We start from the raw sequence: 288,358 nt of genomic DNA, 5'->3' as shown, positions 1-288,358 counted from the left end.
GCAGTGCCCTAACGAATTTTCATGACTGTTTGATATTTGACTGTTACGAATAATTTAATTAAATCTTCTATATTGGCTCTTTGTGTTGCATTAAAAGAACTCATACCTTTGGTTTTTTGGTTTGGTTTTTTTGTTTGTTTGTTTCTCAAATTGAAATAAAAACTATACAGACACATGACACTCCAACATTTTAGCAAGGTACGTCCTGTGATATATAGAAGTTGTGGAATAAACAATTCTTAGCAAAAAGTTCTACAGCATTACAATTGAGTAAGGTAGATACAGAAAATTTAGAAATGTAGAAATACAGATTTGCTAATGTAGGAAACCCTCCAATTGATATTTCTAGCAGCTTCTCTGGAAATGAGATCTAGCTTTATTTATGTTTTCAGAGGGACTTCTGTCAAAATTTCAATTTTATGTAGAAAATTTGTGCTTTTTTCTGTTGTTTTTCTGGGGAAAAATTCTTACTACATAAGCTTCATTTATTTAAAAATATTTATCATCAAAGTCTTTTTTTGCTGGATACTAAAATGTAGCATGGAAAGCACACGTGCATTTTTAAGGGAGTAATTAATCATGCAGATGATGTCAAGACCTGTCTCACCTTTTTTCTCTTCCTCTCTCCCTTCAAATAGCTGTCTGCTCCCTAACCTTCATCTCGGCTGACTAAAAATCTGCCCTGTTCAACACTGTCATCAATGAGCTCTGTCTCACTAGACATTATCCACCTTCCTTCCTTCCTTCCTTCCTTCCTTCCTTCCTTCCTTCCTTCCTTCCTTCCTTCCTTCCTTCCTTCCTTCCTTCCTTCCTTCCTTCCTTCCTTCCTTCCTTCCTTCCTTCCTTCCTTCCTTCCTTCCTTCCTCTCCTTCCTTCCTTCCTTCCTTCCTTCCTTCCTTCCTTCCTTCCTTCCTCTCCTTCCTCTCCTTCCTCTCCTTCCTTCCTCTCCTTCCTTTCTCTCCTTCCTTCCTTTCTCTCCTTCCTTTCTCTCCTTCCTTCCTTTCTCTCCTTCCTTCCTTTCTCTCCTTCCTTTCTCTCCTTCCTTCCTTTCTCTCCTTCCTTCCTTTCTCTCCTTCCTTCCTTTCTTCCTTTCTCTCCTTCTTTCCTTCTCTCTTTCTCTCTTTTTCTTCTGTGTTTCTTCTTGTCTTTTCCTTGGTGATTGCTTTTATGAATAAGTGACTTTACTTTTTTACATTTCTTCTTGGTGACTGTTAGAAATTGTTGTCTGTCATCAGACAACCTCAGACTTTAAATATTTAAAAAACACAAAATGCTTTTGGTGTAATTATTGTGAAATATTAATTAAAAGTAAATCTCTAGGTTGCCCATATTACCATTCATTCTGTAATGAATTAAAAAGTTGTTCGTTCCTTATGTGAGGAACAGCCAGACAAACTCAGTATATTACCCTCTTCAATGATAGAAAATAATAATTATTCAGCTCTGCTAAAATATACCAAAACATTTTGGGAAGCTGTGTACCAGGTTCATCTGTGTCAAGGGATGACAACTGAAAGACATCGTCTTACAGGAGGTCTTGCACATCCTCTGTTTGAAATTTATAGATTCTATGGAGGTATTTTGGAGGTTGGAATGAGGGAAGAAACAGGCATGAAAATAAAATATTTTTAGCAGTTCCTAGTATATTGCTCTAGTCACTATTTGCTTTATTTATGAGCCTATCAGACCCAAATGCGTACTCACTCTTACCTGTGACAAACTGGCAAGTGGGATATAAAAATGAAAGATTTTTTCCCTTAGCTGGTGGCTAAGGAGTCATTGATCTTCCTTAAACTAACATTAATCTTAGAAAGGCAGCAAGAGGCTTGTAGGTCTTTCATGGAGGTTGAAGGCGGTAAATTGAAAAACAAAAAAAATCCTTTTGTCCATACTCCATCTTGTTGGGAATTTTTTATAACACTGTGGTTGCCAGTTGATTATAACTTTTATTTCATTAAAGTTTCATGCTTGGAGCATAACTATGCAGTCTTTAAAATAATTAGCTTAGGCATTAGTCTACAACATAATTGATTAGAAAACTAGACTTCTTTTGCTGCCTGTATCATTAACAGAAACACTTGTGATGAACTTTTAGAAAATCCTCTGAAATATTCAATACAACAATCTCTAGTGAGAAATTCCAAAGTAGTGACAGACAGTATCTTATTTTCTTAGCAGATCAGGTAATTTAAAAGAGCACAAAAGTGCATGGAGGCAATTATCTTTTAGCTTTCAGAAATCAAAGTAGCAGGGCTTGGGAGCATGATATGCAGATATTTTGGGGAGTAGGTTAGATGTTTTGATTTCCACGTCATCTAAATTCCTCCTCCTGCATTTCCCAATTCTTAGTTCTGCATGAAAATTTTATATAACCTGTGATGGCTGCTTTGTTGTTGTGAAGAAGGACCTGCATTTGTAAAACTGGATTTAGATTCCAGTTAGGACACAGTCTTTGTATCTGGGCCCTTTGTCTAAAAGAGATATTCAGAAGATGTTAATGTTTTAAAATTTATAAAATGAGTTTGTACATGGTTGATAATTCATATAACACAGCAAATGCACAGACCTTGCTTTTAGCACAAAAAAGTAGAACTTGGCAGCAGCAAATGCAATGATTTTGTATGCTCTTGCCTCAACAATAAAAACAAGCTCCCCTTTTCCAGCCCCTCAGATCTGTCACATGGACATAAACACACCCGTCAGTGTTGCTGCTTACTGTCTCTCTGATTATTAAAATGTGTAGGGAGAAACCTCTTGTTCTTGTGTAACTTGAGAACAATCTCTAAACTCTCACGTTTTTCTCTGGTGTAGACCAATGTAATGTCTTATTGCTATTTATCTGTTCTCTCTCCTCTAATACTCAGGGTAGCTCATGCCAGTGCATGTAAAAGTGGTTATATACCATATAGCCATACTCGTTCATAATTCTGGAAGCATTCATCAGCCATCTCACTGGCTATCATCATTGTTACAAAAGGTAAAGTGCTCCTGAGTAAACTCTGGACATGCTAGCTGGGAGTCAAAAAGATTGGAAAATGGCTAAGAGTGAATAAAATGCCTTTCACTGCTGATCTTTGGCCTTGCTTTTTGGCAATATGTCCATTTGATTGTAGATTTACCTACATTACTAAAGTCTTGCTGATCTTTTATAAATGTGTACTTTTAGTTTTTGAAGTGTTTGAAGATGTCGTTCTTGTGAAATTAAAACTGTCACCAGTTGTGAAGACTTTGCTATCTTTGTATTTTTGAGCATCGCTTAAGAATGGAATTTGGTTTCCTTTGTATGGTAGGTTCTGAATCGGAGGGAGAGGGTGTCTCAACATGAAGCTGAACTACTTCGAGGTGCTATGATGGCTGATTGAAGGGAGCCAAAACCTGAACTGTTCCCGAGTTCAGTTTTGCAAATGGAATCAAGTAGTTTTCAGAAAAGTTAAAGTTCACCAATTTACTCTGTTTTAGGGAGAGAAAACAGACATAGAACCCCACCTTTGAGTGACAGATAAAATTTAACTCCAGGGTTGGCAAATGTTGAATATTACTGTTTTTTTGGCTGAATCCAGTACCTCAGGAAGAATATCTATGAACTAATATCTTTGAATTTTTTTTTCACATTTGAATTTTCCATTTTCCTCATGTCTCAGACTATTCTAGTGATTAAATTGTACAGTACAATGAATTTAAATTATAAGTTTATATTAAAATAACTCACTGTTTGCATGATTATACAGTAAATTATTTCTGAAACAATGTCTATGATGTATGTTGTAAGGTATCAAGTCATGTAATCCTAATTATGGATGTAATATATCTAGCCATATAGTAATGACATGACTAGATAAAGAAAGGTTTATAATTATAGCACGCTTATTCAATGACGTACAGAGGCTCCAGTAACTCTGGAAATGTACATATTACAAGTTTCCACTGTTCATACATGAACTAAATATTTTGATGCCAGAGGAATTAAATTCTTTTGACTTACTAAGTTGGGGGCAATTTTTGATAGTCGATAGTATTTTCTTTCAAGTATTAGGCATATATAATGTTCCAAATTTGAACTCTGACTTCTGTAGAGAAAGGCAGATGTGGAGATCAGTCCTGTATGGCTGAAAATATACTTGGTACTAAAACTTAATGGATTAACACATTTATAACAGTGTGTTTTCACATCTTTTATTCATATACAGTTTACCTAATTATTCCCATCAGCCCGCTATTTTCATTTCCCATATTTTTACATATACCCTTTCTCAAATAATGTAAAACTGTGGAGAAAAATTGCTAAGTTATTTTTGAGAGAGAGAAACTGAAAGAGAAAGAAAAGGGTGATAGAAGTTATGTTCCTGTCTTAAGTATCAAATTACAAACAAAGAAATTAAAAGGTTGTGCTTAGTGTTCCCCTTGGACGGATTTTGTAGCTTACACAGTTGCGTGGTTCAAGACTATATCAATGGAAAGCCACAGTGGGTCTCCATAGAGAAGGAGATGCCTAGGTGAGATGCTAACTTGCTGCTTATTCCTATTAAAAATATCCATGCAGCTTACAGACCAAACATCTATCTTTTCCATAAACATCAGAGAAGCCTCCATCCTGATATTGTTCAGCAATCTTTCAGTTTTGATTGGAAACATCTTGTCAACTCACTTTCATTTCTGTCCTGTAGTCTGAGAATGACTCTGTGGTCTCTGTGCTCTCTGTGCATCCTCCCAGTGAAACCAAGAGCCTGACAGAGTAAACTCGGTGACTGGTATTTTGTCTTCCTTGGTATTACTGTAAACTGTATTTTTTTTTTTCTTCACTTGGCTATTCACTTAGACATCACCAGGAGCCCTCTGTTTTAGTCATTTTCCTTCCACTGACTTTATTTTAGGTGATGGAGATTATAAACAGTTCCTAGTAACACATTTCCAATTGCAAGTGTGTATCTTTTATCTTTATCATAGTTGTTTTGATGACAGTTCATCTTTCTGCCACAACTTAGTATATTGCCTTCATGAAAAACCCGTATTAGCTTTTTCTACAGTGCATGAGCTATAGCAGTGTTGGAATCTGTGAAAGTGTTTCTGTTTGTTATTCCTTTCTTCAATATGGAGCAGTGTCCTGACTTGGACTGGTTGTTCTAATGAGTGCCGTTCTGGGCGGTTTTTTGCTAGACTTTGGCTCCAAATTCTCTGCATCTTTTTATTTCAGGTCATTTTTCTTATAGCATCTTTGATTCTCAGTTGCATTAAAAACGGAACCTCACTCCACGTACCTCAGTTGGACACATAGATCCCTATTTCTCCTACATATCTGAATATTTTGCACTCCTAGCACTATTTGTTAATTAATAGGCTGGACAACAAGAGCAAAACAGCACCTCATGGAAATATAGCAGTCAAAGAAAAATAATCAATTACATATTCTGTGTTGTGAAAGGCCGTTCATGGCATTCTTTTGAAAAGGAAGAGAGGCAAAGTTAATTTCCTGAATAATGTGTTGCAAGTATGAGAGAACAGAACCAATCATTAAAATGAATTGCATCCATATAGTAATTTTAAGTGTCTGAGATACAGTGGTAGGCAAAGCTTTACAAACAGTTATTTGTCATTGTGCAGAAACACAATCATACATGACAAAGAGCAAGCAATAACAGTGAGTGATTTTTGCCTTGAGGCAAAGAAGAGCACCTGCATGTCCATCAGCTGTTGACTTCTGGTGTGGTAATACAACGCCAGGTGCTCAGAACGAGCCCTCGGAATGGGTTTCTTCTCAGAAATAAGATGCTGCTTTGAATTCTCTAGCCTGCAGTGAACATCCTAGAAGTACTGCCTGAAGAAGAGGGAGGTGTGCAATTCTGAGATGCTAATTAAGTGTTGGGCCAGGGTTAGTTTGAGGTATATAAATAACTGGTGAAAGAATTAATACATAGGTGTTGGAGAGGAAGTTTAGCATATTAAATGATAATATTATATTGCAGTTTAGCAAATTTCTGTATTCAGAAATTTATGTGTTCTGTGGGAGAGGGTTTTTTAACCTCTATTTTTATACCCTGGAGGAAGGGGTGGAGATGGGGGGAAATAGATGCCTATATTAAAATAGATCTACAATCCCCTAATAAAATCATGGTCCATTTGGGCCAGATATTCTCTGCACGTACTTGGCAGCATTTTAATGTCTAAACAGACAGAAAGAGTCTGGAGAAAAGGGGGAAACAGCACAGTATGCATCTATCAAACAAACCTGTGTCAGAGGTACTTTCCAATGACAATCAGGAATTGAACAGGTACAATATGATGATCCTTCCTTAATGTTAGCTTTTGGGTTGAGTACTTCCTGTGCACCACCTTCTACTTTTTGAGGAGTAAAAAAAAGTCTGATTATTAATGGGTAGAAAATATTATACTAGAATTAGAGAATACTTAGTGTTTGGCAGTGTAAACACTCTGAAATTGTTCTGTTAGATATGTCATTGTGTGAACCACATAACATAATTAGAGTGAATTTGCATGCCACATATCAATTTAATTCTCTCTTCCTGGATTGTAGCTGGGATTCTAGATAGATATAACTGGTTATTTTGAAGCAATAATTACTTTGTCTATTTTGGAATACTGTAAATCAAGATTTTCAAGGGGAAAAAAAAGAGCTTTTTAATTGATGAGTGCAAAACTTTTCCAGATCCACTGGTGTGTCTTGGATGTTTCTGAAACAAATTTATAATAATGAGAGGAATATTTGAGATAGCATATGTTGGAATTTACTAGTTGTATAGCAATGAGATCCAGAGAAGACAGAGCAGACCCCTAAGGTGACTTAGCGTGAGTCTGGAAGACAAAACCCTTGCTGTGATAGCTCTGTTCTCGTCATAGACGAGTTGCTAAAGCAACCTTGAGCTTATTGATGATCTTTAAATGGTCCAGGTCATTAGAGCTCAGCCGGTAGTCCCATTGTTTTTTGTGTCAAGTGCGTTTTGTTGCTTTTTTAAATAGAAAGTGTCTTTAAGGTAGATTTTAAGGTATTTATTGGTGGCACTTTTTTTTAACATGGTAATTTTCCAGGCATGTTACTCACAAATTCTTGCAAAGATAGATCAGGTTTCAGCCTCAACAAAACACGACAGGTTCTTTTACCAAGACTTTAAAAAGAACAAAGTCTTTAAAAATCACAGAAAGACATTCCTTTATACAATGTAGTCATTTAAAAGAAAATGAGAGGTTGTTATTAATTATTTGTTTGTAGCATTCTATGGGACTTCTAATTGCAACAGCTTATGCTAAACATTTCCAAGAAATTCACGTAACAAACTACTCTAGTTTCTCTTGGCTTTCTGTAATATTTTTGTAGGAGATCTAGACAGTAATCAAATCCAGCTCTTTTCTGTTTCAGAGAAAATAAAGATTTATCTTCTAAACAAAGCTAATAGTTTTGAGATATTATTTTCATAGCTGTAATGACATCTAGTCATGGGCCAGGCATTGTGTTATGCGCTGTACGGACAGAACAGTCTTTATTCCTAAAGACAGAGAAACAGAGAGCGAGTGGAAGAGAAATCCATATAAGTAGAACTAATATCACTGGGCAAGTGGAAGGATTAGAGAAGGAGAAAGGATGAGAAATCTCTCTCTGTGTTACACGGTAGAAGAAAAAATGTGGGAGAAGAAAGGGGACAGAAGCTGAGTGGAAGTGAAGGAAACAGTCAGTACATTTAATCAATTCATGTCTGGAAGAAACATGCAAAATCCTTTGCAGGGTGATAAGTAGAGAGTTCATTTGAAGAGGCAGTTTTGGAAGAGAGCTCATGGCTGTGGGAGTCAGTTTAAATTGGGAGAAGTATAGCTGCTCAGTCAGAAATACAACAGAAACAAAGAGAGCAAACGTCTAAAGGGTGAAGCCGGCTGGACAGCAGGAATTGGGACAAAGATGCTTTGCAGCGTTAACAGCAGATATTGTGGGGAAGAGAGATTTGGTGGTTGATAGATAAGATACTGGGGGCAAAAGAGTGAAAAAAAAAAAAGAAGGAGCACATGAAATATGGAATGACACATAAACTCACCAGGGGAGTGCAGGCGAAAGGTGACTGAAAGATAGAGTGAACCACCTCTGATGAGCAAAAGTCATGGAAAGTGACTTTGAGAGGTGTGACAGTGAGAGAGAAGGAGCAAACAGGTCACATTGAAATAGCTTAGGAGCCAGTCAAAGTAGAAACAAGTCATTCAAAGTGAATTCAGAAGAGCGGTACAGTAAGCATAAAGCAAGCCTGATGCTCTGGTGGGATGACCACATGGTTAACGTTTGGCAGAGGCGGAGATGCCAAATGTCGATGAGTACAGGGTATGACAACGTGGGCTCAGAACTGCTCTGTCCAGGCTCTTCTGGCTTCCTGCTAGCTTGAAGTATGAGTTTTATGAACCACTACAGTCTTCCCACCCCATGGAAACTCTCCCATAGGGAGTAAGGATGATGGAGATAGCTGAGTATGTAGTAGCTGACAGCAATATATAGGAAAAAGAAAGAATGAGAGCTACAGAACTTCAAAAAACATAAAAAGGAAAAAAGGAAGAGGAAGAAAGAACTGAAAATGACACCAGATTGTATGGAGAACTACAGTCTGACCTCCAGGCATCCAGCAAGAGAAAATGACAATAAATGATGAATTAAATGAGATAATAATGCATATCAATTAATAAACCTCATAATAGGGGCTGAAGTTATTTTAGAAATTGTTTTTAAAGTAGGTGATCTGATCTGACATGTACAGCTTTGTTTATTCAGTTATTTTGAACAGCTATCATCTAGGAAGCACAGGTGTGAATTCCTTTTCTAGCTCTTTTTTTTTTCTTTTTAGTTACAAAGCTGATTGCAAAGGCTTTTGAAAACTTGGCTTCCTCAACAAAGTATTTCAAGTTCTCTGTAATCATTTTGAAACAAGATTAAGTATTTTCCTGCAGTAAGACATTATATTGAATATAATTTAATTCTGATAGCTTACTGCATGGCTTGCTTGTGAATGTTTACAGGTAAGCAATTTCTCCTTCTAAAAGTTCATACATAATGAAGTAGTTCTGATGACTTTGGGCTTCTAAAGGTGGAAGTCAGCCTGACTGCAGGAATTGGGACAAAGATGCTTTGCAGCCTAACAGCAAAAGCAGCAGATATTGTGGGGAAAAGACATTCAGTGGTCGAATGATCGATTCAGTTGCGCAAAAGAGCATGTATTGCATGGGGTATGAAGCAGAATCTTTTAAGAGTATTAACTTCTATCTTGCCATATGCCAGCTTCCTAATTCTATTTGCATATCACATGAGCTATGCTGTTAGTAATCCATTCAGTAGGAAAATCAAGCTACTCTTGTAAAGTCTGAGAAATCTGATAGTTTTCACCATCAGAAGGATTTTTTAGAAGTACGCCTGAGTGCTTCCAAATGTTGAAACAAATTCCAAACAAGAAAATCAAATCCAAGTGCTTTTATGCTTTTAATTCATTCTCCTAAAGCATTTAAGGCCATATAATGTATGCACATGTATAAGTAGAGATTTTAGTTTCAATTTGGAATGATTAAAAAATCTCAAAGAGAAGACTAGTGCATAAATTAGTATGTCACTGAAACATATGCTTAACATAAGCATGCGTATTGTTCTTAAGGAGGTGGCATTTGGGGATGTAACTACATGTTAAAGCCTACTCCTGTATCTTTCTCCTTATTTTTTTCTCTCTTTTTTTTAATCTGAATCTGACACTGAGTTAATAATTGGTTCTTATCACCCCAGCCAAGGTTAGGACTCCACTATACATAATTATATCGCTATTTCTCAGATGAGGAGGTGAATGAAAGGGAAATAAAACTACTTTCCCATGTTACCACAGGATGCATATGGACTGCAGTGTGAACTGAACACAAGCTGGATGAAAGCATCTCTCCAGGAAGACGGCAGTGAAAATAACCACCAAGTTCTATCTTTTTTGTTTTGGTTTTTTCCTTCAGTTGTATGTAAATAAAATGGGGTAGAGTCTTGGGGTAGTCCACAGAACTGTAACAAAAAGTCATTCAAGTCCCAAATATCCCAGATGGTTACATTTACTGTTCTAAATAGAAATTAAAACAGTTGTTAGCCCAGAATTTTCAACTTAGAAAGTTCACCTAAAAAGGAAAGTGAGAAGTGAAAAGATGGGAACTCAAGTTCAGTTTCTTTGTAGATTTAGCCCAGAAAGATTCATTCAGTTTAAGAATAGCTTAGTGACAGCTCCAAATTTATGTCTTAATAGAATACATGCAGATATGAAAAGGATAAAGGGATTCTTTTTCCTACTGAAATGTTATTTTTATTTTCTAGTGGGAATAGGAATAAAGATATATGTGTTCTATCTCCAGAAAATTATGCTTGCACTTATTAGATGCAAATAATGATACTGTAAGAGCTAAATCTGTTTCTAAAATGATCGTAGAACCTGTCATATTTAAACAGGATTCTTTTGATTAGCAGTCTAGTTCTGGAATAAATACCGTTTAGATTTTTTTTTTTTAGGAGGGTGGGTTGTTTTTATTTTGTTTGAGATGTTTGCCAGGATTGTTTGGAGTATGTCTAAATCATGGTACCTGCTTTCAGTTTAACGTTGAAAGATACTTTAAGCACAAACTGATTTGAAAGATATTTATTATTGCTGAATATGTTTTTTAGTATTAGAATGTTGTAGCCATGGTTGTTTAAGGATATCAGGTAAGGTCTGGTGCACAGAGGCAACATCTTTTGTTAGACCTCTGTTGGAAGAAGTGAAAAAACTTTTCCCCCTACCCAACAACATGAACCGGCTTCTTCAGCCTGTGTTCTGACTTCCTACAGACTCGGTTTATGAAAATATCAACCTGATATTTCCTAGAGGAATTATCTAGATATAGGTGGTTCTTTTAACGGTACAAGATCAGAATCTTCATCTTTACTCCCCTTTGGTCTTGCTTCATCACAGACCTGAGTACTCTGGTGGCATTCTGTGAGTTTCAGAATTACACTAGCAGTGGTGTGCCATGGGGCAGCTCTGGATCAGGAATGTGCAAAAGCATGGGAAGAGGGAGGCTGAGGCTAGCTTCGTGCTTTTTGTGTTGTGTTGCACTGTCTGCCAAAGATATGTGTAATTTACTGTCTCCTTCTCTGGCTTGTGTTGAATGAAGTATTGGGGATTCTTTGCTTCTGAAATTTCATCAGAGATTTAGGTCTTGTTATTTCCATGACCATGATATGGCCTGTGTGTGTAAAGCATATACTGAATTTGACTTGCGTTCACAATTAATTCAAAATGAATGGCTGACATACCTTTTCCTGAAGCATAATGAGGAATTTTTTCAGAATAGATTTTAGATTTCATTGTATTTTGTGTAAAGTGCTAAATACTTGATTGCAAGTTGTGTTCAAATGTCTGGAATGGAAATTTTTTCTTTCAGAAGGTTTTGCTTTGTAGAATAAAACTATGTAATGAATTCTGCTCATTTAGGAATCATTATTCACATCAAAGAAAGTAAACTTTAAACCTGCACTCGATGCCATAGGTTCTAGAGGGGTGATGAACTGTGACATGAGGCTCTGAATAACTTTAACAGCTGTGAAATTGCATGAAAACACATTTATTTGCATATAAAAAAATAGAAGTCTTTGGATACGAATGAGATACTTCTGCTACCAAAAGAAATGTCTACAAAAAGCATTAAAAAAAAAAAAAGAAGGTACTCTCCAGAGACATTTACGAAGACATTGGAAGTGTTATCATATTCATTGGGCTGGATTGTCTCACTTACTGGTTACTTGATTTACCTGGTAAGGATAATTGCCGGATTTTATGTAGGAAAACCATTGAGGTTCAATAACAGAGTGTCATTTCACTGGCTTTCAAAACAACATTATGTAAATACACAGTAATGAGTTCACACCAGGAGAGGGAATTCAATGAGGTTTTTTTCCTTGATCATATGCATTGTCTAAATTTGAACTCCAGATTTGTCGTTGGCTTGACATGTTTTTGATAAACAAGTATTGGGACTTAATGAGCAAGTATGAAGGGTGTAATATCATAGGAGAAACAATGTAAGAATATCAAAATGATTCTAATGGACAGTGAAGTCTTTGCAGCATGAATTTAATGTCTTACACAAAGAGTCTCTGTAGGTAAAATGATAATGCTCTTTGATGGTCTAACAGTTTCTCCTCCTCAGGGATACCTAGTAAAGGAATCTTTGAAATGTTTTGTATCAACCTTTTTTCATATCCCTTGTCAGTTTTAGATGGTTCTCTTCTGTTTAGTTAAATGAGTTTCACTTTTGACATATACTCTAAAGTGTAGTTCTACTCCATAAAAATGACACTATTGGGTCCTATATTTACTTTACTTCAGCAACTGAATGTCAAGTATATTTACTGTTGAAAGCGTTACTTGATAAATCCCATATCTGAAAACTCAGGCTAGATTGTAAAAGCTATATGGTTTTTGTTCTATTTTGTCCATTTTCACTGATGCAGGAAAAGTTCTGCAAGAGAAATTATGATGCTGGGCTTGTAGAAGTATAGCTGACCAGAACTCATTGGACAGCTGTTTTGGTGATGCCCAAGAAGGAAAATAAATCAATTTTCTTCTCCTTATCTGGGACAAGTATATATGTATATATTTGTCATTTAAGCTGAGATATGGCTGACTGTCCACAAGGATCAAATCTGTTCTGTATTTTGTCATAGTCTGTGTTAGAAACCTCGTGGACATGTATTCCTTCAGCTGCAGAGCTCTGTCCAGCCTTTGGATGTTACTTACTACTAGGCTAATTTGCTCTAGACTGAAATCAACTATTTCTCAAACCATGTTCTCTGAGGTATAATGCTAGGGTGTATGTCTTCTAACTAGTCTTCCTGAAAGAAGATCTGGACCCTCTAGATCATCACTATATTGCAGACCCTGAAATTCAGGGCACACAGACTTTCTAAAACATTTTATAAAGCAGTCACATTTTAATTGTTGTCAAAGCATAAAAGATCCACAGAAAAGAAAGTGAAGAACAATCGACACGTACATAAAACCGTCCCTTTACTATGATGTTATTCGGAGAAGCCTTTGGGTTTCGGCCATTCCATTTGTGGGACTATTCCCTTCTCTCCTTCTTTACCTCCCCAGTCTTGCCTTCAGGTTCTCATCTCTTCTTAAAACGCCAGCCTCTCAAAAAAGGGAAGGCCCAGCTATACATGTTAGGTGGCCTTCTTGTTTGGCTTCAGATCCACTGTGTATGATTTGCTGCTTGTATCGCCAGCCCGCAGTCCAAATAAGGAACATTTGTTCCCGATGGTCCTGGACTGAAACAAACACACTGTCTCTGTGGTGATTCCATTTGGATAGATGGCTGCTGGGATTAGTGATTCTGGATCATTGCCATTCCTTTATCAGCCCAGAATATCCCAGTCTAATAGGGAGATCAAAAGGCAGATGTTAAGTGACAGTAAAAACTAAAGCATGTTCAGAAAGAAAATGTGGATGTATTTTCAGTCCGCTTTAAAGGAAGCTTTTAAAGGAAGTTAAAGCAGCTCAGATTTCTGTTCAGGCTGAATTCTGTGAATTTTGCATGTGGTTGTACAATATATGCTGAAGCTATGTGGCCACAAATTTGCTACTATTGGTGCTTGTGCTGCCTTGGTTAAAGAATGAGACTAGTCACAAAAATTAATTAGTCACCTTTGCAGAAATTATATGTTCGAAGAAATATTTCTAAGCATGCTACATCTGCTAATAATTAAAAAATATATAGAATATTTTCCTTAACAGTTATTATAATGTGTTATAGTAAGAACAGATGTTTGTTAATGAACATATTGTGTTTTAATGTGTTTGAAAAACAAAGCCATGCAACATCCATTTGTACTTGAATGTTTTTTAAAAAGGATTCATTGGGATTTTATAGCATACTTCCTACTAACATGTGTAAGTTTTGTTGAGGTGAGATGTACGCTTTGGTGTTTCCCAAATTTTACTTCATTTGTCAGTAACAAAGCTTGATTTTTTTAAGATCTGCAATCAAAGCATTCTTGATCTTTTCCTATGTTATAAAAATGTGTGTCGATATACAGCAACTGCTGCTATGCCAAAATCACTCTGAATAGTACCAAATTGCAAATAAAACTAAAGGCAACAGGTCATAAAAAATTAATTTTAGATTGTAACCCTTTCTAAAAGGTGTGACATTTTAATGCCCTGATCTTCATCAGACAGATTCATTTGGTGATTTATAAGACTAAATATTCCTTTAAATTCATTCACTTTGTTAGAGACAATCTATCTGTAAAAGGATTGGATAAAAAAATGGTTCTGACCTAAATTTCAGATTAAAAAAATCAGGTTGCCAGAGGAAAAGGTCACTGTTTTGAGTAAGCATTAAAAAAAAAAAAAAAAAAAAAGCCAAACTCAAGTGTTCTAGCATATCTGAAACCTGGAAAAGTTTATCTGAAAGTATATCTGAAAGCAGGAAAACAAAGCTGCATGATGAAGTTTTAAATTAGCATCTTAATCTAAGACAATTTATGTTACTTCTCTGACAAAAACTGTGTCCTGAGGCCACTGACTGACCCCTGTGACCCCTCCTGAGGGCCTGACTGGCCCTGGGCTCTGCTCTCCCCTTGCTGTGTCCCTCCCGGGGATCATTAGGTGCAGCTGGGAGCCTTCTCATCCAGCCTATCCAGCCTCTGGGGGCTCTTCAGGGGGGCCTGAACATCCCCTGTCCTCCCCAGGGCCCTCAGGGGCAGCCTGAACCCCCCACCCACCCCAAAGCTTCCCATGCCGTGTCCCATTTCCAGCTTGGTGCCTCTATATCTGCTGGAATATTCCCTGCAACACCTCTTCCTGAGCAAGCCCAGGATTGTGAAACATGGGAGGACACACCTGGCTGGGAGGGGAGGCCAGGTGGCACTAATAAGCCTTAACGGCCCTGATCAGCCTCACTGGGTCCTCCCCACCCCCATGGACCCAGGGGGCCATTTCAGCTCAGCTGTGAGGGGGCCCATAGCCATTGCTACAGTGAGCTGAGCTGGCCCTCGCTGCTCCCTGAGAAAAGGGGTTTTAGTGCATGGCTGATAAGCACACAGAAGTGGTAAGTGCGGGGATTTATTCTCTCCGATAAACTTCCCAATTTCAGTGCTCCTCAAGTTAGGCTGACTGTAGTGGAACTGGTCCTGGTGTCTTCAAAGTCCAGAAGCTGATGAATGTTTTTCTATAGACTCCTGGAAGGTATGCTGAAAGACAGGTTAAGCTTATCAGAAGCTGAACATTAAAGAGCAAAATCAGGCTGCTTAGGTGAAAATCTATTTTGACCAAATATCCAGAGCTATGGGAATGTATCTCTGTTTTTTTAATTTATGTTGGTTATTCAAGTAAAAAATGATAAATATGCACTGCTCTCTGTGAGATCTCTTGTATAATTGGTTATTTGATATCTTTTATATTTATCCTTGCTTGGAGTAGAGGGAAGGGGTGGAAAGCTTGTTCAGCAATTTAGGAAGCTCAATGTATTTTCTGATCCCATATCTCCTTACCAAGTATCCTGTGAGAACAATTTGTTGTCTGGCCAGGTAATATAACAAGCTATTGAAACAGATCATTAGCTAGAGAATAGTTACAGATTGGTAACATTGCCGGGGTATATGGCATTTATATTTTCATGTTCAGAAAGGCAACAAAATTAATGTTTTATAGTAAAGAATTTCACTTACATCCACCAAAAAACTAGCAAGGAATTCTCTCCTAGTAGCTATGCAGTTCTTCTCTTCCTCCTTCTTTGCTTAGATTTTTTTAGTCCTCTCTTTTCAATATGAAATCCTTTGCATACTTTCCAAAATTGTATTAAAAATGTTGTATGCTAAATTTGATAGCAAATATACTTCAGAGAATAATCGCCAGCTTTGCTGGTGAGTAATAAAGATTCTTGTGACCTTACTGCGTTGTGAAAAAGGCTGTTTCACCTGGCCTAAAAATTGGTAGTATTGTCAGTGGATAAAGTGACTGTTAAATGCTTACAGGTGAGACCTGTGGAATTAGCCAGAGGTCTTAGATTATTTCGCCCAAACACTTATGCCTGTCAGAGGGTAGCAACTCCGATTATGATCGTCTTTGGGTAGATTTTACCTTCTCAGTAAAAAGTTCACATATAAATGGCTCTGGATCATTGTGTATATCTCTTTAAGAATATCCAGAGTGATGTAGCACTAGATGCTGTAAAGGAAGACACCTACAGTATTTGGCAGTATATTCTCTAATTTCTGGCTCCGTGCTCATTGAAAGGAATCCAAATATCAGTAGGCTTTTTTTTGTGCAGTATGTGGAAAGTGATAGGGGGCCTCAAAGGGAAGAAGGGGGAGAAAAATGTTGCTCAATAACAGAGGAAATACCTAGAGATAGCCAGAGAGACACTAAATACTTTATTTCTGTCTTCAAAATGATTTAATTGCTACATAAGATTTATGCAAGCTACATAAAATTAAGCTTTTTTGCATCAGAAATGGATAGTTTGCCACAGAACTGGAGGGATCACCAAGATTATCGAACAGATGGGACAGGGCTTTTCAGAACAGACCATTCACTTCAAGAGTGAAAGTTCAGCCACTTGTCTTCAGCACAACTGCTACCCTATTTTTTTTTTTTTTTTTTTTTTCACCATTCGGTCTTGACTGATTGATGTCAGTTGAACTGAGGAAGATGCTGCTGATAACATTCAGAAAGAGGCAGCAAAAGATTTATGCTGGACATTGAATCTCGTACATGAAGATGCTGAGCTTTTCCAGCACGGGGATCTGTTCTGAAAAGCTAACACCTCCCATAGTTTATGATCCTGGTCTTGACTTTTCTAGGTTCCCATTTCTCTTCTCATTTCTGTTGTTAGTTATGATTTAGGAATGATTATACTGCTAAAGACATATAATAAAATATACAAGAAATGCTCTGCAATGTGTCCAGTCAATGTTTTTGCAGAATCTTGAGCCTTTGAGATCTTGCAGCTTTGCATCTCAGTCTTCATTAATGTTTCTTCACTTAATTAAAGCAAGAAGGGGTGTGAAAATGGAAATGTAGAGCAGGCTGTGGATTACTGTGATTGTTTTTTTTCCCCCGCTTGTCTGTGGATTTCATTCTCCCAGATTCAGTGTTCCTCACAGTAAAAGAGTAAAGTGATTTCTCTCCTATATGAGCTGTAAATTTCCTTCTGAATAAAAATCTTCTATCCTATGTGAATAGCATCTCTTCCTGTAACACTTTAGCATCACTAACTGCTTCTTTATTTGCAATGTTTTGACTACATTTTGGGTTTGAACTTGACTCTAATGTTCAACTCTTCTGGTGTATATGGAGACTTTCCACAACAGTAAAGTTTTCCCTGCATTTAGTATTTGGAAATCTTAGATATTTTTCCTTTAAAACTGAGCTTCCCGCACAGACTGTGAATACAGGAAACTATTCTCCAGTTGCTCTATAGTTGTTGCTAACATATCTTGTTGGATGAAGCCCTTGATAAAGCAGATTCTACACAAGCATCTTAAATGTTAAATAGCCTCTACGTGCATAGTAAGCATTTGAGTTTTGGATTCTGTGGTTCCTTTTGGATGATCCATCCACACAAAGCCTTTTCTCAACCTGCTGTATGTTTTCTCTCTGAATTATTTGAAATACTTTAAAGTATCCCCTGGAAAGCCTGTTTCCTCTCATAGTCAATACATACAAATGTGAAGGCTTTCTCTATGATTTCTGACTGAGGGGATACATGGGCAGATGGCTTTGTTCCAAAATGAATGTATGTTTGTTTAGATCTAAACAGGATCAGATTTAGAAGCAAGAGACTGGAAGAATGAGGTTGCCCTATAATTGAAGGAAGTCAAAGTAATAAAATTTTCATTTTTTTTTTTTTTTCCTTTCATGGCATTCTCTATACTTAATTTACTGTCAAGGTTGCTGAAATACAGAAATTAAACTATATATCCCATGTGATGGACCATCTGGCTTTTATAAAGTTTTCCAGAAATACTTTTAGCTGGATATTGGTGTAATCGTTATGTGAAAGTTCCTCTGAAAATGGGAAGTGGCAACAAACCTGTTTCTAACTCTTGTTCTTAAAACTAAATCAGCTCTAAGCAGAGACATAACTTTTTTTTTCAAGTCAGTTAACTGTGATTTATAGCTAAGGTGTAGCTTTTCTAAAGCAACAGTATTTATTCGTCACTTGGATTGTAGAAAGGCAAAATTTTTGCCGATCAAGGCAATCTCCTCTGAGTGCTTATTTCCAGGCATGCTTCTGGAGAGGCAAGGCAGGCAAGACAGCTTTCTTCCCTTCCCTTCCCTATGCTTCTTAGAAGTAGTTTTCTTTGTGATTCATTATTTCTTTTCTGAAAGTAATAGGAGTTGTTAAATTTTAACCTTGGTCACTCAGATGTCCAGTGCTGTCTTCTGAATGTACTTCAATTACATGGAATTGTGCTGTTCAGTCTTGGTAGTTTGTTCACCCTCAGGTGGCACAAGGAAGTGCAAATGCTTCATGTTTCTTTGTTTGTCATCTATTAAGAATAATAGCATCTGACTCCTTACAGGAAACAGAGAAACATGGGACACATGTAGTAGTCATAAACACGTTACAAGATATTTCCACATTGAACATAGAAAGACTGTGCCTCTAGTTAAAATGTTGCTTTTTGTACTCTTAGAGCATTGCTTATTCAGTGTTAAGAAGGCAAATCTTGCTGTAATTGTGTAGGTTGTCATGCGAAAATAATTACCATCAGTGTAAAACTTCAATTCCTTCATATTGCAGCTCCTTACCAGGAAAATTTACTATATGTGAATTTTGTTATAGTATTACGTTAAGCTACAGTTTACACTCAGTAAAATGATGCAGAGAACAGGCATTATACCACCCACAGTTTCAATGCCACATAATGAATGACATATTTGTCATGGGGGTGAGGACGGGAGAGGCCAGTTGTTTTAAAGCACCAAATCCGGATCCTATTAAAACCACTGGGAGTATTGCCATTGACTTTGTTCATTCCAAGATCTGGATTGTGAAGATTGGTAACTATAGAACAATAGCAAAATCATTTGCAAAATTAAAATTAAAAAAAAAAAACAACTCCAAAAAACCCCAGCAAACCAACAAAAAACTCCACAACAAACAGAAAAATCACTCAAAAAACCCTTCAGTAGTATCCTCCCATATTTATTCTGTTTCTAAACAGAATATAAACATTTATCACTTCCCAACCCAGAGTCAGAGCTGAAAATATATGTATTCAAAGGCTATCTTAAAAGATCAATGATCTTGTAATTAAAATGGGCAGAAAACAGAACTACCAATCTCATTCTGCAAGCAAGGTGTAGATATCTTTATTTACATAGGCAAAATACTGGCTCATCTCCTAAGTTAAGGAAAAGGTGGTATAAAGATTCTCTGTGGCCTGTACAGATGAAGATCAAAGACCCTCCCTAACAAAAGGACTTGAGCTTTAAAAAAAACATGAATTTAAACAAATGAGCAGTTCCATAGGCAAAAAATAAGACCAAATATGTTGTTGTAGTGAATTACTGCTCCTAATGCAAATGTCTTACAAAAAACACTTAATATCTCATTTCCCCCTCTGATTTTATGCCTTTGTTATTATTTTTCTCTTACCAATTTGCAGTAGACCCAGCTGAGCTCTGTTACTTTGGAAGCAGAGGTAGATTGGTATCAGTTGAAAGAGATTCAAAAGCAAATACTGCATTAATCAGATTCTGTATGCCCCCTATATGCTTTGGAAAAACAATTATATTAAAGGTTGTAAGAAAGAAAAGAAAAAAAAAATCAAGACAGATTTGAAGGTTACTAGAATGTTTCTGTTCCTCACTATGATGAAAAACTTAGGAGTTTTTTCAATACAGAAATTCCCTGATAGTGACTATAAAATTTTCTTCTAATTCAAGATTAGTCTATGGGATGCAGCATCAACTCTGTGGTATGAATTTACCAATCACAAAATGTTTTATGTGAGTCAAAATGTTTCAAGAAACTTTGTTTTTCCTATTGTACAGCTGTTAGGCTGGGAGACCTCTTTTGAACATTTCTATGGTTCCCAAGGTTTCTAAGACTCCTCTAGTTTCCTACGAAATTTAAGTCTTGGAAACTTGAGCTTCCAGATTTTTTGGTCTTTTGAATTTTTCTAAATAATGTGGTTGGTTATTTCAACATAAGCTTTCCCTCTTCCTGACTTTTTTTTTCTCTGTAACTTTCTGCTTTTTTATAAATTTTTTTCCTCCAGAATGTTAATCTTCTGGAGAACATAAATGATGGCTTTCCAGGCAGCATGGATACAGTGCCTCTGGTGTAATGTTATGTATTCCCTAATAATTATAGGCAATTGTAAAAAGTTTTGGATTTGTTGTTTTGTTGGGGGTTTCTTGATTTATGGTTTGTTTTTAATTTTTGCAAAGCTTATCGTACTTACTACTTGGAGTTACAATATTCTGTGTAGTGTTGTGAGGTGAAGAATATAGTGATGGTTATTGCTATATTATTGCAAAGGCTTTCTCTGTTAAAAAATGAAGATTTCATAAACAGACATACTGGTTTGTGTGTAGTAAAAACTAGATGGAATATTTCAATGAAAAGTAAACTCCAGCCCATTAAAAGAATGAGAATCTGTTTTATGCCGTTCACAGAGCTTGATGATGAAATTGTTAGGGAGGGGAAAAACCATTAATGTTGAAGTCTGTATTAATTCTTTTGGAATAATTCAGCATAATAAAAGGTATATTTGCTGTAGAATACGTGTAGATGGAAGTTTGCTGTACAATACATAGAAAAATATGACTTGATTGTAGAGAATTTGATTTTCAGAAAGTTTGGTAAAGATTCTTTTCTAGTATCAAATAATCTTTGCAGTTGGCAGGATGAAAACTGTTTATAGCTTTGTTTACAGGCACAAGTATGCTGTTGTTCCACATATATGTGGATTACATATGTGGAAATGTGATATTATCCCTTTTAAACAACATAGTGGTTTTGTTTTATGATAAAATTCAGAAATGGTAATGAGTACTAACATAACTACTTATGTCTTATTTGTGGTAGCATTTAATTTAGGGGTGTGTTCTTTATCATTCTGTTGTTGTTTTGTTGCTGTTGGTTTTTTTATCTCTGATTATTCTTTTTCTAGAAACATTAGCTAAATTGGAGTTTCCAATTTAAAAGAAATACAAGAATTAGGGGCATTATATGCTTACTGGTTATAAAAATTATTCTAGAGAACTAAGGCGAGATGAGGAAAATATGCCTGCTTTATCTGAAATCTCATGGCAGGTTAGTCAACAGATCAGTTTTAACATAAAATTACAGTGACCTTGTGAGTTGAATAATTCAGAAAGAGCTCTGGAAGGTTCTAGTATTGGCTGAAAAAGTGTGTTGACTCTCAGTTAAGTTTTAAAACCTTTTCTATTTAAATGAGTAAAAAGAGCAAAACGGGGAAAAAAGTGGGGGTTTTTAGTTATTAAATTATTGTGGCTAATATAATTTTTGCTTCGTATGAATAATTGAATAACTGGGTTGTTTGAGCTCAAATGCTTGAGAAAATTAATGTAAAAGGTAATTGTGATCTCAGAAAAATGAGAGTTGTTTCGAATGTGTGTTTTGTGCATATTGGTTCATGTTTTCATTCTGGGACAGTCTATCAGTGCATGTCGTTCATCTATACATCCCTCCTGTGACACGATTAAATAACATTTCTATTTAGCTATGTGTTCCTCACTTTGACTTTTTTGCTTTATTGTTTAACTGCCTTAACTTTCTGATGGTCAACTTGCTTTGTGCAGATTTTCAATTTTCTAAATATGATTCAGGGGCTAACTTTGTACTTGTTTTTGGACTATTTTTCCTTCCTGTTCTAGGTTTTATGCATGAATTTCAGCAAACTGTTCTTTCATAATTTTGTCTTTCCTACAACTTCTTTTCATACTGTTAAGAGGTTTTTGTGTGTTCTCTTGCGTACGTTACAATCAGTTATTCTGTGGTTGGTTCTGTGGCTCTTGTTACAGCTCCTTCATTTAACCAGTTCTTCTGTAACATTCAAGAACATGTCAGAAGAGCCTTTCCTTCTGTGTACGTTTAACCTAGTTGAGCATCACTTACATCACTTAAAATGCAAAGAAATTATTTTTAGACATAATGCCTGGATACTGCATGTTTCTGGTTTATATCATCGCAGTAAGCACCGCTATCTTGAAATAGCCAGCCTTCCTTCACTAGACAATACGCAACAGCTTTCTCCTGGTCAGGTGGTCAGTAATACCCTGACTTCTACATTTTCATTCTCATAGCTTTGGGACTTGTAGTTTATGATCTAGAATAGCTTTCTTCCTATTAGTGAGCCATAAGATATATATTTAAGAACTGCAATTGTTTTGGTTTTTTTCTCAGACTTTTAATTGTTTGCATTGTTGAACTACATAATGAAAATAAGAACATTAATGTATTTTCTGTATGTGAACACTACTTTTCTTTAAGCTTTATGGAAATTTAATGCAACTTATGGACTTCCACATCCAAATTTTAATGTTGACATTTTTCACTTTCATTTTGCATGCTGTACTTCAAGTACCCAGAAAGCAGAAAAGGCTAGAGATGGATTTCAAAAGGAAACAGAAAAGGCTGGTGGAGCTATAAATGTTCATGCGCCACCAGGAATTCCTTTACAGTCAGCAGTATTTATTCCCATTTAGAATGATGATGACATTAACTTAGTTGCAGACAGTTTTTGACAATGAGAAAACCAAGCTGTTTAGAAATGCAACAGAATAATCATTTGAAGAGATAGAAAATACCTACATCTGCATCTCTTGTCAATAGTGAATTTTTTTCTACTACAGTGTTGTAGCAATATTATACAACATACTTTCACAACTTTTGTAAAGCCGTCTGAAATCTACAATTGCAAGTAGTGTGTTTCCAAGACACTATTATTTCATCATTATTACCTGTTATTTTCTCTATTTAATGTGTAGAACTCTGCAGGACGTTCAGAACATTCTTTAGCAAAAGCCTAATACAATTTAGTAAACTGTGGAAGTTTGTTTTACGGACTGTGGTGGCTGCTAAATTTTACAGGAGTTCAAGATGTGACTGGGCAAATCGATATGAGGAAAAACAGAAAAAAATCTGAGCTGGAATTTGTTTGGAGAATGTAATGCTGGAGCAGTACCAGCATATCCGTTCCTTCTTGCTCTGCTCTTTCTGAGGTACCCAGTGTTAAATACTGGGATAGGTGGGTCTCTGGCCTCACCCAGTATGGCTTTCCTATGTTATATTATTGATTCATCCTACAGCCTTTTCATGTCCATACATCTAGAGAGGTACTGGTGGACCTGCAGCACTGCATTGCTGCTCCCACTGACTTGTTCTCTGCATACATATATGTTTTAATCACCTTCTCAAATAGCAGTTATAGAATCATAGAATGGTTTGGGTTAGAAGGGACCTTCAAAGATCATCTAGTCCAAGCTCCCTGCCATGGGCAGATGCATCTTTCACTAGATCAGGTTGCTCAAAGCCCCTTCCTTCAGTTCTGTTAATTATTTTAGGCTTCACTCTCTGTTGCAATTTTTTTTGTCTCATTGAGAAGATACTAGATAAAAATTCAAAAGGAAAGAAAAGAATGGTATTCTTCTTGCTCTGTAATATTCTTCTGCATCATCTTATTTACTGCTCACAACAACCTCTCCAAAAAGGTAAATGAGGCTCCCTTGAGGGGAGGTTGATTAGTCATAAGGAAATGTCAGCAGATCTTATGAACTTTATTAGTTGATTCAACTTCTGAACTATTTCCCAACTGTTTGAGGCTTTTATTAAGCCACTGTCATGTACGGCTGAAAATTAGGAAAAATAGAATTTTAAAAGATGCAGGGCTGAAAAGAAGAAAAGATTCAAGATTGATGTAATCTCACTGAGCACCATGCAGTTAAAACCGAATTCATGGTGTACCTTTGGATGTTAGTATATCAATTCCTGAAAAGAGATTCATAACATAGTTCTCTGTTAGGATATCTTATTGTTTGCTGTATTATTTGGGAGCAACGCAGGATGTGCCCTTTGAACACACCTGCAGCATGAACAGGCAGGTAAATAAAGTGACATGGGACACAGAAGAAGTAATTAAAATCTTTAAACTCAAATTAGTAAGCATAACTTCAGGGTTTTTTTAGCTGGTGTGGGAAGAAGATGTAGAATCTGAGGGTTTATAGACTGTGTGCCTGCAGGTGGTTTTGATTTTTTTTGTTTTTTCTTATGAGTATTTAGACTTTGTCACTTCTGATGCTTCCTATAGATCTATACCAATATTTGAAGAGAGTAATGAACTACTAGTAGAGCTGGTGCATAGATAGTGATGAAAGGTAGGGGACTGATCACACATTCCTACAGCAGTAAAGCAATCACGTTGAGAACTGTGCTGTCCTGCTGGAGTATTATGGTAACAAGGATGTATATGAGCATTTGCATTTGTAGAACAGCCTCAGATAGAAACTTTAAAGGAAAGAGCATTGAAATGCTAGCAAAACTGGACAATTACCTTTTACAAGCATTATCTTTTTCAATTCTTAACCACTGGAAGAGAATGGTTATAACCAGAGGCTTCCCCCCAGTTCAACAGGTGCTTGCTTTTATGCAACATACATTTCTCTGTCCTTTTTTAAAAGAGCTTATTTCTGCATCTTCCACAGAAGCAAATACTGGAAAATGCATTTTTTCCCCAGAAGACCACCTTTCAAATGGCTCAATATCTTTATTGGGGAAATGCTAACGCTTACGGTCCAGTTTTCATGGGATATTTTTCTTCTAGGCACAGACATTACTTTGTGAAGAGTATACTTTGAAATCCTAATTTTTTTTGTTGTTTTATTTTGTTTTTCAGAAAGGAAAACTGTGTTTTTACACTTATGCTGGTTGATAGGGTGCTCTTAGAATAAAATTCTACAATCTTTCTTTTGCAACTTCCTTTTCTAGGCTGCATAACTTTTTGACCCTTTGTTTTTAAACACCAGACTACTATGCAGAAACTTTCATAAGAGTTGTTTAACATATTATCTAGAATTAATGCTTCCTTCTTATGGAATATGTGAAATAAAAGAAATGAGGGGAACTAGCATGACTTGTATGATTACGTTTTAGTGCGAGCTGAAGCTATAAGATATACTGGTCAACTGCAATTTTTTTTTATGACCAAGTGACTATAATTGGGGTTGTTTTTTATTATCATCATTAACACAATAAGACTGTGTGAGTAAAGCTTTACTCCTTTAAAGCTGACTTAAAAAAAAAAATCTCTGCTGTGTTACAGAAAACATGTATTGCTCAGAGTAAATTATCTGGATGAACACACATGGACAAAATGAGAATGAAATCACTCGTTTTCTAAGCATCTATTGGGAATAAACTACTTTTAGAGCTTCTAGACCATTTAGAATTTTTTTCATTGCTTTTTATTTTTCCGTACACTTCTGCTTTTGGGTTTCAGTTATAACTGCCAGGATGAAAACAAAGCAAGAGGCTTATCTTTAAGAATTTTTTCCTCTTTCAATCAGAAAGACCAAGAAATCTGTTAGGTCTTATTCTTGTCAAGATCCAAGGCCTTTTGTATCGCAAATTTGAAGTAATGATCTGAAGTGTTCTATGCTGTTTATATGACTAGAACATCCAGACTAAATTCACCAGTGAATCAAAAAGTCATAAGGAACATGAAACTGTCTGGTATATGTTGTATTTCTTCCTGTGTGGCTTGAGACCAGCAGACCAGTCCTAACATTTAATGGTAAAACTTGCAAGATTTTTCGCACCAGATCATTCTTGTGATCTGTTATGTCTGCAGATCAGGAATGTAGTAATGTATCAAAAGAAATAAGAGTATGCCAAGATTTTTCAAGGTAATTCATACTTTTTCTTCAGCAATGAAAATCTTCTGGCAACAGTCAAGCAAAGCAAGTAGCATGGACTTGGATAGTACACACGGATATACTCAGATTTGATAAAATTCATCAAATTGTATAAACGGACTAGTAATTGACTGCTACTGCATTCCAATATGGGTTTAATTGTGGTACATCCTTATGCACACATTTATATACTTGAATGTTTTTGTTAATCTTGCTTACGCTACCTAAAATTCTCTCTGAAGTCTAAGTGTTTTTTTTGAGGTGAAAACCAGGAATTTCTTAGGAACATAGAGCAACAGAAGTAGTGTTGAGGGTAGAAAATGAAAGGCTGTATTTGAAAGTGGGGTGGAATAGGAGTAGGAAGGAAGCTGCTGACCTGCATTGGACTGGGCCAGTGTTAGCAGCAGCTTAGGGCTTCTGGTTTTACCAGTTATGCAAAAGATAGCACCTTCAGCATGTTTTTACCCACTGATGATGCAGTGACATACTGATTTGTTTCAGGGTGAAGGTAATTTTCTGCAGCATTTTCTTGTTCATCTCTACCCGAATGATAAATTGATGAAATCCAAGGACTAGTGGTAGGAGATTTTGAGGGCTGCAAACCACACATGTAAATGGAGGAGTAACTCTTCTGTCTTTGCAATTCGTGAATTAGTTTTTTCTAAATGCAAAGTTGCTTGGGGATAGGAAACAACATAGCATCCATTAGGTATTTAAAACTTATGTTTCCAGAGGCAGAAAATCAGAGTCTGAGTGTCTCTCCCCCACTCTCTCTTTTATTCCCTAATATATAGGCTTTAAAACCAGGTTTATATTAGCTGTGTTGATATCGAAAGGCAGCTTGTCTTTTTGTTGCTTATTTGGCCGAGTAGGAAGACACAAGTAATAGAGACACTGTCTTTCCCCAAATGTAGGAAAATGTAAGACTGCGTCCCTAATCCTATACGTCTATATTGATGCAGAGGGCTAGAAAGAAGCAGCACCATCTACTGACTAAAACATATCATTACCAATCCAAATTAGACGTAGAAACTGCGACGTAATCTGTGTGTTCTAACCGTGTGAATGTAATTACTAGACTTCCCTGATTTATTAGCTAACTAAATAACAATAATAGCAGCTTTGGTTATGGGTTCTTATTATTTAATATATTTTCCTTTTTCTTTTTTTTCCCCAGTTACCCTCTTTTGATTTGATACAGATTTAAAAGCTGATCTTTTCAGCTCCCTGCTAATTCAGTTGGTGGTGAGGACTTTTAAATAGCTACTTATTAATGTTATGTGTAGCTTCTGGGTTAGTGACATTGCTTATGGGATAGGAAGCTGCTGTAGTATTTTACGTAAATAGGTAAGTTATTAGGTAGGGAGACAGGTAGAAACCTGAAGTTTCAGATCCTCAAAGGTATTTATGCACCAATGAATATATTAGAAATAGGAGTTAGATACCTTTGGGGAATTGGCCTTGCATAGGGGAAGTTCTCTTTGGCTTTAACGGAGGGCTTCAGCAATAGAGAGAACAGATTTGGCTAAGCGATATCCATTCCAAGCCTGTTGTGATTAGTCAATAAAGCTGAATTGTGTCATCTGTGAGAACAGGTTGTTTCCTTTGGAAAGCTTTATTCTTTTGTGTGTGTACAAACGAGAAGTTGACTCTTGTTGAAAATTTTTTTTAAGGATGTTTCTCTTTAAAGCGTTTTACAGTTGTAAAATTTGGTTCTATAGCCCATTGCTACAAGATGTTTACCACAGGACAAAGTCCTGTTGTGATAATTTGGGATTTTCCATTAATACTGGTAAAATTTTCTGGATCTAGGAAGGTAATAAGGATAAGATTTATTTTTTTCAGAGTAAGACTGGTAAGCATCTCATCTAGAATACAAGCATAAAATGCTTTAATCCAACAGGTGACTGAAAAAAATTTTAGCAAAAATACTTTTAGGTCTTGCTTACAAATTACTTGAACTTTTATCATCTATTATAGGCCTTCTGACCTTCTTTTTGAAGGTCTTGTGTAGGAGACACAAAACACTTCTGCTTGATGCTCAATTTATATCCTTTAGAAAGATAAAGGAATTAATTATTTATGTTATTTTATGACGTGGACCAGGAAATTTTTGTAAATCTCCCAAATTAATTATCTTTAGCCATAAATTGTCATTCTGGAAATTTTAATCCATATTTTTATCTGCCCCTTAGAAATGTGTCATAACTGTTAATTGATATTTTAAAAAGAGCTGAAAATGGTAGTCAAACTGTTTGAAAGAAAGATAAGTTTTATAAATGGGAATTTGAAATCATGAGAATATCAGTTTTTTTCTTGAATGTTAGCATAATTGACTTTTTAAAATATTCTATTTCCAAACATAGTACCTGAATTGTAATTTGGCTTTCAATATTTTATGGGCAGATTTGTTGAAATGGTTCCCATTGAGTTGCTGAATTAGCTGATTTTATGGGTACAATGTGTTAAGATGTCAAAGTGGGAAAAATTCCAAATGCAAGTAACTGATTTCTGGTTGTTACATCACTAAAATATTTTTATGTACAGTGGATTCCTTTCCCTTTTGTGTAATAGATAACTGTTTATCTCTGTTAAACAGAAAGTTTGAGCCTCTGGAGGCTGTCAGGTTCTGCACACAATTCGCTAGCCTGAAAAAAAGACTTGCTTTGGAAGCATTGAATTCCTCAAGCCATAGCATTAGTGGGCTTCATCTCTTTCAACAGACTTGAGGCTGGTAGAAGTATCCCCACTTTACAGTACAGTTAACGTCTTAAAATTTGAGAATCCTTTTTGTATTCTGTCAGGTCCTAGGTGATTAACTTGGTGAGTCTCCAGAGAGGTAGTATTTCTATTTTTTTGGCCCATTCTAAATTTGAAAAAATAAAAAATATTAAAAATTAATTCTGAAATCAGATTAAATGAAGTCAGGTCAACTAATGGTAGATATGGCTATGAGGCCAAGGAAAAAAGTGGTAACAGGCTGATACCTGTGATATGCCTAAATATCTTTGTGCTGTGACTGAAATAGGAATATGCAAATATCCTGTCAGAAGTGTGTGTGTGCATGACTTGCTGCTACTTGCTTAAATGTTGTTGTTTTCATACTTCAATAATATTTTTCTATCCCAGTTCCTCAATTCACAATCGCAATTCTTCTAAGTCAGTCTTAAGGAAGTATTACATTTATTCCTGTCCTGAATGTCTGCATCAGAATTTATGGCTTTTTCAGTACTCTTTGGAGAAGCTTTAATTATCCCTGAAGAAAGTTTAACGATGAAGATCAAATCCCCACCCTGTGGCAGGGGGAAAGAACTGTTTTGGTGCTTGTTAAACCTCTTAGAAACTCCAGGCACTAGCACTAATTGTTCATAAAATACCTTCTGTAACACTTGCCTAAAAATGCAGATGAAGACTACCTGCTACATCCCACTCCGTAGATCATTGCTAAGATTACATTGCATTAGGCCTCCATATTTATTGAGGTCTAGTTGCTGAAACTTTCATTCAGTCTAAGTAATTTTTTCATTAAAATTTGTTTTGGGGGGGTTTGTGGGGTCATTTTTGTTGTTTGTTTTTTAAATGCAATTAGAATCAGCATATGTCTCTAAAGCTGTAAAATCCTCAGGGAATTAAATTTTCAAGCAATTAGAAATTCTTTGCTTGTGTTCAATTTTTTGCAAGTTTAAATTTGACCTGGGCTTTTAATTCTAAACAAAATCTAGCATTTGAATAGTTTAGGAACATTTGTGATCTAGAACTGTACTTTGTCTCTAGAACAAATTATTTGCAAACCCAAATACTGGAAGTTGAAATCCAAACATTTTCCTTGGTTTCTCTGCTCCTTATGCTTTCCTGTTAAAGTGCTAAATAGATTCAGACGTTTCTCAAGCAGCAGCCTAGGCTTTGCTGAAAGCATTGGGAGATTTAACACACTTTTTAACAGACCAGCCTCCAGCTTTTAGTATGCAAATAAGCTGCTGCCTAGTTCTTGTGTTTTACTGTTTTGGTATAACAATTAAGGAAAAAGTACTTAATCGCCTCCTGAATAAATGCCCTTCCTAGGAATTGGGAAAGTCAGAAGTTACGTCCTAAACCAGTAGGCAATTTATGCTAAACACTGAATCCTAATATCACTGTAGGAGTTTAGGTTCTTCCTTGTTCACTAATCAAAAGAAGAATAGTTGGAAGTTAAATGTAAGTAAAGTAGTATTTGTCCCTTGTTATTTCATACATACTTTGACATCAAAGATATAGTTCCTCATATTAAAGTGAAATGTGCCATGTTGTTGAAAACATATATTTTAAAATGCCCCTATGTTTACACTGTTATTCCTTTCCTGACAAGTTCTATGGTTCAGTCTGGCAAAAGATTTATCTGAACAAAACTTACAGAATTTAGTATTTTCCCAGTACCAGTGCAGGATCTCATTTCTCCAGCTTAAGCTATGTGGTGTGTGGCTCTGTGAGCTGAGTTCTACTTTCCTTAGGATCAAAGAATCCTGTTCCACTATGTCAAAAATTGTGGACAAAAACAACTCTTGGAATGGAGTCAGACTGTACTTATATCTAAGTATTTCAGACAAATGCATGACAAGAAAAAAAGAATTAAAGGTGATGAATGGTGTTTTGAGAGAATATAACTTAGTGAGACAAATCTGATAAATGCTGTTTTAGTGTATTTTATGGATGAAATGACACAATTGATCTTTACATAGGTGAATATATACAACATTGTTATAGTAAAGTTAAAGCAAAGGTTTGCTTTTTCCTGATTATTTCTACATTGCCTACCTGTGACTGAAAGTACAAATGCTAAAATGCTGTGCTGTGAAAGTAGTTAATCTTGTAGGTATTAGGATCCTGAACAAAAACTAGGGTTATTTAAAAGCATATTCACACAAATGGTAGTTAATTTTACAGACTGCAGGGTCAAATGAGCTAGAGAACTGTTCTTTATTGCATCTCTCTTTCTCTCTCATGGCGTCCTTCCATAATGTTATCTATCCATTTAATACATTTTTATATTCATAACCTGAATGAGCCAAGTAATGTTCTTCACCATCTAAATCTGAGCACAGACATCCTTAAACACCATGCTGCTACTACCGTTTCATTGAATGGATTTCTTTGCTGGATGAATCAATGCAAAGGGATTCCTAGTTCTTCCTTGCATGATAAACAGAATCAGACCAAAGTAAAAATACTATGGCGATAATCTGGCAATTGAGTACTTTTGCCTTTGATTTAAATGTTCATGCATAGAGTTAATACTTGTTGTTGAAGTGGGTTATGATTGCCAAAGTATATTTGATGATCAGGGAAAAATAAATGATGTTGTTCTCATAACATCATAAAACTACAAATTCTGACATTGAAAATAAATGCAATTAAAAGTAACAATAAAAGTGCAAAAAAAGAATTATTACCATTATAACACCTCATTTATTTAAAATTATGCCCACAATCTTTTGTGGAAATACTTTCTTCTGAGACAAATATATAATAAATTTGTTATAAAGTATTTCTCAACTACTGTGCGTAAACCAGCTACTTAAGATTATCACATCCTACTGTTGAAAGAACTGGAACACAAAGAAATCTAAGTGACTTGTCCGTGCTTAAACTGATATCTTGGAAAAGACTAATATTGGGTTCTGGGTAGGGACTTAAAATACCTTTATATAGCCTAAGTAAATATACAGGCAGTATGGGCAGACACTTGGCAAAATTAATAATTTATGTAATATTGAATACCTTCATTTGGTCAGATTGAAAATTAGATCAAAAGTTAATTCTGATGCCTTGAAATTAAAGTACTGCCTCAAACAAATATTTTGTTTCTCACACTAAGCATGAGCTTGAACAGAGTGAGAGAAAATCCCCTGAAGATAGCTGAAAACCTGACTTATCCGAGTATTCCTTTGAGTTGCAGAACTAAAATTTGATTCTCTGCCCAAAAAGAGATCATGGACTTCAGCCTGTTGTATCTTAATAGGAGAGTCTCTGAAATGAGGTGAATTCTGGAGCTGAAACACAATTTCTAAATGATGTTTTATGAAACCTTTTTTTTTTTTTTTTTTTTTTTTTTTTTTTCTTGGGGGGGTGGGAAATTAAATTGATGGTTACTTTTTCTAAAGTGACTAATTGACTGAGGCACTTGGGGGTTCAAAACTCAATGAAGGCCAGGGGAGTTAGCATCAAGATTTCATTACTGCTTTAAACAGTGTTACTTTCAGGATCTTCCAACTTTGCCTGGAAATACAATGTTGTAAATGCAGATTTTGCATAAGTGTTTTTATATGGAGCAAATCCTTATCATCACTATACAAGTATGAATACTTTCTTCAGTTTTAAAACCAATTTGCATTACTGGCAAAACAACTTGGTGGAGACAATTTTTAGCCACATTCCTGCTCTTTTGTAAAACGGATGTGTAATAAAGTTTCATAGGAGTACAAAAATAACATATTGTGCTGTATTAGTCAGCTGATGATGCCTGTAATCCCCTCCCCCCAGACTGGACTGCTTTAACTATGGTAAGTTCCTATATATGCACCATCCAGTTAGGAGGCTGTTGCCATATGCACTTAACAATGTGTTTATTTCTAAACAATTTCTGTTTAGAAATATATTTTGATGAAACAGAGATATTCCTAGTATCTAATAATTGTGCAAAGTTTGGGGCATACATGTTGTGTGTTGCTTGAAAGGGAGACAAGTGCTAGCCTTTTTGATTAGGAGCTTTCCTGCATTAATTCCTTCTGGAATTGTACTGCTTTAAGAATCTGTTGTGATATTAAAGTTGTTTATTATTCTGTGGTTTTTCTCACAACTAGACATCTTTAATAATAGAAACTTAAGCATCTGATGGGTGGGTGGCTTTGACTGAGGATTTTAAGATTCTGTGTATTTCTGGCACTGAAGTTACCTTGTGGATTTAGCACTGGTTTTATATAGGAGCCTAAAGTGACAGTGCCCATAAATAAGGTACAAAGCTATGTATTACAACAGAAGGATAAAAAGTTATGTCCCCAGTTAGTATGCATCATTCTTTTGTTTATCAAATGAAACAATGAGCCATCTAAAAATGTGCAATCATGAAATTAGAGATTGTCTCACAAATGCATATGCATTACTTCTACTTAGCTATCACCTAACGCACACCTTCCAAAGGATATTTTAGATTTTTTTTTAAAGTCTGATGATAGAGGGTAGACTTTTTTGAATTAATAGATAAGACTCCTCTTAATCTAATGGCAGTTAATATTTCTTCTTGGACTAGAGACGTTTGAGTCTAGTTCAGCTTTCTCTGGTTAGTCAGGCACTGCTGACTGCTGAAGAACTTCTCAGACCATTTAAGAGGATTCAACCTGATGCTTTGATAACTCTCTCTTCCAGGTGCTATGATCATCATAACTGTCCAAGCTTTGACTAATGCCTCATAATGCTTTTTATATTCTTTAACCATGTCTTACAAGAGTAACTACGCTTGAACAGACCAGTCACTGCTCTCCCTTTAGGTGACAGATCTGGAAACTCCTGCATTCAGCTAACTGTGCGATGGGACAGTTAACCTGCTGTTTTGGTTTTGGGTGTCTATCTGAATATTTAGTTGTGTTCAGTCTGTCACAGAAACACCTATTATTTTTGCAAACCAGAAAGGAGATGCCTTTGAAGCGATGGACAGCTCTGAGCCCACGTGTTATTTTTCCCGATTACCTCAGCTAGGCACAAAGGAGACTTAAAATGCTGAGGAAATCCCTTCTTAGCCTAGCTATGTACAATACTTTTAGTCCGTAGTTTAGTAAAATAATTTTATTAGTGTCTCTTGCACATACCTTTTGGAATAAAAACGTCTCATCTTTTCCAAAATTCTGTTGATTTACTGTTCCTACAACATTCAATGTGTTTTTCACATTTGGTATACATTAAACATTCAGTGTGCACTTCAAGTTCTCTTTGCAATAAGACTAATCATTTTAAGAACTAATTTGTGTAGTGTAGCATTTGCCTAGCATTGCAATCCAAAATAAACCTTCATCCACATTTGGCAGAACATGTGTTTTGTGGGAGGGACAATGGTGAAGACCTGAAGAAATATAAACACCTAAACAAGAAGTAAAACAAAGAAACACAATTCATTAATTAAAAAACACTTGGGGCACCAGTTAATCTAATTCCCTTCTGCTTTAGACAATTGTAATCTCAGAGGAAGCTTTCCCTAGCAGCATTTCAGGGGAAGGCTCATATTTTCATTATGAGGAAGGTCTCTTGAAAAATATCCTTATTAGCTCAGGACTAACTGAGGTTTCTTTAACACAGACTACCAATGTCTTTTTACATTTTTATTATTGTCAATCTGTTTATTGCAATAATCAATTACATAAAAATTACAAGAATGCTGATAATATACAAGGAGTGATGATTCGGAGACTGATCTCTTACTCCACCAGCTCTACTGAGTCATAGTGTTTTCTGCCCTTTAGCTTTCATCTTTTCAGAAAGAAATTATTTTCCTTAGCTTTGGGAGCAGGCAGCAGCATAAGATATCTTTTGTAGCTCAAAAATCTGCAATTCTGCAACGGTTGAAACATCAAGAATCTTTTTAAAAGTGAAAACGTAATTTCTACTGGGCTTATTTTTATTCCCAAAACCTATGTATGCAGACCACTTACATAAATTCAAGTATAATTCTGTGTTTGCAAATATAGATGCTTATCACTTTGCAAGTGAAATGTTTTAAGTCTTCTTCCAGAAAGTAAGGAGTAACCAACAGCCAGGAAACTTTAGCCAGAGCAACAGGATGTCCCCCCTTTAAAGCGGGAGTGGTGTTGTCTTATATCTGCTGTGTAAATGCTTTTGCAGATCATTCCTTAGCTTCCATGTCTCCACAAACCCAAGCTCCTAAATGCAGTTCATTAAAATGTCCCCAAGCACATTTTGCTTTATACAAATGCACTGCCTTTGTGGAGGTGACTTAAACTGACAATAGCGGTGTTTTACCTTGCTTCCATTGCCAGACAAGCTTCATGGTCAAACAAATGAAAAACTTACGAAAAAGCCTTAAAATCAGTCTTCAAATTACAAGGATAGAATGAGATACCCTATATTCATGTGAAGACAGTTTGGCCATAATCTTAGGAATCCTCTCTGGTTGTTCCACTTCCCACCCCTGGGACATATCCCAGCCAGACGTATGGCGCTCCTAAAGGTGCTCTTTCTCCATACTTTACAGATTAATTAATGTTTTTAATCTATTCTTTCTCTGAGGGGTGCAGCAGCTTTGAGACAATGACCTAAAAATTATCACAAAGTAACTCTAACACAAGGGCTCGCTCTTTCTGAGAGACTTTTATGTCCATGCCTCTAATCTCTGGAGCTGGATCTTGTATTCCTTTTGACTCTTTCTGGAGCAAGCTGGGTTTTGGTTACAACAGTGCCTTCCTTTATTTTGTATCTAGCTGACCGAAAGGACTATCAGAAACGCACAGATACTGCAAATGAGTCCTGGAACTAAATGTTCAGGACTATTATATTTTTTTGTTTTAATTGCCTTGTCATTTGTTCCTCCTCTGTTCAATCTACGCTTTGCTTTATTTGGCTTTGACAAAGACTTCATAGATAAGTTATAAATATGTTCCATCAAGCTCTTGACCTCTGTGTTACCAGCTTTCTTCAGAAATCACATGAGACTTTAACAGAGAATCACAAGTTACTGCTTAGGGAACATATTTGCCCAACTCCTAAGGGTTTCTAGTGTTTTCTAGGGTATATTCTGGTGTTTTTGAATTTTTATATGTTTATATTTATTTGCAACTGCAGTAGTACCACCCTTTGTTAATTAGAATGTTCTGTGTTGGTAAAATCATACAGCATGTGACATTTATTTCTGTCTTTAGGGGAAAAAATTGAAATGACAAAACAAAAACATTCAAACTATTCCTAAATGCTAAATTTACTGATTTGTTGGTAATTAAATGAACACTTAGACATTAGTGACCAGCTACTCTGATGTCCTGCACTTGCTGTAGTAATTGCTGATGTCTTTACAAAGGGAACGTAAAGTTCTGTTGCATGTTTTCACAAAAGCGTTAAGACTTTGCGGATGTAAAAGTGCATAATTTAGAATCTGTGTCAGATTACACAAAGAAAACACTGAAAAGTGAGATTACAAAAAAAAAAAAAAAAACAAAACCAAAAAACAACCCACAGCTAGGTTCTTAATTCTTTCAGGAGATCCTGCTGATGTATTTGCAGCTTTAGGCACTCAAGTCTTATCCTGTCACTTTTCACAACCGTGATACAGTCCATATAAGAATTTGCTTTCCTGGTTTTGATTTTTTTTTTTTTTTTTTTTTAGGTTGTACCTCCTTAAGTATCATCTGTAATTGAGCTTTGAAAAGCTGTAACTCTTTTTAAATGGAATTTTAAAGGTATTTTTGAACCTCAGTTCACTTATGGCCACAAACTCCAGGTATACAGGTGTGAGTTAGTTTTATTTTACAGTTACTTATTTTTGATCGGCTATTCCTCTAGAAATTGTGAAGTTCTGATTTTCTCGGAGTCTGGAAAAACTACTTGTATTTGTCTTTTCCTCAGTACATTTTAATAGTTGTAATTCAGCAGCCTATTTTCTAAGTGTTTCCTATGTGCCCTCATACATAGCATAAATTAACTAAATTGCAAGGACTTGTATGTGATCATAAATTCTTGCAATCAGTACAGCAAAGGAATATTTTAAGAAATTTCCACCCCAGGCTGTAATTTTGTCTAATTTTCTTACAGAAAAGCATTTCTAACTGACCCATTTTGTCTCCAGCTGTCCCCCATGATACAAGATACCTAGCTTTACAAAATGCCTCATGAATGACATCTTTGAAAGAAGATTTTTCTAACTGATCCACAATCATTTTTCAAAAATGTAATCCCTCATCAAATATTATTCAAATTTTCCCAGTGCACAATATATTTCTGCTTCAATAATATGTAATCTTTTTAAAGACAGCTTTCCTGTTACAGTGGGAGAATACGTAAGATGCAGGAGTGTCGTTGTACTTTCAATTAGGGTAGAACAGTCCCAATCAAACAAATCACAGGGTCCTTTTATCAATCCTTTAACTTCCTAGTATGTATGAAGAAACTCAGACGAAGGTATTTTATTTGTACAGTAGACATGGCTCTCGCCTTTCATCTGAAATTTGAGGAAAGTAGAACTGAGTGGAAAGCTAAGTTAGAAAGCATTTTGACTCCTAAAAGGCTCTCCCATAGGAGAGCCTTTTGCAGGATGTACGTTGGCTTTTGCTTCAGAGGATTTTCCAACTCTGTATCTTTGTACCTTACTGGGGATGGGTTATGGATAGACTCCATATATAGTGATGCTTATCCTTTCATGAAATGTCCGGGTACTAAAAAAAAAAAAAAATAGTCTTCAAGTAAGACAATAGCTTATTTCATTGGAGGACTTTCTCTTGATTTCAGTGACATCAGGTTATGGCCTTGTTAAAAATGTGCTGTTTCCATAGTTGCAAGTTTAAACCACATTGGATGTCATTACCTTTGTGTACACATCTACAAAAGTATCTTGCTATTTTATTAGACAGTTTCAAATTTCAAATGATTTCTGAGGACAAGCTAAAAAAATATTTTCTTTTCCAAATGCTGTATAGTTTTCAAAAGCTCTTGCCTGTCTCTCTAGAACTTATATTCTTAAACCAGACTGTACATATTTTTTCCTTATCAAGACAGTAGAAGGCAATAATATTGCACTAAGCTGGTTGGGATTTAGTTAGTGACAAACCAGCAGAGGTACTTCTGTCCATGTCATTACGTTCCTTAACACTTTTTTAAAAATCTGTTGAAAGTTTTATGGCCTATGCAGTGCATTCTTTGCTATAAAGTTTCATAGGATTGTTCCAGTGATTAAATCACAGTCCTAAAGAACACGTTTGTTAGTAGTTTTATTGTGGCTAATTTTCCATAAATGGGGTCCACTGTGGAACTGAGTGAGAAGTAACATGCTATATTTCACTAAGTGAAAGAACATAAAGACTTCCTTATTAAAAAATACTAAAACTTCACTTTACAGCTTCTAGATTAAAGTCTCAAGTCATTAATAGTGTACGTAAGAAGCACAGGATAATCATGAGATCTTAATAATGGATCTAACAAATTTAAGTGGACATGAAAACAGGAATAGAGACGCGTTTATGTATGTCTATATACTGTTAAAAGATAACAAATTAAACTCTGCAGTGTGAAAATTACTTTTTTCACACATTTTACTAATAAAATGGTTTAACGATAGATGTACTTACTCCCTATACTAATATCATAGTTTGTTGAACCTTTAAGGTAAAAAAGTCAGTTCAGGATTGTCGTGGTTTAACCCCAGCCAGCAACTAAGCACCACCCAGCCGCTCGCTCACTCCCCCCCCGGTGGGATGGGGGAGAGAATCGGAAGAGTAAAAGTGAGAAAACTCATGGGTTGAGATAAAGACAGTTTAATAGGTAAAGCAAAAGCTGCGTGCACAAGCAAAGCAAAACAAGGAATTCATTCACTACTTCCCAGCGGCAGGCAGGTGTTCAGCCATCCCCAGGAAAGCAGGGCTCCATCACGCGTAATGGTTACTTGGGAAGACAAACGCCATCACTCCAAACGTCCCCCCCCTTCCTCCTTCTTCCCCCAGCTTTATATACTGAGCATGATGCCATACGGTATGGCATAGCCCTTTGGCCAGTCTGGGTCAGCTGTCCTGGCTGTGCTCCCTCCCAGCTTCTTATGCACCTGGCAGAGCACAAGAAGCTGAAAAGTCCTTGACTAGTGTAAACTCTGCTCAGCAAGAACCAAAATATCATCAACATTATTCTCATCCTAAATCCAAAACACAGCACTCTACCAGCTGCCAAGAAGAAAACTAACTCTATCCCAGCTGAAACCAGGACAAGGGTCTTCAAGGCCTTCATTCAAATAATTTGGGTATGTGTTATTTTATTAAGTTTACTTTAGTACAAATTTACTTGACCTGTAATTTTGGATTAGATTTCTAACAATTGTAAAGATTTTGAAGTGCGGTCTCTACAGTGACTGCTTTAGCCCCACTTCCATTAAGTTTGTTCTGACTAAAATTCTAAAATGAGTAAATTGATCAGAACCTCTGTTATTTCTAGTCTTACTGCAGTCATGCTGGAAGCATTCAGGTGGATCTGTTCCTTGCGGGGGTTGGAGGGAGTCTGTTCTATACTGAAGTTTCTAAAAATATTGCAATGCACTAATAATGTCATACCATTTTTTAATGAAAAAAAAAAATCTGTTGTTCTGCAGGTCTCTATTAAAGTGAATGAGGTATAAATTAATAATTAGTGTTTTCCACTGTCAGTGCTTTTCAAAAGTTACTCCACAGTACTTTTACATAGAATGCTTTCCTCATAATTACCAAGTAAGTTTTCCAAGAAATAGTATTGTTCTGGTTTTGATCAATAGTGATCCAAGAGTAATTTATTCTATTAAAATGCATCTGACCTATTCAAATTGCTTTGAGAGTGAAAGTGATAACATTGAATGAAAGATATGTTGTAGGTGAGGCTGGATTTAAAACTGAATAGCATTTCTGAGACTCAGGTAGAGGAAAACACTGTGGTGTTTTTTTTTTTTTTTTTTCCAGTCTGATATGAATTTATATGGAGGCATGTATGTCTGTGTGCATATATGCCCACCTATGTTCATATTTTTTTCTGTGACTTATAAATAAAGTATATAGAATGCAATTACAAGACACCGTGTTTATGTAAATAGTATGTACTCTATCAGAATGCTAAGACACAATCAATGTTTGGATATTCTTTTATTTTCACATGTAATACAATTTCTGTACAGTACAAGTTTTTCATGACTGAAATTGGATATTTGTCCATTTTTTAAAGAATTTGTGTTGGATCAATGGAAATAAAAATATTTTTGACTGCTGAGCTTGTTCTGATAAGCTCAGTTCCACAATTTAATTACCTCATATCCTTACATGTGAGAGTAATGAACTACTTATTTCTCAGAATCCATTCATCATAATCTTATTTTGGAGTTGTTTTACTGTAAGAAACTCTTGACTTAAAGTTAAAAAAAAAAAGGTATTTTCATTTGTTCATAAGGGAGAATACAATGCTCATAAGGTGTATCCATTGACATTATATAAAAGAGATTAGAAGTAAATTGAAAGAGAATATTTTGAAAAATAAGCAGTAAATGAAGGAAAATATTGGACTGTACCTAGATTAGAATTTTCTGTGAATTAGTGTCTGCCCACTTCCAAATTTAGATCCTAGCTGGGACAATTAGTTAGACTATAAAGCAGGTTTCTGCAAGATGGAAGCTGGTTTTCAACTAGCTTGGCTAAGTGGCCTATCTGACAGCATCATGTGCCTATTTTTTCACAGAACAGCAAAAGGAAAAGCACTAGGGGAATTGCATTATTTTGAAATACTTTATATTCAGGGTGGGAATATTCCCCTTGGACAAAGAGAAGGTGATTCCTGATGTATCAGTCTTAATTACCTCATTTGAGCATATTTAGTTGCAAATGTTTATTGGTCATAGTTTTATGAGTGTTCTTTAGGAAAGCTGTGTTAATGTGCAATAGAGCCAATATAGGGTAGAAACTGAGCCTCATGTTAAACTTCCAGGCTTGGTATAGGAATATAGTATACCAGTAGAGTTAAATGCCTCAAAATAAATTTTGAAATAAGATGACAGGAAGCCCTGTCAAATAAATATCCTTTAATAAAATGTGAAAATAATTATAGGAGTGGAGAAAAGAATCCAGGCTTCCCTTCTCTCAGCTAGGCTTATTGACCCCAGGATTTAGAGTTACTTCCTTTCTCACTCATTGAACGTTATTTCCTACACCACAGGACAACGAGCAGGGTGGTAAGGGAAAGCGTGTAGAAGTTGCCATCTGTGAGGGCTAGATACAAGGGGGCAGTAATTTTGCTAGCCATCCCAGTCTAAATTGGTCCACTGTTCAGGTCTAAATTCCTTCTCTCTCAGCCAATGTCTATTCTGTTGCAATTTGGGTTATTCAGCTATTTAATGATGTTCTTCCACAGTGGTTCAAGCAAGCTGATTCATCTCCACGTGCTTCTTACATGCCCAGCTTTCACAAAAATATGCAGTACTCTGGAAATTTAAATTTTTGGACTCGGAGGTCTTTGGAAGATGTAAATGAAATTTTTGTAAGAAATTCCCTTTTAGTGTATTTTATCTACTTGCTGAATATATTAAACTCTTTAACACAAATCTACTAATTTTGGCCACTGATGTTTAGATATAGGCAATTTTGGGTTTTGACTGCGGGTTTTTTCTTTCTTTCTGGTCATCATAGTTCCACAGTTCTTGAAGACTTTGTTGAAGGGACTGAACATGTTTTAAGTGCCTAGCTGCAGCTATTACAATGAGGTCATATGCTTATTTTTATGTTACTGGAAAGTCTGTTACCTCACAAATTCTGTGTATGATCTGTGCTTTCTTTTCTTGTCTTATGGAGACCTAAGATAACCTTGACACAAACCTTTCTCAATTTTACAGCCCTTTGCTGCGTTGTGGTTTGTGTATACCATTGCTTTCTGTCCCAGTACAAGATTTTATCAACTGGAGGTCTTGTGAGTCAACGCTACATTCTTCGAGAACAATTATTAATTACTTTTACAATAACATCTAAAATGACAAACTTACACTTTTTAGAGATAAGCATAGGAGGGTTTGCAAGCACAGAAGTAGTGAAAAGTAAAACTTGTGTCAATATATTTACATTATCCAAATAAATTGGAGAAATGATATGAAGTAAGTAGAATGTAAATGTATAAGGATGAATGGAGCATGCGACAGGCGGGAAGAATCAACTGTACAAGTAAAAGATGGGGAACGACTAGCAAGGCTGCAGTACTGTTGAAGGAGGATAAGATGGGTGCAACGAACATCAAAATGAACACAAGACAAAAAGTTAACTATTTCCAAAGTAGCAGATGCGTTCCTGCATATAAGGGTATGGATTGGTCAGGAATAGTTTTGAAAGTTATGATCCTGCTTTGGTATATTTCAAAGACCCTTTCAGGCCTGTTCTCTATGCGTTCCAATGTTTTATTTCAAAAACGTCACAAAGTGATATAAACTCTTCTATGTACTACAAATGCACTTTCATAAAGTACCAGTTGCATGACTGCAACAGGTCAGTAAACGAAACTGACTTCTGTTCCTCCTTACCCCATATGCCTTGCCTGTTGTGCTACAATGATTTCAAATGGCATGTTCATCTTAAACTAAAGCTTCTCAAATTTATTATGTTTGTCTCTGTGCTATGAATTAAATAGATGAAAAAATTTTCATCAGGAAGGAATGTGCTCCAGGTCAGATCGATGGGAACTGCAGGGTACTCCAGTTTTCAAGTTTCTCTCAAAATACTGGAGAATGTTTTTGGCTTCTGATGTTTGACTAAGTGATGTAATAGAAGTCTTTGAGCTGTTTGGGACTAAAATCATCTATTGCCTTTTTCCCTAAAATTAGAGAGGACTGAACTTAATGATCAAGTAATTCCCTCTAGTTATATGTCCTTCTCCTGGCACAGCTCATCAAGTTTATGGCTTTGCATTATTCACAGTCTGTGGCATTAATTATTTTTTGTCAGAGAAATGAAGACTGATTTCCTCAAGTATTCCTGAAGTTCTTGAGTGCATAGCCAATTTAAGAGCTTAATCAGTCATGTTTTGAGTTTTCTTGTGGGGACTGGAACTTTTCCAAGGGTACGCTATTGTCTCCAAATACCTTTGTGTTCCCGTGCTTTTTCCAGCTTACGCATTGCAGTCATCAAGTCTTCATTTCATGTGCTTTTTCTATTTTGGATTTATGAAAATCATCACAAAACTCCTTCCTATACTATTAGTCTTTTGAGATCACTATGGCCTATATAGCACATGCTGCCCTTCTTACTTGCAGCACCTGGAGCTATCCTCTCTGGAGTTCTTTCTCCAAGTGTGATGTCTTTCTCTGTTTAATCTCATAGTCATATTCTTTATAACATGCATCTTCATTATAGCCATTTTTTGGTTCCTTTCTTATGTTTTTGGTTTTTATTTATACAATTTTCAACTCTTCTAGTGCTCTAAAAATATCTTAAAAGACAATAATGATCCCAATTGCATTTGGGACTATAGAGAACACAACAGGTGTGAATACCTGCTAGCTCAAATCCCAAAGGCAGCTGGGGTGAAGAAATATCTCATTTCCAAACTCTAGCTGTGCTCAGGTCTAGGTGAGGAGTCCATGATTGTTGTGAGGGTCTGTTTAGCCTTGACAAGACTCATGCAATATCTGGGCCTGTAATGGGACTCAATTAAAGCGCCTATATGGGAGCCTTTAAAAAGCCCTGCCAAGCAAGGGTATCTAGGAAGGCAATTGTGACTGTGGAAATCTAAGCTTCCCAGAAGTCCTATTTTGGACAAGCAAGATTTTCACTGAATCTAGACTGTTAAAACATGCCCATATTATTGATTTCATTATGATCACAAGAAATTCCCAGTCTGTTAGAGTCACGTTTAGGAATCAAAGAAAAAATTAAAAAGTATAATTTAGCTTAAATTTTATAGTGATATTTTATAGTGCCACAATAGTATTTCTATAAAAGCTATTCCTAAGACTGTGTTAATAAAAAAAAAAAATCTGGTTTTGAACATAGTTTCTACAGTAGCTAAAGTAGCATAGCAGGGTCAATTAGCTCTGTGTGCGTGTATATATATTTATTTGTTTGCTTTAGGAAAAGAGGAAGCTTTAGAGTCATGGACAGGTTAATATTTGCATTTCTACTACGTAATAAGTAGCAGTACCTCTAACTGATAGTTGTGGTATTACATGACAGCCCCATTAAAAACAAATAAACAAACAAAACCCAACACAAAACCAAACAAAAAACCCCCAAACCAACCCTGTACAGTATTGTCTTCCTGCCACACTAAAATATTGGGGTACATATCTTTCATGGATTCTTACAAATGCTCTAACCATTATATACAGTTATTCTGGGCTGAAAGAAATATATTCATGTTAGGAGAGTGAAAGACACTTTAGCTCTGTGTTATGGGGATACAAGCAATATAAGTTGAAAAAATAATGAATTTCTCAATGTTTGTCATGTCGTCTCGTTCCCCCCCCACCCCCCCCCCCAAACAAATCGAAAAGCATGAATGCTACCTACAGTGTCAGGTTTTGTATTATGATTGATATATATGTATCTATGTATATAATCAAATTTATTTTTTTACATTGTTGTGTAAGCACAAGAGTGACCAATATGGTACTTCATCAGTTGTCTAAGAATTAATGGATGTAAATAATCACCATAGTTATCTAAACTCCAGTAACTATTTATTCACTTTCTCTGTTCCTTGATACAGCTTGGAACGTGAAATATATCAGAAAAGATTTAGTCAGCTAAAAAACACTAGTACTGCCTGTCTTTTGTTTTAGTTGTCTCAAGAATTTTGGTGCTTTTTCCTGTGTGACTTTGGGAATGCTACACATAAACTAAAGGCCTTTGTTAACTTGCAGTCAATGTTGCAAGTAATTTTTAACAACACTGAATAATGTAGGTTTAAAAAAGAAGTATATTTTACTAACAGCAGAAACTTTTTGTTGTGGACATAGAAAAAAGGTATTGGTATAAAATCAATATTTTTGGACACTTGTGATCTACACTTGATTTTTGTATGTGGCAGTGCAAAGTAATTATGAAAAATCATAAGGACTTAAGGGGATGGTTAAATATGGTATTACATGATATTTTGCTTTGGACAGGAGACGGTAGGACACTTGGTGGTTCAAGAAATCCATTCCACTTCATTGCTCCTGTGATTTAATTTAAATGTAAAAAAAAAAAAAAGACACACACACATTTCATAAATGTACTGGATTCTAGGCTTTTCAAGGGTGGGGTTAGAGTATTGTACATATTTCACTGTCCAGAACTTCTCTTCATAATTTTTCTGATTCATTCGAAATGAATCTTTGTCATTTTACAGAACTGAAGTCTGGAGGCTGTCAGACTTCATTGTCTGCTCAGGCAAAAGAAGTGACCTGTGAAACTGATACTTAAACAAAACCAAAACCAAAAAACCACAAAACCCAAAAAAACCCTAATTTGTTGGCAAATTGCCAGCCATCATTGTGCTTGTAGTTACTAATGGATTGTGGCTCAATGAAAGTAACATTCTCTCCCAGTACACCAGGTGAACCTCTTTGGCGATATCTATAAAGGACAAGACACCCAGCTGCTATTTCCAAACATGTCCCAGAAAACAGTCCCTCTGGCTTTAACATTTCTATTCTTATCCTCAAGGTAAACTTGCAAAATACTTTCCAAAGTTGAGCCTGCAAACTCAGTGTAGCACAATATGGGACACCAAAACACTGGAGCTCAGTAGAGGCATTGGTTTATGGCACACTCTGGCACTCATCTTCCACACTACTGTTTATTCTGTAGGCTATAAAATAACTCTTTTTCATCTACTTATCACCCTCCTCCTCTCTTTCTGACACCTTCCTCCTTCCCTCCCTTTAACATTCTCTTTACTTCATAGGTACCAGTTACCTTTCTTCACAGCGATAGTCTAATGAATGTGTAGCTACCTAAACTCTGAGAAATTGTTGTGAACATGCATTTAGCTTTGTAAAATAGCTCTCTCTCAGACCTGCAGAAGGGCTGGTGTCTTTGCAAGCAAGTCCATTTTTTTCAGCTATACCAGCTGGTCTGGGAAAAGATATTTCCTCCTCCCACAAACCCTGTTTTGCTTTACCAGCTTGCAATTTTAGCCTCATATGCTGATGACAATGAAAATAAAATGATGTGTCCATGGAACTTGCAATGAAGTACCTCGTTAGTATATACCTTTGCCTAGTTGATCTTCCATCTGTTTACCAAGCAAGAAATATTAACTTTTAACATGTAATTTTTTTCCATTTGTATGAATATACATATTTGAAAGTTTTTCATATATTTATTTTTTACTCATTTGCTGTCAGATAGTTTAGATTCCTTTCTAAATTGCAGCCACAAAACTTCCTTTCATATGAAAAAGAAATGGGTCTGTAAATCTCTGAAATATTTCCCAAAGCTCCTTTACTATTTGAACTGGAAATGTGAGATTTAAGAAACTTTGTTGGAGAACTATTGGGTTGTTTTTTTCTGATATCCTCAACTGCATAATCTCTGTGCAGAGATTCTCTGGATAGTGACTACCTGTTCTTCATCTGCGTTCCTAGTGACTCACATGAATATCTAGCAATACTTGACATAATTGTGAATTGCACAAATACACTGAAAGAAAACTTTCTAAAAGTCTTTCAGTGCCCAGAAACTGCTTTGAAGCCATGTTCTAATACTTGTGGAGCTTTAACCATTGCATGGAGTAATAATACATAGGTATTAGCTGTACTTATGGTTTTTTTTATCTATAAATCTTAAGTGCTTTACAAAGATATTCTGCTATCCTATCTGATAAGGAACTAAGCTACAGAGAGACATGGTGAGCTCAGATTCAGCCCAGCTGTTCAGTGACAGAATGATTTCTCAAATGCAAGTCTCTCCTTAGTCCTGCACTCGCAACCTGTCCCTGCTCTCTCCTCAGTAGTTATGTTCCTGATGTCAGATGAATGCACCCCCATCCCCACCACTGCACACCCCCCCTTAGAATTCATTGTACTTCCAAATACTTAATTTGCATTGGGTTGAAGATTTCAGTAGCTGATTTAGATTCGCAGGGACAATGGGTCTTGTAATGGAAGTGTCAACAGTCTGTAAACTACAGAAGTGCGGCAGTTGACAGTCTGAGGTTCAAATAAACCTGCCATCTAATGATATACGAAAAAAGATGCATCAGTCCAGCATGTTACAGTAAATTTTTTTTAAAAGGAAGAAGGGCTACTGAACTCAACAGGAGATCATGGGCAAAATAAATTCATAATATGTAGCAGAAGGTTGTTGTAAAAAGCTTGCTTTGGGAGATGATTCTATTTTGCAAACATCAACGTGCTTGAATTACAGCCCCAGTTTGCAAATGTGTCGGTGAGTTCACTGATGGTATTACCTTATATTTATGTTTTCTTCTGTCTTGATTTCATGATCAGTGCCAGAAATCCCAAAGAATTTTTCATCCTCCCCCTATTTGTTTGGTTGGGGTTTGTTGTTGGGTTTGGGTTTTTTGTTTGTTGGTTTTTTTTGTTTGTTTGTTTTCTTCCTGGAAGCTGATGTAATTCTTGGGTTTGGGTCTTTTGTGTTGATGGGATGCGTTACTTCACAAGGAGCGTTTTCTTTCCGCATTTAAGATTTAATTACTACTGTAATCTGGGCAAGTATTTATGTAATTAAGTCCTATTCTTACTGGAGTTGATTGAAGCTTTACTTACTTACTATATTGGTATAAAAATGCTTTTTAAAAAAAGAGGATGGATTGATTAAATAAATATTAGGTGTATAAAGAGCTTGCTGAATGTTTTTATAAATTATTTGTCCAGGTATAAACCAATTATTTTCTTTGACTGCGTAAGTTGTCTTTTATGGTCTTCCTGAAAAAACGTCCAGCCTAGGAACCCGTTAAAAAAGTTCTTCTGCATGCAAAATTGAATTTATATTAATGTTTGCCCTGAACTTTTATCTTAGCCATTCTTGAAAGCTCCTTACAACTTTCAGAGTTTAGCCACTGAAAAAACAGGAGCTTTGTCACATATCACATGTCTTAGAGGAATAAAAATGCAGGGTGAGCAAGTTAAAGCAATAGCCAATATACAGGTGTTGAGCAATTCAGGAATGAAGATATGGTGATAAGAAAATGTTGAATAGCTAACTCTAAATAGCAAAGATGCTGAAAAGCTGAATTCAGTTTGATTATCGTTCATTAGTATTTTAGCCAGATTTAGTCAAGTTAGAGGCACTGAGGCAAGAGAACTACCAAACATGTAAAATCAGTGAGAGGTGACTGAATAAATTACCAAGATGCTGAATTTTGGGTTGGGATTAAGATTTTAAATTAACACAAACCCTTGCAGGCTTATTGTTGTGTGGTTTAGTTTGGAAGGAGTGTAGATGAACATACTTAGTGGTGGTTTGGGTTTTTGTGTTTTTTTTTTTTTGTTGTTTTGGTTTTTTTTTTTTTTGTTTTGGTTTTTTTTTTTTTGTGGGGTTGTTTTTGTTTGTTTGTGTTTTTTTAGAGCTGAACTTTTACTCTGTGGTAAAATGTCCCAGCCAAGGTGACCATGGACACAGTGGTGGGTGGGACCATGGCAAGGCAGCAGTGGTGGGCACCTGTGTGAGGTACAGCATGGGGGGGGGCTGGCACAAGCACTAGAGGGGAGCACCAGGGAACACATCCCCTCCTCCCCCGCCATGGAAATTGGGAAGTTCCTAACGGCAGGGTCTGGTGAGGGAGACAGGTGTAGTTGGAGGAGATGTGACCCAGAAGTTGCTGGTGCTCCAGGTTTGCAGCAATGAATTTCCTTAGGGGTAAATGAAGCCTCATGCTGGGCTTGGAGGAACCGGTTCTGTTTAATCTGCTCTTGGGAGTTTTCAGGGATTCCCAAGATAGCTCTTGAATTGTTGTGTGGGATAAAGGGAGAGATTTTTTTAAGAACATATTTACTCTCTGGTATTGGAAGGAATCCTGAGTTTAAATATTCCAAGAAATCTAGGTCTTTCCTTAGCAAACCTCCTCCCCAAAATAGATTGAGTGTGGAAGATGAGTTTCTGTCAACATTTGATCTTGGAAGATCCATTCAAGAGCAACCTTAGTTTAAATCCTATTCTGCCTGTGTTACCCAGGGAGCTGGCAAGACTTCTCTAGATCTTTTGCAGCTTCTGTGCCGTTTCAAATACATGTCTTGTCCCATGGATTTCCAGCTGCTTTCAGTTTTTTGCCCCAGTTAAGCACAAATGGAACCTTAACAGAGCTGCTCTCTTCTTCTGTTTCAGCATTGCAGTGTTTCTCTAATAATATGTATGATGCTATTCTCATCATGTCAGGAACCAAGTATTTCTATAAAATGTATTTGAAATGAAAACTCCCTGTATTGTCAGTGTAAAAATATGCTGAAGACACACATGACTAAACAGGCAAATGTAATTGAGCTGGGAAGTTTAATATTGGAGATGCATTGTATTGACTGGCAGTAGTATAAATGGTGAACAGACCTCTGCAAACATTTACTGTCATTACTCTTCACTTCTTGGACTCCTAAGTGAAAGAAAGTTGAGAACAGTGCTACAGAGCCATAAGAAATCATCTTAAGTGTCTCCCAAGCCCTTTCCTTCGTGTAATAGGACAACAGATATCTCTAGATCTCTTTCTAAAAAGGCTTCAAAGACAGCATGGACCAGCCAGTATTAGAAAAGCCCTATTGTTACTGAAGATAGAGGGGAATTTTAGTAGCAATGGAGTTGTAATACCACCTAAATCAACAGAAGAAGTTTCTATCTTAAGAAAAACTGACTGATGGCTGAGGGGAGGGGTGGGAAAGGAGACAGAGATGCAAATTAGACTAATAGCTAGATCTATAGTAAGATATAAAGGTCTAAAAATGGGATAGGCATATTTGAAAATGCAGTCCTCAAATTCCCTGATTACCTTCCCAGTCACCAAAGGTTTTATTGCGGATTGTTTTGCAGTGTTATTTGCCAGTCATCCGATGCACTCTTTCTGTGCCCAAACAGCAGTATCCTCTGTCTTGGCAGTGATGAGCAACTGAACGTCTAGCTCATGAGAAAAAGATCTTTTGGGGAATTTCCTCAACTGATGTCTCTTAACTTGGTAGTGTTATTCAGAATGCACTTACTGAAAACTTCCAGTGTTAGGTGATCACCTGAAGAGCTATTGATCCCAATACAATTACTGTCTTGTCAGGAAGAAAAGGCACCCTAGATCTCAGTCTCCAGAAAATCCATCCTAACTGATAGAGCACCCTCACTTTCCTTTCTCTCTGGCTATTCGTTTGAGCTTCAGCTCCACTTTAGAAGTCTAACATTTCCATGAGGGACTGAGGGTGCTTCTAGAAGCCTCAGAGCTTCATGGCTAGAAGCTTCCTGAGAAGTGAGATGAAGATTTGAACACCTGCAAACCAAGCAAGGAATTGAAACCCATGTCTCTCTGACATCCTAAATTAATACTTTAATCACCAGCTATTGTCTAAAAGAGTAGGCATCATTCTTGTCAGTCATCCTTTGAGAGAGGTGTATTCCCCTGTTATTATTACTGCATTTATTTATACAATATATTAAAGCTGGGCTTAAGCATCCAGCTCCTGGGTTTGGGAAGGCGAGTCCTACAGCCCAGTAAAGTTATCACGCACCTGATGGCCATGAGATTTAGGACACCTCTTGCCTGATGTTTTTTACTGGCTAGTTTTGTTGGCCTCTACTCTGTGAACTGACTCTTCTAAGGGGTCTAATAATCTTATAATCAGTTTAGACATTTACCTGAGGCACTGGTTTACTTTGAGGGCTAGGGGCCTTAAAATCAGGTGTTGCATAGCCAAGTGTTGCATTGCACATGTCGCCTTGTAGATAATTCCCAAGACTTCAAATAGCTATTTGAAATCATAGAAGCAGAAGGAAAGAAAAATATTAAAACGTCACCTACAATACCTTCCGATCAACACAGGGATATTCTGCAGTGGTTAGTGCAGTCTTCTAAAATGCCATTTGAAAATGAGCTCCTTATGAGAAAAGCAAAAAGTAAGAAAGACTGCAGATCTTGTGAGATGCTTTTGTTTCTTAGGAAAACCCACTTTGTGGGGGCAAGGGGGAGGGTAGAGAGTTTCCTCCAACCATTACAGCTCCATCAAATGCAATATTACCCCAGTAATGATTGTTATGCCTAATAGTCATGGACAGCAACTTTATTCATCCCAGCAAGTACACAAAGAAAAACAGCACTGCACTCTCTAAGATACGAAGCTTTCTCTGTTAAATTTGTCATGGATGGTTGGATTCATCAGTTTGTGTGCGTCTTTGACTGATATGTCATGCTGGATGCTTTAGGCAAACACACACTAATTAGTAGAACAAATAGAAAACCCTGTGGATGCCCATGCTTAATGACGTTGCCCATATTCTAAACCATTTCTACAACAAATTACTCATTTCATGGCTGTAGGCAGTGCAAGTTAATTTATCTGTATCAGTGGCTAAGTTGAGCATTCACTTTTAACAAGACACACTGTATTATACCTTTCCAGGAAACTTTCCAACACTTTAGCTTTTAAACAAAAAAGAAACTAGAAGTAACAGGCCAGGACAATTCAGGGCTAAAAAAGTAAGAGATATAGGATCTATTGTAAGTTTAAAGAGTCAATACATGCTGATGAATTAGTTAACTTTTAATTGGTTTGGTATCATATAAAAAACAAAAAACTGTGAAGAGGATTTGAAATGAAGTCGTCGGAGGAGCATTGAGTTAGAACCCAGAACTCTGGCTCAGAACAAAGGCGGATTGTGCAGAAGCGTGTGTGGTTCCCGCCGTGAATGCTTCAGTCAGGTAATTGCTTTTCAATCAATCTCAGCAAATGAAATGAGAAGTCAAGTATGGAGAATGAAGCAAATTCACAGGCATCTTATGTCAGCATGGTTATAGTTGTCTTGTCATTTTCAGTTGTGTATTGGTTTGCTTTTCTTCACTGATACATTTGACTGAAGAACCTGGATAAAGTGAACCTTGTTCTCATAAAATGAATGAGCTGAACATAGTGGTCAGATGATACCCGAGAGTCTATGACATTGCTGAAATGTAGTCACTTAATTACAGAAATGAACATGGGTCTTCGGAAGCATGCAGCTAAATATCCTGCATAACCAAGCCAACTCAAAGGTTCAGTAGCAAAAGCAGACTGAATATTGTTGTCCTAAAGGTGATGGGTCAAGTTGCCCTTGTACTGGCAGGTTGGATGGGAGGGGAACAGTGAAGGGAGAGGATTGAGTGGCGGCAGATGACCTGGGAGATTACACTTGGAAAGTCAGGATTGCTCTTTCTGCTTCATTCAGCAGGATGAGAGGAACAGAAAAAGCAACTTGTGCTTTTATCCTCTTATAGTTGAACCACTCTCTCAGCTGTGGAAGTCTCTATAGTCAGCCTGGCTCTCCAAGTAGTCTGGAAGAAGCAATGTAGATGGTACTGTGGCCACTTTTGCAGGTGCCTAAGGAGGCATGTACCTAAGACTTCCATGCTACCGTTCAGTGCAGTTACAAAAGCTTTGACTGCCACCTCTTCAGAAGCACGTGGATGAATGTTGTCAATAACTCTGTATTTGCAATAAAAGCTAAAATCTCATCCAACTGTTAATATTAACTATCTTTACTGAACATATATTTTGAGGCTGTGCTGGTTTACATTCTTTATAAACATATAACATAAAAACTAAAATATAGACAAACTTAGAGTAGCAAAGCTCTTGGCAAGTAACCTTCCAGAAAGTAAAATGTTCAGCATCCTCACAGACAGCTTGATGAATAAAGACCTTTATTTAGCCCACAACATTAGGTTGTTGCTAAACAACTTCCAAAGGTCAGTCTGGAACCTAAAAATTTACAGATCTGATACTAGCAAATGCCTTAGTAGGTACCAGGAGGGTTTGAAGCTTTTTGCTATTTCCTGTTCTTCCTTGGAAGTTGTGCTTAAATGCACTTGTATTCATCAATCTGCTACAGTCTTCTTGCAGAGAAACTGGTTAGAAAGCATTTTGTGCCCTCTTGTACATCTAGCATCCTGAAAGTATTCAGGTCCTGATTAAGGACATCCCTTTCCGACTTTCCCCTCCGCTTACAAAGCAGTGGAGGGAGGGAGGGAGAGAAGAGCAGCATTTGGGGATCAGAAGACTGGAGTTAGGAACCCCAGGGGTCTAGGTTCACTTTTTTCCACTGCTGTAAACTTCTTTTGTGGATTTAGAGAAGTCATTCAGTGTCATTGTGCCTCAGTGTGCCTTGTATAAAGGCAAAATAATGAGACCTGCTCTCTCCTTGCTTTCTCCTTTTTTCATCTGTTTGGATTTTTCCAAGTGTGGGAGCAGACCTCCCATGTTCACTTAGGTAGACTGTGTTCACAGCTGGTGTGTGTGCATGTACACTTGTATAGCCTGCAACTCTGATATGCAGGGTTGCAGGTTGATGTAGAAATGAATCTTGTGTTTCTGGCACATCCATGTCTCCGTATCTCTCCTCTGTGGTATGAGATGCTTACACCCGAGAAGCTGCAGCCGATGCTCCTTGCTTGTCAAGTGTGCAGAGAGCAAGCGCCTGTCTTGGTCCCTCTGCGCTGATTTAGTTGATAATATTTACCCTGTCTGTTGGTTTGGAGAAAGATGAGGGGTGGTGGGGTGTCGGGAAATTCTTTGAGCCTTGTTATCCCTGCGGTAACTATAGACTTTGGCAGGAATGCGGGTGATTAATTTCAGGTCTGAGGGCTCAGCCCAAGCGGCAGCAGCTCTCCCCGCCGCCGCGCTGGATGTCTAGGAGACAGCAGCGTCCCCCGTGCTCCGCTCTTTCACCGAACCCTGTGAATTCAGCTCGGCTAAATAAACACCACCGAGCTGCTAATCACACGCTCTGAAACAAAACAGCACTTCACTTCGGGATCTGGGCAAGATCAGACTTCCCTCCCTCCCTCCCTCTCTCCCCTCCCCTCCCCTCCCTTCCCCTCCCTCTCTGCCCCCTCCCTGCTTTTCCCCTCCCTCTCCCCGGCAGCCGCTCAGCCGGTCCCTCCGACCCGGCAGCCTCATGCTGGGGGCCGCTGCCGGCCGGGGCTGACCGAGGCCGCCCTGCCCGCGCTGCCCTGCCCGCCCCCGGCCCGCCACCCCTCGCCGCTGGGCTCCCGGCCACCGCCGCCGCCCCGACGATAAAAAGTTGTGCGGAGCGCCGAGGATGGGAGCGCATCTGCAGCCTCTAGCCCTGCGGCTTCTGGCGTTGACTTTCCCCTTGGTGGCGAAGGGTTTTTCTGACGAAACCTTGGAGAAAGCCGCGAAATCCGAGGGATATTGCAGTCGGATCCTGCGAGCCCAAGGCACCCGGAGGGAAGGGTATAATGAATTTAGCCTCAGGGTAGAGGGCGATCCAGAATTTTACAAGCCTGGAAACAGCTACCGGGGTAAGTTGGCCATCCTCTACTTCCCATACTAACGATAACGGTCAGGACAAGTGTCTCTGAAACTATAACGTGTCTCTGCCTGTCATCTCGGTCTCCCTTTTGGGGTGTGTGTGTGTGACTGTGTGGGTGAAGACGGGGTAATACACTCCCACGCATTACTTTATTGGGCACGCTTTCATGACATATGAGAGGGAGTTGGATTTCACAGTATCGCTTTACTCCCAAACATTAACTCAGTATTAAGAGGAATTTCCTTTCTTTTATGAATCCTCTCTACCGGCTCAGCCCTAGCACAAGATCGCAAGTTGATGTGATACAAAACACACTCTCTTCCCCCGTTTACCTACTTTCTATCCCTTGAAATGTAACACAGTGAATAGGAGAAGCTTTAACATTCAGCAGGAAGGAGGGGAAACTCGGAGGTAATTGTTCTTGCCCTGAAATATGAATGTTAATATAATGAGTTAGCATATGGGCAAACAGTGATGCAGCACACTGCCAACTTCCCACATTTTCCGCTTATGTTTATCCCACCCCCCTTTTTTTCTGGGGAAATGAACAGATGGTTCAAACAGGAAAGAGGCAGAGACAGTGCTAATGACCACTGTAAATAAGAGATGGAGGCTATTCGTTCTCCGCTGAGCATTTCACATACAATCCTTGAAATGAACTTCCAAAGCACATTTCAGCATATTTTTCTAATTAATAGGCAAAAGCCGTTTTTGGTCACTTTTCCTGCCTCACCATATAATGCCTTTGGAAACAAACCTTCTTGGAGTATACTGTTAACTTTGTATTTTAAAAGCACTTTGAAAAGAATTTGGGCATTTTTAGGTACTAATGTACTCTATAGGCATCACTTTGGAAAACAAATTTTGAGAGTTTCTTTGAAGTGTTTCTCCTGACTTACCTTCCTTAGATTCAGTGTAGAGAGCAATGCTTTCCCATTGCAGGAACATGGGAATCTTGGTATAGGTAGGGAGAAAAGTGTGCACATAGCATAATCATTGTGTTCTCTTAAAGGTTGAAAAATATACCTGCAGGGGTGATTAACCTGTTTTGAGCATCAGCCTGTAACTTTACATGATTTTTGATCCATTTTTTTCTCAAGAATTGATTTATTTTAATGTGGTGTGAGGAAATGCACATTTCCCACAAATTGGTTAACTGTTCCAGACATTAGGATTAGTGCCTTGAGTCTGAAAGATTTCATGTTGCATGTCAGTTTGATACATCTACTAAGCAGGATAAAGATATGCATCAAGTTCTTTGACAGTGACAAATGCGAATGTTCTTAAAAAGTTTTGGAATTCACTTCTGTAAAAGCATTATTGGATATTTTCAGTCATCTACCAAAGAAGTTTCTGTTGCGTGGAAATGTAGGGGGAAGGAAACTCCCAGATGAATTAGCAGAACTAATTTTCTGGAGATATTAGGTCTTGGCATTAGGAACTCAATTAATAAAATCACATTAGTATATTGTAGCTTCTTGGAAGTGAGAAAATTACAGCTACCAGTAAAAAGTTAAAATGTAGACCAAAATATGTGCCCAAGTTTTTTATATTTAAGATTGAAGTATTCAGGTGGCACATAAATTAACTTAGATAGTCCTTTAAGGACACTTTCTGAATGGTTGGAAGAACATAACGTATACGTTACCGTAACATTTACTTATCTATGGCGATAGTTAAAACTAACAGCATTACGGAAAGTTTCAAGAGCTCGTTTTCAAAGGAAATTCTGCAGTACAACTGGAACTTTATTACTGTCTCATACAAAGGGTAGAAAATCCAACTAATGGTAAAAAATGCGGGATTATGGCAGGTCTGTGGGGTTTTTTAATCTGTAAATTACTAGATGTGCAACACTGCAGGAGACTTGCACAACCTCCGTTGCGATGGAGCCAAATGTGCCTGTTTCCATGGCCCCTGTTTGATTTAATGCAGTCTGGATCCTTGGCACATTCCCTAGCAGGCTCCTGGAATAAACTAGTATTTGTGAAAGGTGGATAACACAGGAATTAACTGTACATACAAATGCTGTACTCTGCCAAATTGACAACGTAGAGACATCCATTTACATTCATGACTCTCTCAGTCGTTGGTTGATGTGACACCCACGTAAGACCCTCAAGCTGCAACGACTGGAGAAAACACTGCAGCACTCTTGCAGCGTGGGAATCTGAAGACCACAATTCACAGCTGCCATTTGTCTTTGGGAAAATTTTTATGGCTTTCCTACAGTTACTCACCTTTAAATAAACTAGGATCTATTTGCCTTAAGGGGAAATCCTGGGTGGATCTCTGTATGGAAGCCATGGGTTTCCACCTCTCTGGAGCTGTGATAGAGGAAGATGCCCCTGAGCACTGAATAACCTCTTTGAAAGGGTATGCACCTCTTCTGGTCTGCAAACACTGGCAGCAGTAAATACGGACACTTTCTCCTGTTTCAGACAATTAAAAATGAGGTAGCAGCAGGGCTGAGGAGCCATCCTCCTCTCCTCCCTAATGTCTAACAAAGCAACAATGGCTATGGTCTCCTTGGTGTCCCACAGGGGAGGTGACATGACTGATTTCTAACATCTTATTTGGGACTCTTGATGCTGTAGCCTGCAAGTAGCCTTCTTCTGCCTGGTCTTTCGGGCTGTGATATTGTTGCTTATCCCCTCGTGGAGCAGGCAGCCAAATGCATGTGGTGGGCAGGTCTTCCTGTAGTACTAGGTTTGTGGGCACACCATCCTGGGGTTGAGGTCCTCTCCTGCCTGCTAGTTAACTTAGACCTTGATGTAGCTGCTCTTGCTTCCACTGAAGGTCAAAGTTCCCATTACATTCAAAGGGCACAAATGAGCCTTAAGTTTAGATGGTGTTACAGGGTAATGATCCTTGAAAGTACTCGGTCCTACCTTTATTGATCTCTAGACTTAAATTAATGATTGCATGAGATTTCCATGAAAAATTGTGTGTTTCATCCTATTAAAAATATAAATGAAATTGCTTCTAAAAAAAGGCAGTAGTATCTCCATTTCACATGCTAACATGCAATGTACATAGTTTCCTCCATAATTTTCTGAAATTGTTATTCGGATGAAGAAAATGAGGATTTGACTATTAAAGTCCTTAGATATAGTTTCTATGTAGATTCTATTTCTGTTTTTGACAGAATTTCCACTTGCAGGTCTGTTCACCTTCTCAGTTTTCAAGGACAAGCTCAGTTAATGTTACACACTGTTGCATTAGTTTGAGGACTTCTAGGGAATGTTGAATCTTTTTCTTTCTATTTTTTTCTTCCCTCCAACATGCAAACACTCTATACTTTACAAATAAACCCTCATTCTGTAAATATTTTAGCGATTCTCATGTTTCACAAGTTATGGATAAAATAGTGTATTTGTTGGTACTTGTACAATGTGTACAACACAGGATGTCCTTTAGCGTAGGATGTGGAAAGTCAGATTTCCTGCCTGAAACCAAAGGAGCAATTGCTTTGATCACCCCACCTTTAGCTGGGGACATTGGGAAAAGAGGAGTGTGCTGAAGGTGTGTGCCAAAGTGCAACTTGTAAGGTATTTAGAGATTTGCCAGAGGGGATGGAAACAGACAAAAGTAACTGTTGATATGTAATCTTCCTTTTAAAGTAAAATCCTTAGCTTTGAGACTTGCACTGAGATTTAACTGATCTTTACAGGAAGTTTATATTGTTCAGTGAACATTTAATTAATGTGAACACAGTGCGAGCAACACTCAGCTGTTCTTTAAAATGGCAGAGTTTAGCCCAAGCAGAACTCTCAACTCTGATGCAACGAGGAGCCGCTCTCTCTTGTGAAAACCAGATGTAGTCTGACACCTTAATATCTTTATCGATGATCTGGATGAGGGGATTGAGTGCACCCTTAGTAAGTTTGTAGATGACAACGAGTTGGGCGGGAGTGTTGATCTGCTGGAGCGTAGGAGGGGTCTATGGAGGGATCTGGACAGGCTGGATCGTTGGGCCAAGGCCAACCGTGTGAGTTTCAACAGGGCTCAGTGCCGGGTCCTGCACTTGGGTCACAACAACCCCATGCAATGTTACTGGCCTGGGGAAGAATGGCTGGAGAGCTGCCTGGTGAAAAAGGACCTGGGGGTGTTGGTCAACAGCCAGCTGACTATGAGCCGGCAGTGTGCCCAGGTGGCCAAGAAGGTCAATGGCATCCTGGCTTGCATCAGAAACTGTGGCCAGCAGGACCAGGGAAGCGATCGTCCCCCTGTGCTCGGCACTGGTGAGGCCGCACCTCGAATATTGTGTTCAGTTTTGGGCCCCTCACTACAAGAAGGATGTTGTGGTGCTGGAGCGTGCCCAAAGAAGGGCAACAAAGCTGGTGAAGGGTCTAGAGCACAAGTCTGGTGAGGAGCGGCTGAGGGAGCTGGGGTTGTTTAGCCTGGAGAAAAAAGAGGCTGAGGGGAGACCTTATCGCTCTCTACAACTACCTGAAAGGAGGCTGTAGCGAGGCAGAGGTTGGTCTCTTCTCCCAAGTAGCAAGTGATAGGATGAGAGGAAATGGCCTCAAGTTGCCCCAGGGGAGGTTTAGATTGGATATTAGGAAAAATTTTTTCACCGAAAGGGTTGTCAAGCATTGGACCAGGCTGCCCAGGAAGGTGGTTGAGTCCCCATCCCTGGAGGTATTTAAAAGACAGGTAGATGTGGTGCTTAGGGACGTGGTTTGGTGGTGGACTTGGCAGTGATAGGTTAATGGTTGGGATTGATGATCTTAAGGGTCTTTTCCAACCTAAATGATTCTATTATTCCCACTGCTGCCTGTGCAATGCAAGCCTCGTTCTTCTGTGCTGAAACAATCACTCCAGAGCCAGTGACTACAGAACCATCACCCTAACAAGGCTCTGTATTTAGGAGTGCCTCAAATAAAGCCTTGCACTGCCACCTGATCTTAGCACACGGGATAGTTCAGAGAACTGACAGAAATCTTTTCAGCTCAGATGTTAGCGTTTGTTCTGGCCTAGCTCAGGGGTGACCAAAGCACACATTCATCTTGGTATCCTTAAACTGAGGTTGCATGTACACTTAAATCCCATGAGTCCACTCTGCTTCTGTGGGTCATCACCCTCCCAGCCCCTCACTTGTATCTGGGTGTCCCCACCACCGACAGAAGTGCTCCTGGGGCTGCACTGTGCAGCCACTCGGGGACTGGACCCAGCTGAACTCTCCGGTTGGCTGTTTTTGTTTGGTTTTACTTTTCAGCTGGATGTGTTCCCTAGTTCAGCTGACAGCACAGCTGCCTGGATGCGGCTGCTGTACGAGCAGGGTGGGGTGGGGGAGGGCAGGATCACTCATGTTGGAGGAAGCATGGATTTATTCTGGGTTAAAATGACTATGCAACCACAGCATGAGTATTGCTAACCCCAGGCATTCAAAAACTATGAGTCAGGCTTTGGAATTATCTTCCTTCCCCCCCCCCCCCCCCCCCCCCCCGCCCCGCTGATGGCTTTTGTAGCATTTCAGATGTCCTCTGTTTTATAGGTAGGTGTTTTCTTTGGAATTTTGAAAACTGTTTGGTTTGATCTGTAAATTTGTGAGAAAAATGATGAGAACTGTTGAGTCAATTCACAGCTGGATTCTGTGTTTGCTTGCCAAAGTATTTAAGTATTTCTGGTGTAACCTTTTTACTAACAGTGATTCAGACTTTTGAATTACATATAATATATGGAAAAAATTGTCACATGTAAAAGACCTTTATGGCAATTAGTTTCTAAGAATCAGTATTCAAGCAAGTGTAATGTATTCACCCTTGTTGAGTTCAGCAGTGTGCTGTTCTCAATTACTGCAACTGAGAGGCTGGCTGTGGATTTTCATAGAGCTGCAAAACTTTGCAAAATTGGGCTAATAATACTAATTATTGAGCAGATAATGATTTAATGAATTGGAACAATACTTAGAAACGTAATCAGAAATTTTAATGCCATTATGCTACTACTCAGTTCCTGTATAAAAAATGTGAAAGTTTCTTTCTCCTCAAAAATGATGAGGTTTAACCTCATAATAAGGTTCCATGGGATGAAAAGTGTGCGGAAAATCTTGAGAGTTGCAGGGCTTGCTATTATGCCCATCACTAATCTAGATTTTTACAGGTGTTTGCAGGTGTACAGGTCTAAACATGGCACCTTCATTTCAATTTTTAACCTTTTGTGTATCTCTCCGATCCTCCGTTTTTCACATAGAGTCAGAAAAGTTATGTATTGGTACAAACGCCATTGTTTTTTAGACCCAAATACAGCTGCATAATACTGTAAATCTTCAAATATCCTATTTCATATTTTTCCACTATTGAATTTCTAGATCAAATTGCTCTCTCTCTGTTTCAAATGAACTCTGGGCATATTCTGAAATCCCTATCTTTTAAGGGCAAGCTGTCATTTTTAGCAATGTGTTTCAACCCCTCATGGACTATTTGTGTGAGAGGGAGTCTCTTGTGAATACTCTTCTATGAAACAGCATTGGTAGCTGCAGTTTGCTCATGAAAACTCTGGGTGGTCTTCAGTTTTTATTGTGCCAGTCAGGGTTTGAGAGTGTGACAATGGTGTGCTACAAGCAACGCTGTCTGCATTATGCTTAAAGTAAAAGCTACTTAAAAGTATTAGTAGTCCCGTTTTCTGTCTCTTTTCCTTTAATTCAAAAAGAATTTTTCCTTAACATTTACCTCTGTTTCAGAAGTTCCTATAAGGCGTTGAAAAGGGTTCAGTTTACTCCCCCAAAAGTCCTGCCTCAAAGCTCTGCCTCATTCCATCTTTCTGATAGTGTTCAGAAGAGCCACAGCTGATGTAACTCAAGTGTTGCTGGGCGGTGCTTAGCTGCTGATGGTGGCAAACACAAAAACCATAAAAAGGTATCTTGCACTAGTAGAAAATGAGGAATGTAATCCTGATGCTGAGCATGGTGAAGTCAGATTAGTCAGCATTACGTTAGTTGATCTCTGCTGGTGGATCCAATGACGCCTTCCTGGTCAGGACTGGTGTGTGAAGAAGGGTGTTTTGCTGATGTGTAGGATGCTTTGGCAATTGGAGCTGGCAGCACAATCTTTAGAGGTCAGCTTTAGCCAGGAGTTTAACTTCGTGTCCTGTTCTGCCCTGAGGTTAAGGGAGAGGAAGGATAGTTCTAGAGCAACCATCTCCATCAGCTGGGGTACTGTGTTGGGTGTAGCTGAGCTGGAACAGGCAACACGGTCCTTTGCTGTACAGTTAAAGGAACTTTTTGTGTACTAAAATGCCTAGATCCGTGTCTATGGTCAGAGCAGGATAAGTTGAAGCCAAATATTCAGGTGATGTTCCCTCACGTTTAGAAAAAAAACAAAAACCAAACAAACAGAAACCAACCAAAAAACCCAAACCACTCCCCAAAAAACCCTGAAAAAACAAACAAACAAAAACCAAACAAAAAAACCCAAACATGTGCCCCTGCCCCCAAACCACCACCATCAAAATAACCCTCCTGTAGATCTGAGCAAATCATTGCTTTTAAAAGCAATCTGCTTTAAAAAAAAAAAAAAAAAAAAGGGGCTGTGTGTGGAAAAAAATAGCTGAGGTATTTCACATCATGCCAGTGTTTTTCAGTTTATGTGGAAACTTGGACTGAACATTTTTGTATTCTAGCTGGCTCTGCTCCACATTGTTAGTGCTCTAGCTTTTGTTAATACCAACTTAAAATGCACACCTTTCAAGTTGAACTGTGAAATGATTTGCATGTGGCTGATCTCACAATTAATAATATGTTTTCATTATTTCTCTGTTTATTATATCTCAGTGACACTTTCTGCTGCCACTCCTGCCTACTTTCGAGGATTCACATTGATTGCTCTCAAGGAAGGAAAAGAAGGTGACAAAGAAGATGACCACGCGGGAACTTTTCAGGTGAGAGAACTTTCCCTGATCTGTACCTCTAGGAGTCTTCCTTACTGTATGCTTGGCTCAAAGGGAGATGTTATTTGCACAGCAGAATGCAGACTATGCTTAAGTAAGCATAAATATTTGTGGGTGTTGACATGAGAACAACATAGCATATTCTATATTCCATGCAACCTCTTCAAGAGGTCCAGGCTTTTGTACCTTCACTTCAGCTCGCCTTCCCACATTCTTACAGTTAAACATGAGCATCCATTATTTGAACTACAGCCTAGGACACCTGAATTTGTTATCCAAAGTGAATATGAAGATGGTTTTATTCACATTTTGCTTTTTGTATTTCTTTGCCTAGATATTTTTGTCCATTCAGATGTAGATTGTGCATCTGAGAAGTGTTTGCCACAGCTGTAATGAGTGTTTTATCAGTCATAAATTAGATTCCGCTGTTTTATTGATGCTCAGTAGTACTTTACTTAACGAACACATTCAGTGGGATGAAATGTTGTTTATCATTATTAAAAGGATCAGAATCCAGAGTGATGATTCACAAAATAGTATTTCCAGCTATTTCAAGATCACATTGAATGAAAGGAATTCTGGAAATTGAGAATACACATAATATTTATGAAAGTAGGTAGAAGTTACGTAGGTTTGTTGTTTGTTGATTCTCAGATGAGGTATTTTTTGCTAATTAACTTTCCAAACTTAGAAATATTGTTGAATGATATTGGTTATATGGGTAATAATATTGATACTAATTTTAATAATGATTTATAGATAGAAGATTTCACTTGCCTCAAAGTGGTGATCTACAAGGAGACAGAAATCAACTTAATCCTAGCATCTCTTCCTGAAGCATCTTCTGTTTTTTGTATATAGCAAATATGATGTGAAAACTCGATACGTATTTGCCCTGTTTTCCTGTTGAGTTTGCCTAGAGGCCTCTTTCTGGTTTTCACACATTTCGTAAGCAAATCTAGAATAAGTGAGAATTTATTTGACATATTGGAATAACTCCATCTTCCTTAAAATTAAACAAATTCCTCATATTATTTGGGAGAAATCTGTTTAATATGGGCAGGGTTGTTTTTTTTTTTTTTTAAATAACATTAAAGCGTCAGCTAACGTTAAGAAGTAGAAATGGTGGTGCTTCATCTATTTCAGAAGAAACTTGTCACCATTCATTTCTCTATTTCAGTTGTTAATGTCTCTCTACCTGTGGCTAATGGGAAAGACTTGGCCTGAGTTTTGCCTTTATGGCCAGGCGTATGTCTACCTCATAGTGTAGTGAGAAACTCACTAAGCTTTGCTTACGTACAGAGGAATTTTGAAGTCAGGAGAGTGGGATGCAAATGGAAATTCTATATAGATCCAAAAAAAGCCCAGTGGATCTCAGCGGAGGGAAGACTGTTTAATTAGCTTTATTGTATGCATTGCAATCTGAAATCAGTATTCTAATTGGCAGATGGGAGTTACAAACTTAGTTATGCATAAAATTTGAATTTCTGTGGCACAAACAGTATTCATTGTGCTCATCCTGCATTAGCACAAATAACTGAAGTTCATTCAGATAGTGCCTGCCAGTTCTGCCTCTGTTGATACAGATTTAAGATTCTTATTTAAGTATCCAGTGGATGCTTACAGTGATAAATACTGATGTCTCTTGTATCATGGCTAGATGCTAGTAACTAGAGAAGAAAAAAAGTTTAGCTCAAAGGTTTGCACTGTGTTTTTATTATAATGTGAAGATCCTAATGGTGTCTAAACAGCTGTGCAGACTAAGAAAAAACTGTGTGTACAATAACTTGCGTGCCACTCGCAGTTATGTATTTCCTGTGCTCAGATGTAGAATATGTTATTCAATGAATTACCTAGTGGAACAGGATTCAGTGAAAATTCCTTGATAGTGGCAAGAGACTAAATGCTACTTCTGGACTAGTGGCATAAGCCTCTGCCTCCATGAGGAGACATATTTCCTGATCAAATAATAGTCAAAACAAAGCACATGAATGCACTGCATGAAACGAAGTGCTTCATTTGTATTAGCACGACTTCACAGTATAACCGGGATAGAAAGAAATGGAGGTTGACCAAATAAGACACGTGCTTTCCCCCCATGCCTCAGAGACTGTAAAACACCATGCTTTCAAGCCTGTGAGCGCCATTTTCAAATCATGAAGTATGCGTTGCAATGTCTTTCATGGGGGAAAAACTGAATCCACGCTCTGTACTCAGGTCAAGATCCCATTGGGGCTGTGGCTTCTGTTATGCGTGGGGCTTGAGTGTTAAAATGATCAAGAGGTGCAATGCCTCAAAGTGCTGTAGAGGGGCATGTGCTAGAGTAGCAAGGTGTTAAATAAGGACTCAGTGACTGACACAGACATGGTACACTCAGGCTGGAAAAACATTATTTTTGGTGGTCACAGTTGTGTTGCAGCAGGTTGAGTTCTGCAGCCCATTGCAAAGGATGAATGTTCAGTAAGCAGCTGCCATCAGTTCGTCCTGCAGGGCCTTTGCTCTGCCTTTTACAACCTCCTCATGGCTCATTTACTCTTGTCTGACTCTGCAAGTCAGCAGGTATGGTCAATCTTCATTAATCATTAAGCTGCAGGGTCTTGATCCTATAAATAGCACAGCTGTTAACATTCTTGGTTGGACAGTTTTTTTTTTTCTGTACTTTTTTTGGTTACTTTTATACTTGCCATGGAGTAGAGACCTTTAGAGAAGTGTAGTTTAGACTCCACCATTCTAAATCTGTTTTCCTTTGAGAAAATTGAGACTTTTAAATCTGATTTTACTGTTGTTTGTTTGTTTAATGCAGCCAAACTTCATTTTCTTTGTCCTTGTAGCACACCCAGGGTACAATTTGGCTTTAAAATAAACAAATCACATTGTCTCCCACAAACATGCAAACATATGTTAAATAGCTAAATTAAATATGGCTGGGAACTAGAGACGCCAAATTCAGTCATAGTATTATATCCCCAAACTTCTATGGTTCTTACGCCAGTGGTAATTGTACAGCTTGGGGGTGCAGTGCAGCACTCTGAAAGCTTTGGATATCATGTCCCATTGGCCTCTTTATGCAAGCCGTTCCCAATTGTCGTCATGCAGACTGCTGATCTTTCTCTTTTGTAATGTTTAGCAACAGTCTGCAAATTGTTTGAAGGCAAATTATACTCGAGGGCAACAATCAAGCACTGATTGACTATAGAACAGTATCTATACAGGCCATTTTAATCAACATATGTATGCAATGTAATAGATTTACTCTGGTAAATAATGTAGAATAATGGAAATTTAGTGCTGAGCCTCATCTCATCTATCTTCCTCATTCTCAGAGAAAGAATAAGTATTCTAAGAAAATTCTTGGTTCATGTTTTCTGAATCTATTCTGAAGAAGTGTTCAACAACAACAAATTCATCTCTTCAAGTGGTCTGTTCAAACACTTCAATATATTATATTTTCTAGAAAATTTAAGGAAAACTTTATGGAGCTTTTACTAATGTCTAAACTGAGTCTTCACTAATAGTGGTTTAATTGCTCTCTTGTCATTATCTTCCTAAATTAAGAATTTTCTTGGTATCTTATGAGACAGTTATTCTGAAGTTTCCCTTATTCTCTCTCCAATTCCACACACTCTCTACCTGTTTCTTATTAAAATTTTCATATTATCATTGTAGGGCATCTTTTTTCAATTTTGCCATTTCTGCAGTAGAGTTGACAGTTCAGTCTTATTTATATTCCCCAGAATTGTACACATAGTCCATCTGGACCCTCAGCATAAAATCATATAGAATTTACATACAATAATCCTTCGGAGTATCATAATTGCTTCCCTTGTCTTCATGCAGAATCTTCTAAGTGTATGCAGCTTGCCTTTATTGTAGGAGCATCTCAGTATTGTACAGGAGGTCCATGATAAAGTCCTAAATCCTTTCCTGCACGTATTGCTGCCTACCTTGTGATTCCTCATTTTCTGTCTGTGCATTTTATTCCTTCTAAGTATAGAGCTTTGTTCAATTTATCAAGAAAGTTCTGAACTACAATCCTGTCCTTCAAAGTGCTCACCATTCCTCCAAAAATTGGTGCTATTTGTGGACTTTATCAATGCATACTTGACAATTAAACAGTCAATATAAAATATTGTGTGTGATCTGCTTTTCTCATGTACAGTAATAAGCTGAGTCATAAACACTCAAAATTAGACACTTCTCTGTATTGTTTTGGCATAATCAGTTGTTAGATTCTTATGTCCACTATTTTTGTGATAGTCTAGTGTTAAATGCATTCATCATAGTAGTGTTCCTGGCGGTGGCCTTTTGACTTTCTTTGCTCTAGAGTGAATCAAGAAATTCTTAGTTTAGGTCACTGAATTTAATGACCCACCAGTGCAAAACCAATGTAAGAACATAAGCAGGCACAGCAGTAGCAAGAGTGAAGGTTTCATTAAAAGTATGGCATTTATAGAAGCTAGGGACATGTGCTGAAGAAGAAAACATTTAAGGAAAATTGGAGTAGTAGTGAGATAAGTAAGGTATGTTGTCCTTTATTCTAAGGCCTCCTTCTCTAGGTTTACCCTGAAACAATAGCTCCAAACATTGCCTTTGTTTTTGAAGACATGCTGACTGGTGACCATTTCTTTTGATGCTGTTTAGCTGACTGATGTGCTTACCAAAGCTTTTAGATTAAAAGGTATTTTTACAAGCTCTTAGAAAAGCAGTTCCTCAGTTGCTGTGTTCCAGCATTTTACAGGAATCTTGCATCTTTTTAAGCAGTTGATATACTGCATTTTGAAAGAAGCAGCCTTAAAAGGCTTTTAGCCATGTCTCATGATTTATTAGTTCTTGTATTTATAAGCAAAGTTTGTTTGTATTTAAAAAAAAAGACTGCAATTATTTAAGCTTTTTATATTAAAAATTAAGCTATGCTTCTGTAATCTTGATGTTGCACTCAACTTTTTTTTTAACCTTGTGTCCCAATCTAAGCATATCATCCTACTCAGTAAATAGCTTATTCTAAGACGTATGAAATGATGTAGTTTTGATTAACAAGTATTCAGAACTTCCAAGTGTTTTGCTCATGTTTGCATTCTCTGCATTCCCTTTCCCAGCATCTTATCACTGAAACTGAGTCTGTCATCTCACTGCTTATAAGCATACGGAAGTAATGCATTTTTACTCTGATTTGATGTGAAATGTTCAATCGCCAACGGTTCGCAAATCTGAGGGGATGAATTTCCAGTTCATAATGAAACCACATAGTTTAGCTTTCTTTGCTTCCTTTTTAAAGCTTCCTCACACTAGCAAATGAAAACAATGTTCCTACATAATTAAAATTTCAAATTTAAAAAATTCTTCAGGGTTTTCATGAAGGAGGGCTGAGACATTACAAGTAGGAAGCATAATCCTCAAGTGACATGATGTGAGGAGGGGGGAAAAAAAAAAGAATGGACACTGTTTACTTGTGGCTTTAAACCTAGTGATTATTTGGCCCTGACATTTATATACCTACTTTACATTTATTAAACAGAAAAGAATACAGAGCTGTCTATGTTGGTTTCAAAGAGAGACAGATGCTGTATCCCCAAAAAGGGGATCCAGTTGCATCCAAACCCCTAAATGAAAATTCTCTTTCCAAAGTATTGATCAGCAGTTCTACTATCAGCAGGAGATAAATCAATGCAAAATAGCTGTACACAGTCATTAAATTCATGATCCAAAGCTATAATTACAGGGCTATGTTAAATATGAAAGAATCAGAGTATGCCAGGTATATGATTTCGAGACTGAGAAGGTAGAGTTGAATTCTGAGTCTGTAAAATTTAAGTCTCCTGGTCTTCTGCATTTGCAAAATCATTGCATATAATATTCTAGACAGAAAAAAGAAATAATTTTATAACGCTAAAACAAGCTCTAGTTCATCTTTCCTCTAGGGTGGAATTGATTGTCCTTGAAGAAAACTTTCACACATTTTTCTAGAACTCTCTGACTTCCATATTGTGATACTCGGGGATTAAATATGAGCTTAAAAAAAAAAAAAAAAAAAAAAAAAAAGAAAAGGAAAAAAAGGTACGTGCCACAGCCAGTTCTAGCATTGACTGGAAAATGTGAACACTTTGAAAGAGATTAAATAAAAAAATCTCTGGTACATTGGAGAAACCTTAACCTGAACCACTTATTGGCAAGGTTTTGGTTAAAAATTGTCTGAGGAGAATAGTTATGTCTTGCTTCAGACAGTAAAAGATAATAATTTAAAGTAAGAGTGATGAGCACCAGGAACTTGTAGAAGAGAAGCAGCTCTGTGGTACTGATTATTTACTACTGATGAGGCTGTAGAAAAAGCAAACTAGATTCCAACCATGCAGGGGTTTTTGCACCCTTTCTTTACATGTATTTTGTTTGTTCTGGTTTAGGCTTGTGTTATGAATGAGGCAAAAATTTTTATGTTGGAACATTTCCCACTTTTTACATATACTAAGTGTTGACTTGTTATACCTTGGGATCTCCCTCAACTCATTGTATATGTAGTTGCCATCTCTTTTAGAATTAATTGTTGAAACCATAAAATTGCACAGCCACAATCAGAAAATATAAAGAATTTCTGAATACTGCTTTGTTATGTATTGTATTATAGTGGATCTTTGAAGTACTAGCTAACACACATTTGCAGAGAGGAAATAAATATTAAATTGTATTTGCTTGCAATGTAACTTAGTTCACTACTGAACGAAAATGGGTTTCAGTTTCTTAGCCTAGGCTCTTACTTCTCTTGACAACTTCCTTATCTCAACTCTGAATTTTCATGTAGCTTCCTGGTTCATCATGTAATAGGGAGAGAGCTAAGATGCTTTCTGTGAAAGCCCTCTGGGATTTATGCGGCCCAGACTCTTCCACCATGGATGTTGGGAGGATGAGAGTCTTTGAGGTTTTGAAAACTTGCCTGGCTACAAGTATTTGTATTTCCAGTAATGTATTTTGATAATTGGAGTTATGAACAGATGCCAATACATACAGTACTCTAGTACATACACGGGCCAGTCCAGTTACACTCAGTCTGTAGTGTGACACGTGTACAAACTTTCTTTTACATGGGCATTTGAGTCAATCTAAGCAAGTTCATAACCATTGATTTCGTATCAGAAAACTTGCCTTATACGTACCTTTGTGCTAAATATTCATACCCTGAGCGCTCAAACCAGTGACCTCTTCCCCCAGCCCCCCTTTGATAGGGCATACTCACGCTGATGGGAGATTGATTGTCTAACCCTGACTTCCTCTCAGCCAGCTTAATTTTAAATATGCTGGAGTGCCTTTTGTAAGGGTTTTCTTGCTGTATCACTACCATCACTTTTAAAACTTTAAATTCTTTTTTATTTTATTTGTTTGGCTTTAGTTTCTTTTTCTGCCCCCCCCCCCCCCCCCCCTTTTTTTTTTTAATTTATTTGCCCTTTTCCCATCTCTCTGCTTGGCTATGGAAAAAGATGATCGAGCTTCTGGCCCTGTAGTTTCTAGTCCTCTTTCTTTGTTTAATCTAATCTGGTTTATTCTCTTTTCTTTATCTCTAATCCCCGCCCCCCCAATCTGCTGGGGAAATGTTCGTTCTTGAGAATGACAACTGTGTCACAGTAACAGCTTACGTTTTTTGGAAAGAGTTATGCCTAAACAAATATTTATAATATATTTTATGAAATACATATAATAATATATTATATATTAGTATATAATATATATGAAAAGATATTTTATATAATATTTTACCAAAACCAGGAAGCATGCCTCTTGAGATATGTTAGCTAAAACTCCAGATTCCTTTTCAGATCTAAGACTTATCAGAGTCAGGTTATCTCAAGTCTAACTTCTGCCCTGCCTTGCAGTCTGGCAATGCATGCAGCCTACCTGTGCAGTGCCAGACTACGTCATGGTAAAATATAAGAATTGCCTAACTAAATCTGTTAAAAAAGAATATCTATTAGTTTATTCTGTTCCTTGGATTAGCACTAAACTGCAAGACTTTCTGGTTCTAAGAGGCTCCCAAAGAGGCTCACTAGAGAATTGTTTCCTAGAATTTGGCACTGACACTTAACAAATCGGCTCCAGTCTGTGGGGAGAAGAGAGGAAATGACACTGGAAGCACTATCCCTTTCTGCCTTGGAGACTCCAGTCTGCTCTTCAGGCACGTCAGCATTGGGAGTCCCCTTCTGTGCATTTTGGGACTTGGGACCATTTTACGCCTCACAAGGTTTCTCTGTTCAGGTCTTGCTTCCAGACTTGAGGCCAGTTTTGCATTTGCAATTATTTCATTCAGAGCCAAAGTCTGGTTCTGGGAGTGCAGATCCTACTAACTCTCTTTTGTCAATCAGTAGAAGCTGTATGTTCCTCCCCTAGGCAGTGTTTAAGAGGACATATCCACCTCAGTGATACTAAAGGAATGTATTTCAAATATCCCTTTTCTCCAGCCCAGGTAATCTACCTAACTCATTGTTATTCCAGTGTTAGATAGTCTTTCTCCAGATGGCGACTCACCTGGGCCAGAAATTTTAGGAAAGACATTTAACCCTCTGGCAACAGCCAGATGCTTTACAGTTACCATAGGGTAACTGTCACGGGTTATAACTCTAGATGTATGTAGGCTCCGGGTTCATTGAAACGTCTATTCAACATCTCTTTCTTCATTCATAATGTTGCCATCAGGCTTTCTTTCCTAGATTTCCCTTTGGGGCTCCTCATTATTTACCAGCTTCGTCTAAGGCATTCAGCAATTACTCTAGGTTCTGTGTGTGTTTGCTGAGAAAGATCAGCACTCTTGTCTCGTTAGCTCCTATTACCCTTCTTTAATGCTCCAAGAATTACCTCTGATGTAGTTATTTGCTATTCTGCAGCATCAGAAAACCTTCAGCGTGTCAATTCTAATCAACGGGACCTTAGAGCAAGTGTCTGTTCTTTGCACTTCCCCTTTACATCAGGTTACAAAGCTTCTATCAGGTATTGCCTACTGATCTGGACTTCTGTAGCTATCGCTACCTGTAAACCTAACTATGATAGCTATGGATCTGAACAATGATCAGATCTACCCCCATAATGACACAGAGCTTTTAAAAGGAAGGGTTATTCTGGGGAAACGTGTTTATTCTGACACTTCTCTCCAAATGAGCACTGCCAGCTACCAGACTACAATGACTAGACTATAGAAGTACAGAATTATGTCTGTACTTGAAAGTCTTTTCTCATAATGTGCTTTCTTTTACCTTCAAGTGATTTGGGATGGGGGAGGGAGGGGGAAGGTGTGGGTGAAAGTGGTGATAAAGGCTGAGGCTCAACTTGACAGTTTCTCCAGGCTATATGGACTTTTCTACTACTTTAAGAAAATCCTGCTGTCAGTCCTCTGGACTTTTGAGGAAGGTACACGGTGCCAGTAGAAAGTCTCCCAATTAAATTTAAATGGTCTTCTTTCTTTCGTTCTTTTTTTTCCCCTCCGGTGTCTTCAGAGAAGTTCTGGTGACTTAGAAACAGAAGGGCTCTTTTAAATTCAGGAATGTACCTACCTGACTCATTCATGAATGGCTGTTGTAGGGAAAATCCTTCCTCCAGGCTTCATAGTCAAGTGAGGCAAGTCAGTTCTCATCACAACTCATTGCTGAATTAATTGCTACCAGACTAAATGTACTGCTTGCTATGCCAGTTGTCTTGAGAACTACTTTCTGAATTCAGAAGGCAATTTTGCATTACCAAAGTGACTATATTTAGCTTTTGTTGTTCTAGACTGCATGTGTACCCTTCTCAGACCTAGATGCAGTCCACCCTGACAGTCCTCCTCCTTTACGACTGTTCCCTTTCTAATGATGGTAGGGACCTCTCAGTGTTTACAAAGGGATGCTCTTTCAACTTCCATTGCTGTCCTGACCGGTTGTAATTGATTATTCTCTTTGCTGTGATAGCTCTTTCTCATGACCTAACAACCCAGGATCATTAGTTGTCTGATCACATCAGAATGATGCAAGATCTGTTCAGGGAAGTGACCGTATCTGTTGATTCTGGTGCATTCAACATGTTTGCTTTTTGGTGCTTTATCCTAAGATAACTTTGTAGATGTTTTTAGTCATTTCACTTCATGCAGCCACGAGTGGAAATCCATAGTGATGTCCTCTGAATGATAGGCAAGGACTCATGCAACTGAAAAATATACCTTCTCATCCTAAACACATCAGATGTTTTGCTTCAGTGCTAGTCTTTACTCAGGAGACTTTGCAGACATGTTTCTGATTAGGATGCTTGATTTTCTTTGGTTTATTTTCTCTGAAAACTCTATGGTAAGGCCAGGATGTAGCTTTAAGGAATCTTCTGTCCCTGACCTAGTTGAGACTATTTGGAGTCCTAGACCAAAAAGCCATATAGCATTGCTTTTCCTCGCGCACCTACCCTTGCAGAACTCCAGGAACTTATCTCATACAGCATGATGCTGGATCTCCTCAATGTAAAGTGACTTTGTTCATCCCTGGTTTGTGAAGTCTGGAATTATAAGGATGTCACTAACTGAAAGTACTTATACAGAAGGATCTCTTCAGACTTATGGACCAAGTTCAGTCATCAGAATTTCTCCTGGTCTGTCACCCCACATCCCAATTCTCTTCAATTGCTTGCTATCTACCTCCGTCTCTGCTTAATGATCATCTGAATATTATCTTCGTCCATTAATGTAAAGCCCTGCCAGAGAGGTTCTCAGTTCTCATCTGCTACATAACTATAATTTTTCAAAGGCCTCCTGAGGCACTGCCCCAGTGAGCAGTGCCACCAGTGAGACTTGTATTCAGTCCTGTCTCTTCTCCTGCAACCTTTCTGTTACTCAGCATGCCCCCTGCATCTCAGTCTGCTTGGATTTCCTGACTGTAGTCATCACTGCTGTAAGAGTGATGCTTTTATGGATGATTTTTCCTGTGCTCAATTGTTCTCTGACAGAGTTGCCCTGGTACCTGTGCAAGACTGTCATCTTAATCAGTAGACAAAGCCAGGAGATCTGGCTTTTACTTTAAGCAGCAGATAAGGTTATCTCTGTTTCCTCCCCTTCCCTGACTTGCTCCTTTAGTTCTGAGACCTTCCATAACATAAGGAGAGCTCTTGCCTTCTACATTAGTCCTCTCATTTTTTGGTATCTCTAGCAGGGAGACACCAGCAAACAGTAGATATGGTCTCACCACTGAGATCACTTCTGAGTCAAGTTATTTCTCAAGCCGTGGTATGGATGTTTCCATCCTAGATAGCATTAGGGCAGCTACTTACTTACAGGACTGACTTACGGGAGCTTGACTTACTAATCAAACACTACAAAATCAAGGATATATCTAGAAATAATGCACCACTTGCCTGTATAGTTATGCAGTTTTGTTTTCTGAAATGATTCTTGACTCCTATTCCAAGTAATTGTGCTTGTGGAAGGACGTGTTACTGGGAATCATCCATGGTGGAAATCTACATATCAACAATCATTGAAAGGGGACAGAAAAGTTACTTGTGAGTAGTTATGTTCCTCAAAGGTGAGTTGTGTTTCTTTTTTTTACTACTTTTTTTTTTTTTTTACTACCATCCTCCATTCCGCCCTGTTTTGTCTCCCTTTTCAGTTGCTGTGAGAGAAACTGAAAATTGTGTGTTCCACTTTGCTTTTCTCATGGCTGTATAAGGCGCAGGATATGGATGTACCCTACATGTACTGTGAAAGCAGAATTTTCTGGCTTAGGTACTTTTGATTTCAATTGATGTAGGCAAGCGAGTATATAATAAATACCTATATAGGCAAGATGTTTCAAGAAGCCATTATTACTGGTAACCCATTGAACTTTCTATTAAAAAAAAAATTATTTTACCAAATAAATTCCCAAGCAATATTTGCTGGACAATAGTTTGTATTTTTTATGCGTAGTTACTTTTGATTATTAAACCAGCAGTGTATTAAAATGAATTTTCATATGAAAATGAATCAAGAAGAGCAAAGAAATTCCTGATCCAGTTGCACAAAAGCTAACGTTTGGCTCTTGAGAATGCTTTTCATAGTACTTGGTAATTAGAAAGGGAAATTCCCTGCTGGTATAGAGCTACCATTTTGTTCCCCATTCCTTGCATTGTCACTGTGGGTAGGGTTATTATGCAATCTCTGGCAAGCTCATCCTACCAGACTGCTTACTAATTTGTAGGCTGTAGGTGTAAATTGAAAAGCCTTCATCCTGCTTCTGTTTACTTCACAGATTGAACTGGGCTCCAATTATTCTCATCTGTGTGAATTGAGGCACTGTTGTTGCTCTTGCCTCTTTTTTTTTTTTCCTTGTGGGTGGGCATAGCTCATTTGGACCTGCATTTCTCTTCGAAAGAAACATTTAAAAGAATATGTTTGTAAGAAGTAGTTTTAGTACTTACTGTTCTACAACTTTAATGATTATATATCTTGATACAGTCAGTAGAGCAGCAGAGGTTCCTCAGGGCATTGCCAGTGTTTATTCATGATTTGTCAGGCCCACATCAGGGTTTTGTTCTCTTGAAACTAATTTTTTTTTTTTTTTTTTTTTTTTAAATTCCAATTGTATGAGTAAAGCTGACCCTGCTTGTATGGGAGGCTTAATTATACCTGATGTTGCTCGGTTTAGCCTGTTTGTCACCAACTTATTTTAACTAACCTACTGCTTTTTAAAGAGGAGGAAAACAGAGAAGGGGAGAGAAGGGGACATGAAGTAGCAAACAAATGCTGAAAATAGAGAAATACTTTATACTGCAACCTCTCTTGAGCAATATGTCACTTTCATAGGAAAATTAGCTGCCTGTTTTATACAATTAATAGAAGAATCCTTTCTGGGAGCTTCAGGAGGTGTTTTAAATGGTTGTTAAGGCAGCAGTTTGCCTCTTATTGGTGGTCCTTTTGCTCTGGCCTCTCTGTACGTGATGGTGTGGGAATCCCAGATACAGGAATGAAGCAAGAATCTGCAGTTAGTAAATCACCCCCCACACTGATCCTACCTGTTAAGAAAATCTGCCCACGCATTGTGATAAATCTCAGTATTATTAAGACAATCATAAATGTTTTCTGTATTTGCTGCATGCATAGGATCAGTGTATTTTTTCGGCTATGCAAAGTTTCTTGGCTTCCTTTGAGATTCTTTCAGTAACCTAGTTTTATTATCCATAAAGGCTATACAAAGTACTTATATGAATTGGAATTGGGTTATGATATATTTAGACAGTGGGATTATATAATAGCCTTAGCTTCAAATACAGTGTGTTCCAAACAATAATTTGGAACTTTTTCTTAAAGGTTGTGTAAGATTTCTATAGAGGATGAAAAAGGCTTGTATGCTACCTACTCAAAACTCTCTGTATATTAATCTAATTTTTTCTTTTAGTTCATCTGATGCTTACCAGCTCATCTGATTACATTAGTTTAAAAATGTATTAAGCTCACATAAACAACCAGCTTTGTATGTGTTGCAGCTGTTACGCAACTGCCAGCTTCCACAGGAAGAACATAGCGTACATCACTATACGTTCTTAAGTTTTTAAACCCATTTGCCTCTAACTGCTGACTATGAAAGAGATTTGGCATTTCTTTTTGGGAATGACAAACCTGATACAACATATGTAAAAGCTGGTCTTGGAGTATGACCATTTCTGTTTGTATTTTTACATCCATACCCATCATGTACAAAAATAAGTTAATTTATGCCTGAGCCAAATAAGCCAGAATGACATAAATATGGGAGGGAACACTGCAAGATTAAAAATATGGTAAACATATAAAGGCAGGATAAAATGTTGAACTCGCTGCTGTTAAGATATGTGGCTCTTGATACATACCTCTTGTATGAATTTGGAGAAATCATGACAATTTTTTTCCAATTAAATTTACTGAATCTTGTCCTGATGATTTTCTGTTGTCAGTGCTACCAGATTTGTGTTTACATTTATAGGTATAATACAGCTTTCAAATGTGTTTTTATATTGCCTTTCTGCTGAAGATTTCAAAGTTTTGCATAAATTAAATTCCATAAACATTTTTGTAGAATGTGGATTTAGTATATCCACTTTACAGAAGAGTAAATGTTGAAGCAACGTACTCAAGATCATATATCACACTTTAGCCACAATTAAACTTCAGGAGTTCTGTTCTTCACATACAATGTTTGCCTCCCAAGTCAGGAATGTTTAAATAGTCATCTTTCTTCTTGCATGTAAATACTGTGCATGCATAAAATAACAAATGTTTGTAAAATGTATACTATTCCAACCGTGAGTGTAAAATATAACATTGGGATTTTAAAATATTGGGAACACAGTATAATTCTGTCTATATGGTGGGGTCCCTAAAAACAATTCCAGTAGTGGTAGCTGTTATGCTGGTATGCATCAGAAAGATAAGCAAGTCCTTCCCACTACAAGATTAACATGACAAAGCCCCTCCAAATACTGTCTTACTTAACACTCTAGGCTTAGTCATTTAAACCAATAAATGGGTTTGGATCCATACTATGTTTTAGTTCTTCCTGTTGCTGGCACAGAATTGTAAACAGCAGCAATAACATGTATTTTGGATTAGTAAACTGGATGGTGCAATGCCTACGAAGCTCTGTATAATATGGAAGTATTGTGTATTTAAAAAAAAAAAAAAGTTAAAATACTCCCAGAAGTAAAAAGCATCTCATCTATTAAATATGATTCCTGGCCTTTAATTTTAATACTACTTTAATTACACGGTTCATATTCTGCAGATAAGCTGTCATTTATCAAGTGTTGGTATCTCCTGCAAATTAATTTTTCCTTTATATGTGGTTGAATTTCTGACCATCAGAAGTTGTTTCTCACTTTTTGAGTCAGTTTTTTTCCCATACTTCTCTATTAAAGTTGTTTTACAGTCGCATACCTCACAGGATTGTTTTCTCAAGTACCTGTGCAAAATTTGTAAGGTTAGTCTGCAAAAGATGTAAAAGCACAGAAAAATAACTGATCCAGAGTTCTGACTTTGAGCTTTATACAGTTTTTAATTGAAATTTATTGAGAATAATTCAAAATAATGTTGGAACTACCAGATGTAAGTCTCTGAATAAACACTGGTGTGACTGGTCGTCCATAACCACTGAAGTAGATTTCCTGTATCACCAAAATTCCGCTTTAGAAGTGAAAGATGACATGAGACTTCTCAGGAGCTAGAGATGACCTGCTGGACCATACTTTGTTTCTGCAGTGAAAATCTGTGTTATTTTTAGTGCTTCCGTGCGCACGTTCTGCAAATGTTTACATAGACAGGTTAGACTATTTGTGTCACTTACGTTGAAATTACAGGATTTTGGGTACGTTCTGTTCTCAGATAAAAGCTTTCATAGTTATATGCTTCAGATACTCACATGGGAATCTAGAAGAAAGGGACAACTGTTTATATTCCTACACACCAACACTTCATCAGTTTAAGAGAAGATGGTATTGTCTGGACCTATTTGGTGCTGCACTTAATTTTTTCATTATACTTATTTCTTACAGGACCCCCTCCCAAATACATATAAAGTCATGTGACTGAGAGAAGCTTTGTTCAAGACTGGAAAAAGTTCCTGTAGCAGATTAAGTGTAGTTAACAAACACAAGGAAGGGAAAGAAACATTTTGTAATACATATCAAAAAATCATAAACAGAAATTAATTGTCTGTGTACTTCATAAAATTGTAGAACAGCTGAGGTTGGAAGGGACCTCAAAAGATCATCTGGTCCAACCCTTCGTGGGAAAGGGAGCCTGGATGAGATTATCTAGCACCTTGTCCAACATCATCTTGAAAACCTCCAGCGATGGGGGCTCTACCACACCCCTGGGGAGGTTGTGATTTATTGTTCTCACTGGAAAAAATGTTTTTTCTTATATCAAGATGAAACCTGTCCTGGTGCACCTTGTACCCATTGCCCCTTATCTTCTCTATGTGGCTCCTTGTAAAGAGAGAGCCTCTGTCCTATTTGTAGCTGCTCTTTAAGTACTGGAGTATTGTGATGAGGTCCTCCCTGAGCCTTCACTTCTTCAGGAGGAGAAGTGGGAGGAGACCTAACTCCTTCAGCCTTTCCTCATAAGGCAGGTTTTCCAACCCTTTGATCTTCTTTGTGGCCGTCCTTTGGACCCTCTCTCATCTGTCTGCTTCTTTCTTGAACTGTGGGGACCAGAACTGGACTCGTTATTCCAGGTGTGGCCTGACAAGTGCAGAGTGGAGTGATGCGATCATGTCTCTTTCTTTGCTAGCAATGTCCTTGCAGATGCAGCCCAGGATCCAATTTGCCTCTGCTGCTGCAGCGGTGCACTGCTGACTCACGTTCAGCTTGTTGTCCACCAGGACCCCCAGGTCCCTTTCAGCAAGCCTGCTCCCCAGCCACACAGATTCTAGCCTGTATTGGACTCTTCGGTTATGTCATCGCAGGTGCCGGACACACTTGTCTTTGTTAAATTTCATACGGTTCTTGCTTGCCCACTCTTCTAGCCTCTTTTGCCCACTCTTCCAGCCTGTCAAGGTCTCTCTTTAAGACGGCTCTCCCTTCTGTCATGTCCATCTCGCCACCCAGTTTAGCGTCATCAGCAAACTTGGTGAGGGTGCTTTCAATCCCGTCATCCAGGTAAATTATGAAGATAGTGAGCAGTATGGGGTTCAGTATTGATACTTGTCACTGTGTATATTCCATATGATGAGACTCATGGAATTCTGTCTGCCACTAAGAAAAAGTTAATATATATTAAAAAACCCCAAAACTTGTTTGACTGTTATTTTGCAATTTTAGAACTTTTAATCCAAAAACCTGTAGAAGTTGCTTGTGTTTGTTTTCTTAATCTCTTAATTGTTTGTCTTCATTTTCCTGTTAAAAGTCTCCGGGGAAGCATGGAGGGACCTGAGCCTGATGTCTCCCCTTTGCTAGAAGCTCTCATCATTGACATCTATTAAAATATAGTAGCTAGTTGTAAAGTAAATACAGCAATTGTAAGCCCACGTGCTACTTTGCAACTTCACTTACGGCTAGAATCGCCAGCGTGAATTAAGCTCTTCAGTGTGCTCATAAATAGTGTACGTCGTGCTGAAGGGCACAAGATGAGCACAAAAGGGCTGCGGTTCTCATGTGTCTGTGCCTATGCATTTCCAGTTCCTGTATGCTGCCATTTCAACTCTCTGTAGTTACTGTTCTTCTGTGTCCATTTCCATGGAAGTATCTGAATCTTTGTCTCTTTGAAAAGCATGAATGAGAACACATAGAGGTGAAGCTTAGCTGCTTGGGACCTCAGTTTTGTCAATCTTTTCAGATGGCTCTTAGAAGTGCAGTAGAAGGGCGTCATCTCTTTTATTCCATGGAAAACTGATTGTTTGCCAAAAAGAAAGTGAACGCTTTGTGCTTTGTGCATAACACCTTTGCAGCTGCCTTTGGCCTCATAACTATTGCTGTCTCTTCATATTTGAGTGACCAGAATAATGTGGGAGCTGAATGCAAAGAATAAGGTTTCAAGATTTCTTACAATCACGTGTAATATCAATCTACAGCTAAATAGAAGGTGTCTACCTTGTGACTGACTATCAGTAGCACATGAACAATAGTACTGTGAGTGTATTGAAGATAGTTTTGATCAGCAGCAGACAGTATAGGCAATTTTGCCTGCTTTGTAATTAATGTTACAGTTTTCTTCTGTTGCTACTGTATGAAAGGCACACCCAAACAATACAGGGCTATTTATTTTCCCCAATTAGGGCTAGTAGTAAAAAGGGCTACACAGAGGGGTCTTTGAACAACATAAAAAAGGGAATCTGGTTGAAATGAGAAATTTTCCCTGTCAAAATATGCTACAGTGCTAAGTAGTTAAACAATAAAATCACTTGGAAATTTCCAATAGAAAGGTCATCAGCACTTTATATACAGATAAAACTGAAATATACTATTCTTTCTATTGCATTATTTATAGTAGATAAATATTAAAAATAAAATATTGAAGCAACAGTACTTGAGATGATGAAAAATCAAAACATTTAATTTCAGAATGGATTGTTTTGAATGCATTTGATTTTTTCCAGCTGCTTTAAAATGATATTTCACTAAAATGACATCTTTCCAGAAGAAAAATTCATTTTGACAAAATTATATTTTGAAAGTGGACATTGTGTTTGTAGTGGTAGGAGTTCTAAAGCCTAAATTTCAGTGTAGCAAGAAATACTACCAAGTCAATTAGAAACTTAGTTTATTTTAAAATGTACCTTTGAAATAATGGAATGTCTGGGGTTGGTTTTTTGTTGGGTTTTTTTTGTTTGTTTGGTTTTTAATCTATTATCTTTGAAGTGGGTTTGCTAAGAGCATAAAGGAAAGCCTTGGAAATAGAGTCAGCGTAAATGCAGTTTTTTCTTGTTTAATTCACATTGTAATTTATTTCATTCTTCACGTTCTTGGTTCCATACACATTTGCCTGTTTTGCAGTGATGGAATATTACTAAAAAGGTTGTTGATGCTAGAGATCTGCAATTTTAAATTTTCCTTGCTTATGTGTCAAATTGACTTGGAAATGAATTTTCTGGTTTCTTAATGAATATCACAAAAAGCTGGGTTTCTTCCCCCAAAGATAATGTACTTACCCTCCTCCTGGTCTATGACTGCATATATTGAGTTTCTACTCACCCTAATGAAATTTTAAATGAAACAGCTTTATAGTCTTGAAATACATATTCATCGGAATTAAATCCCTTTGAGATTGAGATAAATTTCTGTTTTTTCTAAAGGTACTGTGCTGTCATCTGCACGTATGGTAAGATGTGAGTACAAATTTTTAATTGGAAAATCTATTTACAGCCATAAAGTTGACACACATAAAGAGAGCTTATATTTCAAAACAAAACATGCCAAACCATCAGGAGATGAAAACTGAGTCTAATGTATCTATATAGGGTTGCTCTTCAATCTGCTTGCAGCTTTAACTCTTCTGTGACAGTGCGGTAAACCTTAGATTTTTATTTTGCGTGCAGCTTGGCAGTGTGAAGGCACGAGATGTAGGCAGGTCATGTCCCATCTTCTTCTTCAGACTTCTATTGCTCCTCCTGTTCCTTCTGCATTGGACTGGAGCAGAGCTGCCAGCCTTGGGAAGCGGCAAGGGCAGCAGCTGCAGTGGCTGCGGCACAGCATGCAAGTGTCCGGGCTCCTGTCTGGCTCCCTCTTGGCAGGGTCTGGTTTCACGCATGCCCTCCTCACCTCAGTCTTACTGTGTTTCTGTCCTTCAGAAATTTGCTGTCTGCTGTGCAATTTTTCTTGGAAATGCACTTAGAACGTACAAATAATGTCAGAAGCAGATTTATCAAAATCACTGCCTTTTTAATAATCTGGTTTTAAAAAAAATGTTGTGTGCCAAGTACTTGACCAAATTTATGGTCCTTGTGTTAATACGGAAGTACAACTAAGTGAACATTTTAGTCAATATATCACTTGAAGCAAAATGGAATCGGTGTATCCAGTGAGGATTATGAAGAGCTACTGTACTAATGTGAGGGGGGAGTACTGTTTTAGGCCCTAATACAACAGCAGAGTTGGAGCTCTTTATGTTTTAGAAATGTTTTGTAGCTTTTTAAAATTAAATAGATAGTGATGTCTGCATGAAAAGATGCTATTTATTTTGTTAGCTTTATTTCTCTCATCATAATAGTGTAAAACTTCTTCAGCCTCCCGCGTAGGAGGAAGCCTCTTCATTGAGGCATGCTTCTGACTGTCGTGCCAGGTTTAGTGAGTGAGAGTTCCATTGAACAAACCACATCTTTATCACTGTACCCTGCTTGGAATTGATATGAAAGTAAAATACCACTATATTTATTTATTTATTTATTTATTTATTTAAACCTGGCAAAGGTTGTTAGTCCTTATAGTGTTAATCTATGTACAAGTACAGGTTCATACAGCTCCATTTCAGTTTACAGCTCATTTTTTAGAGTGCTTCGATTTAGAGAGCTGTGAGGTTTTTTTATTATAAGCTGTCCTGGTTTCAGCTGGGATAGCGTTGATTTTTCTTCCTAGTAGCTGGTAGCTTTACCAAAAGTCTTTTATTCTATTTTTTCAGAATCCCTTTCTGCATGTTTATTTCCGTTAAGAAGATTGTACAACTCTCCAGCAGATATCTCATACCATGATGAAATATTCAAGAGAATATAGAACTTTTTTGATAAACAACACACAACCCTTGCAGCTTTAAATTACTCTTCTTTCCTGATACTCGTGTCATTCTTTTGTTTCCGTAATGAACATTTTGTGCAAGACAGTGTTAAGAAAGTGTCCAAACCATGTTTTAATGCAGATGCAGTTTTAATATTTGGCGTTGTGAGGTTTTTGTTTAGTCACAGCACTTAACCCACTTGGACTTCAGTCAGCATTTGAAGAGAGCCTAACAAACTCTTGAAAAGAAATCTGAAGCCTGCCCTCAAGACTCTCCTTTTTGCCAAGCTATGGCTTCACTGTTGACTGACTGCAGTGTGTCTTTCTGAAGCAGAATCCTCTCATACTGGAAGGGAGAAAGCATAACTTTTTGATTTCTTTGAAACTCTCAGCAAGCAGGTTTAATTTACCAGAAGGGTACTCTAGGTAATGTGAAATTAGGCTTTATAGAAAACCTTGGACACAGAGGCAGGCAGGGGAATTGTTCATGAATAGACTGTATAATCTGTGATACCCTCTAAGTAAGGAAAGAATTTGAAAATCTGTGTGTTAGTACTTCATCAGCATATCAAAAGTAAAGGGAGCTATAGCCTGGATTATTCTCTCTTGACTCTGCCTAATGTGCAGGCACACACTCATACACACACAAAGAACGTGGTGACTTTTGCTGCCACAAACCCTTCCTGACTTTCTGCAGCTCTTCTCTATGAACAGTATTCCTGATCCAATAGTTCATGCAAGTTGCTAAGCAAAAGATTTGAGAGCTCTTTTAAGGGAGTAAATGACTTCTTAAATTTATCTGCATAAAGCCTGTAGTTCCAGATCACCACTATTTTCGCTCTAAATGTGGTTTTAGCAATGGATTAAGTCTCTCTGAAACAGATTATGTTCTGTACACAGTCATCTGAAGGCTAAGGGAATTTGTGTGGAATCTGCTTGAACTAGGTTGGGATGTATATTTTGGCATCGAGACATTCATGAGGAACGTGAATAGCACATGTGCCAGAGCTGCTGATGCTTCAAAGCTCCAACACCAAGCAGGACAATAATGCTATTAAAAATATGTATTTTCTGTAATCCTTAAATCCCTTCTTAACTTAAATGAGGAGCTCCAAGTGAGGTAGCTATTCTTGGTGGTATATTCATAATGCTGAGTAGTGTGATATTTTCTAAAATGAAGGATAGATGAAAAGCCTGAACAAACTAAGTAACTGAGAAATGCTGATCCAGTAAAATGTGCAGACTCACATTTTACTATGTATTTCAAATGACTTTCATCAATTCTGGTGTACCTAATAGCAGAAGAGGCATTTCCTTTGTACTTTACTATCAAATGTTGTGTTGTATTGTATTGTAGAAAAGTGTAATCTCTGTAATAATATTATTATTGATTATATTAGTAAGGAAGCGCCATCTATGTTTAAGCCCATGTTGCACTTTGTACTCTGCAAAGTTGTAGTTAGAAAAGGTTCCTTTGGCTGACAACGCTCTGACAAATGCAGGAGAGAGAGGTTGAGGAGGAAGGCAGGCTGTTATCATCGCTCTGCAGGGAGAACCTGAGACATAGAAAGGTGGCTTCAGTAGAAGAGCTACATATGTCGTTTGACCAGCCACTATAAAATTTCTTCTTTATCTGATGTTTTATGGGTCTCCTCAAATTTAACATTCCTTTTCTTTTGATTGACTGGTCTTGCAACTGGGTTCTTATCTGGGATGTTGTTCCTGAAATAAAAATGGCAGTTCCCGAGTTTTAAATTGAATTGACAACGAACCTGGAGTTCCTTGCCACAGAAATGTAAATGAGAAGTGCCTGTGTGAGCAGAAGATAAGGTCTGTGTATTCTGTGTGAGTCCACAGCAAATGTTTCTCTGGCACTCACATTACTTGTACGTTGCTCATTACAGTGCTAAAGGTATTGGTAATATACAATTGTGGCAACAGTACATGAAAAATTATAATCTTATCAAAAGATAGTAATGTAATTAATTTCAAAGGGAAGAGCTATGCCAAAGCAGTATCATTTAACACCAACTTTACCAAACTACTGAAATGCAGTAATAAGTAGGTAACAACTCTCACCCAGTCTATGTGGTTTGTTCCGATATGAAGGTCAGATTTTCTTGATTGCTCTTAGTTAAGCTTTCTAGAACTGATGATAAGAATGGTGGACTTAGGACTAGATCATGTTTTCTCTCTCAAGTATTGTTTCATTATGGACATGAGAATGTCAGTTTTTTGGGTATTTACATTTCTCATCTGTTTGAATGCTTAAAGCTTATTTTTACAGTGAACAGAAGTTCTGGACCACTGAATTTAAAATATGTTATTGACTGGACTTGAATGGTGGCTAGACGTCCTTATTAATGAAATATCTATTAGTCACAGTGAAGACACATCCTTTCAAACATTTATAAATGGTATTTTTGTGCAAAGAATTATGTGCATTGACAGAAGCAAAGACACATGAGCTCAGGCCTGTAAAGGTGGTTGCTGCAGAAACTGGGGAAAATCCTAGTACTGGTATGAAAAGTTTCACGTAGTTTTGACAAATTATTAAGAATATGCTGACAAGATTTTCATTTGCATATAGCAAAAATGTGAATGCTGATTTTTAGTTAAGTTTACAAATAGCAGAAAAATGTGCTCACAGCATTCAGATAGTCCTTCAGCTTTTCACAATTCTAAATTATCCTGGATTCAGTCCTGCAAGGTACTGAGCACACTGCCACTGACTTTTTTTAAGTGACCTTAAGGGCATGCTTAGCATAACACCTGGAAGTTCTTTTAGGTACATATTTATAAATCTTTATTTTGTGCTGAGACAGGAAGAATCTGAATAAATTCATTACCATATGGATTTGGAAAATGTGGGGGGAAAAATTAATTTTTTTAATGTATTGTTAGATTTTGGTTTACGTGTATTTGCCTCTGTATGCATGAGTGGCCCACTGTGTCAATGGGGAACGTAATCTTTTATTCACTACAAGTTTTCTGTGAATTTTTGGTACTTGCCAGATGCAGCACTGCGTGTGTGTGTATACAGTGTGTGTGTATATATATGCCACAGTAATGTGGCCAAAGTGCTCATGCTGGCTTAAACATAAACCCGTGATAGAGATGTGTTATAAGAGACTATTGATGAGCCCTAGTGCAAGATGACACACAAGGCCAAGTCTGGGGAGGAAGCTTGGAGGTCTGTTTTGTTCATTTTCAAACAAGGGCATTTATTTGTGAGGATCAGAAATAAATGCAGAAGGAGTCTTGTTATTTGTTTTTAATTGAACATTTTAAAAAGTTCTAAGTTAGCACTCTTAAAACTGATATGGATCTCAGTCCTGGACTAGCAAGCCAATACTAGAAGTGATTCTCAATATTTTGGGGAAATGTTTTCGTCTGTTGTCTCCCCAGAAAGAAACACCAGTATATTGAGCCTTTTAATGGAATATATCAATTTTCACAATTTTTTTGTCAGGAAAACTTTTCATACAGACATAATTTCCAGTTGGAAGAAGAGGTCCATCACAAGGGATAAAAGACTTTTTATCTGGATGGAGAGAAGGAGGTTCAAGTGTCTGAGTCATTAGAACAGGGATTGCACCAGGGAGTTTTGCAGCCCTAAAGAGTGCTCCTCCAAGCAGCAACAGTCTATTTGTGGATTGATTTCTCACGGTCTCTTCCTCTTGGATCCCTCTGCTTTGTAAAACTAGTAAAACACTTCACTAGGCCAGCAGGGAAGAGACTGGCTTTGCAACTTGGAGGGAAAGTCATCAAAATAAACAGAGCAGAGATTTGAAGACACATCAGTGCTTTCATTTACCTGACCATCAAGCCAGTTTTTCCCCTTGGTTCAGCGAGTATATAATGTGAGGCAGAATGAATCAGAAAAGAGACTGACTGAAGGTTACTCATTTTGTAAGAGCTCACACTGACAGTGAACTGCCTGATTCAGAATGGATATATGAATCTGCATCTTCCATATCAGAAGCAGAGTCTTCAATGCTGGTCCCAGAGCATGCTTTACTAGGATGTATCTCAGCTTTTGCAGGATAAATAAGTAAATAATGTTTGTCTTCTAATCCCAGTGTGCAGCCAAATGAAAATATAAATATTTTTTGCAAGCAAGGTTCTTATTTTTTAGCAACATTTAAATTTCCTTTTTAAATTAATTGTACTGCAATCCCTTGACAGGCTGAAAAAGCATTCTCATTTGTAAAAGATGCAATTGTCAAACTGGAGCTCTGCCAGATTTGTTTTTGTTCTGCTTCCTGGGTTCCGTGGCCATCAATGCACCAAGCTGGGAGATCTTTGACAGAATTTGGCTGTTCTTTTTACAAAAATGAGGTGGAGGGTTGGTACACAGGGGGCCACCCTAACTTTATGGCTTCTCTGGATTTCCCTGACTTGAATTACTAGTTGATTCTCTAAGCCACTTTTCTACCTAATTTGAGCTATTGGCACATCACAGAGCAGGCTGAAGATCTGGCATCTCATATTTAATCTCCTCCCAAAGAACTCCTGTTTATGAAGTCTGAGGCCAATTTGAGGTAAAACAACGTATTAAGTATGTTTTTGTAGATCATCTAATATATTGTTTTGACAAAGTAGCTCAATGTCTATATCCCCACTTCACAATTGAGAACCAGACTACACTAAAGTGATTTGAGAAAGGTTGCTCAGCAATACAAGTCACGTCTCACTTCCAGTCAAGTGTTGCATCCACATTGCCTTATTTTATATCACTTTCTTTTATGAGGCTGTGAAAACATTTCTTTCTTTGCACAACCTTCCAATGCCTTTTATCTATCTAGAAAATCAGATTAAAATGGGGTCTTAAAGATGGGGTAGCTAATTGGATTATATATAACTAGATAAAATGGCAGCAAATATATTTAGGAGAGATGGCAACGATTTTTTCTCTTTCCAAAGAAATGTGTGTATTATAAGCTTAAATGAAAGGTCCTAACTGTAGTGACTGCACAAGAAATATACAAAATCCTTAAACTTATACTGCTTTCAAGTGATTGTTATCTAAAGATCCTTGATAGCAAGGTTGATTTTTTTTTTTTTTTTATATAACACACCTTTCAGCAGCAACATTTCTCCCAGGCTGAAAGCACTTGAGACACCACCTATCAAAAGTTATTTTTTCCTTGTGAAAATTTCTTATCAGATTGAAATAGTGGTTATTTTTTGCCAAATAAATAATGTTCATACTGAGATAGTTCGGCAACTATAACATTGAATATAAATAAACTCTCTGCAAAAATATTACATAATGAATCCTGCATGTATCTTTGTTGGTTTATTGTGGTTATAGTCTTGTCTGAAATGTAAGTTCTGTAATCTCGGAAAAACTGTTTGCATTCTGATCTTCCAGTTATAAGGAGGAGAGAAACGAGAAATCCATGAGAGCCAGTGAGAAGCCTAACTGGTTGTGCTCTGTTGGTTTTTTTTACTATTTTATTATTTTTTTTAGTATTGATTTTGATTCTCTACAACTGCTCTTTTGGGTTGGCCTTGGCTCAGGTGAAGGGAACTGCAGCTAGAAGACTGCTCTAATTAATGCTGACTCTGTTCCTGGAGGGCCAGCAAAGGATAGCCACAGCGTAGCCTTGCTGGGTGTCTCCATCATCCTCAGTGGTTATTATTCTGTTTTAGGGCTGCAATAGGACAGTTCTGCTTCCTAGTCCTTGAAACAGAGTTTTAAAGTAATATTTCTTCATTTTCATTTGACTGAGTGTTCATAAAATGTACGCTTTTTTCATCTGCTTTCTTCATGCTTCCAAAAGTAAACTGTGTTTAGACCATAAATGAACCCTGATTTCGTTGAAAAGCAAGTTCAGTCTTTTAGCTACTGCCTGAATGTAATGAAAAAAAACCCCAGCCCACAAGTTAATGTGTTTGAATTGTTCAGTGTAGAGTAAATTTACTCTAGATTTAGGTCTAACTTGATTAAATTATACATCAAGTAGAGCCAAAAGTCCTGTTTCTTTGAAACTAAAATTTTCAATCTTGCCAGAATCCTAATACATCATTTCAAATGTTATAAGGAGCGGTGTAAGCTGAACGTGAAGCATGAAGAATAGTTATATTTGTCATGCAAGGCACAGAGTGACTCGTTGCTTTTCTACGAAATGTCACAAGAAGTTCCTTTACACAATTTACTCGTGCTGATGTCCCTAATGCTGCGACGAATTTGTATGCTCTGTTGCTTATGCCAGGGCAAGAGTCAACTGGTGCACTTTGAATCTTTACGTGCCAAGGTGAGAAAAGCAAGTTCAGTCTTCAAAATAATTTCTCATTTCTGATGAGGATTGTTGGATAGTATTGGCTGTGTTAAGAAACTAGAATCTTTGAAGGGATTTCATAAGGCAATACTATTTAAAAAGACTTTGCTCTTTCCCTGCTGGAACTTAGTATTTACTAACAGCCTTTCAAAAATGAAATGAGAGGATTTTTCTTGGTCAAAATAGCTACTTTTTAAAGAAAGTTATAGATGGAACCCAATGAGACTTATAGCTATGAGAATAATGACAGCTTTCTGTGCCTAATATAGTTTTTCTGTTAGAGATTATAAAAGTAATATGTTATCTGGGAGAAGATGGATTATCTGTCAAAAATACTAGTAATATAGTCTGATAACGTAGCTTGAATCAATTTACCGAACTGTTTTCATAGGAATGTTAATATTACAGTTAAGGAGAAAAATTCATAGGAAACAAAGATTAAACTTTGGACCTTAAGTCCACCCTTACTGATGACTTAGATGAAAACTGTCTCAATTCAGAACAATCTAAGTTCATTTACCTCTTGAGCTTCATGGATAGCTTTTACTTCATTGGCCATTTTCAATTTACAAGTATAAACCTTATAATTCAACATATTACAACACTGATTGAGTTAACTGAGAGTGGTTCAAACTCAAGAAAAAATATACAATATAACATTTTACGTTTACCAAATGCTGTCAAGTTATTGTTACCTATCTCTGTCAATATATGTCTTCTCTTTCCATATATATTGAATTAAGTGAAGAAGAAATTGCTGTTTTGTTAAACTTTCCATAGACAGTCTCTCAGGCAGGAAAGGCTGTTTAGCGTAAAAGCTGGCAATGTAGTGCTTTATCTTTAATGTGCTTCAGGTTCTCGTCACATAGAATTGCTTTCTTCCTCCTTTTGGTTGAATTGCACCTTAGAATAGACCCTACTACCTGCCCTACAATAGGTGTAACATAGCTCTTAGGTTTGTTTAGACGGAACAGCAACATGCAGTACAGTATGACTATAAGATTTTTGATAGCAAAAATTTTTGGGACTCTTTAACACATAAGATTCTCAGACAGGATTCTGTCGGTAGCTTGTTTTATCTTTTGATCATCCAACACAGCCTTTTTTGCAACAAACACGCTATTAAAATTGTTTGTTTTAAAAAAGAGAAGGACAGTTGGACAGAATTCAAATACTTTTCCTTAGAACATCTTACACAAAAATGTTTGGTTTGGTTTGTGTTTTTTTTGTGGTTTTGGTTTGGGTGTTTTTTTTTGTTTGGTGTTTTTTTTTTTTTTTTATTTTCCCTTCATTTCTTGGAAGATAATTTATAAATCCTTTATTTTTTCCTCTCCTTTTACTAATGTACATCGAAGACTTGATCTGACTGTCTGGCATCATACTTTTTGGAGAGCTGAAAGTGTCTTCCCCCCCCCGATTCTAACTACCTTGTGTCTGGGATGAAAAACGAGGAGGTAGATGGACACACAGAGGCAGGCAGGTGGAGAGGCATATAACTTGTGCTGATACTGCTTTCATGGAACTTACCATCATGTCATATAGTGCATTTCATCTTTCCTTGATAAAGTCTGTACTCAGGTAATGATTACAGAACTAAATTTGATTTCCAGTTACAACATTGTAGGATATCTATGTAGTCTGTGCTAGAAGTTACCTGAACATAGTGATGATCTACAAGTGTATTTTAGCAATGCCTTTCTTCAATCGATTTGCACACTTTTCTCCAGTGCTCCAAGGTTTGCCTAGTTATCAGACAACTCCAATCTTCAGGTGCAGTGCTAAAGGTGACAAATCTTACTGAGAGCCCAGCAGTGCTTGGTGGTGCTATACGGCTTTGAATCGTAGTCTGCATCAAGACTGATTGCTGACACTTCATAAAAAGTTCCAGCTCTGATTCTTTTGGTTCTTCTGATTGTAAGCACAGACTCTGAAGGAAATACTGTGTTCTTTAGTCAAAGAAATGGGTCATGTGATGCATATCTTTGAGGTAGATTTTTTTTAAACTGACTTTGTTCATCATTAGTCTTCCCTTCCATATAATAAGCTCTGTTCTAGATTAATCCCTAAAGGCCAAATATTACCATAATGTAGACCCAAGGTTCTTTTTATAATGAGAAAGTTTCCTCGAGGAGAAGATAGTTTTGCAGCATTCTGGAAGCCAGACTCCATATTAGCTCTTCCAAAGAAGAAAACTGCCCACAAAAATGCTTATCTTGTGAACTTTGGTTTTTTTTCTTTTTAAAAACTTGGTTCTTCCAGTAGAACGTAGCTGTTTCAGTGGGTGGAAAGTGATGATGTGTCCACAGAACAAGAAATGGCTCTGAAGATCCTAGCTAGTGGTTTAAACTAAGGAAGTGAACACAAGCCAATAGAGGATTTCTGTAACTTCATCTCTTTTTGTACTTGATACTAATTCCTTTCTTCGTGATGTATAGCATTTTGACTTTTTTTTTCTTTTAATACTGATATAAATTTAACGATAGAGAGGATAACTGCCTAGTTTAGTTTATTTGACTAACAGTTTATAGAAATCAGAAACAGATAGCAAGCTCTATCACTCAGCATGAAATGTTCCAATTCTGAGAAAAGAAAACAACTCATTCAGCTAAGCAGTTATCCAGTCTGGCTTTTCAGGAACACCCAGAAGTTGCCCTCAACCTCTTCAGTGTTTGGAATATGCAAAGAATGCAAGACTGAGCCTGGAGCTGGTAAATTCTCCCTTTTAATACCCTTACTTGCATGTTTGTAGATTTACCCAAGTTCAGCCAAATTCTACTTTCTGTGACATTCATTCAAATCCAGGTTAACTCCAAGAATCTTGTTCAGGATTTACACGAGTTTTCCTGGAGGAATAAATTGGTCCAATAATATTACAATCATAATAATAACAAAAAAAAAACCCAAAAAACAAAACCAAAACACACCAAAACGTAAATAGAACATTAAGACTTAATGTCATTTGTGTTTGTGGATTCAAAAGAATCAGTCACATAGATATCCCCCCCTCTGAGACCTCAGATTCTTCAGCCAAGTGTTTATTTTAGTTTTTAGGATTTTTCTTCAACATGTACTTAATTTGCTGGCCCATTCCTGAAAATGTAAGGCTTCCCATTACAGATAACCTAGTGTTTAGCAAGCATTTTGCAAATGCTACATTTTAATCTGCATGCCTTTTTCCTGCCAATTCTTTCCTTCAGGCCTATGTGGTCTGACTTGATTCCAGAAGAAAAATCAGGATTGTATTATTTTCAGAGATTACATATGTTTGTTTGGTGTTCCCCCCCGCCCCCAAGTTGGCCAGGATGCTATTGCTTTCTCCTGTGTTATGTGTGAGTGCAATAATACCATCCGCCACCCTGAAGTGTTGTGTCATTTGGAGTCCTGTTGCATAAGTACTGAACCCTTTCAGTATTGCCCCTAGGAACTTTTTATAAAGAATCAAACCTCCATGGATATGGAAAAAAACAATCTTTTTAACAAATATATTTGAGATGGGTTTATACTTATCTGAACTCCTAGAATCTGGTTCTGAGTTTCATAAAATATCTTAAAATAACTTTTTTTTTCCCAATCCTTTCAGATCAATTGGCATTTGAGTTTTTCCAGCTAGTTTAGAAGTTCTTTACTGTATGCTGTCAAGATTAGGAGTCTTTATTAAGAAAGCTTCTGTCTAATTTTTCTTCCAAGGAACTCTTTTTGGAGGATCTTATTCTTTTATGGTCAGGTTTTCCCAGTAGCCACTTATTGCATAAATCTTCTTGCTTTCATGGTTAGTGATGCAGGAAATCGTGATGTAGCCTTGAGGTTCAACCACTTCCTGTTCTTCCAGGACCGTGTTCTAAAATGCAAGCAGAACTTTTAAATTATTTCATTATAGGCATCTGTATTCCTTGAGAAAATTCATAAGTTGCTAGGTTGCAGAAATTTGGTAGGCTATAGAAGTGCAAAATATGTCTGCACTTCTGTGTTCATTTGTTGCTACTGGAAAAGGGCATGGATGTGCTCCAACCTAATGACTATCTAGAATTAAAACAAATATTTCGGGTTCTGGTTTTGCAGTAGCCAGAAGTCTGGCTTGTAATAACAACTTACAGTTGCTCACAACTCCTTCCTTAAATATTAGTTGTTAGATTTGGTGTTCCTTGTGATTCCATGCATTATCAGGGGAAAAAGTAGGATTGACTCACCTGGAGACAAGAATTAACATGCAAATGCATCACAGATGGGTCTACAATGATGACTGCTGGAGGAATGATATTTAGGGATATGAAAGCAGCTGAGTTCTTGTTAGCTGAAAATAGCAACTCTATGCTTTGAGAACATGGATTCATTTCAGTTGGGCTTCTCAAGAAACATTCATTGATGAAGTGTGTGTCAGACAAAAGCTAAACTAGATTTTGAAAAATCAACATATGTGAAAGGTTTATTGATCATTGTTGAATATTTTTCATCTGATTAGTCGTAAAGTCTTTACACTTACCTGTAATTACTTAATCTTTCTTGACCTGAATTGAACATATTTTTAAAGCTTTTATCTAAGGATGTGAATTATGATACTAGAGCAGCGGTTTGCATCTGGCAAGAGAATATGGAGCTAGTGTAAGTTGTACAGTAATTTGCAATATTTCTCTTTTTCTCAAAAAGCTGTCCTTTTTAAGAACTTTGATAACCTCCTAAGAGCCCCTTCAGTGGGAATCATCCTGCTTTTATATAATGTGAAATAGTGTTTTATTTTGTATGAGATGGTATAAAATCATCCATTCTTCACTCAAAGCTTCCACCAAAATTGGGTTTTGATTGAGAATGAATTACTGTGAGAAATGGATAAAAGGTCAATTGATATGGTCCTGAATAATTGAGACAACCTTTCTGAGAGATAAATAAACAGTTTTATTTCTTTATTTTACTGTTGCAGGAATAAGGCAGACAGAATAAAAGCAGTTGATGGCCAAGACAGAATTGTAGGTTAGGGATTTCTCGGTGCTTGAGTTAAGTGCATTAAATTGTACCAAGTGGAAGTAGAAACTGTGCAGTGCCAGCTTAAGCCTACACTAGATCCCATGCTTCCCAGTGCTTCGCGTTAATTAAAATCTAGCAAAGTAGTAGCAGTACACATTGTGTTTAGTTACACAGGTTCCATGAAGCGTTAAAAAAGTTGAAGAATATTAATGGCTTTGGATTTAAAACTCATTAACCATTACCCTATTGACAGCTAAATTGTTTCTCAGCACTCCTCTGGGCCAGTGCCCCTTCATTCTGCTATGGAAAACAAGAAATGTTTGTTGGCTCAGCTAAAAATATTTGGGAGTGCTGGCAGTATCATTGGGTGAGACAACACGGATGCCTGCTCAATGAAGCAGATCTGGTCAAACTATAGATATTGCCACTTTTTCAGAATGTAAAATGGTATTTTTGTCAAAATACTTGTTTAAAGTTACATATACTGCTAGAAGATTTTTTTTTTTAATTGTAATCTGCTAGAAGTGTGTGTGTGTTATTAGAACCAGAATTCTGAAAAAGCTCCTTCAGAGTTGTCTTGTTATAAATGGATAAATACAGCTTCTTTCTCAAAATAGTAAGGTTTGTAATTAATTTCCTGAATCTTGACCCAGCGTAGCGTGAATTGTGGCTTCATCGAATGAAAGTGGACCACTGAATTTTGAAGAGAAATTTGGCAATATCACAGCATTGCCTGTTTCCAAATAAAATTTGGCAGCTTCTGATGAATTTTCTTTGAGATGTGATGAACAGAAGGCTTAAAGTACAATCCATGAAGTACATATGTAGTGAGAAAGCTATTTTGTCACAGACACCTTTGAGTAAAATCCTTAGAACAACATGAGTTCCAAATCAGCCCTTCTGGTTTTGTGTTGACTTGTACCACTTAAACCTTTCTGTTAAACATCAGTCAAACAAAAAAGCAAAAATGTGTGCAGACTGGACTAAATAACAGTCTCTGAGTTATAGATGATGATGATGCATATATTACCTCTTTTGACCTGGAGATTCTTTTGATGCCTGAAGAATAATACCATTTAAATAAACGTTAGTTTAAAAAACAAATAAATAATAAACAAAATGAAAGCCCTTCTTCTTTAGCATGTTCCATCTGTCCTAACCAGTTGACATAATGTAAAAAAAACCCTGAAATTATGCATCTTTTATTATTTTCAGTTCATTAACATCTATAGGAGGCTCCAGTAATCAAGATCTACAAAAAAGGTTATTTGTAGCCATGCTCAGAAAGGACTAAATTCTGCTCACCTAGAACTGAAATATTCTTCTGTCTTTATTTTGTGGGCTTTTTGTTTTCATTTCAGTGAGTGATCTGCATTGTATAAATAAATTTACCTCAGTAGTGCTGAGCTAAGCAGAGAGTATTATAAATAATCCCACTGAAGGAAAACATGAACTGACAAAACATATTTGAGAGACAGTGGTTATGTATGTCCTTATCTTTTCCAATTCTTCTCTTTATATTTCCTTAGATCATAGATGAAGAAGAAACCCAGTTCATGAGCAATTGTCCTGTTGCTGTTACTGAGAGCACACCTAGAAGAAGGACACGCATTCAAGTGTTTTGGACGGCTCCTCCTACCGGTACAGGCTGTGTAATTCTGAAGTAAGTATTTTAAAGCATATTAAACTAACCATTAAAGTAAAATTCAGTTAATAATAAATCTAATATTTATTAGACTAAGAACTACTGGAGTTCTTAGATGCTTTTGTCTCCTTTGACACACTTGACCAAGTCCTACTTGCAAAGTTAAACGTTAGCAACTTAAAGCCCAAGTGTTCAAAAGTTACTCCAAGCCTTCAGTAATCATTGAATTGGTAACCCTAACTGAACTTGGTAGGCTCACAGCCATTTATTTCACCTAAAAATCTAAAAATTCTGAATCTTTAAAATCAAAATTGCATCCATCTGGTTGAGATTCAGGTAAAAACCATGATCTTAGTTGAAATGAATAATAGGAACATTCTGTAGAGTCAGGATTTTCTAAATGGACCTTTATCAGTAAAATCAGATCTATTTGTTTAGAGGTGAATGCTTTCATTTTAGAGCTGGTGATCTTTTACTGGTGTTTTCCTATTATTTCTACAGTCTGTTTCTAAACCATGTGTATTCATGCTTTTTAAGAAACAGACAAAGGTAAGATTATGTAGGTGCACTTTCCTTTAGGGCCACTCATTTGTCTGTAGAAACCTTAAGTCACTTCTTACTGTGAAGAATATCAGAGGAAACTGTCAGAGAAACATTGACCTGACTCCTAAGATTTTGCTTGTCATATTTAATAGGACAGATTGGTCAAATATGCATGGACAATTGGGATTTCTTTGCTTGCTCTGAATCTATGTCTGTGATAAGCCTTTGCAATTGCTAAGATGTACCCTGCAGTAGACCAAAGAATTTCAAAGACTCTTACAGCACTGGGGATGCCTTTAGAGACACAAAACACCTCCAGGCTTTTAAGGAGACGCTAGCACAAAGATTGGGCTGAAGGTAGTTCAGACCAATTCATGAAAATGTGTTGTTAAAATTGCAACTGATTTCTGAACAGGCTGCAAATTGCCACCAGCAGAACTGGTCCAGGCTGCCCTCCCCTCACCCTGTGCTTCACTTTCTTCTCCTTTTGCTGATTGGCACAAGAGATAAAACACCTTCCTCTTCCACGTCTATGAGGGTGATCTAGCCCCAGCCCTGACACTGGCTGTGGAATGGTCTCAAATCTTTGGCAGTGCACTTCTACCTGCTGCCTCTCAATATCAGCAAAATAATTTTCTTTAAGATTATCTGTTTTAATGTGCACTGAAGCAGTTCAAGAATACACTTACAGTCTTTTCTTAAGCTCAGGACAGACAAGTGTACATTGGACTGCAGCAAAACTGAAGCCTGCAGCTTGCTGGATGGCCAGACAGGTTGTGTGTTAAAGTTTATATATGGAATTTTTCAACAAGCAAAGAAGAAGATTCTTTCAGTGTTGCTGAGCTGTTTATCAGTAAAGCTATTTGCTTTTCCCCTCAGGACTGCCTCCCTCTTAGTTGTATAACAAATATTGCTTGAGGCACTTACTACTTCAGTAGTGTAATAATAAGGTGATGATGTTTTATACATCCTTTTAAAGAGACAAGATTTGCACTTTAATCCAATAATGATACACAACAACACAAGTGGATGGATTTTTTTTTTTCATTACTGTCCTAAGTAGAATTGCCATTACAAAAAAAAAGAACCAAGACCTATACTTTTCTCACTGAAACTTAAACATCTGTGGCTGAAGTTGATTCAGGGGCCTGCCTGCGTCTTGTCATCAAAGGAATGTAGTAAAGTACCAACAACTGAGGGAACCTTGATAAATGTTCCTTCTCTCTCCTCTCTGCTGGTCAAGTCATGCTGGATGTTCAGCACTCTGATTTTTACACTGTGAAGTACTCGCATTATTGTAGAAAACTCAAGAAAGGCTCCAAAAAATAACACGGTCAGAAGTGCAGTTCTGATGCTATACACACAAAAGTATGAAATTGTCACTGCTTTAAAGCATGTACAGATTAAATTAGCAGCATACAACCTTCTCAGGCTGCTGGATGTACATCAGCAGTGCCAACAAACCAATGAAGTGCCAATATAGAGTTAAATTAGCTGCCTGGCACCAGTTCCCATAATCTCTTTGGGAAGCTAAAAGAACATCTTAGAAATTGAAGTTCACGGGAAAAGGAAAAGTTTTTTGGTGTTATGACTGCTTATTTACAGTGCGTGTGGGTATCTTAGGTGTGTATGTGCTGGTGAAGTTGAAAGGAAGTTGTTAGGTACTTTCCAGTAAAAAGTAAGTGAAAAATACAAGCTTGCTCGCAATGGTTGCTTTATTGATCTCAGAGGGTAACTGCTCCATTCCCCAAGGATATTTCAAAGAAAGAATGAAACAGTCAACATTATTATTGCTGATGCCAGAAATTAACATCATAATGTGGCATTTGTTTGCGTTGCAGTGCAGTCCTCCGTGGCACCATACACAGCAATCACTGGTGTGGTTTTGGCATTAACAACATTTACATTTTTTCTTCTGTACGTAAAGCTTTGACCACATCTGAGTTAGAATTTACAGTCAGCATTCTTTATAAACCTTCTTTATGGTCAGCTCCCATAGAATACCATAGAAATGTTGGACGCAATTTTCAAAATTATTCTGTCATTTGTGAGAGCTTTAATGATATAATAAAAACAAAAGTCTAAAAGCAGTTATTAGTATAAATAGTTAAGTCCAAACTCATCATGGAAAAATTCTGAAACCTTGAACTTCAGAGAAAACAGAAGCCTTCTGTATTTTTTCTTTTTTTCTTTGAGTGATGGAGTGCAAATAATTTTTGATTATCAATACATATCTGTTTCAGTCCTCAGAGACTATCTGTTCATTTTCTTTTAGAATTTCCAGAACAGAATGGTAGCATTTTGGAGCCTGTTTTGAATCATAAGGATATACTTCTTCCTTTTTGCTATGTCCTGGTCTAATGACTTCAATATATAGAAAAGTAGTCACAAACATAGCTGATTCATAAAAAAATTATTATGGTTTTAGTGCCAAATATTGGGGTTTTTTAGACTTATAATGGTATAATTAAGTATAGAGGCTTCCAGGAAGTTTTCCTTGGACTAGTACTGAGGTTTGGGAACATTTTTTATTCGTGGTTTGTGAAGTCTGATACCTTTGATAGAAACTCATGATTGCCCACATTTGGCTTGCAGTCTTCTCAGTGCTTTCTAGGCATAGTGCATGTGATCAGTTTGGTTGTGACAAGCATAACATGACACAGACAAATGGTTACCTGTAGTTCCTGGGTTCAGCAAGGGATGCTAAATCTTTTGGTATGAGCACATATATGTGTAATGCAAGCTTTCTGGGTGACTGCAAAATACAAAGTTTAGGAGAATTAACATATATTTGAATTCTACTTATCATCACTACTTTGCTTTCTAAAACATCTCTTTCTGTGTGAAAACTTAGAATTGGGGAAAAAAAAAAAAAGAGGGAGGTGGATTAACATATGATGTTGCACTGTAATTGCTTGCTTAGTTGAGAACAATTCATCCATTCTCTTCATTCCCACTAAGTGATGACAGTAAAATAGCCTAAAGGTTCAAATCCTTTCAGACTCTATTGAAACTGCCAGTGTGCTGAATGTACTTCTGGGATGCAAACAATAGCTGAGGCTCTGTTTGTCCAAGTGTTTAAGCCTATGCTTGAGTCTCACTGAAGACACAAGACAGAAGACCTTGCTTAGATGTTACACATTGCTTGGGAGACCCTCAAGCTTTAAGCCCTCTTTCTACTTGCCTGAGGAACACTGTGTGGCTAAATCCAATTATAGGAAGGTACACAGACTCCAGCATACCAGCTCTTAAAATGATTTTTGCAGATGGATGAAATAGAGAAACAGCATATCACTTTGGGGATGGCCCCAGACACTGCAAGATGATTTTAAGCACCTTGATTTTTAGAATGACCTAATGGAAATGGAATGCATCCTCAGCTGCTGGATAGTGTAGTCAACCTCATCACAGCACTAGGTACTTGAATAGAAAGCTTTGCTATGTGGAACAAAGTTATTATAAAAAGATATATCAACAGAATGCACTCAGATCTTACTTAGCAGTAAGGATTCACTTGGCTGCCTCAGCATCTGTGCTAGCTTCAGAAGCTACCCAAATATCAGCATGAGCAGGAAAGTGCTTACAACAATGTATTTCTTGCTTCTGTGGTTAAAGATATCTATTGGAACCATTCTGAGCTGTCATGCTGCACGCAGTCTGCTTGTTGTTGTGTTCACAATGCAGTGTTTAGTCTTTCTATCCCTATTTACTTTCCCTTGGTCGTTGTGATTGATCAGACACTAAGGTACTATTGCGCAATATGGGAGGACCAGATCATTTCCTTCATCTTCTGATAAAAGTTTCTGTTCTAAAACTTATTTACTAGGTTTCTGGGCTCTTCAGAATGCATTCGCTTTCTAGCATCTTTGAAAACCTACTGTTAAAACTTTTTTGAGAGATATTTATAATTATTTTTGCTATGTGCAATTTTATATAAAAGCTAATTATATAGATAGTTGAACAGCGGCAGAGCCTGGTGGTATTTCTGTTGTCACATGGAAGTGGAGAAATTTTCAGGGGTTTGAATCAATCTGTTTTAATATTTTGTATGAGTGAGTCCGAAAACAGTTTTAACTATTTTTAAAATTTTTTCTGCATGTAGACTGTCATGCTTGGTTTAGCATGTTTTACTTTTCAGCAAGAGTAGAACAGCACACGTGCCTTTTTTTGTTTTTATATCTGACAGCTAATAATCAGAGACTGTAATTCTGTAAAAAAACGGCTAACAGAGATTTATCTAGTTTAACAAGGAAAGTCTTAAATACAGATTTCAGTAAGTGATTTACACGATTGACAAAAAAAAGGCAATAAATGGTTATTAAAAGTTTCTTAGCGGTGATGGAGAACCACCTCTTTTAGGCCGTTTTTAGCCCCAAGTTTCTGGATTTGACTGGTTAGTTGTATTCCTCAAGATAAAGTGTCTCAGTTCAATGTGGTACTGAAAAAGCAGGTAAAGGTCTGACCCGTGTAATTGATGGAGAATACAGGACAAAATAGTTTTCTGCAAGTACTTCTAGTATTCTGTAATATAAAAGAAGAGTAAAGAAAATTTTGTAAATTGTCTTAGCTTGTCAGATATTAAAATTTCCTGGTAGGGAGAATCTTGTTAATATCCAAATTGATTAAATCTGTCAGCTGGTGTAGATCTCATGAAGAGTCAAGTATTGCTAGATGGTAATTATCTTTTCTTCCTTACACATTTGGTGATTTTCATGGAGTCTGAGATTAATTGTTACTGTAGTAAATAATGGCCACATGCAGATAAGGTATATTCAGTTTACCTTTTAGGAAAGAAAGCATAGTTCTCTGGCTCATGAAATAAAGGAGTTCTCAGGCAATGGATGTGTCTTGTGTGGTAAATGTAACTAAAGTTCTTGCTGAGAAGTTAGTTATTTTTGCTGTACATATCATGCTTAAACAACCAACAAATTAAAATCCCGTATCTATAAATAGTGTTTATTACCACTTCCAGAAATCCACTGTATTTGTCATAATGTCTCTGCTGTTTTTTCCTGAAAATGTTTTCTGAGCCATCTCCAGGGAAATGGTTTATAATAAAATGGTTTATAATAAATAATATTTATTATAAAATGCTTTATATGGGATGTATTCTTTAAATGTATCCTATTTGTTACAAAACATGTGAAATATGATTTTACGTGCTCTTTTAGGATTCCTGAATACTTGTGGGTTGTATTTCTTGAAAAAGAGATTCATGGATTTGTACTTACTGAAAAATCACACTGTTTATTTTGAAGCAGGTGAGCTACTAGTACATAGTTGAAGAGCTATGAGGAATTCACTATAAAATTATGCCTCTAAATATTCAAAGTGTAAAAACAAACAAGAACAAAAAACCCTGCTTGTTTGAATTGGATACTAAGCTTGTTATTCAGTCTTTTCTATTTATCCTTTCAGTCTTTCTGTGCAATTGTCCAGATACTTACATGTCAACAATTTTACCTGACCGTGTATTAGAATGCTAATAGTGGAGCAATTGAGTTATAAAACATTTACTGAAAGCTTTCCATTATGACTAACTATAATGGCCAAGGAAAAACAGAACAATCTGCCTTCCTTGCCTAGCAAGAGCTCTCAGTAACAATTATATGCTGTTTATGGAACAATAGAAGATAACAGTTCTCATATTACAAATAGCTATATTGATTTTTCCCAGTAGAATTAATGAGTCTTATGCATGCAGAGAAATGATCAAAATTCCTGTACTAATAGTTTAAAAAAATATAAATCTGTATCTTCCAGTTAACTACCACATGACAACAGCAGTAGCTTCTGAACTTCATTTGTGATAGAGATAATAGCAGTATAGCTTAATATTTCTTTGTGCATTGCTTAAATAAAATATTTTATGTAGACACTTTATGTATTTCTACACAGTTGAGATAGCAATCTAAGATATCTCTATGCATCCTAACAGTCCTTAGAACAAATACAACCTTTGATATATAGAAAACGTACTAATTTTCCATATGCTATTCTTTTGACCTGCTTGCATTTTTCCCCACTCTTCACTTTTAGCAGTTGATGTCACAGGAATGTGCACAGATTTAAATGGCTAGGGACATGGATTGGAAGTGAGTAGATTTGGGTCCATTCCTATCTTTCACACTAGGTTATCATATACAGCTCAACTCATTTTTCAATGCCTCTGTTTTCTCAAGAGCAGCCAGAGGCTAGAGACTCTTTGTAAAACACTGCAAGATAGAAAAGTTTATACGTTAGTATTGCACTATTCTAATTCCTTAAAAATAATTTAAATGTTTTCTTCATCCAGCTATTTTAAAATTTTTTTTACAAAACAAATAGGACAAAAATTTAAACTTTGCAGTGTAACTAACTTTACAGCCCTATATTTCATTTTTTAAGCTAAACACCCACAGAGAGTTTACTTGTATTAGGAAGAAAGAATAACCTTCTGCATTTCTATACAGCTTCTATATTTATAGCAGCTCTAATATTAGATTGTAAAAATGCATATTTGCATTTTAATATATACAGTAGCAGCCCCCTGGATCTACTGACTAAACATATCTACATTTAAAACAAAAATCTGTTTCACTTTCACTTTCTCACAGATTTAATATTGTTTCTTTAACTTTGCAATGGGAGTGCGTGAATTTGGAAAGTTGTAAATGGATTTTCTTGTAATTTTATGGTCTTCTAAATAATCTTTTTTACAGCACAGTTAATATAGTAATCCTATAAAATCTAGCTAGATTCGTTCATGTGCTGTTTTGTTTGCAAATGCGTAGTGTTGCAAAGCAGCTTAATGGTTTTGCTACTGAAAGATGGGTTTATTCCTCGACGAGTACAAAGCAGTAGAAAAACAATGTGGGGGGAAAAAAAAAAAGAGTAAGGAGAGGATGATGGTCTTTCCTCTAGTGGTTGGGGGAATATAGTTATGGCTTTATTATGAAAGATAACACTTTTAACTGATTCACACTGTACCTTGAAAATGCCTATGATAATTTAAAAAAATCAGTGTTATGGTGCATTTTGTGGTAAATGGAAGTAACATGCAATTACTCTCATTGGTCTATACGGTTATTATTTTGCACAAGTACTTCTATTTTTGCAAAACAAGCTGTTCTACAAAAAGTAAAAAATTGTGTGCTTTGATGTGCAGTGAGGTAGGAATGCAGGCATTAGAAAAGTACAACATACTTTGTGATAAGACACCGATATCGGTTCTCTTTTTGATCATCGTGTTTTCTCCAGACTTGCTGGGGAAACGCTGCAATTAAGGTTAATCATTAAGGTTAACAATTGACACAAACTCAAACACAGAACTGATCAGAAGTCAATTGTATTCTCATTTGGTACTCAGCAAAGATATGTGGGGTATTTAAAACTTTCATTTTTATTTCTTAACAATTATACGTGCTGAATTTCTTGGTCTTTCTAGATTCTCAGCACTGTTCTAAGGATACTTACTATGTGCTTAAATTGTGTACTTGGAAAAAATCATATGAAGTAGCAAGTCAGGTATAGTGCTTTCTAGTAATTCTACTTTCTGATCCAAAACTTGAAGATAAATAGGGAAGCCATAGCAAATTATGTTAGAAGGGACTTTGGTGAAATATGCAAGTCTATTACTGTCTAACAGTATGACAATAGGGTGAACTATGGTTGAGTAGCCCCTGTGCACCTCTGTTCTTCTTAAAAGTGGAGCCTTGGCAGTCCCCATGAGGAAGTGGTGCTAATACTTACCTGTCATTGCTACTGTTTTGCTACAGGTGCTGTAACCTTCTTTTCAACCCATGCCTTCCTTCAGTCGTCTTTTCTCTAGGCTACTCAACCCCAGCTCCTTCAATCTTTTTTCCCCTTCTAGATATCTGATTGTTCTCATTAGTCTTGTCTGAACTTTCTCCAAATGATCCATGTCCTTGAATTGTGGTACCCAAAACTGGGCATTGTAATCCTACAGATGCCTTACATGACTCCACATGGTCTTAGAGAAAGTGCTTCCACTGTAGCATTGGCTGTTTTTCATAAGAGAATAGCATTTACTTGTGTTCAACTCCTGATCCACTAGGCTTCCTTCATCCTGCTATCAAATACTTTCTCATCGACTTTTTCCTTTCTGTCTTTGTGCAAATAATTACTTTTATCTAAAACTAGGAATTTGTGTTAGTATTATTTAATTACTGTTTTTTCAGAATTCCTCAGATTTATGAACTGTTTTGCATTTTAAGCAACTGCAGCTTGCTACTCTGCAGTCAGTAACTTGTTCTCTATTCCATCATTCCAGTTATTAATGAAAATCTTGATGAATGCATAACCACACTGAACTTGAAACTCTTCAGTGAGTTCCATCTGAGTTCTAAACATATGAAAAAGCAAATTCATTTGTTTTGAACAGATGAACATTGCTGTCTAAAAAATCCTGCCATCTAGTTCTGATGTAATTAATATGTAAGCATTTTAAAATTTTGAAAAAATCTGCTAGTTTGATGTATCTGAGTATTTACAAATCTAAAAAAGATGTATGAAAAATCAAGAAAATATTTTTATTCGGTAGTATTTTTTTATTGACAAAATTTGTGTTGGAGAAAGATAAATCCTCAAAGAATTATTATATTTTATTTACATATCCTGGAGAGGAAATGAAAAAGGATTTAAGACATATAAGGAGGGAAGTTCTCTGAAGTATCTTGCACTGAAATCTGATTTTGTCTGAATTTTGCCCCCTGTAAGTGGGGAAATAAACCAGTAAACTCTGATTGGGGGATGGACTAGATGACTTTTAAAGGTCCCTTCCATCCCAAAGCATTCTGTGATTCTATGATTTCGTTCTGACTAAGTCTCTAGTAGAGTCTGCATTTTCATAAATTTCAAGTAGTAGGATGAAAAAAAAAAAGACTCCATAATTTTCTTGTTGTTTGCTGTTTGTAAATGAAAATCATTGTTAATTTAGGAGTCCAACAGCTGTAGAACATTTGCCATTCAGCAGCAGCTGTCAGTAGCACTCCAGTTTATTTTACAAACAGATGTTTAATTTGACTTCAATGCCATTGTCAATTTTTGAGGGGAAACAAAGAGAGGAAAGGAACAGAAATAATCATGATAGTCATAATTTGATTTCCTTTCAAAACATAAAGCAGAGTCACTATTGATGACATTAAAAATGTTTTCAGTTTTTATTACTGAATGTTTTAAATCAGTTTTTTTTATAACAACATGAACTGAAATTAAGCTTTCTCAGTGCATGGTAACTCATGTTAAGGAAGTGATTTGTCTTATGTCAGGAACTGAACACGTTATTTTAATGTAGTATGCTACATTTTTAAAATATGTATTTTATTTACAAATCAAAATGTCATACCATTTCTACAGTTTACAGATAAAGAGATTTTTTTTCTCTATATTAAAACTGGAGCACCAGTGGGCCTGCTGTCATACAAACATAATGTTGTTTACGTTAGTATCATAGTACTCTTATTTCATGTCAACAAAAGTGAAGGGCAAATTGGGTCTAGTAATGATGAAATGAGATAATGAAAAAGCTAAGTAACATAATGTGGTTCATTTCTAATTTTAGTAACCAATGATTTTATCCAGTATGTGCCCAGTGACTAGGAGGCTTTAATAAAATGTTCTGTTAGAATATCTTGGCAAAATCCTGTGTTATTCAAAATTTCTACAGACCCAGACAGGAGAGTTGAAATTAGCAGTGTATGGTTGTGCTGGTTTTCACTGGGGTAGAGTTAATTTTCTTCATGGTATCTAGTAGGGGGCTATGTTTTGGATTTGTGCTGAAAACAGTGTTGATAATTCAGGGATGTTTTAGTTACTGCTGAGCAGTGCTTGCACAGAGTCAAGGCCTTTTCTGCTTCTCACCCCACCCCACCCCACCCACGAGTAGGCTGGGGGTGCACAAGAGGCTGGGAGGGGACACAGCCGGGACAGCTGACCCCAACTGACCAAAGGGATATTCTGCACCATATGACGTCATGCTTAGCATGTAAAGCTGAGGGAAGAAGAAGGAAGGGGGGGACGTTCGGAGTGATGGCATTAGTCTTCCCAAGTAACCATTATGCGTGATGGAGCCCTGCTTTCCTGGAGATGGCTGAACACCTGCCTGCCGCTGGGCAGTAGTGAATGAATTCCTTGTTTTGCTTTGCTTGCATGCGTGGCTTTTGCTTTACCTATTAATCTGTATTTCTGTCAACCCATGAGTTTTCTCACTTCTACCCTTCCGATTCTCTCCCCCATCCCATGGGGTGGGCAGGGAGTGAGCGAGTGGCTGTGTGGAGCTTATTTGCTGGATGGGGTTAAACCACAACAATGGTCTCAATCCTACAACACTATGGCAATTCTTAGCTGTTACAAATTCTAATTTAAATTAGCCATAAAGATGGCACATCTTACTGGTCATTTGCTCCTTCATAATACAATCTGTTCAGGTATTTCAAGACTATTTGTTTCTATGAGGGTATATGACTCTATATAAGTAAACCTGCAGTTAAATTTAAGAAGCTATACTGGGTGTGCCGTTTTGTATGAAATGTTCTATGTTAGCAAAATTTTTCTAGCATGCTGAGTTCAATATTTGCTGAACTGTCTGCATGCCCACAAAAATCTAGAACTGCTCTGCATAGCACATTTTACAGTTAAAATTTCAAGCATATCTATATTTCAGTATGAAAGGCAAATGGATGAATTAACAAAGTGTCAGATTCTGCCATCCTTACTTATATTAAACAGTATTTAAATTCTCATGTGGATTTAAATATATTAACTAGAGACTCTTAGAGAGTGATGTATTGTATAAAAAGGGTCTCAGAACCTGAACATGGTATTTATCTTAATTCTTTTTGTCGTATGAAGCACCACAAAATCAATTCTCATTTGTTTCCTTAAAGGGGCAGCTACATTTACTATTGTAATTCTTTAGAAATTATGAAAAGAAAATACCACTTAGAAAAGGAATTGCTCTTCGTGTAAACTGCCTGTTGAATTGATTCTTGTTGTCTTTCTGCTTATCTGGTTTGACAATTTTTTGAAGGGATTTGTGAAAGGATTGAAATACTAAATGCAACCAATAATTGGGTAGGCTATTCTTTTTTTTTTTCCTTGCAGTAATTAGGTACCCACTTTTTCTATCTTTTCTGCGTGATTAGATATGCATTAAGTATCTTTGCTATCTGAACAAGAGCACCCTGAATGCTTTTTGCACTGCTTTCCTGAAGAAACGGATTTGTTGCTCAGTGAGTTCACTGCTTCAGCAGAATGTAGTTTAAAGTCTTGCAATGCACCAGAAAGCACACTTGATTTCTTTAATGGTTTCTGGGTTTTCATTTGCTGCAGAAAGGGTAGGCTTGCAGACATAGCAGCCTTTGTCTGAAGAAGGAATCAGCTCTGTTCATTAGGAGGATAATAAGCTTGATGCTTGCTCACTGCACAGACAGGGTATGTAGCTATACATATACAGTGTATACACTAAGGGTAGTGTATACCCTTAATATGTACCAACAACTCATTTAAGTTCTATAGATTACCTATCATAATGTTTCTTCCCATAGATTTCTCTGAAAATGGAATATACAGTTGTTCTGTACATAGAAAAAAAGGTGTGCTCTCTCATGCCTTGCAATTGTTTGCTGAAGTAAATACATGAGGAGACAAGGAACTCGTATACAAAAAGAAAAATGTTCCACGCTGCAAAGATGATGCCATGTAATGAGGTGCCACCGTTTCATGACAGTTCATAAAGCAATTCTCTTGTTCATCAGAGTTACTTTAGGTAACAAATACTAATGAACAAGCATTTATCTAATTTCTCTGAGTAAATCATGGACAAAACACTGTCTTCAATGTAGTGAAGAAACACAAACAGCTCTTCATTCTTGCCAGTTTTATAGTAGTAGTCTATATTTCTGCCACACATAGTTCTACTCACAAAGTACTACATTTGTTCAGGCGAGTAAGTAAAATAAAGCTAAACTCATGAAGAGGAGACAAATTTCACAAATACTCAAATAAGTGTTTTCTGCATTGTCTTTATCAGTAAGCAACTTGGCTCAGCAAAAATAAAGTTTTAAGTGCTGTCCTTATAATTTTCTAGTTTTCCAGTGGCTACTCATGCATCAGAAGAAATTCAGGCTGCGATTCTCTTCTGATTAAGTGAAACTGAAGTTGGTAATTGATTTCAGTAGAAGGTCAGTCCTCAACAGAGTGTCATCTCGCAATCAGCAGCAGCATAAGATTGCAGGGCACATCTAGGTTTTCAAAACACCCTCCACATCAGTGTATCTGATAATTGTATGTTTTTAATTTTCAAAGCATGTATTTTTTCTGTCTCTCTTTCTGTGTAAATGTTTGGTGGGAGCAAATGACTGCCTGCTATGAAAAGCAAAGTCATATAGGTATACCTTATGTTTTTGTTTTGAAGATCAGGAGATTTGTTTTCCCTGTTGCTTCAGTTTCGAAATCCAAACCACCTATTGGAAAAGTTTAAATTGCAGTGTTTGGGTGTCAGTCTCAAACACATAATCAATTCACCTATTTCCTATACACATATCTGAAGGAGCACCCCTGCTCGTCTCTACAATGCCTGATCCCTTGCTCTGTTTCCTCCGGTATCTCTAATCGCACTTTGTGTATCTCAATTATCCACGTTAAAACATCTCCCTCTCAGTGTTTCTAATGAAGTTAAGAATCTAATTAACTGCCCCTTTTGTTCCAAATAAAACTTCGGTAGGGCTGGATTCCAGTTCCTAGTATATGCCTGCTTCTCAAAGCTGCTAATATGAAGGGTAATTTATCATCTTAATCCTTTTCATTACTACTTACTACTGTTCAAAATGCTCCTTTAATAGTTCTATTCATGTGGTCTCCTTGTCCTGATGATTGAGGGAGATACAGACTGTGTAGCTTTTGCTTAATCCCTGATCCTTTAAGCATAGTTGTAATCACTTCCTCCATGACATGATGACCTTTATCTGCGTCAACAAGGCTTTAGGAGTCCCACAGAGGCAAAAGGCTTCTTGATACTGTAGGGTTTTTTCCCCTCTCCCTGCTGCTATATGTTGTTTTATAGAAAAGGCTTCAAACCACCTTGAGAAGGAATCAGTGGCTTCCAAGGAGTTTCATTACCCCAGCCTATTTTGGGAAGCTAATGTATATAATCTACATGTAATCACATCCACAGTCTGACAACCCACTGCCGCAACAAAGAGATATGACTAGACTGCCCTTGCCTTTTCTGTGCATATCTTTGGACAATTTTTGATCCATTTCCTAACACCTGTTTCTGCACCTTTCAACATGGCTATTTCTGTAACCCTAAGAATATTTTTCTGATTTTCATGTAGCGTGCTCAGCAATTCTTTCTCTATTTACTTTCTTGGTCCTTTTGTTTCTGCTGTGCCCTAGTAACAGCCATTGCTGTTTACTTCATATGGCCCAGGTCATCTGCTGCTTTAGACGCTGAATATACCTTGTCATCCCATTCAGCTTCCTGATTCTTACTGCTTTGAGCCTTTAGATGCCTAATTCACAACTGATCCACGTGGCAATTCCCATGCTTATAATAAAATCTCTTTTGCACCAATCCTTATTCAAAAATGGCTCTGTCACCCAGCCTTTACCTTCTCCTAACCTAGTCAAACATTCAGTATCGTGTTCTCTTCACACAATAATCTGAATCAGGTAAAATTACAATTGACCCAGCCTTTTGTTGTCTTTAAACTTCAAGGATTACTGTAGTCTGTTTGCCGGGCTGACCTGCTTAGAGTGTTCCTTGTATGTTGTCCTATTCAGGTTCAACGTATACATGCCCTGAGCACTGTTTCCGTCAATATACTTTGAAATTCCACCAGTGAACCAAAGGTGATTTGTGCTGTAACTTTGTATTGAAATCCTTCAAAATCTTCCTCAATCCTATGTGTACGTGTTGTTTGTAAATGATTGGGCATTGACCTTCTGTTCCCATATTGATTAGGGCACAGTAAAAGAGATCAGGTTACTGAAAGTTCCTGAGGCTAATCTGTGGTTTGTTAATATTAATGTCCATAGAGCAATAGAAGTATTGGAAGCTCTGTGCTTTCTGGCAGAGTATACTTTAAAGGAGACATCTTATTTGCATCATGATAGGGGCAGTACATGTGAATATTTCATTTTTGTGTTGTCCGAGCAGCTGCTAAGCATTCCCAAACATAGACTGAAGAGCACAGTTCTGGTATTGCTATTTTTATGTATTCATAGGTGACTGGGGCCAGCTTGTTTTTTTGATCTGTTGTAGCAAAACTGCTACCAGTGCTACTGGTGTGGCAGCTAATCAGACACAAGAAGGCTGTATTGCATTTGTCATTTTTAGGCCTGAAAGAGGAAGCACAAAAGCCCTGCTGTACAGGTTCCCTGCTATTGCATTCTCCAAAAATCTGTGTACCAAAGTTTTGCAACAATATTTGCTATAAATCCTTACAGCAACTGATTTTTGCAACCAGAACAATTGCGTGAACTAGAGGCACCACCCCAATGCTGTCCTCAGCCACAAACTTGTTGCAGCAGGTGTTGAACAAAGAATAAGAAGCAGCTTGGTGAAAACCTCCCTAATGATGTAGAATAATTTCATGGATTAATTTGATCATTGTTTGGTAATTCTGTGTTGTATGAGCAGGGTGGTCTTTCAACTATCTCTCAAATACAATTTGATTGTGCCTTCTTCCCATATACTGTCCCTTCAGAATGAGAAAAGTGGAAAATTTACGGATCTCAACCCTTTTATCTTTAATGGACCTTTCTTTTCTTTCATTTCTCTGCACTCATATCTTTCAGCGTAAACAACCAGTATCTCCTGTCGTTAACTGTCTGAATGTTCAATAGGCTGCAGTCTCAGCTGTCAGCGAAAGCTCTTAGAAAAGCCCAGGTAGAAGAGATTCAGTTGTAACAGGTATTAATTCTTGAAATTTGAAACTTGTGTCTTAGCTGCACTAAGGAAATGCAAGTCTCTTCTTCTGATGGTTCCAGTTCCAGTGGATTTGTGGTGTTAGACTTAACCTCAAGTACTAAAGGTACTGCATCAAAATTAAACTTCCCTAGGTAAATACGCTCATAATATTAAGGTCTCTTTTAAGAAGTAGTATTAAGCATTTTAATATCAAATCAAGTTAGCTTAGTTTCAGTGGGTGTTAATTTGTTCTGTTAATTGTGGTGCTTTAACCTTCAGGCTCATGTCTGCTGAAATGAGGTGAAGATTTTTCTGGATTTAAAAACATCAAATACTTTATTCCAATTTGGATTCCTGCTACTGAATACCTAGTAATCAGTATTTTACAAGTGGGTGGACCTGGTTAGGATGTTGCTCTTGACATACAATTTTTGTCTGTACAAGCAAATAATTTACTTATTAAAATATAACTTCAGTATATTGTAAGTTGACACCTCTGCCAAAACAATAGTTGGAGAATGACAGCTCTGATATTTTTGTTTTTATCTACGAATTCTCTTACTTCCTTCCTGAATCCCCTAAAAATATTAAAGGTTTAGAACAATTTTTCTGAAGTTTTGGGGAATTTTTTCAAGCTTCATTAACTGGGTACTCATGCTGATGTTTAACTTATCTTGGTTTTTTAATACAGTATGCCAAAATATTTTTTTTCTTGTAACTCCCCAACCTGGAGTTGGGGGAAGGTGGCTCAGGAGGGGAGGGGAATATGTATAGGATATAAAGATTAAAAGAAATATTGTAAAAGGGCAAATATACTTTTTACTGTGTTAGAGCTGTCCACACTCGCTGTGCAATAACGGCAAAACCAAGAGAGGTCATGTAGTGACAGCAAGGACCTTGAGCACTGGTGAAGAGTAGCACATGTGGGAGGGTTTGAAATGTCGCCTTTGCCTGTGTGGTTTGTTTTCTGCCGCATCCTGCCATAGCAGGTAAAGCAGGCTACAGACTGAAAATGGGGGCATGGTTGCCTCTTTCTTTTCTTGCTTCTCTTGAATACCCAGAGGGGAATCAAGTCTTTTGAGTTCCCTGTGCAAGTGGGTGAGTGTCATACAGGTTGCATAGACCTTTTAAGCAGAAATAAAACAATGCTTGGTAAGTTTTATTTTTTGTTTTTATTTTTCATTTTGATTTTAGGATTTGTTATATATATAATTTATAATGCTTTAGTTTTGAAATTCATGGAGATGGTACTTGCTACAAAAAACGGTGGCTAGCAAAATACCTGGTGAAGATACAGCCCATGAATAGCAATGGGCTTTAAGCACTGTGAAATTTTCTCAAGAGTCCTAGACAAACTCATTCTTTCATCTTTTTTGCCTTTGGTGGTGTTTGTTTTTTTTTTTTTTTTTTTCCCCCCAAGTAATAGGTGTAGTATACATGTCAGAAATGATTTTGTCAGTATGAGTTTTTATCCTGAAGATTTTAGATTTAATATTTATGTCTTGTGGCCATTCAAGCAGGGAACAGAGAGATTTTCTGAGGACAAATACAAGATAGCAGCATATATAATTGTGTTTTCCCTTAGAGTTTTTTGTTGTATTATGTATGATGGCCAAATCAGTCCTGAAGTCAGTGAGCTCCTGTGTATGCATATGATGGTAGACCCAAGTATGATATGAAGGACAACCAAAAGGATTTTGAAGCTAGAGCAAATTTGTAAGACAACTTTCGAGTACTTTGCTCTCCCTGTGGGGTTTCTCTCATTTACGTTTTCTGACAGTATGGGTGAAATGTTGAAAAATAAAACTGAAGAAGGATATTCTGGTGTATATGCATGCACTGAATTTTTTAGAAGTGAGCAGCTTTTATTTTTCATCTGACTAATCTATTAGAGAAAAGGCACTCATCCTTGTGCAGGTATGTAAATGTCGAATTATGGCAACATTGATAAACTTCACATTAACATTACCGTGTTTCATCCAACATCAAATATCAAGTCTGGTTGGTTTGCTCAAACAGTGTTAACAACATACTTAACAAACAAACAAACGAACAAAACCAACAAAACAATAAAAAAACCACACCAGCTGTGTTAGCTCCTAAGTTAGGCATCAAGAAAGAAATAATTTCATGCAAGTTTTTAATAGTACTGATCCTTGTCAGTGATGGCTGATAACAAAATTAGATGCTGTGTAGATGGAGCTTGTTCTTTGGTGAGACTGAGCACAGTTTCCTAGTTGGAAATTATTTTGAAGAATGTAGTTGTCAAATACCCTACCAGTGAAAAAATTGCTTGGCATCTAATGGCTGAAGGGTTGTATATGCTTTCAAAGGAATTTTAATTTATTTTTAATAAGAGTCTCCTAAATATTAGAAAGAGAAGTAAATGTTGTTGGTCAACTTCTGGAAGTTTGCACATTTCCTGACCCTTGTAAGCTCTTGACAGAAACATAGAGCTGTTTTTTTTCTAAGACAACATGGGAGGAAATAAAATGAGAACGTCCTAAATAATGCATTAGAACTATGAAATCCACTAGCACCAACGAAATTACAGTAGATGTAAATACGTAGTTTTCACCTCACTTTCTAGTGCTAAGGTTAATGGTACATTTAGAAATTCTTTCTCTCCAAAAGACAACAAAACCAAAAAAGCAAACAAACTTAACACCCTGTTAAGTATAATTGTTCTTGGTAATTTTCTGGGGTGGGAAACAACTCATAATAATGTAATTAAATCAGAAAAGCATAGAATAATTAAAGAAAATAATTTTGATGGATGGAAGAGCAAGACAAAGTTAACTCATAAGTAATATAGAGCAGAAGTAGTTTCTTATCTGCAATCCAGTAGATTGTGTTTCACAATATACAGGTGAAACTTGGGCTATCCTCACCAGCTCTGGCAAAACCTGTTTTATTAAAATATAACTCTAATATTGTACTTAATGATTTTAATGTAAGCTTAAAAAATGTCATAGAAACAATTCTTATAGATCCTCTTCCTTACTTCTTTTGTCACATCATTACACCCACAGAGGGATTTTAAATTAAGAGTATTTCTGTTGATGCTAGGATTTGACAAAAAGAGTAAGGAGGATGATCTAAAGCTGTTTCTATGGAAGAAAGAAAAAAAAAAAATCCCACTTCTGTTTCTGATATGACTTGGAGCATTCCCAAGGCTGCTCTGAATTTTTATGGCTTATGACGTTTCCTGTTTGTTAATATCCCAAATGCAATTTTCGTGACTCTGGTAGAGCTTTTCACAGCAGGATGGTACAATCACTGTGGAACTGTGCTGGAAGATATTCCAGGGAAATCTTTCAGGTCAGGTCTCACTCCCCTCATGCTCAGATGTGGTCTGACCAAACTGAGACAGGACAGAGACTCCGACCTGCTTGTATCTGACCTACAATGTTCTCAAGTAGTATTGCCAAAACAAATAGTACAGAAGCTGCCAGATATTCCTTGATTTTGCTGAGAGAACTACAAAACACAAATAATAAGTAACATTTTTAGGAGTTTTTTTTCTTTAATAAAAACAGGTGCTGCTAGGTGTATATATGCCTGTAACATAAGGTTTTGCTCCTTAGTTTGGTGATGGAAAAATTTTAACACAAATCCATAAGCATCACTTTGAAGATAATGGGAAACAAAGAGATTTGAGGAGTCATATTTGTTTCCTTTTTCTTTTTTATTCCATGGTATGCTGACAGTCAAAGAGAGAAATAAGTCAATTAAAGATCCACTTAAATGTGTTAATACATAGGGGAAAGCAATCGGATCTCCCCTTCCCGTAAAGTTCAGACAGCACTGGATGTTGGAAGTGGCAGGAAGGATTTATATAGACTAAGCAGATGTGTAACTTGTGTAAAGTCTTAAAAGCTTTCTTAGCTCTCTGTAAAAGTTAGCCATTACATTTTTAAGCTGGTTTTGTAAGCCTTAAAACCGAAAAAATCTTTAGTCCAAATCAGAACTTTTATAGAGGAATAAATCATGTCAAAAAAAAAAAAAGGGGGGGGGGGAACAAACGGTAATGTTAAAAGCTAAGTAAATGCACTGATCAGATACTTTGGTCTGTCTTCAATCTAGAAGCTGATTATTAAAACAATGAATATTTTACAATTAATTTAATGTTGTTTCTGTCTGAGTATTTGTGAAGTTCTGTGCCTGCTTTCGGTGTTTATGCAGCCATCTAATATACCAATCCTGTTCCACCTGGAATCAGTAACAGAACTCCCGTTTAGATTATTGGCTCCATATATAATTTCAAACACAGCTGAAGAGACAATGACTCAGAAAGCTGTGAAGCTTTTCTTGTTAGAAAAGGAACTGTTCCCTTGACATTTCACAGTGACAAGCTAACTGCAGCAAAAAGAATAATATAAGTACACTTCAGGCTTCAAACAATCTTTCTACATTTTATTTCTAAAATAACTGCTTCTGAAATTAAGTACTTATAATATCTTTGTTAACTGTAGATTTGGGAGCTCCTTTATCAAGCAGCTGATTTCTTGTTTGTTTGGATTTTCTAAGTGTTTGGGTTTTTTGATTGGGGTTGGGTTTTTTTTTGAGTAGGCTTTGGAAAACTTGTTCTTTAAAATGGTATTTAAAGCACAGGATCATGGAATAATTTAGGTTGGAAGTGACCTCTGGAAGTCATTTAGTCTACCTGCCTGCTTGAAGTAGGTGTTGTTACATCAGGTAGGTTGAGTAGGTTGCTCAGGGATGTCTCTGATAAAGTTTTGAATATCTCCAGGGGTGGAGATTGCACAAGCTGTCTAGGCAGCCTGTTCTAGTGTTTGATCACTTAGACCATCCTCATGGTGAGAAAGATTTTCCTTGTACCTGTATGGCATTTCTTGTGTCCCCACTTGCCTGTTGCCTTGCATCCTACCACTATGTATTTCTGAGAAGCATCTGGGCTCTACCTCTTCTGTATCTTTCTGATAGGTAGTTGAAGACAACAAGCAGTAAGATCCTTCCTTTGCATTTTCTTCCTTAGACTGAGTGAACCCAGTTCTCTCAGTCTCTCCTCAGACTCCATTCCTCTAATCATCTTGATGGCCTTTCACTGGACTTTCTCTAGTAATGCAATGTCTTTTTCTAACTGGGCAGCCCAAAACTGAATGTAATACTCCAGATGTGGTCTCACAAGTACCAAATGGAGGGGAAGAAATCACATTCCTTGACTGGGTTGCTGTGCTTTTGCTGAAACCACCCAGGAGGCTGGTGTCTGGCTGCAGTGGCATGCTGCTGGCTCATGGTCAGCTTGTCCGCCAGGACTGCCAAGGCCTTTTCTGCAGATCTTTTCTGGCTAGCAGATGCCCTGTACTGTACTGTTGTAACTGGATTATTCCATCCTATATGTAAGACTTTGCCTTGGCTTTTCATGGGGTTCATGCCAACCCATTTCTTATGTCTGTTGGGATCTGCCTGTCTAAATAGTAGCCTTACCCTCCAGCATGTCAACTGCTCCCCCTATTTAGTATTATCTGCAAACTTGTTGAGGTTGCATTCTACGCCCTCATCCAGGACATCAGTGAAGATGCTAGGGGCCCTAGTATCAGTCCTGGAAGATGGCTGCTGGTAACTGGCCAGCGTATAAGAAATTAAAGCATCTTGACAATACACGAGTTGTGATGATGCATGTACATTTCAGCTCAGGTTGCTGTTACTTCACATTTTACTGATCATCCTACATGACTGTGTTCCGGTTTCATGGTACAGTGTTTGAAAAAACATGATTGATTGTGTATCAAAAACTGTATGTGTTTCATTGAGTCTGTGTGGAAGTATTGGTTCCCAATTGAAGTGTAGCATCCAAAAAGTCTTTAAAGTTGTCTTTGGTTTTGAATGCAAAGGCTGGAAAAACTAAGGTAGCATGCCACTGTCACAGGCTGGCCATTGGGCTCATATTCTTGCTAGGAGTTGTTTTGGTGGTTTTGTTTGTTAGAAACACTGAAAATGATTTCTCAGAAAGCTTTCGTTCTGCTTCTCACACACTTGGTCAGTCTCTTCTGGCACCATTTAAATTGTCCCATGATAGTTCTCATATTAATAAAAGACAGATTTAACTAACTCTAGGTTTCATTCACTTTCTATTGTTTGCTACAGGCTCATATTTATCGCTAGTGTAAACGCTGCCTTACAAAGATGAGGCCTAGGAGTTCCCCTTCACCAAATACTGGCAGATCATGCCCTTGCTTTTAGTAAAGGTCAGTCTTGCTCTTCTATTTCACGCTGTTTTTTTACAGCCTTGGTTGGTTGCCTGTGTTGTCCTTTACCACATCTTCTTTAGAAGATGCCAGCCCTAGTAAGGATGAGAGCAAGCTGTAGTTTCTGCACCCTTTCCAGTTTGATCTAGCTTTAAGAGGTTTACAAAACCCAGTTATTCTCCTAGCTGCTTTATAATGTGAAATAAAGGATTCCTCCCTATCCTACTCTGACCTTGTATCTTGGCAAAGAAAGCACAGTAAAATTGCATTTTATTTTTGATAATTTTATGGGGTGGGACATTGTCAAAGAAAGGTTTACATCACCACAACAACAATTCTAAGCATATATAGTCTTATTTTTCTTCTCACTTCAACTGATATGAGTGAGGAATAACTCCAGTGAGATCAAGATAATTATTTGTAAAGTTGAGGTAAGACAAGAATCTGGCCCTTGGTATTTAGAGTTTTAAATACAAATGATGGTACAAAATGTTGCTGGAAGAATGTGCTCCCTTACTGGTAAACAAAGAAGAATGCCAGCTCCCAAAGCGTGTTCTCCTCAGAAAACTCTCTGTTCAAAGAATTTCTTTTAATTTAACCAAATTCTGTTTTCTTATAGAAAGAAGATAAAGTTTACACGTGAATAAAATTTTTTATAATTAAAAAGTGGTTGGAGAAGCTAGTTAAGTTTCTTTAGGACTGGAAGGGGTCACCTGAGCCATTTGACCGTATTTTCCAGTTGACTATTGGTTTTGACATTTACCATATGGTGGCTATACCAATCTGCAAGAAGAACTTGGGCTTGATGCTTTGCTGACTTGAAGATCTTTGATGTAAAATTCAATTTGTGGTCTCTCATATGGGAGGCTAAAAATCAGCTAAATTTCAGCTGTACAATTCCAGCTGTAAAAAATAAAATTGCTGGTTTTCCCTGTATCATTTTAAGATTCAATCTCCCTGTCCCCCACTAAACTGAGGCTTATAAACTTACATTTTGTTTGAACTGTAAGTCATAATAAAATATTCTAGATTTAATTAATTTTAAGGTGGCTTGTCTTTTGGAACCTTTGAATTGCTTTTAAAGACTTTAGCTTATGATAGCTCTTTTTCCAACTTAATGTTTTACACGATATTTGCACCAAATTGCTGTCATATGTCAGAAGTATTTATGTCTTCAGAATGCCATGTAATTTCCTACAAACAGCTGCTTGCTTTAGCTGTGCTATTTTTCTGAAATTGAATATAATGTCAGTATTTTAATATGAGATTTGATTGAAATACTGAATATTCAGTTGACCATCATGCATTTCAAGAGTACAGATCCTCCCCATGTGACTATGATTACTTCTCTAAAGGTAATAACATTCTGTGTTTCTGTAAAATGTAATAAAATTCAAATACAAGTTGAAATAAAAGTATCCTATCCGTAGTCCTGTATTGTGTATGTGTATTGTCAAAAGAGGGAAATATGCCTAGGTCTTAGCAGTCCAGATCTGTCCTTTTGCTACTTTATAATGCATTTTCGTCTTCCTTTAAGGATTAAATATATTTAAAACTTTTTTTTTCCATTATAGAGCCAGTATTGTGCAGAAGCGCATAATTTATTTTCAAGATGAGGGTTCTCTCACCAAAAAAATTTGTGAACAAGGTAAGGCAAAGTAAAGCATTTTCTGACCTCCTTGTCGTGTTTCACTTAATTTCTCTTAACTCATTATATCAAACTAATATTTCGAGGCCTTGAACAGTTTTGTCCAGGTTCAAATTTGGGATCTCCTATTCAATTATGTTCTTCATTATCACATGTACTCTTCCTCATACAATCTTCCTTGTCTTCCCCTAGATGTGGTACTCGCACCTTTTTACCTAGTCTTCGGGCACTTAGTTTATTGAATCCTGGGCTATTTCATCCTTTCCTAAACCTAAGCATTGGAGTTGGTTATTGCATCCCACTGGAGAATTTATATGCTTTGGCTGTCCAGAAATTTCAAGCCTATTTTGTTTTGAGATCAGCTGAGGTTTCATCTGTATCAGATAAGAACCAGAAACAAACTTGTTTTGAATCTGGACAACTGAAATAGTAGTGCCTTCTTATTTAAAAATGTAGATTTAAATCATTACATCCACTTATAAATATGATCCGGGTATTTCAGGGTTCTAGTTTAGTCTAGTGTACCCCAACTTAAAAGTAAACAAAAACATATGTTTAACTCAGATTTATTTACTGGAGTATTTATTATGGCAACTTTGCTGTCATCTGTTGATTTTGAGTTGTAACCGTTATCAAGGGGTACTTTGGTGCTTTTTCAGACTCAGCCTCAGAAGGTGTGACTGACAAACCAATTTTAGATTGTTGTGCCTGTGGAACTGCCAAATATAGGCTAACTTTTTATGGAAACTGGTCAGAAAAAACACACCCCAAAGACTTTCCACGTGAGTATCATTCCTTTACTATTGTTATACCATATAGGGACCGTGAAGAGGATTGGAGCTTGTTGTATTACACAACATTACTTATTTACAGCTCAGCAGTGTAAATTATGACATATATGGAATACTGCTAACGTTCAATATTGAAAATCCATGGATGTTTCTGCGAGTGCTGTGCATTACAAATAAATTCTATTGATTTGCCTGATATTTTGAACTGAGGTGTGTATGAGATAACATTTTCAAGATTTTTCACATTTTCATTTTGGTGAGAAAGGTTAATTTTTTTTTTTTTTTTTTTTTTTTGGTGAAAGCTTACACTGGCTTATAATGTACAGCTAGGAAATAAGATTTTAAGAAAAAGGCCACAAATGATAGGCAGCACACTAACATTTTGATTTTACAACCATGCCAGTCTAGCCAGTGTGTTTTCCTTCAAAGTCATTTGAAAGATTCCACTTAGTTTTGGTGACCCCTGAATCTTGCTGCCCAAGAACATTAATTAGATATATAGTCCTTAGAATATTCTGTCTTCGTCTTTGTTGGTTGAATAGATACATAAAATACACATTCTGAGCTTTGCCTGTCTGGGCTTTTAAAGTTTCTGAACTACAGGGTGAGTATTCTTGTTGCAATAACCCAAGTAATTGTATAAAGCTAAAGTTACAAAAATGTGTATTATGCATTTGTTCTTTCATTGCCGACTCCACAGTCTGTGGCCATAAAGGCTAGGAAATTATTTGAGAACATGAGTCACATTTACTGGTCTTTAAACTTTGTTATATTGTCTGTGGCTGATGTTTATTACATAGACTTTATATGTGGATTTTTTTTTTAATTGTTATTGTCACAGTGTCAGAATATCATCATAAAACTAAAATATGGTTTGTGTGTCAATCAGCTCATAGTTTTAACAGCCTAAGCACTGTTGCTTATGTTGAGTCTCTCATATATTTTAAGTTTAATGTAGCACTATTCAGATATTATTTATCCGCATAATACATGGGAGATAAAATAAGCCAAACCCAATAATGGCAGGAATGCTCTTTTAGGCTATTGGATGATTATATATCTGCTGAGTGTGACACTTTATATGCATTATTTGTATGGATTCAGCTGGTGGTTAGAAATAAGGCATGAGAAAATGATTGAAAACTATGAAATTAGTGTGACTTAATGATATAATATTGGGGATAAATGGCTTTTTCTTTTAAATCCAAGTTAGTGAACACATTAGGAGTATGGGTGCGTAACTGAAAGTAAGCAAGTTGCAATAGTTTGCCGCAATAGTGGAGTCTGTAGACTGCTATCTCTCCCCAGTTACAAAATGGTGAATTACATTAATGTTTTACTTAAAAAACTGGAAAAGTGAAAAAATAACTATATAATGCTAGCAGGATTAAGCCCAGTAATAACAGCTGATAAGATTTTACATTGAAGTTTCTGAAAGTTGAGAAAAAATCTCATCCAGATGTAGTGATATTAAAAATGAAAACTAGTCATTGACATTATTCTGTAAAATGTTGAACTTGTGCAGTAATTACATTAAAATAAAATGCTATTCATGATGGACTGTGGGAAATCACTAATTATTTGCCAAACCATCACGTAAAAAGTTCTGCTCTAATTATATAGCATCAGTATGGCTGAAATAGAAAGCAGATCATAAAACTTATATTTTGTGTCTTTTCTTTAACTTATCTTCTGACTTGCTTTAAAAATCCCTAAATAATATGTACTCTGTTGCTTAGCTTTTCTCCAAAGAACTGCTTTTGCCAAATAAAGTATTTTCTTTTGTTCGCACAAAAAAATGTTTCTGGAAGGTATACTGCAAAACTTCTAATTCTGGGAAATTATTTTGAGGTTTTCACAGATTCTGTGGATTAGAAATAATTTTACACTTCTTATACCAGTGCAATTAAAATACCTCCATTAAATTTAAAAGTGTACTGTCTGTTTAGGAGTTATCAGATGCACCTACTCTATAAAGCATTGCTTAGAATGAAACAACTGCAACACAGTCTTCTGAGTGTGCCAACCGTAGAGGGAATAGAGAGAGGTGTACCACAGCTGTAGAACGGGTTAAAAAACTAATTCTTAAAACAATTTTGCTTTCATGGATCTCAGACCAGCTGAGAAAAAAAAAAAAATTAAACTGATTTGCAAACTAAGGCTTAAAAAAAGTGACCATGCTTTTCAGGTAATTTTTGCAAGTTATCACAAGTCCTGATAATAGGACTAGTGGAACCTGAGTATTTCATTTGTTATTAAATCTGCCTGAAAGGGAACTATTAAATTTCCTATCACATTTTACCAGTCAGAAAGATTTGTATTTATATATGCCCTGTGGCTTAAAAGCATTTATTCTCTATGAGTATCACCTGTATGTGATAACAGAAATACATATATGCTCTCCATCATGATTTGATATGGCACATCTATGAAATATGTCAGAGGATACATTCTCATGTTGTGATGGCATCTTGATCTTTATGCAAAAATACACATATAAGTGTGTAAGTTGAGAAGCTACTCATAGAGAAAGGAAGTAAAATAACACAATTGGAAAGCTGTCGGTGTTCTGTTTGCTGTTTTAGGAATAGGATAGTGACATTGGACTGGTGATGCAAAATAGCTCTGGCCTTGTACTGATCAGATTATTTTATGTAGAGAAGTTTCGTTGATGTTTAGAAGAAAAGTTTAAGAAACGATATTGAGTTGTCTCTTTGTTCTTATCAAAAATGGGAGGTTCAAGGTGAGGAGTGAAACATTTGCAAATGTTGTACGGATTTTGTAAAAGGTTTAGAGTAGATGTAGTATACTTCGAACAGCTCATTTGAGCAAGTAGATGGGCCAGCTGCTTTCTCCGCAGACCCAGTATCTTTAGGGAGAGGTGTTAAGTGGAAGAAGCTGGGCTCTGGTTACAAAGACATCAGATGTTCTTGATCTGTTTAGGACAGGGAGCTTTGGAGCACAAGGAACAATTCGTTATCCATTTTACTAAGGATTTAAAGGCACCCTGGTTCCTCTCTGTAGTGACACGTTTTTATTTTGTAGGGACTACGGGGAACCTTCTCTTTCAGTAAGTTTCAGTGTGTGTCACTTACTGCGTTTCAGGGAAAGCTGCTGTCTGTGACTTGTGCGATAGTTAGACCTGTGTGCTAGGAAGAAAGAGTGGGCAAAACTGGTGGTCCTATCACTGGGGCTGAATGACAGTATCTCTCTGTGGTTTGACAAGGTGCCAGTGTATATTCAAGGAACAATTACTAGATCTTAGATCAAGAAACCATCTTCTGACACTGCAGTATCTTCAGCTATTACCTGGGCAGGGAGGAGGTTTAGTTGTTTTATTTTCTCCATTTGGGGCTCAGTTGCTGATTAGCTTTAATGGACTCCAAAAACATCAAGCCTATTATAATTCAGAGCTCAGTAGGTGTATTTTGGTCCAAGTTTAGCACTAGGGAAACTATGGAGGCTCTGTTTGCTGTGTTGCTAGGCCATTTCCCTCATCTATCTATTCTGCTTGCTACACTTTTTTAGATTCCGCCCCCCCGGAGTTCATTTTTTTATTTCTAATCTATTTTCTGTTCTCCTGTGGTTAGGTTTCTGCATCTGACTTTATCTATTCAATTCTCTACACTGTCTTTTTCAATTTTGTTGTCCCACCTTTCACATCGTAATTTGCATTCCTTTTATTTACTTCATTATTTATATTTCATTCATTTATTCTAGTTTTCAGCTGTTTTTACTGCTACTTTCTACCTTTTGTATTGCAAAGAAAAATGTTAAATATTGTCTCATTCCATCATTCTGTCTCCCTCATCTCCTACAGTCTTTGCACTGTTACCAGACTGTCTGCTTATGTGAGCAGTTCATTTTCTCATCCTTTTCCTTTAAGCCCATATCTTTGCAGAGTGGTATTTGGCACTTAAGTGAAATCATTTTTATTTTCAGTACTGTGGGACTTCTGTGACTCCTTATTTCTGCTCGATTCTCTTTTAAATTCCATCAGACTTCTCTAACATTTTCTCTTGAAACTTTTACATTTTTTTCTTTTTCTGTTCAACAAAACAAGACAAGAAACAAGAACAGAAATCCTTTTGCCTAGCTCTACAACTCTTACACTATGAGAAATTTGAGCAAGCAAGCTCAGTGAATATAGAAGCACCAAAATTCACTTCTTTATTCCCTTTCTAAATTGAAGAGAACCCCTAATAATGGTTGGGGTGAGGGTGGGGGATGGAGACATGGTACATGTATAATTTAAGTATGCAGAAGCAGAAAAAACAGCTATGTCAGTGCTAATAAGAGCAGTTCTTTAGCAGTATTTCAAAAGTTTCCTGAAAAAAGTGCTGGACACCATTTGCCCATAGAAAGCAAATGTGTCACCACTGTTTCACTGGAAGCTGCTGGGGGAGGTTTCTGGCTGTAAGCCCTTTATAGCTCTGTGCCTGGTAATGCTTGGGCACAAAGCTATAAATGAAAATCTATAACATTTAACGATAGTCTAATCACACTTACTTCTACCTTTTGCTGGTAATCTACTGTCACCACTCAAAAACAAATCTAGTGGACTGTTAGAAACCAGTATCCCTCATTAAGGAAACTACTTGCTGTTAAATCTTTGAGTGACCACTGAAGTCTTCCCTTGCAGGTTTCATCCTCAAAAATATTTTCAATGGAAACATAAAATTAAAGGATTCTTAAACTTCCTGAAGAAGTAAAGTCTTTGGTGAAGAAAAAAAGTACACTAAGCTTATCTGTTTGGGGGGGCTGCTTGATTAGCTGGAATACAATCTTAACATTTCTGCCTGTGTTATTACATCCAATAGTTACTGACACTTTATGCTATATTTCTGTAGTTCATTGGCTTGTTCTTATTACTCTAAAGATACGGTGTATTGATGTAGTGAGAACTGACAGTGTGGAACGCATGCAAAAGCTTGGTAGTGGTAAAGCCTGGGCACTTCAAACCTTTCAGTTTAATAAGAAAATAGGAATTATGCTTTGAGGCTGTCTTGATGGCTCTTTTTTTTTTTCTCCCCTCCCCGCCCCCCCCCAAAGGACGCACCAACCACTGGTCTGCAATCATTGGTAGCTCTCACTCGAAGAACTACATCCTTTGGGAGTATGGAGGATATGCTAGTGAAGGTGTCAAACAAGTCGCAGAGTTGGGGTCCCCAGTAAAGATGGAAGAAGAAATTCGACAGCAAGTAGGTGTAATTTAGTGCATACTTTAAAAAATGCATCCTGCTTTGGCCTGTGAATGATTTGTCATTGACGATGTATGTGAATGTCATTTTGCTGGCTGATTTTCAGTTAAGCAGATTAGGAGATCTGCCTGTCTTTCTAGACTCATTCTTACTCTGGCAAAAGTTTTTGTCTGTGAAAGGACAAGTAAGTTGAAGTATTCTGAACTTAGAAAATCTGTGTGTCATACAAGGCGTAAATCAGAGGTAGAAAAGTAAAATTCATCTTTCTGGGCTTAATCACGAAGACAGAGTTTGTTAAAGGAATACCATGAAGACAGCAAGCAGTATGCCTTATTCCTTTTTGAAGTGGTGATTTTTAGTTTATAGTATACTGTACTTTGTTGTTTGTGTGTTTTTTTTTCTTCTTCTTCCTGGTAAGCACCTTATTTGCAATTATCTGCAGATTCATTCAAGTTAGAAATGCTCTTACCGGAGAGTGAGGTGATTTTTGTTGCTGAGCAGGAAAGCTTTACACAACTGCACCAATAAAATTTGATGAATCAGGGTTGTGGTTTAAGGGCAAAAGTGCCTTTACAGTGTATCATCTTACAGGGGATTGATTCAGCTGAACAGAAATCAATCTTTCTAATAGTTTATAAATGATTTTAATTTTGTTACATCAAATAACAAGCAACCAAATAAAATATACCAGGACACGGTGATGATTACTATTAGGGCGTCTACTTCCATGAAATTTAAGGACTCGCTGTCTTGCCCACAAGAAAACTTCTATGGCGAAAGGCTTTACATTCTAAATTTCATTTACTGTTTTGTGATGCTTAAGTGTATATAATCACAGTACAAGAACAGCTAGTGTGTTTGACAAGAAACTCCTAAACCCAAGAAAAATAAAATAAGAACAGCTTATAATTTAATATATTAAAGGCATATGTAAGCAATATGAAAGGGAAAACCATGTTGAATACTGGGGGGAGATGTGATGATGGGTATGTTATTCTCTTTATCCTATAATAAATCTTGGGCGTACCTGGGAATAGAAAATACGCCTTGATCCTACATAACTTGCCTTTGCATCTTTACTGAGAAGTGGCTGGATTTTATCCTAGCAATACTATAGGAACCCAGATGGATTAAAATTGTAGGAGAATATTCCATATACAACGTGTAAGTTATCATTTTTGCTGCTTACTTGGGAAATCAAGATTTTCTCATAGTAGGTCCAGATGAAATAAAGAAAATCAGTTTAATTAGTATCTTTGTACTAAAAAGAGAGAATTTATTTGCACAGTCTTCATAAATACTTTATAAATAAGGGTTTGGCACATCTGAATTGTAACTATACAAAGATTAGGTCTAGTCCAGAAGAGCAGGCGCATGGGGAGAGTATGGGATGAAACGCAAGTAGAGGTGCAGTTGTGAAGGGTCGTACTGAGCATTGGTGGAAGAGGCAGTGAATTTGAAGGGAATATGGAAAAGACTGAAAATCATGACTCACTCTGCTTTCCAAGTTTGGGTTCTTTGTCATTATGTGCCATGTATTTGCAAAAAGGAGATGTATTTATATGCTGAATTCAAATCAGAGGTGATTGTGACTTTTAGAGTACATAAAACAGCTAACTGGCTACGATTTCAGGGGCTGCTGAAATCGCACATGAAATTAATGAATGTCGCAGTTCATTTCAACATCAGGCCTGTCTGCGTCAAACTTGCAGTAATTCCCCTGATTCTCCTGGTTCAGTCTAATCCAAGCAATGAACTGGTGTTATAATGGGATATTACCTAGAACAATGCAGCGTATCAACAAACGCCATAACATTTTTATTGAGTTTATTTGACTTTTTGTTTCTTTTTACCATGTGTTTAAGCTGGGCTAATATTTTTGAGACATACTGAGGTAAAGTTCTACAACCAAGACAACAGAGCTAGTAATGCTAGGAGCTAATTTGCTGACATTTCATTCAGGCTTTTCTTTTTTATTGCACTTTCTCCCTTGCAATATCCCTGCTTGCCTTGAAATTTGGTAGCATTGTTTCGTTCCCCACACTTCCCAATCTACCTCAGGATCCATTTCCCCCTTTTCCATTTCTTATTCTGCCTTTATTTCCCCTATCTGTCATCTTCCCAGCCTTCTGTTATGGGGTGGTGGGAGGATGCAATTTGTTAAAATCACCCTACCAAGTTTCTTTTGAGGTTTTTGAAAACACAAAAAATGCAAATTTTGTGCTTAATTCTGTTGCCTGGACCCAGACCTCCATGCAGCAGTGCGGGGCTGGGGCCATAGCCGTTGCCTGCAGTGTACCCACAGCAGGTAATGCACTTCCTACAAGGCCAGACTTGGGTTTGGAAATCTGCTGTGGGTCTACTGTGTTTTGCATGAAGTTTCTTAGGCAAATACATAGACACATATTTATGTAGCTGGCATCTGTGTCATTGACATTATCTAAGGTTTTGTTAAGGAAAAAAAAAAATCTATCTAATGATTTTTATGAATTATTATTAAAAATTTACCATCCATGTATGAAACAAAGAAAAAAAGGTTTTCTTTAAACAGAGCTTTGTTAGGAAATGTCCTAACAATTATGTGTCATTAACTAAAGATTCTCAAGCGTGAACATTTCTACTCCCCATTTGACAGACTGCTGAATCATCATCAGCTTTTCTTCTTGACTGAGCACCTTCGAATGCTCTGATTTGTGTTGTTACTGTAAAGAGCCTGTGTGATATTTTTGCATGGATGGTCCTGGGTACTGTAAACTTGCTTTGTAGTTTGTTTATGTGGGAGAACTTAAAGGAACTAATCAGCCTTTTTCTTAAACTTTCCCTGGCAGCCTGGAAGGAAAGCCACAGCACATAAAAGTTTTACTAAAACAATCTGTCAAGTGGTTGATGTGTACAATAGGATAATTCATGCGTTATACTTCAGGGGTTATAAATGAACAAACAAAGGATGGAAAAGGAATTACATGAGCAAAAGAATGCTCACTGACCTCATGTATCTCTAAAATATATTCACTCTTTCACTTTGTTTTCAGAAAGTCTGATTTGTCCAGAACCTGTTATTTGATAAACTACCTGGACAGAAACAAATACAGAATTTGAAAGGGCAATTCTGCATCCATGTTGTGATTGCTCTGTTCAAACAAACAAACAAACAAGATGGTTAAAACATGAATCAAAAAGAATAAAGTATAATGCGAAATGTCATATCCTAGGCAGATGAAGCAAGATTAAAATAGAGTCATAGTCATTCCTCTTTGATTTAAATGTCTCACACCTTAAAAGAACTCATTTGGTTTTGCCTAATTATTTTAGGATAAATACTAAGTCATTTTGCCACGGATTTTTTTTTTTTTTTTAAATCCAGGGTAAGTAATATTCTGTACCTTGCCGCTGTCTCCAGAAAATGCAGTTTGTACTCTCTGCTTATTCCCTATGGATACATAGATGACATTCTTACAGGTTTGGTTTAATGCTCTCTGAAAAGTCAGTAAGTGGAATGACTTTTTCCTTTGTCTTTGGTGGCCTCAGATTAGAGCTGACTATGCCTCCAGACCTTTGAGAAGAGCAAGTTCTGCTCTCCAGTAAGATGCATGTAAATTTTTTGACACATAATGATTTATGTGGAGACAATTTCTTAATTGAAGATGAGATGTGAAATATCCAAAACTTTCTACAGACTAAAATATGTAATTCTTATGACTCTATCAAAACATTTATTTTTACAAAATAGTTCTGGTTTGGATTTTTTAAAATATATCTGCATTAAAAAAAAAAAAGAGGGTCAAAATTAAAGTACATGATACTAATGTAGGTCAAAGTATAGCATTAATTTTGAAAAGACGCATGTTTAAAATGTGCCTTTTTTCCTGACAACTGTTGAAATACAAAAAAAAAAAAACCTTTAAAAAGAATATTTAATTTTCTTTTATATCTTACTAGTGACTTATAAGGCAGATACTTAGAGGTCACTTCACTTTAAAAGGAAAGTCAGAAAGAGAAAATCAACTTTTTTTCTGACATGACAGTAAATAAATTGTGTTTCTAGAAGTCCTTATTCTTCTGAAGAAAGTGTGGAAAACCCCAAATTTAAATTTTTTCACTGAGTTTTATTTCTGTAGGCTTATATAAACAACATAGTCACTGAATGTTCCCATCAGTAAGCTAGTATTTGGTTTCAATAGTTACTGTAGTCTCTAATTGGAATTACATTGCAAAAGTTTTGATTGTGCAACTGTTAAGCAATCATGTTTTGGCTTTAAAAATAACTAAACATGTGGAATATTCACTTTGAGATGCCAAAAAGAAAAGAAAATAAACATTCTGTTTCTGCTATGAAGGTAAAAAAAAAAAAAAAAAGTAATGTCTTCTTTTTAGTAAAAGCTTCACTTCCATTTTAGTCAGAAAAATTTGTTGGTGTAAATAATCTCCGTAAATACTGGAAAATACCTATCATTTTTACTAATTCTGAATAGTACAAAGCACCTTCAATTAGTCTAAAAGCCATGGAAGCTAATTGCTCTTTTACAAAATCAAGCTCTGATGAGCAAATACTAAATGGTGTATTATTTCCAGGGCCAAAACATGAAAGATTCAACATACTTTTAATAGTTCATGCAGTCAGCCAATAAAAATGAATAGGAAAATTTGTGCTTATTTGAGTACTCTGAAAATATCACTGTGCATGGATAAGCTCTTAATCATTAGATGACAGTCCTTATGCCACAGTTACTCCATGTGTGGCTCTTCTATTTGGAGGATTGTGAGAGCTGGCAGATATTGAACACGTTTTGTGCAAAATGTCCTTTTTATGATTGTAGTAATCTCCCTGGTCTAGAACACCAGGCAAAATATAATTTTGAAATTGTATTTAGCCTTGGGTCAAAACTTGAGCAAATTAGTGGCTTGGTTAACAGTGCTTTTTCAAGTTTTGTCAAGTTGCTTTTTGCCAGGTTTAGTAACAAGAACAGGAAAATGCTGTAAAATTACTGGAAACTCACTCTGTCAGTAGAGTTGTAAATCTTAGTGAAACATTCTGGTTACCATTGCTCATTTGGATTTGTGGTACATCTAATCCACTTGTATTAGCTACGTGCAGAGCTAGGCCAGGTTCCTTATTGTCATAGAGAAATTAAGGTCCTTTCTGCTGTCAAAGGTCTGTGAAAATCAGACAGAGAATTTTTGCACTCATGATCTAGAAACTGTTAAACCACTGTAGTTTTGTTCTGAGATGGGTGGGCGTTTCCCTTACAAGAAACAGCCTTTGCAATTTAACGTAACTGGTGCTGTCACGCCATAGAGAAGATGACAGGTGTGTGCTATTGTTTCCAAAACTCTGTCTCAAGATACTGGGGTGTATGTTGCATTGCAGGACATTTTCTTCACCTACTTAAAATTAAAAAATGCTTTTGGAAATTGTCAGCACGGAACAGACTCTTGTTAGGACATTGTTTTCGTATGAAATAATCTCATGTTGACTTGTGCATACTGCATATAGCTATGCCATGCAAATGGCGCATCAAAAGCACTTCTCCCTCCCTCCGTTGAATACCTGGCCTGTGCTCTGTCTGCGAGCCAGTCTCCAGCTTACTCAGAAATACGGAATTTCCCCCCCAGTTAAAGTGGCCTCCAGTCCAACATTTCCATTCTAGAAGACAAATAATTTTAAGGAGTGATATTCTGTCAATGTCAGGGACACTGGTACCCTTCTCAGTGCTCCCAGGAGTCAATGGCTGTTGTAAGGTCAACTGGGCTTCTCTCCACCTGCCACTGGGAGAAGCTGCAGGAGGTTGTTGGCTAAGGCCTTCTTTCTTAACACCTTTTCTCAGAAGTTACTGACAATCTCCTGTCTTCCCTCATTCCTTGTCAACTGCGGAATGCTGATTGTTCTGGTAATAGACAAGTAGAGATGATATTTGAAAAAAAAACCAACAAAAACTTCATAATTTTCAAATTTTTCTGTGCTTTTAAATTTGAGAGTAAATAAGACAGCTTGATTTTTAAAATTCCAGGTTGCAAGCTCTCATCTTGTTTAATGAATTCCAGAGGTTACACAACTGTAACTTGTATGGGAGTCTTCGAAGTTTTGCCCTCTGAATAATTACTCAGTTATTGATATGAAACAATTTGCATAGCCAAATGAGGAGTTAAGGTTTTAACAGTTCAACAGTTAGTTTCCCTTTCATTTACCTTAATTTGCCTTGCTGCTTATTTTCTTCCAATTATCACAGACCCTCCATTTCTAATATAAAACAGGAAGAAATACAACTTTTCAGTAAAATCCAATAATCAGGTTCTCTTTAAATAAAAAAAACCTTCAAACAAGGTAGAATTCTTTCTGCAGAAGACAGACTCTTCAAGAAAAAAAATTAGGTTTAACTCAAAGACTAGTCTTCCCTCAGTGAATTCTGATGCTAAATCTTGCAGAAATGGGACCAGCAAAAATTCCTACCCTTTTTTAATGTCTATAATAGCTGAGAGGCCCATCAAAGCTTATAAAGATTTTCTCTGCCTCTTTGATAACTGCCTGGAATGCAGTAAACCAATGCTAGAGGAGGGAAACAGTTGCTGCCGCTTCTGGCAGATTCATTCATTTGGACAGTATGCAATAATTTTAGCTCTCCAGTACACAGACATAAAAGTCACTAGGAAATGTCATCTGTTCGAGACAATATGATTGGATTTCTAGACATTATTTGCTAATTTTAAAGTCTTTTAAAATATCTTGCCTTTTCATTTCCTGCAGTTAGATTTTATCATACTGTTCTGTTGTCACAAAATTATTACTATGCTGTAGCAGATTCATTCAGTGGAAAGATGCAATGAAATGATTTTCAAATTATTTTCTTTCAGTCTACTGCTGTAGTATTTTTAAAATGTGAACATTTCAGATGCATTGATTCTTCTTGTGCTGCTAATACTGAGGGACAAACTCCATCTGATAGCAGAAGTTCAGCACTCCTAACACCAGACTTTGGTCAGAAATCAGTCTAATTACTTGCAACTCTGTTTTGGAACGGCAGCTCTAAATCCTAACAAGGCACAACAGATGCATTTGAGGAGTGACCCTAAGGCACTCAGGAACTGTCTTCCAGCAACGCAAGCAGAATGTTAAGTATCACAAACTGTAGAAGAGCTAACACCAATAGTGTCAAATTGTTTGACGGGAATGTAGAGCAGATACTTAGGCTCCTCCTCCTCTGGGAAACATTGCCTAAACTCCTGTTGACTTTAGCAAAGTCTGTTTTTTAAGGGTCAGAGTACCACTAAAAATTAAATTAGGGAAGAGTTGACTTCTCTCTGAATACTTTCATCTGCAGTGGCTTAACCTGTGATTAAGATGCAGTGGCTACATAGCCAGTGGCATTCAGCTGCCTATTAAGGAGGTGCTGCAAATGCTAAAGAAGTGCCTGAACTCTCATTAGCAGCATTTGTCAGGAACCACAGGATCTTCCCCTGTTTTCTCTCTTGTTGCGTTGTAAATATTGTTCAAAGGAACAGCATGATAGAATAGCTGAAGCTAAAGAGTCCTACTAGCTCATTTGACTTGCAAATGCTTAATTATTCAGATAAATTTTCAACTTAAACAAAAACTAAGGAAAAAACCCCACAATGTCAAGTTCATCATTCTGGCATTAGCTTTTTAGGGTTTTTTCTTTGTTTGTTTGTTTAGGAAACTCAGTTCAGAACTCTGTTACTGGGATTATATCAAATGCTTATTTCCACCTAAATTCCAGTAGAACACTCAGAAAAATACGCATACAAATATCATACATATTTTACATATCTTTATTTCAACTTTTAACCTAGTTTTCTTAGATTGCTTTTCTAGTCTGAATCTGAAAGGACTCTAATGTGTTGTAGCTTATGTCAGTCAAAACCAGAAGCAGGAGTACTTATTTTTTAGGTGGGGGAAAGTTAATGCTGTTGACTAGCCTTTAGCTCAGGAAAGAATGACATGCTTGCAGATTGTATGTTTCTTTGAAGTTCACCAGTCAAGCATTGACAGAAAACAACATAGGAATGAATTTAGGAACTGTAGTATATGCTGTGACCTGAAACAGATTCAGGAGTTAACACAAGGCTCAGATGAAAATGTCTGTTAATGTCATTAATTTCTGGTTACAGGCTCTCTGGATTCCTTTTAAAATGATGTTATTGGATTCTCTGCCAGTCAGCTCTCTCCTTTAAACATAGCTCAACTCATTCATTATCTTCTTGCTTCAGTCAGTGATATCTTCAAATAAATACCATTACTTATATCGTGGGCTGTATTCTGCTGTTCCAAGAACATTCTGTGAAAAAAAGCTATACAGAAGTTACTGGAAAGGAGACAATCAAGAGTAGAGTGGAATATTTGTTACCTGCATTGACATTCACCAATATTTGATGACAGTATTGTGGCAAATAATATAAAATATTGGGCTCAAAAGTAGGTATATTGATAACTAAAAATATTCTATAGAAATGTGCTTTCAAATAGTAAGTTGGAAATTTATGTGAGAGAGTAACCTGTATCACAACATGTATGTTGATGCTTTGCCAGGATAAACACTGGGTACCTCGAATGCTTATTTTCTTCTTTATGAGCGAAACAAGGCCAGCACTGTACCTGGAGTGGTCTATGAGGTGCTTAAATACCGTATACCTTACCTATATTGCAAGTCATCTAATTTGGACAAGCCAGTTTATTCCTCTTATCATATTTTGTTTTGTACAATACTAGTCCGTCTTGGGAAAGAAAAAAAAAGAGCTAAGTGGCTGGATAAATTATTTTATTTACAGAAATGGATTGCATCTTAAAATTATTATCTGTGCTGTATTCTCTATAAGCTGGTAATACTAATTTAGATGTTGAGGATGCAGTGATTTTTTTACCCCTCTCCACTTCTTTTATAACTGACTTTTTGAATACTTTCAATACTTTAAAAATATCTTATTTAAGAATAAATATCAACATAGAAAACAGAACTATTTAAAAGAGTCTCTATTTTTAAATTCCATTGAAATATAGAAAGGAGAAAGAGTTTATTAAGCATTTTTTCATTATAGACTGAAAATACACTTGGATGACATAGTTCATGAAGTTATTTTGATAGACAAACCAGATAAATTATTGATATTAGTTGCAGGTTTGGGGATTGATTATTGAATATCTGACAGACAGATGTGCATATAAACCAAGCAGTGATTAAGTGTGAGTGCATTTGTGCCTTATGACATTTTAAATTGCATGATATGAGATGGGATTTATTGCTCCTATTTGGATATAAGTTCCTATATTAGTTGACAGTGGAGTGATAGTGGAAAAGAATGGATGATTTCTTGAAGACTATAATTTTCAGCATACATAAATCAGAACTGCAACTTCTCATTTCAAATATGCTTATTAATCTATTAACTGTACCTACTTTTTTCAGTTTGAGAGAGGATTCTTAATATGAGGGTAAGGGGAACAAAGAGAGGGGAAACAAACAGTCGGTGTTTTTGCCCACAGAGGAAGAAGTTAAAATTTTGGTCATTTTTTTATTTATAATGAGCATAATCTTCATTTGGTTTTGTAGTTGTGGAGGTTGGGGTCTACAAAATGACACTTTATTAGTTACGTTCAAGTTGCTAAGAGGAAGAAGCTGTGCTTTGGGGCTGTGGAGGAGGTTGAAGACACTAACATGAGCAATGTACATTCTAGCTAAGATTTTGTAAATATACCTAGCACATAGGAACTGAATACAATACTGATTAATATCGACGGACTCTTTTCAGTGGGCTTTTTCTTATTCCCTACATTCATGCTCCAAAACATCAAAATGCAGCATTTGCTTTTAGCGTTCTTCCAAAACAATTAGGTCAGTTCAGATACTCAGCTGAATCATCACTGTTATTCCATCCTTACAGCTTCAGTTTCTCACAGCAATTTTCAGAACTTTGTTACATGTATGATTTCCTGCTTGCTTTCCTCATGCAGCTGAGAATGGGCCTCTAAAAGCAGTTTTCCATAACTGAATGTAGTACATTCTGCTGAAAACTTCACTATGTGACTTTTGTGCTTTTAAAATAAAAGCAAAGGAATAAACAAATCTTTGCCATCATTAGTTTTAAAGTAATATATACAGAGGGGAATATGTGCATGTATAAAAAAAGTGTGTAATATACAAAGACATATATGACCATATAATATAGTTTAATGTTTAGACATATGAGAAGGCTGTTGATAATAATTTTCTTATCTGTGTAAACTACATCAAAAGTCTGTAGCTAGCAATGCATATGGAACAAGAGCTATATCCACTATCTAAAATCTGCTTGAGCATCACTAGCTTTTCCTCTTGAGCCATTTTATCAAGGGGCTAAGTTGTCATTGACTAAAATACAGCCATGAATCGTAACATTCTGTTTTCTCAAAACACAAGATCCCCCCTATCTTTAGATTAAGAAAGGTATCCAGAAGTTGTTAAAAATAATCTGCAACCAAGGTCTGTTGCTGTCTCTTAATTTTTCCTTGGCTTAAAAAAGGTACTATACGGCAAATAAATGAAACCTCTTGGTTATTTAAACTCTATGACAAGAATATGTGCTGTAGTACTCACTTAACAGCTTGTGTTGATGGAAAATTGAAAATGCATGATTTCTTTTTAAGTATAGGAGTTTGAATCCCACACACAGACCTTCTTAGAAATATAGTACAGAAACTTTTTCTTTTCATTTTGCAAATAGAAATGCAATTTTTCTACATCCCATATAAATTCACTTTAATAATCACCCCCTAAAATTAAGGTTTAAAAATTTGCTATGACATTAGTCAAATGTCTATATAACTCAAATGTTTCAGTTATATAGGCAAAGAAATACCCACAGTAGACATCTAATATATAAAAGCTGTCTGTAAATTATCTGTCAACTGCCACTTTGGATATTTCCTGTTTTGTTTTTCCTTCCCCCCCCCCAGAAGACTGGGTAGAATTCATGTACATGTGCAATTCTGCTGTGCTTTCTCTCCCTCCCTCTGTTTTGCTCTGTCCTTTTCATATATGCTTATAGATGAAGGAGGAAGAGAGACTCAGGAAAGCACAGACAACCTTCATCACTTTTACTACAGAAGTGTTAAATGCTAGAGCATCATCTAACAGTATTTATCTAAGAATGTTTATAATTGATTTAATTTACAGAACTCGCAATGTAGAAGACTCTGTGTTTCACTGCATCGATATCTAATGCGCTTTTGCCAGTCTGTTGTCATTGTCAGCCCTGTATTCCCACCTGGTTTTAGATAGCTCTGTCACAAACAGAGCTTCAGCGCTTTTGCTGCCAGGAGCAATGGTGTTGCCCCAAAGCTGTCTGTGATGTTCAGAGTGCTTTTGATCGGACGCAAGCAATGCAATGAGTTCAGAAAACCCAAGACCTGAATTTTTGTAGGCTTCCTTTTGAAGTGGGCATTTTTACAGATTGCTGCTTATATTTTGTATGTGCACATATGACTGTCTGTAGGTGAACATACTCAGTTCGTTCTGAATTTTACATCAGTTCAGCAATGTTAAGAATGTGAAAGGCAGGTTGCTCCTTGATTATTCATACAATATCAACAATATTCATATCTCTTAATTCAGTCAGAAGCCTGCCTATGTGAAAGTCAGTGCAACTTTGCACACTTGGGACTAATCTGCCTGGGGCAACTTTTGGATGTAAGGAATGGTTTGCGTTTAACAGGCAATAGTTATGCTGCATTAACTCCCCAGGTGGAGAGATGGCTTTCTTGCATTTTAGCTTAGTAATGTTCCAGCACACTGAAAGACAGCTAAACAAAGGAAGAAAACTGCACAAAAGAATCCTAGTGTAACAGTCTTCATAGGTGATCTGTTCTACAGTAGCTCGTTGAGGCTTTTGTAGACAAATTCAAAGTTACAAGGGCATACCTATGAGAAGATAGGAATCCAGAGCATCCTGTCCTGAGAGTTACTGAGTAGAGACATCTTTCCTTGAAATTAATGCATATAGTATCAATGCTCATTAGATTCAGTTGAAAGGCTCCTCATTACTTTAATGGGACTTCACATCTGGAGTCCGTAGTTGGTTGCGGTCCCAGTGATTTCACTAGGAAAATTCTGTAAACTTTCTTCTTGGAGTTATTGTGTGGGTTTGGGGCATACAGATCTTTTGGGTGCGTCATCTCATGTCACCTCACAGGACAGAGGTCTAAATCAAAATCAAAACTGTTTAAAAAGAAAACACCTTCCTACATAAAATTCAGATCTGCATTTCAGAGTGAAATTCCAGGGGAAACAAGTGCCTGCTTTTATATGGGATGGATAGTGTGTTTGTAGTTAGGCAGGAGCAGGGTTTATTTACATGTCTTCCTTTACTTATCTTGTTCCTTTGACCAAAAATTAGTGTCTATTTTGTTTGTGGAATCGTGTTTATACTTTTGCAATACCTTCACAAGAAATGCCACTCAGTCTCAGCACTTCTGCGACAATGTTAAGGAAAGTAGATAGAAAAATTCATTTTCACGGAACAAAATAAGGAGAAAGCTTACTGTGTTCCATAGGTACATGGTTGTTTTAAATGCTTCCCTTTTCAAAAGTTAATTACGTGATTGCTGCATTACTTAAGAGCTGAGAAGAACATATCTATAATGAGCAGAATCTGAATAGATTTTTAATGCATCTTTTTTAGCTCTCCCTGTGGCTAGGAGTGCTTATTGAGATCTTCATTTACAATAGATTATTGCTACTTTTTTAAAGTACTTTCTCACTCTCCGTAATTGATGTATTAGTATATCCCTTAAGCATATTTTCTTGTTCGTCTTTACTCCATTAAGATTAAACGGAATGGTCATTAGATCATAAAGAAATAAAATATTCACTTTGCTACTTACTGCAAAAAAGCTGCTATTATCTGTCAAATATAAAGATTAACGTTGCCTTCAGGTACATTTTTAATGGCCTTTTAAATATAGCCCTGAACCACTGTAACACACAGTAATAGATAAAGAACTTTCTTCATCAGGGGGACGTATATCTTAATTAGGTGTCAGCCCCAGAATTTTTTGCTCAGCTCATGCTCTTAGCTGTGAAAGATTTTTATCCATGGTTATCTGAATTCATGACACAGTTGCAACACAGGTTAAAATTAGGGAGACTATTTGTACTTCATTTGCTATAGACTTTTTAATGGGTTTTAATTAAAATTTCAAAGATCATATTCTCTATATATTTCTTGTTCAAATAACAGTGAAGAATATGAGTTTGTAAAGATATGAAATAATCCAGTTTTCAGTGTGCAAGCATAAATTGCATTTGCAAACAGGTGTTCAATCATGAAACAAACCCAAAATTTTGTTCTTAGAAACTTAGGCTTGCAGAATGGTGTGCGTTTCCGTTATTCACTATAGTCCCTCATTACTTTTCTCTACTGTTCTTTTCTTCTAAGGGAGAAAAAGAGAATTTTTCAAATGGTGAAAGTAATTTTCAAAGGGAATCAGGGAACACAGAGAACACTTCTGTTTTATGATTGAGTACTAACAGATATAAAATATATAAAATATATGCAGCAGCATAACTGCAAAGCTGTTCTTGCCAGTAATGGTCACGTTTATTATCCATCAAACTAGATAAACTTTGCAAAAGAGATATGGTATTAATGACTGATTAATTTTATCAGGAGCAATTGCAGTCACGTATATTTTATTGATTAGTTCATTATTAATGCTGTCATGGTTCCAAAGTCACAGTGTTCACAGACAACCAGAAAAGTGTCAATATTCAGTAGTTTTGATTGTTTCTGACAGTGAGATCTCTCCATCAGTGCTTGGTTGTGGGGAATTTTTCTGACTGCCCTGATATTACTGAAATCATTTAAGATTTGGCTATTATTCACAATTGTAATGATAAGCTTTGGGATATTTTAGCTTATGTTTACTTTATTAGGTTTTTTTAATGATGTTGCTAATTTCTGTAACATTTGGGATTTTCCAAGGGAAAAGCCCTTTCCCCCAGAAGTCTGGTGTGCTATAATGGCATTCTATGATTTTATTTACAGGAATTAACAAAATGACATGATATTTAATCCATTTTAAAAGAACTAGTTTTTAGTAAAGAGTTCATGGAAAGATTAAAGAAAATGGTCACTTTGGTTTTAAAAACTGAAATTATAGTCAGCAGATATTGTAAGATATCTTATTTTAATACCAAGTGTGTGTTTAGTTAGTTAGTTAAAGGCTTTCATTTTTTTAAGTCAGAAACTTAGCCTTTAAGGTAACAATTCTGTGGCATCAAAGCCACCACTTTTCTTCCAGTGGTGCTTTAGTTTTGTTAGCTGCAGATACCTTCCTGAGTGCCTCTGGATCTCCAGGGCTGTGTCAGCCACCCATACCAGCGGTTCAGTTCAGGTGCTGGTCTGATCTCAGCAGTGCTGTCTTCTCCCAGTCTGGGAAGGAAGGTGCTCTTTTCTACTTGACTCGGTGTTTTGACACATCTCTCTGAAGTTTGGTGTGCCTTGTCATTTGATTTGGAACACAGCCCCTGTGATGCTTATAGGAAATGTTATTTCTTCTTTTTATCAGTTTGCCTTGGGTGCAAACATTCTTACTGACACGTCCCTCACTCATTATGTAAAGCAGGTAATTAGCTGATTACTTGTGCTCCACTTGGTAGCATGATTGGATATATGTCACTCTCGGCAATGTTGTAGAATAATCTTCAGAAGAGGGCAGTTTACTCAGAAGATGCTCCTCCAGTGTCACCTTCAGTATCCTGAAAGCCCTTCTTCTCGCTCTCTGCTGGACTCCTTCAGTGGGTCCCACTAGCAATCAATGACTGGCTCTTCTTTTTATGGCATTGGACAATTACATCTATCGGACCTAAGCCTGTCGCTGTGGCCCTGCCTCCCCTCCTAACCAAAGGCTCTGACAAAGCTGCAGTAAGTACCCTTGATCGCCTCAGTGGAGCTCCACTGGAGACAAGAGCTGGGATTAAATTAACAATAAATAATCAAGAAAATTTGATCCTTTGACACTTAGCTGTAAATGTTTTCTGCCAGGCTATATGCAGCACAATAGCAGTGCCATTTCTTACATATTTGTTGTGCAAAGTAGAGGAAATTAGTTTCGTATGTGTTCAGTCTTGCCTTTACTTTTCATCTCATCTTTCCTTCTAATCTGTAATTGCACTGAAGAGCATTTTAGTAAATGTCTATCAACTTTTTCTGAAATTGTTTTCCAAGCTTCTCTTACAGAGCACCTATGTTTCAACCTCTCCCAGATTGTATGCCATTATTTGGTCAATTCTTCTGTACTTAATTTTACTACTTTCCAGACTTGATAGGGTATATATTCTTTTCTTTAAATAGCTGTTCAAATTAAGTGAAGGAATTCAGTTACAGGCCATTTACTCATCCATAATGTTACATGAGAAAAATTTTCACCCTCCTTTATTTCTGTGGAAGGTATAATAAACTAGCTTGTAAGTCTCTTGTCAGTTTTTATTTCCGCCTTCATGTCTTTTTAACATCTGTTTCAGGAAGACTAGGCTTTGTTTCAATTCCAGTATTGTTTTGGCCAGTGTACGCTGAAAAAAAAATTCTGCGAAGCATTGTTAAATTTACAAGTAAATTATGCAAATTCCTATATAGTCCTAATATGTTTTGACTGTCCAGATGTTAACTAAAACCCCTAACCTTTCCCATGTGCTGGCAACTTTAAAGAGAAATGAAAATAGCGATGCAAAATCCCCAACAAATAACAGTTAAATTAATTCCTTTTCATATCTATATGCCATAGGTCTGTTATCTGTTTGATAAAGCAGGAAAAATGTCTTGCTCTTTACAGAAAACATTAGAGGTTTCTGATCCTGTAAAATTTCATTTTTTAGTACAGAAGAGATTGGGCCTTGTCCACCTAATACAGTGCTGCCTTTGTGCTTGAAGCACCCACAGTCAGGCTTCAACCTAAGAGAAAAATCTCTGGAATAAGAATGATTGGAGGAGCAATAGCCTTCTCATCTGAACGTTTATAGCCAAAGATCTTTCTGGTTTTCTAACCTTCTGTTGCTGGCATGTAATAATGTAAAATTCTTCTGGAAATATGAGTGCATTGGGTTTGTGGGATAAAGTTTTGGTAGCGGTGGGGCTACAGTGAAGCTGTAGCTTCTGTGAGAAGCTGCTAGAAGCTTCCCCCATGTCCGATAGAGCCAATGCCAGCCAGCTCCAGGGTGGACCTGCCGCTGGCCAAGACGGAGCCCATCAGCGACGGTGGGAGCGCCTCTGGGATAACATATATGAAAGCGGGAAAAAAAACTGCAGAACAGCAACTGCAGCCAGAGAGAGGAGTAAGGATATGTGAGAGGCACAACTCTGCAGACACCAAGGTCAGTGAAGAAGGAAGGGGAGGAGATGCTCCAGGCACCGGAGCAGAGATTCCTCTGCAGCCTGTGGTGCAGAGCCTGGTGAGGCAGGCTGTCCCCCTGCAGCCCATGGAGGTTAATGCTGGAGCAGAGATCCACCTGCAGCCCGTGGAGGACCCCATACCAGAGCAGGTGGATGCCCGAAGGAGGCTGTGACCCTGTGGGAAGCCCACACTGGAGCAGGCTCCTGGCAGGACCTGTGGGGAGAGGAGCCCACGCTGGAGCAGGTTTGCTGGCAGGACTTGTGACCCCGTGAGGGACCCAGGGTGGAGCAGTCTGTTCCTGAAGGACTGCACCCTGTGGAAGGAACCCACGCTGGAGCAGTTCATGAAGAACTACAGCCCGTGGGAAGGACTCACGATGGAGCAGTTAGTGGAGGACTGTCTCCCATGGGAGGGGCCCCACGCTGGAGCAGGGGAAGAGTGTGAGGAGTCCTCCCCCTGAGGAGGAAGGAGTGGCAGAGACAACGTGTGATGAACTGACTGTGACCCCCATTCCCCGTCCCCCTGCGCTGCTCAGGGGAAGGAGGTAGAGAAATCGGGAGTGAAGTTGAGCCTGGGAAGAAGGGAGGGGTGGAGGGAAGGTGTTTTAAGATTTGGTTGTTATTATCTCCTTACCCTACTCTGATTCGATTGGCAATAAATTAAATTAATTTTTCTCCAAGTCAAGTCTGTTTTGCCCGTGACACTAATTGCTGAGTGATCTCTCACTGTCCTTGTCTCAACCCACGAGCCTTTCGCTATATTTTCTCTCCCCTGTCCAGCTGAGGAAGGGGAGTGATAGAGCAGCTTTGGTGGGCACCTGGCAGCCAGCCAGGGTCAACCCACTGCAGTAAGCTGGACAGTAGGCCTGATTGCTACCTGTTGTTTTCCTCTTAGATGAGATTGCTACTTTTCCATTAGACCTAATGTAGACCCAAGTTGTTTTAGAGGATTTAGAAGAAAGAGCTAAATATATAGAAAAATAAAGGGAAAAGAATGATGGGCAGTTTGGCATTAGGCAGTAGCCTTGCACCTGACTGAGTCACCACTGTGCTTGACATTGCTTTTTCCTTGGGATAGTCACTTACATCCACTGAATCCTAGATACCTTTTGGAAAAAAGAGGTTATTGGTACTCTCTTTTCTCATTATGGTGTTAGGAGAAGAAATTAAAATATATTTATTTAGTATATGTTGGTCAAGCATATAAAAATGCATTTATACATTTTGCTTAGCTGATGACATAATTCCTCAATGTCATCATTAAGACAAGAGTTGTTTTCCCACAGTGATGTCCAGTAATACTTTCTATTTACAGAAGGTTTATCTAACAGTTTCAAAGCACTTTAATAACATATAATAAAAGAAACTTCCTAATACTCAGACAAGTTGGATAGCGAGTTTTTATCAGTGTAGAGTGGCTAATTGCCTTGCATATGTTATAAATCAGTGACTAAACTGGGAATTAACTTTTGGCCCAATTTAAGGACAAATATATTTGTAAACCTTTTCCTGGTTGCTATGTAGAAATTCTTCATAATCTTCATCAATAAGTGTTTTTATGTTGATGTCCCTTTGTTGTGTGTTATCTCTAGACTGAATTGTGAAAGAGGAAGATTCTGTTCCAATTTAAAACGAAAGCTAGGTCAAAGAATCTTTGTTTTGGCCAGTGCCTTTGAATAGTGATTTTGTCTGTACATGACTTTCAGGGTTGCTTCAAACTAAACTAATTATGAGGTGATGCTGAAAGAGCTATATTCAAAGCTTAATTCGCATGGGAACTTGATGCTTAAGAGTTAGTGATTAACTAGTAAGATAGTATGTGTAATGTAGAATATATTTTGCTTAATTTTTTTTTTTTTTATTAGGTCACAGAAAAGTGGCTTGATGACTGTCTAAGGCAGAGAACTAACCTTGACTCTAGTGCTATTGCATCCTGCAATACTGGGCATTTCAGTTTATCTTTTGATACCTGTGACAGACAGTCACTCTGTGAATTGACTGTAATGTTAGACAGAACATGTATAGGTTGTGACAGTTAATATTGTACGTGCTTTCTACGTGCACTTGTAAAATATTGTAAAGTGCTTTTGATTTTCAAGAAAGGGAACGTTCGTGCTGTTACTCTTAATACTGCAACCCCATGCAGAAGGAGGCTGACAGTGAAGGAGAGGTAGGAAGGACTGGATCATTTGAGTGTTTCTAAGCTAAAAGGCAAATCATTTGTTCATCATTTGAGGAGAAATAGGAGATTCTGTAGGAATTAATTAGAATCCTTTTAACAATTTTGCCCTTCTGTGAGTGGGGATGAAAGGAATTTGACCTGTTCTTTATATGACAGCTAAGACTTGATGGTACTGCCTTCATTTCTATCAGTTTGTAAGGCATAAGAAAATAAGATGGGTTCCAAGCAGTGGGATAATTTTATTTTCTTCACAGTGTCTGAGAAGAGAAAGGCTGCCATGTGTTGATGAGATCATCACTTTAATAGCAACCATTTATCTCACAATGCTCTCTGGAGGTAAACACAACAATCACTTTTAAAGTTAAAAGCATAATTCAGCCTGGCTATTCTCTTAATTCTGTTCTTATTGAGGTGGCTTGGTTTAACTGATCTATTTAAATGGTGAAAAATGCAGCGGACTATTTTTTCAAGAATGCCCTTTATACTTTTTTTAGTTTGATTTAGGATTCAACAGAAAATGCAAAAAAAATCTCTTTTTAAGCAAAAAGGCTGATCAGGCTAGGTGGAAATATAGAGAAAAAAGCATTCTTTATGTTGCACTTGGGAAATGCAAAGCTGGCAAAAAGTTATTTTGCAAATGACAAAAAAAATTTGTAAGTTCTCATCAGAAACAGCACAGATCACTGCAATCAGTTTTGATGCTAGAAATAGTGCTGCTTTATACACAGAGTAAACTGGTTGCTAAGGAATAGGTAGGTTGAGACTTTTCACATTAAAGCATAGACGGTACCTGTGGGAGATTCTTATTAGAAGCTGGTTATAGATGAATTAAAATGAATTTAGAGATAAAATGATTAGAAAATGGCAATATCTGCAAATTCAAAAACACAGTGGTCTTACAAGAATGTAATCCAACAGTCTGCTTGATCAAAGCACTGATCATAAATTTTTCTGCAGCTGTTTTGGTTGCTGGTAGAAAGGAAGCTCCTGCTTTTGCTTCCATACATTGTTTTGTACTTGTGAGGGTAGATGCTTAATACTCCAGGTTTTGTTTCTCTTCCAAGGAGATTTTGTACTTTCCCCTAGTGTAGCAGCAAGGAGCCCATCTTATTTCCTTCTCTTCCAAGTAAAGAATAGAGCTGTTGTTGCCTTTCTTTTCCCTTTTGTGGGGACTCAGTTTATACAGAGCAAGATCTTAGAATGAGAATCATGGTGCATTGCTGTGAGTTTTGTGGATGTATTTGGCTGTTGACTCGTAAGTAGGCTTTCATTGAGTCCACAAAACCAGAAAAGAGTACGCTAGTTCTCGCAGTACTAAATTAAAAAGTTTCTCACTTCAGGTATAGTTACCAAAAAATAACTCTTTTAAGAGACATTTTCCCATAAAGAAAACACTTTCATAGTCATGTAGGATTATAATTGCTTGTCCAAAATTCAGAGACAGTTTCCAATATATCCATCAAAACATTCACCTGGTAGCAGTTCAGGTGGTCTCATATACATTTTCACAAATCGTGCCCGTAAATTTTGCAAACAAGACAAAGTATTTCTCAGAAAACTTTCATGAATTAGTCATCCATTTGTAGATTATTTCCATAACTATTTATTCCCTAATATCCTTCGTCTTAACGTATAGCTCTAGAAGTTGGAGCCGTTAAAGTTTGCTCCTCTAAAATAAAAACATTATTTAAACAAAGACAAAAAAATCCCTTGTACATAATTGGCTACTTATCATAGGCATTTCCTTTAAGTTTTCACATTTACTTGACTTGAGTTACTGAGTTTAATAATGGTCAAGAAGCAAGTAGACATGAAAAAAAAGGGAATAGTTAACATTGAGGAGAAATGTATTGATTTAATTAAATTTCTGTTATATGCCCTAGAAAGAAACGTCAAATTAAAGCCAGTTATATTGGTTAGATATTTCAGATCTGACACAAATGAAGTCTTTATTAATTCCTTGATTCCTAATTGTTTTATTTGCATCACAGCACACCATAGCTCTTTGATATGGTTCTGCTCTTGCTCCTGTTGTAATTACTTAGGACTTGGGGACAGGAGGCAGGAGTTCAAGTCTGTCTCCTTAATTGCTTAGTTTCTTTTAATGTCCATATATTACCTGCAGGATTTATTTGATGACCACTACTACTGCTGTCATCTGAAGACCTAGCTCACAATCTCTTTTATCTTATGGTACATCTTGAAGGCTAGGACATGTTCTTATCCCCAGTGTATATATGAAGAATTTGGCACAAATAAAGTGGTTTGTCGAAAGGGTGTGTGGGAAGTCTTTGGTGGAACAGAAAATTCCTCCATTACTAGCTATCGAAGGCTACCTCTGAGAATTTGAATGTGCAGAGTAAAAGCCAATAAAAGCCCAGACTCCTTGGCTGGTGGCCTTAGTTCCCGCCCTGTGCAGTTGTAACTCTCTCTCTGCCTTATTTGTCGCTTCTCTTCCTCCCTCTTGACTCCCTTCAAAGGAGTCAATTTTACTTTGTTTGTTTTGTTTTGTTTTTGTATCTTGATTTGGTTTTTTTTTTTCTTTTTGACTTGTTTTTTTTCCTTGTTTTTATTTTCCCATCTTCCTTGTACACTCATGTCAATCACTTTTCTTCTTCCTTCTTTTAGAATGTCATTGTTTTCTGGAAAGAAAAGATTTTAAAAAAATATAGGTGACTTGAGCTCCTGCCTTGCTGGAGTTATGCAAATATGGTGCTATTTAATTTGAAGAAATTAGTAATGTGTGCATCCTGCAGTATTGTTTTTTCATCTCTTGACTTCAGATCCACAAAGCCAATATCATTTCATAACTTCTCTCCAGTATGTTCTGTGAAGATTTGCAGTGCACAGTCAGCAGTTTTGTTAAAAGAAAAAGAAATCCATGGTTTTTAATGAATTTGAGCAAAATCTTAAAATTCTGCAATTTTACGTGCAGAAAAAATCTTAAACTAATTTGTCCTAGGTTATTTAGAAGATTTCAATTTGGTAAAATAGGTTGCTTTTTTGTGTGTGGTTTTTTATGGTTTTGCTGTTACGCTGTACTTTATGTGGTTCTCAAAGGAGTATCTGAAAATGTAGCATTACTACTGTGTGATGAAGCAATATATACAATTAGTGATTTCAAACAAGCAAAAAAACCCCACTTCAAATTAAGAACATAAATGTTTTATTTTAAAAATTTGAAATCTGATGATTCAAAATGGTTCTTATTTTCTTCCTAAAATAATTTTTAGCTAAGCTGACATTTTTGTTGTGATGGGACTAGAAAACCTGTTTCTTACGTTGAAATGACCAACAGAAAGAATATGAATGAAAAATGTCACGCCCATCCTGTATCACCAACATTGGGAATCCAAACAGTTAATATGAGATAGAAGAGGAACCAAAGCAATTTAGCTACTAGAAAAAAAATCTCTGTTGAGGAAGGTGAACCTCTTCTGACAGAGGAGGGAAAAGACAGTTAAGGACAAGTCTGTTTCTGCTGAAGCAGCATGCTACTAGAATCATGTCACATTAATGAAAAACAAAATTATACTGGCATACAGCATATTTCCCATCTTTGTGGAGGGAACTCATATTCAAAGCTAATAAAAGATCATTTCTCTCTTACCTTGGAAGCTGTTCTTCCCTTCTTTTGCCAATGCATGCATTCTTTCCAAATCACGGTTTAAAACCCAGGAGAGAACAGAGTGAAGAGAGTCTCATAAACACAAGTGAAACTTGGTTAATCAGATGCTTTTGTTTCAGAAAAGAAACAACTTCTACAGTGCCAGCCACAATTTTAGATTAAGATCTTTGAAAATGTCAATAGATTTTTGTTCGAATCTCCCGTGAGAGTGTTTCAGCCCTGATGATCCCTGCCAGTTTTGAGCCAATAAAATTAAAAAATTTTCTTCCAACATTTATATAGTTTAGATTTATTTTTTAATTTCTTGGGTTGAAAGAATGTTACTGTGCTTAACTGCAATTGTTGCACAGTGAAATTCTGTGTATGCATTTTCTCCACCATCGCTGGGTTTTTTAGCTTCTGTCTTGACCTTGTAGCTGTGCCACTCTTGCTGCCCATTATCAACCAAGTAGGCGAGGCCAGTGCTGAGCCCTGCTTTTCTTGGCACCAGAGGAAAATGTGTATAGTGGGTAGTTATCCAGGTATATCCTTGGTTGACTGCTGCCTCACAGCGTGTACAGCTCTGATCACTACAGGGATCTAAGCGTATGGGGCTGTATGCACAACATGTCAGCCTGTTTTCAGACCTGTATCATCTCACATTACAGCCAGAAGAGTGTTTTATTTTTCCATGGAAGAGTTATTAGTGCATATACACCTCTATACTAGCAATGATTTTGAGCCTCAGAACCTTTGGCTTCCTGTGAAATCAGACTTTTGTTTAAATGTTAATAACATTTGAGTGGTTTAATTCCATTGGTAGCTGCTTTGAAATGCAAAATTATGTCAATAAAGTGGAAATAAATTTAATAGGCTTAATGGCGTCTTTAGAGTTAAAGTAGCTTGGCTGCAACCTTCTGAGTCATTAAGGAGTTTGCTGACAAAGCAGACTAACAGCACTATGACTTTAATACTACTGTGTGAGGAATTACTTAATTTTAAAAGGCTTCAGTGAATTTTCATGCTTTTATCCGTCCCCATTCTGTCTGGCTTCTAGAACCTGTCTGTACTCCAAATACCTTATCTTCCTCCTTGACAGGGAATTTCTAAATATATATAAATCTGTGGACCTAATTGCTGTTGAACATTTTTCCAAATGTGTTTCCCAGGAAACAGTCTGAACCATAAAAATACCATAACTGTTAAGTTAAGGTATTTATATTGTCTATACCTCCAGTCTTTTCTTTAGATTTTGCTTTAGCCACCTTCTTTTTGAAACAATTATTATTTTGAATGTAAAAATAATGATCAATTAGACTGAAGTTTAATCACCTATTTCTTCTGGGTCAACTCCCGCGTTATCTAAAAATAAAGCATGCCTTGATGCAGCAATAGAGTTACATTGTTTATGCTGAAATGCAGTATTTTGCATTATAAAAATCCAGTATAACTTTTGTTCTATGCCTAAATAGCTAAATAAGAAAGTGTAATAGTCTATTGGGTTTGCGTGGCAAGGTTTTGATAGCGGGGGGGCTACAGGGGCAGCTTCTGTGAGAAGCTGCTAGAAGCTTCCCCTGTGTCCGATAGAGCCAATGCCAGCCGGCTCCAAGATGGACCCGCTGTTGGCCAAGGCCGAGCCCATCAGCGACGGCGGTAGCACCTCTGGGATAACGTATATAAAAAGGAGGAAAAAACCTGCTGCACAACAGCAGCTGGCAGAGTGAGTGAGAATATGAGAGGCACAACTCTGCAGACACCAAGGTCAGTGAAGAAGAAGGGGAGGAGGTGCTCCAGGCTCTGGAGCAGAGATTCCTCTGCAGCCCCTGGTGAAGACCCTGGTGAGTCAGGCTGTCCCCCTGCAGCCCATGGAGGTTAACGCTGGAGCTTTGGGTGTATCAGGATCACGTATGGATGAATTTGAAATGTATGATACTGACTTAAGGCATTTGCACACGTAAGGGCAACACTTGTTTTTCAGATGGACCTATTAGTCTATATCAGCTTATGTGCTGATTTTGTGTTTGAATGGTGAGAAATGAAGTAAATGCAATAATTTGCCAGAGACAATTGTAAAATCAACTGTGAGTGAATAACTATCAGGGAATTATGTTCTTGTCATGTCACACCTCTCTCTGTAGTAACAGATGATAGTAATTGTAGTAAGATGGAAATAACGTCTTAGTGTGCTGTTTTTAATTGGTATAGAGTTAATTTTCTTCATAGTAGCTAGTAGGGGGCTAAGTTTTGGATTTGTGCTGAAAACAGTGTTGATAATTCAGGGATGTTTTAGTTACTGCTGAGCTGTGCTTGCACAGAGTCAAGGCCTTTACTGCTTCTCACCCCGCCCCACCCGCAAGCAGGCTGGGGTTGCACAAGAGGCTGGGAGGGGACACAGCCGGGACAGCTGATTCCAACTGACCCAAGGGATATTCTGCACCATATGACGTCATGCTCAGCATACAAACTAAGGGGGCAAGCTGGCTAAGGGGGCCACTGCTCGGAGACAGGCTGGGCATCGGTGGGTGGGTGGTGAGCAATTGTTTTCATTTGCATCACTTGTCTTTCTTGTGTTTTATTTCTCTCTCTTTTTGTTATTTTCCTTTTCATTACAATTTATTATTATTATTATATTTTGTTTAATTTCAGTTATTAAACTGGTCTTATTTCACCTGCAAGTTTTCTCACTTTTACTTTTATGATTCTCTCCCCGATCCCACTGGATGGGCGGGGAGTGAGTGAGCAGCTGCGTGGTGCTTAGTTGCTGGCTGGGATTAAACCACAACACTTAGGTAAACCTTAATATTTCTTAATTTTATGTAAAAGTGAAAAAAGTGGCAATTACAAGAAAAACCTAGTGCAGTAGAATAAACCTCTCAGTTATAACTAGTTCTTCCTGATTTATCAAAATCCATTTAAATCCATTAAGGTGGTACAAAAAAAAAAAAAGTAGCTATAGGAAATAATATTTTATACAGGAATTTGCTGCTCGATAGTTCTTGAAATTCATATATTGTACCATGAACAGGAATACTGTCAGCACTATTCAGGGAAATGCCTGTTGCCTTATATTTTCCTCAAGAGCTACATCTTGTATTTCAGAAGTAGTTATCAGATTTCTTACATTATCATTTTTTTTCTGCTGTTACAGATAGAATTAATGGTATTCTCTGATTTTCTGTTACTGACTCTATATTTCAGGAAATCACAACATAGCTGTTAACAATGACTATGAGGTGAAACATGAGTGGTCAACATTGGAGTATACCTCATAAGAAAAAAATCATTTTTATTTTACAAGTGTATTTTACGGACAAAAGTAAAATAATGGTTTATTGTGAAACGTAAATGTAAAAAAAAGTCTATTTCAGTCAAACAGTTTGTAATCAGGTTTTTGTTATATCTAACTTGATTTTCCAATGGGAGTATAAAACTCATACCCAGATATTTAGCAAGCAAGTCTTAGGATTCCATGTAAAACAAAAATGTTTGAATACAGGTGAGGTAGCTTGTTACGTGTGGAAATTGTCAGCCACCTAATGTGCATTTATAAATAGTGTGCAGTTTCCATACAATTTCCACCGATCATGGAATTTCAGTGCACCATGCAATTTAGGAATATGACACTTCTATTAAAATTCCTTTATTATATCTAATTTTTGTGGGTTTTTGTATCTATTTTTATCTGATCATATATAACAAGAATGATGTTAATAGGTTGGAATATAAGTGCTTGGAATACATAGGTTTTTCATTATGATTGCCAAATGCCTTAACCCTGCTTTCATCATTTAAATAACTTCCAAACCTATTTATTGCTTTGTATACTTCAAAACAAATTAGCATTGTCCCCTAAGCATACAGTTCTAATAGGGTAATATACTTTTTTGGGGGGGGGAAGTTATTTTAAACTTTAAAAGTTTTAATGTTGAGTCACTTTTCTGTGATGATTAGTAAATATATTTCCCTGGCCAAGTGTTATGTTACAGAAAGTGCTGAGCATGAGTGTGTTTTTGTGAGAAAAATGCCATTTATTGTTGCTGGCACTTAGTATTTACAGCGCTTTGCTGTGCTTTGAATGTAGCGAAATGCTGCAGTCACTGCTGGCTTTTGCTTCTGCAAAATCCTGCCTCTTGGTACTGAATTAGCCTCTGACACTGACAACCATACCAGCAGCTCATTGGTGGTGTTAAATTCTTCTTGATGTGGAATCAGATATAGCGCTAGCTAGATCACCTTTCCTCCTCTTGCAGTTCAGACTGGGAACTCCCCGGTGGAGATTACCTGGACATTAAAGGAGGGTTTCTGTTGTGCTCTGGAGGGGCACAGAGTTGAAAGAGTGATCATGAAGCTGGTCCTGCACTTTTGATGGCTTTCCCTCTAAGAAAGTCTATGTGTATCATCACAAAACAGAAAAGAAAGGTAAATGATGTACAGTGCCAGGCACTGTGAATCTAGCTCCCGTCCCACTGGAATGCTGCTTCCCCATGAGGTCTTCCTCTGGAGTGCTCCCTGCTCAGTTCAGAGTTTGTCCTTCCAATTTTAAGAACGTAGATATGAGATCACAAGATCATTTTGTATACCGTTTTACTTCTCTGTATTAACCAAGCTAAGATGTTCAAATACTACGATTGAAACACTCAGTTTCATGAAAGTGGTTTTAAAATCAATTTATAAGAACTTGGAAAAATGAGATTTAGAAGAACTAGAATCTTCCTCTTTCTGTAAGTGGTTTATATGCTCATTTTTGAGAACATTATGGTTGTATTTCCAATTATTGTGCTACAGCTACAAGAACTGGAATTGTTTTAAAAAGGAAAATTTTAAAAGTCACCGGACTTCTTGGGGTTTTAAGTAAACCCTTGAATGTTGTAATACTTTTGATAAAACTACAAGATTTTCAAGTGCATATAACCTTCCATCTGTTCGTACTTTACATCCTTCTTTACTCTCTAAACTAGTCTTTGGTAGTGATATATCCCAGCTACTACCTTTCCAGCTGTTAAACCCAAGACTAATCCCTGTGTTCATCACAAAGTATTTCAGGGTAAAATATGACTAGAAAGAAGCTTGCCTCCTGCTGGCTCCAATATTATATATATATCTTCAGTACATGGTGGCCCCTTCCTTATATTTGTTGAATTTTATATTCTCTACAGTGTGTATACTGCTGTGTTTTGCATGTATAAATTGTGGAAGCTAGGGCATGTGAACATAAATGAGATCGCAGCTTCTCAAAGGACTTAAATGCTTGCTTTTCTTGTAGTCACACATATTTATGCTTCTTTAACATGGATCTTGAACTGTAACATTGTGGTTAAAACATGAAAATCATAGATATTTATTTTTAGGTTGGTTTCCTAAGAAACCGAAGTTTATGTGCTTGTGCTGTTCATCTGTCAGATATAGATCTGAAAACTAGTGAGCAAACCTGAACAAGGGGTAGAAACTGAGAATGAATATCATTGTGTTAGAAGAAGATAATGAGGGAAAATTGTCAGGAGGTTAGAGGGGAAAGATGCAGATGAATATCTTCCTCTGAGAGAAGGGCAGGCAGGCACGACACAGACAAACACTCCCTTTCAAGACTCTCTGTGCTTAGTGCAAAGCAACTAAGCAAACTTCAAACTTGCCTTCTTGCTGTAGTCACGTTCATACACTTACTATGTTACTATTTCCTATCAGAACAATGTAAAAAACTTTCCTGAAGTGCCAATGAAAGATTTCTGCTTTTTCACCTCACATTTCCAAGTGGAGCTTGAGCAATGTGAGCATCTTCCACTGCTCTCACTTTTCTGTATAAATGAAGGTAGAATCTCATTTTGATCTTTGCTAAAATACAGAAATGGCATTACTGCCCTCCTTCCTGCACAGCTTCCTTTGCCCTGGGCTGTGAACATTGTGAGAATACTGCAGTTTGAGTACCGTATTGTGAGACTGTCTCTGACTGTAGCGTTCACCAATGTAGCAGATGCAACACTGCCCTCATGGCATGTCCTTGGTGGTGTACTCTGCATTGGAGACCAGTCAGAGGTCTGTCAGCTCAGGATGAATCCCCATCGTGGAATCGGTGGCTTTGCTAAGTGTGGCTGAGCTAAAATAAACTCATCTCCCAACTTAACTGAAGGGGTCTCAGACTTTATCCAGGTAAGAAAACTTGAATCTCTTAACAGAAAATACCTAAAATGTGTCGAAAGGCAGACCTGCTTCAAATTATTACTGTCTCACTGAACGAGTTATTGTCAGGTTTATGGCAAGATAGCCTGTTAGATTGACATACAGATTTCGTAACTGCCTCAAAACCAATAAAGCAGATTAGCGAACATCTCATCTCATTAATTGTCCACGCATCAGTTTGGACACCAACAAAAGTTTTTCTGTTTTCCTTGAACCTTCTGAAGTATTATCTCCAACAATGCAGAATGGCAAAATTATGGTCATTGAACATTCATGTCAGAGCTCAGCATTTTAGTATGTTTCTTGTGCTTCAGGTAAGAGCTTTCTATTTCTTTAGTCAGCATGTTCAGGTCATCTTATAATTCTCAGATATATCAGTATTATTTGTCAAGGTTTAAGTTCCTCCAGTGGCTCTATTGTGCTGTCCTCTACGTGGTTGAGTTTAGGGTCATTTTTTCAGTCAGTGCAAAAATATAACTCCAGTGAGTTACTGAAGTAATGCTGATTTAAACCAGCCCAGGATTTGCTTTGGTGGTTAAATTTAAAATGTTCATGGTAATTAAAATTAGGCCTGTTAATTTCTGTATGTATTATAATCTCATTTTCTCATCTTTCTTAATTTTTCTTTCTTTGTCATTAAAGCTAATGTAGATCCTCAGGTTCACTATCATCTTCTATTTTGTATGCTAAGTGTGCCTAAAGTTATGTCACTCCTGGTATTGGGTCTTTTCCTCTTCATTTATGATCAAACAAACAAACAAGAATCTTGTCCTGCTATCCTTATTGCCATCATTCGAATCAGGGATTCTTTGAGAATGTGTATAAAATATTTTATTTTCCTAGCGTCATCACCTTGTGCAGGCTTTAAAACTTTGTTTAAAAATAGGCATTTCATAACCTAGTCATGCCCTAGAGAGTCCATGACACATTCAGACACCAGGTTTCTCAGTGCAGCATTTAATATCCATAAGGTCTGTATCAATCCTATTTATTTTTACATTCTGTTCTTTAATGAATAGTTTTCTTCTTCATTCTTTTACCTACCCCAATGTTAATAGGCATATTAACTATCTTGTTCCTGTTTTTATCTATTGTGTTTTATATTAATTGTTCCATTTTGTTCTATATTGCACTGAATCTTTAATTCTTTTTGAAATAATTGACAAAAGGACTATTGTGTAGTACTCTTCATAATTCTTCTTTTGGCATACATCTCACGATACGTATATACATATGGCCATAATACCATGCTTAATTTTATCTAAGACTATAAATACACGCTGTCTTATCTACCAGAATAAAGGTGTTTTTTGTATGAATGTTTTACTGAAGGTGGGAGTCATCATGTTTCTCTAGAAGAGAGAGCATAGTCTTTATGTAATAAGATTATCAACTACCTTTAAATGCTTCTTCGCCTTGCAGCTTATATGTGTATATATACCTTTCCAAACCACTTATTTAGTATCGGTACTTTTTGTATTCTAGTCTATTTTTTTTTATTTGAATGACCCTAATAGGATTAACCGAGTGCCAAAAATTGTCTTTCTGTTGAGTGCTGTTGACTGCAAGACTGATGTTCAGTGTGTTGAGCATACTACACAGTTTTATTTAGGTTCCCTGCAAAACCACTTATGGAAATAAATATCTGTGGCCTGCCTGCCTTTCTCACTTTCTTTCAAACAGGTCTGAACAGTCAGTCTAAAAAGACAAGGAGAATCTGACACACTGGAGGTGTGGAAGAGTACGTGGGGGAGCAATACTAAGTTAGAAACCCAAGTTTACTTTCTCTATATTGTGGCCAAATAATTTAGTTCCCTGGTTTTGTTTCCCTTCTGTCAGGTGGTGACCATGGAAATCATGCAGATTAATTCATTGAAGATCTTAATGCAGTCATATATGGTATTATTGCAGCCATATGAGTTCTTATTTTCATGGCAAGAAATATTCAAACTGGTATAGAAGTCGTGATGTCATAAATTAGGCATAGCAGGAATCCTTGTAGGATTTCTTCTTTCTTTTGCAAATGTAGCATGAAAAATTGTCATTTCTGTCCTGGTTTCTCACAGCATGTAGTCTCATGCTTCTTCATTTGTCATTAAATAATCTGGTCAATTAAATAATTGTGGGGAAAAAAAAAATCTAAACTCTCTTAAGGCTTAACCAAATTATATTTCTGAAAACATAAGTCCATAGAACTCACTAGCTGAATAAAATATAAAGCTTTAATTGCAATAAGCTGGGAGGAAAAAGCTGCTAATGATTATGTTTTTGGAATACTTATTACAGGCTGAAGAATCCATTGATCAGAAAAATGTGTATAAAATATCCTTAAACAAATATTAGGAAAATAATATAGTTGGATGCTACTGATAGATCAGGCTTTCTGATAAAATAATTAATGTATTTAGGTGGAAAAACTTGAAGATGTCAAATATTTGGTGTGGTTAGTCATTAGAATTTAAAACCATTGGATTAACTAGAATTAATTATATTTTTACCATGCAGTGACTTAACTGTGCTGTTATTACCAAATAATAAACATGGAATCGATGCAATTTTATAGCATCTGTCAGGGGATATACTAGGCAACTTAGAAATTGATTTCTTTATATATTATAAAGAAGGAAATCCTGATAAAATTTTACAAGCGTAAGACAAACCCTGTGTCTAATATAATGAGCAACTGAATTTCTAATAGCAAAGCTGCTTAGATCTGTATGTGCAATATGTTGTAAACCTGGTGTTTTATTATGTTAGTATTAGTGACAAATTATTTTAGGGTTGAAGTAAAAATAACTGAGGAACACATTTTCATTATTCTTCAAATTGAATCTAATATTTTTTAATTATTAAGAGTTTAATGAAAAGGGAAGATGAAAATCTGATGAGATTAAGACAGAGGAGAATCTTGCAGCAGTAGATCTGACATTCTAGTCCATTTCATCTTGCTATGCCATTGCAATTTTTAAATTCTTAAAAACACATCAAAGCTAATTTACACACTTACTGTAATGTATCAGAGACATGCTCATACGAAGGACAAAAACTTTTAATTTTACTGTTTTATTCGAAGAATTACTAGTCTTTGAATTTTAATAAAGGTACAGTTTCCTATTTTTAAAAATAAAAGCCAGCCCAGTGACCAATAGGTCTGTTCATAACTAGGTGAAAAGTACATTTCAGATCATAACAGGGAGAGTTTTATGAATTGTTCAACAATGTGTGATTCTTCAACACCTTCCTTTCAGTGAATGATAGCTCTAATCCTTAAGGTAAAGAAGATTTTTCTTTAGCCTGAATGCAGGAAGCTTAGTTGAAGAGCTTTATCCCTTCAGAGGTATCTTAACCGAGCGGTTATTTTTCTGCTATATCCTATTGTTGTGTATTAGCACCAAGGAAGCCTCTTTGAATTTCCACGAAGAAAAATGGCAGCAGTGGCATAAAGCAGCTCAAATGTGCCTAATACATTTTGACAGAACAAAGAAATTTTAAACCCTGCATAATAATGAAAATATGGTGACCCCGTATGGCATTTTGGAGGCTTCTGCACTGCCTAGAGCCTGATAGCTCATTCTGTGAGATTCCCATACCTCTTCCCTAGTCCGTTCTCAGTCAATTCTGCATCCCAAAATCTTAGCAATTAATTTTCATTCCCAGTAATCCTCCTATCTACTGAGCACACCACCTCTCTTCCTACAGCAGCTCAGCAAGGAGATTGCTAATGCTCCACTCAGGGTTAGGAGAGAGGAGATCTGGCACGATTGCCTAATAAGGATTACCTTATAGGGAACATAAGGAAAGAGGATAAAGGAGACCAAAATCGTACAAAATAGCAATTGCTTGGGTAGATATAACACCCCAGTCCCCAGTTTGCACCTACCAGGAGTAGGGGAAAATCACTACAGTTGAATAGAAAAGCTAATTCACCGTTTACAAAAGGAGAAGGTTGATTCACGAGGACTCTGAGCAGAAGTATAAATGCTGGGTCATCCTGCCCACACATGGTTTGACCTGCCCTGCAGCTTCATGTAACCTAAAGTTACTGTCCACTCTTCTTCACTTTTTCCTCAACAAGGAATTTCTCCTGGTGGTTGGTCTCTAAAATCAGCTCTGATAGGGAGTATCCAAATTTCCCTCTCCCTACCTTAAATAAAAAAACACCTGTGATTTATTTTAGGAGATTTTAGGAGAGCTCTGCTTATGGCATGCAGCAGCTCTCACGAAGCAGGTAGGGGAATGTGGATGAGCGAGTAGGTGGAGTTTCATACATACCTAGAGCAGTTGAAAACCATGGACAAGAATGGGTGGATATACAATAAAACATGCCACCTTGAAATCCTGTGTAGAGTGGATCTAGGGAACATTGCCTATTGCTGCCTGTGTTCCTCTTATTCCTCTTGCATCAAAAATATAAAAGTATAAAGCAAAATCTTGTGTTTTATCCTTGTGGGTAGAAAAAATCTTGTGGTTTTACTCAGTCATGATGAATTTCTGCTCAAGCCCAAACCTTGAGGGCATAAGTTAACCAGGAATCACAATAAAGAAAGACAATCTGATGTTTCTGTGTGACAGGTTCTTTGAGGTCTGCTTATTTCAGAAGGCAGGGCTAATTTGAGGTACCCAATGCCAGGTTGCAGATGGCACTGAAGAGACTTCAGTGAGCCATACTGCCAAGCTTTCTCTTCTCAGAGGCCCATTGGGCTTCCATCTGTGTGTGGTTTTGTGTGTGGATCTGCCCGCTCGAAACTCTTGCTTGGTAGCTGCAGTTAGAGATGACCAATTGATGCTTCCATCTTCAAATGAGCTTTGAAAGTATCTATTTGCTCATTCTTTTTAAATAGGGCAATCTATGTGGAACAGTGCTGTACAACTTTGTATGAGCAAACCATGTAGTTCAAAACATTGAAATAAAACAGCACAGCTTCACAATGAAACAGTTTCCCAATGACATCTAGTCCACTAGGTATAATCGCTGAGCCCAAATACCCAGATCTGAAACTCTTTGAAAGTGCTACATGCTGATCTAGTTCTGTTCAAGTCCACTTTTTTGCACTACCTTGTGGGTTTTACCTCCAGCTGCAGAAGAAGAGTGTTTTATGGTCACAGACGTTAATGCAGATTTTCTTGATGACCCTTTACGATTTGTCACATTTTCTTGTGCCGTTCTCAAGAAGGTAGCACATCTTCATTCCTGTGACAGCAGAGCAAGTGCCAGCTGAAAGGGAATAGAGCTTGTGCTTATCTGGTGATACCTCAGGGGGAATAGAGCATTTGTGAAATTCTTCTTGGCTGTCAGAGGAGTCAAGGCATTTTCCTCTTTTCTTCTCAATTCACTTTTCAATCTCAATAGCTTTTTGGAATGACAGGGTATCAAGATGTCTGGAAAGCTAATACCGTACATCAAGCACCTGTGTATTGTAGAGGTCTGACAGTGCTAACAGAGTAGATGGATTTTATATAATCTCTGTCTCCTGAAAAGAATAAAAGAAAAATATTATAGACTTGACCTGTGATCTCACAGAAATAGTCTGAGTTTTGTCTGGGTGGCTTGGCAGAATTGGATGTACTGAATACTGCTCCACTCGGTATTTCCTAAGCAGAAACGCCGCATGTAGAAGAGTAGTTGTGGCCATTCTCTTAAACACAGAGGAAATTCTCAGAGCATTGGTCCCATTTCTTGGAGCTGGTGTTTATTCCAGGTGCTGATCTTGTTTCAGGAATTAGAGTTTCATTACCACACTACCTCTGACATGTTGATAAGCTGGGCATCTGAAAGAATGAAGATAGCTTCCCTTACCTCCCAGTTTTCACTGAGTCCCAGAAGAGTTTCCCTTGTTTCCTGTTTTCTCTTTTCAACTTAAGAGAATTATCTACTGTGTCTTTAACTCCATCCAGCAACTCAAAACGGCCAGTCAGCATGACGAAGTGTAATATATATGCTGCCTGCCGAATGCTGGGATGCTGCCCAGAAGTCCTCTCTCCAGGCAGCTCTCAGAGAGCAGAAGGAACAGCCTTGCAGTGTGTCCCATGGAGAGTGGGCTTCTGGAGAGCTGGTGGCTGCAACAGGGACAGAGAGGCACCAGGGCGCTGAGTGGGGAAAAGGCCAGGAGTGTAGAAATTAAAAAGCAGGGATGATGCTGAGAGCGGGAATTGACACTGCCTTTCAGAGGGAGTCGTAGGATATTTTCCTTTCTTGTTTCCCCACTACATGCATTTTGTTGGGGGGAACACAGTGGGAAAAACGGGTCCCAGCAGCCACGGACTCACAGGAGCTTGCTGTCTCTGCTACCTGCCTCTCCTCCACTGCTTCTCTGCACTAACCAGTTTCTTCTAGGTGCCTTATTGGTAATGGCAGACTGAATTTTGAGCTTTCCCTCAAGGGAGAGAGATGAGGGTGTGTTTTTAGGAGAATCAAGTTGTTCAAGCAGATCCTTCTTTCACGTAACACAGCTTCTAGTACTGGGGAAAGACCAGCTTGGTGCAAAGAGTGTTTCAATATTGATTCAGTGTAAGGGTAGCTGGGAATTCAGAACTGCAAGTGGTAAGAACAGATCACACAAATACCAACATCCTAAGAGAAGTAAATGCTGAAAATGTCTAAAAGATCTGTATGTATGTGTAAGTTTGCAGGAGTAACACACTTGTCTATCAAAGTTCCTCGTGGTGTTGAATTGAAGCAGAAACATATGTAATGTGGCTGTGAACAAGGAAGTTTGGGGAGCTGTTGAATTATGCATTTTCTCGTTAAATTGCTACTTAGTGCTGGAGCTTGGCTTATGAAAGATGCAAATGTGTAGACGTCTATGTAAACTTTACTATGGAGGAAGCATGATGTAACGTGCAAGACGTGTGGGAAATGAATATTTGCTCGTGCAGTGGAAAAACTGATCCACAACACTCAGTTTATCAAAATAGGTTTTCTACTTAGTGCAAAGAAAGCTTGTTGCTAACTTGATTGTAGAGCCATGTTTAGGAAATAGGACCATGAGAATTTGAGGGAATTTATGTTAGGAGTTTACTATGCAGAGTACCAGTCACAAAGAGATGGAAAAAGCTGTTAGTAAAAAAATGTTTCTTAATTACTTCAGCACAGAGAATAAAAGCATTCTTTTTGAAGAAAGAAGCCAGGGAGATCTTTTCTGTCTGATGTTTTGCCCTCGGGATGTTTTGTGCAGCCTGGCTCTATTTCATATCTGACTGCTGTTCATCACCTACTCTGGCTGGTACAGCACTCAGTTCTGGTAAGCTAGCCTTAGTAGTTATGTTTTTCTCAAGGCTGGACCATTATCAGCATTGCTGTTGAAATAATATTTGGAAAGACATGAACAAATGAAGGGTGTAGTAAAATCAAAAGCAGTGATTTCTCCTCACAGTCAATTAAAGCATCATAAATAATCGTGTGAGGATTTACTTAGAGTGGAGAACATTGGCACCTCTTAATAATCTGTTCCTATACTTCAGCTACCACAAGTATTCAAGGACTGGCATTAATTAAAGTACTTCTAAATGGGATATTACTACTGAGTACAGTAGTACTCAGTAATCTTTATTTTTCTTCATTGCTGTTCCATTTATCCTATATATGCTTTGCCTTTTACAAGCTAATTTGATATATATTACTCCTTTAGTATATATAACTCCTTAAATGATTTGCAGAACACTGTAAACAATTTTTGCATGGTGTGTGCGTTGCCTAAAGTATTGTACATAAACTTATTAGGAAGATGGAAATAAAATCTCTTTTATAGGAATGTATCAAGTCATAATGGGATTCCTTGAGATCTCAGAATTCACTTTGCAAGGTTGTTTACATTTATTGCTCTAAAAAAAAAAAAAAAAGTAGTTTTCTCCAGAAAGTGCCAGACTGATAAATACAGCTTTTCCTTATGTGCCACCAAATTTGTGAGTGATCTGTCCTGTGCTTGAGACTTCCCCAAGCTCTCAGTTAAACTAAGGCTTTTCCTAATCCTAAACAAATGGTGTGGTTGACTCAGTTTGCTTCATTCCTCTGAAAGAACAATAAAAAATGAAGAAGGGAAGGGGAGAGAATTTAGATGTCTTCCCTTGTCAGGGCCACATGCTGGTTTGCTAATATTTTAAATAGTTGCTCGCCTACGTAGCTATTATTTTCAAGTACATCTCATTCTTGCTGTGCACTTGTAGTTTTGGGTGTTTTTTTTTTTTAATCTTTGTGGGGGGCCAGGGGGAGGCTCTGCATGTAGAGCCTAGAGCTAGTTCAATAAATGAATTTAACAATGCCAATATAAAATGAGCTTACTGTAACCAGACAGTACTCTCAGAGCCAGAGAAGAATTTCTGTGGTCCCTAAATAAACAAAGTCTGTTAATAAACAAACAGACCATCATAGCTCCCCCATAGAGGCAGATTTCAGTGTGCTGCAGGATTTTCTTACAGCACAGTAGAAATGTATCTGTGTCTATATGAACACAGACATACACATACATACATGAGAAGCAAATAACCTTTCATTAGTTTGGAATTTATGGCTTCCTAATTACAAACATGGACACACTGTGATTTACTACTTCTTACTTCATAGCACATTAAGTTGTATTTGTATAATGTTTGGATGGAGAACTCCTAGCTCTTAGCAACAAGTTTGATGGAACAGCTGAACTGGTTTATATTGTAAAGAATTAAAACCATAGTGCTTTACTGATCATTTTTTCCAATACTGGAAAGATTTCAACAAGCAGGGGAAAATTTGTAGTAACCTTTTATTTCTTTTTAAGTCAGAAGTATCCTCCTTTAAAGTATGCTTTTCCTACAGCTATATTTTTAGGGTTAGAAAAAATAGGTTCTGATCTTATAAAACAAAGCATTTTTTAAATTTAAGTAATGTTATTTAGGTGATAAGTTTCTATCCCAACTGTCTTTAAGGGGAAAAAGAAAGTAATGCAGTATTTACTAAGAAATTATGTTCACGAATTGAAAGTTGGAATCTATTTGTGGGCCCATTTTACTGATTTAAGAAACAGTATCTCATTTCTGAGTGGTATCTCCTGTGTCTGGCAGACTTTCAGATTGTCATTTTCAGTGCAACGTGTTGCAATTGATAGAGGAAACATCAGTCTCTAGTGAGCAAACTAATAGTGATTTGGTAAGGTTTTGAAAGTATTTTGGAATAAAATGAGAACTTCCTGTGATGGACAAGAGACTGAGTTAAAGGAGTACTAAAGCTTTAAGTCCTATACAACAAGATTTCGAGGAAAAAATATATGGTGGAGTTGGTTTTTTTTTTCCCAATGGTTTATGATTATGACTATCATTTTGGATGCAAAATTATTTTTCAGAGATTTATGGAATACAATAGAGACACTATGGAAAAATATTCTCAAAATAGAATTCTGAAATTTTATCTTTACCTTTGAAAAATTAAACACGGGGTGTTGAAACTGGATAAAAATCTAAGCAGATTGTATAGCAGGTGTACTTTTATTAGCAAATACATTTACACCCACCTAGAAACACGTGCACACACACAGTTTTCTAAACTTCTAACTTTGAAAAGTGGAACCAGGCCCAAAAAATCAGTTGAGGCTTGTTCAGACTGTTAGTATCATCACTTAGTGTCATCAAGTGCAAAACGTCAGCAATAGGAGAGTTTACTAAGAATTATATTGGTGATATGTGAGATAAAGTAAAATCTGTCTGATTTTCTAAAGTAGCTTTGCAGTGTTAACAGCAAAGAGAAGCCATAAAAAGTAGTTTATTGTACAAATGCCTCTCCGAACACACCCAGTAGAACTGCAAATGAAAAATGGACCTCTTTTATAGATATAAAAAAATTCTCATCATAACTACACATAAAAAGGTTACATTGACTCATGTAACCCTTAGTGTTTCCTAGTAAAACCTTAATTTTCTGGTCATTCTAGATTCAATTATAAGTACTCTCTCAACCGCTCTTCTATTTCTTGACATAAAGACTTCCAAAGAGGAAAATCAACTGCAGTAATCCTTTTTTTTTTTTTTTTTCCCCCTACTTGTTTAAATCTTTCCAGTATTCTTTAAGCCCTATTGTATTGATTTACTGTTAGTGACAAAGATTCAAATTAAGGAATGAAGAAAAAACTATTGGAATATCCAACATCTTCACAAAGTTAGGGATGTTTCCTTTAACATTTATTAAGATTCGCATAGTCTTGCATTATTTTGGATCTGTGTTACACGTTGTTTTCTTAAAATAAGCAATGAGGTCTATATACCTATAGACCTACCTAAATACCTACATCTATTTTGATTCCCAAGGCTGAAAATACACTTACAGTGTTTAGTTAAAAATGCTGGTTTTAGCTTTCAATTTGCATAAAAATGTTTTCAGAATTGGCATAGTTTGCTTCTGCTATATATCTTTCTTGTACTCTCTGTTTTATACGCCTACTGAGATCCTGTACTGCAATTACTACCATATGGGAAAGCAAGTTTAATTTTACAGTGGAAATCCAACGTTGGGTAATCATATTGCCTGTCTAGAAACAGATACGCATTAAGAGTAAAAATCATCCTATTAGATCTATCGAGCAAATCTCAGATAAGTAGCAGAGACTATGATTTATCTGAGATTATCTACAGAAATACTAATGTTATCCCTTAGATTCTTTCATGCTAGATATGTCTTTTTGAATTTACCATCCTTTCTGGCTTGGGACCAAGGAATTAAAAGAAAATGGGGAGTGGGGGATTAGGGTGGGCATTTTAAACCTTCTTGCATCTATCCAGCTTTAACTTTTCCATTCTGAAACTGGGTGAAACCAGGGTTATGTTTGGCACAAATGGACGGTGGCCAGTTTTAAGCCCAGCTTTTGGTTTAGATAGGGAATAATGTCTGTGCCGCCTGTGCTGGAGGGCCAGCTGCTGGGGCCCAGGAGAGCGCAAACTGCTGTATCTCAAAGTGCGGCAGTAAGCAGCGGCTGGTTCTCACCAGATGGAGTCAGGCGTGGCTCTGCTGGGAAGTGGATGGACAGCAGTCTGCTAATGTGATCTGACACGCTGTGCACATGTCCTCGGTACTGTGGCAATCACATAATAAGCACAAGCGCTGCAGGAGATCCAGTGAATGCTCCCTGCAGAATTCATCTGATATCTTTTCAAAATCAACATGGCAACTTGTGACAGGTACAGTCTAACAGCCATATGTCTCTTGCCTAATTACAGGAAAAGTTGCCCACGTGCCTGAAATTAGTCAGAGAAATAAACTCTCAACATGGGGATGCTCAGCAGCATAGAAGTAAAATACTGGCAAACCAGAGAGAGCAGACCTTTAATTAGTGTTGCATGAAATGTGTGAGAGCCTGCAATACCTGTCAATGAGGCAGGACTACAAAACTGCTCTTTTGCAGAACTAAGGAGCTTGTCCACATGATTTAATGTCCAGCAGCCCTGCTTGGGTGGAAGTTTCCTCTCCCAGGTGCCTTCACACCAACCGCATGTACTCTTCCCACGTACCTGGAGTGGAAGTCAGTTTACACATCTGAAAGCAGAGTGAGCATCTCTGGCAACACACCAGCCCTTGATACTCACTCAAAAACGTATGCAACTGTTCTAAGGAGATAAGCTATTGATCAAATACTGACAGCTTAAAGTAATTCTTCATAACCAAACTGCTACCCGGTGGTGGCAGTCATTCATAGAGTCTTTAAAATATTATTTTTTCTTTTTGTTTTTCTCTTATTATAGATACAACTACAAGTAGCATTGTGTTTCTTCCCTTTTTCTGAAATTGTATACATTCAGGCAAGCAGCAGGTCTTACATATGTAAGCATGCTTATGTGGGAATAACTTAAGAGGTTTTTTTTTTTTTAAGTGTTATAATTAATTGACTTAAATTTTGACAGTATACAGGAGTTCAGAAGAGGCCTAAAGGTCCTCTGCAGACATATGCCTTGCTTTACCACAGTCAAAACTGGAGAACCAAGTATCTTTACATGAGAATAGCTCCAACTGTGGTAGCTATTTGTGCAGTGAAGTATTTCATTGAACTTTTCCCTCCAAAGCCACAAGCCCAAAATCTCGGTTAAACCAGAAGTGGTCTTATCCTTGAGGAGTTTTCAAAACAGCTGCCTTTTGACCAGATTGGCAGCCTCTATTCAGGGCTGATACTGCAAACAACTACAGCAGTGGTGTGGAGCTATCTTGTGTAGCAGCTAGTCATATTATGCTAGTTTAGCGCTAACCTCTGGTTTTAAGAACATTCATGTAATAGGTGGTTTGGAAAAAGAAAACGTGTTGTAGACTTTATGCTGTGAGAAGGAAGACATTTCACATAACTCAGAAACTAAGCTTTAAATGCTCTTAGTGCAGCTCAGAAAAGTGGCTTTGTAATCACGTCTGTGTTTAATGCATTTCTTCAGACTGTAGAGGGGAAATGTTAAGGGTGAGAGAGGTTTTTTTTAAGGCTCTCAGACTTCTGAAGGACATAATCAACGCTAGATAATGTTTTCTGCATTACTGAAGAACAGAGATAATTTTTTCCTAATTGGGCCCATACTCTTTCTGCCTATTTTTAAGCACATCACTAAGACACCTGAGTTTGGAGAGGCGTTTCCGATCCCCTGTACAATACCGATAGATAATAGGCATCTCCACAGGATTAATTCATATTTTAAAGGAGACAGATTGAGGAAATTTACAGTTAGAATGTTTTTCTTTCTTTATAAAAAAGTAGAAGACATCATGAAAAATGGAGGGCTATGGCTTTTCTGTGGGGAAACCTCTTAAGGTATTAAATTATCTTGTGTCATCTGAGAAGAAAAATGTTGTAACTTGTTTCTTAGAGCTTTTAATGTTCTTTTTTTACTTTTCTGCATAGCATACGTATATAGCCACAAAACACACAAGCAAACACCTATATAAACATTTAATACTGTAGTTTGAGTGAATTTTATTACTTAAGAGTACAGATGCCAAAAAAGCCCACGAATTAGCTTTTACTTGGTTTTAAAACAATTCTGCAATTTCCAGTAGCCAAAGGTGGCACAGTAAAGGCTTTTAGTGCCTGAAAATAAAAGAACCATCTAGAATCTGCTACTGTTCTGCAAACACTTTTTAAAAATAAGTTATCTTACTAGCCAGCTCCAAGTTACCTACCAGCTGTTAATTTCCACACAAAAAGCCATCAGTTCTCTTCATTCCTTTACTCTGTCACCTGTTCATGATTCAAATTTTTGAATCATTATTAGCAGATATGCCCCAGTTCTTTTGGAAATCATTAAAAACTATTAAAAAAATCTGTAAATATATTGCATTGTAGACATAGGGAGTGGGAGAGCTGCAAAGTACTTGCCGAGTGAAGACAATGTTTCAGCAATGTTGTCACTGGGAATCAGACAGTTTTATGCCATTTCTGTTTGTGATGCCTCCTGTTTTCAAAATATTCTGGTTTTAGTTTCTTTTTCAATTTAAAATTTGTTGGGTTTTTTGTTTGGGGTTTTTGTTTTAAGCTTAAATACAAAGAGGAACTGAGGTTGCAAATTTTATTTTCCACTTAATTGAAGCACTCATCCTTTTGCTAGATTGGAACCTCTGACAGTTTCTGACCAGGAACATAGCCTCAAAGTATTCTTCAGCCCTTCAGCATCCTCAAACAAGCTGTTTTCCACCTCTCAGGGTTTTAATAACAATGCTGCCTGTGGGGCTATGTCAGTCTGCTCAGCGAGGGAGGGGCAGATACAGCCTCTGTGCCATTCAGACTTTTAGGGTCTTGGATTTGGGACAAGGTGCTACAGGTTGGAGCGCCTTCTGCATTGAACTGTAGAGGTCTTTCCTGGCCTGTGGTGGAGAAGGATTCCTTGATCCACTGCAGAAATGCCCAAATGAAGTCTGCTTGACGCGTGGTCTGGGCTGACAGCGTTGCAGTCAAAATTGCAAGTTTTAGAGTCAAGCTGGGTGACACCTGTAATATCGAAGGGCCATTCTCTTACAAACCCAAGTATATTCAATTCTTCTACATTTAGAATGGTAACATATTGGAACTTAAAAACTTTGGTGTCAAAGTTATAATATTGTGCGGCACCGTACATTTTAAAAATACTTGCATTCCTATAGTACTCAAGTTTTCCCTGTTGCTTATTTTGAAAGTAGCTGATTTCTTTTCATATTGAAGGCAGTGGGTTAGGTACTGCTCTGTGTGAATAACAAGGGTAAAATGTGATCTTTAAAGTTTTAGGGTTCATTTTCCTGCACTATTTTTCCTCTCTATTACATTTTAGTTGTAGAGACTTATGCTGTAGACTAAAAAGCCCTGCAGGAGACTGAATGACGCATGAACTTTTATACAACTTTCTGTTTGAACCTGATGGATTTTTTTTTACCTTTCTTGTTGGAATGGTCAGTATTTTACTGAACTGTTGGCAGATGGGGAGCAGGAAGGGTGCCAACTGATGCTAACTTTTCAACAGGAAAAAAAAAAGAAAAGAAAGAAAGAATAGCTGGAGAGTGTACTGTTTTTCTGGAATAATGGCCTTTCTCAAAGCACTCGGTTCTCCTTGAGCTGTGGCTGCTTCCAGTCATTTCTTAATGTGTAAGCACAGCCAGGCTTGAAACTGTTTTAGGCTTTAGGTTCCAACTGTTCCATTTGTCTCCAGCTTGACAAGGTAGCATGGTAACCATTACATTAAGCCACAAAAGGAAAAGTCATGAGATAAATTGTGACTTTTCCCTCTGTTCTTTGTTCTTGTTCTTCGGTAACCATGTAGAGTAGATAGTGTACCAAGTTTGATGGAGTTAGTAATTCTTAGTCTATAAGGATGAAGTGATGACAGTTACAGTTTGTTGTGAGAAATCTTTCATATTAGTGTAGTTTTATCATTTGTCCTTGCAGCTCATAAAAAGCAATAATACAAATATTAAGATGCTGTTAATGACTTGCAATAAGCAGGCTAGTGGTTCAGCCCATGTAGCACTATGTAGAGGGTGAAAACTTTACTAGTGATACTGCTTCCCTTACCAGACCTATTTTAAAATTATACTCCCTGCATCCTTTCCCTCTTAATAAAACCTCCCTACGTTTGTTTCCTTTATTTGCCGTAAAGTCTGTTACCTCCCGAGCCCGTTCAGAGTTATATATTTTGAATTAAGATCTTTTCAAAGAAACCCAACCTGTTTAAAAGGAGAAAGTGTAAGCTGGCGGTATACGACAAAGATAATTCCTACCATGTTTATTACAACAACATATCTTTGTAAACGATCCCAATTCATAACATAGCATTTCTCAGTCATTGAATTTCTGGTCTCCAGATGGATGAAGTTATCATTTTTGGTTTGGGCTTGTTTTTTTTCCTTAACTGATGTGCAATTCTGTGTTATTCCAAGTAAATCTGACCCATTCATATTTAACTGTTGCAGACTAAAGCCTGAATTTTATATGGATATTGAGCTGAGTTTTCTGATGACCTTTTTTTTTTTTTTTTTTTATATTGAATAGTGTGTAATGATGTGTAAATGTGTGCATAAGCATTACAGTTAGGAAATAGGGATATAAACAATGCCTGCTTTATCTGCCTGATTCTAAATAAGGTTTAACAGAGTTTGCTTCCTGCTATGTGTAAATTTGTTCAAATGTTCTGCTCTCTGTTTCTCCAGTGGGGATATATTTAATTTGTTCTTGGCTTATGTTGCTTTTTTCAAAATTAAAGAAGTTAAAAGCCCATCAGTCTAAATTTTGCAGTCTAAATCTAGGAGACTACCATCAGCATTGTAATTGGAACCTAACCAGGTGCTTATGTAGTAAGCAACTAGCATCTGTTAAATAAGTATATACTTGTTTTTAAAAAAGGGTAAGGTATGTTTTATTCCTTTTTGGCTTACTCCAAGTGAGGTATCTTTAAAGATTTCATCATTTATAGGAAGATGCAGGAAACGTACGTCTTCTGTAGCAACTGTGTACTAACAAGGACAATATTATACAAATCTTACATGAGTAAACTTCCAGTTACATGGCAATTTTGAGTGAGAAACATAGAATGAGAATGGGTCCACCTATAAAGAACTGACCAATAAAAAGGGGAAAATGCTTGTCCATGTTCCATAACAGATTCATGGTAAAGTTGAGTCTTGCATGATCAATAGATCCTTCCACTACATTCGCCTACTTTTAAATTAACATCAGTATCTTCTGCTTGACTAAAACATAGTCTGTCTTTGACTAAGTCTGATCTTCTGGAAAGAAGTCCAGGCTTAACTTGGAGACAAGGCATGGGAAACCCACTGTGTTTCTTGGTAGGTTACTTTAGTGATTAATCACTGATAAAATTCTAGAAGTGTGAGTAGGTTTCAGTCTCCTGAAAGAACTACACCTAAAAAGACTGCAATGCTTGACATTATTAGTAAATCAGGCCCCATACGTCATGAACATGCTCAGTTATTGTTTCAAGATCAGGCATAAACAGTACTTTAACTTACAGTGGCAGATTTTATTTAAAGCTCTTTAGAATTCTCTGCTAAATTCCTGCCAATGTTTCAACAGATTAAATTCAGAAAATTTGGTTATAACATCTAATTTTTTCATACGCTATCTGAAAAGTTTTCTTCCAAAGTTGTTTTGAAAACGTATGTTTGAACTCTAATGTTTTCTTTCAACAAGAACTAAGTTTACTCCTGGCAGAAAGGAAGAGAAAGGCCAGGAAGAAAAGTTTGGCTAAATAATGGCATGCAGTTCTTAAAGAGTTTAAGTGAATCAAAACGAAATCTTTAAAAAGAACAACAAAAAAGAATAGCTGTCCATGGAAATATTAACCAAGGCAAATGAAATGTGCCACAAATTAGGGGGACTATAAAGGGAATTTTACAAACAAGTAAAGCACATTGAAAAAAATATAAATATACGTTTCTGTAAAAAAACCTCTGAATATTACTAGACAGCGAAACAGTGAGGGAACCAAATTTCTTCATTGGTTTTCTCTACAGGGAAGATGAAGATGGCTATCTGACATGTATTCTTTGCAAGTATTTTAAGTGAAAACTTAATATATCAAGTATTATGTCCTGGAGAGATTAGATTGAATTGATATGTCTGAATTACAATAAGTCATCATACCTGAGTATAGTCATTTATAACAGGAAGGTTACGAATGAAGTCACAAGGATGCTAACAAAACCGTATGAGCCGTCATTGAAATGAGTTATCTTTCTGGAAGATAAACACTGAAATGGTCATGTTTATATGTAATGTAACACCTTTTTTTGTTAATTTGACTAGTTAATCTGTTAATGATTAATATCTGAGAAAGCCCACAATTAATGTTAAGAATAATTCATAGGGCTTACACAGACACTGTATTTTTGAAGTGAAAACCCATCTCAGATGATTGCAACATATAAGTACTAGGATTATGAGAGATACAGACAGACCATGGTCAGAGGTGTTCTGTTTGAGGCAAATTTTCATTATATATACCATATAAAAATCTGAGAGGTAACAGTAAAAGAAGAAATTTGAACTACTGATGAACATATTATGGCTTCAAATTCATAGGAAATACATAAGAAAACATTTGAGTTGTATACAGCTCCATGAAATTACAGATTGTTAAAAGAGAGGGCTAAGGTATTAAGATATATTCTATTTCGTAGGGTGGATAGTAAAACTCACAATATCAAAATGTCATACAAAACAAAACTCACTTTGGGTTTCTGTTCAAAAATTGTCTAAGGCAGTTACACATCCACATAGTGTGGGGGAAAAAAAATAAGTAAAGTACAATTTTTACAAGTCTTTCAGGAATGAATGAGTGAGTTTGCTTTCTGTACAGGCTGTGGGCAACAAGTAAAATATCTTGGTGCTTTGGTCTGAATAAGGTCAAAAAAATTAGACAGCTTTACTATATTACACCTTGATGTGGCTAAAAGGAAAACCAGAACTCTGGCAAAACTTCAATTTCTTTTAAATTTAACTGTAGCACTGAGCACTGAAGGTCCTAATTTTTTTTCAGTCTGTTTTGGCAGCAATTAGTTTCTTATAGTCCTTTTTTATCCTTCAGCTACTGTTAGGGTCTCTTGGCCTTAACTGCCTCTTAAATGTTTTTTCTGTGGGGAGTATGAAATAAAGAATAGTACATAAATGTTATCCAAGTGTTCGTACTTACTTTTTTCTCAGAATATATGAGTGATGGATTAAATTAAAAGGCTTAAAATACAAAATGGATAAGAAGTAATGTTTATTCAGTGTAGTTTTGGCTATGGAACATTGTCACGACCTTTTCTAAGTCCTATTCTAAACAATTATTTCAAAAGCTGTGATTAATATTTATTTTTATTTAGACATTTGGCACAACTAAACTGTATAGAATAAAATAAGGACACTAAGATTTTAATACTAATTGCCTGGGTTTATGAAGAAAAATTGTCTCATAGAGACTGCATAATTATCCTTCCTGGGTTTGTTATATATTTTTGTGAAGGGACAGGATCTCAGCACACAGGTCTGGATGTATTAGAACCTATATTTCAGTGATTTTGGCAGTAATTACTGAGAGACACTGAAAGACTTGATAGTTTCATAAAGTAAGGGACCATTTTGGCATTAGCGCTAGTGGTAATTGGTGACAAGTCAAATGGCTGGAATTTGCATTTGCTTTTTTGTGATCAGCATGAAGCTTTGGAAACGTAGGCAGTTTTTTCTTTTTCTGATTTCATATCTAACACACAAGACCTACTTATCTGTGCACACTTACTATCTTTTTCCTTTTGGTACAATTCAGTTTTCTGGCTTATGTCCATCTTTTCCACAAGACACTGACCATTTTCAACTTAATTTTGAATATCTGCATTCAAATGCAGATTTTGTCTTTGTAGCTGGGACCAAGTAGAAGGCATCTTTGAAGAAATGCTAATAAGAGTGCTATGATAAGGCACTGCTCCTTAGACATACGTTCCTTCTTAAGAACATTTCTTTGAAATCTAGACTAAAAAAATAGACCATTTTGCTCTTATCAACATTGCTTTAATGTGCTCAGAATAGTGCATCTATATAAAAACAGAAAAGTTGATGGGTGATAGCAAGCTATTCATTTACTATGCTGAATGTGGGAGGGTCTGCTTTATTCCAATCCATAAAGGGATTTTGAAAGAAACAACAATTGATGTTCCTTTTCTTCTTCTTTATGATTTAGCTGATTACCATTCTGCATTTACTGAAGTGACACGCCAGCCCTGGGCACATGATAAACAATGCTAAAACCTGGTTTATCTTCTGTAACAGAGATGCAGAATGCTGCAGCAAAGAAATGACTTGTATGGGAAACGCTATCAGGGTAGCTTGAAATCTAATGTACAGAAATTTCTTAACAAAAAAAAAAAAAAGGAGAAAAGAATGCAAAGCCTGCAGATGACACTCTTGTGTGAAATTTGAGAGAACCAAAAAAATTGCAGATCCTGAAAGATTCTGTCCCTGTAAGACAGACAGAAAACTTTCTTCATTGAGAAAAGATCACTGAAGAGAAAAACGTCATGCACAAATCTACTCACAAGATATTGTGTGATTTGCTGCATTTATCAAGTTACACGATCATACTCAACAATTGCAAGACAGCTCTAGGGTTAAAGAAAATTCGTAATAACTTTATTATTCTCTCTTAAAAGCAGGTAAAGTCCTTTTAACTGCATTCGGTATCGTTTTTCATATGGACCCATTAGAGTTAATTTAATGTATTTGTAGAGATAGCTCAGTCATGCCAAATTACTTTTCTGTCTGATGTTCAAGCCTTTGATAGCATACTTTGTGTTTGAATTGAATTTTGGAGAGACACTAAGCATGTTAATTAGATTCTCTTTGTGCTCTAAGAGGGAGGAAAAGCAGAAGGGATAATTTTTAACATTTCAGTTGAGCACTGTTTGCAGTGCACATATCTCTTTCCTACAATATTACATGCAATTAGAAGCAGACATTTCTAGCATTGACATGTTCCCTATCTAATCTGAATTTGCTAAAGGTATACGTGGCCTTTGGATAATATGCATCTGGTACAGAGTAATTTTTTAAAATTCAATTTTTAAAAATATTATCCTGAATGTCTTATTTAAATGCTAATATATTCTGTTACAACACTGTTTTATAACACTGAAACTGCACAGACACTTGACTGGAACAAAAGTATAGCACGCATCAGCTAAACAGGGAAAATATTTATCTTAACTGATCCTTGTTTGCACAATCACGACACCTTTTTTTTTAATCTTTCTTTACAAATAGGGCAACAGCATTAGGGGGTCTCAGTAACAACAAGGAGAGAAGGCAAACGGCTTTGCCTGCTTTACTCACAGTCACAGGAGCGTACTGGTAGGGCCAAGTGCCAGGAGGCATCATTGCTGTCAGCATCTGCCAACGCTTACGTTGGCACTCCTGTGATTTAGAGCAGCACTAGGTGCATTAGTAGATGCACCTGAGAAGATGAGGACAAACACTTTCCTCTACAAACATGTTCCTGTGGCTGAGAGTAAAACAGTAAAGACCCTCCTCCATCTCCTTGTTCATGCTCCTAATTCTGCTGCCAGAATGTTTGGATGTGGGGTCTGACCCAGGCACTGCCTGGAGCATCCCCGTCCCTGATGCCTCAGGGCCAGCTAAGCAGTCAGCCAGAGCAGCCAGCCGCTTCCCAGATCCAGAGCCCACCCTGTAAGCAACAGCTGTTTAATGCTCCCCATTTAACCTGAAGTGGTGACTCTCAGACTGAGGTCTCCAAAGAGGGTAGTGGCAGGAAGCTAAGGGATAACAAAAATGTTAACTGTGCACTCACACACAAAACAAAGAAACCTGAAAGGGAGAAAAGGAAAACCTAGTGAAAGAGGGAATGGAATAATGAAAATAACAACTGTACCAGTGTATAAAGACGTGATGCAAGAGGGAAGAAGTGAGGTGGAACAAAACAAATTTCATAGTTACTGATCTAAAGAAAATTGAAATACAGCCTATGAATTGAACAAAAGTGGCATTTATTTTCATGCTTGTAAAGGCCAACAAGCTTAATTCGCAGTTGTTGGGAAAACTTTAAGGTATTAGAAAAATAAAAAAAGAAGTGCAGGGAGAAAACAGAAAGCAAGTTACAGCCTTTGTAACTCGTCTACACTGACAGTGTTTGGAAGTAAGGAGCTGGGTGAAGGAGGTGGCACAGCTGAGCAGGGGCTTCCTGGAGAGCTGCCTTTTCCTAGCAGGCATCATGTCAAGGGAGAGAGTCCAGGCATTGACCACCAACAGAAAGATTATGGATCTGCTAGAACGAAGGGGTCTGACAGCTGTGAGAAGATCTGGCAGTAGGGAGACATAGAAAAATGAAGCCCCAGATGAGAGAGAATTGAGGTCAAAACAGGAACAGATGTGCACTAAAAATAGAAGGACAAGAAAAAGATAGATGCAAAGGTCCTTGCAAGTAGACAGATACCAGGGAGGAGGGAGAGACGTCTTATTAAAGGAGAGATGGAAAAGCAATGATAACACAAAAGAAAGAAAAAAATTACAGTGCAAATTAAGAAGCCTCTTCCCTCTCTTTCAATTCAAGTCACTCTTATTTAGCTCTAGCTAAATCACCTCTTGAATCCTCAGCCTGTGTTATTACTTGGAAGAGAAATGAACCTTATGTAAAGGGCACCAGGGCAGACGTTACTGAATACCTCTGCAAACTCCAGATAATGACATTAAGGGAATTAGTAGAGTTAAAGTACAGTCTACATTTAGTTCTAATTAGACAAAAGATAGCAGCTAAATTACTACATAGAATTTAGATAGGGAATTCAAACAAGTTACAGAAATTGTGGAAATATATAACTTCTGGGTCTAGTATGATTCCCTGACCTCTCCCTAATGTGTCTGCTCCATTCTGCTGTTTGTTCCCAATAAATTCACATGGTCTGGGGAACCAGACCCTTTCTCGGTGGTAGGCCAGAACCTCATCTCAGTCATACCTGTGTCTGAGCCCCCAGCAAGTACCTGGTTGACAGTTTTCATGTGGCATTCCTGGTAGTGTGAGGCTGTTCCTGGCAGAGGGCCAGGGAATGAGAGTGAAGTTTGCTTCCAATAACAACAGAAAGAATGAACTATAACCAACCCTGTCAAATTTCTTTAGCCTTTCTCTCCCACAAACCCAAAAGTGTGCAGGAGGGAAAGTATCAATTCAGCAACTTCTCCATTCTCTTTTCCCCATTTTCTGCAACATCTCTAAGGAAGATGCTTCTGAGTTGTCATAACTCTTTAGGCTGTTCTTTGAAAGAGAAAGGACAGTGTGAGAAAAAAATTGGAGTTAGAAATCTTATTTGCCCGAGAATGGATCCTGGGAGACCGTCAGAGCCAAACTGGCAAAGTAGATGGGGAATCTGGACATTTACCTTTTGTGTTGTGGAGTAACTGTACCCAACAACCTGGTCATTTAACTTCCAAATTTGGGTATGAAGTAACTAGTGAATATCACAAAATGTTTATCTTGGCATTTCCAATGAATTCCTCAACAACAGTCTTGTGATTCCAAAGTATCTTAATTTTCTTGTTTCACTCAGATTGGTATTTAAAACAGACCTGCTTGCCTCTGATTTACAACCCCAAGAGCATTCCTACAGTGCTGAGACATAATGGCAACAAACTGACCCTGTGAATAGATTTTGGTTGCTTGTTGAAGTACAGCAATTTGAAATGACGCTTTGCATACACATAGAGAAGCCTTCTGTAATAGCAGGAAAAACAAATGTTTTTTTCTCTGTCTGAATGAAAGATCTTAAAGGATTCATTTTTTTTGTTCCTGTTGCTACCATTACTAGCTTTATGCCGTGCACGAATTTTCAAAGAACCAGGTAAAAGTAGTTTTACATAATTTGTTATGCTCTCTTTCTATTATATTCTCATGTTTACAGCAGACTTTCCCCTGTTCTTCCCCCTAGCAGTTTTGTTGTTATTCTGCTTTTAAATTCCTTCAAGTGATTTTCAGTAAGCTGTATGTATAGTCTTTCATCAGGTAGAAAGAGGACAGTTGGCAGATTCTCTACATGTAAAAATAGCATTTCGTTTTTATGACAGTGCTAGAAAAGAATTGGTACATTGGTACGAATTAACAAAATCAGATTGGTAATTAACTCACCCAAATGGTTGGTCTACATATATGTATTTCATTTTACATGGGAAGATTTTTCTTATTAATTTCTCTGGATTTGTAGCAATCCATCAGCAGCCAGTCCATAAGCAGTCTTATCCATTTGATGGACCTCAACTTAAGGGGAGGGGGGGACCACAAAAAAGGCTGGTTTATAACTTATCTCTGCCCTTCTGCCTGAATTTGTAAACCCCTTTCCACTTGTCTCTGAGCCCACATGTCATTTCCCCTATATTTATGATTGCGTAACTTCTTTTAGCAGCTAAAGTATTGTTTTGATGGAAAAATATGTGTGGGTGTAATTATAGGCAGCCCTCAAAAATGACTAGTGCAAAAATTTGGAATTTTTTTCAGCTTTTTTACTTCCTATAAGAGGACCCACCTGTCTATAAACAATGCACTGATTATAGAGAGGGAAGGCAGGAGATGATACTTCAACTTTGAGACTGTGATAGAGGGAAAATAAAGACCATTCTCTGCCAGAAAAATGCATGATGTACGGCCTTGGTGCTTCCCACTTCTACTTTGTAAGGCAGACTAATAGATGACAAACAAATATAAGTTGTCTTTTGTGGCAGAGGAGGATGTAATGGAACTAGTAAGGAGAGTCAGAGGGAAGAGCCCAGCTTCCCTCCAGAAGGTTGCACACACAGGAAGGGTAAAAATAGTACCAAGGAGGAGGAAAAATGAAACCATAACAGTTCTCCTCTCCAAGTTTTCAGTAGGAACAGAACAGATGCCTTTGCATGTGATCCAAAAGGAAGTAAAACATGGGTGAGGGAAACTCAAAAACAAGAAACACTGGTAGAGCACTTGTGTGCAGTGGAGAGAGGGTACGAAAAAATGATTCATAGGTGTCAAAACAATGTTGTTGTGCTTAGGGCCGTTACAGAGCGTGGCAGTATTTTGTACGTAGACTAAAAATGCCTGTATTTGCACCTTGATCAACTATGCATGGATAGCAAGATAAAACATACATCCACAGAATCACAGAACAGTCCAGGTTGGAAGGGACCTCATCTGGTCCAGCCCTTCATGGGAAAGGGAGCCTGGATGAGATTACTGACCACCCTGTCCAATCGCACAACACACCCCTGCGCAGAAGACTGCCTTATGGTCCCATTACTAATGCACAGAACTGACTGTTCATTTGCAAATGTTCCATTAGGGCCTCCTGACAAAACTTTCCATAACCATATTTGTAACTTATTAATGTGGGACCTGTTATTTCTTGACAAACATGTATGAGAACTACTAGAGCCACATGGGTGGTTCGCAGTTGCTGTGAATTGAGTGCATGGTCTCAGCACAGTGGCTCTGCAAACAAGCTTTTCTTTGGATAGTCTATATCATCACAGCTCCCATGTCACATCATTGAATCCACATAAACACATAGTCCATACTGGCATTTGCAGGCATTTCTAGACAGTCTGCAGCTTTGCATGCATGATGCTTGAAGATACCAATACAAAAGGCACTTGCTTTTTGTGTCACCTATTACATGTAAAAATAAGCTAGAGCTGTGTAATTTAAAAGCAGCTTTGTCTCCAGGCATTTCATGAACTGTCCATCCTGCAGTGCTACTAAATTTTCATAGCTGTTACAGACAAGAAAATTATGTTTCTAATAAAGCTAGTGAGAAAAATACGTAGGAGGAAGGGCGTTGACCGAGGACTCTTTCTGCCTGTGTTCCCTCACCTGTCCTACCCTAATTAAGAAAACTTCTGGAAGATTTGGTGGATTAAAGTAATTTGAAAACTGAGTAAAAATGTCAAGAATTGTTCTTTTAAGCTTATATCATCACCATTAGGTATGTTTATATGATGCATAAAGACTGAGCTGGAGTTTAGTTTTGAGCTTTAATTTGCTTCCAGTTCAAATGGTTGAAATACTAAAGTCTCCAGGCACTCAGGGACCTCCTGATCTAGAGGAACTAATTCTCCCCCTAACTAAAGCTAATTCACCACATATATAAGCTGAGAGGAGGCAGAGGAGAGCTGAGAGCCATTTAAAGGAGCTCTGCTCAGACACTGGAGGGGGGCATGGGGAAAAGCAGCATGCTCAGCCCCAGGGATCCTGCGAACCCATGAGGAGCCGTGGGCAGCGCCTGCAGGAACTGCCCTTGCATCCCTGTTCCCCAAGCTGAGCGAAAAGCCACCAGCACAGCACAAGCCTCTTCAACCAGTTCTGAGAACCATCTCTCAGGACTCGTCCAATCCTGTTTGGGCCACTGAGCTGCAAGTGATAGTTTTCGAACTGATGCCTGTGCTTGACTGCAGGGACAATGGCAATCTTAAACTTACTATACGTTTTTAATGTAGCTCTGGGTGGACTGCAGAGGAAGCGTGGTCCCAATTCCAGAAATGTAGAGCATTGAATTGCATTTTGTAACAACCACCACTGAGCAACCTGCCTCACTGCTGAGTAAATGGACTAGGACTCAAGTGACCCTGTCTTGAAGACAGGAGCAGAAGCTTCTGATTAGGAAGAAATGTCTGCTGACTTAGCTTAACTCCTTCCCCCACCGCCCCCCGCTGCCTCAGATTTTTAGGTCCTAAACTATGACCTAATGCTGGGCCAATTTCCATGCACAGACAAAGCTGCCTCAGGGAAGGATTGTATCTAGTATTATTTACATTCATTTTTAGACAATTGTGCTGTCATGAATTTTTTTGCTATACCTAGTCAGTGGAGTTCCTTACCTGAAAAGTGCTTGTGCTTGTGCTAACCTATTCCTTAAAGAATCTTTGGAGAAAGGTTCACTGCTGAAGATTTCTGTTTTCCTTGTGTAAGTCTTAATCATATTGCTTGGTAGTGAATTCATTCTGCATGTATTCTGAAAGCAGCCTTTGTAAAGCCCTATATACTTCATTTGCAGTGTACGTTGTGAGAAAATTTCGATGTATTTCAGTGGAAGATTTCAATGGACTTCAGAAACAGTCTAAAGTGTGAGGAAGGGGAGTTTAGAAATGGCATGCCTTATTTCTATGAGAGCTGTAAACACAGGAAATATATCTAGATAAGAAAACTTGTCTTAAAAGATAGTTAAGGTATAGAGGAGCATCAGAAATTCATAGTTCACATAATTCATGGCTACAGCATAGTGTTCACAGATATTTTTATAGTTTTCAGTCTTTTGAGTTTGCCACCCATCCACTATGCAAGGTTTTATAACAGAAATTTCCTTTAAAATGTAGTCGTGTTCTGAAATATGGGCTTGTGGAGTTCTGGACTCGTTCTGCTTCAGTGATTTCTGTATTTAGTATGTGTTAACTGTAAACAAAAGGCCTTTTTTTCTGTTTGCTGTGCCTGCAATTTGCATGCAGTCTTATATGTCTTTAACACCTGTATTCCCCTGTACAAATAAGACTATCCCTGACACTGAGCAATCTGATTTTTTCTAAATTATGGCCTTGATTTCATTGATCTAAACCCCTTGTTGGTTTGGCTGCACTCAGTATTTAACAAGAAATTTATAAACATTCCTGTTAACAAGAAACAGATATGCACAAGTCTCCTCAGATCACTTTAACTGGAATAAGAGAAGTGAGCAAAATGCATACTTCGTTCTTCAATCAGAAAATTGGACTATATGTACCACAGGGAACCAGACCCACTGAGTGAAGCTGTCTAGTGCTTACAGTGTAGTTTTCAAGAGCAGAGGCATATATAATTGAAATTATGTTTAACGGGGACCTGTTGTAGTATTTTTCGCATATGGAACGACATTCACTTAGTGAACAATTTGAAACCACTGTCTCTTTCATCCCATTAAACATCCAGATGTTCTACAAGTTTGTGTTCTTATTTGCAAAGCAGAGAAACACCATTGCCATTGCAGAATAAGGTATAGAAATGGAAATAAGGTAGGTGTTTGCTGCCGGCATGCCAAGTATTTGCTGCCTATTTCTGGTGAGATGGCAATGCAAGTATTTGCAAGCTATCATGTAGGGAGATTTACATTCTATAAAATTTTTAGGTTTGTCTGTATTAAATTATTATAATGATCTGTTTTGCCATAAAATTTTATTTCCATATAGAGTATTCAAATAATGTGTAAAGTGTACAGAAGTTACACAAATTACTACAACATGTGACCTCTAATTAAATGGCAAATCTGTTATTAGGGTGATGGATATCTCAGGAGACTGGGATAAGACAGAAAATGCCACTGATAGGCATAGTTCCAGCCTGAATTCAGCCAAGGCAGCAGTGCTGGGAAATTGTGCATCATGAAATGGGAGATGACGGCTATTTGAGAAACAAGTTTTCTATCCTCAAATTCCTAAGTTATGACCCCCAACTTTACAAATAATGCCTGTGGTAGCATCTCAGAAAAGATGCCAATGTTTGTAAAGGTGCTGGTGCTACACTATTCTCTCCTTTGTAGAAAGTGATCCTGTACTTAAAAGTTAACATGGAAAAGCTGGATTGCTAAGAGAAATATAAAATCCCCAGTTCATCTGGCCATCCTCTGAGAATGAATTAAGTGACAAAGGAACAGTGAGAATCAAATTTTAGGACTGGAAAGGCCCCATCTTTCTCATGCAAAAAACCTGATATGATATGATATAATATGATATAATATAATATAATATAATAGCTGTTGAATGTGTTTTATATTTAGGTCTAGTGATGTCAGTAAATTGGATCTGTATAGTGAACAGTTCCTGGAGTCAAAATTCTGCGTCTGTTTTTTCCAAAGCTCAGTAGAGCAAAAGGCTTAGAGCTTTTTGGCACATGGATGACAACAGAAGGTTTGATGCAAGGGAGTTCTGAATACATGGAATAAACACAGCTGAAATAATCTACCAGTGGAGTAGGAGGCTCTAATTCCACATCTGTTGTTCTTATCTCACCAGAAGAAGCCCTTCATGGCACAGTTTCTACCATGTCAAATAACTTGACTAAATAATGCAACATTTGATATTCATTCAGAGGCTGTGACTAGAAAGGAGCAAAACTGTTTTCCAGTTTGATATCTCTCTGCACATCCCATAGAATTTTACCAAACCCTCAATTTAAGTATAAATTTTTGAACTATATATAGTCACACCCTAAATACTTAAAGTCCCAATAAAACTACCAGATAAGAGAGAGAATTAATTCTCATGTTTAATAGCCTTCCTGGTAGAAATTTGCATCTTAATTCAGGGTGTGATTTCTCCCACGACAGCTTTCAGATATTGAATATTCTTAGGGCCTTATTTGCCAGATGAGATAAGCAACATTTTTGGACTTTTTTTGCATGTCCGCAAACCCACTATCTGTGCCATTCAGAAATGTTAAACCAATTGCTTCCACTTCTGAGGAAACTGTTCCCTTTGTCAGGATGTGTAAAGTATTGGAGGAGATCTCCTTCAATCTCCTGCTGCAGTGCTGCTCCTTTCATTGAATCAGGCGAGAGCCTGAGGGTAACTCCAGAGGCTTTGTGCTTAGGCATCTGCTGGGAACAGGCATACCACTGCTTTCATAAAGACGGGAATCACCTCTGCCAGAAAGATGGGATTTGTTTCTTGGCACAGACCCAAATGTGCCCAAACTCCTGCCAACCTGTCTCTGTTGATGGTAAGGGCTTATAGTTTCCAGTTCCTCCTCAAATATCATTTTTCAAATATCTTGCTTGTCAAAGAAGTAATGTGTCTTGGTGGGGCCAGAGGTATCAAGGCCGACATCGTGCAGGTGAATGAGTTCTGTTTCTGGAGGGTAGCAACCTGTTCACGGCTTGGCAGAAAACCCTGCCAGAGAGGAAAGCAGGTCTTTGCTGCTGCTGGATCTCAGCCATTCCTGAGATGCTCCAGGAGGGCTAAGGGAGGAGTCAGGATGTCTCTGGGACTGCAGCTGGCCGCAGTCACGTTGGACACTTGGCTCCTGAAAACAGCTCGAAGTGGGACCCTCTGCTCCTCCTTTACATTTTCTGATCAAAACTATTTAGCATGCTTGTATTTGATCTGAATTTCTTAGAGGATTAGGACAACCAAGCTATTATATCCAGTGTTACCAAGTTCAGAAGATGATTTTTAGTTCAAAAAATAAATAAATGAGTTTTCTGTGGAAAGTTATCTTTCTCCAAGGAAAAGGTCAATTTGAATCCCTGTAGACATTCTGTATTTAGGAAGAAGAATGCTAATAAGAAAATAATGTTTTCTACTTGGTGCTACTGAGCAGATGTAGTATAGAAATCTGACTAATATTTTAGTTTGTATTAGTTGTATAAAACCAAACACTAAGACAAAAAGTATACTTTGTCGTTCCTACTAATTAAATCTCTTCGGTTAAAAGAGCCCAGTGCATTCTTCCTGCCTGGTAAATAGGGGTGATATATAAACTATCAGAATTGAGTTTCAAAGTGATATCAACTTAAGGCAATCTAGCAATTTTAGGTGCTTCTTTTCTTTCTTGCCAGTGATTAAATAGGGTGGCAGTCTTGATTTAAACTTTGAATTACATAAGTGAAAGTGCAGGATTTTTAGAATATGTACAGGACTTGTGTGTATCTAGAAAACATAAAATCATTTAAGAAATAGTTTTTAGATTTCTCAGATATACTGCTGGGCACATTTAAGATATGTTAGAAGTAGCACAAAAAGAAAGCTACTCATTTTCCTCACTTCTTCTATGCTAGAATAATCTTTACCAAGTTTCTGCAGAAGTGTTTTACTGTAGCATCAGTTATGCCACAAATTCTAACTTATTGGAACTCAACTATTTCATGCTCAAGTGATTCCTGGAACAGCAGGCAGATTTTCATAAATACATGATGGGGCAGATGTTGTACTGATATCTGCTCAGTGAAAACGGATTCCCAGTTTGGCTCCTCATCTCTGCCTGTTTGAGATAATCACAGTGAAAGTGAGTGGTAGTGACATGCCATTAAGTCTGGTACTGCCACACACTGGGGATCTTTATCTCCTGCTACATTTTTTAATGCTATAAACTCAGAATAAAGTCAGGGGTGCACTGTCTGCAACAGTTTGAAAACAGTCTATATTTCTCAGTTACTATCGTGTTTCATAAAGAAATGTGACAGTGGTCCATTGCAAATCCTATTATCAGAATAATGCTGTGATATAGTCCATTTGGTTGTGCTTAAGTACTGGTAAATAAACATATACTTTTTATTCCCTCTACTTTCACACCCTTGCTATGAGGTTCGGTATTCAGGGCACTCACATGTCCAGCTTTATATATTATGAGTCTAAACAGGTTTACATAAAGTTAAACCAAAGCAAATGTAGAAAAACAGCAAAGGAGTAAGCTTATGGGAAAAACGCCTGAAAATAAGAAATCTGTTCCTAGGAGGAGACACTTCTGCAGAAAACATAACAGGATTCATAACCATTTTGACTTTGTTGAACAAGAGCAAGGTCATGCCTGACTTCTGTGCAGTGAAGCCCAGATGGGGAGAAGTGTGCTTGTCCCCTGCTGTAGGAAGGCCACCCACAACTTCAGTGTTATGTTATTTTGAAGAGGCGATCTCCTCTAGAACAGCATCCTCCCTGCTCCCCAGAGACATGTCTGAGAAGCAGAGGAGACAGGTTAAGTCCTGCCACATGTGCATGCCTGCAGCCCTGTACTTAGATCAAGCCATGTGGTTATGGATCCCTGAATCTTTGAAAGCAGCAGGTGACGTTTTCCTTCCACCTGTGTAGGAAGCTTTGGGATTTTTGTTCTCCTTTCTTTGCTTCTGTTCAACAAGGAAAAATGATCCTTAACCAAGTCATGTGAGCATGGGTGTTCATTTGGGTCTTAATCTTATTTTTTTTTTCTCTTCTCTGGAGACCTAGAAATGAAGAACACCTATCTCTGAGATGCTCTTTCTGCAAGGGCAACAGCTTTTCTTTCCTGCTTCCATTCCTTCCTTTTCTCTCTTTTGTTCTCTCCCTCTTTTGAAGAGATAGAAGAAGCAAAAGCCCCTTTAGAGAGTTAAAATACTTGGGGTGATAAAACAGCATTTGGAAGGAAAATTTGGAGCAGATAATTCTTTATTCTTACCCCTTTAATAGTTGGAAAAAGAAAATAACTCATGTTCCAAAATCTTACCATGTCACTGGCTGGGCATCTCTGTGTAAAACTCGAACACAGGTCTTCATGTCAGACAATATTTTTGGGATTTGAAAGATAGTCACTGCAAAGACTGGGACATACTGATTTTGGTCTGTGTGTCATCTGTGTGCTCAGCAGTTACTTTCAAGTTACTTTCAAAAAGTTACTTGTTTAGAAGTTATCGTCAAGCAAATTAATGAAGGCAGTAAAAAAAAAGGTATACTTCTGGAGAAGATTTGTTATTTGCACACTTTTCAAATAAAATCAGGTCAAATGCCAGCTTCATGGATAATTCTTTACAACATATAACCAAAATTTGGGGTATTGTTGGCTTAATCAAGAGATGACATAGAACTTGATTTGTTTAGTACATAAGTAGTAAGTAGGTCACCTCCTTTTCTCCACAGGACAATAAATAGGCCTAACTCTAACCTGAGTAGACTCTGAGACATATAATCTCCCTTGTTTATTGTTTTTGATGTACCAATGTGAGCGTGATGTTTTACAGTTAAATCTTGCTGTCTTAGTTAAAGGTATTGCCATCATCAGTAGTCTGCCTGACCCCCTGCTACAGAAGATAGCATGGCATGAAGGCTTATTTGCCCATCCTCAGATTCTTAATGTGCAAATAATATATGTGCTTAAAATGCACATGGTGATGGGCTTGTGATAAGGTTTCAGACTAAGAACTGGGGATCTGAGAAGATGGGATGTATTGCAACATGCTCACAGGGCCACACTCTTTAAAAGCTGAATAAAACTTTCAGGCCAAACTTAGATCCAAAGAAGAGTCTGAAGTTTAGGAATTTGTGTTCTGGTGACTTAGATTTGCATAGTCCAGAATTATTTCTCTAAAGATTTGATTGTATGAGAAATGCAAGACTAGGTCACAAGTTGAAAAGTACAGCGATACTGGCAAAAAATTAAATCCTGTTTTTGTTGATATTACTGGCAACCAGAGAATGTGTCTGGCCTTTTAAATAGACTTAAGCTTCTTGAATCACAGAAATAATGTTTGATGAGACAAGGGCAGAAATAAGGAACACAAGGTCAAGAAGGATTATATTTTGTTCTTTCAAAAGGCTAACATGAGGTAATTTAATTGTTTTAATTTAGAAAAAATGCAAACAATAGTTTGTTCATTTAGATAATGAAATTAAAGGAAAACTCGCGATGAAAATCTTGAAAACGTTTGCTGAACATGATTAATATTTTCCCGGTGCTAGCAGAAATAACAGGAAGTTCCAAATGTTATTTTGAATGTATTTTCTGATAGGCCTGTTTCCCCCGGTTCATGTGGTATTTATTGTTAATTCTTCCATGTTTTTTTTTTTTCTTTTGTGTAATTCTTTAAATGGTGAGTGCACAGATATGCTGAAGAAATTAGTATACCCATCCACATGGGATCTTAATAAAAGAAAAATTATCTTGCTCTTTTTGCAAACTTTCAAAATATTTTCTGACAAAAAAGAAGAGTTTTTAATGCCCTTGGCTATGAACTTAGGACTGTCAGAAAATCTCTCTTTGTCTTTCCAAATGCATTGGAAAAAGCCAAAGCATTGAAAAACACTTTATGAGCTTTTATCAAGCTTTTGTTATCAGCTCTTATCCATTTTATAAGCTTTTAGCTCGTATATTTAGTCCTGAATACTGAATAGTATTGACCTAAACCTGTTTTCTTCTTATAAATTGCGCTGATATTAAATAACAAAACTTGATACTAATGAAACTGAGTCTTCACTTTTAAAACAATAAAACAAAATACTAGACAGTATTGAGGAGCCCAGAACAAGATGACAGCAATCAAGAGTTGTCTTCATTAATAACATTTGTCTTCATTAATAACTAATGCTATAAAAATGGTTCTTGGAAAAACAGCAAAGAAGTTGCTGAAATGGGGAATTATGACGCCGATGAAAAAAATACATTTTCTTCATATCTTTTTGGGCTCATTTTCAGGCAATTAGGCTGCAGGTACATTCGTTTGGTTGGTGAATATTTTACTCTCAAATTCTGAAATTGATGAGCTATTTATTAAAGTCATTCTTTCTAACTGGCAGTATAATTATGCAAGGGATTATTGTCTCTTCATTTATTTTTCTGAAGTGATTAGCTTGTAATGCTATAAAACTCATTTATGAGAATGACTTATATTTATAATATTTTAATTAAAATTGGATTGGGAAGCAAATGGGAAAATTTACATTCGACATATACGGTTATGTCAAACACGTTTGACGGCAGTTGTCTTTTTATTAGCTTAGGATAATTAATTGGGGTATTTATGTACTAATATTACCTAATTAACTCAGCAGCAAGGTAATTAATTTAGTTAATGGTTGTCCAAGAAAAAAAATAGTGTAGTAGTATAGCCAGCTGCTTTCATTTCACTGTAGTCTTTTTTCAAATAGGTATTGTCTTTTAAAAGGATTCAGAGAATATATCTATTTTATTGGAGAGGGCAATTTTTGCATTTTACCCATGGAAAAACAAGGTACAATGTAAATCTAGCAGGGAGAGAGCAGAGCAATTGGATGGTCTTCGCTTTCAAAGATGCTGTTAGGTAAGGTATGCCATCCATCAGCAGCAACTGCAGTTATTCCTTTGCTTCTAAATTAAAAATGCATATTTCTTTTAAAATATGCCTTCTTGCAACATTATTGAGTATCTGATGCTCATAAGAATCAGGTGTAAATGTTGGACACTGAGCAGATATACAACTAAAACCAAAAAAAAAGATACAAGTTCTTCTCTTGTTCACGTGTATGCAAAACCTTGGGTGAAAGAAAAGTTTAGTTCAGCCTTTCCAAGAGATAGCTTTAGGATGAAGCATGGAAAATTATGTGCAAGATACCTATTTAAAAAGCATTCTACCTTGCTTTCCACATACTGAGTACAGTTCGCTGATATTTCAATGATGCACAAAGTGTTTGGGAGCTTTCTGTGTTTGTATTTTTGCCCATGTATTGCCTGTGCCATGAAGTGTGTGCTAAAGCTGCCCCTGAAAAAAAAACCACTCTATTTACTTGCAAAATACACGTCTCATCACATTATTTCTACTGAAAGGACTGAGTTGAGCAATGCTTGGTGAAGGACCATTCTTGGAGTCTCAGCATCCAGAAAACTTACTGGGTTACAAAATAGCAGAAAAGTCATGTGGAGAGTGGTGACAGTGACGCAGCACAGCCAGTGGGGTCAGAGCACATCAAGACAGCTACGGTGGGTGAGACCAAAGGTCCGCCTGTGGCAGTGGCCTGCTGTCCCCTCTCCAGTAATAAGCCTGGCCTGTGTGTCAAGGAACAGTCACAAATCGCCCCCAGTGCCACAGGAGGACTGGGCGCAGCTGTGATTCCCCCTTCTGATACTCTCCCAGCCTCTCCCAGTATTTTCAGCTCAACGACTTCCCAAGCGATGTATGGTTTCTCATTAATTAATTGTCCTCCATTAATTCCTTCTCCATAAACTTGTCCTGTCTCTCCTTGAATGATTTAGCGGGCCCTGTGATGTCCTGTGACACTAGCCACAGGTGTCATATCACCTCTTTCTGTCAGTTTTGAACCTGAACACCATGAGCTTTATTTTATGCCCCTTAATTCTTAGACAAGATGATTTCCATCCACTGACCAGAGTTAAAGGGTTTAATATATGATTACTGCACTAATTTGCTCCCCTAAAACTGTATGGCCATGTTTCCCGCAAGCCTTTCAGGATGGTGGTTTGGAGTGGGGTTCTCCCACTTTACTTGTTTGTAATTAAAGAGTATTAGTTTATTTAGCTCTGCTAACAAACATGCCGAGATTCATGTTCTTAACAATTCTGTGCTTTAAGCTTTACTCACATTAGTCAAGTAAGTAGACATAGCGGGGTGTAAAAATGGAGTGATTTGGAAAAGAAGCATACTCAAATGCCTAAAGTGCTTAAAATAACAAATGGCACTGAACTCTGAAAAGTGGTTCTGTGAAAAGGATACTGGCATCTCTGACTCGCAAGAACATCTGGTCAGTTTGGGGGAGGGAAGAAATATCCAGTCAAATGGTTTATTGACTTTACAGACCAAAAGGTCAGGTCAGAAACCTGCAGGCTGCCCACTTAGACCTAAGTAGCTCCTTACAGATTCCTACAGAAGCTTTAAAAGACTATTTTTCTATATACCTTCTACTTGCTAACATTCAGTTCCTGTACATATGTTTCATTTGTCCTGTTCCTGAAAATTTTGCTTTACCTTTGAGTGTATTATAAATCCTGTTGATTGAATGAGCTTACTTTTTTGCCAAAAGGCAGTAACACAGGCTGCACCAGTGTCAGCTTTGGTAGCCGTTTCTTTGGAGAAGTTACTGTCTTAAAGGAGCTCTCACCTCCATACTTTTAAACATTTACATGACTTCTCTCATACCTTTCCTCACAGATTTTTTTTTTTATTTACTCTGCTGAACTATACCCAGCAGAGACCACCTCGTTCTTTGCAACTGTTTTAAGTATCGTCCTATAAGCAAAACGTGTGCTGATATTTTTATCTTCTATACTTTATCATTATCAAAATACATTCTATCATGCTTTTTTATTTGTAGCTAGCTAGTCCCAAATGAGATGTATGTCATAATAATTCATGCACCATCATGTTTCAGTGCATAATTAAAAAATTGATGACTGAAATTCATCAATGTTTCTGGCATTCCCTGAAATATCCTCTTTGTTTTTTCATAACTTAACTGGGAAGTTCCTTGGTTGATTCATAAGGCTACTCCTAGTCTGAAGGAGTGCAAGTGAGAAAGTTACATTTCTAATTTATTTACAAAGGGTAGAGGTGAAGAGGTTGTTTCAGAGTGGCGAGGGCGCTACTTGGTTTTTCTAACCTGAGCCAATCAGATAATGATTTTATTTTTGCATACTAGATTTTAGAACTAGCTAGTATCTGAAGTATTTTCACAGTTAAGGTATAAAAGACAGGAATTAAGCCATTCTTTAACATTTCTGTAAAGAAATTTAAGTAATCAAATGTCCCAAGTGTCTTATTTAAAGTCTGTTTTTCTATATCTGGATATTTTTGCACTTTAAAAATCCTTTTCTCCCTCTCCCTCCTTCATTTTTTTTTTTCTTTGTTTTGATTTGTTTTTTCTGTGTGTGGAATCCAGTACTAGTATTCGTCCACATAATGTGGTGACAAATGCTGTAATTTCCCTTCTTGTACTTGTTATTTACCTGATTACACACAAATATCTGAATTAGTATTCTTCATGGTTCATCTTACTTGATTAGCCACAGTTTCCTAAGCCATTTCCTGAATTAGTTTTCTAGGATCCTGTTCCTTTGATTATATAACTTATATGCTTTGTTCCTAAACTTCAGGTATTATATTTAAATGTATTTATAAACCTATGCAGTGAATGAATCTAACTTACCAAGTGATGTGTGCAGTGCAGTTGATCTATTCTTAACTTTCTGCAACATGTTGCCAGATTTTGCATCGTATGAAATTTTTTTAGCAAGGGTTCCATATATTTTTTTCCAAATTACAGCTGGGGTTATACATAGCTATGTGCTGAGGACACATTCTTGTGGTACCCTCTAAATATGACTCCATGGTTGATGATTTCCTGTTATGTTTTGAAATTTCTGGGAGAAGGAGGAAATCTGCAGAACAGCACACTGAGTAGGCTATTCTACATACTTTCATAGTATTGAGTTTGAGAATACATAATTTTAAGAATAGTGTGATCAAAGGCACTATGTATTATTTATAATCTTCTAAAGTGTTTATCATTATAGTATTCAAGTATCCCTCCTATCATTTTTTTAATGAATTGCCATATTCTTTTTTCATTAGGAAAGTACCATTATCCCTACTTTACTAGCTAGCTAAATATTTCAGTGATGGCACATAGTACATGTTTTATACTGCCAATGAAGTAGAGGTTGTAGAATGTGATCCTTGATAAGTGGTAGCTCCAGGCATGGGTAGCATCTCAAAACTTTTTTTATTTTCCCATACATGGAGTGTCTTCATCAGTGTCAGAAGTGTCTTCATCAGTGAGGTCATGGGGTGTTTAGGGAGAATGCTGTACCTTAGAAATAAATGATCCAGTATCAGAAAGGCTAGAAGTAAGAATGATATAAAAAATGTTTTAGATATCCACCTACAAAATAATGGATATAGTCCTGTGTAGCCTTTAAATAATGCTTTTCTTCAATATCCCTGTCTCCAGTGTGTACCTAATCATGCCAGAGGAGCATCGTTCTGCATCTCTTTCACAAAAGAGAACCTGAGCAGGCGTCTTCCTAACCCTGCTTGACAGCCACAGGACCAAAGTGCAAATAGAGTAGAATGGTTTTTTTTTTTTTTTTTTTTTTTTAATTATGTTATGGTTGGAGTGGGCTGGGGGTGGGTAGAGCAGGGGTTGTATTTTTAAATAGCAGTGGTTGACACCTCCTTTTAATGCTTCCAGTAGCACTAGCATATGAACACAGTGACTAACAGTGCCTGACAATTTCAGTTTTACTGCAGTTATTGCCTTGACAAGCCTTGACTTCCTGCCAATTCAGTTGGAAAGAGGCTTTATATCCCTCTTGCCCCACTGGCTTTCCAGATTCTCTCTCTTTTTTCCTAAGCACACATTTCTTTCTCCCACAGCTCTGATTTCCCTGGAGTCATGGCCACAGTCACCCCTTTCCCCCTGCCCTGTGGCAACCTGTGCTGTCGCTGCTGTTAAATCATTAAGACACATACACACATTCTGAGAAAACAGGAGAGAGATAACTGCAACATTAATTGATCTTTTACCTCATTACTTTTTTAATAAAAATGGGAGCTGCAACTGCTTGGTACTTATAAATATTAAGCGTAGAGTCAACCTGTCCGTTAACAGCCTCCACCCTGACCGTGACCCGCTGACCTGTCCCATGAATGTAGTATTTCTGTAGTATCTCAGTCTCTTCAGACTACATATGAGCTCCCAGTGAACAGCTGGGGATGCTGGGTGATGAACAGTAGAGATTTACCCTTTTACTAATTTTTGGCATGGTGTTGATACAAAACAGGTAAAACTGTGTGAACTTCTGTTTGTTCAAAGAAACATACTTTATCAAGAAAATAAAGGGGAAGTCATGGACTAAGATCAAGGTTCTCACTAGTTCATCATATCTTCTTGTTTTCAAGTTTAAGCCCATTACTGACTATAAATATTTATAATTGTTAGTTACTGAGAGGAAGTACTCAACATAAGCCAAGTGGGCAACTATCAGGAATTGTAACTGTTCACAAGTTGGGCTAAAATAAGCTGTTGATGTCAACTTATTTTTAAATAGTCAAGTATGCACAACGCAAAATCTCATTGTCTTTTCTGTTCTGCTTTCTGGGACTGCGAAGACTACCTTGGCATTGGGGAATGAATTATTCCTTCGCTCTGAATGGTGCTGCCAGGTCCAGGCTGATGATGTACTGGGTATTAAAAAAATGATGCCACCTTTTCATGTTCTCCGGCTTGTTGATGGCTTAGAAAAACTCAGTGTCCGTCACCATCAGTCTACAGTGGACATGGAGTTCACTGCCAAAAGAAAAGTTTAACAGAAGAAAGATCTTTTTTATCTCCTTGTTGTTGTCTTATAGTCACCTACTGGCAGAATATTTGTGAGAGATATATTTTGTCTGCAGGTAAATTGATAGCACAGATTTTTTTTTTTTTTTTTTTTTTTTGTGTCCACGTGCATCAATACTTCATTGTTAAGGAGTAGGTAAAGATTGAACATAGAATAGTAGGACAAAACAAAGGAACCAACACAAAAAAAACCCCACAGATTACACTAATTTCTGAGCTTTCATAGTTTCTTTTAAGTCAACAGAATGATTTTTACTTATGTTAGAGTATAGTTGTCAATATGAATATTTTCTAGAGGAAGTTTTTAAACTGTGAGCAGAATGCACAACAGCTAATCATAGCATGAGTGGTCAGTTGTAAAAATTTGTCATTTTCCTTTGACAACAAAATATCTTCTGCAGAGTTCTCAGGTCTTCTGTAATGAAAGAATGGAGAATACCTAGGTACTTTATCTAAGGAAACATTGTAAAGCCTGTAGAGAAAATGACTGCATATTGGGGGGAAAAAAGTTTTAGAGTAAAAATATGTATTAACTATTAGTACTCTATAACCATTATGTTGTGCAATAACCTAAAAACTACCATCTGGCGCAAAGAATAATGAATACAAATGATATGTTCATACTTAGGAAGTTCATTAGCATCACTGGTGAAATGGCTGGAAGTGGCTTCCCATTTGCTATATTTTTTAAAATTCTCTACTTTCTAGCAGTAGTGATAAAAGTACATGAATACAAACTAATGGGAGTTTTAACACGATATATTTATAATTTCTCAGAAGAAATCTGATAGGTGTGCTAAGATATTTTGGGCAACATACTCAACTGTCTAGATTCTCTTTTAGGATTTCCCGTCACTGAGGGACACCTACACCATGTCTCTAGTTGGTGCCTCACTGTTATCAGTAGATTTTCATCCACATAGGACATTCTCCAAAGGATGGATGCAGTACTAGAATTTTTTTGGATGGGCCCAAGTGAGATTCAAATAATGTTCCATTATCTGGAGATTCATAGTCTGAGCTAGTCTTTAAGCATATGTTGCCTTGACTGTCTCCACTCTATTAATAGACATTTGAATTTATAAGACATTTTGACAGTGGCCTTTAAACACATCTGGCTACATGAAAACTGAATATAAGTTTCACATATATATACATTTTTTTCTGGCACTGCAGCTGTGCTGCAGTTTGGAAGTACATTTTTTATGTTACCCTGTATCAGTACAGAATTGTACTTATAGCTCTTTGATTTTGAAATCTAAGATAAAGCTCTTTCTGAGAGATATATAGATTGGATATTCATTCACATCAAACTTGACATTTCAAGCAGAGTTTTATATGGAGTAATAACAGAAATTTTACTGAAGTAAAATGAAAAATGCCAAATGTTTTATTGACCTGGGCTCAGGTCAATTCAGTTCTAGTTTCATTTCGATGAGTTTTCTGGCCCATTAGATATGTAATTTGTTAGGCATAATTAATACTCTTCTACTTATAATTTTTATACAAGCCCCAGTATGTATTAAATTGAAATAAAAACTCTTAAGTAACTGCAATAAAATGTCAGCTGAAAAACTCTGATTATAAAACTAAGCCTTTATCTTTTGTTGTTAAATTTAGATGAATTGAAACAGCTGTCCTGGGGTACTTACAATTCATGTTTCATTCATAGAGCCACAACATGACAAATTGCTATATAATTTACTTTAGTTGGCTAGAAATATTTGATCTTTTAGTTTTCTCAATGTAAATACAATCAGATAAGAGCCAGGCGACAATAGTCATTCTTGGACCTTCTGGAATTCATTCCAGTAAGAACCATTGTGGGTTTGAAGTTTTCCATGTTAAAAATGCAAACATTTTTCTGTGCAAACCTCTACCTGTAGGTAGAACAACAGTGAATTCTGGTTAAAGATAATTAAGAAAGGAGTCACATTTGACTGATTTTTCTAGGCAGTTGTTACTTTTGGGTAGTCTGAAGAACCAGAGGGACAAAGTTCATTCACAGATCTTCAATATGTTGAAAATATTCCCAGCTTGTAAAACAAGTTAAAATAGGTTTTTGTGTGCAAGTTCCTCAGTGCATTGTTACTGAGATCAAATGCAGATCTCTTTGTACTATCACAGAAGTATAAAGATGCCTTATTGTAACCGCACTGTAAATAATCAGGCTACTTGTGCTTTGTGTTCGTTCTGCATATCCACATGGTGTGGGAAAAAGAAATTCAGAAATATTAGAGTTCAAAAATACTAGGAGAATTGTTTTCAGTCATACATGAGGCAAAATATTATCTTCAATAGAATAGAATATTCTATTAGAATGGTGGTAGATTTTTTAGATGAAATGTTTTGCATATTAAATGGAATCCTAGAGAAGGCTGACAGAAACATTCTAGCTAACATTTGATAATAACTGTAAATGAAATATTTAATTATGAGCATAAGACAACAACTCTGTAACCTTTTTTCGGCTGGGTTGATATCACTTTTTCCATCTTTGACAAGAAAATTAATTGTGTTGCTGAAGTGTGAATTTAAAGCCTTTGAGTGTCCTCTGGTTTCCATCAGCACAAGTTTATACTCAACTTTTGAATACAACTGGATGAGATTTGCTAGACCTCTGAGAAATGTTTTCCATTATTTCTTCCTGTGTCGGTATACAGAAACAGGTCACCTACAGGATGCAAAGTACAAGCACATAGAGGGCTCTTCAGTGAGAGTCATGGGAGAATCACAGAATTGTTGAGGTTGGAAGGCACCTTGGAGTTCATCTAGCCCAACCCCCTGGTCAAACGGGGTCAGTCAAAGCAGATTGCTCAGGGACGTGTCCAGCCAGGTTTTGAGAGTCTCCAAAGAGACAGACTCCACAGCCTCTCTGGGCAAGAGGTGCCAGTGTTTGACCACCCTTGCAAGGAACAAAAAAAAAAAAAAAACAAACCAAAAAAAAAAAAAACCCACAAAACAAAAACAACCAAAACCCAACACCCCCCCCCCCCCCCAACCCTTTTCATATTTTTAAATGGAATTCCCTGCTTGTGCCTATTACCTCTTCTCCAGTCACTGGGCACCACTGAGAAGCGTCTGGCTCTGTCTTCGACCCCCTTGAGGCTTCTCTTCTCCAGGCTGAACCGTCCCAGCTCTCTTAGCCTCTTCTCACATGACAGAGGCTCCGGTCTCTTAGTCACCTTTGTGACCTTCACTGGACCCACTCAACTGTGTCCATATCTCTCTTGTACTGGGGAGCCCAGAACTGGACCCACAACTGTAGAAGTGTCTCACCAGTGCTGAGGAGAGGGGAAGGATCACCTCCCTTGACCTGCTGGCAATGGTCTGCTTTAATGCAGACTTGGAGGCTATTGGCTGTCTTTGGCACAAGGGCATGTTTCTGGGTCATGGTGAACTTTGTGTCCACCAGGACCCCCCAGGCCTTTTCTGCAAAACAGCTTTCCAGCCAGTCAGCCCACACAGTCTGTACTAATGCATGGGGTTGTTTCTCCCCAAGTGATGGAGTTTGCGTTTCCCTTTGTTGAACGTCATAAGGTTCCTGTTGGCCCATTTTTCCAGCCTGCCAAGGTCCCTCTGAATGGCAGCACACTCATGTGGTGTACCACCCAGTCCTGCCAACTGTGTGAGAGTAGGAATGTGCCATTCACTCATATGCCTCTCGGGATTATATTTTCCAAGCATGTAATATCCTTAGAGTAAGTGCATACAAGAGATTTCTACAAGATAGAAAAGGATTATCCTTATTTTTTAGAAACTAGTTGCAATGGGAGTAAAACATCTAAATACCTTTATAAATACTGCTATAGTTTGAGCAAAGTAATGGTATGGCACGGAACTGAATTCTATAGCTGTTTCAGAATTAACTCTCAACTATATCTTCCTTCATTAAGATGTCATAATTTTGGACTTGACTGCCCTATTTTTCAGAATGTCTTAGGTTGCTAGTACCTCAGACCTCAAACGCTGTGCAAAATATGAGTATTTACACACATGAAAGCAGTTATCAGACTAGAAGCATGTCAGGTGAGAGACTTTGATTTCCTCATAGAAGACTTTTGGAGGGATTTTTTGGTTTGTTTTTATTCTTCCACTTTCATCTCACGCTCTCCAGAGTATCAAAAAGAGAATATTCTGTTTTATGGCTCATTCCAAGAAGAGAGACATTTAACACAAATATGGTTGCAGTTTACAAACGAAAATACTCCTTAGTTCCCAGAAAGCAAGAGGGTGGCCAGACATCAGCATAGTTTACATTTATAAGAGAGCTATTTCAAACTGATTTGTGTCCTCCTCTGGCTTAAGGAACCAGGGAGGGTACTTTCAAAAGTATGCTGTAGAGACGATAGGTATTTTTCTTTGTGTCCTGGTTTCAGCTGGGCTAGAGTTAATTTTCTTCCTAGTGGCTGGTATAGTGCTGTGTTTTGGATTTAGTATGAGATAATGTTGATAACACACTGATGGTTTAGTTGTTGCTAAGTAGTGCTTACACTGGTCAAGGACTTTTCAGCTTCCCATGCTCTGCCCGGTGCACAAGAAGCTGGGAGGGAGCACAGCCAGGACAGCTGACCCAGACTGGCCCAAGGGCTATGCCATACTGTATGGCGTCATGCCCAGTATATAAACTGGGAGGAGTTGGCTGGGGGCAGTGATCCTTGCTCAAGGATGGGCTGGGCATTGGTCAGCAGGTGGTGAGCAATTGCATTGTGCATGACTTGTTTTGTATGTTCTTTTATCATTATTATTTATTATTATTTTCTTTTTCTCTGCTGTCCTATTAAACTGTCTTTATCTCAACCCACGGGTTTTACTTTTTTTCTGATCCTCTCCCCGTCCCACCGGGCCTGGGGGGAGGGCGAGCGAGCAGCTGTGCGGTGCTTAGTTGCCGACTGGGATTAAATCACAGCACTTTGAATGTACGTTATAGCTATATTCAGTAGCTGATTTGAGAAGAGGTCCATTAAAAAGTTGCCCCACCTGCAAATAGCTGCGTTGCATACAACAGCACATAGAAGCTTTGTGCTCTCCTGGTATGTCATTATAGGAGATAAAAGCAGGCCTTGACCCATCTGCTCCTTAAAAATATTGTGCTCATCTTGTAGCTAGACTATACTCTACAGGTCAGTACAATTAAAAAAAAAAAAAAAAAAAAAAGTGCTATCAAAATCCGCAAAGCCCAATTACCCCATCTATTCAGTGTTTCTGAGGTGAATTAATGGAAGTGCTTGTTACTGACAAAGACTTGAGTGATAAACAGTAACTTCAGGCAAAAACTGTCCAATCTGTTCACTTCTTGAAGTTGCTTAAAGAGCTCTGGCATCCTTAGAATGGAAAGAGCCATGTGGGTGCTTAGGAAAATATAACAATACCAAGATTTTAACAAATAACATGATGCCACCTGCAGAACAGAATAAAGGAAAAACCTCTCATATCAGTCTGCTTTTCTGCAAAGGTTGCCTAAATTTTTGCCATCACTTTGATTTACACATTTTTCACTAAGTGTTGTCTGTAAGTGGTATCTCACTCCAGTATAGCTACTTATTAACACACAGCATCTTCCTTCAGTACTTTTATTGTTGAAAAGGAACCTTAGTTCATCATGGTGTGTTGTAAATGCTGTAACAAGCATTAAGGGACTGTAATGTAACAATCTAAGATAAGATAATGTAACAATATGATAAACACTGTGACAATCATCATTATGGCTACGTGGCTAATGCAGTTAAACCTAGGGATAACTGAACTTAGGGGTCACTGGCAATTCTGAAGAAAAATGTCCAGAAATGAGTAAATTACTAAAATAATCTAAAAAACCCATAAAAATCTATTTTAGGCTGAATAAAATTCAAATCAACTTCAAAACCTTCCTACTCTTTCAGTGGTTTGTTTCAGGGTTTGTTCTGAATGTACAGGGAAAGTGCATTCAACAGAAAAATGAGAATAAATGTGGGAAAGGGGGCGTCGGGGGATGTTTGCACTCTTGCAGCCTCAGCTCTGCCAGGGCTGAGGCTGATGGCCTAAAGCCCCTCCGCTGAGGTATGGTCAGATGACTTGTGCAAAGTCACAGAAGGTGCCAATGAATCTGATATATTCTAAGTCAGCATATGGCTGATGGTTTATTTTTTCCTGCTCCATTGTTTTTTTTATTATGTTTGTTTTTCTACTTCTTTTTTAATTGCAAGTTTTATTTTGTTTATATGTATGGCTCATCACTAATGTATTTTAATGTTTACTGCGTCATCTGGGAAAAATAGAATATTAAAAGCTATGTAAATCTGTTTATAAATATGTTACTGAGTATAGCTCTTTGCCAAGGGAAAAGCATCCAAGATGTTTTAATTGACAGTTTGATTCAAGTACATGCATCTCATTTGTGAATATCTCCATGTATGAACAGCACTCACATTTACCCATTTACAGTCATATCTTCGCTGAATCCATTTGCAATATTATAAATTAGTGTACACATGGATGATAGGTACAGTAAGCTTAGCAGTGAGAGCATGTTCATAAGCAAAGTGCACAGCAATAATCAATGTTCATTTTCATGAGCAGTGTACAATTTAATAAGTCACAGTTCAGAACAACGAGAAGGTTGTGTTATGTTACTCAGTAAATGACGAGCTGTGAAAAATGGAATTTTCAGTGGATTTACAAAAGGTCAAAATAAGGGAGTATCAAGTTGGAGAGTTCAATTTTTTTTCCTCAGACTGAAAGAGTTGCAAGCTAAGATTTTTCTCTTTCTTCAGAGAGCAGAATGATTTTGAGTCAAATGAGGGAATTAAATATTTAAAGACTGTCAACAAAACATATCTGTAAACATGCAAACATTTGTTAGAATCTATGAGTGTAACTCATTTTCTATTCAGCATTCAACTTGATTTTTACTCTTGAGATAGTTTTGCACCTAAATGTGACAAACCATAGTGTTTGGGCCGACAGGGTAAAAATGCCTTATTCTTTCATAGCAGAGCGATGCATTACAATCTTTTCCAAAATGAAAATTGTGAAATATTGCTTTCAGTAAGATTTTTACTCATAGGAAGTCTGCATTGCCACGTGCAGCACACATATCCTTTTTTTTAACTAGTACATACTCTAAGGGCCAGATTTTCAGATAGACTTCCATATGCGTACTTATAAGCTGACCATACAAATAATTTTATTTAGGTATACATAAACTCCCCATTACTGCAAACATATTAAGAAAATTAAATATGTGGGTTTAAGTACTGAAAGTATTATTTTACACCAGCAGAAGACAAGACCAATTGAATTTCTTTTGACAAGTAGGAGATACTCATAAACCTCAGTCAGAAATTTGGTTGGCTCAAGTAAGTTGGTGTCACTTAGATATATACACACGAAGTTTTGCTGGGGGGGGTTGTTGGCAGGATGCACTCTTCATGCGAGGTAGACCCATGCTTCTCAAAAAGCCCACAGAGGATCCAAACCAAGACCACTCTCTCATGCTCTTGCACCTCTTTCTAACAGTGTCTCTCCACAGGATGGAGTTTAGATGTGCAAGGAGACAGAATTGGAGCTTACTTTTCAGTCATGCTTAATGTAGATAATAATCTTGCCTCCCACATCTCTTTTGCATCCTGTTTAAATGAGACTATTGCCTACATTCTGGTCCATTTTAAGCCCAAATATCTAGTAGCTTAATAGCGGCTGTTGCTTTTTAAAATGTACTTAGAAATCCAGTTTAGGATGCTAATTTGCTTAAGGATGGAACAGAACTACTTTTTCTTCTTGATAAAAGTTCTTTCTGCATTTTAATCTCCTAATCAGCAGTAATAGGCTATGGAAATATGGAGGCATGGTAGCATTTATATGAGGGACATTCCTAAGTACTCATACATGATTTTATAAGAAGTATGAAGCATTTTAAGATGCTCTTCCAGCATCTCAAGTATTTCAGTTCATCCAGTCAAAAAGTCCAACTCACTCTGACATCCATGGGTGATCTAAATAGTGACTGAACTCAAAGAGTGCCCTAAAATAAACATGCAGCCTAAGACAGCTATATAAGCTGTTCATAGCTGTTCAGTAGCACAACATTTGCTTTTCCAGTGAACGGGAATATTTTTTCTAGTTGTGTTCAGCTGTTTTGTGTTGGGAGTTTTTGTTTGTATGTTTGTTTTCCAAGAGTGAGACAGTACTGGCTGTCTTCAACTCTCAGAAAATTGGCCAGGGTAATGGAAGAGCCTTAAATTCAGGCAAGGCTCCCAGCATTGCAAGAAGCCTACGATTCCCCAGCTTGCTTGTCTGGGCAGCTGCCGCGGCCAACAGACAGCACACATAGCAGGCAGCTTGGAAACCCGGAGCTGCAGCAGGGAGAATCAGCCTCATTTCAACACCATGGCAGGGAGCCAAAAAAACCTAAAAGTCATGGCTTGAGCAAAAAGCTGTGTCCCTTTAGAAACATATGCAGTGCACTCCTGGATTAGTGAGACTTTTAAGTACCAGTCATGAGCATATTAAATGAGATCCCAGGCTCCCAGCAGCTTGCTAGATGGGAAACCAAGTGTATTTCCAGCAGAAAGCTGCCCAAACTTTGAAGAAATTCATCAAAATAACTATGTATTTCTACAACCTCTTCCTACCTCAGCAAATTAGTATTGTTCACCGAAAAATTGTCATCCAGCTATAATGATATTAACCCTTCATTTACAGTGTCTTGCACATATCAGAACAGACTTTCTGTTCTGCAACGAATACCACTTAATAAGGTATAATAGGTTGCCCTAACAAAAGGATAACATATAACATATTGCCTTAACGTTGTGCTTTAACATATTGCCTTAATCAAAATACCATCTCTTCTTCCCCCTCCTCTCTCTATCTCCACGTTTCTCTCCGTGTTTGTCATCCTGGGATAAGAACTTGTTACCTCCTGACAGCAGTATGCGGTTGTGGCTTTAGATGAGATGACAAAATCTTGTGTTTATTGTGCAAATGACTCGTCCTTTCTGCCAGTCAGCTTCTGGTGTTTAATAGCACAATAGCTGCTTTGATGGATTAGATAGACTGAAAGTGCTTCTAACCATGTATGGTACCGTTGACCAGTAACTGCAAGGAATGTGTGGGAATAAGGCACATGGAGATGCTTCCTCTGAAAGTGTAGTGGCTTTGGGCACACTGTGGGCAGCATGCAATGACCTAAGATGACTCCAAAACAACAGGAGTTCAACCAGATAGACAGGGACTACGTACCCCCCAAAGATGAGTACTGTGAAGTGAAACTTACCTCTGTGTGTGTGTGTGTCTACCCCACGGTTCAGCAATGGTAACGTAGTGCAGAAATACACAAACTAGCTTTAAACTAGCCTAACTGTGGCAACAGAGAGATCTGCACAAACTAATTTATCCTACAGAGAGAAACCATCACCTGTCCCTTAGTGTAAATCATTTGGGACAATCAACAAAGACAAGGGAAGCGAATTGGGAAGGAACTCTGTTGCCACACCTACAAAGCTATTAATTCCTAAATGGTTTCAGGTATAACAACCTTCATTCATTTCCGCTATACCAAGTAGTATTGATTTTTGCTGCTGCAGCAGTGCCTTAAAAACCTGACCAGTGCCTCTAGGCATAGATGTGTTATATTTTTATAGGCATGTAAGGCAGAGATAATCCATGCCCTAGGCAACTATCAAGTCAAAAGACAACAGGATGTTAAAAATATACAGGGAGAAAAGGGGAATAGCAAGGTACTTAAAACTGCACATGAACCAGTAGACAAGAAGAAGTAATACTGAAACAGGAAGATGAAGTTGCATTACTATTTCTCCCATACCATGTCTGAAAATTAATTAATGTTAATCAGTGCAGCATTATAGGATAAAGCAGTGATTTTAGTGCTTATGATGTGAATGTGTTCATTAACAAAAGACTTGCTTGTTCTTGCAGCAGGCATACAGCAGGTCACTATAGACCCACCAAATACCATCTTGTTAGTGAATCAACACTGGTGTGCTTTCATCATGTTTTGTGATATTAATTAGCTGAGACAAGGTAGCAGACATAGCATTTTTAATGCTATTGAAAGTATCTAAAACAAAAAGCAAGAAGTCACATTTTATTATGCATCACAGCACATGTTCAAAGCTGAAAGGGCTGCTGATACGACTGCTTGAAATGAGGCTCCACAGATGAAGGTAGTGTAATTTAGCAGGGTTAATATCAGCTAACAATTACTGTTTTGATAACCACTACAGGTCTCTTGCTTATACAAGCCTCCCAGGTCAAATCCACTTCTCCTGGAAATCCATGTTTCAATTGTCTTTGATCAGCAACAGCGAGAAATCTGCACCCCATAAACTTCTGTTCTTACTCTGCCTTAGAGCACTGGAATATTGATTTTAATCTTTGCTTCTCATTTATTCAATTAGCGTAATTGCATATGAATGTTTCTTCTTTCTCTTCCTTTTCCTTTTTCTTGTAACGTTCTCACAGCTCAGTCAGTAACACTGACCTTCACTGGGAGCACCGGGAAGGTATCCGAGCCTGAGCATCATGAAAGCGCAACCATAGATGGGTCAAGACAGTCAGTGGGTTGAATCACTGGTGGCACGTTTCCACTGAAGCAGGCATTCCCCAGTCTTAGCATTTTTCTGGGACGACAGTCTCTCAAGAGAGATAAGATTCTATTTTTAAGCATGAGTTATCAGTCTTGTGCCTAGTTTGAATATATCTTTGCACTTCTGTTTCATGCACAGATTATCTGTGGATTTAGGATATGTTAGAAACTAGATTAGGACTTGCAGATTTTAAAGTGTATTTACACAAGCTGCATCTTTGTAGGTTGTAGTAGCAAATCATTTTAATGTTCACTGAATTAATGTGTTCATTGAATTAATATCTTCCTTTTATTTCTTTAAAAATCATACCTACCCCTCATTGACTAGGTCTTCCAGTTTTCATGCATGCTGTGCCCAAATCTTTGTTTTCCATGTTCCCACGGCAAAAGGAGCAATCATTTATTAAAGCTCAGTTTGTAACAAAAACTTACAACATTAAATAAGAAAGGCAAATACTTGAAAGAAGACATTTGTTACACTTACGTGAGGTACAGTAGAAAAAAAAATCATTTTCTATTCATTATTGTTTAAAATACCACCATTTATGTGTAATCAGAGGGTTTCAGAATCCTATTTATACAAACAAAATAATAAAAGCACTCACATGCTGTAATTGCTGTGTGATAAAATTATGTATTTAAGCTACAAAATATATTGGCTGAATGCATGTAAAAAATTACAGCACTTCAACTGCAGGTATTACTGAAAAGCTAATTTTGTGTTTTATATATAAGGTAGCAGACTTATAACAGTAATGCTAACTTTTAAATACTATTAATGGCTAACACTATTATTTGCAAAAAACCGAGATCTAGTTCTTTTAAAATAATTTCTCAAGCTGTTGCCATGATTATTTTCTTTTTAAGGCAATGTATTAGAAGTACTGTATTCTACATTAGTCTGCACAAGATTAGCTGTAATTCAAGAGTCAGTTCCCCATTCATCAGACAATAAGAACTTTATGACAAGAACTTTGCCTACAGATATGTGTGTAAAATGAATAAATGAATAATTCTTACCTGATAACAATATTATATTCTTTATTGTGCTGGGACCCTCACTTACAAAACAGCCTAGAAATGTCAAACATTTTGATATATAAGCTCTTACTGAATTTTAGTTCTTTCAAATCCTACATACATTGATGAGAATAAGTCCTTTGCCGCCATGAGATAAAATATGGACCATCCATCAGGCAGATGTTAAAGAAGAAATGCGTGGATAAGACTGGAAAAAGTATTAACCAGTTTTGTGCTAATTGATCAGCTGACAGTGTTGAGAAGAGACACCCAGACATCAGCTGCCTGCTGATATAGACAGAAATCAGTATAATGAATGGGGTAGGAGAATTATTTCAGGCATTTTGTTTAACAATAAGTCCTGAAGTTACAATGTATGCCAGAAGAAATTATGCTTCAAAGATGAATAAGCAATTGATTATCTTCACTCAAGTTATTTAAAGGAAAGCTATCTCCTACTAAAATGGAAAAATCCCATCTTCCAGCATTGCAAGCTAATAACGGTCTTGGAATTTCTTCAGTCACATGTTAATAATAACAATAGCTTGTGGTGATTTTAAGAACTAGATTTTCCAAGGCCAAACTCCTTGTAAAGCATTTCAGTTTCACAGCCTGGAATAAAAGCCCAAGTTTTAGGAAAAACACATTAAATACCAGGGGTTCTGCAAGCCAGATAGGCCTCTTGCTTCTCAAGAGAGTGCAGATTCATCCAAGGGGCCTTATGTTAAAATACAAACAAACATAAATTTCTAAATGGATGTAACAGTGTGTTCCAAGTGATTCCTATTCGTTACTTCTTCTAGGAATTTATTTGTCTTCTGTGAGGTCTCAAAGTTAGACTAATAGATTTCTCCATCTTTGGTAGAAACTGACAGCATGTCCCATTGCAACCGGCTCTCCAGTTGTGAGGCTGAAGATTATTATGCCTTCTTTCCAATCTCTTTCTAGAATGGTCCTTTTTGACTCATGGAAACGCTTAGCCATATATTTCACAGGTTTCACTTTGAGATAAAAGGATCCACTATTTCCTTCCCTTTAAAATGTTCTGAGACAGATGTCAGCAACAGCCTTAATACTTCTCCGAATCTTGTTTCCTTTTCCTTCTTTTTCTCTCTAAATGAATCAAGGTAAAATAGTTTTAGAAGCTGTTCAGAACATCCAGAAAGATCTGTAGCATAATAAAAGGGAGAAGAGGATACAATCTTGAATAATCTGTCATAGTTCTTTGAACGACAATGATTGCAAATATAACTAAATTTCATGCATCTAGCCAGCTGGTTCTTTGTGCTTGAAATATGTGAATGACTATCATGTGGCATCTGACCATCTAAAGACCCCAAAGCAAACACCCTGAGTTGCTGAACACATCCATTTTATTTTATTTTATTAGACTTAGAGCCCAAAATACTCCAGGTACTTTCCAAACACAGAGACAGCTCCTGTCTTTGACTTTGTGTCATTACTAACAAAAAAACCATGACGTTTTGTTCATGAGTTCATCTCACTTCATAGAACCAGGTATTACGGTGCTCAATATAAATCCATGTGACTGAAATTCTGTATTCACTGAAATCTCATAAAGCTCTTTTTTAACCTTCGATGTGTTGTTCTGGCATAAAAATTTTTGCACGTGGACATGAAAACTTGCTGAATGCGCTTTTTTTCCAGAATGTTAATGAATTAGAAAGTGAACTCATGATGTTTAAATTTATTTTCTTAATGATTATGCTTCAGGTAATTAATTCATAAGTCGTTTCTAGTCCCTAGAGATTTCTGTGACACATCAGAGCTGATGTTGTAGTAAAGATAATGGAATTAAGTGGTATGTAGAGGGTACGGATTCTGAAATGCTGGCGCTGTGAAACCTTCTGTGGGCTGCAGAATGATGTAGCTCCTAAATATATCTTCTCTTCTTTGCCTAGGTAAGCAAACATGAAAAAAACAAAACATGCAGAGCTAATGAATATTGTAAGAGCTCCTTGCCCTAATACTAGCAAGAGATCGCAGTAGGAAAAAATGCTTAACCTCTTGGTTTTAATAACAAATGTTGCATTCTATCCTCAGAAATGCTTGTAAAGCTTTCAGTTTCAGCAGACAAATATTTATCTCCAAAAGAGTTTAGAGCCCAGACTGAACTGACTACATGATTAGCATTTATCTGTGGCTTTTTTCTGCTTTCAGTCCATAGCTGTGTGCTCTTTGAAAGCAGTCAGAAAACATTTGAAACCAGATCATTGGTGTTCTGAACGTGGCTGCAAGGAGGGCAGGAGGGCACCCACAGTTTGAACATCCCCAGAAGAGTAAGGAGATGACTGTCACAACTCAGTTCCAACCAGAGTTGTGTCGGGTTAATGGGTAGATGGAGACACTGGTTGTTAATGTTCTCTTGGGGTGGTCTTGCAGGGCTTACCACTTTGGCTTCTTCCTGGACCTGCTCCTTCAGAGTTCAGTGGCGTAGGAGGACAAGGGTTGCAAACTGCTCCTTGAAAAATGATCTTCACCAATTGTTACATATTTTTCAGCAGCCAAACATGTTTCTAGTACCGAATAAACAAGGGCCAGATTCAAAGCAATGTTAAGACCCCCACGGCAACTACTTTGTTGTTATTTGCTCATTAGCCTAAAACATCTGCTCCTTCCCTTTCTCCCCTCCGCTCTGTTCTTTTGAAGATGATTGCTGCAACGAACAGAAAAAAAACTTCAGAAGGATAAAGGTAACTGGAAAAAAGTAGAAAAAAAAAATCACACCCCACTATGAAGTTAGCCTTGCACTGCACTGGGGTATTTTTTTGGCAAATACATAGAATCAGAAGGAATTGTGGGCCACGGTTATTATTTTGGCTACTTTTTGATTCTGCATATCCTATACAAAAACACTGCTACAAAAATGTACAATTCCCTGTGCTTCATTCAGCCAGATTAATAGTGGCCAGATTAATAGTGTCCAGTAGTATAGAAATTGAGAGCAATTACCTAATCTGAAACCAGGGGACATGTTTATCATTTGTGGTCATAATGTTTCAGTAATGAAAGTGCATCAAGTATTTGATAAGATTAGATATTTTTTTTTAATATCTGATGCTTCATGCATGTGTCAAAGAAACAATATCTATCCTGCATTCCCAGGACATTTTTTCAATAAATATTGGTTAAAATCAACTCAACAGAACATGGATAAACTTATACCTTCCACATTCATGGATGTTTTCTTGCTTAACATTTCGATTGCAGAGAGCACATTTTTTTGCAATGGATTGTGATGTTTTTGTTTTTACTGATTATAATCTCTCCCCGGACAAATACCAGCTTACCTATACACTCAATTTTGCCCTGGATACAGCATAAATGTTCTCCTGCAGACAACAGAAATTACATACACATATCAGAGGACAAAAATGGACCTTCTATTGAGATCAAATCCCTGGTCTTTAATTTTGGTGAGCATTGGATTCAGAACTTGTCCTCTGCAGCTGAAATAGAAAACCAGTAAAGCAGTCTCTCAGGCTTTTGGAAGAGAGACAGAAATAATCTTATCTTTGTACTGTCCCTGCTGGTCTTTTTATCAGGAATCTCCCAAGAATGCTCAGCTAGAGCATACTTCAAGTAAATGACCCCCTTAATCATCATGCTAAAATGTAAAAGATGCAGGAAGTGTGGCGATATTTTCATCAAGAATGTTATTGTAGGAAATTCTTTTGTTAAGGAATTGTGAATTAACTTGTTTTCCGTGCTCAAATGCTGAGATTTCATTTATTTGAGCACTGCCTTTAAAGCAGCTGTTAAGAAAACAATAGGACCACTCATCTAAAATAAAATAATATAATTAAAAAGTAAATCACTGCTGACACCAAAGTGTATTTAAAAGCAGCTGCAGTCAATAAGATGGTTGGATTTTAGTTCACAAAAATGAAAGGCATGCAGCCACATGGGACCAATAATGCTGGATGATTTATTGTAGAAGAAATGTGCAGAACAAATCAGTAGAAATGTGGACCTGAAAGCAGAAAAAAGAAACTCTGAATGTTTAAGGCTTTTTATAAGTTCTTGTGGAGCCATAGGAAGTAGTGATTAAGAGAACAGTCTTTGAGAAAGGCTGATACAATCAGGACTGTATTCCTGATCGGCAAGGGAGAAGTATTCAGAACAGTTTAGAAGTGTCTGCATCTGGGTAAGGTGCAAAGAACTATATGTAAAACAGGTAGAAAGAAAAAAAAAAAATAATCTTAATTACTTCAGTACTCTGACCATATCTTATAAAGTGTTAAATTCAGATTCACCTGGCCATGCTTATAGTAAGTAGTACCTTCCTTCAAAAACAGTCATAACTTTTGTATAATTCAGTTACTTGAGAATAAACTAACATTATTCATGAATAATATCTGCACTTGCAAATGTTCTTGCATGTTGTCTAGAGCAACTCTGACTCAGAAAATGAATAATTGGTAAGGTGTAAACCTATGAGCAATTGGGATCTTTTCAGATCTTTGTGTGAGAAAGAGGTTTGTTTTCATCTAAAAATGAGCAGAACGTTTTGGAGAAATTGAATCTGGGTGGTTAAGAGCATTAAACCTTGGCTCAGTAGTACTGGGTTTTGTTCCCAGAGTTTTCACAAATGTTTGTCTAACAGGAGGGAAGTTTAAAGGAAGAGATAATGCTCAAAATTTAAAGTCATTCTAAAGTTTGAACATCGACTGTGTTTAATTAATTATACAGCTGGGTGGTGGGGACGGGATAGACCATGTGAGAGAGCAGGAACTGTTCATAAGCAGAGAGTACTGGATCTTAGTTCCCAAGCTTTGAAAATATTTTGTAGGTTTTCCTGACCATCAGAATATATCTTACTGGAGATTGGATTTCCCTTTTTCTTGACTGTGTGATTTCTTTCTGGGGCATAATATATTTTCTTTTTTATTTCGTTTGCATAGTTCCTGTGAAATGTTATGACTTCTGTTTGGTTTTTGGCACAGTAAGTAACACTGTACGAAGTCTGCTGGTGCACAGAAAACTTAGTTTTGACATTATGATTGTCAAGATTGGATGGAGTGGCAAAAGGTCATTTGCTTTCTGACTGGGGTAGAGATGGGTGAGTCTGAATCAGTAGTTTGAAAGAATTTTTTTTGAGGGGTGATACACTTTTTTTCAAGCATAGGTTACAATGTAATGATTCCAGAACAGGATGAGATATAACAAGCTTCTAGCTCTGTAGATGGTATTGGGGGAAAGGAATTGTTCAAAATTCTTAGCTGTCTTCCTTAGACAAGTGTCCTCATTTATAAGCACATTATAGTCACATGCATATCGGAAAGACACACGTTTGTTCTTCAAAGCCAACTGCGTGCCCGCTGAGGGCCTGGCTTACAGCATACCTTTTAGGTTGGTTTTACATGGTTTTTTGTTTTGTGAAAGATGTGGGTTGAGCCATAAGTTATCTTTATCTGTTTGTTAGTTAATACAAAGTTAACGTAGTTAATGTATTTCACAGACTGCTTGATCATGCTTGCTGGATTAATTCATGTTTTAACCAGAAATTCAAATTGATAGTCCAGATTGTAGGTGGTGCTATGTTTGTATGTAATTACTTTGGTTATCAGAAGGTGGATCAGCAAGTCATTCGGTATTGTAGAGAAAGTTTGGTGTCCCAACCTTTACTTGTGGCTTAGCAGGTGTCACTTCTTCAGAGTTATAGATAAGACCAGTGGCAGTATGCTTGTCAGTCTTATTTCTTGCAAGGCATGTTGTTGTATCATCATAGTGCTGAAAGTCAGTGAACATGCTTGGAAAAAATCTTTCTGAACTGTAAGTGGTTTATTTGGACTGCTGACTTTGCTGTAGTTTCTGTGTCTGTATAATGGCGCAAATGATTTACAGGAGAGCTCTAGAACTTAATTATTGTTTAAAAGCATTTTTAAATTCCTTGAGGCAAGGTGCCATGAAAATACAAAGTGCTATTAACTGGCTCATCAGACTTTAGAGAATGCCACAGTAATTGCATATTTAATAGTCTTTCAGTAGTTACTGTAGTGCAACAACTTGGCAATTCTATTGTAAGCGAACATTTCCACCAGTTTCTTTCAGTCTACAATTGCAGTGTCAGGAGAAGACATGACGGAATGACCCTGTGAATTTTGCATGCTGTTGCATTAGAAACATGAATGCTAAAAACATTCATCGTGTTTAGCTAGAGGATGACGTATCTTTAAATTTACTCCAGCGAATAGAGTCCAAGCACTGGCATCGTAATGAGACGTGGCATTTACCATGCTTTGCTGCTCTGATTATTAACCACTTTGGAAGTTTGCCCTGCAATAACAGAGCAGTTCTAATCTCTTTAGAGATTAGTAAAAACAAAACAAAACAAAAAAACCAACCTAATTTTATTTTAAGGTATTAGTAAATGATTTTAATAAAGTGGCTTAACACCTGGAAATAGGACTTCAGTGGGGACCAGTCTGGCCTGCTACTTGTGTGCAAATAAAGAAGGGAATGGTGTTTGTGTTCAGTGTTCTTCTGGAAATCCCACAGCAGGAGTCTGGTGTGAGAGGGGACTCGAGGGAGAGGAAAAAAAAGGATGAAGGAAAATAAATATTGTACACAGTATCTCTGATTTAAAAGAACTGAGCACAGTTCTTATAGTGTACAATTCTGATTATGGAGTTACTGGAAAAGAAATAATTTATTAGATTCCTAAAGGAATACAAATGAGATGATCACAACAGAAATATGTGCTTCACTACTGGAATGAGAAGTGTGCTTTTTTTGGCTCTGAACATGTCATGGAATATTCAAAACGGTTGTTTCATGGCATAATAATGCGTTGTGTCGTTTCATGATAACATGACGAACAGCTAAACTCTAAAATTTAATCTAACTTCAGCACATACGCTTTAGAGATAAGCATATAAATAGGTCATTGTACATATAATTTCAAATCAACCATGGGAAATAGCAAGGGATGTACAGCACGATAAGCATGTTTAGCAGTGCACTTAGGCACACAGCTTTAAGGTGTGTCCTTACCAGTTAGTGATATTTTACAGCTAAAATGAAAATACTTACATTTATCCTGACCTCACTACAGTGATTGTTTCTCACTATTTTCTTAGTTTTAGAATTAATATTGTGGCAAGCAAATACAGTGCAATATAGTGAATACCTTCTTTTAGAGTGCAAGCCTCTGTTTATGTTCCTTAATTTAGAACTACTGATCATAAAATAACTACATGAATGCTACACGCAGCAATTTGATGTCCTAGGGATTTTCCAGAGTACTTTAGAGGTGCTCTTAAGACAAACACATTTCTTCATGTCTGGCTTACTACAGAGACAACATCACCAGTTTATCTCTGATTACTATAAGATGACATACAGCATTGTGGCTACAGGGTTTAATTCTTATTTCTCTGTTCTGTTTTTGCTGTTCTGAGTAAGCAACTAGAAACCAAACCAGTACTTTCTACAGTGGAATTAATAGCTCTTCCCTGGTATGTTAATTACATCAATTGCAGATGTCACTCTAATATCTCCTACTGTTTTTAAAGCTTATAAGTCTTATATAATTCCTCTTCTAATATTAATTCTGCGCAATGGCAAAGTATAGCCACATTAACTGATCTAAAGATACCTGAAGCTCTTTAAGCAACAAGTCATGTGGGCACCAGGTAGGGAGATAACCTTCATCTGACCTCCCACACTGTTCTGAGGGAACAGTTAGTGCTAAATAGCTCACTAAAAAAAAAAACAAACAAACAAAAAAAAAACCCAACATAATAGCATTTCCCAGCTGTCTAACTGCTGGAGAGCCAGCATGAACCATCAAAGACGGGAGAGAATGTTACCTAGCTCAGGCCCCTGAAATTACTAAGAAATAGCAAGGAAACTTTTCTGAGTCAGTCTCCGTTTCTGGATTTGCCTCCGTGTAACATCTACCTAAACAAGACCTTTCTAAATGTATATAAATCCACCATGGGGAACAGGACAGGAGAGTTCCTTGTCTGAGAAAAACAAAAGCTATCCACTCCCCTAAAAGCTAATCCTGCCCTCTGGATGGTAGTGCAGTCAGTTTCTTTCTCTCTGTCCTGAGTTAGAGGAGTGCAGAAGCAAAGATGAGGCAAAATTAAAGCACACAAGTAGAATCAGGGCTATCAGACTGGAGCTGCTATCCGTGGAGGACTATGTAGATAGTCCTTTGAATCACACGGTGTAGATGGAGCTGTTTTTCAAAGGGAAGGGAGTTGCAAGGAAAGGAGATGGTACAGGCAGCCCCTGATGGGAAAAATGGCAACATCTCCACTCCCTGGAGAAATCTCTGACCTTCCTCTTAAAACCCTGCTCTCGTAAGTCCTGTCAGAGATTGAGATGACTTTATCCAAAATCTGAGACAAGTGTGTTTTGGTCATTAAATTCTGAGACAGGTTAATGTCAAAGCATAAACCATGAGACTACAAAGTGCCAGAGAAATGGTCCACAAGGACAGCAACCTGTTTGTCACGGCAGTGGCTGAAAGCGTATGGGGGGAGGAAGGGATGTGAAATTGATTTCCCTAGAAGAATACTCTTTTCCAGATTACAGAAAATATAATTCATGACAGGACCCTCAATTCCTTCATTTGTTTAAAGGCTACATTTTCAGTTGGGTTTTTTGGTGGGGTTATTGTGGGTTTTTTGGAAGAAATGGTAAAGGGTGGCTTAGACAGAACATCTTTACTGAAGAGAAGCCGTTGTGGTTGCCTCTGTACAGCAGTTAAAGCACATTTAGATACTTATATTGTGCATTCTGAGTGGGGGGGGAAAAAAAAAACAACCTGACATTGATTTGTCAAAATGCTGTCAAGGGTCAGGAAAGCTCACCTCCTGAGCTAATTTACTGGTCTTATTTAAAATCACTTTCTATTATCTGAATAATTATTTCTCCTCCATCCAAGCTACTACATTTGGCTAATGTCTGAGAGAAGCAGCAGCATGAATAATCGTGATACCTGGAGTCTTACTGCTAGCATTTACCCGAAGGCAGAATCGTTCTCTGTCCCCGTTCTCTGGGCTGTTTCTCAGAGCAGACCCAGCCTTCTCCTGAGGTTTCCTGCTGATATTTAAGCAGTTGAAAGTCACTTACTCGTAGCATGCCCAAGAACCTGTCCTAATGCTTTCATCCCTGACTTGTTTTTAAACTATTTGAAGGAGTCTGAGCAAAAAGTACTGTAGTTACCTGAATATGAATCTGATGATTGAACCTGGTGCTTTAAAATACTTTTATCATTATCTCCACTGAATGCAGTTTTTGTCTTGCTGCTTGCAGGTTGCCATTCAGTTGCATACATCTGCTTTATTATACACAGAATACCTTGGTGTTTTGGATTGGTTGTTTTTTTTTTTTTCTCCCCTGTTTCTTTTCTGATGTGCTCACTGTTTCCAGATAATTTGTGAGTTTAAAATAATGGTAGCTTTATAGCACTTAGATACAGGTTTAAAAGCTAATTTAGTCTAAAGGATTAATGAAATTGGGAAAGTTAAGACAGAAGGAGGACAAAAGGGTATGTATTGGATAAGCCTATTAAGCAGAGGGTGGGAATTACACCACTTATGTCAGCTTCAAAATCTAGTTTAATCCCCTACTTTAAAAAGTAGCCATTCCTAAGTGTAGTAAAAAGATCGTCCCTTGTTTTTGGCAAAGTAATTTAGGATCCCAAAATGTTTCTGTAGTCCTAAAGACGGCAAAGCATTCTATGTAGAATGAAGCAAAATGTGCAGTGGAAAATCAACACGCAATCAAGAAGTGGGTTCACGAGGGAGATCCTTTTCCTACAGAATCTGCTCAGCCACAGAAAATGAGAGCTCAAATACTCAGAGCATACCTAGGGCTCATTAACACACACTGCTAAGCTTTGTACTATGCAAAAATGAATTATTGCTTTATTGGGACATCCTAGATTATGTAACTGCACCTTAATGGAAATAAAATAGACCGTATGATTTTCACTGTTGCCATTAGCAACAGTTCTGTTATTAATTTCAGCCTACATTCCCCTCCTGAAACAACCACTTCATTGAAAGAAAACCCTGTGGGACAGGTAATGCAGAAGGTTGTTAATGCAAAGTGAATCAGTGCTTTTGGGATATATACGAAGAGTAACAATGAACATACTTCTTTTTGCGTCCCATCCTAGTAATTTTTAACAAAATCAGGAATTATAATTCCTGTAATTCCCTTTTAAAAGCTTTTTTTAAATGTGCATTATCAGCTAGCATCTGTGCAGTCACCATCCTGAAACTGTAGCTTTAACACATATTTCCATATTTTCTGGAAAACATGGACAATATCCACATTTTGGGAAAATTCTCAGCCTGTTTATCTAACAGAGAGTTGTTTCTTTGTAAAAGTGAATACACAATTGCTACGTATCCGAGTCAGGAAAGCTTTCCTGTACAGCACAGTGGTTAAGCTGGGGCTGTCTGAAGCCCTGGGTTACTTGCACTCCTGAAACAGTACCTGTTCGGACAGTAACAATTCAGGATTGGATTTAAATGCTCATCTTTCCTTCCATTTGTCTTCAGTTGCACCCCAACAGTATTTCTTTATGTATCTTAGCCCAAAATTGTGCCTTTGTAATTGAGTCGATTTTAACAGCCTGGAAATTCCCCCAGATTTCATATTTGGTGAACTGAAAAACACAGATTTCATATTCTCTGAAATGTCATTACCTATTTTTTTAAGAAAAGAAATAAGACTTTTTAATTAAAGAAATAGCTATTTGTACAGGGAAATATTGAATTTGTATGTACTATGATCAAATAATGAATTCCATTCAGGCATATTTATATATCTTGTAATATGTGTGGTCTTCTCAGCTGACACAAAATCGCTATCATAAACATAGAGAAGTCAAAATAAAACGGGCAAATGCAATTCTGGTATAACTCCACTGACTGAAATGTATTTTTGCTGTTGCTTAAGGTAACCCCAAATCTGTGCTACTGGCTTTAAGTATAATCTGCCTGAATCTCAGTCAGTCATACAATTAAACAGAATTTAGTTGTCATCAAATGGTAGAAATAAGTCTTTGTCTTTAATTATGGGCTTTTTTTTTTCCCTTCCAAATCAAGTAATTTATGACTAAAAGCTTAACCTTTTCAAAAATGTTCTTTTTTTATGAACTGGGAAAAACCAGCTTCTGCACGTTCTTTCATCAAAAAGTCTCTGCATGTTAAAAAGAACTGCATCTGAGCACTGAGGCTTAGGGCAACTTCAGCAACCTCTTTGGCTGCACCCACAGGAAAATAGATGTGTTGCATGATGTATTACCAGCTCATGATAGTAGCCTTGCAAGTAGGATTTTGTAATGACCATGCTAATAGCTATGGGAAACTTCTGACATGCTCCCCATAAACAGCAAATCCTCAGAAACCTGGGCAGACTCAAAGCAGGCTGATTGCTTACGGCGTTTATAAAACACGCCCATTCAGAGTGCATTACAGCAGATGACATTCACAGTTACTATAAAGCAAATGTGTATATTTATGTGAAGATGAACTCCAGAGCAAACGAAGCTGTATGTAGCTGCTTTTATCCCAGAAATATTTTGTTACCACAGAGCAGACAACTACTTGCTTTTACTTTTAAAGTTTTTACAAATTTCAGTAATGTGCCTATATCAATGTCTCCTTTTTATTCAAATACATCTGTAAAACTGAGGTAGGCAAGATGTCTACAGATTTTGTCAACTAGGAGAAAACATGCCATATTTCAACTAATATCCATGGAAGTCCCTAATGTGTTGAGCATTAATTAACCAGGTATTTTGTGTTAGTTAATACTTTAAAGACAAGATTGGTATTTATTTTTCTCTCAACCTTAAAGAAAGTGTGCATTTGTATAAGGGTAAAATAGAACTTTTTCTCTGGTCTTGTAATGTACCTTCTGGCACATCTATTGCTGCAGTTGAATTTTTCATAAATTAATATCATGCAATTTAAATTCTATGGAAAGCTATGCTATTGAATCATAACAATCCTATGACATCAAAGAAGCCTTATTCATACCTTAAGTAGAATTTAAGTACATATACTTAAAATTACAGCCACTTCCCTCTTACCTGATAACATCTTTCTAGCATTAAGTGACTATTAGATAAAAAAATCATAGGCCAGAGCTCAGAACTCCTCCTTCTCCAGCAAGAAGCCTAACTGTGAGTCTTGCGCTCTGGCCCCAAAACTGAAGCCTTTTTTCAGGCTATGGTAGTTTCATCAGTAGACTAGATAGCAATGTCATCTAGATAGTCTTTCACTCAGCAGTGGGGACAGTTGCAAGACATAAGCAGTTGTAAACATAAACCCCTTGGTAGAAAATTGTACCTGCAAAGGTATAAACACTAGTAGAGTATTACAGCAAACACTACCACCATTCCTAGTTCAGAAGAAAGGTGTCTGCTTTCAAAAGGGGGCTTCATGCTGTCAGTCCCAAGTAAACATGTCCTTTTAGTAATGAGTGAGGTACCTAAGCCCACAAGAGGCATAGCTATAGCATCCTCTTGTCTTCAGTGCTGAGCCTTCAGGCTTCCTTGTAGACTACCTGGCCTCTCAGACTGTGCCAGTAGTTGTTTGTATCATTTCTTAAATGTTTCCTCCTAGCACCATTCTGTAACAAGACATTTAACTATACAGTGTATGTAGCAACAAGGAGCCAAAATTTGAGGTTTTGAAGACTTCTGTTAGCCTGAAACTATTTCATGAACTGAAGAAGTCAGGGATGCTGAACACACGGTTTTCACATCCTAAAGTGATTTCTGTGTGTCTGCATAGAGTGGAGGTGGAATAAGGTCTATTTATACTCACCACGGAAGACTGACCGGCTTTTAAGAGCACCCAACTATCCCTCCAAAGCACGGTATCATTCTCATTTTCATAGCATTTGATTCCCCACAGAAGTCATACTGTGCATTATACTTTTTCATTCTCACCTTATCTCTTTCTTCTTCAATAACAAATTATTTTTTGAGGGAAAGGATGATACTGCAGTGGAGATGCAATCTTAAAACTCAGATATGTAGGTTTATTTCCAGAAGACTTTCAATTCATCATCTGTGAATTGAGGATAACGTTGCTTTTTCTACTTTCTAAGAATCTTGTGAAAATAAGTCCACTGTGGATAGAAAGGCAGTCAGATACTACGTGGATGAGTGTTGTGGAAGGAATTAAATGTTTTCTGTTCTAAAACAATCAAATGAATGTCAAGCAGTGGCGGTGTGAAATGAGTGAAATTAAGCTCATGCTTGAAACAGGTGTTTTTCATTCCCACAGTTCATTGAATCTGACTCTGATTTTGATGTCAGATAATACACTGTCATTTGTTTAGCTGAACCAAATCAAATCATTATTATGAAGTGCTAAGTGATCTGCACAGTAACATTTTCCTAATGTTATTTGGCACACACAAAGTAAAAATAGTAATAAAGACTACTCATAAAATAACTTCCAGTACAGAAAAGATACTAATCCCATTGGTTACCACAAAGCAGCAGGAGCACGTGGAATAGTTTACGTGGCTTTCCACATCCTACTAATCTCTCTTTTATTCCAAAGGTATTCAGACGATACTTAAAACTTTTGCTGAAAGCTTTTGTTACATTTTAATGGATGTTACCCTTTAAACAAGTTGTTTTAAATCTCCTTGGTTGAGAAAACCTTCAAATCAAATTCTATCTTCAATGCTGCTTTTTTGAGTTATGTCCCACTTTCTGTTCTTGAAGATGAGGAAATGTTTTTAATCTTTTGTAAAGTGCACAGCTGAACGATCTAATTTAGAACTGGTTTCATACCATGGGGTTCTATTTGTCGCCATTTAATTACTTTATTCTGTGTGCGCCTTCATTTGTACATTGCAGGAACAAATGGATGTAAAGTAAATGATTAATTTTTACCAACTTCAGAATGTCAGCAAGGCTGGCTGTATTAGAAAGACATTATCAACTTTTTAAAATCATACTATTAGGACTTTTTGAAGGACAGTACTTTCATAGGGAACAGCTATTGAGTCAACCACCCACCTCCAGCTTGAAGCACAAATGTAGAAAGGGGATCTGGAGAGAAGGATAATTGTTTGCTATTTTTGCATGTCTTAATTTAGGCCACAATCCAAAAAATATTGAAGCCAATCTAGAAACTACTTTGGCTCCACTGGGCCTTTTGAGGAAGCTCTAAGCATGTAGGGAAGGGTGCATTCTATTTCAACTGGAAATTTAAATCGTGTAATTGAACTAGTAACTGAAATTGAAGAAGCAGCTTCAGTAGGGTCTACAAAGATTTTATACCAAGTTTGTAAGTGATTATGCCTGACTACACTTCTCAGAGGGATTTACCATGAAGACTCCTGAGAGCTTATACTAATTTAATTATTAAATCATGACTTCGTACTTATAGGAGTAGCGGAGACGCTGCATCAACGGTAGCACGTTTTCACAGACTCACTGGTGCAAGCAAGTTGCTGAGGAGCAGGGAATATTGCTCCCATGAGGAGCTGCCCGCCCGTGACTGCAGTGTGCCGGGGCTGCCCGGTGGTGCAGCACGGCACCGCACACCCTCGCTCCCCTCACGGGAGAGTTTCATACCTGTATGCCATGGAGTGATATTGATATGCCCAAAAGAAGCTAGGCAAAAACTCAATTGCAAATTCCCAAGTATCAGTTCTGTGATTTGTATTCAAGGAGAAAACCCCCTTAAACGTGAGAAGGAAAGAGGGCAGCAACTTTCCTCTGTATATCTCTGTAACACCTGACAGGTAGTCCCAAATTTGCTCCTTGGCAACTTCCACATGCACAGAGGCATAGCATAGGCTTGACAGTTTTCTTCCCCATTTTTTTCCCTTTTATTGTTGGAAGAAGTGTGTATCAGACTTTACCTAAAGGTTTTTCAGCAGCTCCAAGCAAGAGCATTGGTGCCCTTCCCTTTAACTTGTTCTGACATTGTAACATTTTGACACTCCATCATTTTGCAAATGGTCTAGTTTTCTTTTTTAAAATCTAACATTTACATTACTTGGGAATCATTGCTTCCCAGCCGAATAGATAAATGATGACAACACAACTTGCAACATACAACAGTGAAACATCCTAGTCCTTTTTGCCATATTTTGACGTGAATTTGAGAGTTTGTTTACTTCAAAAATCAAAGCAAAACTTTGGGAATATGAAGATGAGAGAAAAATGGGGACAAATGTAATACAGCGAGTCCTAAGAAAACATTAACTAAAACTCATAAAAATTATGCGGTGTTTTATGCCTCTACTGCAAAGGCTGCGCAATTGGGTTATTCAAGGCAGTTGGGTTATATCAGCTAGTGGTATATTATTAATTTGCGGGTTTCTCTTATGGCATTGCATATCCTCTCAGTTTCTACCATATGCCAATAAATTATAAGTAAAGAGATTGGCCAGCATAATCCAACCACTGTGTCTTTTCTATAGATTGCTGCCTATCTATAGATTGTTCACAAGTCTGTGAACTCGTGTGGTTGATAGCATCTGTTTGCCTGGGCTGTTTAAGTTTGTCACGTTCCCTTAAAAACGCGGAGGTCAGCTGGCTGGAGGCAGAGGGAGGTGGCTGCTTTTCCGGAGTAAATCCCCGAGGCTGCTTCCTGCAGGAGGCTGGAGAGATGCAGGCTGGTGGCACCACGAGTGGCGAGTGGAGCTGGGTTCCCCCAGGCTGGCACAAAGCCTGGCAGCCAGACCTCACATGGCAGCAGCCTCACAGACCCAAGGAGGCGGCAAGCAGGATTTACTGTATTGTTTTCCAGGATTTCATCTTCTTGACATAAACACTTGTCCAGGGAAAACTCTTTAGTGTACAAAATACCTACTCGGGTATCTGTCTGTCTATCAGTGCATGTAGAAGTAAATATACACTGGCATTAATAAGTGTAGGTGTTACATTTTTTAATTAAAAAAATATTGTAAATCTGCGTGATAGAGACGACTGCATGATTAGAATATCGGTCTGGAATAACAATGATTTAATTCAAGTTGCGGCTTAATCCTGTGTAATTGTCAAGCAGCTGTAGGTATCAAAGATGTGTGCTTTCATTCCAGGCCCATCAGAACACCGGATTCTGCATCGTTTGTTTTCAGTTGCTGTGCAGGATGTGGCCATGAATGTGGCTCCTGCAACTGAATTTTCACCTCCCTTAAAATTTCAGGGATGTCTGAATGTACCATGCTCTGTTCCTTATTTCCTTCCCTCTGCACTTACTACTAAACTGTTAATCACAGTTCATCCACTCTTGGTATGCATTTTTAATTTGAATAGCACGTTAAGATGCTTTCAGACATGAGTGATTTAGATTTTACTGACAATTATTGACTTCTGTTAGGTAAGCATTGTTTTATTTTAATAAACGTAACCATCTGTGCTCATAACAGACTTTCTTTGGGATGCACAACACACAGTTAATAATTTTGAATGCAAATGTGTTCTCAAGGCAAGTAAATGAAGACATGCCTGGCTGGAAAGTCTTAGGATGTTAAAACAAGGAAAATTGAAAATTAAGGCAAATTCCATTGACAGATAAAGACAAGTAATGTCTTTTAACTTTAGATGTTTAACTTCATTTATTTAATCAGTTTCCTTTTAAATCACTTTGAGGGGAAAGCTGTCTCTTCCACTTTTGAAGGCATGGAGGTAAGAAGAAGGTTGCCATAGATGAACTTGGATGTGACACATCTCTCCTGCATGGAGCGTATCTCTGCTCGGTGCCTCCCAGCCCAGCGGGGAGGCTGGGAGAGGGTTGTGCTGGCAGCTCAGTCTGCTGCTGCTCACCCAGGGCCTGTTGCAGTGTTTTTGGTTGCTGGCATAGCTCTGCTGCATGCTGTTTGATTGCTCCCTTTCATCCTAAAATTCTCTTTATTCAAACTATAGAAGTTGTATGGGAGTTTGATTAAATCTTTTTATACTTACTTGCATTTATAGAGTCAGACTTTCAGCTATATTAGTTCAGGACGTTTAATGTAGTATAGGCTTTGGCCAAGCAACTGTATTTTAAAAAAGGATTTTCAAGAAATGGCTTATCCATCCACTCAGGTTGAGGGAGAGGTCATCTCACATGTATTCCCGAGACTGAAAACCTTGTGTGTTAGAGAGGGCCCATCAGCGCTGTAATTACGTTGCTTTGGTAAAAAGAGGGAGTCAGAAAATATTGAGAGGGCTAGACACAACCTATGAATATTGTTTTCTTTAAACAGGGGTGTATATGGACTAGAGCTAGTCTGGGGTATCAGAACTATTGCTATCAAGCAGGAAATTGCACTATTACTAATAAAATGAAAGGTCAGCTCTGTTGGAAGTGTCAATTACTGGTAATGTATGAGGTGGGTTTCTTAGTCTAATTGGGAAATATTTTTAAAAGACAGTCGAAATCATGTGAGTGAGGTGTGAACTTTGTGTTCCTCTAGGCAAATTACTGGGGTGGATTCCTAAGGGAGATGGGGAAAATGCTTCTAAAAAAGTGTGATAGATGTCTTTTGGGCATCAGAGCCTTGTTAGCGGTCTCCTGCCTTTGTCCTGGGTTTATTGTACCAATATAAAGTTTAGAACTGCTGATGCAGGAATTTCTACAGACTTTAGGAAATAATCTTTGTAAAATGCTTTGCCACACTGTGGGCTTCCACAGGTAGGTGATAGATTTCACGCTGTATTTTTTACGTAAGTGGAGAGCAGAGAAAATGTTATCAATGGCTTTACTTGGAGGAGATTGCAGTGCATCCACCATGGAGTCTTTACATCCTTACATATAAATAATGTATCATACATGCTGACAGGGTGTGTTAGATTGCCTAGAGCAGCAGCCTCTAGTTTTTGCCTGCCTCTTGGCCCATGGATCTGTAACACATTAAAAGCAATTTTTCTGTCTTTGCTTTAACCTGGTAAGTTCCTCTGGCCACAAGGATTGTCAGTCACAAAATCAACAGCCCAAGACATACTTTTTGGTAATAAACTACTACATGTGGACTAACAGCTCAGGATACAGCACAGTTATCTTTCTGTGATAGTGCTACCAGAACAAATTCAGTTTGGTCATATTGCTTTGAGGTATTTCCCCAGTGCAACGGTCTTCTCCTTATTTATGCCTGTCATCACAGTGCACCACTCTGAAAGCTTTCCCTTCAGCTCATGATGCAAAAATAACATGGTCTGTGAACTGCTGCTGGTGTTTTAAGCTCACTTCAGTTCCTGCAGAAGGGAAAGAGACTGTGCCCAAGGTCTGACTGCCTTTGCTTGCTGCTCCTGCCTCCTGGAGGCAGAGTTTGATCTAGTACCTTTTACTTGCTGTAAATCATATTACTCTCATTGTAAAATTGTCCCAATCACTTTCGTGTTTTGTGTCTCTTCACAGAGCGACGAGGTTTTAACAGTCATCAAGGCAAAAGCACAGTGGCCTGCCTGGCAACCTCTGAATGTGTAAGTAAGTAGGGAATAGTATGTCTCCATAGCCTTGTGTTCAGTGTTGGCGAATGGACTGCTCTAAACTCATTGTTTCATATAATCATTTGCTCTTGTAAAGAAACAATCTAAAAATATTTTGATAGATGAGTTTTTAATCTTTTTTTTTTTTTTTTCCAACAATTGTTTCTCTTGTTCTTTTCTCTTTAGCGTCTTTTCATTTTTCACATGCTTTCGTTCACTATTACAGGAGAAGGATTATTCCATGGAGTTTGTGCCTTCATTGAACAATGTTTATTCAATGCTTGCTCAAAAATATATTGTACTATTCTACATGTAATATTTTTTAGCTTCCTGTGTCACGCACTGTGACAGCGCATTGTGTAAATACAGCAAATCCTCAATCCACCAACAAAAAACTCCTGAAGGGCTGGTGCTTTAAAATCCTTATCTGAAACACTCTATGATAGCATCATGATCCTGATGGTAGTATAACCATGGTTGTTTTACCAAGTGAGACGGCTAGCTAGCTTCCCAGGATCCTAACTCTGGGCTCTCTGGCACTCAGCAGAAAAGAGGACAAGACTCTTCTTTCTGGATACTCTTGAATTTACTGGTTGTCTTTTGGGGAGGGGGGTGTCAGGGGTGGTGGTCCCTGCATAACTTATCTGTGCTTGGCCCAAAGTTCGTACTAATTATCCAGGCTCAAATGAGTGAGACTTACAAGAAGTGACTAAAGATGAGAACCCAGTATGAGGGGTCACCCCATTAGCTGAGAGTCAAATTAAGTCCTTGGAGAAGCAGGGCAGTTCATCTACTCCAAGACTGTAGGACCAGGTAGTCCTGTTTCCTCTGTAAAAAGTATAAGGGAAGCAGTTATTGGAACACTGTGTCTGGTTTTGTCATCTGTATTTCAGAAAGTATGTGAAAATTTGGAGGTTAGTCAGAAAAAAGCTGCAAAAGAGTTCAGTTTTTAGAAAACATCCCCTACCGTAAGAGGCTTACGGAAACTCTTAAGCAGCTTAGGACTTAAGCTATTCAGTTTATTCCCTTCCCCCCTGGAAAAAAAAAAAAAAAAAGGTTAGGAGGTGAGCACAGCTTAAATAGTGAAAAGATTTCTGATAGCTGATCCTTCTTTAATCTAGGAAAAAAAAAACCAAAATGCTATGAAATCCCTTGTAAGGAAATTCGTGACAAGGAAATTCTCACTAAAGGTATGGGAAAAGGCTTTAACAGTATGACTAACCTTCAGAGCAGCTTACCTGAACACGAGATGGATTTTCCATCACTTGAATGTGTTTTAACCCTGAGACAGAGTTGTAGGCTCTGCACAGGAATTGTGGGGTAGGCTTTTTTTGGCTGGTGTTATGCAAATGGTCAGCCAAGGTGACAGTAATGGCATTCTTTATTTATGGTCTTATTCCCCTGCAATTTTCAGTATTTGGATTTGGTAGTGTTTGCCATGTAGTAGTTGTGGATAGCATTTTTTCCCCTGCTGCCTTCTTTCTATTCACTCCAAATTAACACTTTAAAATGGAAACTTTTTTCCAGTTCTCTGTTCTACTTCAGTGAGGTCTCTGACTGAAACAAGCCATTTATTTTTTCCTTGCAATTTCAGTTACTTTCCTGAAGCGAAATTTATGTGTGGTATTTCTGTATCAAAGTGAACAATACTGCTAGGAACTGACTGCTCTAGGTGCTTGGAAGGCTTTGGCATTGACAGGAGAGCAGGTTTGTACTTTGTTCACAGGAAGATGGAGAGAGGATCTCCTGCTGCAGAGTCTCAATCCATCATCTTTCAAATACACTGAATACATGACATAACAAAAATCAAAGCTAATTAAAATATGTTGCCCCCGGTCATAATAGCTAGTTTAATACAGCACTGAGAAACTTCACAGAAAAGTTGAGAGTGAACAACTTCAGATACTTTCTAGGCATATTCTTTCACAGACACGCCTGCAAATGCTTCTGCAACATCCTCCAGATGTTCATCCAGTCAATTCTTACCTTTCCTATATGGTAATTCTCATCTTTCGGTAACATCAAAAGGAATAAATCTTGGTATTTGTGCTTTCAAATGCTGCGCAAGTGTTCCCCTAACAAATGTTCCTTCACTTTACATGTAGTGTTAGATTTTTGGCTTTTTAAATAATTTTTTATCATATTTTGCCATGATTTCCTTCTTTTTGATTCCATTTCAAAATACAATCTAAGCTTCAAAACAAGACAAAATTTTCAATAGCCATTAACTTCTGGTGTTAATTTCCCATTTGCTGTTATGGATGGTCCTTCTTGGATTTCAGCCTAGAGTTGTGCAAGTATTGGACAGTGACTGCTCAGGATAAACATTTGGTCTATTATTATGCATAACAGCCACCTTATTAATCAAGGATTGACTAAAAGTCATGAATAACCTTCTTTTGCATAATCATTAGTTATATATCTAATATATAATATGGTGTCATAGTGGTGTCAAAGTGGCATTACAATGTATTGTAATAACCACAGCCTAAAAACCTTCTTGAATGTGTTTTACAACACTTACAAAATGCATGATACTAGTGAGCCAATTTACAGAGGCCTAAAGTGTCAAAAGTTGGCAAATTCAGCCTGCTCACACTTCAAAGTTTAGCTCCCGATGCCATATAGTAATTTTTATTGCTAACGCTATCCAAGTCACAGTACCAAGTTAGTTACAGCGATTACACTTAAAATCAGAGGGAGGAGGGGAACTATTACCTCCAAAACTTGTGAGAGGGCTGTAAGAGTATTAATCTATTTGCATGCTGTTGTGGAGAGTCCAGGATGAGGCACCGCGGACACCAGGCTGCCACCCCAAGTGAACACGTTATCTGAGAGTAACAACCAACAGTTAATGGGGCTGGAGTGCAGTGACATTCACGTAGGTGGTAGCAGACAGTGTCATGGAGGGGAAACTTATGGGCTCGGTATTTGCTCGTCCCAGGCACCAGCTGAGTCAGACCCATCCCTTCCAGGGGAAACCCAAGAGAAAAGAAACCAGATGGGAGCACGCACCGAGGCCCAGCACAGCCCTGGGCACCAGCCCTGCTGCCCACACAGGGTAATCACCAGCCAGCCAGGACGGGCTCTGCGCCTGCCCCTGGGGCTGCCGGTCCCCTCCTGTCTTTCCAAAACAGCGAGAGACACTGCAGCATCTCCTCCTTTTCTTACAGAGGCTGTAGCAAGGGAAGCTGCTAATTCTTGCCCACACCTTGAGCAGCTGGTGAGCCCTTGCATTTCCACTCTGGTCACTTGTAATGTGTGAGAGGATGGTCTTGGCTGGGCACCTCTCATGGATTCATCATGGAGTTAGATGTCTTTGCTTCTATTCTGTTGACGCCGGTCAATGAGGCTGTGACTCCTGAGGCCAGTCGTACCTCATTAAGTCATGTTTCGAGCTCTGTATGGATTGAGGGCATGAAGTGTGTGAGTCTGTGTCTAAATCTGACGGTGATGTCGAAAGCCTTTCGTTCATGACACCAGAGATACGAAGGGAGATAAAACTGGGAGGTTTTCTCCTTAGGGAGAAGAAAATAGAGAGTTCTCAGTGCAGATCCAATGGCCACAAAGTGCCTCCCCAAGAAGAGGTCTTTAGCTTCAGACATGAGTTCAGATGCAAGAAATTACAGAAGGGGCTGAGACGAGCTGCCAGCCCTAAGCAGGGAAGGATATAATGTCACTAAGTAGTTTTCTCAAATGCTTTCTGTTAATTACAATTAAGGCTAATACACTTTAACATATTGTCATCTCCCACTACAATATAATGCTGTGGAAACTATATCCTGCTGTAGACTTAACACTTCACTGTCTTTTATCATTCCTCTCCTCAGTTCCTGCATATGCCTGCTCTTTCTCACTGTTTTTCTTTTTCTTGTATTCCCTATCATATTCATTATCCTCCATTCAGTTTCTTATCCAAGGCACCAGCATGCAAAAAACTCTCCTTAGCTGCTGCATGCGGGAGACAGTTTTGGGTGATCTTTGTGAACTAGTGTTATGGTTGCCCAACTGAGAGCGCAATAGTGGTAGCACGAGAAGGAGTGCCAGACCAAATAATAAAACAGTTATGCTGTTGCTTATGTTTGTATTACCAAGTTGTGTGTCTGAAATTCTGACTTTAAAGTACTAGCAGGGATTGCGTTCTTCCTTGAGTGTAATGGTATCAGTATACAGCATGCTGTCAAATGAAAGTAGTTTTTCTTATCTTACTTGTATAAACAAGAGCACAGCTCATTGCTCCCTTCCTCTCAGCTGTGTTTCAGGCAGAATCAAATTTTACTTTCATACTCAGCTGCAAATCATCGGCCGTTGGCAGCATGGAGGATAAAATACAGCAAATACAGATAGTACAACTGGTATCCAAATCTGCATATCCGGCACCTGTAAAATAATCAAGAATTTGGGGATAAAGAAGGCAATTTTAGAGATAGTATGCATCAAATTCCACAAGAGCTAATACCTTTAAAAATCTTGCCTTGAATTCCCTTCCCCCGAATGGATGCTTCTCTTTGGGGTGGGGGGAGCTGTATTTGTTATGCCTTTATTTCAATTCCAGACATCTCTATTGTGACATCCCCCTTCTTCATTCAACACACACTTTTATCTAAGTAAGACCTTCCCAGGATAATCCACCAGAAGAAAATAAGCACAAATCCTGATCAGTTAGTCCCACTCTATAATGTGAGTTGCAGAGTCAGTTACAAGAAGAAAAATGGGACCCTTTTGGGAGGTGTTGGGGAGAGTCAGTTGTCGGGCATGGATGAAACTGTCAGTTCCACATCTTGGCATGAGCTGGATTGTCTTTAACGTGGGGAAATCCAAGCCACGTAGTGTTGTCAGGGCACTTGCTGTTTTTACAGCTGCCTGTTTTTTCACGGTCACTGTGTCCTCTGTGATTCCTCACCATCAGGGAAAGGCATTATCATACGTGTATCTTTCTTTTATATGCAGCATGTTTGTTGTGATGGTTGGGGAGTAGGAGAAAGCAGATTCTTCAGGTGGATCTCTGATTTTCCAAAATGGCAGGACTTCCAAGCCAAGATATGGCATCAGAACAAGGAATATCATTTCACCATACAGTTCTCAGCTCTCTGAAAAAAAGAGTGGAATTGAAAATGGGGAGTTGGACAGGAGTCACACATTAATAGACATCTCTCTGGGTAGTTTCTGACATTTCAAAAATATATCCGGTATAAGTATATGACTCTTTCTTAGTATAGGCAAAGGGGGAAGTATTTGAATGGTAATTCTTGTGTCTAAACACTTTTTTGTAGTTCCTGTAAACCAGGAAAGCATTCAGCCCTATACAACACTCTGGAATATGGACTTCCATGTACATATAGCCTAACACTGATAAATACAAACATGGAGCAGACATAGGATGGAAATTATTCTCCAGTATGTCATGTATTCCATTATTAAACACTCAGTACCTTATAAATTATTAAATACTGCTACAGATAGTGTGTCTTTCCAAGTATTTTCATGTGTTCATTCTGGCTTTTCCTGAGACATAAAAAGGCAATATTGATTTGGAAAAAAAAAAAAAAAAGAAACTGAAAACGTAGCTTTAACTTTCTGTCCTAAAACCTTTCAGATTCTAAAAAACTGGCAAGAAGACCTCACTTCCCTCCATAAATTAGCTGCCTATTTCCCATTCCTTTCCTGCCAGAGTTTCAGTCTGCAGCCCTAGCTAGGAGAAAGAACGTGTGTGGATAGGGGTCTCTAGCAGTATGATTGTAATTATTTCTAAGTACATCATGTGTTTTCTAATTATTAATTTTTTTTTTTTAGTTTATTTAATTATTTTAGGCTTAGTAGATCAACCTATAGACAATATATTTCAATGCAAAAATTCAAGATATTTTATCTAGGAAAGTAGCATAGTGAGAGTAGCTGACATTAAAATGTTACATTTTTGTGAAATATTCACAAGCATTCCTTTTCATACTCTTCTCATTTATTTTCTTTTATGCAAAAACACCATGGCTTTCAAACCTTTTTACCTCCTTAGTCCATTCTTAGTTACAAACAATGCATATCAAAGTGATAGACATTTTTCTTTATTATAATTCTGAACTACTTGAAGTTTGGAAAGTTATCCCTTCCTTCCTTATGGTGCTCCTGTTTCCATTTCATCTCTCTGTGCTGTTTGCGTGGGTAGTCATGGTCCTGTAGTTTTCCTCTGCCTCTTGACTGTGTGCAGAGCTTACTATTTTTCTCGTCTATTTAAGCATTTATTTGGAGATTACCTGAAAACACTCCAGTAAGCACTCAAAAGTGAAGCTTAGCAGAAAAGGAAGCCTATTCCTTTATGCTTCAGATGGATAGAACCATTTAGTTCAAACAGTTTATAAGTTAGTATGGTTACCTCATCATCCCCTACAAATTATCCCATCAATCCCCTTCCATGTCAAGTTTTACATATCTTTAATATCTTTTCTCTAACTACAAAGATATTAGGGCTGTTTTTCCTGGCTTGCAAGGAGAGGATATCAGAAAATGTGGCATGATATTCCCAAGTATGGTTTTCAGCATCGAGATAGATAATATGATTAAACTGGGCAACAAAGTAAACTGTTCCAGAAATCTAATGAAGAGTATTCTATAGAAAGGTGATGGGAAACACAAAAATGCTCTGATCCAAAATATGTTTGAGTTGATAGATCATACTAGCTGGAGAAAAAAATGCAGACGTACTCTTTTGCATTTTCCTTCCTTTGTTCTTGAGCGAAAAGCTCTTTCAGTCTTTGCTTTCTTCCAGAATTCTTCTGCCACAATTGGAGCAAAAATGTTTGTTGTATGTTTTTACCCTGCAGTGAATTTGCTATGATCAATGAGTCTTCATTACAGCATTTGGGAATTGAAAGCCAAGCCACAGATGAGTAGGGAATTTCATCTATTTGGGGTTTCAATGTTTGTTTTTCATTTTACTTCTTTTTTACTTAAAGTTTTTACTGTTTGCTTTTTTTACTTCGCTGTAATCTTCTGCAATTCTTGTGCCCACAAAACTTCTCTTCCTTAAAGTAGCTTCCATATTTATATCATTGAATGATTACTTAGATGTTGTTAGATAGAGAACCATTGAAGTCAGAAACGGAACTCTTTACTGTCTTCTGAAATGTAACGAAGTAACTCCCTCTCCTCATCTTATGCTTCATTGTTAAAGACCTCAATTTACTGTATCTGATATTCTACTCTTCACAACTCACACAGCCTTAATGTGGTGTTGTCTCACTGATAAATATCCTACCCAAGGTTACGTATACAGTTGCATACTTGAAAGAAGTCTTCAGCAGTGAAAACAGCTTTAATAACAATTAATAATAATAAATAATAACAATTTGTGACTACATTAATGTTACTGATATTATCTAAGCAGTTTCATCAGATGGCAGAGCGCTGAAACGTAAACATTATCCATGTAAACACAACGTGTTGCTGAACCTCTGTTGACCTTCTCACATGTTGGAAGCTTTGTGAGGTTCACAGAAAGGCTAATTTACAAAACGACATTGGAAGGCATTTAGGCAACCATTTGCTGTAAACACCTAATTCTCAAACTTTCAGTTCCTGAAATGTTTACATACCTAAATAGCTATTAGTAACATTACTAAATGCATAAAAATACAACCAACTTTCAGCGTTCCTAAAGCTGACTACATTTTCACAAGGGTGAGGGGACCTCTATTAGGCAACAGATCACAACTAAACCATATTAACTTCCATAATTTAGTTGTTGCCCTGCCTGTTTTATCAGTAAGGGCTTGATCTTCAGGTATACCTTTTAAGTTAGCCACACACATATATGGTCAGCAAAATAAAGGGTATCCCCTAATATGGAGAAGACTCTCCTGGTACTTGGAAGGTCCAGGTTTAATTCTCCTTTCCTCCTGACAAGAGTTGAATGGTAATGCCTACCTCTGAATGTAAAATTCAAACCAGCAACCTACACAGTGAGAGCCCTTTACTATCACATGTCATGTTCTTCTAGTTCAAGCCTTGCTATTTTGCATGGAATAATTAAATATTTATTAGCCAGAGAAAGAAAGCAATCACTAGGATTTGCCCCTCAAGAAAAGGGAGGAGAGACAGAAGAGTTCTCTGAAGGAGATTAATAGCTAAAATATTTGGTAAACAGTGAGTTAACTAGCTTTGTAAGATGGGGAAGGGGTATGTGTGGAATAAATACAGATCAGTCACATGTTCTCATTAATTAGAAATCACTCTGTCTTTATTTTGTGGCATTTATGCAATGACGATAGCTTTTTCAGTTCCCTGGCTGCCTTGGAAGAGAGACTGTTTCTGGCCAACAGAAATATTTTGTTCCATCTCTAGGTTTTCAGCCTTTTTTTTTTTTTTTTTAACACCTTCACATTACTTAAAATAGAATGCATGAATTAGGTAAATTTTGGAAAAGAAAACACTTAGATTTGTCTCCTTTTTTGACTGATATTTACTGAGTTCAACTTAAGAAACAATGTTTCTGTTCATCCAAAACCACACTTTTACAGGAGATGATAATTTGCTCAGATCTAGTTGAAATTGATTTTCCATTACTTGCTTAATTTCTCTGTGCTGGAAAAGGGGCAAAATTACATACATTTGTATTATATTCATAATAAATGGAGTGTTTTTTTAGAATTAAGATTTCAAGTAGACATTTCCTTTTGTGTTGTCCTATAAAATAAATATGTTATTTGAGGAAACTTTTTAAGATTTTTCTGAAAATCCTTCAGAAGTAATCTTTTTCAGGATCTATGTAATTGATGTTTATACCTATCTATCTGGAGACTTTGAGAATTTAATTTACCTATCCACCTATGCGAATTATCTACTTCTTTCTAAACTGCATATGTGGATAAAATGTACGTGCACACATGCCACAACTAAAGCTGGCATTTTTCCTTTAATAATACCTATATTAATAAATATTTATAGGCTATATCCAAAATCAGTACCTTCTTGTGCTATCTACATTTGAAGTAATTTGTTTTGGAGAGCTTAACATGGAGACTGTTGGATGAAAAAGAAACAGATGTATAGAGTAGTTTCATGGCCTTGATCAGTGATCTTACTGGAGGGAAAAAAAAAAAGATTTTTGTTTCTCCCTGTTTACTTGTTGCTCTGATTTTTGTAAAACCAGGCTAGCATCAACAACTTGGTTATTCTCTTGTATCATATTTTAATTTTGACATGGTTCACTGCATTTCATTATTAGAACTATTAAGGTTAAAATAATTAAGTAGTTTATGCCAGCTACATTTTTTAAGGCATTTTGGATAGGGTCGATATGTGCTGAAATCATGTGTGACAACAGCACAGGTCCGAGCCAGCTGAGCCAGTCTGAGCAAAAAGAGCAGAGAAGCGCAGTTGCGCAGCCTTCGGGCCAGCTTAGTCCCCAGCGTATGTTCAGAGTCCCTGGCACAAACCCACACCGACACCTGCGCTGCCAGGTCTTCCATCAGCTGCTGCTTGAACACACCAAAATAAAACCACTTCATATATGCCTACATGCTATAAATGCACCTTAAGTGACCTATCTAGAAATGCTTTCACTTTCTGTAGGGAATGCTACACTTTCTGTAGGGCAGGAAGGTACATGACTTAAGGAGAGCCAATAGTGTTTGTTTAACTGTTTAGGAAATCCACGTAACCAAAATATGGTCCATTTAGTCATGTCATAAAATTAACCCACCTGTTTGCCCAGCCGTTATCCCGGGGATGCTCTGTGCCAGCCGGAGGATGTGCTGCATGGCTCATTAGCTTGCTGCCACCACCTGGTTCAGCGTGGATGCACCTATGCACCAAACTCTAACAGAAATCCTCTCTTACCATTTTCCTCTGGAGCCAGGCGTTTGCTGTGTGTAATCCCAATGTCAGAGCCAAATGCTGTTCTCTGCTAAATCTATATTAATCAGCATTGAGAGGGGAAGATTCAAATCAATGCACCTTTCAGCTTTGATAACAGAGAGCCTTTAGATAAAAAATAATGAAATGCCCAGAGCCCTAGCGACCAGAGACCTGCCAACGTCTGTAAGTTAATTCTGTGAATTAATCTTCCTAGAGCATCTTATTAAGGGTTGATAGAATTATTCACAAGTACAACACTAAACTCCTCATAGCATACAAACTAAAATTAATTGAAAAGTACCTACTAATTTTCTTTAATCAACTTCAACAGAGAAGAGGAGGTTTTGAATTTTGCAGTCATTCCAGTTCCTATCCATCCACTTAAAATTTTTCATATGACATGAAACTGTACCTTTAGTCCTTTTAAAATATTATGTAGCCACAAAAGTTTTGTTTTCTGTGATGTCTGGGTGAACAAATTCTGAGATTAGTTGCTCACTTTCAGTTCTGTGACTCTTTTCCTATCCCATTAAGAATGCTGAAATGATTTCCTGTCCTGCCATGCAATGCAGTGTCGATAAATAGCTGATGTTGGTATCAGAATGTAATTTATAAAAGTTTACATCAGAAATGAGTAAATTATTCAGTTGCTTAATTAATCAAGTCCTCAGACTAGCCATCTGAGAATTAAGAAAAAGAACACGCATATTTGTGTTTGGGTTTAAGTGGCATTCCAAATGGCAAAATACAGAGTGAACTGCAATTAACCAGCTGTAATGGGCATAGTTTAAATTTTATTTGTTGTTTTCTCCAAAGTGATAAGAAAAGCTCATATCATAGTCCTTTAATCATCTATCCGCTGTATATCATTAACATTTGATTATACAAATTGCTTATAAACACTGTTCCACCTAATGATTCAAAAAATAAATCATGCATGTATAATTTCACCTAGTGTGACTAAGAGTCAGCAGAGGGTTACATAGAAATAAGGAAGCTTATTATTTATTGCTGCTTCTTATATTCCTTACAATGCTCATTTTTCTTGCATACTTGTTAGGCATTTTCTCCTAATTGGTTGAACACTGCATTTATCTTCCACTTCCACTGTACTTTTAAGAAAGTAAGGTTCAGATATTTTCTTGCTTTACAAATTTATATATCCTTCCATAGCTGCATTTCACCCATTGAACACCTTATGACTTGCATGTGGTTGCATTACCTTTAAGTTTCTTTTAATAGAGAAAAGTGAGTGTAGTTAACTCTCTCTCATAACAGAAAAGTGTACTATAAAGCCAAGCAGCTGTTAAATCTTTTGGTGAGGAAAAGGTGAAGATGTATGAAGGGCTGGGACATTATTTTAATTAAAAGAAGATAATGTAGGTCACATGGACAACTGTTTGTTATACTGCAGGTGCAACCCAGTGACTTCAGAGCGTTTGCGATACAGTGCAACTTCGGTGGCTCTGTGTTTGGGGAGCTGGGGTGTCAAAGGTGCACACAGAGGAGCTCACAGTCCCATTCTAAAAAAAAAAAATGCTATTTTGGACACCAATAATGTTTTGATGTTACAACAGATTTTTGAAAGACATTTTCTTTCCTTTAATACAGTAGCCGAACTGTGAATAGTATGGCCCTTGCATAATATATTACATATTGAATCATTATATCGAATACATTATAAAATTAATAGCAGTACTACTGCAGAAGAAGCATAACAGTACTGTAAGGCACGATGGAGACACGATCTTTACTCACAAAGTTCAATATTCCTTCAATTTTAGATTATTTTCTTAAAAAAAAATCAATTAATATCTATACTACAGATAAATTCTTCTGTCAGTGTGCATGGTAATGCCATTAATGTTAGTTGATTTACTCCAAAGCCAAGGTGAAAATAACTTCTTTTGTGTGGAACTGTTCATTTAGTATATGGGACAATTTAATACACTTGACTTCCCTCATGTGAGTAGTTATGTAAATATGATTTGTGAGCGTACAGTCTCTCTCCATACAGTAAAGTGGATAGCACGAACAGTTCAAAAAGAATAACTGATTAAAAATGAAACTTAAATAACTATCATGCTAAGACAGTGTCAGATTGTTGCCCGAAGCATACTTTAATGACCATTTTAGGGCTTCTTGGGAGGAAAAATAGCTTATGGTGTTAACTGCAGCTAATAGCTTACAATATCAACAGTTCTTTGACTGCAGTAGTGTGAACATTACTTGGCTAACACATGGTTGGGAAATCGGCCATAAAACCCAAACTAGTCATTGCCATTATAACAGCAACATTACTGTACCCATAGTGCACTGAATTCACAACAACATGATTTTCAATCAGTAACAGCTGCATCCAGGAAAATAAAACTTCCAGCAGAGAAATAATTAAATTTGTACAAGCCTGTTTCATTGATAACAAGTCATCAGGAACAACTGAAAATAAAAAGATATAAAATTGCTAGTAGCTAAAGCATGAAGAATTGAAACAAGGAATAGGCTGATGAACTATCTGAATTGCAAATTTATTCTCAGTGACTTCCCATTGTAATGAAGTGGGATGAGTGAAATGTGGTTATATTTGACATCCCGCTGGATCTATGTTATCCTGAAAGAAGATATATGAGTTTTTTGCTGAAGAATTGTGATGTGCTTTGCTCTTGACAGATGAGTTGATTTAAATTTTGAGATGCTTGAAAGTATTTTTTAAATCCCTAAGTGGCTCTCTTCAAGTACAGATGTGCTTTTATAAGAGTAAAAGTTGTAATGTTGTATTGTATAGCCCATATTTTGTCTTAAATAGGCACTCTGGGAATATTTTAAAAAGATTTTGCGTGAGGTATGTCTTGTCTAAACTTAAAACCCTACTTTAATTCTATGGTGAAAGCATTACAATACCTATAGTGTATGAATTTATAACCGTGAACAGTCTTCATATGCTGCAAGAAATACGCTGCAACAGGAGCAGATCTGTAGCGTGCACCAGTGCTGAGGAAGTGACACGTTGGGGGACGGGAGATAGCTTTGGGTGGCCGCCACATGGAGCGTGGCTGCCTGATGGCAGCAGGAGCACAGGGAAAAAACTCCAGGCTAGATTGATCAGAAAGAATTCAGGTCTGCGCTCCGAGATTGCTCCGGGCTATGAACCAAAGCACAACGGGAAATTCACCTCAGAAGTGCACCTCTGATTTCGACTAAAACTTGTCCTATAGACATATATATATATATACTTGTCCCTCTGTGCTCGTATGGGATGCTGTGCAGTGTCATTACATGCGTTAGAATTCATTGCTGGCACAGAATAGTAGAAAGTGATTTCAGGTTTTGCCTGAACAGAGGAAAATAGCATGCTCAATCATTTTCTTGTCTGAGTGAATTTGACCAATGGATTCATTTTTTTTAACAAGTGCAAAAATGTGGGATATGTTATCTATCAATTATAGTTCACCTTGTAGGATACTGATTATAATACCTTGTTTTCAATTGGTTTAATTTTACTGCATGTTAAGTATTCAGATTGAAATTTTCATGCCAAGTTAGAGGAAAATACAATGCTTTACTTTTGTTTAAAATGTTCTAATAACTGTTTAACTATTAAGGTCTTGTATTGCCATGTTTTGGAAAAATGGCTTGATAATCAATGAATTGAAAAAGTCATCCACATCTGACCAAGTTTAATGAATATACAGAGATCTCAGTATTCCTATGATCACTTGTTAACATGTGGTAGCTCATTATTTCTTCAGAAACTGACCTTATTTGAGATGCTATGCAAAGCATAAACTGATGAAAAAAATTTTTGCAAAAGCTTCCACTATGGGAGCTAGTAAAATGCAGTGATAACAAAATCAGAATCCAGAGCTCAGACTGATGGGGGAAACATTTTCGAATTGAAGCCTTTTGGAATGCAAAACAATTTGTAATAGTTAAAAGTGAGATATTTTGGTGAAACTGCAGGAAGAAGTGGAGGAAAGCAGCACATATGAATTGGCATTTGCACACTATATCATGGCCAACAGTATTACTCTTGCAAGAAGTAATCAGGACCTGAGTTTATATAACAAACACATAGATCTAAATGTGAAACACTCATTCTTTAGTGATTCCACAATAAGTGATATTATCCTTATATTAATTACAAGTAAAAAAGTATCTTGAAGCCCTAAAACTAAGAAATGATCAAATTCCAAACTATTTTCTTAGAAACTAACTTCTTTGAAGTAAAAGCTTTCATAGGAAGTATAACAAAGGCAACAAGAAGCCAGTTCTCAGAAGAAAAAGACATTATCTGTAGAAGAAATGCAAGAACATCAATTAAAGTAAATATCTTGTTCAGATTTATGTACTCAATTTTTTGGATGAGATCTCTTGTTATAGTCCTATATGGAAAAAATGCTTTCTCGCAGAGTATTTGTTTTGCAGTGCTGATGGAAATGCTTTGTCTTTAAAAACCTCAGGTTTCATGGTCAACTGCTCACAAGGAAGCAGGAGTGTAATTTTAATAATTAACATTTCTGGGTTTAGGCTGTTAAAAAATCTAGTTAGTTATAAGCTGTGGTAGTAACAATAAATTCTTGCAGAACTTTCTAGGCATTCTATGGTATCTACTACTTCAAAGAAATATAGCAATAAAAAAAATTAAAATACCATGTTCTGGTAGCTCTATGCTTTTTAAGTGTAATCTTTTACTAGCGTGGGTGTACTATTTGAGCCTTATAGGTAAAAGCCATATTAACTTAAGTAGTTTGATGACATGCGTCCCAGGAATAGAATATGATGACAGTCTGCACAGTTCTGTTGGTTCCCCTCACCCCCAAATATAGTGTTCTATAAAGGATATATTTTTATTCTTGCATGGCAACATTTTATTGCAATAGTGCCACTACAGCATGTGTGTCTTTACTTTCTATTTCTGTAAATCTCTGGAGGTATTTTTTTCCCCACTTTTTTTCTCCCACTGTCACATTGTGCTGTCTATCCTAAAATGGGGTAAAAGCCAATATCTGTCAATCCAGATGTACATGAAGTTTCCTTCCACAAAATGACAGTATAGTACTAGGAAACATTTTCAAAGTTTGGAGATTTTGTGTACAAAATGAGAGGAATGAGGCAGCCAGACAGAGTTCCTTGTTTCTATGGCAACACGACGGTGTGTCTAGCTCAGCTATTTTCTCCTTTTATGACTTTATAGATAGCTGGGATTAATGCAGTGAAGTTTCATATTGTCAAAAATAGAAGAATTCTACCCCCGGTCTAATCAGAAATAGTAATGCATAAAGGACAATCTGATATACAAAAAAATTATATAGGGAAAAAGTCAGTTGTGACTTTTGGTAACATGAAGGCAAATACATAAATCTCTCTGAAGCTGTGAAATAATTCTGAGTGCTCCAGCTTTGCATTTGGCTAACGGTTAAACTCTATTTTAGGTCAGAAAACTTCTTGCGGTATATCATTTCTCCACACTGTTGATGTGCCGTCTTACAGACCACCACTTTCCCTAAACTGTGAGGTGATCCCCGCTTGTATGTCTTGAAGTACTGAAGTACTGTGGAAGTTTCATAGAAGTGTCAGTAAACTCCTGACAGCTGTATGCAGGAGTAATTTATGTCGAATGAGCTATTTATGCATCAGCAGAGCTAATCAAAACGCTTTTGTTAAGAGGCTTTGCCTTCAGAATGAAAGCTTTCATGTAAGAATTGGATCTAAATGGTAAATTTATGGTTTCACATTGAAAACAGAAAATCTTCCCAGTGTTTTTATTTTTTTGAATATAAATTCCAAATTTTATCCAAAAAGCAGAAATATTTGTTTCACTAAAACCAAAATAACTACTTAAACTAAATCTCAGACAAAACACATTTTAAAAATCCATATAAAATAATTGGTATTTTCACCAGTTTTTATAATTCATTGAGATTGGGTGTGATTGAACTCAAAACGCATGTATATATTTGGATAATTAATATAAGATAAAAGCTTTAATCATATGAATTTCCATTTTATTAAATTTTAGGAATTTAACAAGAATGAGTAAACCCAACACCATACACTGCCCTCGCAACTTGGTACTCTATTTTAATGGCTCTCCAGAGCTCCATGTAAATGAGAAGAGAACATAGTCTCTTATTTTTCACAGAAAACAGGACTAAATAATGCTGGGTTGTATACCAGCAGCACAAGGCTGCAAACTTCTACCTCTCCTAGCATGAAGTCACATGCTATTGTGAAGTACTGTGTTTACCTGAGTCTTTGCATTTATAGTTATATACATTTATTAAGCGTTGACTAAAAAAAACCTAATCACAAAACTACATCATGCTTATAAAAGGAATTATGTCTTAAGTGTTATGTGTATTATTGAGACTTAGGGAAACTTCATTGTTTGACAGATGGTCTGACACCCACATCAAGAAATTCATAATTCAATCTCAAAAAAGTAAGGAAGAACATATGTGTTTGTTGGAAAAGAAAAAAAAAAAATTTATCGATCATTTTTTTGTCAGAGCAAGCACATATGGCAGTTCCATTTTCTATCACTTACCATTTACTTTCTATTTAAAATTCAAATGTCACTAGGCAAGGAAAAAAGTTGGATATTAAAACATAGAAAAGATTTAACTAAGAACAATCACTGCAAGAACTTTATGCTATTTGTTCATGGAAATTAATGGCCATCCAATTAAATAAAACTTACTCATCCTATTCTATCCTTGCTTTTGTTTTCTTTACATTTTCCTCCCATTGGTAGTTACTGTTTTATGGTTATTTCCCAACCATCTGTTGTCTTTCCTTATGCCAAAATAATTTCCCTTTATAATTTCGTGAGTAATCATGTATGCATTATTTTCATGCAATTATATGCCTACTTACTAATCCTAACTCCTCATTCTTGTGTAAATACTCACTGAGAAACTGGAACGACTTGCCATTTAAATTTCTAGTGAATAGAAATCTATATGCAAAATTTCAAACTTCCAATTGTTATCTCATTGCATTGTTATGAATGTAATGGTAATGAAACATTTACTCTAATTCACATCTCCAGACCCCGAAAGGCATATGTAGGTTAGATGGATACAGATACTGAATGAAATGGAATGTGTATCGTATCAATAAAGGTGGTGAGATGTTGGATATCTTCAGAGATTACATTGGGACCGGGGAAATGTAAAATGCAATTCCAAGCTTTTGACGCTTGCAAAATAAATGGTTTTGAAATGCACGACAATACTATTTTAAAGTCTTTGACAGGAATGTGAAGCATTATCTACATTTTGTAGATATTCCAATAAATAGCCTCATTGTAATTTCTGTTAAAAGGAGATACTTGCTGTAATCTAATATTCAGAATAAATTAAATGGATAGCAAACCAGAGTTCATTGCTAAAATAGTCCCATAAATAAGGCTATGCTGTTTATCTGGTATTAGTGGGAGAGGAAATGATCAGAAGTATGGCTGTGATGGTTCCTATGCTGGGCTGAAGAACTGTTCACTCATCAGTGTTTCTCAGGATAAACAGGGCATGGTCAGGGCTTTGTGGATGAGCCAAGTGAAAAGGAGATACAAAGCAACAGTGCTCTTACAACATCCCATAGGATTTCCTTTGTAAATATAGCTGTAATTGCTCTGGGCAGACAATTTGTATCCCCAAAGCTCCTAGGAAGTGAAGAAGAGAGGTTTCCTGAATTCATACCTGTAGAGTCCGTTGGTTTTGTCGTCAGCCTGGCCTGGATAAAACGCAGTAATGCCATATATTGCAAAAGGCTTCCTTTGTTTGATTGTAAATGCACAGTAAGCGATCTAAAGGTGACAGGAAGTTATTCCAAACAAGAGGAAATGGCGACAGCACCACTGGGGTTACCACACCTAGCTGGTTTGTGACAACCTGCAAAGAACACACACAAAAATCAGCAGTTTTCAGAACCTGCAATCCTAACTTGAGATATCTGAGAATTTTTTTCAGTGAGGAAAGCCTGTTCACATTTGTTAATCATATCATTAAGGTATACCCATTGTGAAGGTATTAAATCAAATAGGTGGTATATTAATGAATAATATATCATTATTGTCTGACGTAGCATGACAGGTACATGTAGATGACAATACGAAAATGTCTGAAAGATGTGCTACGCAAAGTCCCTTCCTTTTGTAATGCTTTTAAAAAATACTCAGATTAATGATATTTTAGAACAGCATTTGTTCTGATTAGTGGTTTTAATGTCAGTGGTAATGACATACTCCCTTAGTTGTGTATGCAATTACATATCCATCTCTTTTAGCTGGTTATAGGCAACATTCTCGTTTTAAGAGCTTACATACAGCAAAGTAAGAGGTTGTTATGCAGGCCTTTTTGTAGTCCAAAAGGTAAATGGATAAGAATTTGTTGCAGCTTTCTTTATTCTTTCATTATGAAATGAAATAGCCAGACCCTTACCATCACCTCCTCTGATTTGGTGCTCAGAGACAATAACAGCTTGGCATTAAAGTGCTTTTCAACTTTTTATATGTATGTCTGTCAAATTTTCCTTGACTCTGTTCATTTTATTGTAGTCTTCTTTTCCCTGGCTCTTTTGGGACATGCACGTGTTTAAATTATTCATTAGGTTAAAGGCTTACCTGCTCTGCATTTAAGCAGAACTTAAGAAGGATTCTCCGCCTCCTGTGCAACTCTGAAATTCTGTTTTTATATTCAGGTGTTGATATCTGCGCATAAAACTTTGTTGTCCACGTAATGGTCCTAATTCTTCTGATTCACTTCGTAAATGGTTTTCTTAATAATACGTCATCTAAATATGCTATCTAATTTGTTCTGTTAGTTGCGGACTTCTAGGAGAGTAGTATTTTCTGTTCAATTTTAGATCTTAATTTTCTTCTTTTCTTTGAAGCTAGTGCATGTTTCATGATGTTATGATTTTTAAAGTTTATTCAGTAAAACAGATGTTGCGTAGGTGCTGCTGGTAGGCAGGAGGTGCAGAGTTGGAAGTTCAAGTGTGTGAAATGTGGTTCCATGCTCATGTGGTTCATGCTATTTGTATCAATAGCAAAAAGTTCTAAAGATGTATAAATACATTGTTCATCCTGGAAAGTGTATATATGATGTAGTGTAAGCCTCTAAAAAAGAAGGATGTCACTTTTGCTGACTAGAGGTATAATAGGCAATTCATTTACTATTTCCCTAAAGTATGCAGTTTTCATGATCTATGTAATCAGATAAATTCTCAGCTTAAAAAAAAATAGTGTTTTCGCATCATCAGCACCACCTAGAATTGACACTAAACCAGTGGCAATGTGGCCCACAGTGCTCTCAACTACCTACCTCCTCCGACACTCGTCAGATTTGGACTGGTTTCTTTTGTGTTTGCACTTTTTTCTTCCTAGCTGAAAAGGCTACTACGTTATCCTCAGCACAAGCAAGACCAGGTCCAGGTATACTCAAATGAGTCTAGTATCCAGACTCTAATAATAAGCTTAGGATGATTATACTGTAATACAGCTCTGTGAAGAAACTTGGAGAGGTTTAAGCTATTTCAAACTGCCATATGCTCTATATAGTTATTAAATCTGTGGAATCAATCAGATTTTTTTCCCCCAGCATAAAATATATAAGCCTATCTGAATTAGAATTTTATTTCAAAGAGCTATAACAACAATAAGTATTTTACGCTCTCCTGTTCTCTCTAATATGCCCACTTAATCACAACATTATTTTTTACCCACAACCGAAGTCAGAACTTGTATAACTGTGAAGCACTGCACAAGTTCAGTATTTCTGAAGGTGTTTCAGGCTGTTGGTTTTTCCTCCACTGCTGCATAACAAGCGTCTAATACATTGTTTTAATTTATTTGAAAAATTATTTGTATTTGTGCTGCCACAGCTAGCATCACTTCTAGCAGCCAGCCCGGTGAGTTTAACAGCTAGCAAGAGATTCTCTGCACCACACTGCACTTTGCAGTGGAAATACAGATGCTCTTCATGTTCAAATCTGTCCTTTTATAATAGGCTTTTGTGTTGCTGGAGAATTCTTTATGCATGGGTGAGGCAAACGGCTTTCTTATACGAATATAGAACACACAGCATCCAGTAGTATAATTTGCATTGATTCTAATGGTACAAACTCAACCCTATCGATAGTCTCATTTGTTGAGCTAGTTAGTATCATAGGGACAAAGAGTACGTGCTCAGGCTGCCTTTTTCTGTGTCTTTTATGTGTATACTAAACAAATATCAAATCAAAATTAACCTCAAAGTTTTATTCTGCAAAGTACTCTTTACTATTTCTATCCAGTAGCTCTCCACAACCACCTTCTTTATGTGTCCTCTATTACCTTTTACAGGTACTACGGTACCTGTAACACAACAGTATTGATTCAACACTCAAAAATATGTCTTGCAGCAAGTTGAGTTTTCTGTTGGTTTGTCAAAAGACTTTTTTAACCCCCTACCCCCAGCAGGGATAGCAACTAGATTGTCACCTAGGGAAAAAGCTTGTAAAGCAAAATCATGTTTGTGTTCTTTTAACCTTAAAAAAAAACCCAAAAACAAACAAACAAAAAGCCCAACAACCCAGGGAAAAAAAATGCGTTTTCTTACGCTGCTCAGTATATGGCATCCCTATAGCTGGAGATCCAAATCATGCTAAGAAAAAGAAAATAGAATAAAAACAAAGAAAATGGAAAAATCAGGATGCGGGACACTACCTAGTACTTTGCTTCACTCTGTACTATGTGACAGGAACTGTCAGCAGGTGATCAGGCTCACAGTAGAAAAGTACTGTCTGCTTCAGCCACCGAAAGCAGGATTCCCCAGCCCTGTGGAGCTCTCAAGGTTGTCACCTAGAATGTACCTAATGTTTAGACTGCTTTGTAACTCATATTCGCCACTGTTTTTATGCATGTATGTGTATAGGGGAAGGAAAAGGGACATACTTGTCTCTTACAGCAAATTCACATCAGTTACAAACTTTAGGCTTTTCCTTTAGGAATTACCAAACATGCTCAACCTGTTGCAGAAGAAAATGTTCTTAAAATTTAAAAGCCTTAAAATGGCAATATATACTTGTAATATACTCCTGTTTTATCAGGTGTGTTAACAATACAGAAGTGAAAAAGGTCAGTTTAAGGGTACACATTTTTACACTAGTTTCCTTCAGGGAGATCCATAAGCCAGTCCTATGACACTTGAGCCAGACGTGTTGTTGAGATATGCGTGGAAGGATTTAGGTTCTGCCAGCTTCAAAAATTAATCATTCATGTGGATACTGGAAACATTTGAATTTTGACATTTTATTTAAAAAAAACAAACAAACACAAAAACCCCAAAAGAAACCACCAAAGACCTCTATTGTATAAGCCCAATCAGTGCCTATCCCCATGCCTAGCTAGTAGTTCAGATCAACTGAGCCTTAGATCAGCCTGTTTCTCTTCCTTAATTACACCAACTCAAGGAGGGCTCTGAATGTTGATCAACATTATACAATTGTGGTTCAAATTTGTATGCATACTGCTTACAAGTATCCACACAGAAATTAGTTAATAGAATAAAGTAGCAAGTGTAACAAGTATCTTTTAATGATAATATATATTTTAAATACTTTCTTGTTAAACACTGCACATAAAAATTTTTAAAATGCCCAACCTAGCATGTTGTGCTGCACTGCAGACAAAGTGTACGTATGTGCATTGTGTACGTGTCTGCACAGGAGTGGAGGAAGGAAGAGGAGAAAAGTTGCCTCCATTCGTCCTCTATTAATCTTTACATTTCTGTGTTGAACAGTTATGAGATAAAATACACTAAAATGTCCGTGAAAATAGCTATCTGTCTTAAAGAAGGAGCAGAAGATAGGTAATTTTTGTGAAGTGCTCTGAAATTGGAAAATTATGGGAGGCTCAGTTTACGGATATACTTTAACACATGCAAAGGCTTGTAGGCAAAGAGTATCTCCTACTGAAGTGCTCCTTTACACAGTTTCAATACTGATATAATTTAAATACACAATTAATTGTGATTTATATTAATAACATGATTAATATTTACTTTCCTAGCAAAGCATTCAAAGCCTTAATTGTACGTGCCTATCACAAGAATAACAGGTGACAAAAGATTGCCATTATAATGTGTCTGAAGTAGGCAAGTGATTTCCAACCCTCTGCCTTCAAATGGTACGATTGTGGCTGCCTCTCTTGTCTTTCCTGAGAGCATGTGTGCACAGAGCACTGAAATGCAACGGCACGCAATACATGCCAACTAACTTACTTAGTATCAGCTCAGGAGCCAGACGCGGCAGTAAGCGCCTCCGCACTGCCCTCGCTTTTCCCGTGAAAGAGCTGACCTGCGTCTCTATTCCTGCAATGTCCATATTTGACATATTCTTAATACAAAGATCAGGTATACAAACACACATTACTTTGTTATTTTTACTGTGTACTGTTTAGGCCTCCGCTGTGTACTGTTTTAAATATAAAATTCGCATAGGGAATTCTTAGAAACCCCTATAATGCAGTAAATCCTTTTGTTAATTGAAGTCAGTTAGCAGGCTTTTTAAGACTAATCACTGCTATGTACTTGACAAATACATCAGGATACCGCATTCACAGAGCGAACTTGATACCGTCATTCATTATTTTATTACTTCACATTAGACAAATTTTTCCATTGAAATCAGAGTTCTGTCTGTCATGGAAAAAAAAGTAATTTGCATCTCTTTCTGGGAAAGGCAGGATTAATGTCATCGAACACTTACTTAGAAACTCCTCTACCCAGAGTCTTTAAATCAATGTAAGATAATATACACAGTAATAAACAACTTCTAAAGACTCTGGAACAGAAGTTGCCAGAACATTTTACCCATTAACAGATGCCTGCTTCTGCAACTTACCTCTTGAAGGGGAACTAGATACACTAAATTAGACATCTTACATTTGAAACTGCATGATGACTACTCAAAATCATTGTCTTTGGGCTTTTCTGTTTTTTCTAATGTGCTGAGAATGCTGTGAGCCAGAAAAAATACAAAAATGAAATGCTACATTTTTATAGGGATACAAGCATTTATAGGAAGAATAAACTTCTTATGACTAGAGAAGAACAGTGTATGTGTATTATTATATATATATATACAGCTATCTAACCCAAAAAGAGAAGATGAATAACATTGTAAAAAAACCTTATATTAAAAATAAACATGGTCTTTAGATGCTCATAAAGCAGTGTGTTTTGGCATAAAACTGAAAAAAAAAAAAAACCAAACAAAAAACCAAAAACCCACTTGACTCTGTATTGGTCCAAGTTCTGTAACTGAAGAAAACTTGGGTTGACATCAGACCAGTAATTGGTAGAGCAGAATTGCCAAAATCATATTTTTAATAACTCCGCATTTGTTGTTGCTCATGAGAAGGATGCTGTGAAGAGGTCCAGGTTTTCATCTGTGAACAGAAACCTACAGTTTAGGCCTGATTTTATTTTCCGTTTGCATAGGAATGTGATAGTTGCTCGTCAGCATCACAGAGCACTGCGTGATTCAGCACAGTTTCTTCCTAAGGGAACAGCTGACAAAGGCTGGCTGAATAGAGGCATTTTCACATACACTGGCAGAAACTTGCAAAAGTCTTGGCTGAACTCTCTAGGGCTGGCAATGGCCATTAATCTCTCACTCACGTGAGCACTAAAACTCTATTAAGGAGTGCTATTTTGCACGCACACACACACACACACACAGAGTAGCACTTCCAAGTACTTTGGTATTGGAATCTGTATTATCGGGGGGGGGAGGGGGGGGCAGAGGTCAAAAGTATCCCAGCAATCAAAACCTCAGGGTATTTTTCTGCTATTTTACTTCAAATTTTTGTAAGCATAATGACAGATTCTGTTATTATTATTATATGACTGAGACATAAGGATGCTGCTGCAGCTCTTTATTGCTACATCTCTCTCACCCATTAAACTGTAAATGTTCTTGAATGATATCAAAGCTGTTTCTCAGATGGTACACGGAGACTAAAAATACAGTGCTGAGCAGGAGTCCTCTCCCTGTCCTGCTTCTCCATCTCCACATACCAGATACAGTGTCATGCCAGTGTTCAGCATTTCCCAGTTTGAAGCACCAGTTTCATTGCCCTCTAACAGCAAACTTGAACTCAGTTGTTAATAGTCTTCGTATGGCCAATCTGCAGGAGAGCTGCTCCCTCTGCTGAGTTTTCTGTCGATCGTCACCGGCACCTGATGTCCTTCCTCACCATGCTGGGCCCCAGCCCGGACTGGAATGTGGGTCTCTCTGCCGAAGACCTCTGTACCAAGGACTGCGGCTGGGTTCAGAAAGTTGTTCAGGATTTAATACCCTGGGATGCTGGCACAGACAGTGGGGTTAGCTATGAGGTATGTGGACTATTTGTATATATATTCAAAACACACAGTTTACCTTAAAGCAGTGAAGAATGAAAGCTGTTTGATCCGTGGTAATGCCATACATGCCTTTATACTACTCTAGTAAAAATTTTGCTTATAACAAATTAAAACTCGTTTAGACAGATGCTAGCTACAATTACTGTTGGTTGTTGTGTCTGCATTCCCTGAGCATTATTATTAACGGGATAGTATTACATTCACCTGGAATATTATTACATTTACCTATTAAATAAATGGAGGACTTAGTTTGCCTAAAACTAAGCATTAAGGTGTCCAAGCCCTTCAATACACATCTGTGTGCCATCAGCAGCCACATCAACTTGAGCTTTCTACTGTTTCAACCTAATGCCAACTATTCTGCTTGGCACAGAAAACTTAACTATTCCTTACAGCAGGGATTGAAACTCTGGACTTCTCATCACTACAACACTCTAAAATCATCCATTTTCTCTGTCTCCATCACACTCTCAGTCTAGGAAGAGATTCACATCATCCTCAGGTAAAGTCCTGGTTTTGACCAAATGAGTTACGTCAAATTACTGAATGGGTTAGGTCTCCATGGGTGACAAGTGTACCTACACTGTGTGTCTATACAGACAGTATAGACAGCTGAAGTTCAGTAAGATTAATCACATCCTCAAATACCACAAATATTCCACATATTCTATATACCACACGTATTTTCAGGCCTGGAGGCATACTGAATAATTTTTTTTTTTAATGTAGTTAGCTAACCACACAACAAGGCATACATATTATTGTGAACCCAGCTTTGGGGTTGAATCCTAAAGTGTTAGAGAAGTGCTTCCTGACAAAAAAAACTCAACACTTTACCATTAAGTATGAACGTACCGAGTTCATCTTATATTGGAATTTCCCAATTTAGCATTTTGGAGAAGTTTTAATTTCTGCAGATGAATTATATTATTATTAATAATAATTAATTTCTTTTTTAACATTTTTTTTCTTTTTGATTGCAGTCTCCTAACAAACCTACAGTGCCTCAAGAGAAGATCAGACCACTTACAAGCTTAGATCATCCTCAAAGTCCATTTTATGATCCAGAAGGAGGATCTATCAAGCTGGTAGCTAGAGTTGTCATTGAAAGAATTGCACGCAAGGTATAATATATATGTATAAAATTCTCAAGCAAGCAAAAAACCCTACTTCATAAACCAAAAACCCAATCCTTCTTGTCCCCTCCCCCCAAGTCTACATTCCTTAACCTACCCACAACAAAGATACTGGCAGAAAAGAACTAAAACTGTTGCTTAAATTTAAAACTGTCTTAAGGTATTATTTCTCCTACTTCTGGTAGTTGCTGCATCTGCCTAACTGGGGATTTTTTTTAAAGTATGCATAGGAATTAGAGGAGAAAAAAGTGCTGCAGATGCAATAGTGCCTCACAGTATACTGTTTTAGCCCCTTTCACTGCGTATACATATGAGTTTCCTATATCCAACTCCACAATAATTTCTTTGCAGGGGGAGCAATGCAATATCGTACCTGATAACATAGATGATATTGTGGCAGACCTAGCACCAGAGGAAAAAGAAGAAGGTACTTTTTAAATTAGTTTGTGCTGTACTAATTTATATTTTGTTCCACTCTCCCCTGTCATTTCTAGATAAAGTACAAAACTGACTTAGGAGCAAAAGTCCCACTCAGTGCCAAAAAGTGATTTAGGTTTTCATCTTTTCAGGTATCTACTATTAGCCTTCCCGTATACAGCAAAGAAATTGCATGTATACCTGGAAGATGACAATAACAATAAAAGCAGTAAGAGAAGCCTTTTGGGGTTCAAAATAAAAAGATTTATTTTTTAATGAAAGTTAGCAATTGGTCTTTTTTTTTTCCTTTGCGTTAAAAACAGAGAAGATAGATAGACTGCAGATCCTATTAGCATCTAAAGTAATCACCAGCCAAGTAAAGAGAAGCAAATGGAGGACAATCTATTTTCAATGTTCATTGCTTTTTCTTACTTTTTAGATGATACCCCTGAGACCTGCATATATTCAAACTGGTCCCCATGGTCAGCCTGCAGTTCTTCTACCTGTGAAAAGGGCAAGAGGATGAGGCAGAGAATGCTTAAAGCTCAGTTGGATCTCAGTGTGCCCTGTCCAGATACCCAAGATTTTCAGCCATGCATGGGTCCAGGCTGCAGTGATGAAGGTAATCAAGAGGAAAGGGTGGAGAAGAACACTTTGTAGTGTTTACTCTTCCTTTAAAATTCTTAAAGCTGTTGGTTGCTGTATGACTTGGGTTATGGCAAACAGAGGAATAATTGCTGAAGAATACAAATTGAAGCTGTCTCTGGCCAATTCTGCAGTTCATCTGAGTTGGTGCATGAAGTATGTACAAGTGTAAAGGAAAGGAGTACAGTAAGCAATAGAGGAGAGGATAGAATGTGAGAGGCAGCATAAAAGTGATACTGCACACAAATGGGCAACTTGATTTATCAGCAAGTGTGTTAATGTTAGCAATTGAAATGGTTCTCTGTATTTTAGATGGTTCCACTTGCATGATGTCTGACTGGATTACATGGTCCCCCTGTAGTGTTTCCTGTGGGATGGGAACGCGATCTAGAGAGAGATATGTAAAACAATTCCCCGAAGATGGCTCTATGTGCAAAGTGCCTACTGAAGAGACTGAGAAATGTATTGTAAATGAGGAATGTTGTAAGTATTTTATTTAGCTTTGTAAATCCAGCCAATAGCAGGAGCACTGCCCAAAACATTTTTTATATGAGCTCTACTAGCGAATGATTTTCTCTGTCCATTTTGAATAGCCCCTAGCAGTTGCCTTGTCACTGAATGGGGAGAGTGGGATGAATGCAGTGCCAGCTGTGGCACGGGGATGAAGAGACGACACAGAATGATCAAGATGACTCCCGCTGATGGATCCATGTGCAAGGCAGAAACTACAGAGGCAGAGAAATGCATGATGCCTGAATGCCGTAAGTGTCCATGAGTTTTTCTCTTCTGCTATAGAGGCACCATTTCTGACACATTGCTCCATCACACAAAGAATATAGCTAAACCAGAAGCAAAGTTGCTTTTTCATATTCTCCTTAAAATTAGATCCCTTAGGGAATGTGCATTAAATACCAGGTTCACCAACAGGATGAGAGTATCAGTAAAAAATATTCAGTGGTATGCTATTACTGTATTACCCATACAGTGATGTGTATATTAGCAAGCAATATATAAGCAACTCTAATTTATGGAGTATGAGGTATATTTAATCATGTCTAGAATAAAACAGTGCCTCTCCTTTTAGTCCATGAAGAGTTCAGAAATTGAGTTGCTCCTTTTGTGCAGTCAGCCAACCTCACCCTTACTGTGACTATTAATATTGTTTTTAATTTCTTAAGAAATGTTAAGATTTTCATCAAAGACAGAAAGAATTAAGTTTAAAAAGACTTTTGGTAGATAAAATGTGGAAGTACCACGTTTTAGACTATATCAGTTTGACTTCCCATTCTGTCCACTGCAACAATCCAGTTTTTTTTACAGGAGGTTAGATTGAAACATACCTTCTTAACCTATTTATTTCCCGGAAGCACTGGGACTCAGCAAATATCAATAAGATATATAGAATAAGATAGCAAAGAAAGGTATTAAAACTATGCAAACCTTTCAATTTAATATAGTGTTTTCTGAGCTTCTTCAACAACATCATTCAGCTTGTGATTCTTTTGTCCAAAGTGACAACAAAGTATAATTGGTTGATGACAGATAAAACATAGTACATTTTCCACCTGTATTATTTTCAGAATGTATACCTTTGTAATTTATGTATAACAAGAATTCGTCACCTTTTTATTTTCATGTTAGATACCATCCCCTGTCTACTCTCTCCTTGGTCTGAATGGAGTGACTGCAGTGTTACATGTGGGAAGGGAATGCGAACCCGGCAAAGGATGCTGAAATCTGCTGCCGAGCTTGGAGACTGCAATGAGGAGCTGGAACAAGCAGAAAAATGCATGCTGCCCGAATGCCGTAAGTGCGGGAAACTCTCTGGAAAGAGGAGGCTAATTATGTGTGTCACAATCTATGGGTCAAAACTCTTATCACCTTTTTTTAGCATCACTTCTTAGATAGGAGCGACATCAACTGTGGATTTTTTTTTTTTTTTTTTTTTGTATTACTATTATTATTGTGCACTTACTTTCAGCTATTGAGAGCTGGAATATGACCATGTCTTAATTTCAGCTTGCCTTACTTAACCCTGTGCTGATGACCAGTATTGCTTTGGGTATATGGTTTCTGCATATTTAACACACTACAACTTCAAGCAACAGCTTGTGCACTTCCCAGTAGTAAATAAGTCAGAATTATAAAACCTATTTTTTACTCAAATGCAGAATGTGTGCTAGGAAGGAAGGAAAGAAGGATTAAAATCACTTGTGTGATTCTTTTAGCTCACAGAAAGAGCACAAAAGAGGCTCGCTCTGTCTTTGATACATCTCTGAACTGTGTCGTAGCCTTTTTACTGATTTACATCCCTTTTCAACCTGGAATATCATATGAGCCAGTGGATGGTGTGGAGACAGCTGCATTTATTTTTTAACCTTACTCCACTAAAATCCCCCACTTCTTGGATGGTGCAGATTTCTAGTTGCTTTGCAGTCTTTGTGAAGCGTGATAGCCTAAGGCGTTGCTGAATGAATAAGATATGATTGCTTTTATTGTCCTGTTGCCAGCTGGTTTATGAGGCTTTATAACTAATTACATTATTTTTCACGGAAAGTATTGGTTAAAAAGGCTTTTAGACTGTAACTGGCTAATTCAGCTTTTCTTAAATAATGTGAAATATCATTTTGATTATTATTCACTGAGGCTGTAAGCTTTAAGCAGTACTGAAAGATGAAAACTTAAGACATAAGGGTATTAGTGAGTCTTGCTTATTGCATAACGCTACCAGTAAAGCAAGGCTTAGATCTCAGAGGTATCAGATTCTTTGTAAGTATAACTCAATTTTTAACAGATTTTCATTATAAAAACAGACATATGGGTGGGAAAATTTAAGAAGGCACAGGAGAGTTTTTTATATGTTCTTTGTAATTTTAGTTATCTGCCAGCATCACTCTTGAAAAAGAAATTGAGGAAAGTGTCAAATAATAGTTCTGCTAGAAATGGACTCAGAAAATTTTGACCTGTAGCCTCACAATATTTGCTGAAAAGACCAGAGGCTTAAGTGATGTTCATGCATTTCGGGTGTAGAAACTGATTAGGCACATCTGTGTGTTTCTTCTTGACCTTATGTTTAGATCTCACGGCTTTTGTGTAATATTTCTCATTCTTTGCAGCCATCGACTGTGAACTAACAGAGTGGTCCCAGTGGTCCGAATGCAATACCTCATGTGGAAAGGGCCATATGATCAGGACAAGAATGATTAAAATAGAACCACAGTTTGGAGGAACAGCGTGCCCAGAAACTGTCCAACGTACAAAATGTCGAGTAAGGAAATGCCTGAGAGGCCCAGGTATGGAAAAAAGGCGCTGGAAAGAGGCCCGGGAGAAAAGGAGAAGTGAACAAGCAAAAAAAAATATAGATAGTGAGCAATATCCAGGTGAGTGTGAAACCATTTTTCCGTATGCTCATGTCTCTTTGTCTCTTCTGCGTAACAGGAGTTTGTGAGCAGCTCCAATTCATGCTGCAAGAACATTTTCAGCATTTCAGCCTAGGGAAAGTTTTAGCAATAAAGCCTAGCTACTTTCAGTGTTTGCCTGTCACCAAAAACGTGCGACCTAAGTTTAGGACATAATGGAGAAAGACTCACATCTGTCCATGTCCCATCACTGAAAATATTTTCGCTTCTTCACTACAAAGTGTGGAATGTGAAAAAATCTAAACTTTAGACCTGGCAAAGGACTGATTGCAATTTCTGCAGACCTGGGTCGTAGTCTTTGCATCCAATTACCTTTGAACTTTGAAAGTATTTGTTCCTGGATCCAATGCTGAATTTCAAAACTGAATTGATTTGCACCTCAATAATCTGATTCAGACTCAGACTGCTCTGAGAGATCTGCTCGGACTGCTGTTTCGATAAGGGACAGTATTATCAAGCACCGATGCCTCAAATCAATAAAACATAATATCTTGTGGTATAGTTTACATTATCTGGATATGAATTACTGCTAAGTTGTGGTTCACACTTGTCTGACATTTAACAGTTTCTTAATTTTATCTATCTTTTATAATATAGACTAAATTTCTTTTTTAATACCTTTTTTTAGTGTTTGCCAAATGCACCTTGATTATACTTAACTGGGGTTTCTTAATTCCTACTGTAATATACTAGGCAATATGCTAGCTTAGATTCAAAAGATGTGAGTGTGCACACATGCATAGTGGTACACAAATACTAAAAGTAAATAAATAAATAAATAAGAAAATAAATACTAAAAACTTAATCAAATTACTTATTTTTTCAGTTTGTAGGCTGAAACCATGGACTGCTTGGACAGAATGTTCTACACTCTGTGGAGGTGGAATTCAGGAACGCTACATGATGGTAAAGAAGAGGTCCAAAAGCACTCAGTTTACTAGTTGCAAAGACAAAAAGGAGCTAAGAGCATGTAATGTTCATCCTTGTTAACAAAACACAAGGCTTCCAAGTGATGCACTCTGAGCTAAATGGAAAGTCAACCTTGGTCTGGTTTTTAAAACAAAAAAAATATAAAGTGTATATTAGTTTTCATTTTTGCAGTGTGGTTTGCTTTTTAGTCTTGCTGGTGCAAGAAATATATTTTATAAATATTTCCTCACAGATTTATGCTGAGAGTAAATCTTTGGTACTCCAGCCAGCCCTTAATGCATAAAAATAGTAAGTCATTATGAGTCATTTAACTAAAATACAGACATATCTGTGGACATGGAATAGCCATATAGAAATACTACTTGTAAAGACATGGGATGCATGCATGTTAACATAACTAAGTTAAAGTGACATGTTTCATATGTGGGAGGATTTGTCTCTCGATTTGATTTTGAAAATCCAAAGCAGTGCCTACGTGATTACACAACTATGCCAAGGAGTAATTTCAGTAATGCTGGTTCAATAATATTAAAGGTGCATGCTTATCTTTTTACATTAGTGGGTTAAGCTGATAGTTATAATAATTATCCTATATACTTTTCTTCACATAGATGCTATGGTCCATGCAAAATGATCTTTGTTTCTTTAAAACTTAAAAAGGAAATAATTTGTGCAGCTCAATAGTGACGTCTGCCCACTACATTAGTCACAGTCAAAACAGCACACAAAGAAAACGTGTGAATGTCATAATATATTTAGATGCCATATTCTTATATTGGGTCTATCCACTGCCTCTCAAAATGGATACAGAACTAATAGAAGTTGATCCAAACACAGAGAGTCGCAACAGCTGTGTCACGGAAAGACTTCCACATGAGAGACGCTAGAAAATTAGATTCCGTTTCCTGAGGTTGTTAATCATAGGTAAAGAGAGAAAGAGGTTTATAATATAATAAAAATGGTAGAGAAAAGGTGAGCCAGGTTCTCATGAATCCCTTCTAACAAACGGAAGGAAGGGAGCCTCTGAAATGAAACAATGACAGCCTCTTAAAATAGTAACTAGATTGACACAAGAATATATTTACAGGAGTGTCATTTATGGTTTTTTACTAAGTACAGGGGGAGCTAAAAATTATTAAATTTGTGAGAATTACTCATTTGTAGATACACTAGCCAGGATAAATGTCTTGCCTGACCACTTGAGCGATCAACAAACTGCCTGAGATTAGAAAATAGCTCCTCATCATTCTAATTGCTTTTGCTATTTTACACCATCTCCTGCAGAGTTTAGCTCTCATCCCTACATGTAACCTGGTGTAAGACCAGCGAGACCTTGGGCTTCACTTGCTGTTAGAGTATAATACTGTCCTGTAAGTTTAACAAGTTAACATTAAAGATGAGAGAAGGGGATGGGTTATCTTTTGGTCCAGGAAAGGCAGCATACACCTATGTCTCTACATAAGTAAGTAATAACAATGCACTGAAAATAAAGACTGTTGATGCTGACTCTTAAAACAAGTTTGAGAGAAATGAATGGAGAAGAATTTATTTTATAGTCTCTTTAAACCAGCCTTAAGTAGTTTACTCACTTCCTTAACACTTGGTCGCAACCCTGAGAACCTGACACCCAGGTTTTAAGTGTCCGCATTTGATGTGAACCACAACCCACTGAGGCTGTTCAGCCTCACCGCCACTACCCTGGCAATCCTCTCATTGCCTCCCTGTACCTGAATGGGCTAGGTGGGCTGCTGGCATTACACTGTAGGGCTTTTCAGCATCATTTCTCCACTGAACACTGCAAGGGCTGCTCAGGATTTCCACAGCTGTCGCATCCCATCCCCTCTGCATTTTTTAGATCTGGAATGAAGGGAGGGCCAGGGAAATAATGGAACCAACCGCAGTGTTAAGCCTCTCCTGTGGCTGCTAAATGAAACAGATGCAAGCCCATAGTGCACTAAACCAGGAGAAAAAAGAATACAACAAGGTTTAATGCTAAACCCAAACATTTTACATTTTGTACAGCTTGGCTCATTTAATATTATTAATTCAGATAGTTTGCCTCCTTGTGCCTGTTGAAAAATTCTGCAGTTTATGTCTCTATAGCACTGTCATTACAGTGTAGCAGCAAGACTGCCCCTAAGTAATGTATTTATGACCTTACCTTGCACATTTTACAACCAAAAAAACCAACCCCAACAAAAAAAAAAAAACCAACAGTGGAATAATATAGATACTGGAGAAGTGACCAGCTGAGCATATTTCAGGTGAAGAAACAGATGGTTGCAGAGAAGGGCTACAGCAATTAATGCCAGGTGCTCAGCCAGGGCAGAGCTCTGTATGCAATCAAGACCCACACACCACCTACCTTTGAGCCGCTCTTGCTGAGCCTGACAGAGGCTATCCCAGCTGAGGCTAATCATTAAAAAAATAACCTTTGACTATGAAATGCGTGACAGAGTGGTTTTTGTAGGCTTGGATCTGTGAGAGCTTGGGGCAGAGGGAACAGAAGAAGAAAGTTTCTCCTGAATGGGAAAAAGAATTGCTACGAGTTTATGGACTATATTTTATCTCATCAACCCTTACCACTTATTCAAGTTAATCTTGCAAAACCATGCCTGTTTCTGCAAATAATCAATTAAAAACAATGTTAAGTTATTTTCATTTTCATGTTTGTTTCAGTTCATCAAGCTTTGTCTTTTAATTACTCCCTTTACCAAAAGCTACATAGTCTAAATACACCTTTAGGTATGTAGGAAATCCACAACATCTTTCTGAACGTGCCCACAAAATTGTCCATTAAAACAATCTGGCATTCCTTTCACTGTGGTTTTTACTAATCTCATTCTCCATATAATTTATTTTCTCTTAGAAGGCTGTTCAGTGTGATTTCCAGTCATTTCTCTTAGGCTCACTGAAGTTATGAATGTTGGAAAATTTTTTTCCCCACCTTGTTAATACATGCAATGACAACGTAGATTGCACTGGGTCAGAAATGTGTGATCATTCCTGCTTAGGTTCAGCCTTTCACACTGTTTTTCTGTTGAAATGTTTTACAAGTCACTTGTCTTTCTTCTAACTTGATACAAAAGAAATATTTAAGCTTGTTACATTTTGTAAAAAAAAAAAACACAAACAAAAACAAATGAAGAAAAAATAAGAGGTTGATTTTCTATTCAGAAAAAAAAGCTCTGATATACAATACGTAGAAGTATTACATTGTTACTGTAAACTTTCTAGTAGTGTGATAGCCACTGATTATCAGTCAATAAAAATGAGAACTGTTATCTCTGTTATCTCCTGAATAATACTGCTGAACTGAAAGCACAGATATCACTCCAGTTTTGTAGACCTCAACTATCAGATTTTAGCACTGTGTGTATGGATTTTTTTTCTAACATACAAACTGTAGAAGCTTTACACATAATAAAACAGAAAAGTTAGGGGCTTAACAAATGTACAGTAGGACTCTGTGTGTGCAGCATACAATTTAAACAAAGTTTTGTTTGATTGCATTTTTAGATTTCCTTCGTTGTTTTTGTTTGCTGTGGAATTATGAAAAAGCTACCATGAATATTTCTTACCAAAGTCTTGTGTAGATGTTTTGTAGCTGTCCGGCTAACACATTATTATTATTATTTTGGAATAAAGACATCTTTACTATGAAATTTACACTGGTATGAGATTCTGTTCAACTCATATGATTATGTACACCAAAAAACCCCACATACTTATCAACATAAGGAGTCAAGACACACTCTTATTTACATTTTACTCCTGTTCAAGCTAACAGGATATCCAGAGTGAGCTGCATTTTACTAGAGCCAGTCATTCCTTCCACTTGGAAGTTATTTCCATCAAGGTTTTTGTCAAACAGTTTGTTGTTCTTTAGAAATCACAGGTAACTTAGGGTCATTACTCAAATTACCCGGTATTACTCTCCTGCTGGTTTTGTTGCTGCTGTTGGTTTTTAATAAAAGAGAAACTGATTAAAAGAACACATTTTTAAAGCCTGCTGATACATGAATGGATAAATTGTTAAAAATGAGCTTTCAAAAAAGTCTGAGATTTCATGAAACTTTCAACTGGTATTTTGTGCTACTAGAAGACTATTTAGGTACACTGCGAGTGTGAGTACGTCACTGGTAATTACACAGAAAAGTACAGCAGTTGTTAGGGGGGAGCCACTCAGCAAAGCCCCTGCTGTAGAAATGCGACTGTAAGTAACACCTTGCAGCCAGCTAGAAGTGACCAGCATGTTCATAAAAAAAAAAAAAAAAAAAAAACACAAAACAAAAAAAACCAAAGCAAAACAAAACAAAAACAAACAAAAACAAAAAACCAACCAAACAAAAAAAACCTGTTCTAAAACTAAAGTGTAACAAGGCTGAAGTGGACCTAGAGGTAGTTGCCTGGAGGTGACAAGCTAGGAGTTTCTTACCAATAATTGAAGGCAGAGTCTGGTGCAATAAAAGTCAATTGGCATTTAGAAAAATGCTCAATATTTCCAAGCAGCTGTTTTGAGGCAGGTTTGTCAGCGTGTACAACAGCAGCATGAGGCGCCCCAGCAGTGCTGCTCACCTGCAAAGAGCTGCCTACCGACTGAGCAGCTCTGCTTCAGCGGTGCTGGGCTACTTGGAAAGGGGCAGTGCCTATTGCCAAGCCCCTCCCTGCAGATACTCCGCCATAGCAGCATTCAATTTTTGTAGCCACTTCTAGAAGCATAAAGAGAGATTAACTCACCTTTCTGTAATCCCTGCTTTAGTTTGTTGGCAAGTAGTGGAGTTACAGCAAAAATTGCTAATCCTTTTGTCTTCAAATAAGACCAACAACAGCACTGAGCCTGCCTGGCTTGAGCATAGGCACTGCCATGCCAGTAACAGCGGTCTGGCTTAGCAGGACAAGCCAGCTGGGCACCTTCACATCATGTATAACCAGCAGACAGCAACAGACTTTTCTGAAGGACAATTTACCAAGTGAACCAACTCACTCATTCTCCACTGACAATGTGAAGCTAAGTGAATTTATGGGGCAATTTAATGTTCTGGCATACCAACTGGAGAGACATCTGGAGCAGCAATCATGATCTTATGGCCCATAAAGCTGTATCAGAACAGCTTTTCCTTGGAAAGGGTCACAGAGCATGTAAGTTAGCAGAGTGAACATACGGCCTCTTTAAATGCTAGCCATCGAAAGGACTGCTGAGGACCTACTTGGCAGTATGCCTGCCCTAACTTAGGATGCTCTTCTTTGCCTGGCCAACACACCTAAACCATAACCAATATGGCAGAAAGATGATGGGTAGAGCAGGTCCTCAACCGTATAATATGAGGAAATCAATTAACTCTCCTTCTAGAGGTATCTGCCATTCTCAGTGCCACATATACTGAGTTTCTGGGGTGGGGAAAAAATAGCAAACCCCTGAAATCATGCACAGCTCTTAGCTAAAATCTGAAGCCTATCATTGCAGATTGACAACTATCATTTCTATTTCTGATATAGCTATTAATGGCACAACATATTGTCACATGGCTATGCTCTTAATTGCAAAGCAAACTATAGTGTGTATGTGTTTGTGTGTGCATGCATGTATATAAAGAGAGAGAGAGAGTATACAGTACATACATACTCACACAATTTTTTTCATGTTTTTTCCACTTAGGAAGCAGCATACTAACTACTGGGGGGAAAAACCTTTACCAGTAAATTGAGATGTGCTTAAAAAAAAAAAATCTCTTGCTACCAAGTTTCAGGCACTTAGTGTTCTTTGCTCCACATGCAAACCCATTTAAGATCTTTATTGCAACGCTTTCAACTTTGGACTCCGTCATGTCATGCAGTGTTGTGCAAAACAAAGCAATTACAGGCCACCTGAATGATGTTGAGTTCTGTCTCCTCTGGCTTCCAAAAGGCAGAACAGTTTGTGCCATAACTGATGGGCACATTAACTGCTCAGTAGGCAATGACATTTTTCACATGCAGTCTAGATAGCTTAACGCATCTAAAAAGCTAAAGCTTGGAGCTCTGCATTCTTCTGATCTTCTTCATAAAAGTCCTAGGGAACATCGCTTACTCCATCACCAGTAATAAACCTGCAAATACTGAGACAGGAAAGTCCTCCCTTTCTGCTTACTTACCATGTTTGCACGAGTGGAGAAAATGAAGCGTCTTATAACTCCCAAATTGCTTTCTTTTCATTAGCAAATAGCAGGGTATTTGGAAACAGGTCTTTTAAAATATACATTTGATATAAGTTTCAAAGAAAGATCAGTCATTTCCAAACACAATAAGCATTTCTCACCACCCCTCCTACTGCACCATTTGAACCTGTGGGAGCACTGCAGGCACAGGCCTAAGTGCAGCTCAGACAGACGTCTCTTGGGGACTCCACCAGGAGTGTATGGCAGCATTTGGAAAAGTGCCTACTGCCATTGAAAGGTCAAAAAACCCTGCGTGTCCCCTCCATTGTGCCAACTACCGCCTCAGTGCGCTTCATGGGCTCAGCCTCAAGGCCATCCCAATCACCACAGTCATGACGGTGCCAACTCAACAGCCTTTCTGTGAAGCTTGGACATGCCACGAGACGATGCTCTACAGGGAAAGGCCAAGGGCATGGTACAACACCTGCTTTTTAGGGCATATCAGAAGTTTTCGTTTCAGGCACAACAGGCTGGACTGTGAATCCCCAGACATGGTGAGCAATCACACTCTTGGTGCCCACGCGTTCACACTGGAAGTAGCCAAGCGCCTTAAACGCTCACCCACCCAAGGCCCAAATGTAGAAAGGACTCCAAAGCAGCATGGTGTACGCCAAACTAACTTTACCTAAACTGGCTTTTACATGAAAAAAAAAAAGAGCGAGTGCACATGCATATAAAGAAAATGAGAGCAAATAGGACACGTGACTAAATCACAGAATCTTTCCAAGCAATGCTCTCTCCCACCTAAAGACCTGGATGATGCTGCAAAAAAATTAACCCCTGCCTGTGCCTGTAGTGGCTGGGGCTAGCACAGAGAAGGTGGTATGATTGAGTCTATACAGAAAGCACTGGTACCTCAACCACAGTCTCCTCTGCCAATATTGCCTGTAAAACTAGACTGGACAGGGCTGGCACTAGGGTTAGCAGAATAAAAAAGTCACAAGAGCTGACTTTCTTGCGGGACCATCCAGCTTTGGGGAGGTTGTGAGCATCACCTGGGGAGAGCCAGTGGCTCATCCCTGCATCTGAACAGCTTAGGGCTCAGGCCAGCAGAATGAGGGGTCCCAAAAGCATCACCCAGCTCTGGAGGTGGTACAGTGAGGACGACATATAGGAGTAGCCAGTGGTGCATCCACAAAGCCTCCTTAGGTAGCCCCCCCAGGTAGGACTAATGAGGCTAGAGTTAGGATTTATACTTTTGTTGCATCGATATAAGCACTGAGCCAAAGGACCTGGGCCAACACCTGAAAAAAAATGTAGATAACAGATCCCACACTTTACCATAAACCTTGTGGTATTACATATTATTTGCTCACAATACTTTATCAACATAAGTCAGAAGTTAAAAACAACACAAAAGAAGGTTTTTACTTACGGAAGCCTTAAGCCCACTTGAGCAGTGAGGGAACAAAGCCAGTGTCTAGAAAAGAAAAGAAGGGCTCTAGATTATAATTTTAAAATGTGAAAGTGGTCTACATCATGAGTTCAAAACACATAAAATGTTATGAATGGAAGAACACAATTTTTATACCACTTACATAAAAAAATACATGGAGAACAAGATGTGCAAGTACAGGAACAGTACAAACAAGTAAGTGCAAACAAGAAGCTATACTATTTAGAAAGGTATAAAACATTTGTGCTCTATCTCAGAAGTCTCCATTAAAGGAAAAGACAAGTATTTGTCATACCATCCACTTGCAAACATACAGTTCTGGTTACTTTTCTATGACATGTTTCAACTTCTAGTTTATATCTACCTAGTTTATACCTAAATCTAGTCTATATCTACCTCAAATATCGGGAATGAGCATAAATATCTGTCCAGAAGGACGCAGCAGTGTACAGAAAGGAATATTGATATCAATATATGCACATACACAGGCTTGAAATGTCTTTACTGGAACCCTTTGCACTAGAGAAATAAAATCACAGCCCACTAGATGGCACTGGAAGCCAACACAGAGAGCTGCGTGTTTTAAAAAAAAAAAAAAAAAAAAAAAATTATAAAACCCCAACAAAGCAATAGTCTATATACACGGTATCACTGATTGCAAGGATCTGCACAGGGTGTAAGTCAGCATTTCTCTCTGTATCTGCCAGCTCACAACTACTGACACCGAGAGCCTTACCACGGCTTAGCTGCCTGCAGGCATGCCAGGCACCTTACAGGGAGACATGAATCTTGTCCCGATCTTCTTAATTAGCTGCAGAAATGCTACTGGACACAAATCAGATGGGACACGGGGGAGGAGGAGGTAGTGAAATGAGCTAACAATGTCTTTTCTGCCCATGAAGCCACAGACACCTGTGGACTGCTCATTGAGCGAGGCAGCCATACCTTCCCATACAGGAAGAGTGTTTTTATGGAGCTTCAGAAGTAGCTACATTTCAGAAATCCTACAGACCAGGAAATAAACCACTCGGCTAGGAGGCAGGAGGCCTGGGGCTTCCAACGCTCCTGCAAGGGGGGCAAAGGAAAAGAGGTTTAAAGCCAGCTGCCCCGAGTGCTCATGCTGGGGCACAGGGGCTGGCAACCGAGCTGAGCCTGGGGCCGCGGCCGGGCTTCCCGAGCCACCCGCAGGGCTGGCCCAGAGGAAAACACACTGGCTGAAGCCAGGGTTAGAACCATGCATGGTGTTTTGAGGCTGGCGTGGCTCAAAAGTCATTTTGGTGCCTAGTTTCTTCTTGGATAAGGTTTTCTGTACTCAAGACAGTAAAGCACCTGTTATAGTTGTAGTAGCATCATTTTTATTCACCACTATGCTGCAAAGGTAAGCACTTTTCAGGTGAAAATGGTTTAGAACTGTTAAGAAATCTGAATGACTTATTACAGCCTTTGCACAGAAAAGCAGCCCCAGCCTTCACCTGGTTGATTGGAGCACAATGGGCAGCTACACCACGCAGTACTCCTACCTACCTAAAATCTCTTCTGTGCTCATATAAAGCGTAGCTTACAGGACTGGAAAGCTTTTCTCTTCTTGAAAAGCATTTAGAAAGCATTGTCTTTGTGAAAAGCCATCCAAGAAGAATTACTGTGTCATGTGCAATGATCTACACACCATTGACGAATGGCAAAGTACTCTTTTCCATTTGACATAAATCATGCAAAAAAAGAAAATCAGTAATACTTATTTTGTACAAGTTTTAAGTCATGTCCAGAGCCACGTACAGCTTCATGCTGGCAGGCAGCATCCCTCTCTATCCTCCTGTAAGCACAACCTGCAGCAGTAAAGTTGTTTGCTGCGTTGTCTAAGAGATCAATGACAGACAAACACCTTTAAGGTTTTGGGTTTCATGGGCTTCAAGAGCAAGGAGGCCTAGGTTCAAAATGTTTTATGTCTTTCTTGGGGAAAAAAAATGAAAACATTAGCTTATGCCACTGATTGAGTAGAATATTAAAAATTTTTTTACTCAGAATCAGAAAAGGGAAAACAAATCTGAAAAATTAATCTTTTGGGGCTTAAACAGAGCTTTAAAAACTTGATATGCAAGTACCAATTTAGGAACATTCACTGCAGTTGAAATTAAATATTTTAAATGTATTGTTTAATTTCACATGAGATAACTATTTCAAAACAGCTTTTTCTCCTTTTTCACATTAAAGTACATTCTAAAATTAAAACAGTCTTACAAGTCAAGAAAACAGTGGCCTTGTCTATTTTGATGTAATTTGGAAAAATAAGACGTTTTAGTGTGAGTCACCTGACAAAGCAGAACATTTCATTTTTTTATCAAAAAAGATAAATTATGAAATATTATTTTTTCTATTTTTGCCAGTTATTAAAAAAACCCCAAATTTCAATTATAAATAACAGCACAGGAATGCATATTATTCCAAGTAATAGTTACCAGACTAATTCTCATTTACGGTAGGCACTGCTCTAATTAAGGTACGAATTTTACATTGGCACTTAGAATACACAATACACAAAGAATACCCCTAACATATTTTTATGAACTATAAAAAAAGCTTATTTACCTATTTTAGACTTTAAAATGTAAAATATAACTGCCAGCCAACTTAATATTCCTTTAAAATATTAGATTTCTCACCGAGGTTTCTCTTTTCAGTTTATACTCAGACCATTAGGTGTAAATTTACGGCATGCACTGGCTTACAGAGCATCCTGCCGGCAACGTTGCAAGAAGGGAACAGTTGTTGAAGAAGTAATTCATGAGCAGAGCTGCACTTCCACAGAGTCTTCTCTGACCAGAGGGCTAACAGGAGATGTGGGGAATAGGTTTACCCTTTTTTGTATTGCTCGAAGCTGAAGTGCAGCATTTATTCTAAGGTAGTATGAGAAAACGTGTCTGGAGCTTAGTATGCCTATCATCTATATGTCCATTTAATATGTTTATATACCTTCACAATTAATAGTTTGCCTTCCTGAAATAGTTTGCTCCCAGATGCATTTTTTAGAGCTTTTAATTTCTATGGTGACCAAAACCAAACTAGCTTCTCTAACTGGGGACAGCTTGGTTGTTTCTGTCCTGCTGCAGTGATCTTTTTGTTTTCTATTTATAATTAAAAACAAAAATTACAGAAAAAGAAAACAGAGCTGATCATACAGAACACACCTCTAGTTGAAACAGACGGTGTTTATTTTTGTGTTTCATTAATTTCAGGAAAATGAATTTCAATTAATTCCTTGAGTTCCGTTAATTAATTGCTTGAAGCTGTTTCCAAAAGAAAGAAATGTGCAGAAAGAAAACAGGTAACCTCTGCATCCAGACCAGGCTGGAGTCCCTGTCCAAGACTCCTCCACCGCGTCTGCAGGCGGCAGCGTGGGAGCAGTTATCAAACGCGGTGGCTTTGCTCTTCCCAGGCCACCCAAGCTCCAGCGAGCGGCTCAGGCAGAGCTGGGCGAGGGAGCAGCGTGATGAACAGGAGCAAGCAGAGCTTCCCGTGAATCAGCAGAGTGCTTCTGACTTTAAGAGAGCTACGAAGCTAGACCTGCTGCAAAATGCTATCAGGCTCACTCACACAAATCTGGACCCGCCAGGCACCAACAGACAATGGCGAGCGGGTCGGATGCTGCTGGTAAAAGATGACGGCCTGCTGCAACCTGATGGGGCTCTAGGAAGTCAGGTCAGTTCTTCAGGCACCAACTGAACAAACTCAAAACAGACTCTGTGTGCTCTTTAAAAAAACCCACCATCCATCCAGAGTGAGATTTCTCTTTTTCTTAAGACAGTACTTCGGAGCAAAAGCACTTTGGCATAGATCCAAAAAAGAACTTTAACTGTTAAAATCACCAGCATTGTAATACTTAAGCTTTAGGTACACCGCCCACAGAACATACCTGCAACCACAATTTAGGCATCTGAAATCTCTTGCTGAATGTTTTGGAAGTCAGGCCCTTCAGAATTGATCCCACAAATAACAGCAGGGAACTGAGTGCTCCACCCCCAATTTTCAAACTACTCCCTTAGGTCTATTGTATTCCCTGAGCTAGTCCTGCTGGCATGAAGTGATTACGTTAAAGTAACTGGATACTGGATGATATGACTACAGAAAAGCTACAACAAAGCAAAATCTTGGCAGAGCAAACTTTGCTTGTGAAACAACAAAACCTGTTCTCTCTTCCCTCCCCTCAAATCCCAAAAGACTGGAATGTTACAAAAGCAAGAACTAGGTTGCTATGACTACTATAAATTAACATCAACATCTTCTCCTTAACACTTTCCTTCTTAAAAATCTAGTTTTTAATCATATATTTTGAGTCTTAATCTAAAATGTTCCATATCATGTTTCTGATTTAATGTATGCTAAAATTGCTCAGCTATTTCAATAACTCATTTAAGAGAACATGCACCGCTTTGCCCACAGTTAATTTTTACAACTCACCATGCATTGTAGCAGGGACTTATGATTTGGCAGGAAGGATGTCCTCTTATTGTTAGCGAGAGGAAGACACTCATCTTTCTGTCTTCACAAAGAACCACGTACAGATAAATTAGACAGCTTTATAACGAACTTCAGTCTACACCAACAGGGTCTAACTGCCCTGATGAACCCCCCCTTGGGGCCCCCAGGTGTACTCACCCCCACAAGTACCTGAGGGTTTGCTGGCCAGGGAGCTGCGTGCAAGCTCAGCCCTTGCCTTGGGACCTTGCTTGAGCTTGGCTGTGGCTGCTTTTGCACCATGTTGGCCTTGGAGCTGCCTTGTGGCGACAGGCTTGTCTGGTCATTTGGAGTCGTGGCTGACCCTTGCTCCTGTCACTGGACCCGCTCTGCCCTTCTTGTTTGGGCAGCTCTGTTGTAACTCAGAAAACATGCCCTAAGCACACAATGACTACAAAGAAGCACAACTGTGAAAAGATGTGCAGCTGCAGGTGGGCTTGTTGTGATACACAGTAGACAGGTCAGCAGAGAAATGCAATGCCACCGCACGGCTATTGCCTGCATGGTGTGTCCCATAGAGTCACTTACTTCAAACTACAGCGCTTTGATGGGCAGCTCTCCCACACATTCTAGGAGGACAGACAAGAGACAAAAGTTGGGCTGCAGAGCCAAAACTACTTCGAGGGACCAGCTCTCTATGCCTCCATGCTTCATTTGTAAAGAAGAATCGGTAACAATTTCTTCTCCAACTTTTTTGTCTATTTAGGCTGGGGAGTGTGACGGATGATCTCGACCCCTTGAACAGACTGGCAGTGGCTTGGTGCAGGCTCTGAAAGAGATAAAGGCCTGAGCTGTAGATGGGCTGTGAATTCCTCTAGTTTCAATCTGTTTTCTGAAAACATACAAAGGAACAGAGCAACTCCTTTATCAAGGAAAAAAGAAAGTTGTGGGTACAAGGAGTCTCCTGCATACCTTTTCTATCTCTCGTAATTTGACTACAAGCCAATCACTTTATCCTATAAATATGACAGCCTAAGTGAATATTTTTTTTTTAAGCTCTCCCTGCTAGGCAGTGTGGCTGCATGGAAGTGATCTCCCTGCCCCAGGACACCTCTCAAGGTTGCTCCTCGAGGCAGAGAGACCTTTTACCAACGACGGATCTTTGGTAAGTGACCACTATCGTGCATAACCTTTTGTCTTGGTAACTTTGATTGCATGCTGAATTGATGCTAATGAAACATTATGTAAGCTTTGTATATATAATTATTTAGATCTAAATCATTGACCAAGTCTGAGACTACGATTGGATCCAGCTGCACCTAGACTCCTCTCCGAGGAAGGAGTTTAGAAAGCAAGGGGGTTCTTTCTGAACCTCGTGACTCAACGGGAGGGTCCTCCTTACTCTCTTCAGTCTCTCTATGAATCATTCAGACTCAAGCGTAACTCAGTTTCCCTCTGTATGATTCTTCCATGCAGTAATTAATAGAGTGAACCTTGCCATCGAACTTTGTTAAGTCACACTTTTACAACATCACATTAAAACCACTTTTGCTAATACCTCTGTCGATGATTCCTTAAGCATTGTAATCCACCCCCCTCATTCGCAACAGGGAGTGGGTTAGATCAGACATCGTTTTATAGCATGTTGTTTAGTGTAATGGGTCTTTACACCTTTCTCATTCACTATTTATTTCTTCAGTATAGTAATAATAATGTCGGAAAACCTGATCTCTGCAAAAACAATTCTTCCCTGTAGAAAAGAAGACTGAGAAAGTTAATTGATCATACTTTCTTCCCGAAATAGGGTTAAGGTTGTGCATGTTTTGAATCCTATTAGTAAATTGCATTACACAAGCCAACATCTCTATTTGCTACAGTGAAATTGCAAATTAACCTCCTTTAAAAATAGGTCAGCTCACATCACCTAAAAGATCAGTACTGTGTGATCAATCTTAATATCGTTATCAAGTAATCTGTAGAAAACTGTTTGGCAGACAATGCACTTTGACTCCATGCCCAGGGCTTCTGCTTTGTGATTAATGATTGTGCTATTCCCCATTTGTCCCCTTATAAGTTACACCTGTCCACCACTTAAGCAGACTTCATCTGAAATTCATGGAAGCATTAAAAATCACCGAAAGGGAAAGAAGAACAAAAGAGGAAAAATGTTCTCAATATTTAAGGGAAAAGCTGCTGGAAGTTCACATTTCAGACTCACTCTTTGACAATCATATACTTTCAGAGTGCTTCTGATTTAATGCTTTCCAGATATATATGTACTTTTTACAAGTATGACTCCGAACATATGCTTACCATTAAAGGAGATTTTTCTCATTATATTATTATCCAACACACCAAAAGAACAGAATCTATTCTCTACAGGTCAGACTAAATTTGGCTGCAGTCCTCGAAGTACTGGCTGGTAAACCTGTGTAATGTATGGATAGTGGATATTTGTGCGATGCCATTTACTGAAACCATGTAATTTTGTCCCATAGTATTTTCTCAAAAGGTTATTGACTGAATTATTGTTGACTGATTTACTGCTGTATGTGAACCATCTCTTTTGGCTGCTGCCAGTGCTGCAGTTCCTCTAGACAAAGGAGGCCAGCAGCAGGCTCTTAGCTGCTCGAGATCTGTGTCTGCCCTTCAAGCGGGATTTATACATGGCATAGACTTCATTTTGGAATAAATGCAACTGTAAATATCATTAATGATTAACATGAGTATAAGATAGTTTCCTTGGGTTTTTGTTTCATACCATGATACACTGGGTAGCTAAAAAGGCTTAATGGCCTTAAAAAAAGTGAAAAGTGCCTTCCTCCACTGCTTGTTTTTGACTAACTGCTGGTCCACAACCCCAGTTGTGCTGGTGCAACTATTTGTGGGATCGAACCATGCTCAGGGTACCTCTCTGGCTTAAAATGAAAGCAAAAACTGAGAGGCTGCATGCTACTGCACTGGGACAGAGACAAACTGCGGGCGGTACAAATAGTCTTAAACTGAAATTGTCGCAGGACACTGTTATGTCTTCAACAGACATGTGGTAGAGAGCACCCAACATGCAGAATAAGAGTTACATAAATGCCAAATATAACTTACATATTAACAAACACCCATAGCTGTCTGCTTCATTTACTCCAGCATCTGTAATAACAATAGCATTTGAACAATGCAAGGACAGGAGCAGCATTTTGATCTCGTATTTAAGTTCTGAGGCATTATAATACTATGCACAGCTGCATTTTGCTTCATTTGTTTTTCCTGACAGAGAACATTTCCTGTTAATTTTTTTCAAACAGCTTACTGGCAAAAGATGGTGCCACGTATTGGCATTTTATAACTGCAGCTAGCTCAGCCACACAGCGAGCAGAAGAGCCTACACCTACCCCGCCCTCCAAAACACCCTTTTAAAATAAAGACGTCGACTGTTCAGAACTGGAAAAATATTTCCTCCAAAATCTTACCGAGGTAATTCTGGTGTTTTCTCAGGCCAAACTTGGGAATATGCTCAGAACCTAGTTCAGTACATTTCCTGCATGAGGCTATGGAAGACAAACCACCCAGTGATTTCAACAAGATTTCAGTGTGTCAAGGAGGAAATAAATTTGAACAGCATTTCTTGGAGCTTCTTTGCTCTTTTAGAAACTCCTCAGTACCCTCTTGCATTCTTTGATTTAATATTTAAAGAAATATTAATCGATCTCTCTGGGAGCCCTATAAAACTAAGTGCATCTCTGGCTGCAATAAAGCCAGCAGAAATTGTATAAAAACATAACATTCACATGGCTGATACTTAACTCTTCAACAAATTCATAATTCTTTTTATCTCCTAGTTACACGTTTCCTGCAGCCAAGAGATGACTAAAATGATTTAACTGAATTTCACAACTTTGCAGATAATAACTGAGAACAGCAGGCAAAATTGCAGCAAAAAAACCCCAAATATCTTTCCTCCCCTCCTCAACAGGACTCTATTTCAGTGGCTTGCTTCACAAAATAAACAACCTTCCCAGTACAAAAAGCAGTATGAATCCTGTGACTTTAAATTAAGGTATGTGAGGGTTGTTTGTTTTTTTTAAATCCACATCATAAAGCACAAATGGTTTTTCATGAAACACAAGTGCCCCGCGTAAACGTCTCCTTGCAGCCTTGAATGGACCTTGCCTTGTATGTGCTAGAAAAGGTGGTATCTAAATGCACAGATACCCTCCTCTGCCAGAGGGCTGCATCTGCAAGGTTTATTCACAAGCATTTGATAGTAAAACATACAGAAATACAGTCCCCATTCCCTTCCCCTGACATTAAGAGGTTCTTCTCATCAGAACTGATGAAGTTCCCTTGTAGAAGGGTGGGAAAGACATTGCATGTTGTACTGGCATAAGCAAAGAGGCAGCATATCCAAAAAGGAAAAAAACACAGCCAAGGAAGCTCAGCTTCTCGTCCTGCTCTCCGCAGGACTGAGGAAAAGGGCTGGGACTACATAAGGCCAGATGGAGGAAGAAGCTTCCATGGAGCGGCTTAGCAAATGCTCTGTCGCCCAAGAGCGAGACTTCCTCATCTCAGCCCTCTCCATGTGCCTTCCATCCATGTGCTGAGCCCAGGACTTGAACCATCTGTGCTAGATCTCCACAGTAATAATCTAATGTTTTAGTTGGCCATAAAGTTGGAAAGAAACAATAAGAGAGATAAAATGTAACAAAAGCCAAAGAAATGACAAAACAAATTAAACGGCTGGAGAAAATAGAGCAAATTCATAATAAATATAATCATTAACATCCTCCATGTGCTGGTAATTTAACAGGCAAGACCAAGGATGATTCAGATATTTTCAAAAGTTTTTAAAACCCGAGCTGTTATTAACAAATCTGACTTGATTTTATTTTTCTAGAGATCCTTCATTTTGTTATGTTGGGTACACACTTCATACCATGATTGTTTTACTTTACATACAAACAGAAAAACAAAAGCACCAAGCCTTGCTGATCTCACAGAAACCTAACATTTTAAAGGCAACAATACGATTTACTATAAACTGCTACTATACCATGAGTAGTTTTAGTGGCTACAAAAAAGAAGGGGGGGGGGGGGGGCGGGCAGGGAATTAGGTCCCATTCAAGGGACTTATGTTAATATGCATTTGGAAACCCCTTCCACAAACGGTGGCTGGAGGACATGAAAGCCAGTAATATTCCATGCAAATACAAGAGGGGTTAGTCTATTCCTCTTTCTATCCCAAGGGGTCACTATTATTTTTGTATGTTTTATTAACGCTACTTGTCTTTGCTAGGCTCGTTATTTTATGTAACAGCTGAAAACCTAACAGTCTTATGATGCTTAGCACTAGCTCTATGTTTCTACAGCAGGCAGGTTCACAGGAAAACCTTCAGATCAATAAGCATTATACTTTTATTAATAAGTATTTGTTGAATCAGGACTTCTGTTTTTTTCTGTATGAGATACAGATGCAGCTTCATCTCTATAGTATTTCACCATTATAATACCAGTGCCCTCAGGAATGATGAATACCTTGAAATGCTAAGCTTAGATGGCTTTCCACCTCAGAAGCGTCTCCTTTTAGGATGTGTTGAACAAAGCCTTCTGTATGCATTTAACTTCATCTCCCATGTAAGCCACCCACTTTAAGAAGTCATAGTCATGCAAACCATGAAGAGCAGACTCGTATCTTTCTGTAGCTATCACTGGTAGAAACTGCTTTTGTTGACTTCAGTTGCCTGTTTTTCTGAATTGGATTCATGTGCTTCTGCTACTACTCATGCAACCAGGTCATGCCAAAAATCCCAGCCAACTGCTGTTTGCCCCCTTCCACCTGTTTGCCCCTGGATACAGAAGTTTTCAGAATTAAACCTTGTCCTAGAAGAGTTAGCAATAAAGTTTAAGAGGTTTGCAATTAAGTCTTTAAACTGATATTCAGATTCTAATCCAGTTAATTGAATAAACAGCTAGTAGTAAGAAGAGTTTTCATAAATCACCCTTTAATTTGTAGATACTGGGTTTTTTGAGGGGAAAGGGGTTATTTCTTTGGATTTTTTTTTTCAGAGAGAAGGTAGGCCAGGAAAGCATATTGCTGCTTTTTTATATTTCCCCCCTCCCCCCCCGACATTTTATTGTCAGTGTTGTACACTTGATTATTTTTTTGTTTGATAGTTTAAACGCTCCTTACCCTTTAACCTCCCAATGAGTTAAAAGAAAGTTTTGGCCTCAGTTTATTCATGGCATAACGTCACTGACTCCAGTAAAAAAACAGCAAGGATCAATACATTCCACAGTATTCTTTAAACAAAATTATTAAAATATCACATAACTTTTTCATGAATTGTAAATCCAAACTATTGCTCACACAAAAAAACATGTAACCAAATTATGAAAGGAAGAATCACGTAAAGCCTTATGAATCCTGATACAGGCTCTAATTCCTAGGTGGATCAAGAACAGCTTCTTTTGCCTGCGATTTCAGAAACCCTATTTTCATTTGGATCACTCCGAGGCAAGAGAAATACTTTTTTCTTCTTCTCTGGTTAAACTGTTTATCCTCCATGCCTCACTTCCCAAAGCCACGAAGTGCAGGGCAAAAGCTGCATCTTCTTCACTAAAACTAAACAGGAAATTTCTGCAACAATATTCTGCTTTTTCCTCAGAAAAAAACCAGAAAAGGGTTGCTACTTCATGTTAGCTGATACTAAGAACATATAACTGATGCACCCCATCCGTTTCTGTCTTTTGCCAGCTCTGTTCAGTCTATATTTTGGCCCTGCATATATTACAATCATGTTAAACTGTGAGCAAACATGAATAATTTAATGGTAAAATACTACAAAATCAATCATTCCAAAGAAAATCTGAGGTGGAAAGAAGAAACTCATCCATCATAGGACGCACTGGAGAGGTAAAAGTCTGTGGAAGGAGGTGGTGGAGATATTCTGTTTTTAGGTGACGGAACTACAACAAAAAGGCAGTGTCTCAGGCATGCCGCCTGCTTCTCCGGTCTGACCTGCCACGTCAAACATCAGCCTACACCTCTGTTAGGCAAAATTTTTAAGCTGTCCTAGAGTGATGTCATGCAATAATTAAACCACAGTAAATATGATGCTTGTTGTCATCAATGAGACAAAATTGTTTTTTATACAAGATAAGAGCTTTTACCTTACCCAGTGATGTGATCGGAGGGGAAAGGCCTTTAAACGAGGAGAGAATAATCTTGCCCTCTTCAAATGCAACACAGGTTTAAGTGCAAAGCTTAAGTGCCTTAGAAGCAGAACCACAACTTATGCTTCTCTAGAAAAAGAATTGGCAGAAGGGAGAATTGTTTTCACAGAACAGTATCAGCATGGAGACAGTGTAATCCTAAAAAAGGTAGTGGGCAAGCACTGAGGAAAAAGCTCATAGTTCTCTCCAGTAAAAGGACATGATCAGGAGTGGCAGGGAAGATAGTCTTCCGATACCTTAAATTCTGATAAAATCTGGTTCTATAGGTATGACTCCTGGCATATTCAGGTAGAAGTGGGTCCATCTACTTTGCTTGCCATCGCCCACGGCAAAATTGTCAAGTCAGATGCTGCAAAGGCAGGGGAAGAGAAGGGAAGGATTACGCTAAAAGGAATATACAAACCTATAAAGATTTTATTTTCATATCAGAGCATATCAAAACATCAGAAAATAACAGAAACTTAATCACAGCTTCTTTATATACATTCTGGTGCTGCTTCTCCTATTAGGGTGGTCCTGATGTATTCCTCATCCTGCTCCACAGATAATTTTAATCTATCAATGCACTAATAGAGTTCAGACTGTCAGAGGCATAGCATATATATACATATATACAGTTTCTGCCAAAGTATGTATCTTCACATACACTCCCATATGTTTTGTTCAGTCTGTTATTAAATTAATCAAACATGGCAGCTCCTGCTATTGACTTGCTTTAGTAACCTGCATCCATCACCACGCAGACAGGGTTTGTGTACACTGCCACAGTTACATGGGCCGAGCTCAGCGGTGGGCATGTTCATACTGCCCTCCTATACAGCTCATATTTATTCTCTGTTGCCTTTAGTCAACATCTCATATTTATCACCGATGGGAGATGCAGGTGCAGGCAGTGCTAGACTGACACACTGACTTGCCAGATTTGGTGCAAAAATAATAGCAGAAATTTCACATTTGCTAAATCCAAAAAGCAGATTTTGTAGCTTTCAAAAACCACCCAAGTACTCTGTCATGTTTTCCCAACTGTTCAAAGAAAGTTATGTTTTCTCTCTAACGCTGAAATGGCTCTTACAGCGCTACAGAAAAACATGCTCATAAGATTATTTTCATATTCTCAAGTGCACAGTAATTCTCACATTCTACATATTACCCCTGCTTCCAGTGCAATTGGATCTTGGTAGGTGATTCATATAACGGTGGCTTCAGCTTAACCCTTTTGAATGCATCCGTCATTCTGGTCGGGATCATAAGTAACGGTGCCCTCTCAAAAACTAAATAACATACTTGACTGAAATATTCATCTGTTATGTACATATTTTCCACTGAAATAACTTCACCTAATAACTCATGAAAGCCTTTAGTACATGAAAATGATGAGATTAAACATGATGCCTTTCGATATACTCGTTCCCTTCCATCTCAGAAGAACAGTATTAGTTAAAGCCATTCATTTTATCTAAAGGGATCTCTCTAATGCTTCATCTGCTAAACAATTTCATTAAATTTTCCATCCCTAGTAGAAATAAGGTGCAATTTCAAACAGCCAGGGATTTTAGCTGCCTTTATCACTACTGAGATGCTGTAAATCCATATTTATTCAGTCTATCATAAATCAGATGATCTATATGTTAAAAGACCTCCCAGGATGTGACTTAGCTGCACATGAGGTTGAACTCATGAAGAACAAAATGGCCTTCTCTCACCATTGCTGTGTGTCACAGCATTTGTGAAATGCTGGGTACCAGAGAAATACTGACCAATATAACAATAATTACAGTTGCATAAGTGGAAAATAATTTCAAATGACAGGCCCATATCAGCACCGCATCTCAAGCCTCAGAACATGCTTTGCAGTCTTTAACAGACATTGGTTTCAGAAGACTGAAAAAGAGATGAGGCAGCTTTCATCACACCAAGCAAATTAGGGAATACTACTTCTGCCAAACTGAGAAAGCGGAGGTGGAAATCTCTCTGTGATGTGGTACGAACATCCATAATTCTGGCATCACCTAAATTTTCAGAGGTTGATTGGCTTTGAAAATATATGCTGTAATGTCGTATAAGGAAGGTTCAGGACGTACTAGCTGATGGTTTTGAAGACAGACAGTGTTAAATATTGTGCCTTCTACAGAAAACATGGGAGGCAGAAATAACTCTATCTGCTCTCCAACATTTTAAAATCATGAGGTGCTGTGCATTCACCAGAAATAAAATTTTACTTGACCGTGAAGATACTGCATCCCTCAACTCATAAACCAGTAGGAAATAGTCTGTTCTGGAAAAAATATTTGTTGGAAATCCAACTGTCCGTTTTTCATAAAATGGGTTTAGCATATATACATATTGGCCTTATGAGTACCACAAACAAGATTACATATAACAGAGGTATTTTTTTAATCAAGAAAGACAGTTCACACTCTACGGCCCCTTGTAGCACACAATCACTCATCCAGCCCTTTTATCCAGCTTATTCTTGTGGTGCTTCACATGCATGACCTTGGGAGGCAGACTGGGGCTGAAGAGCGAGCTCCGGCTTCCCGCCAAGGAGGTTATCTGACAAGGAGACCTGATGCACACAGAGCAGCTATTGATCAGAGGAGGGGAAAAAAAGGACTATGTCCTCTAGTTATAATTCCCTGTGGGGTCTAGGGCTGTTAAAATTTTCTCATATCATTGCCTCAGGGCCTGGTTTGTTTGTTTTTTGTTTTTACTTTTTTGGGTTTTTTTCTTTCTTTCTGTAAATCAAACACATGATTTTGTTTCTGCTACCAGTCTGATGTACACACAAAGTTTTCATGATGCCCACACAAGTGTTTTCATACTGAATATTTAAACGCAATAACAGTATTTGCATCAGTTATTACAGCAAATCATGCCCTCATGAGGATGCACAACACTTTTTAGGATCTAGCAACGTTTCAGTCAAGTGAAGTTTTATAAAGAATGCAAATACCACCCTCAGAGCAAGTTGTGGTGTTATTCTAACGAGAGCTCTTAGCAGGAAGATTTAACCAACTTCTGTATCAGTCAGACTGTCTTCAAGGAAAGCATCCACATCTTCAGCAGCACACGGACTGAAGCAACCCTTTCCCAGCCACCCAGAGACAAAAAGCTCATTGATTTGAAATGCAATGTGGCTACACAACCAAGCATTAATGACCACTGGAAAGCTTTTGAAGGGGCTACAAATAAACGATATTAAACAGAGATTAGCAATGGAAGCTTCTGTATTTTTCTTGAGTAGCTGAATAGAGCTGACAAAAAGTAGGCTTTTTTTTCCTGAAACAATAGAGTAAGGAAGTCTTTAGAAAAGCTAGTTAGCCGAAGATACAAAGACTGAAAAATATTTATAATAACCGGGTTCAAGGAAATGAGAACAAGAAAAGTGCTATTCATTTGCACACACACTTGGTTTTTTGAAACCTTTAATCTGGAGAGAAAAAACTACTCTTGAAAAATAGCATTCACCATGGCTCCTGGGCTGATTTTAAGATGCTGGCTGGAGGTCAGCATTACACATGGCACCCTGGCACCCAGAGCTCCAACCAAAACATACTCCCACTACAACTTAGAGGAATCAAAGTTTTTCTTTTTATGCAACGTGTGTAACATCATCATCATATAATTTTCTATCTGAAACACTTCTGAAAAATCATTTGACATAATTGTCCTGGATTTATTATCTGTCTAGGATCACTCTCTCTTTCCTCATACACATCATCTTGCATAATGAGTTTAAGAATCAAATTCTGACCTCAATATGGGCATATTATTACTCCGTGTAGAACAGAGACGTCTAAGAATAAAAAACATAGGCTAATACAGTAGTTGTACAAGATCTTTCATATCTATGCCTTTCAATCAGAAAAAAAAAAGAACTTTTCTTTTTCAGATGCTCTTCAGCAGCTGATATCCTGACAAATACGTGAACAGGACATTTATTGCCCTCAGATCCCATATTCTGCGAAGTGAACCTGTATCAGAGGTACTACACTGTAAATGCACACCTTTGACACAAGGATGAATCCACAATACACATGGTATCTCAAGCCCAATGTATGTGTTCTTGATTCTATGCTAGGGAATAAGGGCCGCACAAAGCTCTTCCACTCACCGGTATTTTCTCTCATTTCTGAAAGTACAAAGCTTTCAGACCCACATTGATCCTACCTCTCCCCAGGCACCAAAAGTTACCTACCTTAGAAGTCATAGGCTGTATCAACAGTCAACCAGGAAAGACAGGACTCTCCAGGGTGTGACTCAGATCTTCCTATTCATTGCACAGGGCTCTTTAAAAGGCATCTAAGTTAGCTTTTCTCAATCGAGTATGTAAAGTTAGCTGGGACAAATCCAGGCCTCAGTCTTGAGGTAACAGGAGATGAACAGACTTGTACCACACCAGTTAATTCCTGTTCTGAAATCCCCAGCTGTAGCTGAAGCTGCCCGGGAAAGAGAAGCGATCTGCCAAAGGTCACAGAGCCGGAGATGCCCTTTGTACGAACCTGTTTGCCTGTCTGCATCCCTTTGCCCAGCTCATCACTAAATCTCCTCTTCTGCTCTTCTTTCATTTAACCTGTTCTTGCCTTCAACCGTTTTCTACTTTATTAGCCATCCTTTTCCGTTCCCCATGGTTTCTGTGTCTAACTGGATTCAGCTGAAGGGTAAAAGTGCCCCCAAAAGATCAGGATCTTACACTGTAAATCAGGACAACCTTCATGTTCTTCTGTTTTCCAAGTTGTCTGGTATATTTTCCTGTGCCAGATTTAGTTATATATACAATAATGTGTTGTTACGTATGTTTAATGTAATGCAGTAATAAAACTCCTGTCTCCTACATTAATGTCCCTTTCACTCACTTATTGTTTCTGCTTTACTTCCCACTCTGCATTCCCTCTAGGCGGAGGAAGGAAACTGTTTTGGTTGTTTTGGTTTTTTTTCCCACCTTAGGGAATACAGATTCCACCTGCATAATGTTACCTGCCATGTTTTGACAGATATTTAAAATAGCAGAATTTAGCTCCGTCAAAATTTCATTGTAATTCAAACTTTTGTTTGTGAAAGAATACCATATAAACGGAAACTTGTCACGTAAGTCTTTGGTGCAATAGGATTCCCATATTTTAAACACTAAATATTTTCTGAAGGGGAAAAAGCTTTTCTCTTCATGATCAGAACTCAACAGTAATTGTTGAACCTACACCAATGAAGCACGGAGCCACTAAAACACTTAATTATGCCTTCTGACACTGCTCAAATATCAGTATTTACTTCTGAGGCTGCAACGAAATTGCATGTTTCTGGTCTGGCAGAAAGAGCTTTCCAGAGTCAATATTCATATTGCTGTGGGGAAACATATCTAATCTCTACATAATCTCTATATAATTTTTGTTATTTATAAGACAATATAGTGGGTAAATAACAGCAGCTCCATCTGCATGCACTGTTAATGAGAAGCTGATTTCAGAGAGCAGTGATTCACACATCAGCTTCCTTAAAATGAAAGAATGAACACAACGGCCTCCCACCACACTAAGCAGACCAAGATCTGCAGAGCCTGTGAAAAGTACCCGTTGAACATCTTCCCTAGTTTAAACACACGCCTATGGGCTTAGCACCAAGTTGTTCCTTCTCTCCAGTTCATATACAGCATTTTTATTGAATAAAATATTACGCCCAAACAAGATCAGGAGGTTTTTTACTTTAAGCACTACACAAACACATAGCTGGAAGGAAATTACACTCCTTCAAAAGCTTACTATCTAGACCAACAAGCTAGGAAAAGATTGGAAGGAAGAGCAGCACAATGCAATGTATTTGCACAGAGGTATGAATGTAAAGTATGTTAATAGGTTTAAATAGACTTCTTAACTCTTAACAGAAACCAATAATTAATGTTACTGTAGCTTCAGTAACGTTAAAAAGTATTACAGTGATTTTTTATTGAAGAAAAATTTGAACCTGAACAAATGCACTGACCTAAAATATTTCATGAAGAATATCAAGGTAACAAAGTACCTACAGAAGTATTTATGATACTTTAAAGCCAAACAGATTTATCAAAATTTTAAACATTTTCTAGCAATCATTCTGAAAAACCCTCAAGCAGTTGCATCAATTCCAGTGAGATCAGTCTCAACAAGTACACACTGACATGGAGATGGCTTTGGCAACCATGCATGCCCTGGACAATCAGACAGGAGCTCCAGGAGGTGGGGTCAGGACAGAAAATAATGCTATTTAAGCTATGTTCTTTTGTTTTGATGAGGTGACTAATCTCTGAGGACTCCAACTGCTCTGTGAACAAAGCTCACACCCCAGCTAATGAAGATACAAGGTAAAGCACACTTTTCCCACTTTGCTGATGGGGGACCTGAGAGACAGAAATATTAAGGTTATAACCCCACAAAAATTTAATTCCTGTGCAGTAGCCTATAAACTGCCCTTTGACTGTTATCAGAACAGTCTGATGAATGACGTTGTGCATATGCATCTGTCTTTATAAGGGTGGGACCTCCCATATCACGTTATCAAGCATTCATGCAGTGTGTAGAATGGAAAACCTGCTTTCATTCAGTAATGTTCTCAAAAACCCACTCTTTTCTCTTTTTTAATAAAAGCATGATTTCACCTCATATCTGCTTCCTAGCCCTGATCCTATGACTAGTCCTGATGTAGATATTCTATTTTTTTCTCTGATCAAACATTTTATATTTCAATAACATTGTAATCATAATTAAAAAAAAAAAAAAGATGGATAGAAAATTAAGGCCAGCCTGCTTGGAATGTAAAGGAAGAGAAGCACTCATTAGAGCAATTTTATATGAAGGGAATTATTAATTTGGCAATACCATTGCTCAGTGGCAATGTCATTAATAATCAGGTGATTATAATAAAACAAATACTGTCATCGCAATTGTGGAGAGTGACAATAAAACAGCCCTACAGTGAAAAAATAGAACTATAACGTTTGTGCTTTCCTCAATTTTCTGTTACAAAGTCAGTTTATATACTAAATTTCGGTAGCAATTTCTTCTTTTATATCTGTATCATATGCGCCTGTGTTCTCTATTATTACTGTTAAAACTATGTTATAAAAAGGACAGAGGAGAAATAAAGCTGGCAAATTTGATGCAAATATAAATTATATATTGAAAGCAAAAATATTTTATCCTCTTTAAAGTTATAGCTTTCAAATTAAACTAGTGGTGGTCACTGCTTTGTCTTGGAATAGTAAAAACATGCAGCAGACACATATCTGCTTAATTATCACAGTTTCCAAAAACACGCCCATGCTTAATTTAAAGACCAGTAAAACTTCAGCAGCATTATTCTCCATACTTAGAGGTATGTGAGGGATTTTTTTCAGGTATAGGGTCTCAGAGCATAATCCTCCTATCCTGAGGGCATTCTTTTGCTTATGTATAAGCGTGCACACACATGTGCATGGAGTGTATAGCTGAATGTGTGTGACTGCGGTATCTAGAGCCTCCTACTCTCCTGTGCAGGTATCTTTTTCCATTTTTTAGGTGTTAGCCTATTTGTTTTGGAGACTGTTCTTTCTTTCTTAGATATGACAAAAAGATAGAAGACTCCACAGCTTCAATACATCTTCCAACTATATCAGGTAGTATAATAAAATAAACTACCTATCCCTACAGTCCTCCCTGGTCCTGCATCCTTATATGATAGCTGCAACAGAAATATACCCAGTTCAGATATTCCACAGTTTTCTTCTCTACAGATATACAGAAGGAACAGGAAATACACTCTTAAATTCCAGTTTACCTACCAAGCACACTGGGTTTTTTGGGATGACTGCTTACAGAAAACTAAGACACCCCAATTAAAGTTAAAATAAAAGAAATCTGAAACCAACAGCTGTTTTTCTTACATATACAAGGGATTTAAAAAATACCCAAACTCAAGAAGCTGAAAGAGCAGGTGCTCTGATCAAAAGGCAATGACTGGACATGGAAGACTGATGGAGAAAGAAGACAGAGCTTGCCAGGCATGGGCATTGTTTCACAGTTCTCTCCTTACCACCTCATCCATATTAAAATGTTATAGGGACTAAGCAGTCGTCTGCTGGACACAAAAATTCATTTTTCTAGCAGTAGACCAGCAGATCGTTATTTAAATTCACTATGTCATTCCACTGCCATATGCCAGGCAACCGAGGACATGATGTAATAAAAAAATGGAAGCTTCCTATGGAAATTTGAAATGTTTTATCATTAGTCTATGAGAACATCAGATCATATAATGGATGTCAAAAATTATTATATTAAGAATTATCTATATTGTTAAAAAAACTAACCTTAGTCTAGCTAAGACCTGGAAGAAAACTAAGCATAAAAAGCAAATACATTTATGGTCATTTAAGATCACTATTGTCTGCTTCTTTTCTTATAGAATAGGGAAATATTAACCCCATTTTACAAATGGCAAACTTCAAGGAAAAATACTTCACGACCAAAGAGTAGACCTCCTGAATTCTTGACTCTTAATTAAGCCCATGTCTACTGGTGAAAGGGGAGAAAAAGGGAGTCCCTCTGGTAAAATGGCAATACCACCGTAAAGTAGCAGCCATCTTTTTTGGGTTGATTGCTTCTCTTTATGAATAAATATTGCAGAATGGTCTTGCAATTGAATGGCTCAGCAGAAATGAAACTTCTGTATGAATAAAAAGGATTTGGAACATACCTCCAGACTTTTGCTGAATGTTAAATGAAACAGTTTCCACAGGCTGGAACGAGCGGAGGGAAACATATATGCTGAATGATCACTAAGGAAATGGAAGCTAAACTCAGATCACTTCAAACAATTTTCTGAAAGGTTTCAGCAAAGGTTATACAGGATTTCAAACACAGAAAGTAAACAGGACAAGTACTGGCATTATTGCTGGCATTTCCAGCGTTTACTAATTTGAGTGCCTAAATACTGAGAAATGTCTGCATAATTTCACTATTTAAATCCACTGATGGAAGGTGCATTGACATTTCAGGTCAGTCAATTTGCTTTTAGTTCGGAAATAAGTTTTCTTCAAATTCTGCTAAGAGAACTGCAAGAAAAAATTTTCAGGAAGAACAGATGATTTGTGATTTTGCCTTATGTTCAAGCAGGGGTTTTTTTTCATACTCCATTGAGGAAAAAGAGAAGATAATGGTTGGAGCACACAGCAGTGACATAGTGCCTAGGTTCTTTTTTTTTTTTTTTTTTTTTTTGACCTTGAACAGGTCACCATTTCAATATACCTCAGATACTCTTTCTTCCCATTTGAGGTTTGGGAGGGCTTAAGTAGGACACCCAAGTATAAGAGAACCTTTGGAATGAGCGCTCCAAAAACTAGAAGAAATCTCCCCATTATTTGTAAAGGTGATAGCTCACAATACATGAAAACACAGCTAAACTAAAATCTCCTTGATGATAAGGGAAAAAAGGGAATATTCTACTCATTTATTTAAAAAAAAAAAAAAAAAAAAGAATCAAAACAGTTACTCATACAGCATAAGGCAAATTTTGTAAAGCTTGGAGATCAGCTCTGTCCGTAATGTGGAGCTTATGCTCTTTCCAGCACATAGTTTAGAAAGGTCATTTATATAATTTGTCTTTCATCTATGTAGATTGCCAGTCTTTTATCAAAGCCTATTGGAAATTTGCTGATAAGGTAATTGTAAAAGTAATAGATTCAACATAAAACTTGATTAAGAACAGCCCACTTGGTTTCAAGAATGGAGATACAATAAATACTTGATTGTCTTGTGGGAATTGGTGCAATTTTGGGGGAATAATTTGTATAAACAGAGTATCAACTGGACCCAGGAAATTCTGTTAGGTTCACACAGTGACATTTCCTTTTAATGAACCCATGAAGGACTGGACTGGGGGAAAAGCGCCTCAGAGGCCATCTGGGAAAATACCATTTGCAGCCTTTTTGCTACCACCCAGACCACCCTGCATGTGCATTTACAAAGCACAAAACAGACATTTCATTTTTGTTTCTGAAAGGAAAAAAAAAAAAACAAACAAATCTAAACATTGAAGTAATCTCTAACACTTCCAGTTCTACTTTGTCAGATTATCTTGGCTTAAAGTAGATAATAAGTCATGGCCCAAAAATTCTTTTTTCACTTAATATCCCTCTTCTGAAGGGTTCTTTCCTTCTGATTAAAGATTTGAATCTTTAAATTGCCCTGATTACAAACTGCCAAACGTACAGAACCTAACCAAATCATTTTTGAGAGCTTCATTAGCACAGCATGCAGCACAAATACAAACGCTACAGTAGACTGAAAGACGTGACAAATGCACCGGGGCAGGGGAGACTGCCAGTAAAAGAGGCGACCTGGCTGAGACAGTGACCATTTATCCTGCCAATGGCAACATCGTCAGCTAAGAGAGCATTTGTAGCCATGGAGCGAGTTCACGTTTAGCTTTAAATCATATGACCTTTTCTTTTATGAGATGAACTCATCCCTATGTCATTGCTCATGTGCACTGTGCAAGTTGTATTTTGTGAGATGCCATGTCTGACACTGATGTCAGCAAAGAAAACAAATCCATCTCTCTTCAAACAGCATTTTTGAAGAAATTAAGACAGGCTGTTTCTGCCGGCTGAAGACTCTTGTCCTAACGCACCGCATAAGCTTTTCCTTTCAACCGGCTGTTTAGCAGCAGGAGTCTTAATGCAAGTGGGGATCATATTGCGAACAGTCTGACTGCTGCAAGTCTACTTTACATGTTCATAAAAAAAATACAAATTAGCATGTGATTCTTCTATATATAATAGAAGCCAATTGCCTGGAAGAAATCCTGCAGCTACCCACTTTACAATTTACTTAAGACAAATATTTATTTCCAGTCAGAAACAACACAATAATTTTTTGACAAAGGCAACTGTGGAACTGCTTAAGTCTGTCTGAGGAAAGGCTGTTCTGCTGGGTACCAATCAAAATAAACACATGTTTACAGAAGGGACTCTGGTGCACAACATGTATTTTACCGCTATATCAATTATGGAGTCTCAGTATCTGGGGTTTAGCTATTATAATGCTTTTGATATTCACCACTGTAACACTTGAAAACACCCTTTTTTATTAAAAAAAGAACTAAAATATTTTTCAGTCCCTGAAACAAATAAAATTAAAATTTAATCCCAAGAAAAGTTTATCTTGAACAAGGAGGAGAACAAAAGACTCCATAAACCCTCTCAAAGGTTCTGCTTCTGCCACTCTGATTTATAGGAAAGGCCCTCAGACACATCAGCCAGTCCCACACGTCAGAGTGGAAGCAAAACAAAGGCTAGGAAGATACTGGTGAATATGCTTCCAGACCCGCAGCAGAGAAACCACAACGTAGTCAGGACATTGCATATGCACAGACACACACAACCTTGCATATCTAGGTTTTGATGAACTAAATTTACTCTGAGTTTAGACCATTTGAGCCGCACATATAAAATTAATCAGAAAATAAATAAAATAAAAAAACTAAAAAAAAACCCCACTCAAGCCTATTTCATATCTTGAAATATGTCAATCTTACTAATAAATACATTTTCAATGGGACAGCTGGAGTAAATATTACCAACCTTCAGCTCTATATATACTAATTTATATATTCCATTTTTTACCGTTAATTTCAGTGTACAGCTATAAGGGAAAAGTAGTAGTAACCATCATTCATTATACAGAACGGAAGAGGAAAAAGGGATTACAGTTTACTGTCACATTTGCAATCATATGAGCACAAGCATTTCAGAATAACTATACTCCATTACATCCTAAATCCATCTGCCCCTGTCTTCTGCCTCCAGCAATGGCCAGCAGCAGGTAACCAGGAATGGGAATAATGTTTGGGCAAGCAGGCTGTGCTGCTTTCTCCAGCATACTCTGCCAGCCTTGCCCATGCAATAAGGAAAATATTCATGAGATAACTGGGTTTTCTCCACACTGACAAGTGGCATCTTGGGTTTTAAGATACTGCAGAATATTATCCCCAGGCTGTAACACCCAATGCTTTTTACATTTCACACATCTAACTTCCCATACATACGCTTAGAGCAGGTACCCAAAGAGATGTGAACTATGTGTTGTTAAAACGGAATCCAACCAGATCCAAGCCAGAATATGATTTTCAGATGAGGGTCAACATCTACTTACAGGCCGTGTCTCAGCACACTCACTCGAAGTGAACATTTTAATTCATAAAGACTTTACACACGAGTATCTGGGTGTTTGGTGGGTTCATTATAGCACATCAGAAGTAGTAATGAAACTGTTACCTCTTCACTGGAGTTGGCCATGTTCATTTGCCACTGCAGGAGCCAACCTGATAAAAAGAGTAAAACCTGCCAGTACTGACTACAGAGGAGGATTCACACCTCATCACTGGACTTCCCAGACAGTGAAGATATTCATGGATAAGGAACAATCACAGTTAAGCTCCATTTGCTTGAAATTCAGCTCAAAAGGAAGGAACAAGGGGAAAAAACCTTTTCCTATGTTTGTCTCATCTATAATATACTCAAAGGTTTGTAGAATGCATTTTGGTGCATGCATGCCATGTAAAATAGCCACCTGGAAGTCAATGCGAGTTCCAGTTCATGCAGAGCTTGTTAAGAGCCACCGTGAGTATCCCTGCAGAGCAGCACTGAGCAGCATGCACCCACCCGCAGGCAGGCGGTACAAATCAGTACACACAGCAACATGATATTTCTTAAAATAACAAGCTGATCGGCATATCAGGATAGGCTTGTATCAATCTCAGGGTTGATCTACATGAAGTTTAGTATGTTAACAGGGGCCAGTGATATCACAGTAAAGCTGAAATCCCCCTGCAAATAAAGCACCATCAGTAACTAAACCATGAAAAGCCCAGCCTTTCTCACTTGCTGAATTCTCTTTGGTTTCTTTTTAGTATAAGACACTGCAGTTGAAGTTTATACATCATGTCACATCACTTCATCTAAGGAAACCTGAGAAGAAGAGTGAGCATTAGGAAGTGTATGCATCTACTCATCTATCTATAAAGTGTTGAGTATTGGTGCCCAGAAAAAGCTGTACACTATCAAGATGGGCACAAGTAGACTGACTAGGTTGTTTGTTCATTTGTTTCCTGTGCAATAATCCCATGGAAAGCTCTCCAACAAATTGCAGGCAGGAACTTGGATGTACACTAGCAGGCAAAAGGCTGGAACCTCAAAAATCAAGGTAGAACAGCAGCTTCTAAACATGCCTGGCCAGCAACGACAGCCAGTGGTATGGTCCAGCTGCAAACTTGCATCCTGCATTGCCATGACTTTGAAGAGAAGAGAGACCTTTGCACAGACTGTAAAAGGGTTTATACATTTCTGCCTGCTGAAAGAACCAGCAAGACTATCCAGGGCTGCTGCTGACAATTCTCAGCAGTAAAAGTAGCTGTTAAATCTTGAATTAGTTTGAAATCAGGCTCATTAAATTTGAAAATGAGATACAAAGACGTTTTCAAAAAGGATGAGTGAGTCAATTTTTAATTACTTATCAAGGAGGGATTTTCAAGAGAGGTCTTCTTCACAACTATGCAAAGCAATAAATATAACACATTTACAGCTGTTTTCATTTTCTTTACAAACACCCAGAATCCGAAGGGAGTACAGAGACCAAAAAAGGCTTGCTTTGACCAATATTTATGTAATATTCTGTCTTCCAGCACAGAGATAGAAAAAAGCACAAACATAACATTCTGTTCTTCTTAAAGGAAATAAGCTGTGTATTTACATTCAAGCAAAAATAATGAGACCTTCTGTTCAAGTCATCTTAAAAATTCCTTACACTCCAATCATACAAAGATACGCTTTGATCAAAATCTGGCATTTGTACAGCAAGTTCAACTGCTGGAAGATTCTGCAGGTTATTTCTTGTCGCTCTCCTCATTCATTCTCACATTAAATCTGGCTGCATTGATCCAATGAAAGAAAATCAATAGCAACAAAGTGATTTACTGAAATTATCATTCATGCCAGTACATTTTATGGTACTGAGTGTATTAGGATCTGGCTTGCTTTGGATCTGGAATTTACCCGGGGCGGCTGCTGGCACCCAACAGCAGCTGCTCTCGCTGACCTGCTGCAGTTCCAAGCACAGGGCATCACTGCCTGACGAGGCCGTAGGAGCAGAGGCAACAGACGGAGCAGGAGCCTACACCATCATCAGTGAACTTCAGGAGATGACTTCCGTCCCCCACCAGCTTTGAGCAATCCCTCCTTTTGTGCCATGGGTAATCCAGAAATCCTTTACCCAGTGCCTAGCAGCAATTTTAACACGTGCAGAAGCTTTTTCTTTTTTTTTTAAGCAAATGCCTCTCAAAATATTGTTCCATAAGCAAAGTACTGCCTTATGCCTCATCTCAGGGGTGTGTTCCCTCATCCCACCTGTCTCTGTGATCAGGACACCTTAATACATGCTGAAATGTAAAATAAGGCACATCACACAAACACTTTATCTCCAAAACGTGGGTTTGGCTTTATCGAGGGTTCCGCCTACACTACAAATCACTTACTGCATTTTAATCTGACCAGAGGAAATCCTTGCACTCACTAAACCCTTTACACAGTCACACTCACAGTACTGAATGGCTCTCCAGCTCCACCACACCACCACCACCAAACCTATAATCCCATGACCCACTAGCACCAGAGTGCTCTGCGCAAGGGAGCAGAATAAATCGTGCCCACCATGGAGCAGCACTAGGTGGTTGTGTTCAGCAGATGACAGGGGATTTTTATTTCCAGAATAACAGAAAATTGAGATTTTGAGCCTCAGAGAAAGCACGTTAAAATAAGAACCTTTTGCTTCAGAATAATTCTTCTGTCTAAAGTTAGGTTAGCCTCAATAACGAATTACTGGGGAAAAAAGACTTCCAGTAAACCTAGGAAAGATGTGACATGACACTCTAGCATAGAGAAAGAAGTAATCTGTGAGAGAATGGAGAAGGGAACATTATACATTATTGCATGTTATTACATTACACATATTGTATTATACAGTATTATACCGTTACACAGCTGAACTCCCTGATTACACCTAACTCTGGAGTTTAATCCTGACTTCCACTGGACAGGTTCTATCCTTCCCTCACCTTCTCTCTTTTGAACACATAAACGAGTGGTATTCTTCTTCCAGAGCAGGAAACCTGGATATATGTGCTAGCACTCAGCAAAGAGATTGCAGAACATATCAGTACATGCAATGTTGTATGCCACATTTGTGAAACATCCCTATATATTTTGAAATGCACTTCAATGACAGGCTGGCTTAGCAAGGCCCAAACCAGTTTAGTTATTTTCAGTACATATTCACCCAGTACTTGAAAGATTTCAAATTCTGACAATGTATTACTGAGAAGTAGATCCTTTCTGATGAGATCTAAGATTTTGAATTTGGAAGATTTTCTGTTACTAAAATTAAAAGTATTGAGAAGTAAAAGTTCCAATTAATTCAATCCCCAGTTTAAGGTTTCACATTTTCAATTTTTCTACCCTGAACCAGAAATGTGACAAAATCGGTTTAAAGAAAATAAGAAATAGCTAACTAGCAGAACTTCAGCTTTAGACATAGTTCCAAATATCACAACAATCTGCAACACTACCATGGTTTGGTAAATGTTGATAAACCCTCTTATGAAGTTGCCTGTCTGGAAATAAAAATCATGGAGTGATTCATTAAAAAACATATCAATAAATAATTTAAAAGAGATTCTAATGTAAAAACTGAGTACTGGCCGGCCATATTGCCTCTTCCTGCTAGAAATTCTGACGAAGCTGCCAGAAATCAAATACTCTTTAAGGGTGAGCTCTGCTACAAAGAAAAGTCATCAGGAGCAATCATTTTTAATTTTACTTTAGTTAAGTATCAACACAGCATTTTTATTATAAAGCCTCAGACTTGGAGACTTTAACATTTCATTCTAAAGGCTTACCAGGAGTTTGAGATTTTCAGGTTCAGCTTCAAAGACAAGTATCAGCTTTTAAAGCTTTTTAAAGCATGATGCAGCATGAAGCCGAATGATTTAGCTGAATAAGTGAAGGTCCCAGTATAAACCCACATTAGTTTCTGCATAATCCTGGAAGCAATAGCTCCAGTGATCAGCTCCCAGTTTGAATTCCAAATTCTCCATGTATCTAAACTTGTAGTCTCCCCGCACCCCTAGCACTGCTTTTTCATCTTCTGGGATAACCAACCACTCCCATCACCATTTCTTGGGCTGCTCATAAACAGGCATTGGGAGACCATTGAGGCACAGGACTTCCTCAGACCAGAGGGATGCCCTTTGCAAAACACTACAGGATACATTTTTCCTCTTGTGGCCTTTTGAATTTGCCTTGCCAAAATGACACAGCATCAATAGCTGTAATAGAAAGTGCCTTCCCCAGCCCCCTTCATCCCTCGCTACACACACTCCCGCAGCAGGTGGTGGATGAATGATGAATCATCTCCAGATGAACCTGGTACTATCTCACTTCCTAGACTAAAGCTCAAACCACTGAGCTGATACATCAAAGGGAATTCCACTACCTCCACTTTCAGTCAATTTGTGAAGAAGAGTGCACTCTGGCCACTTCTTTAAAAGACAGACCAAAAGTACCCATCTTCAGCAGATGGCACAGAAATAGGCACTCCAAGTGCACAGAGGCAAGCTCCTGTGGCTATGATTTAAGGGCTATAAGTTAATTTTCATTCCTGTCCTCTCTCAGCTTATTCAAAGTAGGTGCCCATAGACCGATCTGCACTCTTGCTATCTTAAAATGCTATTCAGATGTGCCTAACCTTATTCTGCAGTGTCTCTTTCACAG

At 37.6% G+C, this 288,358-nt stretch overlaps 1 protein-coding gene across 1 annotated transcript; it reads left to right on the top strand.

The window, feature by feature from the left end:
• Positions 1-53,863: 53,863 nt before the first annotated feature.
• On the top strand, positions 53,864-252,315 carry SPON1 (spondin 1; the record flags this gene model as incomplete). The annotated part of the gene is made up of 16 exons (XM_082317144.1): positions 53,864-54,086; positions 61,875-61,981; positions 94,911-95,044; positions 118,270-118,343; positions 119,003-119,125; positions 124,187-124,335; positions 221,381-221,445; positions 245,480-245,681; positions 246,692-246,832; positions 247,196-247,271; positions 247,701-247,883; positions 248,219-248,389; positions 248,500-248,667; positions 249,548-249,712; positions 251,023-251,286; positions 252,152-252,315. 16 exons carry the CDS (start codon positions 53,864-53,866, stop codon positions 252,313-252,315), a joined length of 2,409 nt encoding a protein of 802 aa, XP_082173270.1.
• Positions 252,316-288,358: the final 36,043 nt, after the last annotated feature.

The sequence above is a fragment of the Platalea leucorodia genome (genome assembly GCF_965183815.1).
Source record: "Platalea leucorodia genome assembly, chromosome: 7".
NCBI lineage: Eukaryota > Metazoa > Chordata > Aves > Pelecaniformes > Threskiornithidae > Platalea > Platalea leucorodia.
This window is presented reverse-complemented; position numbering and strand designations above follow the sequence as displayed.